General features: G+C 40.9%; 8 protein-coding genes and 1 non-coding gene across 39 annotated transcripts; 7 read left to right on the top strand and 2 right to left on the bottom strand.

Moving 5' to 3' along the window:
• Positions 1-1,255: 1,255 nt before the first annotated feature.
• Positions 1,256-43,184, top strand: UBA1 (ubiquitin like modifier activating enzyme 1). Of its 2 annotated transcripts, none has more exons than XM_034433947.3 (26): positions 1,256-1,580; positions 27,273-27,389; positions 29,271-29,329; positions 29,544-29,712; positions 29,810-29,944; positions 30,295-30,401; positions 30,613-30,703; positions 30,822-30,954; positions 31,811-31,908; positions 32,156-32,302; positions 32,712-32,888; positions 33,105-33,212; positions 33,851-33,931; positions 34,010-34,165; positions 34,444-34,609; positions 35,048-35,244; positions 35,622-35,686; positions 35,933-36,128; positions 36,238-36,312; positions 38,528-38,717; positions 39,142-39,230; positions 39,464-39,556; positions 39,823-40,014; positions 42,099-42,200; positions 42,328-42,428; positions 42,525-43,184. In XM_034433947.3, the coding sequence occupies exons 2-26, from the start codon at positions 27,273-27,275 to the stop codon at positions 42,658-42,660; spliced, it is 3,180 nt and encodes a 1,059-aa protein (XP_034289838.1). In that variant the 5' UTR covers positions 1,256-1,580; the 3' UTR covers positions 42,661-43,184. The 2 variants fall into 2 exon arrangements, with proteins under 2 accessions (XP_034289838.1, XP_034289837.1); XM_034433946.3 differs by lacking the exon at positions 1,256-1,580 and adding an exon at positions 19,764-19,965.
• Positions 43,185-46,122: 2,938 nt separating this feature from the next.
• Positions 46,123-58,453, top strand: LOC117675384 (transforming protein RhoA-like). Of its 7 annotated transcripts, none has more exons than XM_034433952.3 (5): positions 46,123-46,454; positions 54,647-54,804; positions 55,289-55,409; positions 56,754-56,884; positions 57,105-58,453. In XM_034433952.3, exons 2-5 carry the CDS (start codon positions 54,649-54,651, stop codon positions 57,276-57,278), a joined length of 582 nt encoding a protein of 193 aa, XP_034289843.1. In that variant the 5' UTR covers positions 46,123-46,454; positions 54,647-54,648; the 3' UTR covers positions 57,279-58,453. The 7 variants fall into 7 exon arrangements, with proteins under 7 accessions (XP_034289843.1, XP_034289839.1, XP_087744845.1 ...); XM_034433948.2 differs by having other exon boundaries at positions 46,124-46,621; positions 54,644-54,804; XM_087888719.1 differs by having other exon boundaries at positions 46,218-46,454; positions 54,644-54,804.
• Positions 58,454-62,769: 4,316 nt separating this feature from the next.
• Positions 62,770-88,435, bottom strand: LOC117675386 (zona pellucida sperm-binding protein 2-like). 2 transcript variants are annotated; one of them, XM_087888717.1, is made up of 21 exons: positions 88,080-88,435; positions 86,832-86,890; positions 85,280-85,372; positions 84,229-84,356; positions 82,791-82,937; positions 79,530-79,613; positions 79,246-79,413; positions 78,272-78,368; positions 77,930-78,150; positions 76,804-76,957; positions 74,798-75,009; positions 73,230-73,347; positions 72,382-72,587; positions 71,013-71,130; positions 68,998-69,167; positions 68,560-68,633; positions 67,636-67,763; positions 66,304-66,493; positions 65,544-65,682; positions 65,048-65,144; positions 62,770-62,956 (listed from the first exon to the last, which is right to left on the bottom strand). In XM_087888717.1, exons 4-21 carry the CDS (start codon positions 84,313-84,315, stop codon positions 62,874-62,876), a joined length of 2,493 nt encoding a protein of 830 aa, XP_087744843.1. In that variant the 5' UTR covers positions 84,316-84,356; positions 85,280-85,372; positions 86,832-86,890; positions 88,080-88,435; the 3' UTR covers positions 62,770-62,873. The 2 variants fall into 2 exon arrangements, with proteins under 2 accessions (XP_087744843.1, XP_034289844.2); XM_034433953.2 differs by lacking the exon at positions 88,080-88,435 and adding an exon at positions 87,868-88,056.
• A 115-nt stretch (positions 88,436-88,550) lies between these two features.
• Positions 88,551-88,622, top strand: TRNAE-UUC (transfer RNA glutamic acid (anticodon UUC)). Its single transcript has one exon. It is a non-coding gene; the product is annotated as a tRNA-Glu (tRNA).
• Positions 88,623-101,296: 12,674 nt separating this feature from the next.
• CDK16 (cyclin dependent kinase 16) lies at positions 101,297-173,159 on the top strand. 17 transcript variants are annotated; one of them, XR_004594198.3, is made up of 18 exons: positions 101,297-101,482; positions 136,479-136,621; positions 139,258-139,398; positions 141,459-141,592; positions 142,632-142,757; positions 142,933-142,989; positions 145,089-145,203; positions 146,500-146,594; positions 147,785-147,847; positions 160,204-160,327; positions 160,622-160,742; positions 162,777-162,874; positions 163,348-163,453; positions 164,181-164,223; positions 165,488-165,578; positions 167,467-167,544; positions 168,958-169,092; positions 172,821-173,159. XR_004594198.3 is itself a non-coding variant. In XM_087888709.1 (17 exons), the coding sequence occupies exons 2-17, from the start codon at positions 136,504-136,506 to the stop codon at positions 172,850-172,852; spliced, it is 1,542 nt and encodes a 513-aa protein (XP_087744835.1). In that variant the 5' UTR covers positions 101,297-101,482; positions 136,482-136,503; the 3' UTR covers positions 172,853-173,159. The 17 variants fall into 17 exon arrangements, 13 of the variants coding, with proteins under 13 accessions (XP_087744835.1, XP_087744834.1, XP_034289848.1 ...); XR_015732835.1 differs by lacking the exon at positions 139,258-139,398 and having other exon boundaries at positions 136,482-136,621; XR_015732833.1 differs by lacking the exon at positions 139,258-139,398.
• Positions 173,160-176,015: 2,856 nt separating this feature from the next.
• USP11 (ubiquitin specific peptidase 11) lies at positions 176,016-206,311 on the top strand. Its single transcript, XM_034433959.3, has 21 exons — positions 176,016-176,349; positions 182,330-182,439; positions 183,052-183,182; positions 183,771-183,888; positions 184,002-184,147; positions 186,191-186,252; positions 186,462-186,561; positions 188,015-188,188; positions 188,278-188,436; positions 190,119-190,343; positions 190,823-190,906; positions 191,008-191,102; positions 197,346-197,552; positions 199,651-199,775; positions 199,880-200,218; positions 201,046-201,116; positions 201,452-201,564; positions 201,922-202,071; positions 202,644-202,759; positions 203,733-203,821; positions 204,794-206,311. Exons 1-21 carry the CDS (start codon positions 176,243-176,245, stop codon positions 204,962-204,964), a joined length of 2,892 nt encoding a protein of 963 aa, XP_034289850.2. The 5' UTR covers positions 176,016-176,242; the 3' UTR covers positions 204,965-206,311.
• Positions 206,312-206,662: 351 nt separating this feature from the next.
• Positions 206,663-215,700, bottom strand: LOC117675391 (ER membrane protein complex subunit 3-like). The gene is made up of 8 exons (XM_034433962.3): positions 215,543-215,700; positions 213,341-213,398; positions 212,473-212,566; positions 209,954-210,058; positions 209,104-209,185; positions 208,901-208,980; positions 207,848-207,927; positions 206,663-207,136 (listed from the first exon to the last, which is right to left on the bottom strand). Exons 1-8 carry the CDS (start codon positions 215,698-215,700, stop codon positions 207,026-207,028), a joined length of 768 nt encoding a protein of 255 aa, XP_034289853.2. The 3' UTR covers positions 206,663-207,025.
• On the top strand, positions 215,674-223,926 carry UXT (ubiquitously expressed prefoldin like chaperone). Of its 5 annotated transcripts, none has more exons than XM_034433966.3 (7): positions 215,674-215,802; positions 216,552-216,670; positions 216,804-216,885; positions 217,040-217,107; positions 221,574-221,681; positions 223,090-223,153; positions 223,597-223,926. In XM_034433966.3, the coding sequence occupies exons 2-7, from the start codon at positions 216,585-216,587 to the stop codon at positions 223,660-223,662; spliced, it is 474 nt and encodes a 157-aa protein (XP_034289857.1). In that variant the 5' UTR covers positions 215,674-215,802; positions 216,552-216,584; the 3' UTR covers positions 223,663-223,926. The 5 variants fall into 5 exon arrangements, with proteins under 5 accessions (XP_034289857.1, XP_034289855.1, XP_087744833.1 ...); XM_034433964.3 differs by having other exon boundaries at positions 215,763-215,879; XM_087888707.1 differs by lacking the exon at positions 215,674-215,802 and adding an exon at positions 215,969-216,050.
• A 3,800-nt stretch (positions 223,927-227,726) lies between these two features.
• Positions 227,727-256,470, top strand: ELK1 (ETS transcription factor ELK1). Of its 3 annotated transcripts, XM_034433961.3 has the most exons (7): positions 227,756-229,020; positions 230,397-230,426; positions 233,107-233,315; positions 235,238-235,666; positions 248,796-249,209; positions 254,639-254,740; positions 255,868-256,470. In XM_034433961.3, the coding sequence occupies exons 3-7, from the start codon at positions 233,109-233,111 to the stop codon at positions 255,964-255,966; spliced, it is 1,251 nt and encodes a 416-aa protein (XP_034289852.1). In that variant the 5' UTR covers positions 227,756-229,020; positions 230,397-230,426; positions 233,107-233,108; the 3' UTR covers positions 255,967-256,470. The 3 variants fall into 3 exon arrangements, with proteins under 3 accessions (XP_034289851.1, XP_034289852.1, XP_087744831.1); XM_034433960.3 differs by lacking the exon at positions 230,397-230,426 and having other exon boundaries at positions 227,727-229,020; XM_087888705.1 differs by lacking the exons at positions 227,756-229,020; positions 230,397-230,426 and having other exon boundaries at positions 232,936-233,315.
• Positions 256,471-272,515: the final 16,045 nt, after the last annotated feature.

Here is a 272,515-nt window from a genome sequence, read left to right as displayed (position 1 = left end):
AGAATAATTTAGTAACCAAGTTAAAAGTGTTGGGTTATTGCAGCTTAAATACATCACAATGCTTAGAGCTTTTTCCAACTATGACTTATCTTATGTTAAAGCTATCTTTCAATTCCCAGTAAAAAATACCTTGAAACTGAAGCATGGAGAAACATCAGAATTTGATTGTTCCATTCTAAAACAAATGAAGATCACATTAAATAATAAAAAAAAAAAATCTTTGCCATCATATGCAACCTACTGCCCACCAGACATGTTGAACTACAGATTCCAACATTTTTGTTCAACACACCAGGAGGAAAACAGGGTTTGCCTCTCAATTGAGAAGTGGAATTTTGCAAAATATACAATACATATTCTAGACTTTTTAAAAAAAACCCGAATCTGTTATGTTCGGATAACATAACACAACAGAATCCTTTTGAATTCAAATGGAACATGAAATACCCTTACCTATCAATCAAGATGACCCACCTTGAGATAGCTCAGTTCTCACCAGAATCAGCAATGTTCTTACCCAGGACACTCTATCTGACAGTTACCCATCTTTCATACATCTCCAAAACAAAGCAAAAGATGTGTCAGAATAGTTTGGATACTTTGTTTGGAAGCATTTCCTGGTTCCCAAATGGCAGAAATCAAGCTATTATGTGTGCTTTGGAATAAATCTACATTAAAAAGCAGAACCTTGACATTGCATTCAAGTTTCTAGTCATTTTTGGTTCCGATTGAGCTATATTTTCCTTGCCCCATCATATGGCTCCTTGTGAAATGTGAATTTACCTGAAGAAAACATATGGACCAAATGATGCCATTCCTTCAACACTAAAGTGATGATCCCAAGTGGTTAGGATTATTCAAAGGATAAAGAAAGCATTCTATAGGGGTTCAGAAGCATCCTCTATTTCCCTAAAACCCTCAAAGGAGGATATGTTTCCATCATTATCTGATTCAAATGAACCTGCCAAATTCTCCCATCAATCCTCTTCTCTTATCCTCCTCTGTCCAATGCTCCTTCATTTTAACGCTTCTCAGGTAGAAATAGACACGACTATCTCTGCATTTGATCTCATTCGGTTCTCCCGCTCGTTTCACCCCGCTAACGACCCGCCTCTGCCTTCAATCCTTTTGAACGACGACCATTCGCCTGATCTACCCCCGATTCACGCGACCGCAGCAGCCACGTGCTCGCTTAACCATCCAGCCGATTACAAACTACATTGCCCAAGAAACCTTGCGCTCGCTGAGCTCCACCATTCCGAACGTGGTGATGGCGGGGGGGGGAAGAATCGCTGCTTTGATTCCTCTTCTTTCAACCCATCAATTCTTTTTCCAAAAAAAAAAAAAAAAGGATCTCCACAGGAAAGAAATAGCATTTTTTCAGAATACTGGACAGGAATTACTTATATGGCTGACAGGATAGCGGATGTCAGGGAGGACTGAGCCACTTTTCTCCCCTCTACCCCTGAATGGGCTAGGCCGACTCCTTCTTCATAGCAGGCAGCGACGAGGGCCTGCAGGCATCTGTAGCGGCGGGAGCAGAAGCCGGAGTTGGAACTCAGGCGGTCCACAGTGGGGGGGTAAGATCCGAACCGGGGGAGGCATGAAGAAGAGGGCAAGGAAGGGGGCGAGAAGCCAAAAGCAAGGGGCCAGCCTTCTCCTCTGCTGCGCGGGGGCATCGCTTAAGCAGCGATGGTTGGTGATAAAATGATGGGCGGAAAGGCTGAGAGTGGAGAAGGAACGTGGGGGGCGGAGGCGGCGCGTTGAAGCACAAGGTCATTTTGCTGATGGGGGGCATCAAGGTCTCTGCAAAAGGTATGGCCGGGGAAGAAAAGTTCACAGCCTGTCATGCACTTTGCAGGGTGTGCGTCTGTCTGTGTATGTGTGTGTAGATCACTTCCCCACCCCCAGTATTTCCCAACTGGGCATATTTTTTTTTTTCTTTACGGTGGGATCGAGCAATATGGATGGGTTTACCGAAAGCATTTTTTTTCCCCCAGCTCGGCCATCCTGTGCTCCGTTGATGCTGAGTTTGAGTCCTGTCCGTTGGTAGATAGATAATAAATAGACATAAATGCATATACAGTACGTGCCTAAGATAACGAGAAAGAAGGTGTAGTCACTCCTCTTTTATCTAGCTCGGGACAACTCACAACGTTTCATATTCTTTATATGAGTCGCATCAGTGGTCAGGGCACCTCACATCTAAGCAAAAAAAGAAGAAAAAGTGGGGGTGGGGGACATCTCTCAAAACTCCCCAGAGACAACCTAAGTTTGGATGTGGAAACAACCAAACAACCTGCCCTGGCTCTCTCTCTAGTGATCAGTAGGATCCCTTTCTTTATTCAGGATTGCATTCCTGGCACATTGATCTGCGAAGAGAATATTGGTTTAAAAAGGATTGCTTGATCTGTGCGAGATATTTTCACTTCCAAGCCTTTTTCTGGATTGTGCTCATGGAGCAAAAAAAAAAAAAACCTGCCTTGGTGCTGCTGTGAAGCCTCTAACAGCATCTTGGATCTCGGGCGCTCTTTCTTTGTGTATTTGGAGGAGACAAAGGGTTAGTAATCAGTTCTGTTGCAAGGCTTGTCAGGAAGGGAATGTGAATTTAAATGAGGCAGACTAAATGGGCTGCAGAAATTTGGACAACCGGTAGATGACAGAAAAGAATTAGGGTTACTGCCATCTAGTAGTTGTCTGGAGGTTTGCAGCAGAAATTTTCTTTATCACTAAGTAATGATAACTAGAATAATTTCTGGCCAAGTTTAAACCAAACACCAACAAAAGGATCTACTTTTAGGTAATTTTGGTGACTTGCAATAGATTTGCAAGCATCTAATTTTTAAATACAATCCCTCAATTTAAATTATGCTGATGAAATAGTGGAAGTTTTGACACACTTGGAACAGATTTTTGTGTGGAGGACTGTAAGGTCTATTCAGTTACTCTTGACCCAGACTCCAGTTGGTGCATCTCCAGAGTTTTAATAAAACAAAATAGATCCCATAAACCTGAAGACTGTCAGTCTTGCTTAACCCTGGGAGTAAGAATGTCTTTCTGATGTGTACCATAGGAGAGTTATTTCAATATAAAACTTCTCTGATATTTTTCTCTCTTTTAATTAGACTACCTAGGTTGCCAGTTGGAGTTCTGTATATAGAGGGAAAATAATTTTAGACAGCCATATGCCTACTAAGCATCTATACTTCTGAATACATGGCTCCAAACAAAAATTTATATTCAGGATATAAATTGCAAGTAGCTTGCAATTTTTTCTCACATATTTCTTTCACTGTGGCAGCCATTGAACCAAATTTGTTGATGCTAAACAGTTGTAAAAAAAGCCTATAAATAACCTATTTCCTGCATATCTACAAAGGAATTTATATAGATATCTGTGCTCAGTTCTTGATGTATGCTGATTTATTGAATCGATGCATGAAAAATAATGAAGGCAAGTATCTTGATTTAGCTCTTCCATTTTCAGACATATCTTAGACTCTGCTGAAGCATTGACCTTGTACAAATTTCCTGGAATTAAGAATTGGGCTTTTAGATGATCATAAATGGCTTTCACAGTCACAGTTTTTATTTTAGACATTGCTGTCCATTCCCATCTGTGGGAGAAAAGTGTTTGACTGCCTGCTGTTTTCTGACTTGTATAAGACTCTTTTTTAAGACAGAAGTAGGAGGGAAATCTGATATTAAGAGCCTCTGAGTTTCTTGCTAGGGAATGGTGTGAAGTCACATTACTACAATAGGCTTAAACACAAGGCTGCACAGTGAATACGACACTGCTTGTTGCTTTGCCTGACATGCTGTCCTTGACTCACATCTGTAACAGGCTGGCATGGTTTATAAACAATGAATTTGGTTGGCTTATAGCTAAGCATATCTTCTGAACTCAAGATACATGTGTTTGGCTGAATGTGTTATTGTGTATGCAACAGTATGAATGATACTGTTAACAGTAGTCAAAAAAACTTTGCAGACACAATCTCAACTGAGTTTGCAAAAGCCCTGTTAACAAAGAAAAGCATCTGAGGTCTCATTTGAGTTTCAAAAAATAAATCTTGATTTTATCAATTAAACTTTATAGTTAATTAATAAAGTCTTCAATTTTCGTCAGAATATAGTGATTCTTTAATACTTTAAGGCTAAACTTAATTATGGAGTAAATATGTATTGTTCAGGAAAACAAGACTGTGTATTGTCTTTCTGTGAAGTCATAAAATGGCTTCAATAAGTACCCCAAAATGTAGAATTCATTCAGTCTTTTTTTTTGCATTTTGCCTATTTCTTATAACTGATCCATTTGACCTGGTTAACATGGAGCAGAATAGTTTAGTTAATAATGACCACCTATTAATAAGCTGTTAAAATACTTAGGAATACAATTTGTGCTTTAAGTCAGAAGTGATCCATAATGCCTCTCCATAAGTTGTTACCAAAGTTGTATTTTTAATGTGATCCATAAAGAAAATTATTAAATAGTAGGTAGAAATAATCTTTTCTGCACCTAATTACTCTAGAGTTATTTTAAATAAAACTCAGTTTAAATCAAACTTAGTTTTTGACCAAGCTCCATCAATTTTGGAGGATAGTCTCTGACATGTAACCTCAAAAGGTGGAAGACTATTTACACTATACTTTGTACTTATAAAGACATATAAAAATATATGTCCATTTAGGATAGAGGTTAGTGGCTGTCAATGGCCATGTTGACCGAGGTCCCCATGGGAATGTCAGTGGGTCCTTCAGTAGCCAATCTAGACATTTAAAGAGGAAACATGCTGTCTAGCAAAACCAAACCTGAATGATAACCATAAATATTGGAGCTCTTCACTGCTTGTTCACTTCTTGAAATGTTTTTTTTTAATAAAAACTATTTGAACCCTTGTTTGCAGCGAATTTTATGGCTCATTGTGTTATGCTAGTTCAGGAAAGATAGTTACTCCTTAGTCAAAGATCTGTTACCGTGCATCACAATAAAAAATTGTGTATAATTCTTATATAGACTGATAACTTAGTGTAACTCCTTAATTCTGGCTTTATCAATATCCTGGCCCTGATGCCTAGGGGAATAATCTAAGCGCTTACCATTTTCCTCAAGGCAGGGTTGCTATTCTGCAGGTTCTGACAGGTTCTGGAGAACTGGTAGCAGAAATTTTGAGTAGTTCAGAGAACCATCAAATACCACCTCTAGCTGACCCCAGAGTGGTGTGGGAATGGGGAATTTGCAATATCCTTCCCCTGGAGTGGTGTGGGAATGGAGATTTTGCAGTATCCTTCCTCTGACATGCCCACCAAGCCACGCCCACCAAGGCACGCCCACAGAACCGGTAGTAAAAAAATTTGAATTCCACCACTGCCTCAAGGCCAATAGAATTGGGGTCATTTGTATTTCTGGAGGGAGAGTTTTCCATAAGGAAAATCTTGACAGAGAAGATAAGGCATGTTTCTAAGGTTTCACCATGAGGACCTGGATACCCATTCTACCAGATTAAGATGGGGCAGATAGAAACTATCAAGGATATCTGGTCCCACAAATTACCTGGCCTCATGTCATGTTGAGAGTCAAAGGTAATTCTAAGATTCAATGAAGCTCATATAGTAGCAGTGCTATATGGATGTACTGTATATTACTGACGGTTCCACTGAATTCTGGACCACTTGAAGTTTTTATATACTCTTCAAAGGAATTCCCATGTAGAGCACACTGCAATTGTGGGGGAATAATAGGTGATCCAACAATAGGAGGTTAGTAAGTTATGAATCACTGAAAATAGTCCGTGTTTGAGCAGGAGCTATGAGTCTAGGAAGGCCCCCCCAGATAATCCACCAACTTTAATGGGGATATAGCCAAAGTTAAAGAGGGTAAATCATTAGATATGGTGGGACGTAAATCCCACAGCCACTCATTCTATCAGGCTTGAGACAAATCTGGTTCTTCTCCATCTAGACCTGTACAGTTTTCGGGCACTGAGAAACACTCCACTACCTAGGGCAGAGATGTACAACTGTTTATCAACATCATAGTGATGATACTTGACCCAGTGCCAATGGTTGACCTCGCTCAGAAGTTTCATGTAAATGTTAAATAGGAGCAGGGAAAGAATTTGGTCTAATGGTTAAGGCACCAAGCTTGAAATTAGGAGACTGAGTTCTAGTCCCAATTTAGACATGAAAACTGGTTGGGTGACTTCGGGCCTGTAACACTCTTTCAGAATTATTGTTGTAGGGAAAATAGGAGGAAGAAGGAGTATTAAGTATGTTCACTGTCTTGAGTAATTAATAGAATAATAAAGGTCAGATAAAAAATAAATAAATAGACCTAAGCCTACTCCCGGCAAAGGGCAAGTCTGTGGCTAAACCTTTCTCCCAAATCATCACCATTGGAGCTAATTCTTGAAGAAGGATTAGAATTGCTGAAAAACTGTGCTATAACCAAAGTCTTTAAGGCAGGATGCTCAATCTTTTGGTGACTCCATATACCTTTTTAAAAAAAGTTTGGGATTACAAAATGGATGGAGCTAGCTGAGCTGGGTTTTGCAATAGGATTTGTGGGTGTCCCCACCCTTGATTGTACAGTTTATTATCCATTTAGCATATGGCATCTACAGAGGTCATGCAATCACTGATATACAAATTTAGTTTAAAGAAAGCATCAGCATTATTCAAATTAAATATATATTTAGTTGATATATATATTCAAGGACCTGGGATATCTCATCACAGCATGCATGCATATATATTTATCTCATCACAGCGTGCATGCATATATATATGAGAGAGGAATGAGAATGGACAAAACAATATAGGAAATAAAATAAAATAAAGATAAAACCATAATAAAATCACCGTAATATAGAGCTATAGAATTGCAATGGGATAGATGTTATAATTAGATATCTAAAGAATTTAACCATCTAACTGCTTCTGAGGTAGCTGTGTGAGATCATCCCAAGTGCCTTGAAATTTTCTGAGGAGGCATTCTTGAACTATATGTGTTATGGTTTGTTCTGCTGCACCACAGTCACATTGCGAGCTCTCAGCTAGTCCCCACTTGAAGAGCTTTGCATTAGTTGTAGCATAGCCTGTCCTGTGGATTCTCCCTTCAGTAAAAAACTACTCCCAATTCATGGGAGTCATAATCGTAATATACAAAACGTAATATACCTTATGAGTACATTCCTTGTTGGAGCCACACCATAGAAAATTTATATGAAGAATACCAAAGAACAGGCACCCCATATCTAGGAGAAGAAATACAATGCTCCATTAACAACGAGCATAAAGCAAGATGGATAGAAATAACTGAAAACGTTAAACTTCACCCAACGATGCCCTTGAAGTGATGTCCCGGTGCCTGGAGGCCGTGCGGATCTGGATGGGGAGGAATAGGCTCAGGCTCAACCCATCCAAGACCGAGTGGCTGTGGTTTCCGATGTCCCGATATAGTCAACTGGTGCCATCACTGACTATTGGGGGCGAATCATTCGCCCCCACGGAGAGGGCGCACAACTTGGGTGTCCTCCTGGATTCACGGCTGTCTTTAGAAGAGCACTTGATGGCCGTGACCGGGAGGATTTTTCATCAGGTTCGCCTGATCCGCCAGTTCCTTCCCTTTCTGGATCGGGACTCGTTACGCACGGTCACTCATGCCCTTGTCACCTCCCGCCTGGACTATTGCAACGCTCTCTACATGGGGCTCCCCTTGAGGAGCACCCGGAGGCTCCAACTGGCGCAGAGTGCGGCCGCGAGGGTGGTAATGGGAGCGACATGGCGTTCCCATGTAACACCCCTCCTGTGTGAGCTGCACTGGCTCCCGGTGGTCTTCCAGGTGCGCTTCAAGGTTTTGGTTACCACCTTTAAAGCGCTCCATGGGTCAGGACCTGGGTACTTGCGGGACCGCCTACTGCCACCAATAGCCTCCCACTGGCCGGTACACTCCCATAGAGAGGGGCTCCTCCGGGTGCCGTCGGCCAAACAATGCTGACTGGTGGCCCCCAGGGTGAGAGCCTTCTCTGTGGGGCACCTACTATCTGGAACGAGCTCCCCCCAGAGATACGGAGGATCCCGGATCTGCGCACCTTCCACCGCGCTCTAAAGACCTTATTATTTCACCAGGTGGGCCTGGCCTAATTTTCTCCCTCTTTTATAAAAGATTTTTAATTTTTAAATATCTTTTAGTATTTTATATATTCAAATTTTAAAATTGGTTTTAAATAGTTTGGGGTTTTAATTGGTCTGGGCCAAAACTATTTAATCTGATTTTAATTCTACTTTTAAATTTTGTATGTGTGTGTTTTATTGTTTGGCTGTGCACCGCCCTGAGTCCTTCGGGAGTAGGGCGGTATAGAAATAAAATAAAATAAAATAAAATAAAATAAAATAAAATAAAATAAAATAAAATAAAATAAAATAAAATAAAATAAAATAAAATAATAATAAATAAATAAAATAAAATAATAAAATAAAATAAAATAAAATAATAAAATAAAATAAAATAAAATAATAATATAATATAATATAATATAATATAATATAATAATATAATATAATATAATAATAAAATAAAATAAAATAAAATAAAATAATAAAATAAAATAAAATAAAATAAAATAAAATAATAAAATAAAATAATAAAATAAAATAAAATAATAAAATAATAAAATAAAATAAAATAATAAAATAAAATAAAATAAAATAAAATAAAATAAAATAAAATAAAATAAAATAAAATAAATAAAAATAGTAGCCAGAAAGTCCCTATTTCACAATAGGGACTTTTCAGAGCCAATGAAAAGTAGCTAGGTGGTTGCCAGTTGGCTTTCCCTGGCTTAAAATGCCAACAGACTCTTGTTTTCCTAACAGTGGAATCATTTTATTCCTATTTAAATAGCCACATTGTTCAAATAGATGGGCAAAACAGAGAAATGACAGTAGTCCAGAATAGACATATTTTATGTATTATATGCACACGTCAGCATTTATACAAAAGGCGATAAACTTTTTTATTTCATAGCTGGTTGGGCTGTGAAGGGCTGTGATTGGTAAGGTCTGCGTTCAACTTCCCATTTGGTTGTGAAGCTGACTGAGTGACAATAAGCCAGCCACTAACTCTTGCTTATTCCATCTTCTATTGATGACTGCAGATAGTTCAGACTACCTCACAGAATTGTTGTGGCAGGCGAAAACATGGGACTATGTATGGTGCTTCTGAATTAAAGGTGGGCTATAAATGTAGGAAATAAAAACAATATTTTTCATGCTTTATAATTCAGATTCTTGACACAGGAATAGATTATATATTTATCACCATACCAACTCCTGAAAATGTTTGCCCAGATTAAAAGGAAACAAGGCAGGCATGACACAGTGCTGATTATGGAGCAGGAGAGAACAATAAGTGTTTTGCTCTGGCATGACTGAAATAGGTAGGACTGTGGAGGAACAATTTTATACAATTATTCAGTGTGATGGTAAGTGGAATTTCCACGTTTAGTGGTCATATAGCTTAAATAATAGTCGGCAAATTATAGAGGGGAATTGACTGTTTATGCTTTGTGAATGTGAGCTCTCTGATGCACTTGACTAGATAGTATGGAAGTAGAATATTAGGAATGGAGAATCTTTTGTCTAATCCAGTGAATTCTTGTTTAATTCCTAAATAGCTTTATATGTGGACAAGATATTCTCTGCTCAGAAAGCCAAATGTGCAGACACTACAGTACTATTTATATAGGAAGGAAGCCAATGTTGTTCAAATTTCCTTTATGAGAGTTACAGAGCACACACTGCAGGTGCCCTTGGAGAAACATCTGCAGGCTTCAGCGTGTTGGAAGCTGCTGGCTGTTTGTGAGTATTTGCTAGAGGAAGGCTGGGCCTGGAGTGAACAGAGGGCCTGTGGGTAGGCTCTACAGATGCTGGGCTTGCTTCCACTCCTTTCTGAAATCAGCAGCCCAGTTTTCCAGGAGTGCTTCCAACATAAATTGCAGAGTGTGCGCTGCGCCTCTGGGAAGCCTGCATCTTTCTGCTTTCTTCAGTTCTGCTTCCACCCCCCAAATAGTGCCTCCTGCAGGGCCTCCACCTTCGTCGGGGAACTGCCATCGGCTCTTCTGCCTCACCCAACGATGGAGAGCACCACAGCTTGCCATCCCACTGCCAACCAGGCCTAGCAAGTTCCCTTTGGCAGACAAGGCTCTACTGTCCTGTTACACATAGTACAGGGCCTGAATCCTGGACCAGCAGCAGAGAGAAGGAGATGGCACAGGTCAACTGCAGGCAGCGGGGGTGTTGGGGGCAGGCAGTGGAGTGCGGGACAGCCAAAGGGCAGAGTTGGGGAGTAGATAGGTGGGTCGGAGTTAAAGCAAAGGCAAGCACAGCAGAGAAGTGTGAAGTCCTTACCTAATGAAGACACTGTCCTGGCCTAACAGCTGTAAGTGGAACTATTGGAACCAGGGTGGATTTGATTTAAATCGAGTTGATTTAAATCACGATTTAAATCATGATTTAAATCACTAGTAAAAAGGCTTGATTTAAATCAACTCGATTTAAATCATGATTTTTGAAGAGCAACTGTCATCTCTGCTACTCCTTTGACCCACTGTTGACTCACCGATAGTCCCAGTGTTGCAGAATATACAGCCTCATGCTACATAACTAAGCTCCATTTCATGCTGAATAAACTAAATTATTTATGTATCTTAAATAGAAAACTATCTTACGATAGATTTTTACCCCAAAAGTTTTTTATTAAAATAAATTTGATAAAAATCAAAAAAATCCGATTTAAATAAAAAAAATCTGATTTTTTTTTTGATTTTTTAAAAAAAATCATTGATTTTTATCCACCCTGATTGGAACTGTGATGTATTGCCTAACGATTGAATTGCTCGCCAATGGAAATTCTGATCGTAAGTTGAGGACTACTTGTATTTACTGATTCTTCTTGCGGTCCAAGGTATTTTCATTTTTTTTTACAGACATTTCATTAAAGATTACAAGTACAAAGATAACAGATACAAATTATAGAAAATATGAAACGTAAAGAAAAGAGAAAGAAGAGTGACAAGAGATAGAAAAAAAGGAAAGAAAAAGAAGATATGTAATAGATTACTTCCCTCACCCTCCACATAAGTATAAACAGTTTGGATAATTTAATACCTCTAGTCCAGCACTTCAATGTATTCCCATATCTCATCCCTTCTCAGTAATCAAACTGCAAAACGTATCATTTAGTCCTAATCAACAAAAGTCTTATCTCTTTTCAGGAACAGCTTGAGTAATTCCTCTTTGTCTCTTCTTCCTAGAAAGAGTTTCCGTGATTGCAGACATTCCTTTTGTAAATCCAAGATAGGAAGGCTTTCCAAGTCACTCTTTTGATTTATTATTTGTATTTTGCTTTAAATTATTACCGTAATTTATTTAAATTATTAAGACAACAGTTGGTGTCATGTGTAAATCATTTTTGCACTGTTTTCCATATCCCTCTTAAAATCCATTTTCAGATCCATAGCATCATTTTCATATCACTTTGGTAATTCAGAATTTTTTAAAACGCCAAATCCACATTCAAATCAATATGGGTTTTATCCAATAAAATATGTTATTCTCGAGTAGCAAACAATCTTGTAAATGACATCTGAGTATAGGTAGTCTTCGACTTATTACCACAATTGAGCCCAAAATTTCTGTTGCTAAGTGAGACATTTGTTAAGTGAGTTTTGCCCCACTTTATGACCTTTCTTGCCACAGTTGTTAAATGAATTACTGCAGATGCTAAGTTAGTCACGGTTAAGTGAATCTGGCCTCCCTATTGATTTTGCTTGTCAGAAAGTCACAAGAGGTGATCACAAAACCCCAGGACATTGCAACCGTCATAAATATGAGTCAGTTGCCAAGAGTCTGAATTTTGATCACATGATCATGGGGATCCTGCAATGATTGTAAGTATGAAAAATGGTCACTTCTTTCAGTGCCATGGTAATTTTGAACAGTCACTAAATCAAGTGTTGTAAATTGAAGACTACCTGTGCTATTCTATATTGTTGTTTTTGCTTTTGGAACAAATAGATATTTCCCAGTCCTTTGGCTACTGTTCTATTTTCCATATCTGTTACAGACTACAAGGGGTTCTTAACTGTGTCATCTCATAAAATTGTAGTTTTTCTGGTACTTCATCCAATTCTGCAGGTTTGTCATTAGCAAAATTTTCTAAGGCTCATTTAAGATGATCTCCAAGGTGACCTCTCAGCCTTATGATTCTACGTTGTAACTTTACTTTCTAGCAAGTAGGCCTTTTTAGATATCAATTTGGGAATTATTTTGGTGTAGTACTTTCATGTAGCCATATCACCTCTTCTTTATATGATTTTTCTCTGCCTTCTTTGTCTTTTAGAGTGCTCATCTTTACCTAAGTGGTTCTCTTGATTTCTTTTTTTTATCATCTATTATCCTTCCCGTAGAATTGCGTCGTTTCTTTAACTGATTGTCTCCTTTTTGCTTCATTTTGGCCTTTCTTTAGTTATTTTCAGTATGTAATAGATACTCATTTCATCTTTTTATGGTTTCTCATTTTGGGATATTTTTCTTTGCCTCATCCTTAATGATGTCATAAATCTGTGGAACAACTTGCCTCCAGAAGTTGTGAATGTGCCAACACTGAAAGTTTTTAAGAAGAGATTGGACAATCATTTGTCTGAAATGGTATAAGGTTTCCTGCCTGAGCAGGGGGTTGGACTAGAAGATCTCCAGGGTCCCTCCAACAAGTCTAGTCTAGCCCAGCCCAGCCCAGTCCAGTCTAGTCCAGTGTTCTCTAGGTCTTATATTTGTCAAATCTAATCAGCTAAATCTCTTCTGTACCTCCAATGTATATTCAGGTGGCATATCACTTCCTGTTGTTCTGATTATTGTATTCTTTTTCTTTAGGTTAAATTGTAATTTTGCAAGGAGTTTGTGAGCTGAATATAATTTCTCCATCTTTGCTACAGATAGAGATTTGATTTTGAGGTTGTTCATCTGGTGATAATACAGAATAATTTTTGAGTTTACTGAAAGAAATATTTGCTATAAATATTAAATCTTCTTGTCAGAATGTTAGCCTGTCTTCTATTTAATTTTGTACATAGAGCCCAAATTCATTACTGCAGATGCCATTTTACTTCCAATGTTAGCATGCCAATCTCCTCTAATTAATATGAGGTCTTTTTTTGTTTTTATTTTCTTTTGTGTTACATTGACAAAGGGTTGCAAGTTGCCGATATTCAACTTCTCATCTGTGTTTGGAGGATAGACTTGGAACACAGTGGTACTGATTGGTTTGATTGTTTGATTGGTTTGGTTGAAATGAACCAAAGCATTTACCTCTTTACCCTTTTATTTTAAAATGATGGCTACTTCATTTCCGCAATGGTTTCCTTCTCCACAGTAAATCTGATGTTCTTCTGTAGTGATCCATTCCAGTTCATTTTCTATTTGGTAACTTCCAGAATGTCTGTCTACATTCTTGATATTTCTACTCCGAGAGCATCAAATTGTTGCTCTGACATTCCACATGTCAGTGGTTTACTGTACATATCTTTGCAGCATTAAATTTTCCTTTTGGCTATGAGCATATCAGCAGGTGGTCATCCTTTCAGCAGCCACATTATAAACATTAGTGCTTTTCTTGTTTACCCGCTGTTTGTTCTTCCTGAGTAGCTTGATGGATACCTTCTAAATCTGGTGGGGTTCAGCTTTCTGTATCATATTGTGCTGACATTGGCTTTGTGAATGTCTATTTGGCTTCTGTGCAGGATCCTGAAATGGGTCATCATTTCCTTCCCCAGTCTTCAAACAGTCTGAAATCCGAGGGAAACATACTCTTTTTCTCTTGGACTTTCTGAGTTTTTAAAAAAGTTTATTTTGGAAGAAGAAATAATTGGACTTAATTTGTATAACATATAAGCCATGGTTCTCCATAGTGTATCTATGGGAGGTGCCAGGATGGGTTATTCTAGGCTCTAGCTCTACGGACTGAGTTGAATTTTCTGAGGTTCCGCCTCGCTGGTGACATTCCTCAGTTTTTTCAACTCAGTCTCAGTTATGGACGCATGTTGTCTTGCTCCATAGAGCTTGCCTATTTTTCCCTGGCTATTTTCCTAAATAATTTTCCTTTAATTCATTTCTTTCTTATTGGGGTTTACAACCTAAAATCAAGCAGGCCATATTTTGGCTTAGCATCATATGTGGAACTAATTTTTCTATAAAACTATGGAAAAGCATTCATTTTTTTTGCATACATATTCATAACCAAAAATGAAATGGTATATGTTACATTCTGGGTATGTAATATATGTATTTATAAATATACACATATACTAATTTTAGAAGTGAAACCTTGTGAAATGATCTCTGCTAAATTATCTCTAGAACTGTGCTCAACAAAGCTCCACAAAAATGCTAAATTCAAGTATCACATTTTGCACATTAATATATCACGCAGCAAAGATTAAACTGCTAGAAAGATATATTTATATGTTATTTTTGACTAAATTTTAAAATTTTATACAATATGCTTCCATTAAGAGCCCAAGGCAGCAACTTCAAGTTCAGTCCCTGCCTTTTGTAGAGAAACATCAAATACTAGAACTGAAAAAGATGCTGGTTGGGTTCAAGCAAATCAAGCAAAGTTGATGAATCCAGCTATTGCAGATGGTAAAGAGTGGCTTACGACTTATTATGTTGAGTGAACTCCACCTGGCAGGAGTGGTATATTATATTTATTTATTATTAATTTTATTTCTATACCGCCCTTCTCCCGAAAGACTCAGGGCGGTGTAGAGCCTGATTAAAAGCACAAAGACAGACAACATTTAAAAATAATTAAAATTATTAAATAATTGGCTCAATTATAAAACCCCCAAATTTAAAATCCCATATTTAAAACCAATTAAAATCTTTACATTGATAGCCCAGCCTGGTGGAACAACAAGGTTTTATATGCCCTTCTTGCTAAAGAGCTCCATCTGACGAGACCCAGGAGACAAGCTTTTTCAACTGTGCCTCAGGCTCTCTGGAACACCATCCTTCCCAAGGCAAGGTTAGCCCTATCCCTACCAGCCTCATAGAAAGCCCTTAAAACATATATATGTTTGCAGTATCTTTGGGGATTCCATGAGGACAAGAAGCCTGCAAGATAGTTGTATTATATTTAGGATGTTGTCCATTCTCCTGTAGTCTTGGTTTTTATTTATGTTTGTTTTTAATATTTAACTGTCTGTTTTATTTTATGCTGCCTAGAGTCATATTTAGTGAGATGGGCAGCCTTATAAATTTGCTAAATAAATAAACGAGATTTATTCAGTTAACCCAGTTCTTAAAAGCCATTTCTATGTTGATAAAATGTGTGTAGTGGTGTCCAGAGGTACAGTGATCTACAGCTACTGTAGCAGTTTTCTACATATAAATCTGCCAGGCTTAAAAGCCTGGCAAAGAAGCACATTGGATTTTGTAGGTGATTCATGAGTTCATTCAATATTCCCTTTAGGAGCACTCTGCCTTCTATTATAGTGAAACAGCGACACACAAAGGATTTTTTAAAGGGGTGATTTTTGTTTTATGTTTCTTGTTATCTATTCATCCCAAAGTACAATATGCATAGTGTGTAAGCTCCATCTTATTTTCACAATACCTTTGGGTCAGTTGGGTTAAGCTGTGTCTGGCCCAGGGTCACTAGATGAGTAAAAAATGTCTTGAGCCCTAGTCGAACAGTTCAATCATTAAGCAGGGACCTTTGTCACTGATAATTGCTGATTGTGCCTAGAGTTATGGCAGACTGTCATGAGAGAACTTTCACTGTGCTCCCAGGTTGCTTCTTACTGCTACATATTGCTATATTGGTGATGAGGTTTTAAATTATTTTTATATAGTAGATTTATTATTAATTCAGCATATAGATAGTCCTCGACTAATGACCATTCTTTCAGCAACCATTTGAAGTTGCAACAGTGGTGCTGAAAAAAGAACTTTTGACCTGTGCCAAAAGTTACAGTCATCACAACACCGTTGTGGTCATGTAATCAAAATACCGTATTTTTTGGACTATAAAACGCTCCTAACTTTTGGGGAGGAAAACAAGAAAAAAAATTTGCTTCCCAGCAATTTGCCTCCTTGCAGAAAACAGCAGCCTGATTGGTGGTTGGATCTGCCTCCTGGAGTGCCACCTATCAACTGTTCCAGGCTGCGGGGATCGCTACCACCCAATCTCTGCCATCGCTGCCCATCATTGCTGCCGCCTATTGCTGCCTCCCCATGTCCTGTTTTGGTTTCTATGCGCCCCATTTTCAGCCTTCGTGCCCCATTTTCAGCCCATTCCAGGTGGCGGCGATGGGCAGTGGTGATCCCCGCAGCCTGGAATAGCAGATAGGCCGTATTCCAGGAGGCAGATCCAACTGCCAATCAGCTGCTCGTGCCAAATCAGGCTGTGCTGAAGCTAACCAGACTGTTTGCTGCAAGGAGGCAAATTGCTGGGAGCTGGAAGCCAAAGGGTGGGGGCTGGCTGGTGGGTGGGGCTTCTGCAACATTTGCTCTATAAGACACACAGACATTTCCACCCACTTTGAAGGAGGGAAGTGTGTTTTATACACTGAAAAATATGGTACTTGGCAGTCAACTCACACTTACAACACAGGGTGTGTGTATGTTTCCAGACCTGTCTATCTCACTTTCCAATTTGTGCCCTTTTGGCCACCTGCACACTGCCTTGTAGGACGGTATGTTGCCCCAGAACTGTGTGTCTCTGAGGCCATTTGCCATGCCTCAGGAAGACACAGTCACCCTAACCTACCCCAGGAAGCGCTAGCAAGCATTCACCCACCTGTCTTCTCTCCCAGTTTCCTGCACTGACCTTTTGCCTTTGGCATCCAGCCACCGTGGGCAAAGGAGAAGTGCCTCCATACCTTTGTTGTCTCCTTTTCAAACCCGCAGTTACTCTACTATCCCAGGCATTCCTCCTTTTCTGGCTTCCTGCATATGACTCCCCCATCCTGCTGCAGCAGTGCAGTGCCAAGCTGCAGTGCCCATGAAGCCCCTGCAAGCATTTGACCAACTGCCTTCTCTCCCAATTCCCCATGCTGACCTTTTGCCTTTTGCACCCAGCCTCTGTGGCCAAAGGAGAAGTGCCTTATTGTCTTTGCTGTCTCAATTCCCCAGTGTACATTCCTTACAATGTTAGTTAGCTGTGCTTTCGAAATGTTGCACTGTCTTTGGAAACCTTCGGGAACAACAGCTGGGCACAAAAGGCAACAAGTCAGTGCAGGGAATTGGGAGAGAAAGCAGCTGCGTGAACAAATGCTTGGTGGTATTTGTTGGGGTTTCATGGGTACTGTAGCTTGGCACTGTGCTGCTGGGGTATGCTGGAGAGCCATATATAGAAGTATTTGCTGGAGAAGCAGGAGTGCCTAATGTAGCATGATGGCTATGAGTTCGAAAAGGAGGCAGCAAGACTTCTGCTTTGTCTATGGATGACAGTTGGTACATGTAGAATGTGTGAATGACCTTGGGGGACTAAGGAAAAGAGATTCTGCTTAGGAAACAATCAGACAAGAGAAAGGGGGCCTCCAAGGGCTTAATAGTTAGAGGAATAAATTTAGGAAGGACCCGGTCTGATTGATCAAATGGTTAAAAGTGGCAGTGGGAAGTTTGGATCTTCAGACTTGCAAGATCCTGTTAATGAAGACTTACAATAAAGTAGAATTATCTCATCAAGTCGTATTTCCTTTCTGGCTTACCTGAGAGGGCTGACAGTCGGTGTGGAGAACTGAGAGAGAAGGCACATAGGGAAGCTTTTAGCATAAACTGATAGGCAATAAAACAACAAAACATCTGCCCTGGGGGAAGAGGAAAACTTGAAACCTTGGCTCTCCCAGTAAGCCACTAGGGCAAGCAAGAGCTAAAGTTTTTAAGGCCTTCCTAAAGGATGACAGTATCCAGGCTCTTAAAAAAACCATCTTTCCTCTATGACACTGGTGTCAAACTCGCAATGTCATGTTGCCATCACGTGACGTTTCACGTTTTCTCTATTCATGGAGCTAGGGTGGGTGTGGCCTGCACATGGCACATCTGGGCCACCAGTTTGACACCCCTGCTTTATGACTTTTATGTGACATACAGTATTTTCCATTTACTTTTGTCATTATAATATCTCTAAGGTGTGATGGGCTGAGCTATGATTATTTCAGATGTCATTTATTAGCAACTTTTACAACTTACAAAAGGTATAAACTTTCATAAGCCTCATTTCATTCAATCAGATGCAACAGAGTGGCTAGAGTGATATAGGATTTATACTGGGATGAGTTGGGAGTGAGACAGAAGACAAGTAGTTATTCAGATGCAAGAGAGACTACAGGGAGCTTGTCAATTAACTTGTAAGGTTGTTGAGCCCTTCAGATTGGTGTAAATTACAGCAGCTGAAAACATTCTGAGAACAGATCTTTTCATTTTTGTTCTCTGCAGATTTGTGCAGTCTGACTTCATATTGACAGCTTGACCCTTTTTTACTGTTGCTGAAGAGTTGTACTGTAGTTTCATTTTACTCATGAGTGATTTGAGCATAATGCTTACAATACTTGTTAAATCTTTAGTATTGGGTGTTGGTTTCACCAGTATGAAAGAGCACAAATGGTTGCTGGATTGCGCAAGAAAAAATAGCATACTGCCTCTTATTACGTGGTTGAGCTGGACATAGTTTTTGTAAAAACAAGTGGAGATATCTGATTGACAGCTGCCTACCATAACTTATTTGGGGCAACTGGTTTTTCCATTATTATTTATACTTGTCTTTTATAGTTGTAAGGATAAATTGCTTATATTTAAGAAAAGTACTTTTAACACTCCAAATCCCTTGATAGCAAAGTATATTATAGGCTTTTATGCTCGCTTACTAGCAAAGGTACTGTAATTTTTATAAGTATAGGGGTTTTTCCACACTGGCAAAACATTTCTCCTGCTGTCCCAAACATGTTTTTTCAGCAGGCAACTGGCTTTCTTGTTTTTTTCTTTGAAGATGTTTAGCTTCTCATCCAAGAAGCTTCTTCAGCTTTGACTGGATGGTGGGAAAGGAAGGCTTTATATTCCTTGCAGACAGTTGTTCATTTGCATCCTTTTAGACTAGAGGGTCCTTGAAGCACTTGGAGGTTTATCTGTGTCCTCAGGTCACCTGAGTGGTGCTAATGGTTCCTGGAGTCTGCAATTTTTACTCTCCAACATCATTCGAAGGGTGTTCATCCCAAATTGCATAGCTAAAAGTCTATAGAGTTTCTCAGTCATCCAGCCCATGGTTGTCCCAAAGGTGCTTATTGAGGAGGCAACTGGACTTTCAGCACCTTTGGGACAACCATCACCTGGATGACTGAGAATCTCTATAGATTTCTCCTGCCGAAATATCTATTTTGCTTGCAGTTCCTTTACATAAGGAATTGTCTTTATCTTTCTCCCTAACTCAGGGGTGAGATACACATTTCTACTCCTTAAGACGTTGCTGGGCTAGTTTCATTTCCTCCGTCTTTGCGTGAAGTTTCGAAGGGGCATGGCCCTGATACTGCAAGGGCCGCCTCTTTTTACCTCAAGGCTGAGGCCGGGCGGGAGGGGCTTCCCCGCAGCAGTTTTTCATCATAAAAGGAGGCAGATTCCCCAGGTCAGTGGGCGTGGCCTCACGCTAACTTTTCTCCTTTTAGCCTATCAGGGCGAGCCTCTGTGTGACGGACGCTGGCTGAATCCAATGGAGTCGCGCCGAGGAAAGGTTGGGTTTAGTCGCAGTCTAGATAGGAGCGGTGCGACACTGGGGAGGTTTTTGTTCCGGGCCCTGCCGCGGCCATCTTATGTCAGTGCAGGCCGGAGGAGGAAACAGCAGCAGCAGCAGCGCAGAGCGGTGACTCGGCAGCAGCGGCGGCCGCGGCGGGGCCTGACACAGCCTCATTGGTAATCTTGGGGGCCTTTTTCCCTCCCCCCTCCCCCTCCCGTCGCCTATTTCCCTAGAAACAGAGGAACATTCCAAAGGAATCTGGTCTCCATAGAAACACCTCTCCCCCCTTTTGTGTAGGGTTCCTTCTTCCAAGCCGGCAAGGCCTAGACCACATCTCGCCGGCAAGTAGCGTTACGGCCAATTGCTCCTCCTCGTCTTGCCTCCCCGCTTCCGTCCCTTCCCTCACTTGCCTGGGATTTCCACCTTTCCTTACCTTTTTTATTTCTTTTTACCCTTTTTTCTGAGGCCGTCTGGTGCCAAGCTGCTCTCTAGCTGGAGCAGCTCTTCCTTCCCCCCCCCTTCCTGTTAGCCTTCGCGCTGCGTTTTCAGCCCATTCAGAAAAATGCCCCCCTTTCTCGCTCTTTTCGTTTCGCCCCTCAGATTCCCTTCCTCTTCTATGAAGGTGGAATAACTCGCGTTTTCCCAGCAAAGGGAGTTTCTGACTCTTCTTGGTCTGGCCTTCTTTCCTGAAAGTGGCGGGGGGGGGGACGTGGGGGAAAGAGAAGAGAAGTGGAAAGTGTGGACTGCCGTTAGCTGCTGTGATTTTCTCCTGTTCTCTCCACACACACCCATTGAAGTTAGGGGTGGGGATGCGGGTTTCAGAAAAGAAGAGCCCGAATAAAAAGTCCCGGGGAGGTTAGTCACCTGGGCGTAAATGTTGAGTTAGGAGTGTGGGGAAGCACTGCGAATTGTTGGGGTGGGTTCCTTCAGCGTCTATCCTAACGGTATTTTGTGGAGAGGCCGTATCAGCTCCCTTGTGCTTCCTTATTACACTATTCTTCGATTTACTGAGGAGTTACAAAGGAGATAAAACACAATCTCAGTCATGCCAGTAGATGGCAAGCAGATTTTTGGAGGATTCCCCCCTCCTCCCTCTCGTGGAAGGGTGTAGGGAAATGTGATTCTTCAGTGGTCTTTGATAAAGAGTATATTCCAGTTGACTTGGTTGTGGGTGTTACCTCAGTATCTATTCCCAAAATGCACAGACAAAATGACAGTTTCCCCCCTCAGTTTTCCACTGACTTCCTCTACCACTGGGATTGGTTTTCCAAGAATTTCTATCTGGGTTTTTAAACTTTTTAAGAATTCATTTTTGGAGAAGTCTCTATATTACTGAAAGTAGGGGAGGCAGACAGAGAACAGGTACTGTAGTTTTGCATCTTACTAGTTCATGTATTAAAAGGGATATGTTAGGAATTTTGAGGCAATCAGGGCAGTTGCTCTTTTACGTATCTATGGGTGTGTCTTATAATCACATTTATCTCTGTCATGTAATCCTATCTATCTGAAATAATATAGCCCATATTCTTTGTATTTGTCTGCCTGGGCATATATGTCATGGGGCAGCTTGAATGTGATTCTGGTAAATCTGCCTGAACTGATTTGTGACTTAATTGCCTTGCACAAGTAGCTAATTAAAAGATTTGCCCTGTTTAACTTACTACCTTTATTGGTAGTCCTTATTTAAAATGTATACTGTAATTGACTGGCTATATCTTGTATGTCCCATAAGCATTGACAATTAATATGCCAGGTCAAGTTTCCATGGCTTTTTTTTTTTTTTTTTTGGTAACTTATTTCTTCAGATACTGTAATTTTAACCTGAGATAGCTGTAAAGAGAAAGAAAGCATGGAATGTGTTTTCATTCATTGCTTCTGGGTTTTATAGTAGAAAAGCTCAGAACTTCATATCAGGTCAGAATTAACTGTGTATTTTAACTTTCCTTCTTCATGTAGGCCAAAACTATTTAAAGTGTATTATCTCCAATTCTGTTTTATGCTTTCTTTTATAGACATCAAGAAGTTTGGAAACTGAACTCCAGATAGGATTCTGAATCTAATTTTGGCATTTATATAAAATCCTGGGACATTGCCTTTGTTTTGCTTTTTGTTACTTAGTTTTCATTACCTCAGGATTAATTTAAAAAATTAATAGTAAGTGTATGACTTTGTAGCCTATGCCTTTCAACAGATATACCAAACCTCAGGTGTTAAGCATTTTAAGAGATCTGTTCTGACAAGGCATAGGACTTGTGGCTGCTAAATTTTGACAGTCCATCAAACTCGTATGCTTTTTCATAATATGGTATTTGTGCCCATTATTATGCCCTTACAAGTTCTTCTCAAACCCCAACCAAGAAAGTTTACATAAATAAAGATTAAATATAGGTTTCTATGTAAAAACTCATCCTAATGAAGCTTTGTTCCAAAGTTGTGAAATTTTACACTTTCATCTTCAGCATCGATAATAATTTTTATTTTATTTCTAATCTGGCTTTTGTCTTTCTTATTTCTTGATTGGCAACTTTATTTTTGGAATCAATTTTATCTAGCATTTGATAAATGCACCAATTTGCAAAATTGTCAATCATGGAATATATTGAGCCAATGGAAATGGGCATTTGTTAGATGGAAAATCCTCAACTGGACTACATTTCACCTTGGCTTTATGGCAGAGATTATTGTATTTGTGCTAAGTCTTTTTAACTCCCTTTTTTTCTGAAGCATATCTGATATGATTGGTTGATCATTACATAGAATATCCCTGTTTATTGCTTTACTAAACTATAATGATAGAATTATGCTTTACATTTCCTGAAACTTACCTTGTGTATTTTTGGGGGGGTTGGCTTTTGCTGGGCTTAAAATTCAGATATAGATACTAGAGTTAAGATATCCTGAATGTAATACGGATTTGGGGTTCTCAGATCATTTAGAAAACCGCTCCAATGAGTCTAGAATGGGAAGCTGTAGATCACAGAGTTGATACAACATAATGACTTATAGTTAAAAAAGATATCTGATTACATACAGACAAAATTTGTTGTCATTGTTGGAATATTTAGTGTAATTTCACATAAAACCTATTCCTGGCTTAACCCCAAACTTTGAGCAACCTGTTGATATGGCAGCTTAGTTCATTGCTGTACTGTTAAACAATTGAGTATCTAACATTCCTGTTTTACAGCAAATCATTCATGCCAGAATATCCAGTTCCATTTTCTGCCTGTCTTTATGAGAAAGATTCCTTCTAGAACTCAACATCTAGTGACTGTATGAGCACCTCTGTTTTTTCTTGTTTGCTCCAAGTCACAGCTATTTATTTCACCATTGTGGTGTTTGTCTCATATGGTTGCAGAGTCCCCTTGTTTTGCACTGTGCCCACTTCAGTTCACATAGCAAAGTTATCAATACATAAAATTACCAGAGCTTTTGGGTTTTTTTTTTTTTTTTTGTCAGCTTGTCACAGAGCCCGATTTCTATGTTTAAGGAAGGATTAGAACATTTGTTCTTCCCATTCCTAGTCCAGCATCATAATATCAACATCCCATTGGCTCTTACAGTTTATTCTACAGTTATTTATATTTAATGTAATTCTTGTGTTACTGCTTTTTCCTCACCTAGTTCAAATAAATGCTTTTAGGGAAAAGTACCATATAATGTATTATATGTATTTTCATCAAGATTTATCAGGATTAATATAAATATATTAATTTGTTAAAATGACTTAATGTTATAAAATGCTTGAAATTAATACTCATTGGTGGTTCTTATTGCTCTTCAGGCGTACAAAGAAACAAGTTTTATACCATGTTTCCCCGAAAATAAGACCCTGTCTTATATTTTTTTGAACCCTGAAATAAGCGCTTGGCCTTATTGCCATACACTCAAAAGTGTGGAAATTCTTCCAAAATTCTTAGGATAATTTTTGAGTTAAATTATTCTTTGTTCAAGATAATTCCCTTTGCCTTTTTCTGCTTAATTTATTCTACTTCAGTAATTTCTGCTAGAAAATAACTACAAATATAACTTTGGAGTGGTGAATATAGTAAAAGTTATCTTTGAGGACTATCGGTACTGTTTGATAACCTTTTAGTTCAGTGAATGTACTGGCTAAATAAAAATTGTCATTTTTATTAGAGGTATACAGCTTAAACAACATACCAAAAAAATTGCTGAACCCAGTGCTTACTTGGTTTTATTAATCAAAAAGCTGACAGCTGTGGTTTCCTCAATGGTCCCTGCATAAAGGATGGATTAACTTTTAAGTAATGGAAGCTGTCCTTGCCTGGGCTTCATAGTTGTAATGCTGAGCATGTTAGGTCCAGTTGTATGCCTCAGTCAGCAGTGTCCTTTTATAGTATAGGACATTTTTCTCTCTCCCCCAAATAGCCTCAAAATCCACTTCAGAGAGGTACAAATTTGTATGCTGCTTTATTTGCAGGGTCTAACTCACTTACAATTAAACAATTATATTAATATAACAATCGATAATTATTGAACCAGCAGATCAACTGTCAGTATCAGAAACATAACAAGTCTCAAAAAAATTCTTGGCTGATAATACAGCCGTAACTCAGATGTAACAGGAATATTCTTCAAAAGCTGAACAGAAGAACAGTTTGTAACTAATTTATATGATCCTTTTGTTCCTGATTATGGCATTCGTTACCATAAATCAGTATTGTGATTTAACTCTGTAAAAGCCTTCCTTTCATTTTTTTTTACACTTCATTCTGTTTATATTTTTTACTCTACATTGCCTAAGTCTCTCCCCCCCCCCACTATTTTTTATGAAGCAGTAAAAATCTTGTTGACCTTGTATATATTATTCCACATATTGAGAAAAGAAAAGAATATACTCCCTATTTTTTGTTGGCCTGATTTTTATTTGAAATCAGTTGTACTTCCTACTGCGTGTTTTGTCTGTTGGTGCTCTTTTCCAGCTTGCTTCTCTTCAATCTGGAAACTAACTTGCAGTTGACATTTCCTTATTGGATGATTGGATATGGTATATTCTTTCTCAAAAACCAGCAGGAATTGTATTTAATCAGGAAGTAAAATGTTACATTGGTGTGGAACATGGACAACTGCAGTCATTTTACAGTTACATAGAACAAGAAATCCACCGTCTTTATGATCTTTTTTACAAGCAGATAGGAAAGATTACAGGGAGTCCATAATTTATGACCACAGTTGAGCCCACCATTTCTGTTGGTAAGCGAAACATTTGTTAAACGAATTTTTTGCTCCATTTACGACCTTTCTTGCCACAGTTGGTAAATGAATCACTGCAGTTGTTAAGTTAGTAACACAGTGGTTAAGCAAATCTGGCTTCCCCATTGACTTTGCTTATAAGAAGGTCATGTAACCCAGGGAACCACCATAAATACGAGTCAGTTGCCAAGCCTCTGAATTTTGATCATGTGACCATGGGGATGCGGCAATGGCTGTAAGTGTGAAAAATGGCCATACTTCACTTTTTTCAGTTCCGTTATAACTTGAATGATCACAAAATGAACTGTTATAAGTCAAGGACTACCTGTACTTATAACATTAAAATTATATATACAATTGGGAGGAAAGGTGATACATAAGTATTAGCTTTGCAGAAACTGACATTAAAACTTTCAAGCATTGTTAGCTTACCTTGCAGCTAGCGTCATAGTTTCTTAGGTTTGAGAACCATTGCAATCATTGAACCATTTGTTACTTTTCCCTTTCATGCTGTAATTTCTTAAAACAGATCCAGATTAATATTACCTTGGCTGCTAGAACAAGAGTATCAGCACTTCAACGTAGCATCTGGCTAACAGATAATTTTTATTATGATTTTCTTTTGACTGAGGAAATTCAGTCATTTGTGTCTAAAATCATGATAACATAGCATCATTGAGCAGGCTGTATGGTGTGGGGTTCCATTAATTAAACTCAGCATATGGCAAAAGAACTAGATGCTCTTTTGAAATGGATGTTCATTTATTGAGCTCTTGTGAGAGGGCTTGCAATAATAAAAGTAAACTCTTTTTCTAGGATGAATAGAGCTGATAATGAGATGCTGAATTCATACACAACAAAAATAAATGTAATATCATTGGATGGATTTAAATAGGCTATAGGTAAAGCTGTAGGATTCAATTAAAGAATCTATAGAATCTATAGAATCTATATTCTATAGAATATATAGAATCTATATTCTATAGAATATATAGAATCTAAAGAAGCTATATATAATTTCCAGTGCCCCAACACTAGAAATTTTTAAGATGATGTTGGATAACCATTTGTCTGAAGTGGTGTAGGGTTTCCTGCCTGGGCAGGGGGTTGGACTAGAAGACCTCCAAGGTCCCTTCCAACTCTGTTATTCTATTCTATTTTATTCTATATCTAGAAACATGGAACTGAATCTTCTTTAGCATTAAAAAGTATTTGCTAGGTTCACAAGCTGGCACAGTAGTAATGGGCCTTGCATGAATCCAACCATTATAAATCATGGTTTTTGACTTAGCCTGATATGTAAATCTAGCTGCTGTTCAATCAAGTCCACCTTTATATTTTCTTTTGAAGTGTTTATCAATTTCTATAGAAGTCTTCTTACTATAAACTGTTGGGATGTTTCTTAGAAGTATAAAAACATTTTAGTAATATTACATCCTAATGCTCTGTAAGCAGTAAACTCAATGGAAATAGCTACTAATATCATTTTTCCCACCTAAGAGTGATTCACCTGCTCTTTTTTGCCAACTAAAACTGATTCATTAGTAGCCCCTCCTTAGTCAGCCTATTGATTACTATTGAGTTCTTTCTGTGGCATCTTGGAGACATTTGCCATAAAACAGCCTAAACTGATGTCATCTGGTTCAGAATTCTGTGATAATAGATGCAGCATTGAAAAATAACTAGTTTTATATAGTAGATTAAAAAGGAACTTCATATTTTAAAACTCTTAAAATAGCACACCATATTGTTCCAGTACACTGGAAATACTTTTTTTTTCCTGATGAGAAATCTGCTAAGAAAGAGTGCCCTTTACAATTGATCCAATATAAAGCACTTTTTTTATAGCACAACGTAAAGGAAAGCTATGCTTACTCAAAGGTTTGTTTTCCATTATACTACTGCTACACTTGATTAACTGGTATGATTTAGTTGGTTGATACTGCAATTAGCACTCCAATGGGACATGGGAAATAGGTCCCTTCTGGGTGTCCTAAGAGACCACTGGTAGCAACATGTTCTTCACATGGAGCAAATCTTTTGATTCCCTCAGGCAGCAAAGATTGTGGACCAGTATTGGGAGGAAATTGCTAATTGCTTCTGCTTCATTGCAATAGGCACTATTTTTGTATTTGTCTTATTCCCATAAGTACTTTGCCTATTACATAGGATATTTTTGTTTTTGGTAGAGTCATAATCCTGCTGCAAAATGAGTAGATTATCAAAGATTGTATTCTCATATCTGTATTTTCCATTATGCATTTAGATGTCCAGCTCGCCGTTGTCCAAGAAGCGTCGCTTGGGTGAATCAGAGTCAAAGACGGGTTCAAACTGCTCCTCTGGAAAATCCGTACAGACTGATTTGCGTGAAGCGCCTGCCAACGTAAGTTTCTGAATTAATACAGCATACTATCTCTGATTCTGACAGACTGATTCTCTACCTTAGCAGCCTCCAACCTTTTGGGCATCAGGGACAGGTTCCATGAAGAGAGGTTTTTCTGTGGACCAGAGGGGGCATGGTTTTGTGCGCTGCCTGCATCCCTCAGATGGAGCTTCACTTGTTTGCAGGGCCCAGTTTCTGGCATGCTGTGACCTGGTGCTGGTCCATGGACCGGGGTTGGGGACTCTTGTTCTACTTGCACAGAGAAAATATGTTAGCTTTAAAGATGAGAAAGGGTAAATCCAGCATTAATTTTGACCTTGTCATGATACAGAGAGGAGGCAGAAGATCTTAATATTGTATTACAGAATCCTCCCCAACTTGCAAGCACTCAAGGTCTATACTGGTTTTTTGTTAGTGTATATGTGTATGATGTATCTAAACTGGATTTCTAGATTTTGCGCCCAGATTGAAACAGTCTGAATTACAGTCCTTCCCTTAGAGCCTTTCCTGTGAAATTGATAGAAACCATTAAGTATCCAAATAGTTATATCTTGAATATGTTTATAGATAGCAATTATTACAAAATCAATACAAGAGTTTACACTTCTATAAAAATGCACAAGATAATCTGGAATCTGCAACCTTTGATTATATAGGAGTCAAATTCCCTGATTTTGCATCTTGGGGATCTTTACTGATGTGCATATATATAAGTCATTGTACCCATTGTTACTATCTCTTATATCTAGCTTTTTGTACATGTTACAACACATACTTTCTTGTCCTACTAGAGCAAGTGGTATAGCAGGCAGTGGGTAGTACAGGTAATCCTCGATTTACAACCACAATTGAGCCCAACATTTTTATTGCTAAGTAAGACAAGTGATTTTTGCCCCATTTTACCACTTTCTCACCACATTTGTTAAGTGAATAACTGCAGTTGTTAAGTCAATAACACAGTTCTTAAGTGAATCTGGCTTTCCCATTGACTTTGTTTGTCTGGTCATAAAACATGATCACATGAGCCCAGCACACTGCAGCTTTCATAAATATGAGTGTCAATTGTCTGAATTTTGATTGCGTGACCATGGGAATGCTACAAAAGTCATATGTGCAAAAAACAATCACAAGTCACTTTTTTCAGCGCTGTTGTAACTTCAAATGGCCACTAAACAAACTGTTGTGAGTCCATGATTACCTGTATTCGTAATATGAATTTGCAGTCATCTGGTCATCTTGTATGAGTTATAACTGGCTTGTGTTCAGCTCTTTCTTAGTTTGGAGAATGTATATTGTGCCATTATTTAAAAAAAGATAGGCTTTTACTGTTTTGGTTTCATTTCTTGGAGAAGTAATTTGGGGCAGATTGTCATATATTGGGAAACCACTGCTATGCATTGAGAGTACTACAGATTGGGATGGTGTGGTGTGGGATTGAAAACTGCAACTCTCCTCCCTGGTAATAGGTAGCCTTAGTTGTGCCCTTGAAAAAATGTGCTCTGCATGCTTCTGTAAGGAATTAATAAGCCTGAAAGTGTGTCTTCATATAGTGTTAAAAGGAATACTCAGATTTGTCCAGAGGAATAGAGGGACAAAGAATGCTGTAATGCTCATTTTCTTTTGTATTTGTTCTTCTTTCTTGTAATGCAGTTGTGGGTTTGTGAAATATATTCCCTGAATTGCCATCCATGATTCACTTCTTGACTTCTTTTTGTACTTTAAATTCTTCCTTGGTAAATAATAAATATTTGAAATGCATTGAGAGTGATAAAATATAGAAACCAAATAGCAGCTGTTCTTAGTTATTTGTGTTCCTTTATCACATTCTTTTAATGATCAAAAGGCAGCCAAGGACTAAGTGATTATATTTGTCCTTTCCAGGGTATGGCCAAGAATGGAAGTGAAACAGACATTGATGAGGGTCTATACTCAAGGCAGCTGTAAGTATCAGAAGGAGAGTGGAAGGCATACTGTTTTGAAAAGTAGATTGTTAGTACCAGTCTAATATGGGAATAGTAAGTTTTGATATGGTTTGGAGCTGTTGAACTTTATCAGATGTTGAGAGGAAACTGCCTGTATATAGGATGTTCAGTTTTCAGGTTGGACCAACAAGGCACTGAAAATTTAATCCTTTTTCCCATTTATCCTGAATAGATATGTATTGGGCCACGAGGCAATGAAACGAATGCAGAATGCCAACATCCTGGTATCTGGTTTGCGAGGACTAGGTGTGGAGATAGCAAAAAACATCATCTTGGGTGGCGTTAAATCAGTCACAATCCATGACCAAGGCATAGCTGAATGGTCTGATCTCTCTTCCCAGGTAGGTTCTTCACTTAAATATGGTTCTGTTTGTGATTCCCTTTATTGAAACATATTTACTACTAAAACATCCCCCTCTTCTCCATCCTTTCTTCCAGTTCTACCTTCGTGAGGAAGACCTTGGAAAGAACCGTGCTGAAGTATCTCAGACACGGCTCGCTGAGCTCAATTCCTATGTACCTGTTACTGCTTACACTGGGCCCCTCAGTGAGGACTTTCTTAACAACTTCCAGGTATTTTAATTTCTTAATTTCTCAGGAGAGAGGGTTATTAAACACTTAATATCAAGAATTACTTTCCTGGTTCAGTAAACAATATAGTTAGATATTTGGCTTATATTTTCTATATACACAAACATCTAATGTTCTTGAGAGTTTCTTGAGCATTACAAAATAAAATGAAAAATAGGATGGGAGAGAAGACATGGTTGGGAATACTACTTGCCATAGACCAGGAAATCTGAACAGTGAGCTGATACTGGAGAGCTCCAGATTTCTGGTGTGATTTATTTCAAAGGCTTTTTCTTCTATCCATCCATCCATCTGATTTCATAACCGCCCATCTCCCTATCTCATTTTTGCAGGTAGTTGTACTTACCAATTGTCCCTTGGAGGAACAGTTACGTATTAGTGATTTCTGTCACAGCCAAAATATCAAACTTGTAGTGGCAGATACAAAGGGACTCTTTGGGTAAGACAGTACCTTGTTTTTATACCCTTTTCTGTGTTGTGACCATGTAGGGTTCTTCTTCTGGTTGGGATAAACTGGGATTCCCACCCACCATATGTCATGCGCCTCACAGCCCAGTTATGGGCTACCAACCTTCGCTCTTAAGACCATCTGTCACAGTGCTGAAGGTGCTCCAGAGCCCCTAAGTTCACCCATTTTCTTTCTCTTACAGCCAGTTGTTCTGTGACTTTGGTGAGAACATGGTTGTGACAGATACCAATGGAGAGCAGCCACTTAGTGCGATGGTCTCAATGGTTACTAAGGTAATTACTTCTTGAAGCTGGCAGTCAAGGTTCTGTTTTTGAGGTGGATTTATTAATTTTCTCACAGAGACCCATACAGTAATTCAGAATTTTGTTCAAATTTCTTTTTCCTGTACAGGGGTGCCCTGGAGAGGTAACCTGTCTAGATGAGGCTCGGCATGGTTTTGAAAGCGGAGACTTTGTTTCTTTCATGGAAGTTGAGGGCATGAAAGAGCTTAACAGCTGTGAACCAATGGAAATCAAAGTGTTGGGTGAGGCATGGTGTTGCTTTGACTTGCACAAAATTTAGATGTTACTAGAATGGAATATCTGTCAAAGGTTTTTTTAATTGTTTGACAAAATTACCTTTTGGTATGTTGGGAATCATGTAGTGTGTCTAATATATAACATTATCTTAGAATTTTAGCCTGAGTTACAAGTGACAGTCAGTTTGGTGGAGTGTTGAAAAATATCAGACTAATAGTTCTAGAGGCACAAAGTCATTTGGGTGATTTTGGGCCAGTCACACTTTCTCAGCCATAGGAAGAAGGCAAGAGCAGACTATTTTTAAAATTGTTGCCAAGAAAACTGCAGAGACTTGTCTAAGAGTGAAGCTGACTTGAAGGTGAAAAAAACAACAAAAAAGAAGCCTATAAACATTGAATTGATTGTGAGTCTTAAGCATGCTACAAATAAGCATGTTAGAGAATGTAGAAAGATACTCATTGTAGCATCCTCATTCTCTTGTATGATTTTTTTAATTTAATTTTCTGAAAATTCTCCAATTCATTATTCAGAATATAATTCCTCTGGCACAGCATAACAAAAACATTTTCCACAGTCCGTCTTTTCTCTTTGCTGCTTGTTTATTGCACCATGATGGCATATTTCTTTTCTTCCACTGTTACTTGCAATTTAATTCTATTGTGGAAGTGTTAGAAAAATTGGCTCTTACTTGTTCCTCACGTCTATTAAGAAAGTTCTCCAAGACTGCAGTAATTTGACATGATTGTTGAGGATTCTTGGTGCAAGTTAATATGGCAATTCTGCAGTACCAATGGTTTTTTTTTTCCAGTGTGGTTCTTTGCCTGTGACATCTGTATGGGTGTACTTCTTATTCTTTTCTAGGCCCCTACACATTTAGTATTGGTGACACCTCCAACTTTTCAGACTATGTACGTGGCGGCATTGTTACCCAGGTCAAAATGCCAAAGAAGATTAGCTTTGTAAGTATCTTTTCTGACAGATTCTGCATTTTATTTTATTTTATTTTTTTGCTGGGCAAATTCCCATGGTTCCCAGCAATGTCCTGCCATTAAAACAATCTGGCACCTTTTGATCTGCCTGTGCCTGTTCTTGGGTGTTAAGTAAGCACTGGCTTGGAGATTGGAAGTAAGCAACTTGCCTGCCACAAAAGGGTAACTATGAAGGCATTGCTACCTATTTTCAATTTCTCCATTATTTTTCTTTCAGAAATCTCTGCGCACCTCTCTGCCAGAGCCAGAGTTGGTTGTCACTGACTTTGGCAAGTTTGATCGGCCAGGCCAGCTGCATTTGGCATTTCAGGCCTTGCATGAGTTTCACAAAAAGCATGGTCATTTTCCCAGGCCTCGTAATCAGGTAGGCTATTTGGTTCCACCTTTTTCTAATTTGCAAGTTGAGATCCCCACCCCCACCCCCCAGTAACAGTAGTTCATATCAACCACAGAATATACAGGTACTATTGCAAGCAAAATCACTAATCAAAGAATAATGCTTGGAATGCTGGTGTAAATCTTGTACAGAGTTGCTCATTTTCCATTTCTTAATCTGCTTGAATACATTACATTAAATACAATACATTTTTATTCAGGGACCACTAGTTGTGGAAAGTGATCTTTTTATGTACTTTTATGCTTAGGCATTTTTTAATGATAGCCATTATTTCACACAGACTACATTTAGCACAGGTTACATTTATGATTTTGATGAAAAACAGTTCCTTACAGCTTTCCTTAGCCTTTATCTGACTTTTTCTATTCTTCCTCAGGCAGACGCTAGTGAGGTGCTATCTTTAGTGAAGGATCTCAATGAGCAAGCAATGCCCCCACTTAAGCAAGAACATTTGAATGAGGACATCATCAAGGAATTGGCTTTCCAAGCCTCTGGAGATCTGGCACCTGTCAATGCCTTCATTGGAGGCCTAGCTGCACAAGAGGTTATGAAGGTACAATATTTGAAAACTTGGCAGATAATAAAAAGCATTCCACTTAGTCCATGTTTCCCTTAACTATCAGCTTTTGATTTGGTTAACAAATCCTCTGTAATAATGTGATGGTGTATAATGCCAGTTTATTCCTGAAATTGACTTTTTCAGGCAGAACCATACAGTGTGGTATCAAAGAGATTCAAATGTTCTTGTTTTTCTATTTCTCTGTTTTAGGCCTGTTCAGGTAAATTCATGCCTATCATCCAGTGGCTATATTTTGATGCATTGGAGTGCTTGCCTGAAGAAAATAAGGATACCTTGACTGAGGAAAATTGCAGCCCTGTGAGTTATTAATATAAGCATAAGATGTATGCTGGGAATGACCAAAAAAAAGTACTACTCTGTTAATGCCTTATTTTACTGCAACAGAGAGAGTCAGAAGTCAACACTTCTTTTTCTTTTTCCCAATTCTTCCTCACTTCTCTTCCTCCATCTCACTGCTTTCCTATTTACTTTCGTATTTTGTATCTTATTTCATCTTATAACTCAATGAACTTAAATGGGGGAAAAAAGTACTACTCAAAATGGCTGGGAAAATAATTTGTAAGTTAGGTTTATATATGAAGCCTGAGGCCAAAAAATTGAATGGTTTTAATTGCTTATACTAAATTTGATGGTGGAGTATATTAACGTATAATATATTCTTTCCCGTGAATTCCCTGGTATACAATTGAAGTAGCATGTAAGACCAGGAATAGACTCATAATGAAATTATTGTATCATTTATATGAAAACAGTAGCACTGGGAATTTGAAACTTTTGAAGTAGTATATAAATAAAATGCAGTGTTCTGCATTTATAGTAATAAATTATTATTATTGATTATGATTATTAATGAGCAGGATTAGGGAAATGGGGAAATTCCATACTTTGGAGAACAGGTACAAACTGGTTGTCTCTTTTTCTCCCTGTCTTGATAGAAACATTGCCGATATGATGGACAGATTGCTGTGTTCGGCAATGAATTACAGGTTAAACTGAGCCAGCAAAAATACTTTCTGGTAAGTCTTGACATGATTTTTCAGTTTCTTGGTATATCCATCCAAGCAACCTGCTGACATTTTTTCTCTATCTCTTAGGTTGGTGCTGGTGCCATTGGCTGTGAATTGCTGAAGAACTTTGCTATGATTGGTCTGGGATGTGGACAAGGGGGAGAGGTGGCTGTGACTGACATGGACACTATTGAGAAGTCCAATCTCAACCGGCAATTCCTCTTCCGACCTTGGGATGTTACGGTCCGTTCCATTAGTATCAGGAGTATGATTTCTGGGGTTACAGAAGGGTCAGTCATAGGACTTTCGGTGAAAAATTGTCATAGTTTGCCTTGGGAGTTTAGAGGAGGTTTAACAGTTGATTTTGGCAAATTTAAGGGCCAGAAACCTGTCGTTTTGTGATCCATTGTGAATACTGTGTTTGCTTTTTATTTTTAGTTTTTTTAAATAGTGATAATTCTGGAAGCTATACTGTGAAGTTTCTATACCCAGAGTAAGACTTAATGTTTCAATCTATCTAGAAAATGAAATCTGATACAGCAGCAGCTGCTGTGAAAGAAATGAACCCAAACATTCACATCACAAGCCACCAAGATCGTGTAGGGCCAGACACTGAACGTATATATGATGACGACTTCTTTGAGAATCTTGATGGGGTGGCAAATGCACTGGACAATGTAGATGCAAGTAGGTATCTGCACGTGGTTTTCGAACTCATCTTAATGTTAGAAACATATCCAGGGATAGAAGTATAACAGATTAATGTAGTGAAGCTTTATGCTATTGTGTTTACAATGTTAGAAGAATAGACAAGAATGTGACTAGCTCCAGTGACTTTTGAAAGCGTGCCAAAGGTTCAGACTGAATCAAACCAAATCATTACCAACGGAGATTACATTATCTCCAATTTTTAGATTTTAAAAAATGAATTGGTTTTAAGTGACTGAAGATTAGATTTGTCTGCTCTCTAGATCATAAGTGCTCTCACAGCAAATACAATGGTTATGGAAATGAAATGTTCTTGCTTCAACCACTGAAAATATAATTGATCCAATTTGAGGCTTTAACCTCCAGTGCTATCCTGACTGGCAATCATTCACAATTTTCTTGCATACTTGTCTTTAGGGATGTACATGGATCGTCGCTGTGTCTACTACCGCAAGCCCCTGCTGGAATCAGGGACACTGGGGACCAAAGGGAACATCCAGGTGGTGATCCCATTCCTAACAGAATCATATAGCTCTAGCCAAGATCCACCTGAAAAATCTATCCCTATCTGTACACTGAAGAACTTTCCTAATGCTATTGAGCATACTCTACAGGTGAGATTCCAATGATACAAACATTTGATAGCAACAATACAGTAACAGGTTTCTTTGTAGTTGGAAAGTGATAATTGAAGTGTTATAGTGATTCTTTGTGGTCAAATGATCTTCCTATTGACATGGTCAAGGAGTTGTTTTTCAATATGTTGCCTGTAGCTCTTGCTTCCTCTCTCTCTAAGGAGCGAACTGGATCTCTTCTTCACCTTGTTAGCAGGTCCTGCAGACTTCTTTGTATCAACTATTGTGTGATACTTTATTTTGTATAATTCTGTTTAGCGCAAAACAGACAAACTACTGTTACAAACATCAGCACTTGGAACCAATTGGTTTAACTCCTGTGTCAAGATTGGAACTCCTGTTGTTTTATTTTCCAGTGGGCCCGTGATGAATTTGAAGGCCTTTTCAAGCAGCCTGCAGAAAATGTCAACCAGTATATAACGTAAGTACTATACTGTATTGAGGGCCCAAAATCGGCTAAAGGTGATTAACTTTTCATTATAAATACTAAGGTATAGCTCCGTGCATTCAATAGGTTTGACACTATTCAATAATGTGTAATGCTTTCTGATAATCTCTAAAGAAGCCAATTGATTCAGAATGGTGAAAATATGCATCTTAGTGGTATAGTTTGCAGTTTCTATTAGCCTCAGGGAAAATCACTGAAGCAGTTCTCATTACTTTCCAGAGATGCCAAATTCATGGAGCGGACCCAAAAGCTGCCTGGCACTCAACCTTTAGAAGTTTTGGAAGCTGTATTCAAAAGCTTAGTGACTGACCGTCCTAAATCCTGGGGTGACTGTGTGGCCTGGGCATGTAATCATTGGCATACCCAGTATAGCAATAATATTCGTCAGTTGCTGCACAACTTTCCTCCAAATCAGGTGAGTTGATAAGGATTTCTGTGTCATGGCCTTAGTCTGTCTTTATAATGGTAAAATCGTATGTTTTGCTTTGTTGTCCTTTTAACGCTATTTTCATTTTTCTTTTCAGAAAACTAATTCAGGAACCCTCTTCTGGTCAGGTCCAAAGCGATGTCCTCATCCACTCACTTTTGATGTCAAAAATGTAAGAATCTTGATCTGCTTGAAAATTGAAAAATATGTTAGTTAGATGATAGGTGATAGAAGAAAGATTCCTACTTCAGTCTTCTGCCCTTACAAAGTGCAATATTGGCATTTACACGGGTAGTCTTTGACTTACAACCATTGTTTTGCGCCCGTTTGAAATTACAGGAATTTTGTAAGTCACGTGAGCAATCTCTAAAGGTCACATGATCAAATTTTGGGCCCCCACAAAGGCACTTCAAGTCCCCCCCACCCCATTGATTCCTTTTGGGGGACCCCGCACTCCATGGCCCCTGCTGCCCTAACTGCCCTTTGCCATCTTTTTGCTGGTGAAGCATGCCTGGTCTGGCCCTTTGCAAGGCACCTGCTGGCCACATGGGACTTTCTCCCCCAGCTCACACATGGCAGTTTCCCCATAGGACCTGGGGCAGATGGTCTCATGTTAACTCACATAAGGTTAGAGTAGGCATGCCTCATCATCATCGGGGAAAAAGGATGGCAAAGGTCAGCTGAGATGGTGGAATGCAGAGCAACAGGGTTCTTGGAGTGCAAGGCAGCAAGGGTGGTTGGACTGAGGCAGCTGGGGCTTCCTGGGTAGCAGTTTCACACAGTGGTATTGGGCCGGGCTTTGCACTGCAAAGAGATTTGCATTGCACTAGAGCTCAAAGTTTCTTGTAGCTCCAGAACTGCAGCATGTCAAGCAGCCTCAGAGTTCTGTGGCTCATGGTCTGCATGCCACTCCACAAAGCAAAGTCGCCATAGATGTGGGTGGGGAGAGTTCAAGAGGAAGCAGTCCTTTACCTTGCCAAGGTTCAGGGCTAGAAGAGATCAAGTCCACAATGGCTTGGCTGGGGATGAGTATTCACTTAATGACTCACAATTCTCGGCTAACAACGGAAATGGGAAGTGCTGGGATTGCTGTCACTAAGCAATTATTGCAGTCACATTGTCAGCTGCCACCTGTTCTTACTTGTGTTTTGCTGCTATGTAGTGACAGACTGCCATGAACTCTGGGGAGGGGGAATGAGATGGGGAATGAAAGTAAGTGTTGTATCTCCTCTGAGACTCTGCTTCAAGGTCACCCAGCTGGAAGAAGAAAGGGGCCACATTCCAAACTTTGTTTGACGGTTAGGAAAACATTTTGCCTGAACCAAATAGGTTAAAGTGGTGGGGGGAAATGAAAGACGGTTAAAAGAGGGAAAAGTAGAATTTAGGGATTTTGGTGGGCGATTTTCAATTCTGGCTTTGCAATACTGTAATATGATTGCTCTCTAATAAACTACACCTTTCTCAACAAATGGAACTATTTAGTTCCATTTCTATTTAGAGATTTAACTTGTGGCAGGTCTGACACCCATGATGTCATGCTTATGACTTTTATTTGCTTAGGACATTCTGGTCCTAAATATGGTTGTAAATCAAGGACTACCTGTATTTAAATATATATGTTATTTTAAAATAAAGCTATAAAAATAGAAGCATGGCAAGAAGGAGGAACTATAGCTTACAGTTTATCCATTTTGGAAAAGGTGTAGACTGCTAGCTGATGAATTAGTGCAATTTTCAGTGAGAAGCAAAGATGTTTATGCTAAACATTGAGATAGTCAAAAAGTCTAAAATTACCTTTCTCAGGCAGCTTGTGATCACTCCCAGAGAGATATAGGAGATAAAAGAAAAGTTGTGCAAAATAATTTATGAATGGTTCTACTCAAGATCTGATTATCATATTTAGGGATGAGAATTTCTCTTGGCTTATTTTGGCTAAAGGCACTGTGATAGACTGCCAGCATTTAATTTGGATCTTTTGCTTCCTCTGACTTGTTATTACAGCTTCAAAGGAATAGATTGTTAATAGAAAAAAAGCTTAATGGCACTTCAACTATTATTATTGCATAAGCTATGGAGCAGAGTCTATCAGATGCATGGAATATAATACTCAGGAGGAAAAAAATACGCATATAGGATGTAGCATATAAGGCAGTTTGTTAGAAGACAATGGGTGAAACCTAGGGATGATATAATTAAGCTGGAGTAGATAATCATTTTTCTTGTATGTAAACTGTATACATATATCTATGGATTCATTTTAGCTAGTCAGTTCAGATAGAAGCTGGTTGCTGAAGTAGAATTTCATCTGGTCATGTGTAGAATGTTTAGTTAAAAAGGCTGCATTCAGAAAAATTGCCAATCTGACTCAATTAACGTTACCTCCACAGCCTTTGCACATGGATTATGTAGTGGCAGCTGCAAACTTGTTTGCCCAAACATATGGCATCACTGGCACTAAAGACAGAGAAACTATTGTGGAGCTGCTGTGCCAGGTGCAAGTTCCTGAATTCACTCCCAAGTCTGGTGTCCGCATCCATATCTCTGATCAGGAGCTACAGAATGCCAATGCTTCAGTTGGTAAGAACTGGGAATAAGATGAGTCTGCCAAAGGCAAGATTTTAACTAAAGAAAAGCAAAGAATGCCAGGCTTTGAGTGAGAATAAGTCTTCTCTCTGAATAATTTTGATTCTATTGAATGGAAGGCTCAGTTTCTTCTTTAAGTGTTGCTATCTCTCACAATTTCACAATCCATATTTTGATTTACTGTTTCATTTCTGGAGCAATTCATGTGCTGCTTGCATAATTACTATCAGATTTTAATAGCTTTTTTTGAAATGCTGTTCATGGATTTAAGCCAGAGTCGGACTAATAAACAAGTTTAGGGCTTTGAGATTGCAGTGCACTATATCAGTTTAGAGCAGAAAAGGTTTTAGGTTGCTGAGAAAGAGATGACATGCATTGTAGCAGTCTTTTCTGAAATCGATGCATTTATTTTTCTTAGATGATAGCCGGTTAGAAGAACTAAAATCTTCACTTCCGAGTCCTCAGCAACTTCATGACTTCAGGATGTTTCCAATTGATTTTGAAAAAGTAAGGCATTTTTAAATGAATAAATTGTTTATTTAACTATAATCTGACATGCAAATGATACCAGAAATGATCTCTACTGTTCAGTTTTGAAGCCATAAGTAAGCTGCTGGTTTGGCTAGCAAGCTGCTTCAGATTTTTTCTGGCATTTACTGTGCAGGTCCCAAAGCCAAAAGAATGCTGAGGACAGAGACATTGCTGGTTGTAATTATAACCTTGTTTGTACTAAATTTCAGGATGATGACACAAATTTCCATATGGATTTTATTGTTGCTGCTTCTAACTTGCGAGCTGAAAATTATGATATTCCTCCTGCTGACCGGCATAAGGTAAGCTTACTGTGATGGATAACGGTTATGTACAGTAGAATGTATTAGGGGTGTGAGGGAGACAGTGCAGACTTTTCCTATACTTCAGTCACAGGTATGGAAGCTCACTGGGTGATTTTGAGCCAATCACTTTTTTTTAGCTTGACCTACCTCACCTAGCTGAAAAATTGGGGTGAGGAAAAGCTGTAGACACTTCATTGAATTCCTAGATGTAGTCTAAAATAAAAATTAAAAAATCAAAAAGCTCTTTTGTCTTCTCTTTTCAGAGCAAGCTGATTGCAGGGAAAATTATACCTGCAATTGCCACGACGACTGCAGCTGTAGTAGGCTTGGTTTGTTTAGAACTGTACAAAGTAATACAAGGCCACAAGCGACTTGAATCTTACAAGAATGGTTTCCTTAACCTGGCATTGCCTTTCTTTGGCTTTTCTGAGCCGATTTGTTGTCCAAAGAACAAGGTGAGTGGGGAGGCTTTTTTCACACACATATATTCATCATCTTTTGTTTACACAAGTAGCCTCTGATACTAAATTGAAAAAATAATCTCTTGAACTTGCATTTGATAGTTTCTTCTTTGAATACCATACAAAGAATATTACTAAAGCTTGTCAAAAAAAATTCCTTTATTTTTTGTAAGTTTTGCCAAGTGGGACATATTTCATTGCGAAGGTTGTTGAGAGTGTGGTCGCGCAACAGTTTCCGCAATTCCTGGAGGAAACATCCTATCTAGATCCGTTCCAGTCGGGTTTCAGGTCTGGGCACAGCACGGAAATGGCATTGGTCGCGTTGGTGGATGATCTCTGGAGGGCTCGGGACAGGGGTTATTCCTCTGTTCTGGTCCTATTAGATCTCTCAGCGGCTTTTGATACCATCGACCATGGTATCATGCTGCACCGGCTGGAAGAGTTGGGGGTGGGAGGCACTGTGTTGCGGTGGTTCTCCTCCTTTCTCTCCGACCGGTCACAGTTTGTGTTGGCAGGGGGGCAGAGGTTGACCTCGAGGCCTCTTATTTGTGGAGTGCCGCAGGGATCGGTCCTCTCGCCCCTTCTGTTCAACATTTATGTGAAGCCGCTGGGCGAGATCATCCGTGGCTTTGGGGTGAGATACCACCAGTACGCTGATGACACCCAGCTGTACATCTCCACCCCAGGCCACCCCAACGATGCCCTTGAAGTGATGTCCCAGTGCCTGGAGGCTGTGCGGATCTGGATGGGGAGGAACAGGCTCAAGCTCAACCCTTCCAAGACTGAGTGGCTGTGGCTCCCGGCATCCCGATATAGTCAGTTGACTCCATCACTGACTATTGGGGGCGAGTCTTTGGCCCCCACTGAAAGGGCTCGCAATCTGGGAGTCCTCCTGGATGGGCAGCTGTCTTTGGAGGAACATCTGACGGCTGTTACCAGGGGGACCTTTTATCAGGTTCGCCTGATTCGCCAGTTGCGGCCCTTTCTTGATCGGGATTCCTTGTGCACAGTCACTCACGCCCTCGTCACCTCTCGCCTTGACTACTGCAACGCTCTCTACATGGGGCTCCCCTTGAAGAGCACCCGGAGGCTCCAGCTGGTCCAGAATGCAGCAGCGCGGGTAGTGATGGGAGCAACATGGCGCTCCCATGTAACACCGCTCCTGCGCGAGCTGCACTGGCTCCCGGTGGTCTTCCGGGTGCGCTTCAAGGTGTTGGTTATCACCTTTAAAGCGCTCCATGGCATAGGGCCTAGCTATCTCCGAGACCGCCTGCTGCTACCGACGACCTCCCATCGACCCGTGCGCTCCCACAGAGAGGGCCTCCTCAGGGTGCCATCAGCCAAACAATGTAGGCTGGTGGCCCCCAGGGGGAGGGCCTTCTCTGTGGGGGCTCCCACCCTCTGGAATCAGTTGCCCCCGGAGATAAGAAGAATCCAGGACCTCAATGCCTTCCGTCGTTCCCTGAAAACCCATCTTTTTCAGCAAGCCGGGTTGGCTTAAGAAGAAATTTTTAAATTCTTTTAATTAGTCTGTGATTCTTAACTTTTGGGCCAAAATTTATATATATATTTTAAATGTTTTAATATTTGTATTCTATGTTTTTTATCTTGGCTGTACACCGCCCTGAGTCCTCAGGGAGAAGGGCGGTATATAAATTGGAAATTAAATTAAATTAAATTAATTTTCTGTAGCAACTTAAGGTAGAGAAAGGAAAAGAGAGACAGAGGCATGCTGAAGTCTCTTGGAAGTTTATGTAAATCAGCCTTTCTAAGAGTTTCGTGCAACTGCCTCTTTCATTTCTTTTGTTTGTGTGCTTGTTGCTTTGTTTTCATTATCTCCATCTGTTAGGGGAGAATACTTCTGTCCGTTTTCTCTGTTTGTTATTTGGATAGAGATATAGAGATCAAAAGAGTTGCTCTAAGAACGTTCCCATGTCCTCACATGTTAGAAATTATGAATAACTATGATGCCTTCTTACATGGAGTAAATGACCATGAATTATGCTTTTGTGTTTGTTGCATTTTTTTATTGAGCATTAACTGTAGCAACTAACACTTGTATTACATTTTTTCTTCAGTACTATAATACTGAATGGACTTTATGGGACCGCTTTGAGGTGCAGGGTATCCAGCCTGACGGACAGGAGATGACACTGCGTGAGTTCCTGGCTTATTTCAAGGTAAGCTTTGAGAGTGTCCTGGTCACCATTTGCCACAATATGTTAATAGTTTCAGAAGAGGCTTGCGAATGGACATAGAAACCTTTTCGGTAAAGAACCTTTTTTTTTCTTTCCTTCCCACATGTAGAAAGAGTACAAGCTGGAGATAACAATGCTGTCCCAAGGAGTCTCTATGCTTTACTCATTTTTTATGCAGCCAGCCAAGCTGAAGGAGCGCCATGATCAGCCGTATGTATTGTTTTAAGAGAATGAGCACGGGCACTGACTTACTTCAATTGAATCTGCATCTGCCTGACAGCTGTCTTTTTCCTTTCCTCCTTCCAGGATGACGGAGATTGTCACCAGAGTTTCCAAGAAGAAGATCGGGCGTCATGTGAAAGCCCTGGTCTTTGAATTGTGCTGCAATGATGACAGTGGCGAAGACACAGAGGTGCCGTATGTGCGCTACACCATCCGCTAGCAGCCCCCTTGCTAGCATTGCCCACTTGCCTGCCACGGACTGTTAGTGTGGAGGAGGATCTGCCTCCCTCCCTCACCTGTCACGGTTAAAGTGACTCAAAACATGAAATAACTTTTGTAATCTTTTAGGAATTTTTTTTCCTTTTTCGTGTCCATCAGGGCCTGGGAAATTCTCCACTCCTGCGGCTGCTCCCTCTTATCCTTAGCCCGTGCAGTTATGTCATGTTATTGAGGCGCCTTAACACCCACTTCCCATTCTGTCCTTTCCTGTTAATGTTAGTCGTGTTGTGTTTTGACTCCTTGACCACCTCCTCTCCTTCATCTCTATTACTCACTAGTAAGGGAAGCTGCTCTCCTCTCTCATCCTGAGGAAGCCGCTAGTAAGAGGAAATGCCCCTTTGTTGTATTCTGAGAACTTACCCGGGCTGGCTTTGCGGGGGAGAGGGAGAGGATACGAGTGGGTAGAAAGTGTAGGTCAGAACTGATAAGAGAAGTAAATGAGTCAATAAACATTTGCAAAAGCCAGTAGTCCTTTATTGTTCAAGTGGAATGGGGAGAGTTGCTATGTACATAACATAAAACTTCATCCCAGTTCAAATGCTTGGCATTCCTAGTATGCTAGCAAATTCTTAATTTATCTTGATTTATTTCATAATTTCTCATTTTTGAAAGCAGTTTGCTTCCATGATAATCAGGTGTTTAATGCTATTGTCTGAAAAATTTTCCTCTGCTGTGAATTTTTTGTTATCTTGCTGCTTGTTTTGTTTGTGACATCTGGAATAATACAGTGACAACCATACTGTCTATCCTTAACTCCTTATGAAATTAAGTGCATGTATACAGACTGGGCTGGAAGCAGCTTCACTCCTTTATGTCCATGCACTGGCTCTATACATTGGCTAAGATCCTAATCTAGTCAATCATCATTTATCAGTTCTTCGTTATATGACTATACGAAGAAGCAGTTTCATTATTAGTTTTTAATTTTTCTTAGATTGGCATCCATTGAAGTTTAGAGCTCTAGAGCAGTGGTTCTCAACCTGTGGGTCGGGACCCCTTTGGGGGGCGAACAACCCTTTCACAGGGGTCGCCTAAGACCATCTGAAAACACATATTTTCAATTTAGGAATAAATTTAATTTAGGTTTTAGGAATAATTTTATGGCTGGGGGTCACCACCACATGAGGAACTGTATTAAAGGGTCGTGGCATTAGGAAGGTTGAGACCCACTGCTCTAGAGGGATGAATGATTATATAAAACTCCTTGTATTCTTTCGACTACTTCAGTGATAATAGTTTCCAAACTTCTGTGATCTTTACAGCATACCTTTAGTTTAGATTTTGAATCCATGCATTTTGGATGGGTCATAAATAAGGAATTTCCATTTTCAGAAATTGGATAGCATTTTTATTTATTTTTACTTTTCTACAATATATAAACGGATATGTGCTACTTATGTAGTTTGAGTGGCTGCTGTAGTAAAGATGCTCCTCAATATGACCCTGAAAGCAATTTTGTCAAGGTATATTTAAACTTAATATGTATCAAGCATGCAATTCTTGTTTAGAGTTGCAGCTCTAGTTAATACATTGGAATATAAAAGCTGTGCAGCTTTGCTACTACTTTAGAATTTATAGAAGTCTCATGGATGATACTTGATATTCGTATTTATTCACATATTTTTACAACTTTATAATTAAATGAGATATTCTGCTCTTTTAGTGGCACAACTGATGAGTTTGCAACATGCTAAGCCAGCTTGGTATAATTTATTGAACCGCAGATGGCTGTCTTCATATAACACATTTGTAAATTTATAGTTTACAAGTTGGATTCACATGCATGCCAAAACCAAACAGTTCACACAGGATGGTTTATCCATTAAGTTCAAATGGAACTTCAGTTACAGGCTTTAGCCAAATGCATTTGTGAGAACATCAGTAGTTTTGTTTCCCAAATGGATTTTCACAAAATCTTGTGAAGGAAGAAGATATGGAAGGTTTTTTAACAGAGTGATGAACTCATTTTCCAACTACTACTTGTCTTTCTCATCCCAGAAAAAACCGTACAGAATTGGCCACTTTGATCAAATGACAGATTTCAAAGGTGGTAGTTATTGTCATTCAAAGATGTGAAAGGAATTGCACTTCAGTTCTATAAACATCCTGTGCAAAGAATATCATCATCCTGATAGTTTTTATAAACCCTGATAGTACTTTCCTAAAATCCATATGTAGTTGATTGAATTGGGTCTTAATGTTTAAAGTAAGGTTCAAAATAGTAGTTATTCCAATCTTTGTGCAGGAGACAAAACATTTTTAAAAAATTGCTATGAGGAAAAAAAGTTCAAATGGATGTGTTGCCATAAAAATGTGCAATGAGTTCACTATAAATTTTGTAAACCAATGTAGGGGAAAACAGCCTAGCTTTTTTCTGGTATTCCATTGCAAATCTTGGATGTTAGCTAGGATCGATGGACATTAAGAGTGTACCAACATCCAAATATGGATTAAAATGTTAGATTAAATTTAAATTGCTTCTATACACAAGATGTAATTCTGCTTAATTGTAGGCTCCTTCTGGCTATCATGTTCATTTCTTTTGCCCATATATTTCTATGTAATATTGGACTACTGGCTGCCAGAAATTCCTAGGTTTAACTTGTAGTATCTCTGCAAGTCTTAGACCTATATGAAGTTTAATTCTTCCATCTTTAGTTTGAGTTGTACACATAATTGGGCTTGAATAACTTCCCTGCAGTTCTCACTTAGTTGTTTGCAAACCACAACTCTTCCCTATAAATGTGTTGGAATTGCAATCTCAAAGCATACCCTAAGAATTGCAATTCAGTTTGGACTTCTGGCATGTTAAGGTTGCGAACGCTGGCTTGTTGTTGCAACCTGTAAGTATAGAGTATGCCTGTCTACCGGCTGGAGACAAAAAAGACTCAGAATCAGATGTCTGCTTCACCTCATCCTTCTACCACCACAAATCAAATCACAATACTCTGGTTCTTCTAATTCAACTTTGATCAATGGTGTGGCTACTTGTGAAATCATTTTGGATGTTCGTCGAAAGTGAACCTTCCCCCTGCTCCATTGCGCCTTCATTTTAAGATAGTCTTTGAATCCGGGGTGGTAGAGGAGGATCCCAGTTCCTGAAAGGCCTTCACACAATTCTAATTGCCAGAGGCGTAAGGCAGAAACTTCGCAGCTTTTCGGGGAGGAAGGAAGGAAATGCGTCCATTGGCCTCTGGGGGCGCGAGTGAGAAACTTCCAAAATGGCTGCTAGAGAAAATCACTGTCTTGGAGAGCCATAACGGCGGGAAGCAAGCTCCATGCGTTGGTTGCTGCGAGCCTGTTCGCAAGGGTTAAAGGGGCGGGGCTTGTCGGGGAAACCCTATTGGTGTGTGCTGATCCTATTATCTCTGGATGGGCGTGGCCTCCAACTTAAACCCGCCCTTACCGGGAAATGACTACAGTATTTTCTTCATGCGTCCTTATTGGCCGCAAACACACGGCCAATGGCAACAAAGTCTAGGAAAGGAATGGCCCGCCTTCCGTGTGTAGTTGGATACATTTTTACTTAATCCAGGCACGATTGGTCTATCTCCATTGCCTATCAGATTGTTCTGGAGGTTGGCTGCCGATTGGTCGTCGGGTTCCATCATTCCGGAATCGGACAGCGCCCGATGACACGATCAAACAGAAGTTGGAGAGCATGGTGCTTTCCCATTGCTTGCTCTCTATTGTCAATCTGAAAGTGGGGCGGACTCGGCCTTCTTTTATATGACGGTAGAGTTTCATGAAGTTTGCATAGGTTATGCAATAGGGTGGAGGTTCTTGTCAATCACGAAGTGGGTGGGGTTTGTAAGGGGCAGCTGTGGAGAGTCCGGGCGGCGGCGGCGGCGGCGGCGGTCAGGGGAGCCGGGCGGAGCCGGCAGTCGGGTGAAACCAAACCGGTAAGGCAATTTGTGGGAGATTGGATTTTTTAAAAAAAAAAAAAAAAGTCTGGGATACTTTGTTTTCCCGAGGGTGCGAACATTTTAGAAGTTCGGGGGGGGGGCTTCAAAGTTAAAGGGCTGAAGCTTTTAAAAAAAAAAAAAAAAAAAAACTGTTGGGGTAAAGTTGGATGCAGGGTGGGAAGGAATCGGAGAGGTGCCTGGGACGCATGCGCGAAGTGAGAAGACAGTTGGCGGTGGGGCGGCTCGTGCCTCCCTCCCAACCGGTGCGGGGGGGGGGAAGTGAGGGGTTTTGACTGGGTGGGGGGGTCTCATTTACGAAGTCGGGGGTGAAGACATAAGGGGTCCCTCGCGCTCGCACAGCTTAGTTTTGTAGCTTTGGGGCGGGGGTAGCTTGTGAAAAGGAAAAAAAAAAAAAAGTCCAACCAACAACACCCGCTGGTTTCCGGCTCGATTCGGAAATCTCCATTTTACACGATAAAATTGGTTAAAGGCGATCTGGAAATTCCCTTCGAGGGGAGGTGGGAAGCCAGCCGCCTGTTTTTGTTGTGTTTTTTTTTCCCCCCTGCGTTTCTTTCCTCGGCTCTTCTCACAATGAAGTTGAAGTGACTTCGGATGACGGACCCAACCACTTGTTTGTACGTAATATTTGTGTAGTCTCTGGCGCTTGCTTCTCGGCGGTCGCAGATTTGCATGGTGGTGTAGGACTGTCGTGAAAACGATAAAAGAGCAGAACGTTTTAATTGCTCCATGTTAATTTATCCCGGTCACAAAGAGAGAGAGAGAAGTTTGTACATCACAGTTTTACTTATTAATATGGGAAGCTTGGAAGCTTTGCAAAACGCATTTCCGCTTTCTTGTTAAAAATAAATTCTCCCAAAAGCAGTATTTTCTTTCCTTGTCCTAAGAACACTGAAAGGTAAAATGTGTATATTTTTAATCCCTGTTTGGACAATAATAATAAACAAAACTGTAAACAAAAAACTTTTAACACAGTAACAGTATCTTTGTTTTGGCTAGTTGAAAATCAAAGAACCGAGATCACAAATTTTATGGTAAATTAAAAAAATGTAATTCATCTTAATCTGTTGGCTAAGCTTTTTCATCTGTAAATATGAAGGGTAGTTTATGAGAACACACACATTATTACAGTAATTGTACAGTAATTACAGTTGCACAGTAAGTTTCAGACTGTCCGATTTGGGAGTCAAATTTAATTTTAAGTTGAATTTTGTGAAATAAGTTCTGTAGAAATTTGGAAATGTGCTGCATATACTGCAGTACATTATTTCGCTAATCTGTTTTCTTTGAGCTACATGTAAGTTGAAAGTTTTTTAAGAATTAAGATTTGGTTTTGTATATTTGTGTCTTGATTCTTGAATATATATATTTGCTGATGCCTGCATTATGTATTATTATGAGGATTATTATGCTGTTGGTAGATTGGTAGATTTTTGTATTTGCTCTTAATAGTGTTTCTTGTGTATGGATCTTGTCTTTTATGGCAACCCTATAACAATTCCCACTTAAGCAATATCTGTGTTATTGGTAGAGAAAATTCACTGTGCAAGGTTCTGTTTTCCCAAACTTCTGCTTTTCCCACTAAAAAAAAATGGTGACACATCCACATAGGAGAAGTGCAAAATGTTCCAGCTTCTCTTTATTCCTTCTTATCTAACTTTGTTTTCTTTAAGTCAGAGGTGAGCAAAAGTCAGTCAGGATCTGGTAACTTTCTGGAAGATTTGTGGCACAGGAGATCAGCAAAGAATTGATTGAATTATTTAAACATTCCAGGAAAAACTGCCTGTTCTAAATTGCATTAGTAGTTGTTTAATTCTGAAATAAAAATACATTAACACATTTAAAAACTTGGGTGCACACTTATTTTGATACTGAAAACTGATTCCTCAGCTCAGCATGTGCTTGGAGGAATCTACAGTTGTATTAAATTTCTTGAGGAATTGTTTTTATTTACTCAGTTTGTTTCAAAAGTTCTGAGATCCAGCAATTTCGGTTTCAATTTATTACAGCCATTATTCAGCAAAAGCAATGAACTAAATAGATCCTATCTAATTAAATGAGAGGAGGCATTGTGTGATACTTTTCTCATAGTGTTTATGATCATGTGTTTATGGTCAATTACTTATCCACTATTCTGGCTAGAACCAGTGATAAATTGGAATTCAACAGTAATCTTGGGCTGCAAATTGTTAAATTCTGCTTATTCTTCTCTTAATGTTCTTTACTAAACTTTCACTACGATATTCGTTATTCGTGTAATACAGGGACAGTAACTGGATTGCACAATGGATATAACACATCTCAACCTTATCTCCTAATTGTTCTTCAAATATGGGAATATTTATATCCAATATATTAATTTCTTATTTCTAGAGATAATGCATTAAAAAAAATTTTTTTAAATATTTTTTTTACATCAGAAACCATGCTTTATCAAGTATGAATAGTATTAATCTTGATACATTGTGTATGAGATTAGAAACAAAATGCTGTCAAATCCGCAATACTGAGTTGCTACAGTTCTTTATTGTGAGCTTTTCTGCAGGTGGATTGTTACTGTGAGTTAGCTCTCTTGAATGGTGTGTTGAATATTTAAACTTTCTTAGATCACTGGGATGATGCTCATTTTTATTGTAGGTTCCAAAGGTGCTTTTCAAAAGGCAACTGGACTTTCTTGATTTTTTCTTTCTCTTGAAACTGTTCCACTTCTCATCCAAGAACAACTTCAGTTCTGAATGAGAAGCAAAACATTTTCAAGGAAAAAAACCAAGAAAATCCAGTTGCCTTTTTAAAAACAACTTTGGGACAATCATGACCTGGATGATTGAGAATCTCCATAGACATTAGGGTAAATGGGCACTATCTTGGCTCTTTTTTAAAAAAATTCTAAGTAATAAAGGAGATTCCATTATAGTGAAAGAGTAAAGGGACAGCTGATTTGAGTGTGTAAATTCTGGGGAAGCTAACCTAAACCCCATATAGTAGAATTTGGGGGCTGGTTTTGGTGACTAAAAATAGGAAATATTTTTAGCGCTCTCACCCTGTGCTTCTTAATTAAATCATAATAAAATTGTTTGCCAACTTGCTGAGTCACTTGAGGATGTTGACTTCAATCATATACTAGATGAGAAGAGCATAGCTTAATTTTAGAATTTCTTAATTGGAACTGTGATGATTGCAGTCTAGCACCAAGGAGAGGTTAACATTGATTGCTATTATGGAGAATTCTCTAGCAGTATGAACTCTTTTCAGGATTCATGTGGAATTGAATTCGATCAGTTAGTGCTGGCTTTAAAATCTTTTAACAAGCATGTAGTGTACCTGTTGGTCAAGCAAATAGTATTCTCTTATCGTCTGAGTATCTTGAGAATGAGAAATTTTTCTGCAAAAAAAAAAAGCTCATTCAGTTCTTTTTCATAAGCATTGCTAATATGACATTTACTAATGTGTATTACATTATTAATTTGCATTTTAATGCAAATTAAAATTTAAATACACTTTTAAAAATAAATAAAATATAGTAAAAGCTTATTTCAGTCTTATTGTAAATCAAGGTTTGGCCCTCTTGTTATTGCGGAGTTGCAGTTGATATCAGTCGCCTACCAGCATGGCCAATAGTTATACAGGTAGTCCTTGACTTGCTAGTGCAATTGGGACAAACTTTCCATTACTAAGCAAGGCTGATGTTAAATAAGTCATGCCCGATTTTACAACTTTTTTTTTTGCCATGATTAAGTGAGTCACTGTAAATCATATGGTGAATCCAGCTTTCCCCATAACTTTGCTGTCAGAAGGCAGCTGGGAAGGTCGCAAATGGTGATCACATGAGCACAGGATGCTGCAACTGTTATAAATACACATTGGTTGCCAAGCACTAACATTTTGATCACTTGACCATAAGGATGCTGTAATAGTATTAAGTGCAAGGAGCAATCCTAAGTCACTTTTTTCATTGCTGTTTTAACTGCAAACAGTCACTAAATGATATCACCTGTATCTGATTGGATTTGTACAACATCTGATGTTGCATAGTTGTGCTTGAGATATGCTGATCACAGATACGCAAAACCACATTTCCCCAGGCATCATTGAACTCCAGGTTTCCAAGGATAAACTGTTTTTTTTATATTAAGGTAGCAATAGTTAAATTAAAGTGGAAGCAGATGCACACAATTAGAGCCCATATTTATTTATTTATTTTATTTTATTTTATTTCTATACTGCCCTTCTCCTGCGGGACTCAGTGTGGTGTACAGCCAAGATAAAACATAGCATATAAAATTTAAAAACATTTAAAAAAACAATTAAATAATTTTGGCCCGAATATAAAACAACCCAATTAAAACCGAATTCGATTAAAAAACTGAGAGGATGGGATCAAGCCAGCCCAGCTAGATGGAACAAGTGTGTCTTCAGGGCCCGACGAAAAGTCCTGAGGTCTGATATCGTGCGTATCTCAGGGGGCAGGTCATTCCAGAGGGCAGGTGCTGCCACAGAGAAGGCTCTCCCCCTATGGGTCGCCAGCCGGCACTGTCTGGCCGACGGCACCCTGAGGAGGCCCTCTCTGTGCGAGCGAACCGGTCGGTGGGAGGCTATTGGCGGCAGAAGGCGGTCTCTCAAATACCCCAGCCCTAAGCCATGGAGCGCTTTAAAGGTGGTCACCAACACCTTGAAGCGCCCCCGGAAGACCACAGGAAGCCAGTGCAACTCACGCAGGAGAGATGTTATATGTGAGCGCCCCGTCGCTCCCATAATCCCCCACGCGGCCGCATTCTGGACCAACTGCAGCCTCCCCCAAGGGGAACCCCATGTAGAGAGCATTGCAGTAGTCCAGACAGGAAGTGATGAGTGCTTGAGTGACCGTGCGTAGGGAGTCCCGATCCAGAAAGGGACGCAACTGGTGTATCAGGCGAACCTGATAAAAAGCCCCCCTGGCCACGGCTGTCATATACTCTTCTAAAGACAGCCATGCGTCCAGGAGGACACCTAAGTTGCGAGCCCTCTCCGTGGGGGCCAGTGATTCGCCCCCAATAGCCAACGATGGCACCAGCTGGCTATATCGGGACGCCAGAAGCCACAGCCACTCAGTCTTGGAAGGGTTGAGTCGGAGCCTGTTTCTCCCCTCCAGGCCCGCACGGCCTCCAGGCACTGGGACATCACTTCAAGGGCATCGTTGGGGTGGCCTGGGCTGGAAATGTACAGCTGAGTGTCGTCAGCGTACTGATGGAACTCCACCCAAAAGCCACAGATGATCTCACCCAGCGGCTTTACATAAATGTTGAACAGAAGGGGCAAGAGGACCGACCCTTGTGGCACCCCACAAACAAGGCGCCTCGGGGTCGACCGCTGCCCCCCTGTCAACACAGATTGCGAGCGGTCAGAGAGGTAGGAGGAGAACCACCACAGAAAGGTGCCCCCCACCCCCAGCCCCTTCAACCGGTGCAACATGATACCATGGTCGATGGTATCAAAAGCCGCTGAGAGATCTAACAGGACCAGGATAGAGGAACAACCCCTATCCCGAGCCCTCCAGAGATCATCCACCAACGCGACCAATGCCGTTTCCGTGCTGTGCCCAGGCTGGAAGCCGGACTGGAGCGGGTCTAGATAGACAGTTTCATCCAGGTACCGGGGAAGCTGCCGCGCCACCACACTCTCAACAACCTTCGCAACGAAGCGAAGGTTGGAGACTGGACGATAGTTAGCCAAAATAGCCAGATCCAGGGAGGGCTTCTTGAGGAGGGGCCTCACCACCGCTTCTTTCAAAGCGGCCGGCAGGACCCCCTCACTCAGAGAAGCGTTAACAATCCCCTGGAGCCAGCCTCGTGTAACCTCCCAGGAAGCCAGTACCAACCAGGAGGGGCACGGGTCCAATAAACGTAACATATAATTGCTAACCTGCTTCATCTATCTTATTAAACCATGGTTTGCTTAATAATGCTTTTAAATAAGTCACTGTTGGTTGGGTTTGCATAATATATGCCATAATACTTTATACATAAATCATTTTATGGTTAAAGTCCTGCCAGCGTCTAAGAACACAAACATCATCATGACATTGATTGCCAGTAAGCTTGCAGGGCCAATTCTGATAGCTGGTTATTATATTTGTTGGCTTTGTATGGCAGCCTTATCATCAAGCCTTCTTGAGATCTACCCTGTTTCCCCCAAAATAAGACATCCCCTGATAATAAGCCCAATCGGGCTTTTGAGCGCATGGCAATAAGGCCAAGCACTTATTTCAGGGTTCAAAAAAATATAAGATAGGGTCTTATTTTCAGGAAAACACGGTAGTAGTCAGAGTCTGGATAAAACTAAATCTGCCAGTCTAGTCCAGTCATTTAGAGGAAGTCTGTTGAAGGTATCTGCCCATAGAAGAAATTTATGGGAGTGGTTCAGGCAGCAGGTCTTCTCTGTAATAAGCATCACCCTTTAGAACTTTCCTCCTAAAAGTATATTCAGCTCCTGCTCTTTTATAGCCTTCCAAAGTAACAAAGTAAGTAAAACTATTTCATTTCAATGTACTTTTGGCTCCAATGAGTGATTGGCAGTGGTACCTATTAGAGGTATATACTTGGAATTTTATTTCTATGTTGTAAGTTGGGTTATATATTTACATGTTGCCCAGAATCCTTAAAGATAGGGATGGATTCTAAAAAATGATTTAAAAATTTATAAAGATAGATAAGTTCAAAGCATGCATTTCTGATTCCATGTGATTTCACAGTCATCAAAAATAATAATGGGGTTTTGACCATTTTTAAAAATACAAGTATCCTTGCTTACTGATAGTGTTTGGGACAGGACCTCCATTGCTATCCAATGCGGCCATAAAGCATAATATCACATGACTGCACCAATTTAACCAAGGCAGTTCCAGCAGTCCTATTGTTAGGTGAATCCTGCGCAGTTGTAGCATCCTACATATATTTGCCATTTTCAACCTACCAGCTTCCCTATTGACTTTGCTTGTTGTCTGTGGGACATTACAATGTCATAATAGGGATCCAGTTAGCGAACATCTGAATCATGAATGGGTGACTACGGGGACACTGCAGTGGCTGCAAGTACTAAGGACAGTCTTAAATTTCCCTATTTCAGTGCCATTGTAACTTTGAATGGTCACTGAACAAATGGTCATTAAATGAGGAGAAGCAGAATGAAATAAGATGCATAACTGTTACTCATACCCTTATGACTCCCACTTGGACTACTGCCATGCACTTTACATGAGGCTCCTCTCGAGCATTCAGAAACTTTAGTTGGTGCAGAATGTGGCAGTATAAGTAGTAAAATGGTGCTGGTTATTCAGCATGTGTAACACCACTATTCTGTAAGCTGCATTGGTTGTCAGAATGCTTCCTAATGCAATTCAAGGTGCTGTTGTCATCTTTAAAGATCTTCGTAAGTTTGGATCAGGTTAAAGAACTCCCCAGTTCTTTCGGGCCAGAGTGGATGGGCGTGCTTTGGATCCCATCAGTTAGGGAGTGCTGGTTAGTGGAGCCCACAAGATGTACTGTATCTTTTCTGCCACAGTTCCCACCCTATGGTGGGAAGGGACATTTCCCTTCTTCAAATCAGGGTGGCCCCAATTCTCCTGGCCTTTCACAAGCCTTTAAAAGGTTGTAAAATCAAGCACGGGGGGGGAAAAAGTCATAAAATCAAGGACAACTCACTTAACAACCACCTTGCTTATCAACAGAAATTCTGTTCTCAATTGTGGTTGCATGTCAAGGACTATCTGGATACTTGTGGAACCACTGTTGGTTGGAAACCACCCAGAGTTCGATATAAGATGGGAACTATATAAATGTTTTCAATAAATATGAGGATCCAAAAAGTTTGAAATGAAGGTTGTACTTGAGTCCCTGTAACATGATAGGTTTTTTTTTTTTTAAGGTAAGGCCATCTGAAAATAAAGTCAAGTGGGACAATATTTAACACTTCTTATTAAAAAAAAGTAGCCATACAATCAGTTGCTGAAAATTTTTCTTCTTTTAGTAGAGATGGCTGCCATACGCAAGAAACTTGTCATTGTGGGAGATGGAGCTTGTGGAAAGACCTGCCTCCTTATTGTCTTCAGCAAGGACCAATTCCCTGAAGTCTATGTCCCCACTGTGTTTGAGAACTATGTGGCTGACATTGAAGTCGATGGAAAACAGGTAATTTGCTGATTTTCAAGAATCATCTAATCCTATAGGAGTATAAAATTCAAAACGCAGTTGATGGAAAGGTGTGATCGTAAGATACATTTGTATTCTGCATATATGCAGAAACAAAAATAAATTATTTTTGTGGTGGTCTGTGTTTTGGAATGCATGAAATGTGTGGGGAAAGGTGGCATAAATTATGAGTGCCTTTTACCTATTGCTTTGGACTCTGGACCAGGCAGTATGCACATCTGAGATTTTACCGTATTTCAATTCTTTCACACTAATTTTAATTAGTGTGAAAGAATTGAAATACGGTAAAAATAAAATACAGATCTGCATTTTTCCCGATTGAATTCAACTAATACTCTGTGCTTTGATTCTGAGTCGTTTCACTGAACCATTCTAAGGATGCAATGGTTTGAGCAACTAGTTTATTTCAGAATGTCCTCTTAAGTCCATGTCTCTAAAGTTTGCTAACTTTGTACTTGTACAGGTAGAACTTGCCTTGTGGGATACAGCTGGACAAGAAGATTATGACCGCCTGAGACCCCTGTCTTATCCAGATACAGATGTTATCCTCATGTGCTTCTCCATTGACAGCCCTGACAGTTTAGGTGAGTCTTTAATCTCTCATTTTGTGCAGAACAAGAATATTTAAATTCGGAGGTGGGGCAGAGAATCCTATTCTCCTTCTGAGTAGTGTGTTGAGATCTACGCTCAAAATTTGGAGTCACAGAAAATGGTAGGTCAAACCAAGAAACCCTCCTTCTCTTTTTATTTAATTAAAAATTGAGTACAGTTAATTTGATGGCTCTGTGTGTATATAATACTTTCTTCGTTGGTTACACTAAATATTGCTTTACTTATGAAATATTTATATTTCAGAGGAAACTTGTGGAAAGCCTCTGGAGACTGCATTTAGGTTTTTAATTGATTGCTTGTCCTAGGGCCTCAGATTGTCTATTCCTGGTACAGGGAAGAAAGTGGAGTTCCAGATTTACTCTTTACTCTTTACTCTTTACCCTTTTTCCTTTATCTGTGTAGAAATACTAGTATATATATATGGTGTCTATTCTTGAACAAAATTGTCAATGTAGTAGAATATGATTGTGCCACTTACTGTATTTCTCCATAGTAATACTGTTACTGTAATTCCTTTTCTGAGGATTTCAGTAATGTTCCAGGAAGGGGAAATGTCTTTACATTTCTTTGAAGCAGTAATGAAATTGCAAATGCTTCTCAGAAATTAGCTCTGGGAAAACTTTGGAATAAAAATGCTTTTCCGTGTGTTGTTAGTATAACCCAAGTGTCAGCAACCTGTGGCTCTGGAGCCGCACGTGGCTCTTTGGGCCCTCTGCTGTGGCTCCCTGTCGGGTGATTCCACCACTGGCTGGCCCTGCCCCTTGCCCTCCCCTCCCAGTCACTCCTCGCCTGGCCTGAGAAAGTAAGGGCGACGGCGGGTGATGGAGAAGTGGCTGGGGCAGAGACAGAGAGATACAGAGAGAGGGGGGGAGAGAGGGGGGAGGGAAGGAGGGAGAGATGTCAAAAGGTTTTTGTGGTTCCCGGTGTTTTTAACAACTGGTTCTCTGCCCTAATGACTGGCTGGATAGGCATGGCTAGGGGGGGTGTCATGTGACTGGTGGAAGTGAGTGACGTTGAGTTCGCCACACTCACCCAGTTTTTGTGGCTCCCGGTGTTTTCTGTGGGAAACAGTTCCAAATGGCTCTTTGAGTGTTTAAGGTTGCAGACCCCTGGTATAACCTAAATGTCTTTATATATTAATAGGACTAAGATACTTGGATCTTAAAGTTGCAATATTACTGCAAGGTTACAGATAGTTGTAAATGGTTCACAGATTTTCTGTCACAATTGTAACACTGCCTTATAACCAAATTACTCAGTGAATTAGAGTCTCTCATGAAAAGGTGTTAGTTCATTTATGTTCTCGTACTATACAGAGAACATCCCTGAGAAGTGGACTCCAGAGGTCAAGCACTTCTGTCCCAATGTGCCTATCATTCTGGTAGGAAACAAGAAGGATTTGCGTAATGATGAACATACACGTCGGGAGTTAGCCAAGATGAAGCAGGTGAAGTCAATAGTTTTAACAACTCTTTCTGGACCTACTGCTATCTTTAAAATGGGATTGCTTTGGAATCTGTTAAGGGAAAAAAGATCCTTATTTAAAATGAAAGTTACTTGTAGAAGCCCATAATTCTTATTGCTGGATTTTTGCTGAGTGCTACTTACTTCTTATTTCCTTCCTCAGTATGAAGTACAAGAGACCTCACTGTCTTTTTCTCATTTAGGAACCAGTGAAGCCAGAGGAGGGCAGGGATATGGCCAACAGGATTAGTGCTTTTGGCTACTTGGAATGTTCTGCCAAAACAAAGGATGGAGTCCGGGAAGTGTTTGAGATGGCAACCCGAGCTGCCCTACAAGCCAAACGTGGGCGCAAGAAGACCTCATGCCAATTGCTCTAAAGCCTCCCCAGCCTGCCTTCCCTGCCTGCCAGCCAAGTCATTGAGCTGTTAGCTTCCAGGCTTTCCTTCCTTCTGAATACTGTGCTGAAGGCAGGACTGGCATGTCTCTTCAGAGGGGAATCCTGCTAGAGCTGGGCAGGGGTTCTTCTGGAGCATGGCAACTAACTATGGAGATGGGTTTCTCAATCTGTCCCAGGCTGTTTCCATCACTCTGCAGGGGTGGCATTTTCCCCTTTCATTACAAAAGTCTGACCCTTCCAAAAAAGGTCAGAAGGTGTTGGCCTTCGATGGGTCAGGGGGAGAGCTCCTTGTCCTTCTATGCCTGCTTGCTCATAGCAGTCTTGCCTCTTTCGTTAGTAGCCCACGGCACTACATTGTTCTTGGCAATTCTTTTAGAGAAGACTTCCTGCAAAGTGTGAAAGCTGCTTGCTTTAGTAATCTGAACATCCAGTCCCAGAGTTTCCCCTAGCGCAAAAGGGACTGTTGATTTGTAAAACAAGTCAGTCACTTTGGGAGGTAGGGAATGCCTCCAGCACAGCAGTCAATAGTTCACTAAGCACCTCCTACTTTGGCAGATACATTGATTCCTTCGTTGCCTTTTCTGCTGTTCAGGGTGTAGCAGACTTACTTTGGACCATGTCCTTTTCCTCAAGGAAAAGACCAATCAAAAAGCCATCTAATTTAAGATTTTAATTTGAGGGGTGCCTTATTAAAATGGCACAGGTTCTTCTAGCTTTTACTTCTACCCTGTACTCTGAATACTTTTCTTTTTTTGGAATAAAATATTTAATTTCCTGACAGGAGAGCAGGGAGCTTTTTCTTTCAATCTACTCAGGAGATTGGGTCTTACAGCTTGGCCCCTTCTTAGCAACGTATCTACATTTGTAAGCAGAGGTGCTATGGGCCAGCTTTCTGGACCTCCTGTGGCTGAAATAGTCACTGCCACAGTTCCCAAGTGCAAAGGACCTTAACTCTGTTGCTTCTGTCTCTCTGCTCTCATTCACTCCTGCTGCTGCCTCCTCCTTTCCCCTCCCCAACCCCACTCACTGCGTTGCCACCGGGATGTATGATTTTTGTGTTTAATTTGTATTCACATGTTTAAAAAGTGGTTGTTACTTTTCAAAATGTACTTGAAAGACAAATCTGTAATAAATTTGTAGCAATGTTTAGTATAAGTGAGGTTCCGCTTCTTGCCTCTTTACACATTTGCTGTTGAAAGGGAGCCCTTTGCTCTGTAGCCAAGAAAGATGAAAGTTGCTAGGACAGGGTCACGGGATAGTTCTCACTGGAGGGTACATTTCAAGAAAATCAAGTGAATGGCATGGAGTAATTTATGTCCACTCTGAGGACAGTCAAAGAGCATTTCTTATCCCCACTATTAGAAATAGGGTAAATGCTTAAAAATGATGTATTGGAACATATGAAAATCCAGTGAAAAGCACAATTTGTCTTGGATTCTAGCTACAAACAATCCTGGAAACCACCTTTTCCTGAGTCCATATAGTTTCAGTAATATCCATAAAAGCACCTGTCCTCTAAATGGATAGGAGTGAAGAGTGGCAGTCTAAGCAAAAGCATTTTTTCATGATCAGATTTTAAATGGTTCAATTCTCAATACTATCTGTGATTTGGAACATCTTATTTGCTAGAAACCCAAAGGAAATAATGATGGAAATTGTTTTATAGCATTGTATGTCAAGCAACTGGGATGTTCTGGTTTTGAGCCATTTCTCAATCTATATATACCTTCCCCAACTACTCCCCTTGTTAAAGAGAAATTGGTTCAAGGGATCACAGATACAGTCATGGCCGTAAATGTTGGCACCCCTGAAATTTTTCCAGAAAATGAAGTATTTCTCACAGAAAAGTATTGCCAGTAACACATGTTTTGCTATACACACGTTTATTCCCTTTGTGTGTATTGGAACAAAACCAAAAAAGGAAGGAAAAAAAGCAAATTGGAGATAATGTCACACAAAACTCCAAAAATGGGCTGGACAAAATCATTGGCATCCTTTACTTAATATTTGGTTGCACACCCTTTGGAATAAATAGCTGAAATCAGTCGCTTCCGATAACCATCAATAAGCTGCTTACACCTCTCACCCGGAATTTTGGACCACTCTTCCTTTGCAAATTGCTCCAGGTCTCTCTTATTGGAAGGGCGCCTCTTCCCAACAGCAATTTTAAGAACTCTCCACAGGTGTTCAATGGGATTGGGATCTGGACTCATTGCTGGCTACTTCAGAACTCTCCAGCGCTTTGTTGCCATCCATTTCTGGGTGCTTTTTGACGTATGTTTGGGGTCATCCTGCTGGAAGACCCAAGATCTCCGACGCAAACCCAGCTTTCTGACACTAGGCTCTACAGTGTGACCCAAAATCCGTTCGTAATCCTCAGATTTCATGATGCCTTGCACACATTCAAGGCACCCAATGCCAGAGGCAGCAAAACGACCCCAAAACATCAGTGAACCACCATATTTCACTGTAGGTACTGTGTTCTTTTCTTTGTAGGCCTCATTCCATTTGCGGTAAACAGAATGATGTGCTTTATCAAAAAGCTCTATCTTGGTCTCATCTGTCCACAAGACGTTTGCCCAGAAGGATTTTGGCTTACTCAAGTACATGTTGGCAAACTGTAGTCTTGGTTTTTTATGTCTCTGTGTCAGCAGTTGGTTCCTCCTGGGTCTCCTGCCATAGCGTTTCATTTAAATGTCGACAGATAGTTTGCACTGACACTGATGCTCCCTGAACCTGCAGGACAGCTTGAATTGCTTTGGAACTTGTTTGGGGCTGCTTATCCACCATCCGGACTATCCTGCGTTGGCACCTTTCATTAATTTTTCTCTTCCGTCCACGCCCAGGGAGATTAGCTACAGTGCCATAGGTTGCAAACTTCTTGATAATGTTGCGCACCGTGGACAAAGGGAAATCTAGATCTCTGGAGATGGACTTGTAACCTTGAGATTGGTGATATTTTTCCACAATTTTGGTTCTCAAGTCCTCAGACAGTTCTCTTTCTGTTGTCTATGCTTAGTGTGGCACACACAGACACACAATGCAAAGACTGTGAACTTCTCTTTTTATCTGATTTTAGGTGTGAGTTTTATATTGCCCACAGCTGTTACTTGCCCCAGGTGAGTTTAAAGGAGCATCACATGCTTGAAACAATCTTTATTTATCCACAATTTTGAAAGGGTGCCAATGATTTTGTCCAGCCCATTTTTGGAGTTTTGTGTGACATTATGTCCAATTTGCTTTTTTTCCTCCCTTTTTTGGTTTTGTTCCAATACACACAAAGGGAATAAACGTGTGTATAGCAAAACATGTGTTACTGCAATACTTTTCTGTGAGAAATACTTCATTTTCTGGAAAAAATTCAGGGGTGCCAACATTTACGGCCATGACTGTATATGTGCTATTTAACTTGCTTGTTCATGAGTGCTGCATCTCTTACTGCTGTTGTTCAGTCCAACAGAGCAATATTATGATGCCTATGTTGGTAGTTCCCCAGCATCTTACCTCCATTGTTGTTATTTGACATTGAAGCAATCTACACTATGGATATCATTTTTTCAAGTAAATATCAAGTAACTTAGCAAAAATTCTCTTTTCATTGGTTGTGCATTGGCAAGAAGATTTAACAGTTCTGAGAAATTCGGCTTTGTTAAAATTTGGAAATCATTCTCAGTTTCTCCCACATGAAGCATACTTGTTTTGTAACTGGAAAGCCTTCAACTGACATAACAGCCAGATAAGACAGTCAAAGCTTATGGTAGCTGTATAAAGTGTATAAAGATAAAGTGTGACCCATTTGTAGGGCAGCAAGTTGGTGGATTGCTCATCTAGATGCTTATTTATGAAAGAACTTTGTTATGAAACAATACAATGGAGATGACTTGGATTTAGAAAACCCATGCATCTTGTGTTACAGAAGAAAGAACTGAAGCTGCAATAGTTGTAGTTTATCTTAAAAAAGGGCGATCAAGTGTAAAGTCTTTATATGTTGCATAGCAGCGTTCACCATATTTACTTGGGATTGGGTTATAAAACTTTTCTCTAAAGGCTACTTGAGCATAGTGTAGCATGCACATTCAATTTTTTACCTTTGCATGTCAGGAGAACAATGGAAAGATAAACAAAGGGATCAACTCCGAATGGTAGGCATTTCAAATCTAAAAAGCATAATTATATAATGGAAAAGTATTCAACAGGATAGCTTTTTTTAACTGGGAAATTTGTAAAAACACTCATGCATCATTTAGCAGGCATGGAGGTTTTCTAAAATGACCACTATAACAAAGCAGAAATATGCTATGCAATGACTAACAAAAATGAAAAGTGTGTAGATCTTAAACATAGTACTGGTTTTAAAGTCAATTGAACTTTTGAATTGAATAGTACTTTTAAAAGTCAATTGAAAGGCAGAAGAATATTTCTTGCTGAAATATTGCCTCTAGTGTCAATTAGCAACTCTTTCAGAGCATATTGGTTTATTTTTTTTATATTCTCACATTTGAGCCACATTCTGATTTCCTTTCTATGGTAGAGTTGTAAAGATTACTTCAGCTAGATAAGATTGCCAGGTAATCGTACTAGATAATTTTTCTTCCCATCTTCAAAGTTTGGTTCCCTTACCACTTAACCATTTACTTACCAAAGTGTCTTGGTAGTCTTTGTAGACATTTAATTCCTTTGTCTAATTTTTTTCAATGGTCAATTTAAAAAGCTTTAGTAGTCATTTGTTCCAAATATATATAATATATACTGTATATGTTATGATGTAATGGCACCTTTATAGCCTTCAGAAGTTCTTCAATTTACAGGTACAATTTATAGGGGGCCAGAGGCAGGGCTACATCATGGCTGAATCCAGAATCTATAGAACATTGAAATAGCTTTTTATTTAATGTGTAAAGCACATTTATATTGAAAATCTGCAGAAGGCTCAAGCTGTTTATGACCTACAGTAAATGAAGCTGACCACAGTTGTCATGATTGTGTACCTTATGTAGAGCAACATTAAATGCTGTTGAGTAATCTAGGCATTCGTTAACACTTAAAAAAAATACTAGCTTGAATGTAGATTAGAAATGATTTATTTATGAAGCGCTACATGCTTTACACCCTGTGTAGCAAACACTCAGTAATTTCTATTGCTATGCCTAGATCCCTTAGGATGGGTTTTCCCTGTAACAGGATGCTTGATACAACTTCATTTCATGGAAACCAGGAAGCCTTAAAGCAAGGGAGTTTTGGAATGTGTTCAAGATCAGAAGATCCTCACCTCTGTTATGTGTTCACTTTGTAGCCTCCTTAGTTTGCCTTTCTATAAAATGAGTATTTTGTACTTAATTGTTACAAATGTATTCTTGCAACCAATATTTTATAACCTCAGAACCCTAAAAGTTCCACATGTGCCCACTATCCCTAAAAGTTTGAATAAAACTGCTCTAGAAATTTACACAAAGCACAAAGATACCCAAATATACCTATTGTAGGCTTTTTATTACATAATACACAGCTGCAACTCCTAGAAATAAATACTTCAAAAATTACATCTTGCCACTATTCCAGTCTTTTTATAAGATGTTTAGGAATCATTCCTCCTTCCTATCACAATTGCTCCAGATGAAACGTATCCCTGGATATCATTCGAGGAATCAATGCTCCGGCCTAGAAAGAATTAAAATGTTAGCCTTTTCATCTTCAGAGCCATACCTTTCTAATCGAAAACATGTTATCATGCTTATGCTTGATAATATAATTCAGAACATACTGCAACCAATTTTATATCATTAGCTATAGTGAAATGTATTTGTTTTCACATGATTGAGTTTAAGGGGGAAAAGTACCATTTTGCAAGAGACAAAAGGACTCTTTCTGGAGGACTTTCTTCCAGTCCTTAAGATGGCAGGAAAGTATGTTGGCATATTTTGTACAGCTCTCGGTCTCGATTCTATTTCAGTTAACACAGCCAGTATACAGTTCTTAACGCTCGGCACAAGAATGGAATCGGTGGTATCTTGTGACTTCACTTACCCCTCAACAAATATCATTAGTTACTGGGAAAACCACTCGCCTAAACTTGGGATGGGAATGGGAAGGAAGGGAGTTTTGAAGATGGCTGAAGTGGTGGGTTTAGGCCATTTGCAAAACAAAAAACCATTGGTTTTGTGCATGTCTTTCATGTGTGTATATTCATCTAAATAGATCCCTTTCACATGGGTTTAGTGCTATTCTGAAATAGTATCAAATTTGGAATGCCTTGATTCTGGAGTAGCACTAAACCTGTGTTTCCAAAAAAAATATATATCCCTTATGTAGAACAAATAGCCTCAGTTTTGGCTGAGAACAGATAGATTAGGAATCTGGTGAAAGTGCCATTTTGTGCTTGTCCAATATATAACTGAGGATCAAGAGGTAGAACTGATGGGGATACACACAAAATGGGTGAAGGTACCGAAGAAGCCACGGAAACTGAATCGGATTCTCACCATTTTTTAAAATCAGTTTTCAAAATCAGCTTCATACTCTTGTCTAGTTTCACAGCTGGAGGATTTGTAATAGCCCTGCATGATGGAGGGGTCTGGGGAAGACCTTCATAAGGTGACCAAGACCATGACTTTCTCCATATCCCCATCCCACGTGCATACACTTCTGAGAACTAGCACTCTTCACCAAACATTTAAAAACTAGGACACCCAATAAGCACTTCAGAAAATATCAAGGCATTATGTGGGCAGATGTCTCTACAGAATCTAGTTGCTACTGTGGTCCAAACCAAAATCCACCCCCACCTCCTGAGATGACAGATGTCATGCTTGCACCAACGTAAAATAGTCAATAAAAACTATACAGATCCTACCTCTTCTCAATGAGGTATCTCAGAGTAGAATTTAGGTAAGAACAAAGTGGGAAATCCTAATTTTAAATGGAATAGTTGAGGGTGAATTTAAACCACTTCCACCCTTGGGTTCAGGACAGGACAAAGCAATGCCATGAAGACACATCCTTAACCTTCAAAGTGTAGTTATGATATGTGGTTGAGACCAAGTGATTTTAATACTTGTAACATTTATGGAGGCTAAAAGATTATACCATATCTTATTGTCTTTGCTCTTTGTTTGCACCCAAAACAGAGATGCTGGAAGAACTGAAAAGTAAATATTAACCCATACCTATGTGAGTTGATATGTGCATATTAAGGCTGCTTGGACACATTTGAGACTCATCTATAGGCATTATAAGTGGTGCTAAAATGTTACCATATCACATAAAACAAAATGTTTTAGTTTTTTTTAACTATAAGAACCGTGCCTCTAGGTACTGTCTAATATGTGCATTTTTATTTTCCACAAACCAGGCTTCTCACCTTTCTCTGACCATGGCACAGGCTAGTATCTGACATTACAGGAAAGTAATGAACAGAGTAGGCTTAAGAAGACATTAACTTACATGACAAAATATGCACTTGTACACATTTTTGAAAGAGCGAGCTTTTGTTTCAGAATATAGTTTCTGATAGCCAATTTTTTAAAAAATTGAAAGTTTATAGACAAAAGCATTGGACACGTGGGAAACCATTCTCAACCAAACTGCCTCCGATCAGGCTATTGAAGCAGCATGCCAATGAATTTGGTGACTACATCAGTTGTCCAACTCATCTAGGAGGTAAGAAATTGGGCAAGGTTGTAGGTAAAGAACATAGCATTTTGCAATCCAGAGGGCACGGCAATCTAAGTCATTTGTATTCTAATCCCTTACCTGCTCTTTGCTTTCTGGGAATACAGTGCCTGATGCAAAGGGCATCAGAAGATGGCTGGGTGGAATCACAGATTACCGCGCTACAGTGGATGTAGATCTGAACAACAGACAAAAAGCACCAAGCATCACAAAACAGTTTGAGAACATATTACTAAAGAACATGGCAAAATACAGAAAATATAGAAAATACTTCTTGTCCCCTTGGGAAGAATTGAATTCAACTGGTTTTAAAATAAAACTGAAATATTCCAGTTTTAACACAATATTACAGAAATATCCTTGTAAAAGTTCATAGCTTAGAAAAACTATATTATTGTCATACAATATCTTTGGTAGGGAAATAAAGACAATAATGCTATCAAGGCAGAATGCTGGAGGAGAACGTTACCAATGGAACAGTCAATTACCCTGATATACCATCAGTAGGACCAGCTTGTTACATCATGAAACGTCATGTCAAAAATTACCCAAATTGACCCATAAAGGCAACCCTTACCTGTCCTTTAACAGCTTGACTATTCACCACAAACGTAAACATTTTTACTTCAAACCTCTTCAGGTGTGTAGGGAATGGGACAGAATTGTTGGGGACATCATGGAATGTGGTCTGATGTGAATCTGCTGTATTCTCACAACTAGCGAATAAGATTAAAAAAATAATTTGGTATATATATATTCATGTGTATGTTTGTGTATAATAGACAGACAGACAGACACATACAAAATATATAACATATATTGTTTCTCAAGAAAACTATAGCTATAAGATCCAGCCTGTGCCAAATTGGCATTAAAGACCAGAAAGTCCACTTAACTAGATTATGTCATGGAATGCAATATTAGCGCAACTCCTATCAGTACAACTTCAGCCACAAAGAAAGCCTTTGCATCTGACTGATGAAGTAGAGAACTCATGCCGGATGATTTAGAATTAAGGCTCTAGATTCTAAGAAGATACACCATCAAGCTCTACGGTATCTTGAGTTTTGAGCTTATGGCAAGAATTGCCAATGTGTCTTTCAGTTTTTAAATGACTGAATTATTGAACATAGAATAGCAGCAATTTCTGCAGCTGGTACAAAGTGCTATATTTTGTTCTATCTTGGAAAGTTTCTACAGATGTTTCATTCCCTAGCATAACCAAGTCGCTTTCTAGGCAGGCCTTGTCAAACTACCTTCAGCAACAAGTTCACTCACAATGTTCAAATTTTCATATAAGTGGCAAACGACCTCTAGCCCACATTTAAAATTGGTACCTGTCAACCACTATGTGCCACTGTGGAAAACTGTTCTTGTCAGATTTTGCAGTAGCCCAGCAGTTCTCCAGAAACAACTCCAGTTGTGGATCTTGGCTGTGAAGAAGTTCTACCTGAAAGTAGAGAGGCTCTCGCAGGTAACGGCTTACTGGATACTCAGTGCGTTGATAGAAATCTCTGTAGGACTGGTCTGCAGAAAAGTCAGATGGGCAAAAGAAAAAAATATTAGGACCCCAGTATCCAAAACTAATGTATTCAATTTAAGAATCAATCTTCATCACCAGTCTAAACTAGGATTATGTATTCTACTCTGATCTGTTTATTAGCCCAAGAATTGTATTAGCACAATGCAAGAGTACACTGATATTTTAAGCCTAGATCAGGCAACTGGAGTGGAGGCAAAGGCATCTCTAGAGTCAGAGCTATTGTTATCATTTGTGAGAAAACCAGGATCGGAATGATTTTATCATTGATTCAATTTCTATAAGTTGAATTCAGGAAAGAATGCTATCAAAATTGCTAAGAGTCTATTAATGTAATTAAACAGTAGGAACTGCAAAAATGTGTATTACCAGGCTGCTCGCTGGATCGGGGGACACCGATTAAAGATTTTGTGATAGGACTGAAAAATGTTCTTCTTCTACAACTCATGCTATGCCAGTTATGCCAATTAGATCAAAACTAATTGTTTATTGTTAACCAAAAATACAGCCAAGAGATGTTCTTGGCTGCTGCCACATGCTTAGATTGGGAGGAGGAACAGACAAAAGAAACAATAAAACTGAACCCTGTTTTGCTGGATGACCTGATATGCTCCCTTCAACTGACAAATGTGACATGCTAAGTTAATTCAAGTTTAAACAGCCCAAGTTTCAGGACTCAAGTTCATAATTTCCTAACAATATAAAAATTCCCAGTGAAGCCAAGAGAGCAGTGGAAGTTCATGAGTGCTCACTTAGATAGTTGAGACTCATCAAAAATGAATCCCACATAAACTTAGAAATCCTGTAGGATCCAGTTTATTATAAATAAAGCTTACAATACTTAAAAATAGCTTTGGTGAGATATTCCATTCTTTTTAAAGTTGGATTTTTTAAAAGGTAAATACAAATGATGTTTAAAAGTACAAATAACTGTTGCCTTCTTAAGTTGCATTCTTCCTCTCCATCCAGCAGGAAAACGTCGAACACAATCCCTGCCTTCAAATTAGTGCAAAATCCAAATTAGAAATTATTTCTCATGCTGGTGGCCGATACGACAAAATACAGTACCATAATTGAATTGATTACGGTCTTAGATATGTTGTAGGTGACCCCTCTGCTTTGAAATTACCTCTGGCCAGTTTAAGGGCAAGTTCCAGTTGCCCAGTCCCAGGCAGTATGGTTGGCGATGGTGCTCGTGCAGGGCTATACTGGAACAGCAGCGTATTTCCAATGAAGTACTGGCAAGCACATTTCAACCTTGAAAAGATAGAATTTGCCAGCAAAAGAGCCTTCGTTTATTCACCCAAGCTCACCAAGAGCTCTAAAATTTTAGCTTCTCTCTTTTCACATTTTTGAGAAGAAGTTGATGCAACATAGGAAATTCAGAGAAGCTTTGGTTGGTTATATTGGAGACCCATGTCTGCAGTCTCTCCAGATGGGCTCCAAATCACCCCATACTATTGTACCCTGTTTTTATCTCTTGATATTTTAGAATAAGGTAAAGGTTCCCCCCGCACATATGTGCTAGTTATTCCCAACTCTAGGGGGCGGTGCTCATCTCCGTTTCAAAGCCGAAGAGCCAGTGCTGTCTGAAGACGTCTCCATGGTTATGTGGCCAGCATGACTAAATGCCAAAGACGCACAGAACACTGTTACCTTCCCACCAAAGATGGTCCCTATTTTTTCTACTTGCATTTTTTACGTGCTTTCGAACTGCTAGGTTGGCCGAAGCTGGGACAAGTAACGGGAGCTCACCCCATTACACGGCACTAGGGATTCAAACTGCTGAACTACCGATCTTTCAATCGACAAGCTCAGCATCTTAGCCACTGAACCACCACGTCCTCTTTTTTAGAATAGAAAAAAAAAGAATTGCTTTTTTAGAAAAGCAATTCTTCCTGAAGCAAAGGATTCCTCCTCCTAACAGTTCTTTAACTCAAATTCTCCCCAACCTGGGAATTCCAAGAACCGCCATATCAGCACATTTGGAAACCACCCAAAGCAGAGCCAAGTTGGCTTCAAGCCCTTCAGCTCTCAAGTCACAAATACTCACTGGTAAACAGGTGTTGCTTGGCCTGGGAGGAAATACAGGACCTCATTTTCATAAGTCATGATGGTCTTTTCAAACTGTAAAGAAGAATGGAATGAAACGTTCTGAATAGAAACTGGATCCCTGCCCTTCCTCCAAGTTGGTCAAAGGCCCATGTTAGGGACCTTTCCCTCTTCCCCTTTATCACCCCATGTGAAATAGGAAAGATCCAGTACCATAGTAAAAATATAGTTCCTAGTTTTTCCTCTAGTTGTCACTTATAAAGCTGTTCATTACGAGCACAAATGTTGATGCTTGTCCTATTGGATGGATATAAACCTGTTTTCCCAGCCTGGCTTTCCCACCCTGGGAGAAGGTCAGTAGATATATCCTATTCTACTTTACAGCATCCTTTCCAGACCCTCCAGAAGAGAGGGGAACCTTCCCCCAGTAATCTCTCACCTTGCGAGTTGTGCCACAAGAGTTTACACTGAAGAGGAAGTCTGCTCCTGCCTTTGTCACAAAAGCTGGTTTACACCGTTTGTCTCTCAGCACTAAATTGGAGAGGTCCAAGTCTGGCATGCCAACCAACGTCCGAGCAGAGACTGCAATTGTGCCGTTAGGCTGGCAGTCTGCAAGAGACAGAGTTTATTCCAGGAAGTTCAGGAGGTAAGGATTCCTTCCTTGCTAACCCCAGTACCCCCACTCTCATCCCTCGCCTTGAGGAAGAGCCGCATCATTGATGCCACCATAGATGCCTCCAGACAATCAGCTCTTGGTGCTGATCATAGTTTTTCACAGCCAGATATAAGCAAACACTGCAGCAGTCATTCCATGTTAACTGGCACTCTTGAGTACCCATTCACTCCAACACTTTCATACCGGCCTTCCATTCCCAAAGAAATACGATTTTCACATTGTGATTGTTGAAGATAACAATTTACAGCATATGTCACCACCTCCCTCAGTAATGGGCATCATTTTTACCATTTTCTCCCTCGTTTATTGATTAATCTCCCATCTTTCATAAAGGAGGTCAATGCCTTTTTTTAAAAAAAGCAACAAAAGGAAGCATGACAAGTATAACAAGGCTATACATTGAAGAGCAGGGAAGCAAACCTACCAAAATCACTTGTCCTATAATTCCTGCCTAGCCCACATCAGAGAGAGAAGGGGGAGGAAATTACAACAAGAGTGGAGATTATTAACAAGAGTGGAGTGCACTGCAGCCCTCTATGGAAGCCGCATTAACTTATTGATCCTTTTGTTAAAAAAATGAAGATGTTATGGAAGATTGTAGAATAGAACTGAGATTGTATCCCCATCTAAATATCTGCTGGGCATAACCATTCAATAGTAACTGTTCTCCCCCAGGTCACTGACTTCATCCCCAGTGCATGAGTGAGAAAGTGTTTCTCTCCTTAGCTCTATCAGCATTAAATTAATATTTGTCCTTTATTCTCCCATGGTGGTTACTGTCGCTTGTGAACCCTGTTTCAAATGTGCTTTTATTTTTATCTGTAATGGGAGGGAGGGAGGGGAGGGAGGGAGGGAGGGAGGGAGGGAAGGAAGGAAGGAAGGAAGGAAGGAAGGAAGGAAGGAAGGAAGGAAGGAAGGAAGGAAGGAAGGAGGGAAGGGTCAATTTGATGTAAGGTACTGGCCTTAGAAATCAAGTGATCGTGAGTTTTTAGGCATGAAAGCTGACTGGATGACTTTGTGCCAGTCATTTTCTCTCACTCAAACCTACCTCCTAGGGTTTTTGTTCTGGGGAAAATAGGAGTATTTTCGTGGCCTTGAGTTACTTATAAAGTAATAAAGGTGGATACAAATCTAAGGAAGGAAAGACATTTTTGGAGAGAAGCTGGGTGACAGCAGAGACTTAAAACAGAGATGAGAGGCAGAATAGAGGTCACTAATGGGGAAAGTCAAATTCATGTCAGTATTTTCCCATAAACCATAAGGTGGAAAGGACTACCTCAGATAGGGAAAAACTGTGTGTGTGTTGCTAATTAAATATCAATAAAACAATGGTGATTCCAAAACCTATTTTCAGTTCCAGCCCACTTTAAATTTTAAACTGGCAAAAGGCCAAACTATTTTCTTTGCACCTTAGAATACCTTCTCTGTGTTATATAAAGCTTCGTACCATATAGTTTTTCTACAATGTACTGGAGACAAAGGAGCCAAGAATCTGTGAGAAATAAAGTTTCTCCAACCCAAATCTAAATTACAGTTTTCTTGTGGAGAGGGAAGAAATAATTATGTGTGTGTGTGTGAGTGTGTGTACAAAATAACATGAATGATATGCCACTATACTGTATATATGAGTGCCTTCATAGTTAATTTATTAATCTAGATTAAGTAGATTGAAAGTGACATCTTGAAATCTGGTTGACTACTTCCCAAATGGATTTAATGTATCTGGAAGGATATCAGGATCAACATTCTTCAGACATTTAATCAGAAATATCACTTACCAATTAGATCTTTCGGAGAGAAGCTGCAGGAAATGGTAAATTCAATCATTTCTATTTGACTGAGATGGTCCTTAAATTGCAACTGGAAGGTGAACACAATCCCAAAGGAGTTTATTTCCTAGGACACAAAGAGAGTAGGTTTTCAAATGATAGAAGGGGGAAATGATTAAGCATCATATCACAAAGTACAATTTAATGTTAGGTTTTCAGGGTATTTTATTTAGGGTTTTCTCTCGGCTTGTGATTCAAAGTTCAAATGCAGCTCTTAACCCCAGCAATTTATGCACCTTTGCAGAAAGCAAGGTCCTCTTTGGAAATAGCATGATGATTACAGTAACACATCTAGATCATGGTGGAAGAGAAGGGACAGAACCTGCTCCTGAACCAAAGAGGGTTTTGATACTGGTTTCTAATAAAGAAGCAGGTTGCTTACTCCCAGAAGCAAAGGAAGTCGACTACAGGTTGTTTCTAGGAAGCAAGAATTGCCCCCCCCCCAAAAAAGTATAAGTAATGTTCTCTACCCCCAAAGCAAGACTCTTACGTATGGCAAAGAATCCCCCTATTTCCTGCTATTCAGTGGTTCCCTGGACTTTTTACAGTCCAGATACAATACGGTGTGTGGCGATTTTCTCGCTTTGTGTTCTTTCACAGAGAGGTAGGAGGAGGGAGAAGGGCAAGTGAGTGAGTAGCACCGATTGTGGGGAAACCATGAACAATTTCCAAGGTTAGCTGCCACAGTACTGATGAGGCAACAGCTGACTCAGGAACATCAGGAGAAAAGGTAATAGCAGCCAAAGTGGCAAGTGGGGGGATTTATTTCCTTACTCTTCTGTTTTATTCTGGGCTAGTCTTCCATCATGGCTCATCCTTGGGTTGGAGACATCCAGATGATCACAGGATGGCAGTGCCGAGACATTGAAAACTTACTTTTTGCTGCCTTTTAGCACCATAGCAGTAGCACTTAGACTTCTATACCGCTTTACAGTGCTTTACAGCACTCTCTAAATGGTTTACAGAATTGGCATATTGCCCCCAACAATCTGGGTCCTCATTTTACCCACCTCGGAAGGATGGAAGGCTGAGTCTACCTTGAGCCTGGTGAGATTTGAACTGCCAAATTGCAGGCAGCCAGCAGTCGGCAGAAGTAGCCTGCAGTACTGCACTCTAACGACTGCGCCACTGTGGCCATCCACATGTTTGTCACGTAGATAGTTGGAGCTGAAGGCAGCAAGGGGGAATTCAATGCATACTGTGCCTGCAGATCCTGGGAGGCTTTTTCACAATATTTACCCAGGGTTCCCACTCCATCCCAAAAGGGACCCCTTCACATTCTTAAATAGAATACTGCCCAGACCAAGATTTGTCATACCTCAAGAAACACGTGAGTGGCGAGCTTTGGCACTCTCAGGACCAGATGAGTTTGATTAACCTGCAATCCATATTGAAGGGTCTGTGCAGTCTCTTGGGTTAGGGGTGTGTTTCCTACAAAGGGCAACCAATTCTGGTCCACGTTGCCACGTTTCACCACTAAATAGAGGGCTTCGTTATCACAGAATCCTTCTGCATGGGGCAGCACTGGAGAGAAGATAAAACAAGATGGGTGCCTGTCCTTTTACTTTCCCACTCACTGCGCATTTCCACAAGCATTTCCCATTAACATTTCTGACAGCTTAGTTTCACAGAATGGCATGAGCAACTACCGTGTTTTCCCGAAAATAAGACCCTGTCTTATATTTTTTTGAACCCTGAAATAAGCGCTTGGCCTTATTGCCATGCGCTCAAAAGCCCGATTGGGCTTATTATCAGGGGATGTCTTATTTTGGGGGAAACAGGGTACTTGATAATTCTTCATACAAATGACTAGCTACATCATAATGCCACTGTTTAACTGCCTTATTAAAAAGTATTAAGATATCAATGAAAGGCTATAATTGTTTCTAACAACTTTAGACTGACATCTTCTGGATCAATAGAATATAGAATAATAGAGTTGGAAGGGACCTTGGAGGTCTTCTAGTCCAACCCTCTGCTTAAGCAGGAGACCCTAGACCATTTCAGACATGCAGACAAAAGACTTTATTTTCAATTCACTAGCTTATCTTCTTAGTTGCAGTGGAAATGTCTACTACCCGAGGATCTATCTTCCAGATTCTATCCATATTATTTCTGGTATCCATAATGGAAAGAGGCAGAAAATATTAGCTCCAATCAACTCACCTGCATCCCTCACCAAGGCAGAAAGAGGGACTGGGACTTCAAAGACTTCTGCCTGAGGAATCACAGTGAATTGCAGTACAGGATTGGTAGTATAATTTCGAAAGTGTTCTGGCACATACTGGGAAAAGTATAAATGGAAGGCATTAATTTCTACATTATCACTAACAGTGTAACTATTAAAAAGAAAGCTGAGCTTAGTATTGGTTACATGCAATCTATTCAGATGGATGAAATTTATGGATTACAAAATACGTCCTTTTCTGTAAAATCTACACAATATCTAACAATTTACATAGATAAATGGACTGCCTCAGATGGTTGCAAACCCTTTAGAGCAGCCTTATCCAGCCAAGCAACCTCTAGATATCTGGACTTCAGCTCTTACAATTTCCTAGCCAGCATGACCATCACTAAGAATTCTGGGAGCTGAGGACCACATATTTGGAGAAAACCAAGATCGTGGAAGTCTTGATTTTGACTCCATCTTGGAAAACTTAAATTGCAAAACTTGTTTACATGTGTCGCATATTGAAACACTGTCATACCCCTACCCCAGATACCCTTTAACTTGAATCTTGGCTCCCTCTTTTATACAACTTGATAAAAGGTGTCCATGCATTCTAAGCCTACCTCATCAATTATTTCTCTGCAAATACAATTATCTAACACCCAGTTTTACCCAGCCTTTGACCAACCATGTTCCATTTTGCGCTGGGGAGGGAGGGGAAAGACATTCAACTTGCCTAAAATTCTTCTGAAAACTAAGAGAGGCAAATCCATCCCCAGGTTAGAAATTCCCAGGAATTCTCAGGAATGGGTGGTCCAAATAAATATTGGTACTCAAAAAGAATATCATTTCATGGAGTTAGTGACCTCCGCTCCAATATAGAAGGGAGAATCTGAATGTGTGCTAATTATAGGCATGCAGAATGAAACACAGTATCTGGAAAAATAAAACGTTTTAATTCATTTCACATAATTCATTTTTTGTTGAATTATTATATTGGGGTTAAAAGGAACATCAGTAGTTTTGTTGTCAGTGCTTTGCTGCTAATAGAATAGAACAGAACAGAACAGAACAGAACAGAACAGAACAGAACAGAACAGAACAGAACAGAATAAACAGAGTTGGAAGGGACCTTGGAGGTCTTCTAATCCAAACCCCTGCTTAGGCAGAAAACCCTATACCATTTCAGACAACTGGTTATCCAACCTCTTCTTAAAAACTTCCAGTGTTGGAGCATTCACAACTTCTGGAGGCAAGTCATTCTACTGATTAATTGTTCTAACTGTCATAAAATTTCTCCTTAGTTCTAGGTTGCTTCTCTCCTTGATTAGTTTCCACCCATTGCTTTTTGTCCTGCCTTCAGGTGCTTTGGAGAATAGCTTGACTCCCTCTTCTTTGTGGCAGCCCCTGAGATATTGGAAACCTGCTATCATGTCTCTCCCAGTCCTTCTTTTCATTAAACTAGACATACAGAGTTTGTCTAGTGTTTAATGATTGTCTAATGATAAGACATTCCACAGTGACACCTGCAGACAAGGCCTACATTGATAGCTATTCATACCTCCTTCTCAACTCCAGGACTATCAAATGAGATCTGCACAAGGTAATCTTTGCTGCCGTTGGGGTGTTTGATTTCAATGATCTTACAGCCCCATTTCTCAGCCTCAGGCAATGGCAAGGGCCCCGAATGACCCACTGTCACACCAACCAGGTGTACATCTGGCAAGAAGGAGCCAACCGTTGCATTGAAGAGCTTGAGATTTATCTTTGTATCTGCAGGGGGAAGAAAACGATTTGAAGGAAAAATCTGTTTTGGGCTTGATGTTCTCTCTCATCTTTTCCTCCAGCTGCTTTGTGAATGAGCCCCTTTGGCTGATTCTAAGATTCGAATAGCCAATATGATGCCCACTGGCATCAGTGTACTCACGGAGATACCTCCTGATGCCCCCCCAGACTCTCCTACCCTATTTATTGGGGATGGCATTGAATGAACTTTTAAATAAATCAGTTGGAAAGTTGGCATGATGGCAAAGCAAAGCATCATCAGCCAGTGTGGTCTCTATCAGTAATGGGCAGGAAATAGGATTGGGATCCACTGGAAACATCTTCAAAGGTTTAGGAGTATCCCTTGTCCAGAGGCAGCAATTTGTTACGTTCCTATTGAGACCTTTTTTTTAAAAGCTAAGATAGTAGGAATGAGGTAGTGTACATCAAGAATGAACAATTCACAGGTCGCTACACAATACCCATTTTCTGGGTCTCAGGTCAACCCTTACTGTCAAAAGTGGTGCATTTTCTCTTCCTTTGCCATCTGTTGCCACCCCTGCAAAAGGCTGCAAATAGATATGCTAAGCCTCAGTGAAGCTGACTTTTTGAGTTCAGATTTTTCCTCCCTCTCTCTTTCTCTCTGCGTGTATGTGTATACACACACACACCAGTGGCGGAGGTAGGAGGCTCTGCCCACCTGCCCAGACGTCATCACAGATGCTTTACGCATGTGCAGAAGGTTCTGCACATCCGCAGAAGCGCCGTGCGCGAGGGGAGCAAGCGCATGCATGCACACGTTCCCGGTTCCGAACCAGTAGTGAAGGTAAGCGGAACCCACTACTGACACACACATACATACCACATTGCACATTCCTCTCTCTATATATGCACACAACACATCAAGAATGGTTCAGCCAGATTTGTAGAGGGACCCTGGACAAGATGTCCTAGATTCCACCACTCCCTCTAAGAAAACCCTATTGCTTTCTGTCTGTTAAGAAGTCCAGAAACCCCCTTTGTTGTCTTCTGACCCATGCTTTATAAGAGGTCTTCAAACTTGGCAGCTTTAAGACTTGTGGACTTCAACTCCCAGAATTCTCCAGCCAGCTATGCTTGTTGAAGTCCACAAGTCTTAAAGCTGCCAAGTTTGAAGACCTCTGCTTTATAAATTAATCAAAAGACCATTCTTTTCTCTCCCATTTCTCCACTTCTTGTTATTGAGGGATAAAGATGGCAGCAACATGTCACAACATGTTTTTTTTTTTAATGTCTAACTGAGCTCCAGCACTTAAGGAAATGAAGATGGTTGGGTGTGGTTGCCTAAAGCTGTGCTCTGCAGTAATATAAAATCCCCTTCAAGCAACTCCTGATGACTTCATGGACACACCCATGCAATTTTCTTGACAACGCTGCAATAAAAAGTTGTTTGCCACTGCCTTCTTCGGAGAGATTTTTACAGCAGCTTTTATATTCTCTGAACTTATCCCTCTGAGTAACCAGCTTGTGGTAAACTAAAGAGTACTCAGATGAAACAATATTAGGAATGATAGACAATGGGTCCTGCTTAAATGACCATCTAAATGTTAGATCATTATTCTACAAAAGTCAAATTAAAAGTCAGCTCTCGTAAAACTCAAGCGTGCCCACATATCTAGGTGGCTTGCCAACCACTAGGGGGCAATAGAGAACATTCCACGACTAGAAGACTTTATAGAAAATAGCAGGTTCTACAGGAGACTATAGAAGAGGCATCTTTCTACTGTCCTGTATCAATTCCTTATAAAAACAACAACAACTCACAGTCTGTAATCCTGATGGGTGCAAGCTGCAAAGGTGTGCTGATCTTCTTCAGTATAAGATGCTTCGTAATAACTCTTTTGTCATCTTCCCACAAATGATCCACAAAGATGTTGATTTTGTAGGTGATCATCAATTTTCTATCAACCACGTGACTCTGGAAGACAAGAACAACTGGTAACCATTGCTTTAGGCCCGGGGGGGTCAAACTCACGCGTCACGTTGCTGTCACGTGATGTTTCGTGATGTTTTTCCCATTTGCGGAGCTGGGGTGGGCATGGTCCACCGGCCGCCAATTTGACACCCTTGGCTTAAGTGGTCATATAAAAAGACAAATCATGTACTAAAAATGGGCAGCCCCCTTAAAATCCAGTTTGCTCTTTTCTTTTTCTTTTTTTAAATAATCTTTATTTACATTTTTCGTTAAAAAACATAGAAACAACACATCATAAAAAGATAACACACAAAAACAAAACAACAATAAACATACATACTTCCTTGCTTCTTTGCAGTACCTTAATACACAAATATTCGGTACAGTTTGCTCTTTTCTTGATGTTGCCATCAATCGGACATTTCAATGCACCGTCCCATTCAGAAGCAGAAGCTGAACTGTGGTCAACCATTTGTTTTTCTTTCCCCCCACTTCAAATAATGTATCTTGATAGATCAAAAATGTGCAAAATGTGGCTCTTCGGATGGTGTTAAAACTACACCGTCACCTGTCAGCAATGGCCATGTTGTCTAGGGCTTGTGACAGTAGGAATCCACCAGCCCCTCTCGGAAGGAGATGGGCAATTCATGTCTAAAACTGTGAAAAATAAATGAACACTTGGAAAGTGTCCTTATTTATGATAGACTAGGGTTCAGCAGCTTGGGTCCTTAAGAGGTTGATATGGCACCCAAATATTTTTTCACAGCCTCTAAAGAAAAAGGTGCTTTCCACTTTATTGCGAGTTAGGAAAAAGATGAGCTATATATCACAATGGGCTTAGCACAATAAAAATGAAGAGAAAATTAAAAAACCCGCACCAGAACACCTGACTCATCAGAATATACAACAAGCACATTTTGTAATGCACCATCACATACAGTAGCTTTTAATATCCAAAAAGTTTCCCATGCCTACCTTGTAGTTACCACCCAGTGCACCAATGGGTATCTTTACTATAATGGCATCCTTGTTACTGGCCAGCATGTAACCTCGGCTTTTTATATTCTGGGTTGACAGTTTGTATAAATCGACACCCATCTCTACGTGCAATTCTTTTATTGTAGCAGTTCCAATTAGAAGAGAAATGTGCTTTGGGATAGTCCAAGTGATTGTTTCTTCGGTGTAGGTTATACCATCTAGGGAGTAATAGGGTAGAAGAGAAAAAGATAGTACAAAGCTATAAGAAGGGAAACCTAAGCCTTCAGAGATTAGGTCAGGGATCCATAGCCTGGAGATCATTACTCTGTTTTTACCCACCTATAGGGCAGGCCACGGCAGTATCGACCATGAAGAGCACGAAACGCTCCTTGTAGTAGGTACTGGATCTCACAGAAGAAAAAGGGACCCCACTGATCTGAAATAGGAGCAAGAAGTTTCCAACTTTTTACTTTGCCCAAGTGTCAAATTGCCAGTTCTTCAGGACACGGAATAAAATATATCTCTATATACGAATCACATTTGATGACATTACATTTTTTTAAAAGAGCAAGTATCTCTGGGCCATAGACAGATAGGTGGGTGGGGGATTAGGAATGTCACCAAGTTCTTTAGACTGAAGGCACCATTCCCATGTTCCTATCCATACTAACGGAGAAGGGTAGAAATGAACATGAAATGAAATGAAATGTGGATTTACAGGTGGTTTATTTATTTATTTATTTATTTATTTATTTATTTATTTGTCGCATTTCTATGCTGCCCAACTCCCTAGGGACTCTGGGCGGCTTACAGCAAAAAAAAATATAAGTTATGTTATATTGTATGTAACATATATATGTATATGTTACATATAAGACCAAATCAGAAAGAAGGAGGTGTTAAGCCTCCTGGGAAAGCCAAGGGAAATCATCAAAACCATAAAAAGGCGAAAGAATATTTTGGATATGTGATGCGACACCCGGAAAAATACAGCATACTTCACTTAATCCTCCAGAGAAAAACTGAAGGCAAACGAGGTCCAGGCAGAAAAAGAACATCATGGCTTCAAAATCTAAGGGACTGATTTGGACAAAACTCAGCAGCACTTTTTCGTGCAGCTGTTGATAAAAATAGGATCGCCAACATGATCTCCAACGTCCAATGACGGATATGGCAGAAGAAGAAGAAGAAATGAACACCTATTCCCACAAGCTACGGTTATTTTAGCTAAACAACATTACTGAATGCATGGATTCTGGTCACTGCCTTCTCTCCTGCGTCTTCATATGTTCTGAAAATTAAAGTGAGCTCACTTCCACTTTCTGAGCTTGAGATGCATTGTAGGGCGCTCTCAACACGATCCTGGTCTCTGTCATTTTAATCCCATAACCGGCAGCTTGAGCTTCTTCAACCATCATCGAGCTCTTCTCAGAGCCCATGTGAAAGACTATTTGCCAAATGGAGGGAGTTCCAGTTTTGACCTAAAACGTGGGAGCAGAAAGCAAGAAAACGAAGCATTTTAAGAGTTATATAACTGCCCGCATGGAAATTATGCTATCTGGGCTCTGTTTGGATCAGGGAGAAGACAGAGAAATACCTCTGAGAAAGCAGATGCCCAGTCTTCAGGCTGATCTTGAAGAAAACCATCTGAGATTGAGGGAACATTTCTTCTCACTGAGACCTGGAGGGGAAACAAGAGACCATAGAGTTGGGAGATACTTCAAGGCATTTAAGAGAGCATAAATGTCTATCATTCCAGCCCATTGCTTCCAGTTCTTAATTCAGCCTGGATGTTTTTACAGTCATTAAGGCAGAGGTGGGGAACTATGGCAGGGGTGAAATTCAAAAATTTTCCCTATCTGTGGGCGTGGCAGGAGAAGGATACTGCAAAATCTCCATTCTGCCCCCCCAACTCCTGGGAGAAGGATATTGCAAAATCTCCATTTCCACCCCACTCTGGGGCCAGCCAGAGGTGGTATTTGCCAGTTCTCGAACTAATCAAAATTTCCGCTACCGGTTCTCCAGAACCTGTTCGAACCTGCTGAATTTCACCCCTGAAATATGGCCCCTTTATGACTTGTGGACTTCAACTCCTAGAATTCCTGAGCCAGCATGGTCACAAGTCACAAAAGGGCCGTAGTTTCCCACCCCTGCATTAAGCTATAACCTTCTCAATAACTACAATCTGTTTCTTGTTTTCATGCTGGTCAAGAAAGGCCACACTCTGATCTCCAGCTTTACCATCTTGAGGACTCCCTATCCTGGCTTGATTTGTGATGGAAAACAGCATAGTGCAGACACGCATTAAATGGAAGTCACTTTCCTTAATCAGTAGGTCCAAGAATGGGTAATAAATGTACTATTTGCTAAGGTAGTTGAATACCTTCTGCTTCTGCCTTCTAGTGAGGCAGGAGCGACAAGTATTCACTGAGCTAGGAAGATTAGAGTTTAGAAGTGGATTAATCTAGATCACCAGCCACACTGGCAGCTCACTACAACTTCCTGCTTAAGGCAACGCTCCTTGCAGAAATCAGAAGTATGTGTTGTATTATCAGAAGCTTAGAAGGTCATATAAAGCAAATGTGTTGCAGTACATTGGGAAAGTTCTGAGATGAAGTGCAGGCTTGTCTCACTGCAGAATGGTTAGTTGCTACACCGACACCATGCAATTGGGAGAGGAGCACTTTAGGTTGGCGAGAGGCCACCTTCCTCATATTTGTAATCCCGAGAGGCCAGTTGATATCTTTGGGATGTTGATCCATGCTTCCTGGGTCATGCTTTGCAGATGAGGCAAGACGCATTAAATTGTAAGCAGGGTATGACGGATAGCCTTATTTTATGTCCATGCTATAAATTAAGATTTCTCCCTTCTACTCTATCAAAGAGGCTAGTCTGCTCTAACAACGTATGCGTGCTTCCCTGACTTCAGCTGAGTTTTCCATCATGGATCAGTGGAAAATTGAGGACAGATCGTTGTCTTTACTTCTACTTGCTTAAATTCTCAGACCGATAGGTGCGGTATATTCATTTACCGGTATTTAGGCTATGACATATCACTACAATATATTAACATTCCACCTAGATTAGTAAAACACAATAAAATAGAAATGTTAAAAAGATCTATGTTCAAATGCCAAATGTCTAAGCCAGAGGTCTTCAAACTTGGCAGCTTTAAGACTTGTGGACTTCAACTCCCAGAATTCTCCAGCCAGCATAGCATAGCATAGCTGGCTGGAGAATTCTGGGAGTTGAAGTCCACAAGTCTTAAAACTGCCAAGTTTGAGGACCCCTGGTCTAAGCCATCTAGCCAGTGATTTTGTTTATACTAACAAAATCAGATACTGGACAGGTGTAATATTGTGTGTGGTATATAATATGGCTCTTTATATGGTATAACATGGCTTTTTATATGTGTTACTTCAACTGTTCAATTTCAAACTTACCTCCAGGCACATTCAAGGTTATCTGAAAACAGAACCAGCCTTACTATGTTAAAAAAAAAAAAGGAACCACCTTGTGCAGAAAATTCTGGGCCCAGCTCTCTATTATTCTTCTCCCAGTCCCTAGACTGGACTGACCCATCGTTCTGGAGTTAAGCAGTTGGGTCCTTTCTGTAGGAGGAGGATTTATTCCAGCATTGCCCTTGAAACCAGATTCAGCTGCCAATCCAACTGGATCCAATGACTGGCATGATCACGCAAGAGGCTAATAATGTTCACTCAAATAGACTATCCCAATACCAAAAATATTCCATGGTCTCACATTCACATGACAGAAATCCAGCCACTGCCTTAGTCTATCATCTGTTGAACTACTCATCAATCTCATCTTAGTGAGTCAAATCCAGTGGCTATACAGGTAGTCTTCGATTTATGACCACAACTGAGGCCAAACTTTCTGTTGCTAACTGAGACATTTGTTAAATGAGTTTTGCCCAATTTCACCACCTTTCTTACCACCTTTCTTAAGATCTCTGTTAAGTGAGTACTGCAGTTGTTAAGCTAGTCACATGATTGTTAAGCGAATCTGGCTTCCCTATTGACTTTGCTTGTCAGGTGGTCGCAAAAAGTGATCACATGACCCCGAGGGACTGCAACAGTCATAAATAGGAGTCAGTTGCCAAGCATCTGAATTTTGGTCATGTGACCATGGAGATGCTGCAATGGTCATGTGAAAAACGGTGATGTCACTTTTCCAGTGCTGTTGTAACTTTGAACGGTCACTAAATGAAGTGTCATAAATCGAGAACCACCTGTAGTGGAAGGCTGGGTGTGCTTATGTTATCTCAGGCAACTGAACAGAAGAGCACACAGCCCTGCATATGGGTATTGGGAGTACTTGTCAAAATGCTAGGATGACTGAAAGCAGAGACTGGCTAGATATTCATGTCCTGATCCTTCCCCAAGTTGCCTCTCCCAAATTGACACAATTCAACATCTAGCCTTAATACAGAATTATACTTGCAAAATGTGGCTTTTTCTGGCAGAGGATTAGGACTTCTTGGCTACAGATTCTGCAATTGGTATCCATAAAAGAGAACATACAGTTCCAGTATTAATCTCTTTTCAAATGATTCGCCTTACAGGCTTTAACCTGGTGATACAAAAAAAAAAAAAAAAAACCCTAAAGGAGAATCTAAGAGCCCGTGCAGGTTAAAGTGCCAACTGCATTCTACTCCCATTACTTCTATATAACATACACAGAACCAGAGCTATTCAATTGCAGTTCAGCTGTCCACCATCACGATGTACCCGAGACCTCCAGGCAACACGTTCATAGGAAAATTGAACAACAATCACAATTTTGATTGTGCAGCACTATCAGTGTTGAGGGTTGCTTGACCGTTCTCCAAACTTACCTCCATGTAGTTTGTCTCACAGACGATTTCCCTGGGCTGCCATGGGCCATACGAGCAACTCACAGGGACATTAAGGAAAGTTGCAGTGTGCATCTCTGGGTTTGTTGCTGCCTGGATTTGTATGGTTAGCGTGAACTGCTGATCATCCTGAATAAAAGGTTGCAGAAAGAAGAAAACAATAATTAACAGCAAGGTCTTTGGACGTGCATATAGAAATGACGCCTCCAAGCTATTATATTGTGCTAGTTTAAGTACTTAAGGTACAACATTGCTAGTGAGGCGTACTGTATAGGAAAAGGACATCTTCAGAACTGCTGGAACAGGATTACAATTTCCACATCAACATCACAAGCAGGAAGTTAACAGTGTTGCAGAACAAATTACAAGCTTCATAGAGACAGGAATCCTATACCATTCCAGATGATGGCAACTCACAATTATATAGTAGGACTGCATGTAGCCTAAGAAGATAAGTAGTGATAAGTAGTATCATGACCTCGCCTACCCCTAGGTTAGTGTTTGGTTTTCCCAGTTGCAATGTATGGTTGTAAAAGTTGAACCATAAGGAAGACTGAGCATCAAAGAATTGAAGCTTTTGAACTATGGTGCTGGAGAAGACTCCTGCAAGTCCCTTGGACTGCAAGGCAATCAAACCAGTCAGTCCTAGAGGAGATCAACCCTGATTGCTCTTTAGAAGGCCAGATCCTGAAGATGAAATACTTTGGCCATTTAATGAGACTCACTGGAGAAGAGCCTAATGCTGGCAACAATTGAGGGCAAAAGAAGAAGGGGACTGCAGAGAATGAGGTGGCTGGATGGAGTCACTGAAGCAGTTGGCGTGAGCTTAAATGGTCTCCGGGGGATGGTAGAGGACAGGAAGACCTGGAGGAAAGTTGTCCATGGGGTCACAATGGGTCGGACACGACTTCGCAACTACCAACAAATACATCTTCCAACCTGGGAACAGCATTCTGCATTTTTTTCCCCAGGATCCCTCAGATTTTTGTAGATTCAAGTTAAACATCTTAACCGTGGGTATAATGAGGAAAATCTTTGAACACCTCACAGCAGGGGTGTCAAACTGGTGGCCCGCGGGCAGGATGCCTTTTGCACAGGCCACACCCACCCCAACTCCACGAATGGGAAAAATGTAGTGAAATGTCACGTGACAGCAACATGACGTGGTGAGTTTGACAAGAGTTTGACAATCTTATTGTCATAAGATTGGCTTATGACAATATAAAAGCATAGGTTTTTTTTCTTTGATCATACCCATTTCCTTTCTTGCTCCATCCTTATAGTCCCCTCAACACCCTACCTGCCGCCTTTGCCCAAAAGAAGAAGATTAACAAATCATCGTTTCAGAATTGAGACATTAATATAGAATTCTAGAGCCTGGTTTACAGCCAGTCCACCATTTTACACCTCTCCTGCCTACCACTATCTGAGTGTAGCAGCCAATCAGGGAGGCCCGGAACTCAATGTTCCCCCAAGCGTCCTGGAAAATGGTATAGCCACATTTCATAGCCTGGACCTCATCAATCGACCAAGCTCTGCCAAACCGATCTGAAAGAACAAATATATTGGTTATTTAGAAACAGGAAAACTGCATTTCTAAGCACGGTTATCATCACCATACTGTTGACAAGCATGATCTTGCATAAAAAATAAGCGGCACAGGCCTTCTTTTCACTTAAGCCAGATCCAGATTTGCAAATGTTTGGGAAAAGTCATTTCTTCCCTTGTGTAAAAGATGGAGACCTTGAGTAGAGAAAATATGCATCAGAATTATAGGGACCATCATTGGCAGGGAAGACAGCACACCAAAGAGATGTCTACAATATTAAATGGTTGCTAAAATAGCTTTTGCCTCAAAAATCAATTGATATTAATAGTTCTAACGGTTTTTTTTTTTTAATCTGATGGTGGTGGGGAGATGTAGAGGAATTACAACATACAGAAACCATTAAGTATATTCCTTCAATGTGCAAGTGGAGGACATAGGTGGGAGTTTCAGACAGCCTCCCATCCAGGCAGTAAACAGACCCAAATATGTGATTTCCAAATGGAATGAAGGGAGGTTAATGTAGGAAGACAAACTGAAGCTATAGCACAAGTTATTGTCATTTTCCTAGAACCTAGAGTTAACCACTCGAGAGAAAGCCACACAGTTCTTTGGATTCACTTCCTGAAAGATGTTGCAGAGAGTGAACACTGCATCTGTTTGCAACATTTTAAGGCAGCTGCCAGACAATCCTGGGAATAGACCCGGCTGCTTTAAGATGCTGCAGGCAAGATGTTCCATGAAGGTTCCTGCGGTGCATTTTAAAACATTCTCTGGAGATTGAATCTGATGCACTGCACCGCTTTACTAAATAGCATTACTTCATCCTTGCATCATCAGATGGGATACCATATTAAAAGACAAAGATCAGATTGAAGAATTCCTAACAATTCACAATAAAAGACAGAGGAGGATCAAAACTCACCCAGGGCAGCAAAACCGACATACTTGTTCTGGAAATAACTCGGATTCAACTTGAGTTTTGCAAGGCTACCTAGACATTCCACTTCCACCTGATCTGAACCGCAAAGAGGAAGAATATTTTATTAGATGTTAATCTCATCTTTCATTCAGGAACACAAAGTGGTGTATCTAGTCCTTCCTTTGCCTATTTCTCCCAACAATCGCCCTGTAAGGGATGTTGCAAGCTGACTGGATTTGTTTTAGCATAGGAACAAAGTTTCCAAAAGGATCAGGTCACGATCCCTCCACCGGGCTAGGCAACTGCTCAGAATACCTGAAATTCCTGACATGATCCAACTGATAACTAGAGAAGCCTGCACCAATTCACCAGCTTCTCCAGACATTTTACACTCCAATTCCTTTCTTTCCAGCCAGAGACTAAAGGCCTAAAAGATAATCCAAATAACTAAAGCATGTTAAGCTGGGGAAGGCTGCGATAAAGAACACCAAACCAGCTTACTCTGTGCATAACCTGTATGAATTATGAATATGGTATGGAAGAGCTTGGAAGAATTTAACGAGAGAGCTTTGCCCAAGTCTGAGTCCCAAGATACTTTTCCAATTGAGCAATAGCCAGAAGTATAATATCTGTTGCTATCTCTAACTGAGCCTACAGATCTGATCTTTCTTATTAACCGTTCTAATAAGGAATAATGGAAGAAATTATTAGTCAAAGTATCTAGAACAGAGGTGTTAAACTCAAGGCCCGGGGGCCGGATCTGGCCTGCGGGGTGCTTAGATCTGGCCCGTGGAGCCGCCCTGGAAACAGTGAAGGAGTGGCCCGCAGTGCCTCTGCCAGTGAAAACGAAACTCCGTTTTTGCTGGCAGAGGGTTGCAGGAGGCTGTCGCAGCTGAAAATGGAGCTCGTGAGGGACATGTGCAGCTTTCCTGAGCTCCATTTTTGCTGGCAGAGGGTTACAGGAGGCCATTGCAGCCGAAAACGGAACTTGGGAGCCCATTTTCACTGCCAGAGCACTCGGGCCATTACAGGTGCCCCTGACATGAGTGATATCAAGCTAGCTATGCCACCCTGGCCATGTCCATTCCGCTGCCCCTGCCCCCCTGAGGTCAAACACAACTCTGATGTGGCCCTCAATTCAATTGAGTTTAACACCCCTGTTCTAGAAGGTACCAATTTCTTTCCTTAGTAAGTTGCACCTTGGGAATGAGCAAGACAGAATCTCTTCCCGATTTGTGTGCTTAGTCAAGGTGAGGACTAGGCCGCCTTCTATTTCTTTAAAAGGAAGAAAAGTGGGTGAGGGACACCTGTGACTCTACATCAGAGGGGTCAAACTTGTGTCGTCACGGCAGCGTTATGCCTTTTGTATCGTGACTTTTTTCCCCTTCGCTAAACCGGGCATGGCCATGGCCAGCACATGATGCATCCGGTTTGTGGGCCGTGAGTTTGACAGCCCTCTTCTACACCATTGAGATGTCCTTCTCCAGAGGCAGTCAAAGCCATACCAAGATCTTACAAAGCAGTTTGTTTTGCATTTGTGGAGCCTCCTGCTTACCTGTTAGAGAAACCAACTGGAGCCACGTTCTGGGGACCAGAACGACGAGGAGAAACAGTCTGAAAGAGATATTACGGTACAGGTCACATTTTATACAGGCAACTCAATCACAGGGGGCACCCTCCTCACTCTTCCCAGGCTGATTGGTATGCTTGATAAGATGCTGGCTAGCTGCAGCATAACCTGAGATTCCAGGATCCAGCGCAGCTGAAATCCAAAACCCATTTCAGGGTCTTCCCCCGCAGGAAGAGCAGCTGCTCAGTAGCTTTCATTCAGTTCCATTCTCAAAGAAAATCCATTGCCAGAATAAGTTAACACCCAGACTCAATCTTTCCATTAAGCCAAAACCCATAAGGCACAGTAGAGATGATGGGTTTATGCACCACTTTGACAAATATCAAATAAATCACATCTTGGTTTTTGTTGGCAAACCCAGAGAGACCATAATACATCCAGTCTGAGTTCATATCTTAGAATACCACCCGAGTTTAGTCATATGGTGCCATTGGCTGGGTTCACAAAGTGCTTGGTTTACAACCCACAATGGATTGATTGACCCATCATATCCAGCCAAATCAAATAAAATCACAGGATGCAATAAGTTACCCCCATGGTTACAAATTTTGGGTTAGAGATGGACTCAGGTAGAACTATACTTTATAACTATAGTTAATTATTTAACTATACACACTAAGCTATCTGCTATGGTTTGCAACTAATAGATGATTAAGCCAAAATAAAAAAAAAACAAACCACATTACAATTTAGAATAAGAAGCTACGTGGTTTTTAGAATATAGTGATAAAATCTAGGGAAAGGTAGCCCTCTATTGTGTCAAATATTTGGGTTCACATATCGCATTAAGCTATTATATTGATAAGTTTTGTAAGCTGTGTGAACTCAACCAGTTGTTGCTTATCTAATAAACCACAGTTAAGTAAAATGCAGTTTAATATGACCCACAATCCCAAATAGAAAGCTTATTTTAAGTAAGATAAAATTTTTCCAACTTTTTCCACCATCCCCCTAAGCTCACCTTATTGCAAGATATGAAACCATTCTGCTGGAACATGAGAAGGACAAAACTACCAAGCTAAAAGTTCTCTTCCGTAGGATCACTCAGACTTTCCCCATCAGTACAAAAGCAATTTCAGAAGAGAACATTAGGGAGGAGAGCTTGCAGCTGCCTTTTAACCAGCTCTGCCCCATGATATCCCAGGTGTCTGCAGTTATCTCCCGCCAGTTTACCTCTTTCGCTTACTCCTTAATTGGATTCATCAGAGGAAGATGTTGCTCTTATGGGGAGCTGTTGGGTTGCAAACCTCTGGATTAACGCTGGATGGCAAGGAATCGAAACAATCCTCTTCCTCATTGCTGCCCTCTGCTGGATTTTCGGAATTCTGCAGTCTGGATCAACATCTCAGGTCCGAAGGGACCTCGAGCTGCAATCCTAAATGCACCTTCCTGGATGTAAACTTCATCATAGAATTTACTATCAGGTAAACGTAGGGAGACTCCAGCGGGCCACAGGAGATATTCTTTCATTTAAGATACTACTGTAGTAGTCTTATTGCTGCATAGGACTGACAATGCAAAGGAAAGTGACTGCTTTAAATTAAAGCACTTTGCTGTCCCTCCAAAAGATGGCAGGCACGGGCTGGCTTGACTTGACTTTCTTCAGTCTTGACCTGAGCCGCGGAAATGAATTGAATATGTCCTTCCCATATGGTCTAGCGGTTAGGATTCCTGGTTTTCACCCAGGCGGCCCGGGTTCGACTCCCGGTATGGGAAAGATTACTTTTGCAACAACGTTTTTTGGTCTTTTTGCTAAGTTGGAGGATATTAATTTTAAATTAGCTCACGAGAAATTTTTTTGTTAGGTTCTCTGCTTTTGTAAATCCTGCCCTAGGTATTTGAAAAATGCTTGCCATAGTGCTATTTATCCATAAATTCCATTTTCTTGTGTGCTCTATTTATATTTTTACATACCATCCCTTCAATTCAAGGGTCTTTTACAATATTTAAGAAAGGCAATACTGCATAAGAAAATATTGTTTAATGCAACGTTCATAAAATACAACCAACCTAGAGTAAGATTACTTGACATTCTGAAGATTACAGTGCAAATTAGAAAGTAAAATGAGCATGTTATATGCCTTATATAAAGCCCATTTTGAATGAAGAAGCTGATGGCCTACTGACATTGTTAAACTATGACTCCCAACATCCCTTGCTGGTGTCCATTCTAGGGAAAGCTCTCTAGGGAAATATACTGTAGCCCACTCCAGTTCCAGGTGTTTTTAGTCATCTCCAGATGTTTAAATGTTTACTTTTCATTTCCAGTTGTAAAAAATGATTATGGTTGGGTGCACAGCCAGATGAGTTTGCATTGTTATCCACCTACTGGGTCCTGCTCAAGAACCTGGGAGAGACAGATGTTGCTTGACGGAAGGAACTGTCACAGGATGTAAGCTGTTCCCACATAAAGCTGCCCTTTGCAGTTGACTGATGGTGATTTTTGTCATCGTTGTCATCATTATGCTTGTCAGACTGGATTTGGCATTTTTGTCTGTCAGCTCCCTCTGGAACCGCCTGTGCTTCGCCGGACAAACACCACACGCACATGCTCAAAAGGTGAGGCTATCCGGTTTAATCGTAGCTTACACGGCGGTCATACAGTAAGCGCTGAAGTTCTTCAATGAGGATTAAAGTCGGAGACGGCCGGTTCCGCCATTTATCCGGCTTTATAGAACGCTATTCAAACATCCCGCCCTTGCTCTATTATAGATTTAAAGTAACCGCGCTATCTATCCCATTCTGGTTCGTTGTGGTTCGCCATCTGCTTCTGGATTTCCGCTGTTCTCTTGTATCATCGGTATCTGCTTTATACTAACGTCGTTATATCTATTGATCCCCCCGTTTCTCTATACCGTCCACCACCTGATATCACCGTGCCAGGCTAAGCGCTACAACACCCCCCTTCACCGTGTCTTTGTTCTTCTGGCCCATCGTGCTTTATACAGTTGCTCATGTTCAGGTGGGTCATATTCCCCAGGATCTTGGGTCGAGGAGTTTTCTGACACTCGACAATTAACTCTTTCCCAAAGTCCTGGGACAGGCAGATGTTGCTGAATAGTATTAAAGGTATCGTTGCAGGATACCTTTTACCTGTGCCAAGTAATGCTGCCTTTTGCAATTGACTGGTAGTGATTTGGTCAATGCCAATGGTGATGCACCAGATGTTATTTTTATACAATATATTTATAATACATTTTGTATTATATATTTATATTTATTTATATATGACGTACACATCATTATATATGCCGTTGAGTCAGTGGTGAAATTCAATTTTTTCTACTACCGGTTCTGTGGGCCTGGCTTGGTGGATGTGGCTTAGTGGGCAAGGCAGGGGAAGGATACTGCAAAATCTCCATTCCCTCCCTACTCCTGGGGGAAGCATATTGCAAAATCTCCATTCCCACCCCACTCTGGGGGAAGCATATTGCAAAATCTTCATTCCCACCCCACTCTGGGGCCAGCCAGAGGTAGTATTTGCCAGTTCTCCGAACTACTCAAAATTTCCGCTACCAGTTCTCTGAACTGCTCAAAATTTCAGCTTCTGGAGAACGCTACCGGTTCTCCAGAAGCTGTCAGAACCTGCTGGATTTCACCCCTGCTTTGAGTCAGTCCTGAGTCCTGACAACCTGAACTAATCGCCTACTTTTTATGGCTGAGAAAGAGAGACGGGCCAAAAGTCACCCATTCAGAGTTTCCCGAGTTTTAGTCTGATGCCTGACCACTACACCAACTGGCTCTCAAAGATTATGGTAAAAGTTTATGGGAAGAGTAGTCCAAAACAGGTAAATCACATCTTGTGGGAAAACTGTTTTATGGGAATATACTTTGCATATGATCAGGACAGACTTCCTTGATACTTTTATTTACATATTAATTTTTACACATTAAGGAGCCAAATCCTAATCAGATTGTGATGTGTTTGTACATGTTTAATTTTCTGAATTTGCCTGAACATTTCAGAAAACAGAAGAACTGTATATAGATTATAACGGAATGGCAGCTAAAGAGAAAAAAGTCAATGGCATCTGTCATGTGAATCTTAATTTCATTTGCTTTTTAGTTTGCGACCTTTTACTTAGGAGCTTTGGACAATCATGGCATTCTACATACCTATCATTTTTCATTTTTTAAAATCTGCTGTGGACAGAGATGTTACTTTCTGCAGATTTTTCTTTGGCCTTCCAGGAGAAAGATTTTTCCCCCCACTCTAGAATGCCATTTAGTTTAAAGATATTCCCTTGGCATGATTTGTTTAATGACTGCTTGCTATTTCTCCCTCTTTAAAAAAAATAAAAGCTCCTGGCAACATCTTGTGCCTTTTGTAAGCAGAGGCCTCCCAAAATAAAAAGATGCCCCTCTTGAATATCCTGGTTTTAAAGGCACAGGCACCTCTTTCTCAGGAGAAGGAAAGAAACAGCAGGCAAAGAGAACTAGTTAACCTATTGGGAGATGCAAGAACAAGAGCGTGAAGGATAAAAGATAAAACCAAAAGAACAACTGGTTGCAGAGGATATGGTTTTTGTATAGACAGTTAAAAAGAAAGATTTAAAGCAGATAATAGGGCATTTGGAACTGAGCACAGCAGAAGACAAAATTTGAAGCTGATTACGGATTTGATTAAAATGTACAATATTTTCTACATGCAATTTGAAACAAAGAACAATTGAAAGCTGGCATGATAAAATGGGCTAAGAACTTTTGTGATAACAAAATATTGAGATGGTGGGAAAACATGTGGTTAAAAGGATGGAAATTCATCCTATGTTATAATTTAAGAGAGAATGTTTATAAAATAATGTACTGTTGGTATATAGCTCCAGAAAAATTATCAGGAATGTATAAAAGATACTTCAAATTTATATTGTAAATGTGAACAACATGGTCATTTTATCAAATCTGGTAGACTTGTAAAAGAAGGATAATGTTGGGTTCAACACAATACAAAGAATTTTAAAAATTAATATTCAGCTGAAATGAGAAGGTTTTTTTGGCTGGGGCTAATAGACAATTAGAAAAGTGCCATGGGAGACTATTTTTTTATATGATCATTGTTGCCAGATGTGTAATATGTGCAAAAATAGAAAGGCTCTGAAATATCCACAACAGAGGGATGAAGATGTTGGAACTAGCAGAGATGGCAAAATTGTTTGCTTAAATTAACAATTACAATTGTTAATGAACAGAAACCCCTTATGAATGTTTTCCTGGAAAAAAAGGAAAAAAACTGATTTATGGATTTGATGATTAGAAAGGATAGATTATGGAAAGTAGAAAATTATGTTGTAACCTTAGAGAGAGGATAAAAAACAGTCCTCAATTTACAATCATTTAACAATGATTCAAAGTTATGATGGCCTTGGAAAAAATGACCTACAACTTGTACAGGTAATCCACGAGATACAACCACGATTGAGTCCAAAATTTAAGTTGCTAAGTGAAACATTTGTTAAGTGACTTTTGCCCCATTTTACCACTTTCCTTGCCACATTGGCTTTGCTTGTCAGAAGGTCAGAAAAGGTGATCCCATGACCCCAGGATACAGCAACTGTCATAAATATGAAACAGTTGCTAAGCATTTGAATTTTGATCATGTGACTGTATGGGGATGCTGCAACGGTCATGTGAAAAACAGTCATGTCACTTTTTTCAGTGCCGTTGAACAGTCAGTAAATGAATTGTTGTAAATCAAGGACTGTATTCACAACCCCAGCTCACACGATCACAATTAGGGCTCTTGGCAACCAGCTTGCTTTTACGATCAGTTGCAATATTCCTTAAGGGGTCAGGTGATAGCAATTTCTGACCTTGTTCCTTGATTTCCAACCAAAAAAACAAAACAAAACGGGGAAACTGGATTAGCCTAAGAACTAGCCATTCGAATTGTAAAATAGGGTCTGACTGGATTTATGATTGCAACAATTTACAACAAATTCCAATCCTAATTGTGGTTGTAAATTGAGGATTACTACCTATATAAATGTGCTTGTAGCTGGTTTTAAGAAGTTTGAAGGCCATTTATTACTTCGTGAAAAAGAAATAGAAAGGAACAGAAAAACATTCTTATTACTTTTATCCTTTTTTCTCTTCAATTCATAATTTGCATTGTTTTCATTCTGTTGAATACTTTCTTAATAAAAACTATTTTTAAAAAGGAAGGAGGAGTGGTGTTGCTTATGGAAATTGTGTGACTAAATGATAATTTTCAAGAAGCTAAGTACAGAAACCTTAACATAATCCTGTCAGGCAAAAGAGGTCTAAAATAACCCCAGAGGGCTGTTAAATTGCTCAGAGCTAATCTAATTACGCCTCTTCCTGTTAGTTGTCTGAAAGCTATAATTTACATCAACCAAGGACTTGATCTTACCTGAAAAGGAATCCTGGGTGAATCAGAACTTCATACAATGTTTTTTTTTTTTTTTAATGAAAAAACGTCTATTGGCTTAAATGGCTGCACTGAACATAAAATAGGCTCAAGGATTAAATCAAAACCCTGGTGTGTCAAATCCTTTGATTGTACTCATGTTTTTCTCATGAGTAATCTGATTCTTCGTCTGGAACATAGCATACAATGCCATTTTTACGACTGCAGCTCTCTGATGGCTTTATTGATAATGTAGATGTCTGATTCCATATCTTTTTGAATCATCTGACTATTTTGCTAGGGTTTTATAACCTAGTTTGTAAACTTTTTTAATTAAACAATTATTTTTAAAAAGGAAGTTTGTAAAACTAGCCAGATTTTTTATGGTTTAATTTAAACCACAATTAGCTGAGTTTGCATATGATGAACCGTGATTTATAAACTACAATATGTCCCCCCCACCCCCAAACAAGACAAAACACAGTATGGCATTGCAAGCTATATGGCAGTCACATGCTTCATTTGGCCAAGGTCAACTACTGTATCCAAGAAACGCAGCTAATGTTTTCTGTGAGGAATATTTCCTCAGGAAGGATTCCTTTTGATATAACTGCCCGACTACCTTGTTCCTTAATTCTAAGCATGGGATATGAAGCAGAAAGGTTCTAGGTCCACAAAAGTGGAAAAAATAAAATCCTGTGCCTTTAAGAGCGGCTTTACCTGCAGATTTATATTGCTGTGAAAAGCAGAGAGTGATTGTAAAAGTGTTAGAACAAGCTTTGTTTTCTTAATCCTGGGTCATCTGGTAATTTTATATTCTGGTCAGCCATTGACTTCCCAATCCCCAAGGCCTCCAAAGACAATGTATCTCTCTCTAGGCTGGTGAGATCCTGGGAAGAGTGTGCACGTCACCCACACCTGTTGTCTAACCCTTTTTTCTTCCAGCTGTGGTACCTGCTAGGCAACAAGATAGGCAAACCCTGGCACGTGTCCTCTTGACTAAAATTGGCTTTGTTTGATAGGGACAGCCCAGCCTGCTGTGTTGCAAGGCAATACATTTTGCTGTTGCTTAGGGCAGAGAGAGAAGCGAGACATGGTTTAGAAAACACATGTAGCACCATAAACTAACTGCATTTGCTGTGCCTGCACCAAAACGGGCTTTGTTTGTACAACATAGTGCAGGGGTATCAAACTCGAGGCCCGCAGGCCGCATCCAGCCTGCAGGATGCTTAGATCGGGCTCGTGGGGCCACCCTGGAAACAACGAAGGACTGGCCTGTGGTGCCTCTGCCAGTGAAAATGGAGCTTGGGAAGGCTGCATGTGGCCCTCCCAAACACCATTTTTGCTGGCAGAGGGTTGCAGGAGGCCATCACAGTCAAAAACAGAGCTCGGGAGCTCATTTTCACTGGCAGAGACCAGACCACCAAAGGGACCCTGACATGAGTGACGTTGAACTGGCCATGCCCCCCCTGGCCCCCGAGGTCAAACATAACCCTGATGCAGCCCTTAATAAAATTTGAGTTTGACTTAGTGAATAACAAGATAACCAATCACATTTTACCTTAATATAAATATACATATTATTCCAGCTCTTGGTTAATTTCTAATTCAGCATGTCACATATGATCCAAGAAAATTAGATCAATTGAGCATGGCTAAGCACGTAACACAAACACAGCTGATGTATTCAAAATCGGGCAACTACATTTCGGCCTTGTTATACAGGTGGTTTTTGACTTACAACAGTTTGTTTAGTGATCATTCAAAGGTACAGTGGCACTGAAAAAAGTGACATGACCCTTTTTTTTTCCACTTAATGACTGTTGCAGCATCCCCATGGTTATGCGATCAAAATTCAGACGCTTGGCAATTGACTCATATTTATGAGTGTTAGTGTCCCAGATCATGTGACCACTTTTTGCAATCTTCTGACAAAGTCAGTGGGGAAGCCAGGTTCATTTAACAAACGTGTTACTAACTTAGCAACTGTTGCAAGAAAGGTCATAAAATAGGGCAAAACTCACTAACATGCCATTTAGTGACAAATTTTGGGTTACATTGTAGTCGTAAGTTGAGGACTACCTGGATAACATAGCCAATATACAAAATTGTTATGTCAGCTAACGCAGGTTTCAGCCTTCGTTTATGTGGTTTTGAAAAAGGAGAAGAGAAAAAGCAGTCTACCAGATCTAGAGCTGATATGTTTGCTGCTATCATTGTCTGATGCAAGTTGGGTTTACCCAACACCCTTAAACTAATGCTTCCCAAATCGGTTAATTACCCAATTGGATAAAAGTGGTTTTTCTTTAGGTAATGACACATGAACCCATTATCCAATCACAACAGGAACATTTAAATTGACTTGTTTTACCTACATTCAGCAAAATGGATTTTCTGATAGGTGGTTTTGGGTAATGAAGGAAAAATTTGGGAAGTGCTGCTCTAAACTATAAACAGATGTAATACGACTCATTCAACAAACCATGGTTATAGATAAGCAATCTGATGTTCTCCAGATATTTTGGAATTTAGGACCCATAAACCCTAACAATGGTCCCTTATGAAAATGAAAACTCAGTGACTTTATTTTGTCCTTTGCTCTAAATGCTATGTAATTTTGGTAGCTAATGACTGAAAGAAATGAGCAGATATGTGATGGTTCCTGGTAACGATATGAAATTTAGATTGCAAACATCTGAACAGCCACTGGATGACAGAAAAATGGTCAGAATGTACTAACTTCTTACTGTTATCTGGATTTCTGCAGCCTCAATCTGATAGCTCTAGTTTCATGGCTTTTGAAAATTTGTTACTAAACCATATCTCTTGATCCTTATTTATGAAACAAAATCAGCTTTTCCACTATGCCCTTGGCACCAAACTCCCAAATGAAAATTCACAACAATATGAACATGCATGTGAGCAAGCATGGAATCGAGATGCCATCCAAGCTCTTTTTATACACCACCATCATTGAAATATTTACAGCTGACAATCTTGGCAGAAGATTGATCACAGCAAGCTTGCTACTAGGAGGCAGAAAAATGGCTTTCTCCATCTGTTCCCTTTTTACCCCTCCTCTGATTTATTTAGTCCTTAGGCAGGTAGGATTCCAATATGAATTAGGATCCTTTCGCTCCTGCTTTATGGGAAAGCTGGCATTGGTCAGGTCAAAATGGCAGCAATAAAACATCTGCATCAATTGACGGATTTAGTTTTTAATTTATTAAAAGAATAATAAAGAGCGGAGAAGAAAGTCATATCGATTCATATGTTATTTATTTCGACCTTTCTAACTTACCTAAAATGAGAATTTAATTTAAAAATGTTTATAGTGATAACAAATATAATAAAACAGCCATAAACACTAAAGCCCTAGAGAAAACAGAACTTTAAAAAATCCAGGCCTTCATCAAGAACTGCATACCAATGGCTAGGAATGCTGAAAGTTATAATTTAGCCCATCTGGAACATAGTAAGCTGAAAGAGGCTGACATATAGAACAATAGCCAAGGTTTGAACAAGAATTCCTCTGGGTCCACCATGCAAAAAGGACTTGGCCAGCATAACAATATGTTACAAATCCTTGTCCAAGCAATTTAAATTATTTCCAGCAAAATTAACAGGCCTAAAGCCAGTTTGAAAAGGATCACAATCAACGTATTTTAAATATATATATCTGGAGCTGAGGCTGGCCTGTATGCTTGGTGACTTTGTTTAAAAAGTGAATGATTGAAAATCTACACAGCCCTGCATTTTTCCCTATTTTACATCCTGCTTTTCCAGCCCCCCCCCCCCCCCCAAAAAAAAAAATAAAATAAAATTCTGTAGAGTAAGGAGTTTGTCACAGTCTGCAATAGTAGTATCACAATTGTTTTGTCTTCTTTGAGTACAAGGATATAATAGCATCACCAAACATGCCGGTCAAATGTTTTTCATGTTATTAGTAAAGTGATGTTTGAAGGTCTTTGTAGGGTAGTTCTAAAGCTCCATGACCATGACATTACTAATAAAAACAGAAATAACCAGACAACCCATACAACTTTCATGCTTTCAGACAGATTTCCTTACTAGATTCCTCACTGCCTCCAACTATGACAGAATTTCTAATATGCTGTATTCACTGGAAAAGTTGGAATATGTTGAGATATATAGGCCTTGAAAATAGCCCACGTTGAACTATACATCACTGTCATCAGCACAGGAATGTTTCATGACATTTTAATTTTTATGTCATAAAACGTTTTATAACATTTGCCAAAGGGGTTATGGTTCCCAGATTTTGGACACATTCTATAAATTAGCCCATTTGAGATACCTTGGTTCAAAAATTGTTGCCCTGTAATGCATAATTTCATCTACTTAAAGGGTATGGGAACCAGAGTTTTATTGGTATATTTTAGTAAAAAGTAGTATATAGATTGAGGAAACAAATGTACAAGGATAGGATGGGGAGTATTTGGTTAAGCCCACTTGGGAAAATGATCTTTGACCTGAACTGATCATAAACTAAAAGTGAGTCAGCAGTGTGATATGACTGCCAAAAAGGCAAATGGCTAAATCAAAGGAAATATATCTTTTCCTTCAATGAGAAGGAATAATTTTATCCCACTGCTCATACCCATCTCTAATACTGTGTCCAATTCTGGGTACTGTATTTCAAGAAAAGTTAAGATGCAAAAAAAGGAAATGGGGCTGGATCAGGAGATTATAAACTAAATCTCCTATGGACAGATTAAAGGTAACTTTAGTTCACTTTAGAGCAGTATTTCATAAAGTGTGGTCCTAAGACCCCCTGGGGGTCCCCAAAGCTCTCTGGGGTCCATGAAATCAAAATTGTTTTTCAGCCTGTGTTGAGAAATACAGTATTAAAATCAAACAACTGTGAGAAGCAGTAGCGAATGTGTCAATTTTAATATAATATATATTGATAAGTATAAACTATATAAGCACAAACTTATATTTTGGGGTCTTCCATAGTTTTTAAAAGTGGAAAGATATCCTGAATTAAAAATAAACCACTGGTCTAGAAAAGATGGCAGAGGTGGATAATAGCATTCTGCAAGTTATTTGAAGCAGTGCAGTAATCCTCGACTTCCAACAGTTCATTTAGTGATAATTTGAAGTTATGGCACCAAAAAAAGTGACTTATGACAGTTTTTCAGTGATTTTTGCAGCATCCCCATAATCATGTGATCAAAATTCAGACGCTTGGCAATTGGTTCATACTTATGACCAGGGGTGAAATCCAGCAGGTTCTGGAGAACCGGTAGCATGCATTTTGAGTAATTCGGAGAACTGGCAAATGCCACCTCTGGCTGGCCCCAGAGTGGAGTGGGAATGGAGACTTTGCAATATCCTTCCCCCAGGAGTGGGGAGGGAATGAGGATTTTGCAGTATCCTTCCCTTGGAGGGGGTCAGAATGGAGATTTTGCAGTATCCTTCCCCTACCAAGCCACACGACACCCACTAAGCCACACCCACAGAACCGGTAGTAAACAAATTTGGATTTCACCACTGCTTATGACTCTTGCTGTGTCTGTGTCCCAAGGTTTACAAACTTCTGACAAGCAAAGTCAATCGGGAAGCTAGATTCACTTAACAACCAGGTTACTAACTTATCAACTTCAGCAATTCACTTAACAACTGTAGCAAGAAAGGTTGTAAAATGGGGCAAAACTAAAATGCCTCACTTAATGACAGACATTTTGGGCTCACTTGTGGTCGTAAATTGAGGACAAACTGTACTTGGAAAATGTGTCTACCTGTTCTCTAACATAGGGTTCAGAACACAGAATAGTGACAAAAAGGCAGATCTCTGCTGAATATAAGCTTATTAAAGATAAAAGCATTCTGACAATGGTATGGGTAGGTTAGCTCCCCTTTGCTGAGCAAAAAGGCGATTATTTGTAAACTATAATTTTAATTGGATTTCTGCATTAAGTATTGTAAGAGATTAGACAAACAAATCCTTCCATTATCTCTGTGGATTCCAGTTTGCTCTTTTTAATCCAAGCTTTTTCACTGTGGGACCCTTGGCTGGAGGGCAAGTTGTTCTGGGAAATAACAGCCTTTAGAATGGTGACAATGACCTACGGTAACTGGTTACTGTGTCTTTAGTCTTGTTACTATGACAGCAGCCTTTTTCGGCCTAATAAAACTTCTGAAAAACTCCACAGAGCAACACCATGGCTCTCATTAAGGTCCCTTCTTCACATATTATCAAGGTTATGGGAAGTGTGGCAGACCAAGGGAATACGATTCGTCTGTAATCCTTCCTAGCTCAAACTTAACTAGCCAGGACAAGGCCCAGAAGCAAGACTTAATGCCATACAACTACAGCACATTAGCTATTCACCTGAGGCTGCAAGAAAAGAAAATACGTTTCCTCGCTCCCTTCTTAGATCCTGCTCTAACCCCAGTAATTAAAAAAAAAGTGGAGATTAATTACGGCAAACTACTAGAAAGCAGGCAATGCAAAACATAACGGTGACACATTTAAAACCTCTTATTTGCTTAACGTTCAGACGGTTTGCAACAGGAAAAAAAGAAAAATCATTCGAGGACACCAATTTGGTGGTGCAAAGCAGTATTAAAATCGGCCACGATTAGTGGAAGGAAGCACGGAAGGAAGGAAGGAAGGAAGGAAGGAAGGAAGGAAGGAAAAGAAGTAATAAAAGTCTATTGCTTTCCTTTTAGGATTAGGGTAGGAAAGAAGCATCCAGTTTGCGAATTCCGCGGGAGAAACCGCCGTAGATCTCAAGCGAGTTAAGTCACGGCTTATTATTCTCGTCTTTCCTTCATTGTTCTCAGATTTCAAGGAAGAGCTTGGAATGTTCAAACAATGCCCCGAAATTTTAGACGGACGTTCCAAATTCTGCTCCGCCGATCGCTGCGCTCTACGCTTTACGGGTGGCGGCTAAACTCGGCTCAATTTAATCGCTTGAGATCCACCAATGTAAACCTCTCCGCCCCCCAATCACCAATAAATACTTATGGGTTAACCTGAGCCTAATTTGCTTCATTTAACTCATCACTACCGTCTTATACGTAACTAAGGACCTAGATTGTGGGGGCAATAAGCCAACTTTGTATAGAACAACACCGCTTAGGGGGAGCCGAAAGCCCTAATAAGCAGGTATATACAAAAAAAGTATGCAGGCTATTGCTATAATGTATTGTAAGCCGCCCTGAGTCTACGTAGAAGGGCGGCATATAAATTGGACTAATAAATAATATGACGTCGCTTGGTTGTCGCGCAACCCATTCTTCTGCGGCTAATAAAGTAGTTTCGCTTAAGCCTGGAATAGTAGTTTTGGGTTTAAGATACAGGTAACCCAGATGCGTCTCGAACCGATTTGCAGGATCCCGACTTAAAAAGAGGATTTAAATACCAAGAGATTTGCGGTTATGCTCAAGCTCCTTGAAAGTGAATATGAATTGCCACTATCGGTTTTCCGAAACTAAAAGCATCCCCCCACTCCTATCCAGCGAACAGTGGTGGAGCAACGTCTGCTAATGATTAAGAGGAACGGTTACGGGGGGGGGGGGAGGAAAGATAGTGTGGAATGTACCATTGTGATGCAGATGGAGGATAAGCCCGTCCTTTAATGTCTACCGAATACCTGAAAGTTGTCAAGTACAGCGACTGAGATTTATTGCAAACGGATTGCAGAGAGTTAAAAAGTTTCATCAAAATACAGAAGAAAATATCGACGTTTTTATTAAGGGGAGATTCCCCCCCCCCTCGCATCTCGGGAAAGTAAGAAGGCTGGGATTCTACCACATGAAATGAAAGAGGGGGATACTTTATTGTTCTCGCACAGATTCGTAAAACTCCGTATTTCTGGAAATGACTGAAGGGTTGGCTCCGTTTCTTCCTTTCCCTCCTTTAAGTGTGGGGTGACATTAATTGTGCAAGGCCTCCCGCTTTTCTAGTGGTTTTTCCCATGTTGACAGGGAATGATGGTACGCTCCAAAGGGGAGGGGAGAGTTAAGCCCAGCCAGGGGGTTGGCGTTGGTCAGTCGTAGGGTGGGAGGCGGCTGGGCTGGGGGTGGTTCTTCGGAGCTGGGAGGGAGGAGTCGAGGAGACCCGGGCTTTGGGGGGGTGACCATGGGTGGTTGAGGGGTGCCGAGTTCAGAGGCGGCCCATGCTGGCGGCCATGGCCGAGGATTACTGGGACTCGCAATAGCAATAACCGCCGCCAAGGTAAGAGACAGTTCTTTACCGAGGAGAGATTTTTGTGTGGGGGGGGGGAGGAAGGGGGTCGTGAATCCAGCAGGACCTTTGATCCCTTGTTCCGAATCCCCTCCCCCCGAAGGAATCATTCTCCCAGCTTTTAGGTTGGATCTCCCGTTTCCATACGACAAATTTGATCGTGCAAGCAGTCTAGCTGACCTTTCTTTAATTCTTTACTGGCCTAAACACTCCCAATCTCCTAAATACTGTGCTTTATTAATTACTGAATCCCCGTTAAAAATATTGGCTGCCTTTCTCTTTCATTAGGGAAAAGTAGGGTCAATGACTCTGTGTTGATCTGTTTTTCAGCTGTTTCTATTCCATATTTATCTCCAGTCTATTTCTAAACTCTTCCTCAATAGAGCTGCATGAATCAGATCCTGCTCCTTTGGCCCAAAGGCAAGCTGTTTTAGCTCAGGATATTAGAGGTCCAGACTTTCTTCTTAATCTTCCTTCCCTGGTTTCATGTTCTTTCTACAAAGTCCCTGGGATCCACCCCTTCAGTTAAGGTTTGAAACCTGGTGTATCCTTAGGGCTGAAATTAGGAAAAGTAGGGTTGGATTTACATGGATCTTGAGTCTTCATCACTTTATGTCCCATCTGTATTATTGACTCCCCCCCACCCCCAAATCTACTTCTCCCAATTAACTGCCAGGCCCTAAAGTTTCCCCATTCCTATCAGAGCTCCCTTTTTGTTCAAGTTTTTCATTGTCTTTGGCTTTTTTGAGATTCAGTCCAGATATTTAATAGTCATCCTGTGACTGGATGATTCAGGGTTAGATGTCCTTTTCTAAGAGGTGTTTGAACTTGCTCAGTGAATCTTTCACTCCTTCTGTTTTTTAAGGGACATCCTCTTGTTCTTTGCTTTATGCTCAGATTGACTTCTCAAATTGTCTTTTTTTCTCTCTCTAATCACATATAAACTACTCTCTCTTGGAGGTGAGACATCTTTGCCCTTCTGATCTTAAAAGTAGTTATTCTTTCTAAATGGTTAAGTTGCATTTCATTAGTCGCATCATATAGATTTCTTTTCACAATATTGGAGAGGTGGTTAGAACTGGATGTATGTCTTTCCTAGAGAATTACGGAATCCTTCCCCTCCTCCCTCCTCCCCTTTTTACACTTTATATACATGGAAAAGGATTGTGTGCTCTTCCTTTCCTTCTCCCCTGGAAACCATGTGCAGAAATGTGTGTGGAAAGAATGTAATGGGGATCAGCATGCTTTCTGGCTAGGAAAAAGAGAGAAGAAATTGAATTCCAAAGGAGGACAAACAGATGTGAGCTGATCTCTGTTCTGGAATTCCAGCTGTTCTTGGTCAGGCTGGAAGGGAGTTCATTTTCTCCCTTCCCACCTCCAGACCTGATGCTATCACCTGCTGCCTCACAAGTCTGATGATGTAATGGGGGGGGGGCTTCCATCTCCTCTCTTCATGCAGTGCTGCGTCTGCAACTAATAATGTGTGGGTAAGTAAATGGTTCTTATGACGATGCTGGAAGGTTGGCATGGATCAGGGTTGTCCTGAGAGGAATTGCTTTGGGACAGCTGCTGGCCAGATTACTCCTGGAGACATTTGGTGCAGAAGCCTGAAAAAAGGGAGTGGGCCTAGCTGGATCTTTCTAGGTTTGTTCTTTGTAAGTAACCTAGAATTTATTAGAAGGCCAGATTTCCTTCTTGTCAGCCTGTTTTACTATTTATTTTGTTGGACCTGACAACTTAGCTGCTGCCATGTCTTTCTTAGTTAGTTTGTTCTCAGTTGGCTCCTGAACCTTTGAGGAAAATGTTTTTGTCTGTCTGGCGTGCTCATTAGGGTGCTACACAATTTGTGGGTACTTAGTTCTGTGTTGAGATGGCTTTCCCCTTCCAACTTATTTCTTTCCCTGCCAACTGAACCATGGATGCTTGGTTTTTGGCACTCAGTGGACTTGGCATTTGGGCCAGGTCGTATGGATCTGCAGAGAAAACTGCATTGACATCTTAGCTGCTCAGTTAGTTTTCGGAAGACAAGGGACTTGGAAAGGCTTGGTTGCAATGAAACCTTTCTTCCCTTGTTTTTAACATTTTAGGACTCTAAGTGAATAACTTGCTTTTTGTTTAATGGCTTTTATTGGTCAGTGGATTTTAGTTACCCTGGAATGTGTCTTGTTATTGAATAAACTCTAAACAGTATCGGAATGGAACCATCATATATTTCTTGGAGTTGCAATACACCACTCCAGATATTTTCAATAGTGTGTCCTAACCAATACAGATAATGTTTGGGAATCGGGAGAGCTGTAATTCAAAATGGTACCAGATTGCCACTCTTTAACTACTTTAGTTACCCATGCAAGGCAGATCCTAGCACACTATGACAAAAGCATCTGCAGAAAGGATGTCCGCAAGGTAAAAGAGCTGTACTTGATGCAGGTAAATGAGCCAACTTGCAATATTTTGAATGCATGAAATAAAAAACACAAGAGAATGGAAAATATTATACTATTGCATCCAGGCTTTTGATTCCCTTATTATTCATTCACAGAATAAACTGTCTGGGGAGCGAGTCTTATTGAGTCCAGTAGGCCTTATTTCTGATTAAACCTGCATAGACTGTATTGATGGATCATCTTTCCCTGGGAGGTTGATTCTGGTCTCTCATTATTATCTCCACTGTTCAATCCAGTGCTTGTAGTTGTTCTCTCTTATCATTCTTCATTGGTTGTGATGGCATTTATGTTTTATCCTTCTAGTACCTATTGGACAACTACTCCTGCATTCAGATGAGGAACAGTTGAAATATCACTCATGCCCTCGTCACCTCCCGTCTGGACTATTGTAACGCTCTCTACATGGGGCTCCCCTTGAGGTGCACTTGGAGGCTCCAACTGGCGCAGAGTGCGGCCGCGCGGGTGGTGATGGGAGCGACGTGGCGCTCCCATGTAACACCTCTCCTGCGCGAGCTGCACTGGCTCCCGGTGGTCTTCCGAGTGCGCTTAAAGGTTTTGATTATCACCTTTAGAGCGCTCCATGGCTTAGGACCTGGTTATTTACGGGACCGCCTGCTACCACCAATAGCCTCCCACCGACCAGTACGCTCCCATAGAGAGGGGCTCCTCCGGGTGCCGTCGGCCAAACAATGTCGACTGGCGGCCCCCAGGGGGAGAGCCTTCTCTGTGGGGGCACCTACGATCTGGAACGAGCTCCCCCCGGAGATACGGAGGATCCCGGATCTGCGTACCTTCCGTCGCTCGCTTAAGACCTTTCTATTTCACCAAGCCGGCCTGACCTAAGTTTTTTTCCCCTTTTTAAATGGAAATTTTAAATTTGGTTTTAAATTATTGGGGTTTTTAATTTGTTCAGCCAAATTATTTAATTTCGTTTTAATCTATTTTAAATTTTGTATTTATATGTTTTATTCCATGGCTGTTCACCGCCCTGAGTCCTTCGGGAGTAGGGCGGTATACAAATTTAATAAATAAATAAATAAACAGTTGATGGGATACTGCCATTTTCCCACGGCTAACTAATGGGTGGATTTTAAACTTGGTTTAAGCCTGTGTTATATCTATATGTCATCCTCCATGCTAATAAAACTTAGACATTTTTTCTTCCCTCTAGGCTTAACTCCCATGTTCTTAATTGCTGAACAAAATCTTAAAGAGTCTATCACTGTTCCTTAATTGTCCTGCAAATATGACAGGCTGCAGTTTTTATACATCTGTATCGGGAATAAGTCTTCTTTGAATTATTAAGATTTACTTAAGGTTAAATGCATTTAGAAGTGCCCTTTGATCTATGTAATGGGATTTAAATATTGAAGCATACATTTTTTCCCTTTGGGGTACACCCAGATTCATTTACCTTGTTTTGTTTTTTATGGATTTGGTTACACTTTCAGAAGTATCACATTTAGGATTCCTGCCCTTTCAGTTTTTATTCATCCCCACCCTCCGTATCTCCCCGTTGAATATAAAAGATGATTTGGTTCTTCTTCCTCCTGTCTTGTGAAGGTAGACTTCAACAATGCTTGAGTAACAATGCAAAAACATGGAAGGGAAAGATGGGCCTCTGTAGGCACCTTAATTCCCTTTTGTACTTTGTTGGCCCTCATCTTGGATAGAATAATAAATTATGTTAAATAAGCAACTTTTTCTATCTTTTCCCAACTTCTATAATATGTATAGGGCTCAGTCTTTCTTGGCATAAAATTCTGCCAAAGATCAGAATTATGACCCTTTAAAAACAACAGGCCATGCTTTTCCTCTGATGATAAGAATTTTGCTATGTATACTGATTGCTTGTCTTTTTAAGCTCTTGACTGCTTGGGCCCCAAATGACAGCTCTGTTAGATTTTTTAAAAAAAATCCTGTCAAAGTAAAGAACTTCACACTGTACAAAGCACAAAATAGCTACAGCTCGGTAAAATCTTATAATTATCATTACAGGAGTAGCCATCTTCTTGCCATCATAGATTACATGTTGTGTTGATTTTAACCTTTGTACTCCACCCAGAGCCTCTGCTATGAGATGGGTGGTTCTATAAGTCATTTAAATAACAAAATAAAATAAACCTTCCTTATACGTCAAGTAGGGCCAGCATTACACCCTTCAGGCACTCTGGATTTCCTCATTAAGAGTGCAGTGCTGCCTTTCTGATTTAAACATGAAAGGTGTTGTGAGGTCCATGTAACACAAAAATGGCACCTGTTTACAGCTCCTTAAAGCAGCTGCAATTGCTCTTGGGGTTGCATGAACACCTTCTGTAGCTGTTTCAGAATCCTGGAGGAAGATGAATTTCAGACAACTGCTAGATTCATGCCCTAGATCCTCCAAAGAATAGCCCTAGAACCTAACCCTATATTAGAAACACTGCATAATCTCACTCAAGTCAAAGATTTTCTGAAGAGGAATTTTGGCTGCTATCCATTGCCCTTTGGGAGTTGGCATGAGGCAGTAATGCAGTAAGTGCATCCATGAGCACTTTGAGCAACTTTTTTCATGTGTTACCAGTACATTGGACAGTGCATGTTAGTTATATATGAGTTGGGAGTTGGTTCTGTGGACCGTCAGCGGCTTCAGTGGTTTTGATGTGGGGGGATGGTTTTCTGTGCACAACCTGTATCCCGCACATGCGCAAATGAAGCTTTGTGTGCCTGTCCGCCGCTTTGGTGGCCTGGTTTCCAGTGGGCCGCAGCCCAGTAGCAGTCTGCAGTCGGGGGATTGGGGACCCCTGCTGTATCTGTATGCTTAATGGAATAAAATAGAAGACTGTTTTTTGTTAGTGCCACAAAAAACAAAACCCTGGACACAATTTGAGAACTTGGTAGAACCTCCGAAGGCCTGTGATTATCACTTGACTATCTTGGGTCTGTCAGGTGGCCAGAACAGAGGTGGAAGGAGAGGACTTGGCTAGGCATTTATTTCAGCTTGCTTTTTGTCCCTTTCTTGCTCAGGCTGTGTGGGCAAAATGAAAACAATGCCCCATTATATTTACTGTTATTAAATATTGACTCAAAGAAGGTGGCTTTGCCAGTTTTTCCCAAACTACATATTCGTGAAATGTAGTTGACCTGTAAGGAAATAGTTCTTTGGTGGAGACACACCATGAAGACTGATGTTTGGCCTATCCTAAGTAGCCATATTTCAACATATTCAGCTATTACCTAGTAGAAATAGTTACGCCCAAACTGCTTATAGGATGTGTCTAATAGCTGGTTACTGAAGGTACAGAAAAGTTTGATAAAAGATTACAGTTGTCTTACATAAAGAGTGAGAGTGGTGTATGTTGTTGGGGTATTTAGAAAGGGTGTTCTAGTTTTTACCATATGAATAGGTTCTCATTTGGACATGCTTATAAAAAGCCTTTAAAAAAGAAGACATGAAGCAGTAGGTAATGCCTAGGCTTTTTTATGGCATTACTTAACTGTTTTGTTTAGACTAACAGATATAGTGTTGACTTGTTGACTGGATGCATCGTTGCACTAATCATGGTTTAATCATGTTTAAATAACAATGATCGAGTTCACACAGTGCATAAACCGAAGTTCAACAAACTACAATATAACTTAACGTTTCTGATAGGAGTGTGCTACAATACATTGGCATGTTCATCCTTTTTCTTCTTTTTAATGTCAATAATATTTAATAGTGGCAATTGCCTAATCTGTTGTTCAGATGATGGTCAAGAGCCCAAAATATCTATATACCGGTATTACTAGAATTCTTACGTTTGTAATGTTTTAACTGGATGAAGTGATGCATCATAAGGCAAAATGTTTTCAACCAAGCTACCTCAAATGGGCTAATTTACACATCCATAATCCAGAACCCGGCTCCTATGGGATTGAAATTTAACAAATTTTATCAAATGTTTTATGATATAAAAGTTATCATAAAGCATTTTATGATTTTATATTATACCATACAACATTTCCTCTGGTCAATTCCTGAGGTTTGACTGTACTCTATACATGGGCTACTTTCAAGGCAGATACATCTCTGAATACAATACCCTGAATTTTTAAGAACTTTTCCAGTACCATTAGAAGCTTTGCTATTGTTGAAGACACTGTGAATCTGGTAAAGAAATACCTCTGAAATGAGGGAGGGAAATGTTTCCTGTTTGGTTTACATGGGAGGGCTGACGGGTATCAAAAGCCACAGAGAGGTCAAGTAGGGCAAGAATGAATGCACAACTCTCACTAGAGGTCATCCAACAGTGTAACATATGGTACCTGGATCTGAATCCCAACCATACTATAAGAAATTCAAATAATTCATTTTTTCCAAAGTCTGTTGAAATTGTTGCACAACCACAAATTTCAACCACTTTCCCCCAAAAGGGGAGGTTAGGTGCTGGATGAAAATTGTCCAGAATATGGAGCCCAGTGATGTCTTCTTGAGGAGGTGACAAACCAAACTTCTCCTTAAGAGGTAATGGAACAATTCCCTCATTCAAAGAATGTAACTTCTACTAGAACCAACTCATGTGTCGTGCCACTTTAACAAGCTCTAGGCGGTGCATGGATCTAAAAAGCCGGTGGCTGAACTCATAAGCATAATGACCTTGTCCACCTCCTCAGGCTCAAACTGTTCCCAGATAACCAAGCAAGATTTCTTCCAAGGCATCTCCTCTGGATCTGCTACCAGAGTCCAATTCCAAGTGAATCCAAGCAACTTTATCCAACAGATGCTGAACAAATTCCTCTTCATGCTCCTGTAAGAGGTTCTCCAAGCCCCCCCACCCAAAAAGGGCTCATGTCATCTGAAAATGGGTGCAGTAAGGGTGGAGAAATACTGATGACACCCTTACCACCACACAGTACTCAAACCTATGTTTAGTTGTGTTCAGCTCTTGTTGATACCAGCGACACTCTCGACATCTCTTGTTTTATCTCCCTCAACTCCTCCATAAACCATGGGGAGTAATGGGATCCCTGAGGGCAAAGAGGTTGCATGGGCACAATCAAATCCAAAATTCCTATCACCCATCTCCTCCCACTTATGACTATGTCTGTAACCTTGTTGCTGGTATCCTTAAGATTTATATTGACTGTTTCCCTATGACTATCATTAAGTGTTGTACCTTATGATTCTTGATGAACGTATCTTTTCTTTTATGTACACCGAGAGCGTATGCACCAAGACAAATACCTTGTGTGTCCAATCACACTTGGCCAATAAAAAATTCTATTTTATTCTGTTCAAAGACTCAGTCAGCCCCTTATTCCGAACAGTGACCAAGATTTTGATGGATCGTGCAGTAGATCAGCAAGAACAGCCCCTTGCTCCCTCTGAAACCCATTAGTTGTTGGGAACAGACCAATCTAATGGTCCAGCTTCCCTGTAATGGATAGTGGCATTAGAGAACCTCATGGCAATCGGGGTGTGATCTGACCACGACAAGAGAAACATCAAGAGCTCTCCCCATTTCAGATCACATAGCCACTGTTTCCATACGAAGACCTGATCCAGTGCATGACCAATCTCTCATGTTGGGCTCTGAATGATGTGGAATAGGCCCATAACTGTTATGGTTATCATGATCTCCTGAGCCACCTCATACCCCGCTCCTACAGAAGGCAGATTGAAATTCCCCCAAGACCTGAGGAATTCCACAGACAACCTAGAAATGAAGTCAAGGAGCTCAGGAAGGGAGGTTGCTGTACAGCAGAGAGGTTAGTTCAAACAGCAACAATCCCAACCGAATCCTTGAGCCCAACTTAATGAACAGGGTCTCACATCTGGTGATCTCTGGTATAGGGACAATGAAAGCCATGAGATTCCCAGATGACAGTTGCCACACTTCCACCTCCTGCCACAAGGTCTTGACTGATGCCACATTCCAAAAGCAACTGGAGATAATCTCTGAAAGCCCCCCCCCCATCTTTCCAGATCCTGCCAGTTTGAACAAAACAAAAATTTGTTTTTGTTTTGTTCAAACTAAGCTACGTTTCTCTGATAGTCACAGGCAACCATTACTTTTCTCCAGGCAAGTGAGGAGGCTGACGAAGGAATAGCTCGCTCCTTTCCTTCTCTGCTAACCTTTACTTCTCAATAGCTCTTTCTGTCACTCCTCAGTAAGAAAATGGATTGCAGAAGAGGGTGGACAATCTACCAGTCCTTGGTGCTGTCTATCAGCAATTTGCTAGTACATCTTTATATCACATCCTGTCTTTTCTGAGATGCTCACGGAACATATGTGGCATTCCTCATGTTTATCTTTTGTGGGGGGGGCTCAAAAACATAATTGGTTTAAAGAAAAGACAGCTTCTTTTGGTTCCATCTTGGTGAGTTTTATGGATTTTATAAGACCATTTTAAACCATGCTTTGCTTAGGGGAAGCTAAAGATTAAATGAAATTGCTTTGACAAAAGCACCCTAACATTTTTGCCTTAACTCCCTTTTGATTTCTGGGCAGCATTCAGGAACCTAAGATGTGTTTGCTTCAATTGTGGTTTCTTGAATAAAGTGCAGTTGGCTGGGTTCATACCCCATGCTGAACCACAAATCATAGTTTAGAAATAATGAAGGATAGATTCAAGAAAAGGAAACCAAATCCCTTTCCCAGTTTTGGCTTACTGCTGTGGGTGAGTTCAGCCATAAATAAGCTTAGTCCCTGAATTATTACGGCCTGTTATGGTATATCATGCTCCCATCTGAAATGTCCTGGTTCAGCTGCCTTGGCATTTTCATTCTTTTGGAGCTTGGTACAGAGAGCTGATCCTCCCTTCCCGAGTCCACTTTAGTGATTGTTGAGAACAGATGTGATGTAGAGAAAACAGCAATTTGGATGAAACATCAAAGTCATACTGGGAGTAGATAAGGATAGTAGTTGCTAGATCCAAACAAATCCTTTGGCAGCCTTGGGACAACCCCCCCCCCCCCCCAAATCTTGCAAACATTGGGCTGAATTTGAGTCCTCAGTAATTGTTTTCCCTGTTGTCTATGGAAGAGCTAGAAATCTGCATATTTAAAAGTAAGATTGTCATAACTTAAATTCTTGGCATTATCTGTTTTAAATAACAATGTACTGAATCTTGCTGACCTGTTCAACTCAATAGACTGGCCTTGGTTGGAAAAAAAAGCAATTTAATGTACAGGAAAAACTAAAAAAGAAGTCAATTCCCGACTTCTGCTGGTTTCTTTTGTCTGATGAGGGTTGGTGGAGGAATTTTCTTGCTGGGATGGGTAGCTTTCTGCTGTTTTCCCTTCATTAAGCCTATCCTTGTGGAGTTCAGGTTTGTGGTTTCTATCACTGTATTCCTTTCTAGGGACATGCAATCCTGAGATCAGCAAGTTGTTTTAGGATCCATCCAGGGGCCCCTCAGGTAATGCAGCCTTTTCGAGTAATGTTTTTGTTGCATTGATATGAGTGCATAGCTTGGGCAAGATTTGGTTGGATCTACCACTATTCACAGGCCAAGGTATGTGTTTGCCCTGATGAATGTCTCTGCTGGAATTCATGTGTCTTGATAAGCCATAACCGTTAATTTATTATGTATTATTATTTACCATATGGCACGGTTAATTTCATTGTGATTTAATGTGCTGTGTGAACACAGCCAGTTTATTCAACAAACTGTGGTTTATCAAGGAGCAGCATAGTGGTAACATGAATTTTACTCATTGAATATTACTTTGCAAGCCCATCTCATGCTTGAAAATTGATAAGACTATCATCATCTGGGTATTGTAGACTGCCTCTACCTTTATAAATGAGCCTAAAGCAATAGGCTTGGTCTACAGTCCAGAAATGTTGTTGTTCAGTTTAATTGGATGGACAATATGTTTATTGGTGTGGATTCTAGTTGTTTGAACTTCCAGTAGTGAATTCAGGCCATTTCCTCCAGATGGAGACCATTTCTTGTTCTTTCTAAGTAGGAGAAAGGTTGGCTAGAACAGGAGTCTCCAACCTTGGAAACTTTAAGACTTGCGGACTTCAACTCCCAGAGTTCCTCAGCCAGCAAAGGAAAGCTGGCTAAGGATCTCTGGGAGTTGAAGTCCACAAGTCTTAAAGTTGCCAAGGTTGGAGACCCCTGGGCTAGAATGTCTTGTCTGCTCCCTCATTGGGAATATGAGATAGCCAATACAAATTTTCTTTATTAAGAAAATAAAAATATGCAGCAGCAAAACCATGTTCTCAATTGGAAATCTTGAGTTCTGCCTGCTTCATTGCTGTCAAAATGTTACTGACTCATCCACCGTTGCCTTCAGGTGCCACCTCCAAGTTAAAACAAGAAGTGAGCTCTTTAGCTGCTGAGAGATTGCCAGCCCCTGCATTAATTTTTTATTCACATTAGCTACTGTTTGCTAAACAAGTCAGAGTCACTAAGTCTTGAACTAAGCAACCATGGCTTGTTTGGCCAAGTTCTCCTTTGCTTTCCTTTGCGAATGCTTTTGCTTTGGATCTCCAGGGAACTGGGTGCAAATCAAGACAGAAACCAGTGGTGAAATCTAAATTTTTTTACTACCGGTTCTGTGGGCGTGGCTTGGCGGGCATGGTGTGGCTTGGTGGGCATGGCAGGGGAAGGATACCGCAAAATTTTCCTCCCCACTCCTGGGGGAAGGATATTGCAAAATCTCCATTCTCACCCCACTCTGGGGTCAGCCAGAGGTGGTATTTGCAGGTTCTCTGAACTGCTCAAAATTTCCGCTACCAGTTCTCCAGAACCTTCAGAACCTGCTGGATTTCACCCCTGACAGAAACATGTTAGGACACTACAGACGTCCAGCTCCATTTGCAACTGTAGCTTAGGCTGCTGTACATTCATGACAATCACGGGGTCATGTCACTCCTGATAACTCCGTTATAGAAGCAAACTTTGGGCTGGCAATAACAGGCCTCCGAAGTGAGCTATGGAGTCCCCCCCCCCCGCCACAGTGCCTGCCTTAGACTGTATCTTGATGTGAAATGGAGAGAATGGTGCTTTTTTTTGGAGATCTGCATTGTCCAATAGGTAAGCTGCTACTCTCTTCGCCAGACAGTCTGCAACTGAGTCTGAAAAAAACAGCTCGGCTCTTCTTCGATGTGAAAGAGAAACCTCTCGGGTTTTTAAATGTTTCCTCGTTTAATTTCCTATAGTCTGGTGGGGTGAGGTGGACCGCAGTTTGAGAAAAGCTCAAAGCCCAAGCAAATGATCAATACTGAAAAGGGGCTTATCTCTGGCTGAGGTAGCAACTGTTACCTGCAAGAACCAAATATTCCAGGATGTATTAGATCAGCGCCCCCCCCACCTTTTGGGCAACAGGGACCGGTTCCGTGGAGAGAGGTTTTTCCGTGGACCAGAGGGGGTGTGGCTTCACGTGTTGCCTGCACCCCACGGATGGGACTTCACTTGTTTATGCAGCCTGCTTTCTGGCATGCTGTAAACCGATGACAGTCCACGAACTGGGGATTGGGGACCCTTGTATTAGATGTCTGGATGTTGCTTTTCCCTAAAGCATATCATCCGTCTCAAATTCTGTAATGGGATTCCCAAATGTCTATTCAGATAAGGTGAAAGCTTAATAAGAGATTGCTCATTTTTTATTGTCTAGCTTTATTTGGGCTTGGGGTTAAAAAAAAAAAAATCCATCCCTTGAATGGAATCATTCACAATGCTTGTTCCCTCTCATTAGCAATTAGCAGTTAGTGGTCCTGGGATCCAGATGTATGTCTTGTGGGGAGAATGCCTCAATTGTCAGTTTTGAAAAAAAAAGTGTGTCTGTACTGGAAGTAGTGAGAGTGGATTTACTGACAAGCTCACAGAAATAGAAGTATGATCTTCTGGAATGGAGATGGGCAGTTTGTAGCACCAGAACCAGTGGTGGGTTCCTCCCGGTTCTGCCCGGTTCCGCTGAGCCGGTAGCGGTGACAATATGACGTCACCGAACCGGTTCTGCCCTCCCCGCCCCCCCCTGCGTTATTCGTACCTTTTATTTGGCCCCCACCCCCAATCTATTGCTGTCTCCTGAGTCCCAGCTGATCGGCTAGAAGGAAAAAAAACTGTTTAAACTCTTGCCGTGGGGCTTCAAAGGGCCACCCTACAGCAGATCAGTGTTAAAAGGCAGTGTGGTGGTAGACCGGTGCCTGCAAAAACAAATGAGTAGACCAGTGCCTCCAAAAACAAATGAGTAGACCAGTGCCTGCAAAAACAAATGAGTAGACCAGTGCCTGCAAAAACAAATGAGTAGACCAGTGCCTCCAAAAACAAATGAGTAGACCGGTACAGCTCTGCAAGCAGTTAAAAGCCTGGTAGACCAGTACCTCTGCTAAATCCTAAAGAATTGTCACATGACCACCAAGCCACGCCCACAAGATAAGTCACACCCACAGAACCAGTAGTAAAGAAAATTTAGAACCCACCCCTGACCAGAACCATATGCAACCATCGGGTCTCTCTTTATTTGAAGCCCCTGGATTTTTTTTTTTTTTTGTGGCCGAAGATCATTGTGTGATTTTCTGCAGTTTAAGGGGAAGGGGAGATAGGAATACATACATATTGCATTAAAATATGCATATTGCATATTGCACTTTAAAACAGGCATGGTGCATCTTAAAACCACTTTGTGTCATCTTCCTGCTCCTTGTGGTCCTCACTGCCTACCCCCCACCAATGTTAAGTATGGTCCCTATCAGCAGCGTTAGACCTAGCCTGACTAGGTGGCTCAGTGGCTAACACAGTGAGCTTGTAGATCAGAAAGGTCGGCAGTTCGAATCCCTAGTAAAGGTCTCCTGCATGAGCAGGGGGTTGGACTAGATGACCTCAAAGGTCCCTTCCAACTCTGTTACTGAATCTCTAGTGCTGCCTCAGAAGTGGCCCTCCAGTAAAACTAGTTCTTGGTACGAAATAGCGAACTCCACCCTCCAAAGCTATTGTTTATATGGTCTCTTAATCCAGGATGAAGTTCAGGGAGTTGAACGAAGTGTTACTAATGTTGATAATCTGATTCATCTCTTCGGTTTTAGTAAACCAAGCCCATCCATGTGTAGATGTGCTAGGGAGGGCCTCTGTTGATGGAGAAGTATGGGGAAGGGATTAAGAATCTTTTAAACTTTTTGTCGTGCCCTGCAAAGAATCTGGGAGATGTTTCATTCTGCAAGGACATGGAGGTGGTGATGAACAGCATGCAACTCTGAGGCCACCGATGAAGGGAGTCAAGTTTGAAAGATGTACCCTACGCCGAGGTGGCGCAGTGGTTAGAGTGCAGTACTGCAGGCTACTTCAAATCTACTTCAGTTCAAATCTCACCAGGCTCAAGGTTGACTCAGCCTTCCATCCTTCTGAGGTGGGTAAAATGAGGACTCAGATTGTTGGGGGCAATATGCTAACTCTGTAATCTGCTTAGAGAGGGCTGTAAAAGCACTATGAAGCGGTATATAAGTCTAAGTGCCATTGCTATTGTTACATAGATTAGTACAGGGAGTCCTCGACTTAACGACCCCAATCGAGCCCAAAATTTCTCCTGCTAAGTGAGACAGGTGTTAAGTGAATTTTGTCCCATTTTACGACTTTTCTTGCCACAGTTGTTAAGTGAATCACTGCACTTGTTAGGTTAGTAACACCGTTGTTAAGTGAATCTGGCTTTCCCACTGACTGCTTGTCAGAAGGTTGCAAAAGGAGATTACATGACTCCGGGAGACTGCAGCCGTCATAAATGTGAGTCAGTTGCCAAGTGTCTGAATTTTGATGACCTCGGGGAATCTGTGGAAAACAATCATAAGTCACTTTTTTTAGACATCGTAACTTCAAAAGGTCACTGAATGAGCTGTTGTAAGTGGAAGACTACATGTACTAGCTTTCATTTACTTACATAGCTCCAGCAAAAGTTGGGGGAATTGCAGGGTTTTAAGAGCCCTCATCTCCATTCCCCTTAAGAGGTATTCCTGGTGTTAATGAAAATGATTTGTTTTTGATATTGCTTTGGAATAATTTGTGTGTATCTGTGAGAGAATGGGTTAACACATAGTAAGCCTTAACCACAATTTATTAAATAAACTATAACTGGCTGATTCACAGTACACACCAAATCATAAATCAAGTTTTACAAATCACACGTGTTCAGGTGTCATATGCTTCGGCTTGCGGTACTGTCTGGAGTCAGCCTTAATATGTTTGTAAGTGTGTTTGTGTATCTGTTGTTGTTGACCTGTTCACATGCATCCTCTTGAGATTTGATCATGCTGACAAAGTATCAGCAATCACTTTGAAGATTGAATTCTTAATGCTGGCTTGCGAAAGAATGAGGCAAACGGAATTCAGGCTTGTAAGATTTTCTCGCCCATTAAAGTTCTGTCCAAAGAAACATGAATATGGTAGAGTGGTTTGAAGCACAAGCTTATCCCAGAAAACGATGGATACTAGACCTACTTTACAAATCTCCTGGCCTTCCCTTGTGCGTTCCCCCCCCCCCCAGCAACCAATTTAATGGCTCTCTGTTTATTTTCTGCTTGCTTCCACTATAGAGCTGGGAAGTTATGCATGAGGGACCAACAAAAATGTTGCCTGATTTCTTTTATTTTTTTCCCTTTGTAAAACTTTTCATTTGCATTTATATAATTCAGAGCATTCAAGGGAGCAGTGAGTTGGGAGCTTATCTCAGCCTCAGTTGTCTGTAATGGAAAAATGTATATTATTTGAACTGTTTTTGAGATGAGAACCTGATCCACACTTTCCAGTAGGTCTTAATATGATTGTTAGTTTTCAGATTAGTTGGTATGATTTGCAGTGGTTTATTAGCTATGACTTACGACTTAACTGTGGCTCCACATGATTTGTGAACCTAACCTCAGTGGAAACTATTGAGAACTGAGCCAGTTCATACTGCTCTGCCTTAGGCTTTGATTTTTAGACATGCTAATTTCTAAATAACAGTCTCAGGGCTAACATATCTTACCATGTTTCCCTGAAAATAAGACCCTGTCTTATATTTTTTTTGAACTCCAAAATAAGCGCTTGACCTTATTTTGGGGGAGGTCTTATTATTTTGGGCATGTGGAGCAAGATGGGGCTCCTCTTGCCGTCTTACCTGATTCCAGCTCTGCATTTAAATATTTTTGGGGAGGGCTTATTTTCGGGGGGGGGGGCTTATTTTAGTGCATGCGCTCAAAAGACTGATTGGGCTTCTTATCAGGGAATGTCTTATTTTTGGGGAAACAGGGTGGAAATCATCTTACAGATTCTTGGACATTGGTCTTGTAATTTCTGAAATTGTCCAATGTAATTAAGTGCTCAGGATTTCCCTTTTAGTGCCTCTATAGAGTCTAGAATGTTGGGTCTTTAGGGCTAAACTATGAAGATATGAATTGTTTTCTTCGTGGGTTGGCATCTTCTGATTATTTTTCAGCACTCCCAATCTTTCTAACCTTGTCTTCTAGCAAAAAGAATCTCTTTTCATCAATCTGCCAGGAGCCAGAATAGACGTTCAGCACATACCATCTATTCTATACCTTATGAACTTGTTCCTTTCTTTGGATTTTACTTGTAAGTTATTTCTCTTGACTGAGAAGTGGGATAAGACTATAATCCGCATGTTTGTGAGTTATACAGCAGCTTTGTCTGGAAAAGATTTCTAGTGATCAGCCCAAGTGTACCCACTATTTTAAACCACATCAAATCTGGTCTTGCCTGTACCCTGTGATTCATGTTTTTGGAGTCCTTTGTTGGGCCAAAGCCAAGTGCCATTTAATTGATTGGATTGCAAGGAGACGTATTGAAAATAATCACTCCTGCTCCCCCCTACAGCCTTCCCTATGTTGAGACAATCCTTGGCTGTTTGCCCTGTACTCAGCAGGCTTGCTTCCCTGCCACTTCATTGGCCAAAGTATTCCCAGGAGTATTAATAGCATGATGAGTTTAGCCCCCTTGCATACTCAATGGAATTGGTGGCTTCTGGCTCTGAACCTCTTGGTGAGGTAGGATCCCATTTCTGCCTTGAATCTGTCCCTTTAAGACACGGGGAGTGTGCTGGGTGGTTTATTGACTGCCGGAGAGCTGTGCTGAATTAGGAAGACTTTAAGAGTTGCCTTGCCTGGCCAGCCCTGCTGTCAAATGCATGTCAGCATGTCTTTTCCCAGCTTTTATTTAGAGAGCTAACTTTGGGTGTTGTGGCTTTCCTGCTTAGAAGGCTATATCTTTCCTGTTTTGCTTATACTTGCCAACATTTGAGGAATAGACCACAGTGCCACGGTGTAGGAGACAGTATGATCAAATCCACCTAGGTCTGAATATAATGATTATAATTCACTAACGGGAAGGCTGGTTCCTTAGACTGTCTTCCAACTTGGGTGACCTCACCTATTGTTGAGAAAAGCTGAGCTAAAGCATTTACGACTCCAGCAAGCATTCCGAGCAAATTCCTGTCCTTTATTACAGATCTCTTTTTTTCCATTTGTTTTCTGGGATGAGTTTGATTTTCGTGCCTTGTGTCAGAGGGATTGGTGAGAAGATAACTGGTGTTCCCAAAGCTTGCACCAAATATAAAACGCAGAGTGAGGCTCCGTATCAGATCTGTCCTCAGAGCTGCAGTCCAGTCCTTGGGTGCAGTTTGAAATAATGTGTTTTTCTGAGCGTTCACCATTTTTTCCTCCAGGAGTTAATTTCTGAGATGGGCTCCTATGTACCTCCTTTACCTAGGAAGAAGATTTGACAATTGTACCTTTCTATCTGTGCCGCTGGCTTTGAAAGCTGTCGTTGCAGCTTGATCTGGAAGAAAGCTGCGGTGGCAGCACCCCAAGACACAATGCATGTTATAACAGAAACTTCTTTTTCCTGTCTGAGGTTGTTTTTTTTCTTCAGGTTATTAACAACTGGATATATGCCAGTTCTAAAAACAATTGTCTGCTAGTCATACATTGCTTTTCTAAATACATTTAGAAGGATTTTTAAAAATAAGTATTTATTCTGACCTTCAAGCAGGATTTTTTTCTGTTTCGAATTTATTTTCTATCTCCCTTTTACTTTATTAGCATAGTTGGAATGGCTTGGGCCCTGCACATGTTTAATTAGCTGAAGCTACCCACCCACCCACACAAGATCAATGAGGTTTATCTACATAAATTATAAGATTGTGGGATTAAAAAATTAGGTGCCATATCAAGCTAAAACGTTGCCAGACCTTTTTTTTTGCTAGCCCCTTCGGTTTCTCCTCTTCAGCTCAAGGATGTGAGCAACTCAGAAGCTGGCAGGGAGAGAAACTTGAAAATGTCAACCTGATGGGTAGCAATTGTGGGGGTGGGGGTGGAGGGTGGGAAGGCAAACTCTATTCCTGGAATGATTAACCAAGGCATGGAAAATAAAAACTGCTATCACAATTCCTTTAGGAAAAAAAATACCTCTTTACGACCATACTTGGAATATGGCACTGAAATGAATGGCTGCCTTTTAAATGTGTGTCAAAGAACTGGAAGAAGAGTAAACACAGTAATGGGGGGGGGGTAGAAGAAAACCCCCTTTCCTTGTAGACTTCAACTTACAACAATCATTTAGTGACTGTTCAAAGTTACAACGGCACTGAAAAATGGGATGACTGTTTTTCAGTTATGACCTTTGCACTTTCCCAGGATCATGTGATCAAAATTCAAATACTTGGCAACTGGTTCATATTTATGACTGTTGGTGTGTCCCAAGATCAACTTCGGTGACCTTCTCAAAAGCAAAGTCAATGGAGAAGCTGGATTCACTGAACAACCTATTAGCTTATCAACTGCAGTGATTCACTTAACAACTGTGGCAAGAAAGGTCATAAAATGGGACAAAACTAACATATATCTCGCCTAACAACAGAAATGTTGGGCTTGTTAAGAAAAAAGATAAGCAAGAAGGTACCTAGCCCAATTTGGTAACATAATGCATGATCCACCTTTTTTATAATGCTGCCATCCGAGGTATCTAATGAAATCATTATTCGGTATGTAACAAATTTATAGAATTTGATGCCACACATAAGCAATGATACTTTAGAAACGGGATTAGGCCAGGTAGTGGAAGATAGCTGATTATAATGGCTGCATTCTGCTATGGGTTGAGGAGAGTTTGGATTTGACGGGTGTTTGCTGGGGAACAGTAAAAGGAGGGATACGATGACTTTATGACATACTTGGAGGTTGGGGGAGGGAGTGGGGGGGCGGGGGGAAGGGAGAGGCATCTGATCGACCACTATGTGAAACGCTGAGCTTTTTTCTGATCTTCTAGCATCCTACTGTGTTTCCCCAAAAATAAGACCCTGTCTTCTATTTTTTTTGAACCCTGAAATAAATGCTTGGCCTTATTTTCGGGGATGTCTTATTACTTTGGGGCCTGTGGAGCAAGATGGGTCTCCTCTTCCCGTTTTACCTGTCTCCCTAACTCTAACCAGACGAAATGGCGGGGACCGGCTGTGCATGCATTTAAATATTTTCGGGGAGGGCTTATTTTTTGGGGGGGGGGCTTATTTTAGTGCATGTGCTCAAAAGCCCAATTGGGCTTATTATCAGGGGATGTCTTATTTTAGGGAAAACAGGGTATCTTCCTATGAAGTTAGGACAACTCAGCTGGTTGGTGCTTCATCAAGGCCACAAAATTCCACATCATATATTAACTGCTTTTGGAACAACAAAACTTCTGGCTGTTTTCCTTAGCTTTTCTTATGGACAGAACCTTTACTTCCATGTTGAATTGGTTTAAAATAAGTTTTCTAGCACATGTGTTAAATAGCTTACCAGTGCTGGGTTGTTTAGCATACCTCTTGATCAATGATTATTTTAATCTTGTTACATTCGAGTAAATGTGCAATTATTTTGATTATTATTTAATCATCCTCTGACAGAGTTGCAAAGGGTTACAAATGTACACATTTATGTGCGCTCTCTTTTTCTCTCACACAGATCCAAAAGTCAATTGAGGATATGCTTCATTTATTTGAAGCCAGTTCACAAAAATGTGTATGGTCTAATAAATGAGCCTAAGGTACCGTTTTGTGTTTGCAGGAGTAGATTAACACGGGCATCTCTTTAGAACTTGTTCACTTGACGTATGTATGTGTGTTTTAATTTAATTTAAGCATGTACAGTAACTGGTTGACAGAGCTACAATTTGGCTTCTTCGTATATCTTGCTTGCACAACGCAGCAGCTTTTAGCTATGTGGCCAAAGTCACACAAAATTGCATTTGCTTAGATACAAATGATACAAGTCATAGAAATGATTCAAGTGATTTAATGATTCATCTTCCATAGAACAAAATAGCATTTGGTCTTGAGTAAGCATGCCTACAAGAATTCAGAGTTTCCTATAAGGGAAGAAGAATCTTTTTCAAGTCAACCTTGGCTTCCATTCACTTCATGGATATGTCCAGATAATTTTCTTGGCAAAAAAGTTTAAATCTCAGAATTTTGCTTTCCACTGAGATTGCAACACATACTCCTCTCTGTGTCTCTTTATTTAGCTTCATGATGATACTTACAGTAGGCCTATTTCGCACATGAGTAAAAATTTAACATTATGTGGCTGAGCTGCAGGTTTCTACATTCCTATTTTTGTCAAGCAGCTGAGAGAAGAAGTTAACTATGAATTACCTTCAGCTTTTACAGTTTTTATTTTTTCAGTTCTGGGAACTGTAGTTTAAGCCACAGTCTGATTTATAAAAGAAGCTATTGTCTAAAGTTGGCTTGTTTGTTATCAGGCAAAAGTTTGTTTTGATGATAACTTTTTACCTCATATCTAATGATATGTAGAAAGGAATACTGAATCCTTGTTAAGTGTTATCACAATGATTTATTATGGAGCCCTTTAGGTTAGGAGCCCCTGTAAATTCAAAGCTGTGTTTGAGCTTATAAAGGTTCATCTCATGTGGAGTTAAGCTATGTGCAGTATCACTGATTTAAGACCATAATAAAGTTTAATTATTTAAGCCATCTACAACCATATCTATCATTCCCCACTCTCTTTTAGCACTGATAATGTTACCTATTTGGGTAATGAAACATCTGCAAGAAAACCTCAGCATCAAGGACCCCAGAATTCAACCCCAAGCTAGAAATATTTTCTTTTATCAGTCTATCATTTCTGCCTGTGTCCACTGACATAATCAATCTCATGTTCACTTCTTGGCCAGAAAATTGCTTGCCCTTATACAGGTAGTCCTTGATTTATGACCATTTGTTTAATAACTATTCATGGTCATGTGATTGCCATTGGCAACCTTTCCACTGGCTTAGGGACCATGGTAAAAATGGAAAGCTTGCAGGGATTGTTGCAACTTGCAGTCATGTGATGACTCATTTAACAGTCACACTGTTAATAATGAATTATTCCGTCTCAATTGTGGTTATAAGTTGAGGATTGTCTGTTTCTGAGCTGCAGCACAATATGAGATCTGTATCTGGAAGGGTACTCTTATTAGGATGATAAAACAAGAATCCCAGATCACCTTATTGAGTTTTTTGGATAGGTCTGGAAGTCTAATGTAGATAATGTAGATATTTTTCAGTTTTTATAGAATATTTTCAATAATACAATTATATTAGACAGAACTCAATCTTTATGTAACTGGTCAAAGCAAGCCTGGTCAAAAGTATGGCATATTTATTTTGATAAAAATTATTTCCCGAAATAAATATATATAAAATTTGTAATGTCACATTGAGTAACATGTTTACCAAAAAGAACCAAACTTTTCTGTATGGTGCTTTCATAATAATGCAATGTCTGTGATTCAGGTTTTTTTTTTTTAATGTATGATTTAAGTAGTAAAATGTGTGGTAAAATCTTCTGCATTGGCTGCCGATTTTCTTCCGGGCACAATTCAAAGTGCTAGTTGTCACCTTTAAAGCCCTACCTGGATTGGGACCAGTTATTTGAAGGACCGTCTTTTCCCGGCCACATCTACCTGATCCACTAGAGCAGGGAGGCAGGGAATGTTGCAGGCATGCTGTCCTAAGGAGGTACATCTGGTGGGGCCCAGAAAACTTCTCTGTGGTGGCTTCCTTCCTTTGGATCATCCCTGCAGAGATTAGATTAGCCCCCATTTTTTGGCAAGGCCCTGAAGACCGGTTTTTACCAATAGGCCTGGCCTGGGGAACCCAGAGTGGGATGGAGCCCATCAAGTGGCTTATCTGATTGACTGATTGTGGTGCCAGAAGGTGGGAGGGGTTATTGTTTTTATTATTTATACATTGGGTTTTTATGTTTGTAAAATGCCCAAAGTCACCGAAACTTTGGTGAGTGGGCGGCCATATAAGTTTTCATAAACAAATTAACAAACAGATATATAAATTTGTATTGATATTAAAAAAAGAATTGATTTTTATTTCCTTTGCTTCCTGATGCATATATTCTATTTCACTCATTGCAGGAGAAGTCAGTATTTATTTAAAGTCAGTACTTGTTTAAAGAATTTCCATGTAGTTTTTGCTTCCTGCTGTGTATGAAAAGGTTCCTTGAGGTATATTTTGCTGCGTATGAAATATAAAAAAAAGCAGATGGGAGCTAGGGTGGGTCAACGGGGAGGCATGGTGTGGCACCCTGCTTTGTACTGTTTAATATGCACATACTGGAAAAAAGTGCCTCTATCTTCCATTTCAAAGGGATCTTTCTGAAACAAATGCACCCTTGGTAGTGTCAGTTTCCAGTACAAACCTTTTACCTTTTTTGCCCATCTTATATAAATGCATTTTTAAAAACATCATTAATTCAAGGAAAGAATTCCTTGAAGGAATTCAAGAAATTTAGTATAAACAATGTTTTAAAATATATTACTGACCTGTTACCCCAAGCACTAAGTATTCTGTAATGGAGAGTAGGATTTAACCCAATCTGTGATTATTTTTCCTTCATGTTAGGGAAAGGCTGAGGATATCTCACAACATCTAATTTAAGGCAAGAGATGCAAGCTTGAATGTCACCTCTATCAAAATGAATCATAAAGCTGCCAGTTTTCTCCAGGAGCTTGTAAGTGTCGCAGGATGGCCTTCCTAATCAGCTGTAGCTCTAGAGGTTTGGCCTTATTTCAGATTCCTGACAGAGAAATAGAAGTTTGCAAAATTGGAAGTATCTTTAAGAAGCTTCCTTTCAAAATCAGGTTGCCCTTTGCTTACCAGATTTCTGAGGAAAGCTGCTCTGAAATGTTCCCTAAACAAATAATTCTAGAACCTTCCTTTTCTATAGTGAGCTAGGGCTTCAGTGACAAAAGAGCTCTTTATTAAGGTTAAGGCAAGAGCTGCAACCTGGACATTTTGTGAAGATTGTTAAAGGAATTTCTCAATTGTTATTGGTGTTTTTTTGTGGCATTAGTTAGAGCGGAATTACAGAGGGCTAACTACCGTGTTTCCCCAAAACTAAGACTTCTCCGGATAATAAGCCCAATTGGGCTTTTCAGCACATGTGTTAAAATACCCGCCCCCCAAAATAAGCCCCCCACTTACACGCATGCGCAGCTGGTCCCGCCATTTCCTCTGGTTGCTTGCCGTGCAACCAAAACGAGTTGAGGCGAGGCCCAAGGGGGGGGGGAAGCAGGGGAACATGCCTTCCCCTCCCTGTTCTTTGTGCCAGCTGAGCGGCTGCCCTGACGTGTCCTGCCGCCACCGCTGCCTCATGGAACAGGACTCTGCAGGGCTTGTTGTGCCGTTGCACGCACGAACTGCAGCACCACCACAAGCTTCATCATACCGGCACAGCTGGTGTCCTGCCGCTCGCGGCTGCGCCGGTATGTCAAACTTTGTGGCAGTGCTGCCGTTTGTTTGTGCAAGAGCACAAGCCTTGCAGAGTCCTGCTTTATGAGGTAGCGGCGGCAGCGCAATGAGTCTTACAAAGACTCATTTCATTTCTCCCCCTCCCCCCTCCCACTCGCCAAGCATGGCAGGGCTCCTGCCCCTTGCTTAGCTACCTGTCCCCTTTAGGGATGCAATTTGGGGGTGGCAAGTGGGGTGGGCGAGAAGCAGGACACACATCTTACCTTTCCAGCTCCATCGTGTTCCTCGCCGTTATGTCCAGGGAAACACGTAAAAAAAAAACTTCTTGCGAGTTAAATGAAGTTTTTTTTTACAATGTGTTTCCCTGGACACAAATGACAGTGTGTTCCTATCAGGCTTCTCCCTCCAATCACATAAAGGTAAAGGTTCCCCTCGCACATATGTGCTAGTCGTTCCTGACTCTAGGGGGCGGTGCTCATCTCTGTTTCAAAGCCAAAGAGCCAGCGCTGTCTGAAGACGTCTCCGTGGTCATGTGGCCAGCATGACTAAACGCCAAAGGCGCACGGAACGCTGTTACCTTCCCACCAAAGGTGGTCCCTATTTTTCTACTTGCATTTTTTACGTGCTTTCGAACTGCTAGGTTGGCAGAAGCTGGGACAAGTAATGGGAGCTCACCCCGTTATGCGGCACTAGGGATTTGAACCACTGAACTGCCAACCTTTCAATGGACAAGCTCAGCATCTTAGCCACTGACCACCCCGTCCCTATCATGCTTCTCCCTCCAATCACATACAGTATCCATAATTCTACCCCATATATTCAAAGACTAGCACTACTCGCAGAAGAATAGCAAAATATTTGCAAAGACCTTTGCCTCTGCTAATTGCAGAAGACCACTAAAAACACCAGTGCTAAAATTCCTGCCACTTAATCTTTTGCAAACAGTTTTGCATACTGACTTGTAGACTAGGTTGTAGTCATAAAATTAGGCTGCTGAAGGAGAGCTGACTTGGGGGGGTGGGGGGTGGGGTGATTTTTTTTTTTGGAATTGGAAACAAGAGAGACCTGAATACTCTCCCAGTTTATCCAGGGATTCCCCACATTTATCCAGGGTTTCCCGCCATACACACATTTACCGTAATTAACTTATTTCATTTTTCTGCCAGAAAACAAAGCGGCAATCAAACTTTTCAAGGAAATCTGTATTTGCAAAGAAACAAAACTCTCAGACTTATTTATCTAATCAGCACTTCTAGTCAAGGACTGCCTGCATGTCAAATATTGAACCAGGAAACCTGCTAAAATCCCCTTTTTATGGTGATGACTGAGAATGGTTGTCTTTAAGCCAGACAGGTCTGGCCCTGGACAATTAGTAATGAGGCCCCAGAAGATAATACAAAATATACAAAAACAAAGGAAGTTTGTTATTTATAACCATTAACTATATTAATATATTTATGTGCAGCCCAAGACAATTACAGTACTTTTCACTCAGTGCGGCCCAGGCAAGCCAAAAAATCAGATAACCACGCTTTAAACTGAAAGAACTGCACAGTTCAGTCCTTTCCTAAAGCTTTTCCCTGGTATGCAGTGCTTACCAATCAAAGCCTCTTTCACTATTCCCCCAAATCCAAACTCACACATTTGCTTTGGTCTTCTTGTTTCTGATTTAAAACACAACTGAAAAGAACGGGGTTTGTTATTTGTGGGTAAGTGGCATCTTTTGCAAGTTTGGCATGCAGAAAAATTGTTTGCAGAAGATCACAAGTGGTAGCAGTGAACATCAAAGGGTCTTTCATAAAAGTGAAACAAGTACATTTCCAAGTTTCTCTCACCATCAAAAATATGATTCTGAAAATACCGTTTCTTGCATGTGGCTGCTCTAAGTTGCACCTTCGAGAATGCTGCTGGAACTGACATCAGAATTCAGTTGTATACCCATATGTAATGAAGTGTGTGTGTGTGTTTTTAATTAGGTCTTCCTACAGCCTAATTAGTTTTTGTAGCTGGGAAAAGTTTGATGACAAACCTTTGTCTGATGAGCCTGAATTCCATGGAGATTAATGTGAATAAGATCTGCTGTGTAAATGGCCAAATGAAGTTCAAGACACAGAAAAATAATATTTTCAAAAATAACAAGTTGACTACCATATGTTGGAACAGATTGACTTTTTAATCCCATAGGGAGTGACTGCATTGTACCATGTAAACTTGGGTGTGGGGGATGCCATGTTGAATGCTCAGTTGTGTAAGTCATTGGTGGGGAATCTACAGTCTCCCAAATGCTACTGAGCTGTTTCCCCACAGTCCTCACTGTTGGTCAGATGGTTGTTGGGGGTTGAATGTCTGTGGAGATTCTCAGTCATCATGGTTGCCTCAAAGGTGCTTTTTCAGGAGGCAACTGGACTTTCTTTTTCTTTGAAGACATTTTGTTTAGTTTCTTCAGCTCTGACTGGATGGTAGAGAGTGGAAGGATTTATGGTATATTCCTTGCAGATAGCTGATCATTTGCATTCTTTTTAGAGAGTCGTTAAGGCTACTTGGAGGTTTATCTGTGTCACTTGAGTAGTACAAATGGGTGTGGAGCCTTCTTGACTGCAGGATGTTTTCTGCCCTGTGTCCCTTCACTGTTAAAGACAAGCGCAGGCTGTTGGGGATGAGTCTGTGTTGTCTGTATCTCAAACTGAAGCCAAATGGTTTCTGTAGTCTGCAGTTTTTCTGGAAATACATTCATACTCCCAACACCATTTGAAGGGTGTTCATCCCGAAGTGCATAGCTAAATGTCTGTGGAGATTCTCAGGTATCCAGGTCATGGTTGTCCCAAAGGTGCTTTTTCAGGAGGCAACTAAAGTTTCTTGTTTTTCTTTGAAGACGTTTCATTTCTTATCCAAGAAGTTTCTTCAGCTCTGCTTCTCTCTGTTTTTCTGAATGGATTTCCAGGGGATTTCCTCAAGGACTCTCTAAAAGAATGCAAATGACCAGCTGTCTGCAAGGAATATAAATCCCTGCACTTCCCACCATCCAGTCAGAGCTGAAGAAGCTTCAGCCTTCAAAGAAAAATAAGAAAAAACAAGTCCAGTTGCCTCCTGAAAAAGCACCTTTGGGGCGTTGATGGGAATTGTTAGTCAGCAACACCGATAGGCTGAGTGTATCCCAATCTTGACCTTAGGATTCATTCATGCCACAGTTTAATAGCCATTCACTCTCCTCCAGCTAATTTTGGGAGTTACACTTTGATGAAGTAGAATGCATAGTGGTGTCTCTTTAGACAGAATTACAACATTATTCTCACTAAAATATCAATCAATTATTTGTGGAGGATTCAAAGAAGATACCTCAGCTGGTGACATCTAACGTTGGCTGATTTCAAAATCTAAACAGGGTTAGCTCTCATTAGTGCTTTGATGAAGAACCACCCAGAAATTTGAGGCTGAGAAGGTAAAAAAAAAAAAAAAAAAAAAATGAAATAAGAAAATAGTATCACTGTTGACAGCCAAGAACACTGCATAGATGTAATCTCCCAAGAGTCAAGTTTGACTTAAGGGCATGTTTGCTTTTTTTTTTTTTTTTTTTTTTTTTTGGTAAAGGGGAGATAGATCTATTGTGGGTTTATAGTAGAGGTGTACAAAATCTTTAAAATATACCTAGAAGTAGGAAACCGTGATATCACAGTTAGAGGTACAATACTATATTGTACTCCATTGGTCATTGTTATTGTAAACTTTTACAAGTCATACCATTCTACTGTCCTAGTTTTTTTTAATTGGCAGAGATTCCCCACCCCCACCCCCACCCCCCACCCCCCCGGCATGGTGAACATTAATAATGTGTAGCAGTACATTGTCAGAGTTTTGTGACCACATATGTAAATGAATCTACATAGAGTTTTAAAAATAGACATATTTGTAGCTGTTGATAGAGAGTATACCACAGCACAAGTGAAATAGTGCCTGTATTGTACAGGTAGTCCTCAATTTATGACCACAATTGGGACCAGAATTTCTGTCATAAACCAGTGTGATTGTAAATTGAGTCAGCATGTGACAGACTCAATTTTACAACCATTTTTACCATGGTCCCTAAGAAAAATCACTGCGGTTGTTAAGTGAATTATGTGGCTATTAAGCGAACCCGACTTCCCTAATTGACTTTGCAGATAGGAAGGTTGCAAATTGCAATCATGTGACTGCAAGATGCTGCAGTTGTGGTAAATGTGTGAACTGGTTGCCGAGTGCTGGATTTGCAATAATGTAACGGGGGGGTGATGCAATGATCGTAACGTCGAGTACTGGTCAGGAAGTCATTTTTTCCAAGGCTGTTGTAACGTTGAACCGTCACTAAACAAACAGTTGTACAATATGTTGAGGACTTCCTGTTATAGAAAGTATATACTTTCTTTGTCACACACATATGTATGTATGTGTTTATGGCTGAGGAACAGATTTTGAAATATACAAGAAGAGATGGTTATTATCACTGGACCTTGTCACAGTCAGATATATTATGCTGAAGTACTGAGACATGGATGGAGCCAGCAAGATAAATGCTATATTGATATGTTTTTAAAAGTGGTTTGATTTCTTCCCCACTTTTTGTTCTTCTATTATCTGGGCCAGGGGTGGGTTCTAAATTTTTTTACTACTGGTTCTGTGGGCGTGGCTTGATGGTCATGTGACAATTCTTTAGGATTTAGCAGAGGTACTGATCTACCAGGCTTTTAACTGTTTGCAAAGCTGTACCGGTCTACCCATTTGTTTTTGGAGGCACCGGTCTACCCATTTATTTTTGCAGGCACCGGTCTACTCATTTGTTTTTGGAGGCACCGGTTTACCACCACACTGCCTTTTAACACTGATCAGCTGTAGGGCGGCCCTTTGAAGCCCCACGGCAAGCGTTTAAACAGTTTTTTTTTCCTTCTAGCTGATCAGCTAGGACTCAGGAGGCAGCAATAGATTGGGGGTGGGGCCAAATAAAAGGTAAGAATAACGCGGGGGGGGGGGACAGAACTGGTTCGGTGACGTCATATCATCACCGCTACCAGCTCGGCGGAACCGGGAGGAACCCACCACTGATCTGGGCCCTGTGTTTATTGTATACCCTTGAGAATTAGAGTTACACAATAGCTCAGACTTCAGTGCCAAGGCAAAGCCCAAGATTTGAGCCACGGTGGAGCAGTGGTTAGAGTCCAGTACTGCAGGCTACTTCTGCTGACTGCTGGCTGCCTGCAATTTGGCAGTTCAAATCTCACCAGGCTCAAGGTTGACTCAGCCTTCCATCCTTCCAAGGTGGGTAAAATGAGGACCCAGATTGTTGTGGGCAATATGCTGACTCTGTAAACCGCTTAGAGAGGGCTGCAAAGCACTGTAAAGTGGTATATAAATCTAAGTGCTATTGCTATTGGTGGAGGACATATCAAGATACTTGCTCTTGTAGTCACCTGGTTATTGTGATAAATTGTGATTTGATCAACCATGGTCTCCTGAATCACGCAAACAGATTTAGGGAAAGAAAAATACATATGGTTTCAGCATAGTATGTAAATCCAACTTCTCTCTCTCTACTTCTTGCCCCCTGTCCATTTAGCACTTCGGAGATGTGTTCCTGTGGTCCCCTCCCAGTATATGTCAAAGATCGTTGTGTTGCTAATTTTTTTTTTCCCAAGTGGTGGACACCATGGCTTGATGAGATATTTTGGGTGGTTCCTTAATTAATGAAATTATATTGAAATGAAAAAATTGAGGCTGATACACGCTGTTGTCATTCCAGGGACGGATGATACGAATTCCCTCTATGAAGACATATGAACACAATCATTGTTGATTATCTGTCCCTCTTGATCTTTTGCCCTACGAGCTGAGCTTGGCAAAACATCAGAAGTTGCCATTTTTACATTTTATTCTCCTTCCTTGACCCCTCTAAAACCAAGGGGTCAAGGACTGGATCTGCTTATCAGAGCCCTAGGCTGACCAGATAACTTCTTCTGATAAAAGAGGGAAGGAAGACCTCTGGAACTTGTGGTTGCTTCACTCAGCAATTTGTTTTGGAAGAGGATTGCCTGGTTACTCTTGTTTAATAGGAATTCTTTGGTAAACATGGTTAAAGAAACCATGGATTAGTGTGTTGTACAAATCCCAACATAACTGTGACCCAGACAAATATATCAGTTATAACATCTATGGGCCAGAAATGGTGAAGAGTAGATTATACTATAGATAAGAACACGTGTTGGTATGTGATTGTTAGAACACAAAAGGACTGCAGTTTAACATGACTTGTTGCTATGAGCTGGCTTCATCATTTTATTGGCAAAGGATATAAAACAGTTATGAAGCCTTGCAAAAATCATATGGTGCTGGCAAAAACCTCTGTCTGAAATTTCAGGGAGCCGCTCTTTGTTCTGTAGGCCAGGGATTCCCAATCCCTGGGCTGTTGGGAACCGGGGCCACGCAAGCTGCGGGCAAGTGTGCAAAGCTTTATTTATGCATGTGTTGGATTAGGTTGTGCCCGCGCAACCATCCCCTCTTCCCCCCCCCTGCTGCTGCCGCCGGTCTGCAGACCCCAAAAAGTTGGGGACCACTGCTGTAGACAATAGTGGACATCCCAAAGGCCACATGTGGCCTCTAGTCAAGGCTCCCCCTGATCATACTATCAAAACTGGATGGCATATATATATTTTTTTCTGAAGAAATAGGAAGTAAAATACACCTACTTTACATACTCCCTCAAACTCCAATACTTCCAAAGGAAGACTGGAAATTTTGGACACCCCTCATTGGATAACATCACTGCTGTATTTCCTGTATACATTTTCTGGTGGGCGTGCTGGTGGCAATAGCTCTACATCCTAAAATTATCCCAAGCTAATGAGGGCTTCTCCTGCTCTTTCTTAACACGAAGTGACAAACTGAGGTGAAGGATGTCATCTTCACTCATAGCCTGCCTACTGTTCACTGCCTGTCTCATAATCCTGGGCTCCCAGGTTGTCATATCTTTTTGACTCAAGGATGTTGGGCCTGGCAGGAACATAGCCGAGGTAGGTAATTGGAAAAACTTGGGTAGAGGTCCCCAAGTTTTCCCACCTGGAGCTGGTTGGAGAAGATGCATTGTGGAAATGGGGTGCACAAATTTATGAAATAGTCCTTTCTAACCAGAAGTGAGCATTAATTTCCCTTTCCAGCATTGTTAAGTATTCAGCAAAATCAAATTGTCTGATCTTGAGCATTACCCTTAAAGGTATGGATTTATCAGATATCCTGCCTTTCTTTCAGGAGCTCAAGGTTAGAAGGTACAAAACTATAATGTATCTAATGCTTAAACCATTCAATATTGCAACTTGCATCCTTAATGTTCAAGCTGTCTGTTCAAATTCCGCTCAAAATAGGAGTGCTATTTATACATAGTTTTTTGGATTGTGCTGAGTATTGTTTATGCCAAAAATACGTACTTAAAATTTAAAATATGCTTTATTTGCTCTATTGGATTTCTAATGACCATGCAGGTCCAGAGTTGGAGCTGGAATATTACAAATATACAGGGGCCAGGTTGTGGAAGGCAAACTTTGTGTATCATGATCTGAGGCGTCTGCTGAACTAAGTGACTGGAGATTTTGGTTTCAATATCTCCTTTTTAATCATTCAATGTATACAACTGAAAAGCTTGCTTTACTGAATGTTTACAAATGACAATGTCCTATACCAACATAGAAAGAGATTGTGCTGATAATCCCAAATAAAGGATTTTTTTTTTAAAAGTAAAAATGTGCAAAATGTTTGAATTCCCTTTTTCACACCTGCAATGTGTGTTCTGAACTCGAATTAGAGGATGGTGAGCTTGAGCCATTTTGAATTTGAAATGTTTTGCACGCCTCTTGCCGCTACAGTTTTAACAACAGGCATAAATATGCAATCATGTTCATTTCCTTGCCGTGAGAAGTTTCCCCTGCTGATTGCTACTCAGTCAAGGTACAAGTTTGGGCCAGGTTGGTCTGATGGCTACCTAGGCCGCAGTGGAGTATATAAATAAATCTGGTGGGAGGGTTTTTGTTTTGTTTTTTTGCTGTTGTCTGCCTGCGGTAATGAAACATGGGGAGGCATTTGAATAAATCATTAGCCACTGTACGTGGCTGATGGGCTGTGCCTGTCTTGGTAGCTTGAAGCGTTTTGCAAAGTCTGCATGTAGGAAAGACAGTAAATACACAAGAGTATTAAATAGGGGGAAGTCATTTGTTCTGTTTACAAGCAGATGTAGCATTTTGAATGTGGCTAATACTAGGAATGTCACAGCCACCTTGCAGCAAAATATGGCAATGAATGAGGGCTTTTTGATTCCAAATTACATGTAGGCCCAGTTGCGAAGAAGGAAAGCTTATTCCACTTTTGATAAATTATGACCTTCAGCAGATCCAGTTCCTGTGCTTGCTTGCTGGGTTTGGATCTCATCTGTGAAGTGCATGGTTAGACCAGGCAGATTCCTTATTCGCTACCATTCTTTGTGCTTAAATTTCATAAATGCTCCATAAGCAGATGAGAGCAAGAAAGCCTCCCGATTTAGTTTGTAATCAAACATAGCTTGTTCTGGCCTCAGATGACGTCATCCTTCTTTCCCTCAGGAATGCCACAGATGGGGAAGGGAGGCTTTCTGCAGGGACTCACACCCTTCGAATTATGTGCTTAGCATCAATTATGCTAATTGTATTGTCAGCCACAATGACCCAGGGCAGAACATTTTCCCAGATCCCCGTTTGGTGATAAGTATGACATAAAAAGCCAGTCTTAAAAAAAAAAAAAAAGATTTATTTTCCCTCGTCTCCCTGACATGCAGAAAGTTTACCAAATGCATTCCTCTTTGATGGCTCGGAATGGTGGAGTCTTAAACCTACCGCTGTTGAAAAACCCTTCTCATCCAAGTTGTTACTTTAGAAATCCTACCATTTGCTACATAAACTCCTTTCTGGAAGCTGTAGATTGGCGTACCTCTTGGGTCTCATTTGTCTAGGCCCAATTCTACACACACAAGCTGGCTATACAGCATTCTTCTTTGTGCCCGAGGGCAACTGGCTAATTGGGTTACAGGGCAGGTGACAAAGGACATAAGAGCTCTTTTTCCTTCCATGCTTCGCTACCATTCCAGGTCTCCACCTAGCTCTGCCTTCTGAGGAAGTTGCCTTTCCCTTTTTGTGTGGTGACAGCCCTATGTGTCATTCCACGTGAACTGAGACTACACCTTTGAGGCACGCATTATTTTTTCCTTCATCACTAAATAATTAGCTCTGAGAGCAGAAGCTTGGGGAAGGGTGGATGGCCAATCTATTGATGTTTTCCAGCCTCTGGCAAGTATCCCAGGAACTAGTTCTGTCCTCAGGCCATTGACTGTTTTATTGTTAGGTTGTTCAGTTTTCTACAGTGTCCAGATGATGGTTCATATAAGCTGCCTTTGACATTATACCCTGATATCCAATGGAGTTATCACTTTTAGGTGGAAACATAAACAGTGTTGCTTATAACTCCTCCCCCCCCTCCCAAAGGAGAGTTATGGTGAGATTGCCTCCTGGCAAGCTTTACTTAAATTTACCTTTCAGGAAGTATGTTCGTTCTTCAGTCCATTCTACCTCCTGTCATTTAATGATTTCATACTATAAAAAGAGATTGCCTGTTAAGTCCTTGCTATAAAGCCACTCTGTCTAGGCTTCTTTTGGCTTCCTCAATTCTTTTCTGTTGGAGGTCAGAGTGGCTCTTAAGAATAGATCCTTCACTGGATTCGGGGTGAAAAAGGCAAGCACGGTGGGGAATTTCTCAATTTCGTTGGGTTTTGACTGGCTTTCTTAGAGATAGTAAAGGAGATAATGTTTGGTGTTAAACTACAGTATTTGCTTTTTTTTAAAACCTGGAAGAGAAACATTGTCTCACTTTTGTGGAAGCCAGTATAAGTCTGAGGAATCTTGCTGATCAGAGAAAGCACAGTACAGGTAGACCTCATGTGCGCTTGCAGATCTTCTGTGCATGCACAGAAGGTAATTAACACATTATTTCCTGGTTAAAACCAGAAAGTAACAACACCCAGGCGGGTGGGCGGAGCTTTGCTCCGCCATCGCTACTGGATTGCTGAACCAGCCTCCAAGATCGCTACCGGATCGCTCGATCTGATGCAGACCAGGAGGATTTCACCCCTGCTTTCACACTTATGACCGTTGCAGCATCCCCAGGGTCACGTGATCAAAAATCGGGTGCTCGGCAACAGGATCTTATTTATGACGGTTGTAGTGTCCCGGGGTCATGTGATTGCCTTTTGCGACTTTCTGACAAGCAAAGTCAATGGGGAAGCCAGATTCACTTAACAACCGGGTTGCTAACTTAAGAACTGCAGTGATTGACATAACAACTGTGGTGAGAAAGGTTGTAAAATGCGGCAAAATTCACTTCAAATTTCTCACTTAGCGACATAAATTTGGGGCTTAATTGTGGTCGTAAATTGAGGACTACTTGTGGACAAAAGTGTGAACAGTTAAGTAGAGCCTATCTGGCCACGAAGTGTAAGTTCTGCTGCCGTCCACCTGGCTTGTTCAAGCAAGAGGGTCACCATAAGATGGAAAAAAAGAGGCTGGTTGTGTTCCTGGATTTTCAGATGTTCAGATGCTCTGTTAAATCATATCAAAGGCCACTTAGGCAATGTGCTCTGTTCCCACAGATGGTAGGTAACCAGATGCTTTCAGGAACCCCTTAAGCATCATACAAGTTTAATAGGGTTCCCTCTCTTTCCCTCAAGGAACAGTTATTGAGATACAGGCTTCTATACTGAAGATAATAGCTACTATCAGTCGTATTCTTTACGAAGCTATCTAATCCCCAGTGTAGATAGCTGTACAATGGTGAATTTCATAGTGCCATTGTGTAGGATGTTTGCTGCGCTCTGCCCTAGTTTAATTTGATAAACAGCATGCTCTTGGTTCTGTGAGCGATTCCCCTGCCATTCATATCTGCGCTGACCTTCAGTAATGCAGAAACAGAATTTATTTTATTCTCCCATCTCCCTAAAAATTAAAACCATATATTTATTTGTATCACTACACGGTAACGGCGCTGGGAATTTATGGCAGTTGGTGCTTCTCTAGTTTCTGGCAGTGATTGGCTGTCACGCTTTATTTTCCCAGAAGAACAAATAGTCGGAAGAGCTGGTCAAAGCCAAGAAGGGGAATGAGCAGGTAGACCTAGGGATGGAACGATGGAAAAAGGAGGAGTTCAACTAAGGTGAAACCAGGGAAGTCAAGGAATACAGGTTATGGACTAGGAAATGGTGGTTGAGATGTGAAAATGGAAGTTCTCCAGAGGAGTGAATAGAAAGGACAAAAACATGGAAGATGAAACATGAAAAGATACAGAGCAATTTTGGTACCTTTGGTCAAGTTGGATGGAGCTGTTGGAACCATAGGTTGCTTTACCTTGAACTATTCAACCTGGGGATCAAGTAAAGTAAGAGATTTGATGTTGGTTTGAAATCTCCAGTAAAATCTTGGGCTGTAATCTTCTGGATGCTAGACTAGGCTGTCTTGTACAGATGTATTCCATGTATCTAAAAAATATTGTTTAAAAATCAATTAAGATACAAAAGTCTCTAAGAGCTGTCCCTGAATTTTGGAGGAACTTTGATGAGTCACTTTGGGTTTTTTTAATCCATTTTAATTGACGGCATTCATTCATTCAAGTTTTTACCAGCCACTGTTTGGCCAAGAATCTGAGCTGCAGTCTAATGCTGCATTAGTTTTGCTACATCTGACATATTCTATACCAAATAAAATTGCTTGTTTAACACCCTGGATAACTTTTCCTCATCCCATACCTTCAGCAGTGACTCCAGCCCCTTCCCCATCATGGATCGGATGAAGAAGATCAAGAGGCAGCTGTCCATGACGCTGCGGGGGAGCCGAACTGTAGAGAAAAACCTCAATGAACCCATTAATATAGAGGAAAACAACAGCAGCGACAATGGTGAGTTCCCTCCTTGATCTTCCTTGGAGGGAGAATCGACAGATTTTTTTTTTTTCTGATTTACTTACAGTCGCTTTTCTTGTCTGTACCCTTAACAGAACATTATGCTAAAAAGCAGCAAAATCATAGGGTGCTTGGCAAAGCTTCTTTAAGCTCAAGCTTTTTATTAACTCAGTTGAAGATATCAGACTTTGCTGCCTGTCTAAACTTCTGATGTGAAACTTTTATGCACTGGCAAATGGACCTAGAAGATTTTCTAACGTAAACCTTATTAAATAGTTGGATTTATAGATGACTATATAGCCAGATAGAGAGGATTTATAGGCATAGGATTAGTCTTTGAGATAATCAAGCCTCCAGGTATTCAGAAATTAAGATAGCATCTGGGATTAGGAATGAAAGCTTCAGGACAATCAGGAGATGGCACAAAATCGAAGGAATGTTTTCTGATCTACTGGCCTTGTTCAAACTCTGGGCAGGGGCTCTTTGTACTCACTGAAGCTTTTGGACTGTCTTTGGAGATAGGCCCCATCACTGGTCCTGCAACAGGCTGAGTAATGGTGTGCAAAGGAGTGAAGAATGCATTTTGGGGTGGGACATCCAGGATAGAATGTAATGGTTGCCCTTTGTACTGAAAATAGTTTTGAAGAAGCACATTTCTAATGCTAAAATTTATACAGCTTGCATGAACATTCTCTCTCTCTCTCACACACACATACACTCCACTCACTCACTCACTCACTCATATGGAAGTGTCATGGCAGTTTATTAAGGCCAATGAGTTGCAAGCCTGAGTAGAATCCCACAGGGTACACGGTGCTTTTTAAAAAGGACAAAAAAAAAATAATCCAGTACATTTGTCAGGCTGATTTTAACTTGTGTGTGTGTGTGTGTGTGTGGGTAGGTGGGTGGGAATATATTTTCAGTTTGAAGGATGGGAACTGAAACGGGAGACATCTGGATGCAAACTATTTATGTTCTCACCTTTAACTTCCTTACCAGCTCAGTGGCAATTTGGAAGCTGCTTTCAAACTAGCCTTTGGAAATTTAAGGAGAGGTGATTGGATTTCTGGAGGCTTCCATTTCTACCATTGAACATTCCCTACCCCCCTTCCTCCAATTCTAAAAAATGGACAAATTCCTGAAGCCCTCTGGAAGATAAGGAGGCAGAATTGTGGCTCCTGACTTCTTGAACATTGCCAAACCCTGGGTTAAGTAGGGCTGTTCTGTGTTAAAATGACATAAATATGCCCCCATTCAGTAGAATCAGCACATTCAGCAGAATGCTTTTCAAAGAGTTTTAGCAACTTCCTTTGCAAATGGTCAGATAATTCCCTGCAACCTGGAGGCCCTTTTACCCAGCTGTGAAACTAGTTTATCTAAAGAACTGAACTGCCTAGGCTACAGTAATGGACAGCTTTAGAAGTGAAAAATGATGGTAATAAAGGTGAAGGGGAAAAGGATGCATTCTGTTTCTCTCTATATATGCCAGCATGACCTATTTTCATCATCCTAAACTCACAATAGCAGAAAATGAAGGACGTGTTGGATGGATGCAGAATAGCATAGAAAGCAGTTCTGAGTCTGATCCTGAGCATTAGTGCAGGTGAAATCAGTGAGTATGACTTAAGATGTTTCTGTTGCACTAAAAGAATAGGCATAGGCATAATCAAGGCCAATAGACATCTGGAAATTCATTGTGGACTACTCAACCCATCTTGCCTTTGCTGGGTCAGGGCTACGGGTGTAATAGTGAGATCTGGAATATTGATCTTTCACTTTTAAGAATGCAGCTGAGATTCTGTAGAATTTGCTAAACTGATGAAAAGCTACACTAGAAGACATATTTTGTGAGTTGAAACAGTGCAGCAAACCAACATTACTCATTGTTATATTATAAATATTCCAATCTCAAATATATTTGAGGGGTGGGTTGGGATCTCCATTTATTAAAATAGTAGAGAGAAAGCTGTCTCACTCAGGTAAGTCCTGTCCCTCCGTTATATCCCTAATTCTGCCCCTCGGCTGAGGGCTGTCTTTTGAGTTTGATTTCCATTCTACTTTGATTTGTGTTTTGTTTTTCCTTCTTTCATATTTCTCTTTTTTCCCCCCTCTTCTTTTTTCCATTTTTCTGTTTATATTGGCCTCCCTTCTTCTGTGGCGGCATCAATCCCTTCGCTTATGTGGTGGCCACTGTCTGTCCCCCATGCCTTCGGTTCTTTGCTGTGGGCTGTTTGCGCGACCTCTTCTTTTCCTTTTCCGCCTTTCGTGCACCTGTCTTTTCCATATCACTCCGTTTGGGATGTTGCTTGGGTTTTCCCTTTGTTTCCACCTCCCTCCCCCTGTTTATACTTCCACTTTTTTGTGGTGGGTGGAGATGGATATTCTTCTGGTGTTCCATTTTCTGGGATCCCACATTCCTTCTCCCTCTGTTGCTGCTACTTCTGCTTCTCACTGGTGTTTCCCTTCCTACCACTTCCCTTTCTCCTTTTGCTGATGTTCTGTTCTTCACTGCCCCGACACCACATTCCCCGGCCCCCTGTGTATCCCTCCATTTTTCCTGCATCTCCCATATCCCTCCCTCCCATCTGTCTGTCTGTGGGCTTTCCTCCTCCCTTCCCTCTCCTGCCCCCCAGGCCCCACAGTGAAGAGTGTGCATCCCAGCACCTCCCGCAGCGTTCACGCCTTCCTGCACCACTACGCAGGCTCCTTCAGCAGGCCCCGTCTGGCCGTCAGCCGCAGCCTGAGCTCTCACCTTGGCCGTACCACCCGATTAGGTGACTATCGCACCTCGCACTGTACTGCCAGTAAGGGCTCCCCATTGTGGGTTGAGGCTACAAGTCAAGCCAGTTTGACTTCAAAGGAGGCTTTTTGGAGTCCCTGTTAACTTATTTATACACCTGAGCCTCTTGGGTCAAGCTGGGGTACTACATCAATTCCTTGAGTAAGGAGTCTGGGGGACCCAGAATCTTGCATTTCTGCTCCAGGATGAGGTTGGTAAGGAAGTTGGAGTCTCAAATTGCTGGGGCTCACTTGAAGAGAAATTAGCCTTGGTTTTATCCAGTGCATCATTCTGAATCTGTGTGTTTTATTCTGGCTGGTCTCACTCACTATGCTAATGCATAGTATGATTTGTTAGCCCAATATGTGAAACCCGTATTACAGCAGATGTTGTCCCTAAAGCTAGGTGGATTTTTTCAGTAACTATGGTTCAAAATCCTGGTTTAGCATAATGTGTGAACCTGGCCATGATGTCACATTTACTTTTTATTATTTTTCCTGGGCTATTCTAAGTGCCTTCCACATGTCTAGTTTATGCCAGGCACATCCTCTGTATAAGATGATTTTGAGCAGAAAGTGATTAGCACAATCTTCTGTGAGAGATGAAAGATTGACGTGCTTTAGGAATAAAGTGGGAATCTTTTCATAAAACTACCCTGATGTTGCTCTCTAGAGAGTGCTGAGCAGCTGGACCAGTGGCCTTAGTATGAAGTGATTTGCTGTCCTTTTAAATCAGCCTTTCCCAACCAGGTAACTTCCAGAGGTATTGAGTTATAACTTAATTCAGTTTAATTTACTGGGATTTGAAGCTTCCTGATTCGAAAAAAGACACTTTTGGCTTATGACATATAGCAATGGCTATGGAGGCTGGGAATTTGGGGCATTAAAAGCATTAGATCAGAAAATACTGTTTTGGGTTCCTGAGAGTATCACTGACATGAATTCAACATATATCTGTTTTTTTAAAAATACTGAAGCAGATCTCAAGGTTCATGTTGTCTTTAAAAAGATGCACAGAATAAGAAAGCCAGTGTAATCCCATTCCCAGAGCAACTTTCTTAAATCTGGTGCTCTTTAGATATGCTGGGCTATACTTTCCAGTGCCTAATGCTGTCTGGGGAAGATGGGTGATGCTATCATTTCCTGAGGGCATCATATTGAGGAAGGCTGGCCGACAGTGGTATATACTTTTGATTGTTACATACTTAAATTATGATACTGAACATTTAGAGAACTTTTTACATGAAATTGTGGAACCAACATAATTATAAGTAACACAACTTATCAAACTATCTTAGCAGAAATGATTAATAAATCGGGGATAATTGGGTGTATATTTATACTGGACAATTTTAATGTTTTTTATGCCCAGTGTCGCTCTGAAATGAGATGGGTGGCAAATATGTTATCCCATTTTCTGATCTTATCTATACCCCCTATAGCTGAGTAAGATAACGGAGTAGGATGTAGAACTTAAAATCCTGCTAATATAGAACAATTACATGGCAGAAGGAAAGTCGAACAAAGGCTCTTACATGTTGTGGTAGCTTTTTATATGCAGGGAACCCCTTAAAATTGTGTTCAGTCTAAAAAAGTGAAGTCCAGTCTATCATCTATAGTCATGGAGCCTTACTTTTCTTTGGTGAGGTACTCCTGGTGGCAACATGTCTAAACCTTCTGGAAAGATGGAATTGATTGCAAAAAAAAAAAAAAGGAAAAAGAATTCAGTGTTGGGTGGAACATATGTGGAACATTCATAAAATGGTTTCGAACTAAAAGGGCATTTATTTAAAACATTTATGACTTTACATAAAACATTATGCTTTGGGGTTGACAGCAGCCACTTCCCAACTAGGGCCCACCAATTGTAATGGGATTGCAGTTCTAGAGGTTTCAGTAAGCATAGCCCATGGCCTGGGAATGATGGGAGTTCTAGTTCCAGCACATTGGGCTGATCCGTTGCTTCCTTCTACAGCCCAGCCTTACAAATATTGGAGGGAATGGGGTGAGTCCTCTCTGCCCACCGTGTCTTCATCTGCATTTCTCCTTGGTGCAGAAATTGTTCATGAGGACCTCAAAATTGGTTCGGATGGTGAGAGTGATCAGGCATCAGGAACATCGTCAGATGAGGTGCAGTCTCCAGTCAGAGTGCGCATGCGGAACAACCCGGCGCGCAAGATTTCCACTGAGGTATGTGGGTGCTGGCTGGTAATGATGGAGGGACAGCTTAAGGTGGGAACAAAGAGTTCTCTGTCTCCCATTATAATGGGCTGTTTTTGTATGGAGAGATGTGAAAGGAATAAAGATGTCTTGCTTCTCAAGTTACATTCTCTTCTTTTACTCCCCAAAGTTAACTTCAGAGGTTAGGGAATGCAAAGTCTACTCCAAGTAACCTCAGATAAAGTAAGACAAATGATAAATGCATGGATTTTGCACAGAATTCCTCGCCATGTTTGCATTGCATGCTAGACTAAATTAATTTGGGGTTGATTTGTTAGTGGTTTATTTACATCTACTATTTGTTAACCAGATACCGAGTTTAACATATTGTGAGTCTAACCTAGGGGTGAAATTCAGCAGGTTCTGACAGGTTCTGGAGAACCGATAGCGGAAATTTTGAGTAGTTCGGAGAACCAGCAAATATCACCTCTGGCTGGCCCCAGAGTGGAGTGGGAATGGAGATTTTGCAATATCCTTCCCCCAGGAGTGGAGAGAGAATGGGGATTGTGCAGTATCCTTCTCCTGGAGTAGGGTGGAAATGGAGATTTTGCAGTACACTTCCCCTGCCACGCCCACCAAGTCACACCCACAGAACCGGTAGTAAAAAAAAATTGAATTCCACCACTGGTCTAATTGCTCAGTAAAATGTGATCGTTCTTTGTGACTTCTTTGTATTCCCTTATATGGATTTGTGAGATCGCACAGGAAACTCCTACCAAGATTTCTAGATCGCCCCCAGAGGTCCTGAAGAATCCAAAGGTTATCGATGCTTTTCTCAGGACTTACCTAGTCTTCTCTTTGCTTAGATTTCATACTGGTTAAAGGGGAGGTTGTGATTTTTTTTTGTATCAGGCTACTGCAGGAGAAGCTGGAGACTCTGTTTTCTTCACTTCTAGCCTGTGCATTTCCTTTTACTATCTCTCAGTCCATTCATCCATCCATCTATCTAGGCTTCTAATTTTGGGAGGCTTTAATAAAAAAAGCTGACTAATTTTTCCTTGCTTCCCAGGATATTAACAAGCGCCTGTCACTCCCTGCTGACATCCGTCTGCCTGAAGGCTACCTGGAGAAACTGACCCTCAACAGTCCTCTCTTTGACAAGCCCTTGAGCAGGCGGTTACGCAGAGTCTCTTTGGTAAATAGGAATCGTCTGTCTCTCCTTCCTACTTCTCAGTGTTCCCCCTTCACTGGTGCGGGACCAGTAATAAGTACTGCAGGTCAGCAACTGCTGCTGTTGCTGACTCCCTAAGCACCTCAGCCCGAAAAGGGCAGATCCATTACACTTTGTTCCTTGGTCCTTTTTCATTTAGTCGGAGATTGGCTTTGGGAAGCTGGAGACATACGTGAAGTTGGACAAATTGGGAGAGGTGAGTGTTGTGGCTTTTTTCAGACTGGTCAAAGGTAAGAACTGGATTTTAGTTCACTTCACAAATGGTTGTTCTTTATTTCAACATGCATTGGGTTTTGGTGTATAGGGGCTCAGGGTGATTTCAGCTCCCATCTTTTTATCTTCCTGTTTGGTCCTGGATTCTTGCCAGTCTTTTAATGGGGGAGAACAGAATCCTACAGTGGGTTGTTTTCTTACCATCTCTAGTAGCCATGACCAAACCATTGGTTGTGGGAAATAAGCCTACCTCCCAGGCTTCAATCTTCTTCCGTGTTCTGATTTTGGACATGACCTCTAACTGCACGATTACTTTCACTATCCTCGTATAGCACATGAGCAAATTATTCGACCTTTTATTCTAATACTTTTTAAAATTCCTATCATCTTGGTAGCCACCTTTAGGACTTGATTTGCCCGGGAGAGTCAAATGTAGTCAGAACCCTGTATTTGGAAGTCCTTGAACAGAGATTCAGTTTCCCTTCCCTTCCCCCAAGAAAAGAAGCACATGCACTTGGAATTTTATATTTCTCAGCTAATATCCAGAGCTCCAATTTCACCCCATTTCATCTTTGAGGGTTAGTCGAATGGCTTATTAATGACCTATTTCATACTAAATAAGAAAAGGATTAACTATTTTGAAGTTATGAAGTCAGGAACAAAATATTCCTTTCTATTCCTGGTCAGAGATTCTCCTGTCCTGATAAAACTAGACTGGTTACAGGTATCTTTCTATCAGTATATGCGCTTAGTGCTACGGTTAATTTACTGTTGTCCAAACAAGCCTTGGAGGCACTTGCAAACCCAAGTACCGGACTCACATATTTGCTGATGGACATAGTTACCATTGTGGCTGTGAAGAATATAAATGTGATGTCCTTGGTACTCTCTGAGCTTGGCTGTTTGCTTGCAGATAGGTACTGTATTTTTCGGAGTATAAGATGCATCTACCTTTTTTGGTGAGGAAAAGAAGAAAAAGAAATCTCCCTCTGCCTCTGAGCAATTTTACCTCGTTGCAGCAAACAGCAAACAGCCTGCTTTACTTTCATTTTCAGCATAGCTTGATTAGCACAAGGAAAAAAAAATCTGCTCCAGCAATTTACCTCTTTGCAGCAAGCAGCAGAGCCTTGCGCAAAATAGCTAAGAGCAAATCAGCTGAGAGTCGGGAGGCCCCAATCAACTTGTGCTAATTAGGCTGTGCTGAAGCTGAAAGGAGCTGTTTTTTTTCTTGCTGTTTGCTTGCAAGGAGATAACTGCTGCGAGGCAGAGGCCAAAGGGTGGGGGCCAGTGGGTGGGCGGGGCTACATTCAGTGTATAAGATGCACTTAAATTTTCACCCCCTTTTAGGGGGGAAAAAGGTGCGTCTTATACTCTGAAAAATACGGTAGGTAACATCAACAGTGCTAGTGAGTGCGGAATTTGCTCTCTCTTTATACATACTGTAGTAACTTGCTCTGCCAGTGTTGGTGGGCATGTGGTTTTCTTGCCAAGGAAAGAGGAAATTCCACACTCACTGGCACTGATGATGTTACCTAGTCGGGTAATGAAACAACTAAGCTCAGAGAGCAGCAAGGACTCCACAGTTCAACCCTGAGTTAGGTATATTTTCTTCTGTTGGAAGAGTACAAATGTCACTGCCACTAGTGAAAAGGTAGCAAAGAAGTTGGGTGAACAGTCGATAAAATAGGGATTGTTCTCATTGAAATGACAAGTTTGTCTGATCGGTACAACTTCAGAGATAATTTTTCTGTTTTAGGAAAGTTTAGGCCTGGGAAGATAGGAATTATGATGAGGAGGAACATCCGGATGGGATGAGGATGAGAAAAGGGAATGAGAGACAATGAAAGGAGATATACATTGAAATAATTCTCATGTTGAAACTATAGTTTTGTATCTTAAGTGTGAGGTGAAATGCAAGAACTGAAGGATGGGCTGGTGCTTACAGAAGATGACAGGATATTTATTTATCAAAAATTATTTAATCAAATTTGTATACCAGTCATCTCACTGTCTTAAGAGACTCTGACCAGTTTACAAGTACCATGTTGGGTGTTAACTTAAATTCTGCCTCTTCCACATCAGGGAACCTATGCCACTGTCTACAAGGGAAAGAGTAAACTCACTGACAACTTAGTGGCCTTGAAGGAGATCCGTCTTGAGCACGAGGAAGGCGCCCCTTGCACAGCCATTCGGGAAGGTATAAACCTGTAGCCACTTCTTCCAGGGCTTTGAAAGAACTCTGGCATTGTCTTGTCTTTTAACAGAAACTGTGGGCAGGTATTATTTGAAAGAAAAAGAATCCTGAAAACTGGTTGGCTTGATATAGAATTGCACCGCTTGTAAGCTGCCTTGAGAACTCCATGTAGCTATAAAGTGATGGGAGGTTAGAAGAATCTGTAGACCTTAAAAGCGAAGAAAAGCATAGCGTTCAACTGAGCCAAACAGCCATAACTGTACATAGAGGAGTCATTTACCAACGTTTAGTTCAGCCTTTCCTAATCCCATATTCTTCAGATACGGTCCTGCATGGAATCCTGAGCAATTTAGAGCGTGTCAAAGCAGAGAAGGCTGCCAGAGATGGGGCACTGAACTTGAAATAAAAAAATAAATAAATTCATAGTATATGAATCATAGATGCAGTGGAATTCAGTCAAGGTCTGGATGAGTAAGATGTCTAGAGAGACAGATCTACAAGTGACATTTTCGCTTTTCCATCTACGCACCACAAGGGCTGAATGAAAAATAATGAGCATTGTGACTTGCCAGCAGACAGCAATACAGGTAGTCCTCGATTTACGACCACAATTGAGCCCAACATTTCTGTTGTTAAGTGAGACATTTGTTAAGTGAGTTTTGTCCCATTTTACAACCTTTCTTGCCGCAGTTGTTAAGTTGAATCACTGCAGTTGTTATGTTAGTAACCCAGTGGTTAAGTGAATCTGGCTTCCCCATTGACTTTGCTTGTCAGAAGATTACAAAAGTGGATTTATATGACTTTAGGACACAGCAACGGTCATAAATATGAACCAATTGCCAAGCATCTGAATTTTGATTACATGATCATGAGGCTGCTGTAAAGGCCGTAACTGTGAAAAATGGTCGTAAGTCCCTTTTTTCAGCGCCATTGTAACTTTGAAGGATCACTAAATGAACTATTGTAAGTCGAGGACTACCTGTACTGATAGTTCTCAACTTACAACAGCTCACTTATTAACATTCATATCCCTTTCAGCCCTGGATTGCAGTTCCACTCATCTACACAGAGTAAAGTTGGTCCCTAGCTTTTTCTCCCACAATTGAATTCAAGGCTAGAATACTTAACTTTAGAGCAGTGCAACTGATAGCTCGTTAAGTATGTTTTGGGCTCACAGGAAACTTGAATATTTTTCTTTTATGTTCAAATAATTCTGTCAAAGCCACATATTTGGAAATGATTGCATTAGAAGTATTTGTGATGCAGATCTCATGCCTCCCATCCCTCTTTCTCTTACAGTTTCACTTTTAAAAGATTTGAAACATGCCAATATAGTGACCCTGCATGATATCATCCATACAGAGAAATCCCTGACTCTTGTCTTCGAGTATTTAGTGAGTATATGGAGGAAGGGAGGGAATGCAATAAATTGGGACACAACTTTCTTTTATGTCTGAAAATCCAGTTCTCACTAAGATCTGGAAAATTAAGAGTCATTGCCTTCTTTCCTTATATGCAAGCTGCCACTTTGGTTTGAACAACAATGGCCTTTAAACTTTAGGCAGTAGAGACATCCTTCTGAAGACTTCTGGGAATTGTAGTTTTCTTGGGAGAATTCAAGTACTTTTGTGAGAATTCTCTGCTTGTTTTTGGAACAGCCAGTTCAGCAGCAAGTTTTGTAGCTTGGGTGGATCCTACCGTAGTTCTCAAAGGTTAATAAAGCATAATAAATGACACAATAACTCCTCCTTCTAAGAAGGTAAAGTGTTTCATATATTTGACCTCTAAATAAAACAAGTATATATCGTAGATCTCTACGGTTGCTTTCTTGCTTCCCATGGGAAGTTTCTGGGGCTGAAAGATAAGTGGCTTGTAATGCCTTTGGTCAATGCTTCTTGGCGGAGCTATGAATAAAGAATTGGATCAGGGACTGGCTTCCATCAGCTCCCATGCTTCATTTTCCTAATTCAATTGCCTGTATCTATAGGGAGTGGTGCGGTGGCCTAGAGGTGGAGCTCTCGTCTCACAGAAAAGGAGGCTGTGAGTTCAATCCTAGGTAAAGGCAGATATTCTCTTTCTGAGAATATATCCGCTGAAAAAAACTCACATTGGCGACAGGCAGGGCATCCAGCCAGTAAACACTCAGCTCCATTCAGTTGCCCTGACGTCACCCTGCAAGGGATTATGGGGTCTTAAAAGAGGATGATGAATTGCCTGTATCTATGTGGGGAATCACCATAGCATCCAATAAAGCTCATGCCTTCATTAAGATGAGTCAGCTTGGGAATCAGCTGGCATGGCGTATCTGATGCTACCCTCCCTCTTACTTCAGTTCAAGTTACTCAAGCTGGAATATTGTTGAGGCAGAGGTGGATGCTTGGGGTACCACAGGTTCTCAGATTGCTAAATTGGCCCATTATATCTTGGGAAGGGTGGGAACTGTATCTTCTGGCTGCAAAGCTGTGTCTACCAGTCTGTGTTTGCTTACCCAGCATTAAGACCTTCCGATTTTATTGTTGAACAATATTATCTTGTTGGAACACTAAATGTACCAGAGATAAGATCCTGTCCTTTTCTTTCACAGGATAAAGACCTCAAACAGTATCTAGATGATTGTGGGAACGTAATAAATATGCACAATGTGAAGGTAAGGGTTAATTCTTAGTACGGCTGATCCTTTCCTTTCAGCGATTGCTTTCTGCTTCTTCAGTGATAGAAAAATTGCTTACAGTGCGAGCAAAGACTCAGATTACAGGTAGTCCTCAATTTACAACCACAACCGAGCCCCAAAATTTATGTGAGAAATTTGTTAAGCGAGTCTTGCCCCGTTTTAGGACTTTTCTTGCCACATTGGTTAAGTGAATCATTGCAGTTGTTACATTAGTAACACGCTTGTTAAGTGAATCTGGTTTCCCCATTGACTTCGCTTGCCAGAAGGTTGTAGAAGGTGATCACATGACCCCGGGACACTGCAACGGTCATAAATGTGAATCAGATGTCAAGCATCCAAATATAAAGGATGTGACCATGGGGGATGCTGCAACGGTCACAAGTGTGAAAAATGGTCATAGGTAACTTTTTTCAGTGCCATTGTAACTTTGAACGGTCACTAAGTGAACTGTTGTAAGTCAAGGATTACCTGTAGTTGCAGATTCCATTGGGGGATCTGATGCGTTTCTTGTAGTGGAGGAGAGTATCCTTAGTTGGCTTCCTCCCTTCCACTCCTTTTAACAGGCAGGCCTGCAAATTTCTTGTTTTCCCTATAGAAAGAGAGAGAGAGCAACCTCCAGGCTGGTTTTCTAGCTCCATTTCTCAGGCAGCTCTTGCGAGATTATTGAAAAGTGATAAGATCACTTATCTCAGGGCTCTGACTTGCTACCTTTGCAGGAGGGCTAACTATTCACCCTGGTTGCAACCTACATTCATAGGAGCACCGGCGTCAAAAGATATTGGTGCACAGCATTTTTTAGGGCATGAAATAAACCCTCACACTTCCTAAGGACTATAGTGGATGATCACTGAATTCCCTACTACCGTGTTTCCCCGAAAATAACACATGTCCGGATAGTAGGCCCAATCGGGCTTTTTAGCGCATGCGAGAAGCAGGACACAGATCTTACCTTTCAAGCTCCGTCGCTTTCCTCGCCGTTGTGTCCAGGGAAACTACGCTGTAAAAGAAAAACCTCTTGCGAGTTCGAGAAGTTTGATTGAACTCGCAAGAAGGTTTTCTTTTACAGCGTGTTTCCCTGGACACAACGGCGACGGAGCTGGAAAGGTAAGACATGAGTCCCGCTTCTCACCCGCCCTACCTGCCATCCCCAAATTGCATCCCTAAAGGGGGCGGGTGGCTAAGCGAGGGGCAGGAGCCCTGTCATGCCTGGTGATGGGGGGAGAAAAGGTGGCAAGAGGAGCCACGTCTCGCTCTATGTGTCTCACTTCTCCCCCACCCCACCTGCCACCCCTCTCGATAAAGAGACGGCAGGAAAGGGAAGCAGCTGTTGCCATTTGGGTGGGACGGGACGTGTTGAGCCGCTCGGCCGGTGCGAAGAACAGGTAGGGGAGGTGACAGCAGCGACAGAAATCCAGTCCCATGCTCGCCGCCTCCTGCACCCCCAAAATAATAAGACCCCCCGGTAATAAGGCCAAGCCCTTATTTGGGAGGTCAAAAGAAAATAAGACCCTGTCATGTTTTCAGGGAAACATGGTATTGATGATTGGGAGAGTGCTCCTTCCGTGTGGAATGTGAAGTTGGATTAGGCATGTAATCATAGAATTCTTTGCTCCTCTCATTCTGTTCGCTCTCTGGGTTCTAAAACTCTAAAACTCACCTTATAGTCGCATCCCTGACGTTTGGAAGAGAAATCGGGAAACTTCATCTTGCTCAGCTGCCTCCACTTTTTATGAATAACCTGGTGTGCAGGAGCTGCTGTCTTAAACAGTTGTTTCATAAGTGACCCCGTCTTTCTAAGGGTGTCTTCTCCCTCTTTGTTTAATCCAATGCATCTGGGCAAAACTGCAAACTGGGACTCACCCTGAAGACTGAGAGTGTAGGAGATGACCAGGCTGAGTCTCTCTCTCTCTCTCTCTCTCTCTGTGTGTGTGTGTGTGTGTGTGTGTGTGTGTGTGTGTGTGTGTCAAATGTGTCGTCAGTCATGAGTCCCTGCATGCCCACAAGAGATCTAAATCCAGTCCACCTTCAATTCCTTTCTTAACTCCTGGTAATTTCCCTTGACCATTAGTAGTTCAGATTGTTATAGAGAACTTACTTTACTTTACTTTTACTTTTATTTGATTTGTATACCGCCCTACTCCCGAAGAACTCAGGGCGATGAATAGCCAACAATAAAATACTTAAGCTTGCAGTAAATCTTTATACTCATTTGAACTGCCTGAATCTCCTGGTTTCCCCAGTACTTGACAGAGAGAAAATAGTAGAATGTCTTACTGCCTTACGTAAATCAGTTCCATCCTTTTCCTCTAATAGGGAAACTGGAGAACCTTTGGCTGAAGAGAACAACAAAATAATAGCTTATTCAGAGCCTTTTTTCTTGCATGGATTCTTCACTTTTGACCAAGGAAGTCAGTAAGAGGCTAATTTTAAGGACCTCTCAGTAACTGGTCAACCTGGTCATGAAAACCAAATACGTTTCACTCAAAAGAAATTACCAACAGTGACCAGATATCATGATCTCTTTCTCTGTTTTGAAGCCTTAAAGATTCTTTCGGTGGATGCTCCAATAATCCATTAGTTTCAGGCATGATGCTGGAGAAAACCTCCCTCATCCCAATAGGATAACGCAACAGTGTTTTTCTTAAAACACTAGACTTGAAGTGGGGGAGGCTTTGTATGGAGTCATTGGATTTCATCATGGAATGTCTCATAGGCTGAAACATTCTGGCTTCCTTGGATCTTCAGGAGGCCGGTTTGCATATTTTGATTTACCCCTCTCACCACCAGATCCTCTGGTTAAAATGTTTGGAGAACTCTTTTCAAGAAAATTTCTCCTTCAGCTTGACGTTGGTTCCTAAAACATTCACTCTTTACATTGGTGATGTTTCTGTGGGATTGGGGAATTCATGTTTATCTTTACCTAGATGATTTTTTCATGAGGTCTGTTTTAGCATCTGCTGAGTGAGACAATGACTTTGTGTCTGATCAGTCTGGAAATAGGAGGCAACCTAGAAAGACACAGCTTTTTCCTACTCATTCTGCTCTTGAGTACAGTATTAAAAATTTAACTACAGCCTGTATTTCAAAGAACGGGAGATAAAGACCTTGTCAGATTGCTCTTACATATGCTAACTCTAGCTCATCTCTAGGAAGTCATTATTGCAGGCATGGGTGAAGGATCATTCTTGTGTATTCTTGTTGGAACTTCTGCCATTTCTGAAGGAAGTAGTTGTGAGGTCATGGAGTCACTGTCTGGCTGCCTTTTCTTAAGCGAACATCTCCATGATTTCAGCAGGGAAAAACTTTGTGGTTATGCGCTCCTCCAACAGTAGTAACTAACTAGATCAGCTATCAGTGGCTTTATTTGTGCTGCAAAGTTGAAGGCTATAGCTTCTTCCTTATTAACTTCCTGGAGTTCGAGGCCATTCTTCTCCATTGAGAGTGGAGACAGCAGCCAGTGTGGGTAGTAGTCAGCCAATCAGATTAAGGACTGAGTCTGCCAATAATTTTAAGTCCCGCCCTTGTTGCCGGGCAGGCCAGCTTTTGACTCAGTCCTTCAGTTGGACTGGCGTGTGGGTTTCTAGCTCTAGCTTATTCCTTCTATTTTGCCTTTACTACTTGGATTTTTCGGTATATTTCATCTGGACTGTTTTGTGACGTTTCTGCTGCCTTATCCCTCTAACTTGGTGTTTTGGACTGAACTTGGTGTTTGGACTATCGTGAGTTTAAACTTCTTAGTTGTGACTGGGGCTCTGTTTGGTGCTGTCGTATTGGGGCGTTTTTTTCCGTCCCCTTGGGGGCTCCCTGGGGCGTCCTTGGAGTGCCTGCCATCCTTGGGGGGGGCTTCTCCCTGAAGATTATCCACCTCCCGGACTTCAGGCCCTTGCCTGCCTTCCTATCGGCGTTTTTTCGCGCCGTTTAAGTTGCGGCCGCCATTTTGTCCCCTTCGCCCCTCAGCAAGCCGTTTTGCTACGAACTTTAAATTTGGCGTTTTAAGGCTTGCTTCTTGCTGGATCGACTCCCTGCCTTCTTGGCAGCATCTGATTTGCTTCGTGGCGTGCCTTGCCTGCCTGCCCCGACGATTTCATCTCCTGTCGCCGTAACTTGCCTGCGTTTCCTGACGGCTCCCTTTGCTAACCGACAAGCAGCTGGGCTAATTACTGGAGCTTCCCAGCTCCCGCCGTTTGGCAGTTTGAAATAAAGCCTCTTCTCAGCTGAGCCAGCCAGTCAGTTTGCCTTCAGCCAAGCTTCCCTATCGAGCAGCTGCCCTATAATTGAACTGGTTCTCCCCTGGATTGTGGAGCTTCACGCCCCCACCCTGTTGTTGCTGGACATTGCTTCTCTTTCTGCCATCACTACTCACTGCGACCATTTGTGGAGTGTCTGCGCTCCCCTGCCTTGGCAAAATTCTGACTCTCGCTTACGGTCATTAGTGGAGTTGCCGCGCTCCCCCCAACTGTGTATTATATTGTGACTGATCCCTTGGTCTGCAAATTGCCATCATGCCTAAAGCAGTTGCAAAATCGAAGCACGGTCGCAAGGCCGGCTCTCCTTCTAATGAGCAAGCTGCCAGGTTGTCTGCACAGTCACAGGTTACTCCGCCCTCCAGTGCGCACCACAAGAGTAGTAAGCATGGCAGTGCCTTATTCAGGGTAGAGAAACGTACAGACAAAGTTCTCACACAACTTTGCGAGAAAGCATGCGCTGACCGTCAGCCTTCAGCTGCTCATCCACTTACCAACACCACCTCAGTGGATTCTGGCCCGGACCCTCGTCCGATGACCCCTGACCAGCTATCTCTTCGGGATTGCCCTATCACCATCTCTACTTCCAATTTGTGGGGCGCTGAATCTGCGGATCATCTTGCTACCCCACTTCCTGAAGGGCCTCTCGTCGCTCCCCCGCCTTCTTCTACTCCGACTCAGCCACAAGAGGCGTTGCCTGCACCTTCTTCGGTTTCGACTCTCCCGCTTGAAGTGGTGTCTTGCCCTCTGCCTCCAGATCAACTGCAGAGACTTATAGAAGCAGCAGTTCAAAAGACTCTGGCTGCTGGATTACGCCCTGCCAGCGTCTCTGGTTCTGTACGGTCAGTTTCGCCGGAACAGTCTCGACCCTCTGAGCACACTCCCTCAAGGGCTCCTCTCTCTCCGTCTCGCTCCCAAGCTAGTCATGTCTCGACCCTCTCTGAGGCTGAGGGTAGCGACTCTGGGTTGTCAGATGATGAGAATCTTCCCCCTGATCAACCAGCTTGTTCCGGCCTATTTCCGCAGGCCTTGTTCAAGTCTCTACTCTTTAAGGCCGTGAACACGGCTCAACTATCTTCTCCGACTTCCCAGCCTTCCACTTCAGTACCACTGGGGACCTTGGACCCTATGTTTGCAGAACCGACTAAACCAGTTATGGTCATTCCTATGCCTCCGCTTTTTCTGGACACCGTGAAGCGGCAGTGGTCTTCGCCAGGGTCAGTTCCTCTACCTTCTTCAGCTGACCGTTCAAATTTCCACGTCGCGTCTGAATTGGACACTCTTCTGCAACTTCCATCGATAGATGCTCCCATCTCCGCTCTCCTGTCAAATGCCACCGCCCCGGGCGATCCTGGTGAAGGCCTGCGCCCCAATGAGTGTGAAGCTGACCTGCTTCTGCAGAGGGCACATCTAGGGGCTGCTTGGGCCATTAAGGCGGCTTCCACGGCATCCTTCTTTAACCGCACCACGTTGTTGTGGCTTCGCCAACTACAGGACAAATTGTCTCCTGAGGATGCTCGCATAAAGCAGGACCTCAATAAGATTGTGGCTGCGGTCCAGTTTTCGGCGGACTCGACACTCAGTGCTGCCCGTTTTGCCGCAAAATCATTAGCCTCTTCGATTACGGCACGCCGTTTGGTCTGGCTCCGGCATTGGCAGGCGGATGCCAGGCATAAGTGGAGGCTTGCTTCAGTCCCATTTGGGGGGTCCCTTTTGTTTGGGGAGGCCCTAGATCCCTTTCTAACTGAAACCAGGGACAAAAGGAAGGTGTTGGCGGCGGCTTTCCGTAGGGGAGATTCACGCTTCTCTCCATACCCCCCTCGACCCTAATTCCGAGGTACTGATGTTGGGGGACCTTCCTCCTCCTCCTTTCCCTCGTCCCGTTCCTTCTCTGGCTGGGGCAGACAGCGGGGCTCTCACGATAGATCCTCCCGGGGTCGGTCCTTTGGTTTTAAACGGCCCTTTCGAGGGGGAGGAGGTCGTTCCATCCGTCACCGGCGATGATTGCATTACTGATCCTCCCATAGGCGGCAGATTGGCCATCTTTGTCGCCACTTGGGAGCGGTCCACCTCTGATCAGTGGGTTCTAGCCACTCTTCGTTCTGGTCTGGCTATCGAATTTGTCTCAACCCCTCCCGACTCCTTTGTCTGCTGTCCGATTTCTCATAACTCCGAGAGGAAGTCCCTTATGGACTCAGCGGTTCAGCACCTCCTGACCATCAGGGCTATTCAGCCGGTTCCTTCTGGTCAGGAGGGTACGGGGTTCTATTCCCTGGTGTTTCTGGTTTCCAAATCTTCGGGCGGGTGGCGGCCTATTTTAGACCTGAAACGATTAAACAGGTACGTGGTGTACTGCAAATTTAAAATGCAATCTTTAAGAACTATTCTAGCCGGTGTTCGGAGGGGCGATCTCCTCTCTTCCATAGACCTAACAGAGGCCTATTTACACATCCCTATCCTCCCTTCCCATAGGCGTTTTTTAAGATTTTGTTACGGGGGGGGGGTGCATTATCAATATAGGGCGTTACCCTTTGGTCTGTCCTCTGCCTCTCGTACCTTTACGAAGGTGCTGGCCTCTTTGGCGGCCTCCCTTCGAATCCATTCCATTAGGCTTTTATGTTACCTCGATGACATTCTTGTGTTGTCTCCCTCCGCCCCTCAGGCGGTTTTGGATGTTCGCCTCACGGTTGAGACCTTGGCGGCCCATGGTTTCTCGGTTAATTTAGACAAGAGTCACCTCTCCCCTTCCACCAGTTTGATTCATTTCGGGGCTCTTATTGATTCTGTTCAGGGCAGAGTTTTCCTTTCCCCCGATAGACAGGCGGGGATTCGTCAGTTAATATCTAAAGTTGAGAGTTGTCGGTCTGTCTCCCCCCTTGTCCTCTCACAACTGTTAGGGAAGATGATCTCTGCCATCTCCATAGTTCCCTGGGCTCAACTACACGCACGGGAACTTCAATGGTTTCTCTTGCCGTTGCAGAAGGCGGGCAGAGGCACTTCGTCCAGGCCAGTTCCGATTCCTCCGGCCGTTCGCCGATCCCTGCAGTGGTGGCGCTCCCCGGCCCTAGCGGCGGGGTCTTACTTTCTGGAACCACAGAGAGTGGTGGTGACTACGGACGCCAGCCTCCTTGGCTGGGGTGCCCATTGCCAAGGTCAGTTAGCGCAGGGCACTTGGAGCCCGACAGATTCCCGTCGCCCGATCAACTGGCTAGAACTGCAGGCGATCTTCCTGGCGCTCAGGGCCTTTCGAAACCTGATCTCCGGTGCCCATGTCCTCGTCCTGACGGGCAATGTTGCAGCAAAAGCGCACCTGAACAAGCTAGGAGGGACCAGGTCAAGATCTCTACTTCTGCTGTCACTGCGACTGGGATTCTGGGTGGAAAGACACCTCGGCTCGCTCCGGGCAGAGCACATTTCAGGTGTGGACAACTCCCAAGCGGATTGGCTGAGTCGTCGTCGAGTGGACAACGCGGAGTGGCATCTTCATCCGCGGATCTTCCAGGAGCTGTCTCGCCGGTTCGGCTTACCGACCATCGACCTCTTCGCGACGAACACGAACGCTCAGCTGCCACGGTTCTTCGCCCGATTTCCAGATCCTCGGGCAGCAGGCGTCGACGCTCTTCGGATTCCTTGGCCGGCGGGCCTTCTCTATGCCTTTCCCCTAACGTCCCTCCTTCCCAGGGTCATCCGCAAGATCTTGTCCGAGCGGGCGGAAGTGGTTCTTGTAGCATCTCATTGGCCCCGGAGACCCTGGTATGCGGACCTTGTGTCCCTCTTGGTGGCCCCATCGTGGCGCATCCCCCTCGAGGACGACGCTCTGTCCCGGGGCGCCCTGTTGCACCCGGACCTGGCCTGGCTCAATCTGACCGCTTGGCGGTTGAGCGGAGCACTTTGACAGCAGTGCATATCCCACCGGACGTTATCCAAACGTTACAGGCCTCATGCCGTCCCTCTACGGACCGGATTTATTCCGCCACCTGGCAGGCCTTCTGTTCCTGGTGTTCCCGGTCGGGCGTGTCCGCCCTTCAACCGTCCATTGTGGATATTTTGGTTTTTCTGCAGCAGGGCCTAGCTCAAGGCCTTTCTTCCAATACCTTGCGTCGGCAAGTCGCCGCGTTGTCTTCTGTCCTGGTCTGCGGATCCTTGTCATCATTGTCGCAACATCCTCTGATCCGTCGCTTTCTTCGTGGTGCCACGAATTTGTGTCCTCCTGTGTTGCACAGATACCCGACCTGGGATCTCCCTTTGGTGTTGGAATCTCTGATGGGCTCCCCATACGAACCTCTGCGGACTTCTAGTCTCCGACTGCTTTCCTACAAAGTCGCCTTTCTTGTAGCGATAACGTCGGCTCGCCGAATATCTGAGTTAGCGGTGTTGTCTATCCGTTCTGATCTTTGTGTTTTTCATTCGGACCGTGTAGTCCTCCGCTTGGACCCCACCTTCGTCCCGAAGGTCAATTCGATTTTCCACCGTTCGCAGGAAATTATTCTGCCTAATTTCTGTCCGCGGCCGACTCACCCATGGGAGCGACGTTGGCACTCTCTCGACGTGCGACGAGCCCTGCGGATCTACATTAGGAGGACATCTGCCTTCCGCCGTTCGGAGTCGCTGTTCGTCTCCTTCCTACCTGTCTCCCAGGGATGCAAGGTCTCCTCATCTACCGTCGGTCGTTGGATTCGACACACCATCTCTTCGGCCTACGACCTGCGTTCCCTTCCGCGTCCAGATCGACTGACCGCCCATTCCACCCGTAGCGCGGCTACGACTGCTGCATGGGCGACCCAAGCACCTTTGCTTGAAATCTGCAGGGCGGCCACGTGGACTTCGCCGGTCCCCTTCATACGTCATTATCGTCTGGACCAATTTGCATCGGCGGAGGCGGCGTTTGGACGACGAGTACTTCAGCGTGTCGTTGCTGGGGAGACTGTTGTTGTTGATCAGCCGGTTCCCACCCTGAATTCGGGACAGTGAACTGGGGTATGTCCCACACTGGCTGCTGTCTCCACTCTCAATGGAGAAGGGGCGTTGGTCCTACCTGATACACTCCTTCTCGTTGAGTGGAGACAGCAGCCAGACCCCCCCTTGGTCCGGCTGTGTTTCTGTGCTGTTTTCTTCTCTTTACTTACCTGGTAGCTTCTGCTACTTCCTGTACCCACACGCCGAGTCTGTCTTACAAGTCTTCGCCAAAAGCTGGCCTGCCCGGCAACAAGGGCGGGACTTAAAATTATTGGCAGACTCAGTCCTTAATCTGATTGGCTGACTACTACCCACACTGGCTGCTGTCTCCACTCAACGAGAAGGAGCGTATCAGGTAGGACCAACGCCCCATCTGGCTCTGCTTAGCTTCAGTCATCTTCTATACCAGGGGTGTCACGGCGGCATCACATGATGTATCGGGACTTTTCTCCCCCTTTGCTAAACCGGGCATGGGAGTGGCCAGCATGTGACGCCTCCAGCCCACATGCTGGGAGTTTGACAGCCCTATTCTATACCATTACCACATGCTCCTGGTGGAAAGCCACAACCTACATGCATATCTGACCTGAATGAAGTAGTAAGTGTAAGGAAGACCTCCAAATTACGATATCAGTGGTTGCATCTGATTTCTATTTTGGTGAAGTACATCCAAAGTCTTTTCTACTGATGGCTGATTGCTTTGATTGTCCAATTGATCTTAGGTAAGAATCACTATGAAGCTTGGGAAAACCTCTCTTCATGTCGCCAACTGAAAGCTGAATTATTTCCTCTGATTCTCCACAGAGGCAGCAGCTGTGGAAGACGTTAAGTTTTGAATGGCTGCCAAGCCTGCTTTATACTTCCCATTTTTTTCTATCGCTGTTCAGAATAATTAATTGCTGTTATTTCAATCTGTCATATTTCTGAACTTGTAGGGCCACATATGATTTTGTGCATGCTGTGAACTATTTCATCATTTATGCCTACTTAAGGTTATCCTTTATGCCTAAGGACCTTAGCTACGCCTAAGATCTTCATTTATGCATAAATGTATGTTTTCAGCATACATAGGGGTTGTGCCTCCCAACTTCTATTTTGTCTAGGTTAAAAAGGACTAGCATGAGCTAGATGTGGCAGACTGTCAAGATTTATATTTTGGGTTTCACATTGTTTTATTTCAACAGCCATTGTTGTGGCACAGAGTAATTGTTTGCAACTCTCTGCAGGTGAATCTTGGTTGCATAGTTCTTTAAGCGCTGCTCTGCTACTGTGTTGGTCAGGGCCACAACTTGTGCTACTAAGATTGCAGCCATTTCTGTACTTTAGCCCTTGTCCCTAAGGTTGTTCTGTTAGATATTAGTAAGACAGCTGCATGATCATTCATCTCTTCCGTTGTGCAGCGTTACAGTTTAGATGTGTAAGCCTTGGCAGAATATATATATATATTCCACATATATAACAGTCAGAGAGCCAAAATAGTTTGCCCCTGCCACTTTTGGAAATGTTTTGGTAGATTCCAGCTGTGGATATCCTTCTCCCCTTTGGAAAAATAAACATTGGACTATCATTAAAGATTTTTTTTATGCAGTTGGCAGAAGGTATTCTACTCTTCCATGTCCATTTCCTTGTGAACATCAGGGCTTTTTGTTGTCTTCTTACTAATCTTGGAATTCTCATGTTTGATATTTCCATCGATAGGCTTGGAGATTGCTCTCTCTGTATATAGGGACATCAAAGAATATTTGTTCCTGTCTGATGGGAGTGAATGGGAGAAGCAATTATGAATAACTCCCTCCATTGTAGAAAAAAGACCATCACACTAAGTCAAATGTTCCATATATATTATTAATGTTTTACTGAAAAGTAAAAGATGTACTGTACCAGGATTTCCCAAGCTGTTTCCACGATCCCATCTTGATTTTTTTCCTGTCTCTCTTTAATGGTATTAAAGGAACAGAGCTTCTAAGTCCCACATGTTCAGGGCCTAAAATATTTGTAGGTGTATGTCCAGGCAATTACAATCCAAAAAAATGCATCATGGATCCTATGTGATATGTGAGAAGAATTGAATGTATCATAAGATAAGATAAGATAAGATAAGATAAGATAAGATAAGATAAGATAAGATAACCTTTATTGTCACTTTTTCTGTGAACACACTGGCATACATTAAAAAATGAAATTCTGATACCCGCTCTCAAAAGTGTGTGTGTGTGTACACACATATACTACACACACACACACACACACACACACACACACACACACACACCAACCACAGACCATTTAGAATACAGAGCAGAAAAAAGAATCTTGAGATTTAACAAGGCTGATACTATATGGTATGAAGTTATTACAGAATCTCATTGTTCTGCTTCGGATACTGCGAAGCCTCCTCTGAGAAGGTAACAAAGAAAACCAGTCATGGAGAGGATGTGTAGCATCTCAGAAAATACTGTGGATCCTGATCAAGTATGGCTTATATGCCATGTCCTGGATAGAAGAGAATGAACTTAAAATAATCTTTTCTGCCATCCTCACCACTCTCTGCATAGCCTTCCTGTCCATGGTGCAAATTTTGGACTCAAATGGAACTGCTATTGGACATTCCTACATTAAATGTACTAAATGTGCTTTTGGAGAGTCATATTCCCCAAATGATCACAAGCAGTGATGCCCAGTAAAGAGAATTTTTTAAAATTCTTTAACTATATATAGCAAATCCCAAGTTAAGAATGCCTCAGTTTAAGGATAACTCATAGTTAAGTACAGAGCCTATTGTAGCAAAATTCAAGTTAAATACACAGTGTTTCAAATTCATTACACAATACTAGTTACACAGTAATACAATAATACTGGTTCTGATTTACATGCAAATTCAACTAAAGGGCAGATCTTGGGAACAGAACTGGGGACTACCTGTATTTTCCTTTCATGTGATGTTGGTTATAGATGTAACAGTGGCACTGCTGTGTGATCTGGAAGTATATTAGGAAAAGAAAGCAACATACAGATCAATTACTGTATATAAATGTCTATCTAAAAGATATGCAGTATGGGCTGTTCTGTGAATGGTAGGAAATTGTGTTTGCCTAGAAAAATTCACTTAGATGGCTTTGTTCCCCCTTCTAGTTGTTTCTGTTCCAGCTGCTACGTGGCCTAGCCTACTGTCACCGTCAGAAGGTGCTGCATCGAGACTTGAAGCCGCAGAATTTGCTTATTAACGAGAGAGGGGAGCTCAAATTAGCAGATTTTGGTGAGTATTGTCAAATCCTTTTTTGATCTATATTCCAGCAACCTTTGGGTCGACATGCTCTTCTTATTCTTGGTAACTGATGGCCTCGAGGGTAGGAGCGATATGAGAGGATTGAACCAGATTTTTCATTCCCGATACAGTTCCAATGTTTGGCAATATATTATCAAATATCACTGGTACAATTCTATCAGCTGTAACATAGTTTTAAAACAGGAGCAGGAAGAGGAGGAACATCTCAAATCTTTTTTCTGCTCCGTGAAAATGGATTTGCAAATACATTTCTGTGTTTTACAGGATTAGCCCGGGCAAAATCTATCCCTACCAAGACCTACTCCAACGAGGTGGTAACACTTTGGTACCGACCGCCTGATATTCTGCTGGGCTCGACAGAATATTCCACCCAGATTGACATGTGGTACGGATTTTAATATCTGACTCCCTGAATGGTCTTTTTTAAAATAGTTCCCTAGGGTAATTTATTCATTTGCCACACCGTGGGGCACTCAATTCAATGATACCCAAGTTCAAAAAAGTATTCCTAAGTTTTAAAAACTGCACAAAATAATTTAGTTAATTATAAGTTTTCAGAAAATATGTTTTGCATTTTTTCCATCATCTTTGAAAAGGTTCAGGCTTTGTTCTTCCTGGCTTGTATGCAGAACTGAGGCTCTGTGCCTTGTTCATTAATAAACACACACTCTAGACCACCTAGAGTTCAGGAAGGAAATTGTTGCAGAACAGAAAAAGAGGATTGAAGCTAGAGTGAAGTGCTAAATGCACAGCTGCTGATTCCCTAAAGCAGTTAACTTCAGTTTGGGTCTCTCCAATTCCAGTTAACTCTTCCTTCAATAGAGTATAAGTGGTCCTCGCTTAACAGCCATTCATTCAGTGACTGCAAAATTATGATGAACAAATGGTAGACTGGTCTTTATGTTTGTCACTGTGTCTTTGCGATCTGGGTGCTTGGCTGCTCAGCTCGCAGTTATGACATTGCAGTGTCCCACGGTCACATCAATTTGTGACCTTTTTTGACAGTGGAAAAGTCAGTAGGTGGTTGCAAATGGCAGCCAATGTGTTATCCTCACCTAACAACTCGCAGTAATTTGCTTAACGATGGCAAGCAGAAGTGCCAGAATTTCTGTCACTAAGCAGTGCATTCAGATGATGGCGTTCTTTGTGACCACACTGCTTAGTGACAGAAATTCCCATCTCAATCACCATTGTTAGATGAGGACTACCTCTAGTGGTTTTTGAACTGCAGTGTGGGGCTTTCAGGAAGCATAGCATCTGTTTTTTATAAAGCAGAGGCTCTTCCTGGCAGACAAGTTCACCTGAATTGATATTTATCGTAATATATAGGTCAGTGATGGCTAACCTTTTTGCCATCGCATGCCAAAAGCGGGGGGAGTGTGGTGAGGTCACACGCACGCGTACCCACATCCATAATTCTATGCGCCCCGCTGCCCCCTTGTTCTCCCCCCACTTTTGGCACATGATGGCATGGTGGGCCCGGTAGGCCCGTTTTTTGCTCTCCCCAGGCTCCAGAGCCTTTCTAGGAGCCTGGGGAGGGCAAAAACGGCCTTCCCCAGCCCCCCAGAGGCCCTCCGGAGGCCGGAAACAGTGTGTTTCCTGACTTCTGGTAGGCCCAGAAGGCCCGAAAATCAGCTGGCTGGTGCACGCATACGTGCCGGAGTTGAGCTTGTGTGCCCACTGATGTGGCACCCGTGCCATAGGTTCGCCATCACTGATTTAGGTATTGGATACTGCATTCCTCAAGGAACACGGATTGACTTTGTAGAAATGAATTCAGTGCTCTGTTTAAAATCCTAACTATATTTTTGGATATTTTCAAAATTCCACATATTTTTTTCCATGGCTAAAGGATTTGCTGGTGACATCACCGTTGCCCAGTGGATGCCCAGTTGGGGGTTCCTTTCATGTCCCTGTGAAGTTGCCCACCAAAATGGTATCCATTAATCTACTTAGAGTTGCCCGCTTTCAAACTGCTGGGTCGGCAGGAGCTGGAATGTGTGATAGGAGCTCACCCCTTCCCATGGCAGCAACCGGTCTCGAACATGGGACTGCCGATTTGTCAGCCCACTATTCTAACCTTGTGAGCCATCACATATGGGTCATTAGAAACATTAATTGCTCTTTTTTTAGCAGAGTGTACAAATAGATTTAGCCCCCCCACCCACCCACCCCGTTTTATGCAGACTATTATATATTTTAAGACAGATTTTTAAAAAGATAGTTTCAAATGTCAAAATCATTGGCTGACCAGCAAAATCCGGTCATAGAAATGTTTTGTCGGTCTACTAGTGATTTTGTTCAATCATCACAACAGACAAAAGATGTAAAAGTTAGGAACTCTAATTGATAGCACAAGGTTACAGTCCTTCCTATTTTCTCGGTGCTGATATTGAAATCTGCCTGCCTTTCTCCACAGGGGTGTGGGCTGCATTTTCTATGAGATGTCCACAGGGCGGCCACTCTTCCCAGGCTCCACAGTTGAGGAGCAGCTGCATTTCATTTTTCGGATATTGGGTAAATATCTGCCAAGGTTGCATTGCTGAGAAATCAATGAAGAAATGGGAGGCAGAGGAAAGGAAGACCATCAGACAGGTTGATCTATAATTTCATAACAGAGGTTAAGAGTTTCTTCTGGGATACCAATTAAAACACCATAAGATGATCAAAGGCAAAGCACATTTTTAAAAACACTCCCAGATCAGCCTGTCACTAAAATTTTTTTGTATCTGACCTCACTTGGAATTTTAAAGACACAATTCAGAAGAAGAAAAGGAGCTTGGAACAAAAGGGCGGCGGGGGGGGGGGGGGGGATCATCCCTATCAGCTGGAGTGAAAACTGTCCAGGAGAAGGAAAGTCCCATCTCTTGGCCATGCTGTTGAAATGATCTTGTTTCTCATCTTTTTGCTACTTTCATGTGATATGAAAATTGGAAATCCCTTTTTTAAAAACTCCTTTTCAGAACTCTGCTTCTTCTCTTTGTTGCCAGGGACACCCAATGAAGAGACATGGCCTGGAATCCTGTCCAATGAAGAATTCCGAGCGTATAACTACCCCAAATACCGTTCAGAGGCCCTGATCAACCATGCCCCAAGGTGAGTATCAGCCTGTAGTTCAGATGTGGTAGCTTTTGGTGGGTGATAAGCTGCTGTAGTCATCTCATAAAAGAGAAGGAGAAAGATGGCTGCGTCCTCAGAAGAGTTGGGATAGGACATTCTGGACTGGACAATTTCATGTAATCCTTTCAACCATTAAGAATGGAGACTTCTTTAAGAAGAAGAAGAAAAGAGACATATGGACTCATTGTGCAGACATAGGTAGCTTTTCTTGCTTTCTCCTTCTCTCAGTGTGGAAAGAGTAAAGATAGCCCATGGGTCAGGTCCTCCCAGGATCTTGTTCTGAAGATAAAAAAAAAAAAAAGTTGCTCTTTTTTTCAGCAGAGATAGATGCAGGCAAGGAGTTTTGCCTGGGGTACCTTCTCTGCTGAATTCCAGGCAAGACCCAAATACACGGGTGTGAGTTGCCAGAATGCATCGGTGAGCATTTGGTTAAAACCTTGTGCTTTATTGGGAAGAAAGGGGGATTAACAAAATCTTTGTTTGGGCCTTGGCTTCCAAGGGTGGAAGAAACATTGATGACTTTTTGGTGCAATTCCAAATGAATACTTGACTTAGGGACATGAACTATTTTACATCTTCAGATGTTGGAAAGACATTGGATAGCAGCACCAGTGTCAGAGAATAACAGTCCCAGGAAGCAAAGCCTCAGTTCTCCTCGGGAAATGAATGAATCTGACCTTTCTTTTCTCTCCTAATTGTACAGGCTGGACAATGATGGGGTTGACCTTTTAGGAAAGCTGCTGCAGGTGAGCAGTTATTATTTTTATTTTATTTTTTATTGGAGAATTAAGGTTTTGAGGTCTCTGACTTTTTCTTCTAGGAATCCTAAACTCCTTACATTCCTTTCCCATCCCTGAGCAGTGGAAAAATCTTCCCTGTCACGGCAAGCAAACAACAATCAACCTCATTAACAAATAAGAGATCATATAAAGAAAGTATTGTCTTGTTGTCCCCAAAGAATAAATGCACTGGACAAAATGGGCTACCAATTAGGACCTCAAGTGACTTCAAATAAAGCTGCTTATCTTCAAGGACTGTTGCAGAGCTATTCTTTGGGAATGTCTGCACTTATGTGCGTACACACAAACAAAAGCAAATTCCAAAGTGGAATACATTAAAAAGGACCCATCAAGTGGATCCATCATAGAGCAGGTGCTCCTGCAGAAATAATTCTGCTTTGTTTACCTTAATTCCTCTGGGTGCTAATATGGCATGTGACTGTAGATGGAGAAGTAGAAGAGTTTTTGAACGCTATGGGTTTCAGCCTCTCTGCTTGTTTTGCAGGTCATTATTGGCAGGGTTTTATTCATTTGTCTCTTGGTCAAAACAGGTGAAACTTTTGATCCACTAATTCAAATATTTTGCATTAGGCCTCGATTGACAGCCTGTCATATGCAGCCCCTGTGGGTTGTTTGCAGTCTGCCTGGAAGTGTGCTTAAAAAAATAGTGTAGTATGTAGTTGAGATTTGATTAGAAATATTTTACAGTTCACAGTATCCTTGTAACTGAAGATAGTTAAAATCCTTGGGCTTTTCCACCCAGTTTGGTCTACTTGTTAAGGCTAAAAAGTAGGAGACTGATTTCAAGTCCCGCCTTAGTCATGAAAGCCGACTGGGTGACCTTGGGCCACTCTGTCAGCTCAATTCACCTCACGGGGTGAATAGGAAGAGGAAAGTGTGTCGAATTATGTTCACTACCTTGAGTTATTTGTAAAAATAATAAAGGTGAGATATAAATTAAAATAACATCCTTGCATTCTGGGTCAGCACTTCAGCTTGTTCTGAGTTTTCTCTTGTCTTAAGCATTGGGGAAGAGGAGATAGAGGTATCTGAATGGTTGTGTTTTGATGTTATGGGGAATTTTTAACCCTATTTCCTTTTTGGAGATTTGGGCACAATTTAACCTGTGATTCCAACAATGTGATCACTTTTGGGGGGAAATTAACAGCCATCGTCGAATCACTAAGATTGATCTCTTTTCTATTCTCTCTTTTTCTCTCCCCAAATGCAGTTTGAGGGCAGGAAGCGGATCTCTGCAGATGAGGCCATGCGTCACCTGTTCTTCCACAGTCTGGGAGAGCGGGTCCTCAAACTTCCAGACAGTAGGTTCGGGCTGAAGAGGGAGGGAGGGAGGGAGGCCAGAGATGTCAAGTAGTGGTTGAGTGAATGAGAACAAGGTTAAGAGAAGGGCATGTGATGAAAACATTAAGTGGATGATAAAAGGACCATGAATTCATTGGCATGGTATGGCCAGTTCTTGCTGTGAATGACATCTCCATTAACTTCTTTTAACTTCTCAGTTCCATCTGTTACGATGTAGTGGTTAACTGGAGAGGATGTTTTCATTGATGGGCTAAGAGTTTAAGGGCACCCATGCTCTTTTTGCAGTTATTTTGTTACTCAACTCATCTAGTAGGTTAGTGTAATACACTGCTAAAGGCTGGAGGGCAAATCTGATCAGTTACTTCAGCATATAAGAGCTATCTTCATACTTCCTGTCAATTCAGAATCACAAAAGACAGAAGATCTAGATCAGGGGTGTCAAACTCAATTACATTGAGGGCCGCATCAGGGTTGTGTTTGACCTTGGAGGGCCGGGGGGTGGGTGGCCAGGGGTGGGTGTAGTCATGGTGGGCATGGCTAGGGTAGGGGTGGTCCAGGGGTGGTATTCACTTACTTTGCTACCGGTTTGCAAATGTGAGTGCACGTGCCACCTCTGTGCATGTGCAGGATCTTCCGTGCATACACAGAGCATCAAAAATGGATGTGATTACGTGCGGGTGGGCGGAGCCTCCTGCCGCCGCCATTACCGGTTTGCCCGAACCGGATATGATCGGCTGAATACCACCACTGATGTGGTCATGGTGGACATTTGACACAGGCTCAAGATGTGCTTTTTCCCTTTTTTCTTTCCACAGTTCTTTACTATAATCATTTTCCTATCTCTTCTACCAGGTATTACAGGCAAACATTTATTACTTATTCTTCATACTCCATTAAACTTTTTATTTCTAAATTTATACCCAAGTGTTTAATAGTAAATAATAATAATTTGAAATATAACTGCCAAGTAATCTTAGTGTTAGGGTCCTATGTGCCTTAATAATAAAAATGCCCTAAATCTTAAATATGACTCTGATTCCACTTTTCAGAATTCTCCACATTTTTGAGGTCAGTGCAACTCACTTGTTCTTCAAGGTGTTAATAATTGGATATAGATTTTTTTTCAGTTGTTCTTTCTACCATATCCAGAAAGCTGCAGGCATGTAACTATTGATAACTTGGCTTCCAGTTTTGTGTGTGTATGTGTGTGTGTGTGTGTGTGTGTGTTTACATGTTTGTAAATGCCTTTGCTTCCCTTCTCCCAAATACAATGTTTCTGTTCTGAGCAGATTTTCTTCGTTGAAAGTACTGTCCATAGAGTGGCCATTTAATTCCAAAATGGTTGGAAAATAAATTTCTTGGAACCTCTCCCTTGTAATCTTTTATAAAGGTTACTCAAGAGTATCGTTTGTATCATTTATCAGCTTCCAGGTGATAAAGATCTTGATCAGATGTTCAACCCAAGATCAATGATCCTGAACATTTTGTGCTGTTTTAGGGATATGTTGAAAAGGTGTTCTGCAAGAATATCTTGGGAGGCTCCCGTGTGGCCCGTTTTTGGCCTCTAGAAGCACTCTGCCAGTCAAAAACGGCCTATTTTTGGCTGGCAGAGTGCTGCTGGAAGCCATGGAGGCCAAAAATGGGCTGCATGGGGGCTGCATGTGGCCCTCACGCAGCCCATTTTGGCCGGCAGAGGCATCGCAGGCTGGTCCTTTGATATTTCCAGGCCGGCCCCGCAGGCCACATCTGGCCCCACGGGCCTTGAGTTTGACACCCCTGATCTAGATGTTTACCATTTGACTCTCTGGCACATTGTATGAAGAGTCTTTTCCTTAGACTTGCACCTCACTGACCCTGCTTTGTGTCTTTTCTTTTCTTCTCCTGTAGCAACATCAATATTTGCACTAAAGGAGATTCAGTTACAGAAAGAGACTGGGCTGAGATCTGCTTCCCTGCCTGAATCAGGTGAGAAGTGCTTGTCGAGCAATTCTGTCAACAGGAGTTCCTCCGCTTTTTCGTTAGCCCTCAGTTTTGAATAAAAGTCTCTTCCTCCCCCTGAATGGGTGGGCCACATTTCTTGGTACTGAAAGGGCACCTTGATAGTCCCTTCCTATCTCCAAAAACTGCTCTCTTGCAGAAGCAGTCTTTTCCCATCTCCCTGCTTAACATTACATCTCTCACCCCTCCCACAAGTAGCAACCATGTTCCAGTTAGTGGACACTGAACTGTAGCCACCAGCTCAGGTATCTGTGCCCCACCCAGAGGTGGGTTTCAGCAGGTTCTGACCAGTTCTGGAGAACCGGTAGTGGAAATTTTCAGAGAACCAGTAAATACCACCTCTGACTGGCCCCACCCCCATCTATTCTCTGCCTCCCGAGTCCCAGCTGATCGGGAGGAAATGGGGATTTTGCAGTAACCTTCCCCTGGATTGGGGAGGGAATGGGGATTTTACAGTATCCTTCCTCTGGAGCGGGGAGGGAATGGAGATTTTACAGTATCCTTCCCCTGCCATGCCCACCAAGCCACGTCCACCAAGCTATGCCACGCCCACCAAGCCACGCCTACAGAACCAGTAGTAAAAAAAAAATGGAAACCCACCACTGGCCCCACCCACTTCCATTCGCTCTTCTTCCTGTTCTCATCATCATGAGTTGGCACTGTCCCATCTCTCAATCACCCTGACTAGAGTCTTCCTGGCACCTCTGTTTCAAATCTGACTGAGTCTTTTTAGCTCAGTGCATCTCCAATTCAAAGTTTTCCCCATTAGTTCAAATCTAAAGAAATTTGGGATCAGAAGTAGGGTAAGTGGAGCAAAATGATGGAGGAGGTGGGGAAGGAACCAGGAGGCAAAAAGCATGTGGCATTGGAACCTTACGATCCTGAGACTGAGTTACAATTGGATTGAAATGCCCTTGTGCAAAACCCAACTTGGTGATGTTTTCATCAGGCGGCGTTAGGCAAGCTGCACTTTCTAGCCCACAGTTCTTCCATCCATAAAATGGGGCTAAAAATATTGGACCTACCTAATGTGTCTGCTTCATCAGATTGCTGAGAGAATGTGAAATTTGCATCCATATTACACAAAAAAATGAAGTTCCAGATTGCCCAAAGCATTATGACAAGGCTGGGTATTACTATGAGACAGGGAGACACTACCAGGTTGGGGAGGAAACATTAAAAGGAATCTGGGGGAATGTTAATGGCATCACATCCTCTAAAACAGTGTTTTTCAAACTTGGCAACTTTAAGGTGTATGGGAATTCTGGGAGTTGAAGTCCAAACATCTTAAAATTGTCAAGTTTGAAAAGCACTGATCTAGAAGTTGGGGGAAGACGCAAAATGCATTCTATCTATAACACTTTTGCTGTTTCCCTACAGTGAATGGTCAGAATGGACGACCAAGCCTGCTGCTTTGAAGCCTACAGTTCTGGGTTGGCAAGGGTAGAAAGAAGCCAGGTTTCTCCCCCCCCCCACACCTCCACCCCATGGACTGTCTCCACTGGTGGCTTCTTGGTATTGAACTGTGGCATGAGAACCTGTGCTGGGAATTTGCTGGGGCAAGGGTGGGGGGCCCTGGAACTGAGGAGAAAATGACTGCTCCTGGCACCAACAAGCCAGCCACCAATTCTCTGTGCCGCTGGGACGGACTCTCCCTCCCTCCCTCTCATACACATGGTGTTTCATTTTATTTTTTAAGTTTTATTTTTTCAATGCAATATTATAAATATTATATTTACAAATATCTATACAGAGAAAGAGAGAGACACCCCCCCCACCCTAGCCTCTCCAGTAATGGGGAGTGTACAGTATTAACGAGGGAGCCAATCCCCTCCCTATCTCATCCCAGTAGTGGGCCAGGTGGAGGGAGGAGAAGCACTGGGGCCAGAGTAGTTCCATCCTTTGCACTCCGTAATCTAGGAATTGATGGGATTGGGGAAGTTGTTAGTATTTAGGATGAATGAGCGGACTCCTCCTTCCCAGCTATAATCACTTTCTTTGGACGTGGTGGGGGCTGTGTTTTCTTGGCCTAACCCTGTATTTTGAAATCCAGGGGAGGACCAGGCAACCAGGTGTCCTCTGAGAATTCTCCAAGTCTTTGGAAAGATGGTCCTTCCTTTCCTGTCTTCTTCCTTATTGGGACTTTCTGGCTGCAAGAGTGCCCTCTTTCCAAACCCCTTTTTGCTCAGCTTTGGAGCTGCTTCCATCTCCTTCTCACACCAAAGTGGAGTCTCCTTTTTGATCCCTTGGGTCTTGACTGGTGCCTCGCCTGGACTTGTGCTTGGTTAGTGCTCTCAATCGTAGCTTAACTCCTGTTCATCTGTTACGGCTCTTATATTACTTGCTTGGTACTCAGGGTTTGCATTTCTTCCATTGCCTTTCCAGACGCAGTCCACTGACTTCTAGTCCAGACACAAAGCATCAGATATTCTAGTAGGCCTTGTGTAGGATGGTGGATCCAATTCCCAGTGGATTGTGCCTTGTTCTTTCACCCCTGTTCTTTGTTTTTTATGTATACTACAGTTCCTAGGTGACCATGATTTGTAGCGTGTCTTAACATTTCTTATAGCCAAACACCTATGTTAGAATGGGCCCATCGAGATCTTTCTCCGATGCTGTATTTTTTTTGGTATGAAAACCTTGGCACTTTCCAAAAATTTTGGACAACACCGCCCCTCATCCTCAGTCAGCAGGATCAGCAGTTTAGGAATATGGGAGTAATCATCCAAAACATATGTAGGGCTATAAAATGCCAACCTTTATTTGGTCTTCATGCAAATCATTTGCCTTGTCTCAGTGCTGCTTAGATTTTCACATCAGTTCCTACAATTTTCACCCAGTGGTTATCTTTGTAACAATTTGCAGTAGCAGGTTCTTAGTCCTTAGTTATGTAGATTACATTAATTCCCATTCTGTTTTTGAATCCAAAGTAAACCAGAACAGAACACCTGTTCTGCAGTTAGCCACTCCAGTTACCTCTTCTACCATTGGGAATCAGAGATACTTAAGAGGCAGTGGGCCCTTTCCCCAGCTATGTCTTCACTGGTTTCAAAGATTGATCAACTCCTATCTGTGCTTCTTCTGGAGGAACTAGCCCCCCCCCCCCCCCCTTTAACCAATATCCCTCCAAAACTATCTGCTTTTTGGATGGATTTTTTTGGTCTTTACTCAGATGACTCTGATGCCCTTTCCTTCTGCTCTTGTTTATTGCAGTCTTTAGAGATTCAGCTCTGCATGCCAGAGCCTTCAGTATTTAGACAAAAAAGTCTCCATGGGACCTGCCTGTGTATTTTCAGTGTTTGGGCTCCCTCTGCTTCCAATTCTCCTACAACTAGGAGAGCTGATTTACAGGAAGAGGGAAATGCCCAACAGTATCACAGCTCCCCAGGCCAAGACTGTTCCTTTGAGCTCAGGGCACAGAAACTTTGGTGCACAGAACTAAAGTGGGTGGGAGATCCATCTCCTAGAGTTTGTGCTCCAGGGGTATTAGACAAAGTGGTACCAATTTTTGCTGTTTGATCACAGCCTATATATATGTATGCGTGCGTGCGTGCGTATGTCTGTGTATATATATATATGTACATATGTAACCATTTTTATATGCAGCATGAAGCGCTTATAAGGTTCCAAGATCTTCCCTTGATGAGAGCCATACAACGAACTGTTCTAGTTACTGTTACAACGCTCAGGCAACTTAAAAGGATTTCTGAAAATGCCTACAGAGGACAGAGATGTAGCCTACCTTGTGCCCTGGGATGCAAGGAGTTCGTGGTGCTGGTGACCTCTTGCCTTGGCATTCAGATGCTGCTGTCCATGTACTGGAGACATCGGGGGGGAAAAAATCTAGCCTACACTACTTTGCCCAGCATGAGTCTCTGTGTATAGGTTGAAAGTAACCAATGCTCAGCTCAGGGGATAAGAAGGTTGTGTTTACACAGGCATCCTAATAAGCAGAAAGGACCAGCCTCTTTCCTTCAATCTAGTGAATATCCACAAGTCCTTTTTACTAACCTGCTTGCATGATCCTTCCCTTAGTTACTGCCTACTGGGTTTTTGACTATGGCCTCCCAGGTCCTTTCTTTGGTCTCCTCTTTCAACTGCACCTTAGAATCAGAAACCTCTAGTTCTGAAATCTCTAGCTCATCTTCTTGTCCCTTCTGATCAGAGTTCTCGCTTTCCTCCCTGGAACATGTCTCTGAAGCGCTCTGGACCTAGTGGTTCAAAAAGTTTCTCCGCCTCAAAACTGGTCTGTCTTTAGTAGGTCTGACATGAGGTCATACTTCCAGCAGGAACTCAACAATCATAATATGTATGTTTTGTTACTTCCATTCTTGCAGACATAATTTGTCAATACGATACAGCACGAGACTTGGTTTGCTGTCAGAATCTTGATTGTAGAGGTACAGTGAGTCTATAGCTGAGGTTGCTCAATTTAAAATCCTGCTCTTAGAGAAGATATAAAGAGTCATCAGAAAAACTGGGGAGATCAGGAGACAGTTTAACTAAGGTTTACTCAATGCAGTGTTGAATCATAGGTAACACAAACTCTGGATTCAGGACCCCACTTGAGACCATAGTTTTAAGGGCTGATTTGCTGCATTCTTTATCCATTGTTAATCCGAACAGATCTCTTAACCCTAGTGAAGGACCACAAATCATAGCTGATATAAGTATTGAATCTGTATGGGACTAGCAGGAACTCATATTATGCTGTGGTTGAATAAATTAACAGAGAAATATGGCCAAGATATACAGGGCTACCTTTGCGGGAGGGATCCAGAGTCTAATCTGGTTTAGTTCATGGAATTCCCATTTTCAGTCTTTGCTGAAAGAGAAGAAATGAGGTTCTAGAATATGAAAAAATGTAGCCGAGATGTGATACATGAGGTATTCTCCAAACACAAATGACTTTATTGAATTTTCAGGAATTTGGGGAAGTGTGAGTTCAGAATGATGCTGAGTATTTGAGAGCAGTTTAGGTCCTAAACTGAGGATTCAGAATTCTCAGAAGTGACAGCAGGAACAAATGCCACCCACGATGGCTAAACCAGTTTGCTTATAGTATGGATGTATTCTTAATACAATCCATTATGGGAGCTTTTATGTGAGAAGAAAACTGAAGATGTCCTGTTGGATAATGAATGTACAGAGGATTTGGATGTTGCTTTTGAGGAGGGTGGGGAAGGGCAGAACCTCATAATTTGTTTCTAGACTGGAGACAAGCAACCAACCTCTTCTTGCAGGAAACAGAAACCCAGGAATGGATAATCATTAACATATGGAATGGACTATCTCCATGGGCCTCCCCCACCTCAATCCTGCTTCCCTCCACATCAGTGGAGTAGATACGGAGTTTCAGCTCTCCTAGTATGGAAGAAGAAACTCTATTGTTGTACATAACTTGAATTGGGGGAGGAACTTTCTGTTTCAAAGATCAAAGCTTACCATTTATAGAAGAAAAGTCCCTAAGGAACAAAATGAACAATCTTTTCTCTCCCCCCTCATGCTCTGTCCACCTTCTTTGGGGTTAATTAATGCACCATATCCAAATGTATGGAACTGATTAAAAGTCTCCAACAATCTTCAGTGTATGCTGTGTTGTATTTAATCTTGAGTTGGGATTAAGGGATCTTTTTCTTCAGTAGAAGAGGAATACCTTTGACTGCCTTTTAGGTATTTTCTGCTGCTACTGATATTTCCAGATGCTCAGTTCATATCAGTAGGCACTGTAAAGCACCTTCAGATTTCTCAGGGGCAAACCATGGAAATGATATGCTGACTCACAAGCAAGTTTACCCATTGATAGGCCTCTGGGGAATCCTCCAAATCAGGATTTTGCCTTCATGAAATGCCAGCCAGTTGATGTGGGAAAGACTGTTGCCAGATTAGATAACAGTCTTCCATGAAGAATACCGTATCAGTGTACCTCAATAGAGCCACTGGAAAGAAGCTTGTCCTTGTGGAAAACATAATTTCTGTTCATACATGACATGGGACATCTGGGGAAATAAGTCATTTTGAAGTGAATATAGTTTTCTGTGACCCAACATGGCTTAATGGCAGATAGTCATGCAACATGCTAAGGCCTAGTTACCCAACATTTTGGAATTTTGAGAAAATGGGTCTGCTGGATAAAATTGTTACTTTATTTTACAAAAAGGACTGCCACAAACTTATCAGTCCCTTAAAAAGTAAGATGGATTTAAAGTTACCCACAACTTCAGTGATTCCTATAATCCCTGTTTATTTTGCCTTGCATTTGTGCAGGTGTTTTTATTTTCTAAAAAGCGAGGCTAGCGGGTGCTAAGGAGGGTACGAGTAGGCATGCTGGTTTGTGGGAAACATTTGTGAGGATTACTGCTAAGATGCTTCATCCTGGCCTCATTTGCTAATAGTTTAGGAAATGATTGCCATGTTTGGCCCACTGAAGTAGAAATAACAATTTTGAAATTGCATTTACAGTTTGTAATAATGTTGGAACTGTTAGACTAGTAAACCTGTTTTCTTCACAAGAAAATTTGCTTCATTATTGCAGTGAGTAAATCTACACAAAATTAAGTGCTATAAAAGTGAAAGTATGCTTTGAAGTTTCATCCATAGTTCTAAACTCTATATACGTTCTTAAGTGATGTGTATATTCAAGCTGTCCTGCAGGACTATCTGTTGCATGGGAAGGGTAGTTTGAAAAAAATCGAAAGCAGCCAACTATTGTAGCATCACCTTTAACTGACAAAAGATAAAAGTAAGGTGTAATGTAGAGGGTTGCTACATAGACAAGATATATTGCAAGAAAAATCAGTGAAAGAACTGCATGGACTTGTTGGAAGAAATATCCATCTGGTTCAGTTCCAAGTGGGGAGAAGACACTGGAAACATGGAGGCTGATTGGAAAGATGGTTTATTGATGGAAAATGACCACATGGGTTTGAGGTCCTGGTGCAGCTGAACACATGGAGTGGAAAGTGCCATTTATACCCTCTCTTGGGCCTTCCCCTTGAGCTTCCTGTGGCAAGTGCATGTATTCTATTGGTTGCTGTAGTCAGACACTCGTGGCCATGTGGGGTCAGTTTGACTCGAGTTTGAAGCCTGCTGGGTGATGCGATGAAGAGGCTTGTGTTCTGAAAGGGTGTTGGACCATTCCTATTGTGTCTTAATGGCTTTCCTGGTTAGGATCTTGAGTGAGGGCTGATCCTACCATTCTACCTAATTCTGCATTTGTTCAAAATATCCTCTCTTGAATGGATTACCAAATCTGCATTTCTAAAAATTGGCCTCAGTTTAGTATCTGCTTGGGGGCAGGGAACTCTGGGTCTAAGTTTCTGTCTCCCTTAAGATTTCTATTTCTCTTAGGGGAAATATAATACTCTTGACTTTTTAATATTTCCTAAAATATTTCATTCTAGGAGGGGGATGGGTGCTAATTTTCTACAGACTTAATTACATGCATTGTGCCAAGCCATAATTTGCCCTGCCCACAATTTTTTGAATAAAATTGGGTACTTGATGCATTTCAGAAATGTCTACTTCTGCTCATTCTATAGTATTGGCTTCCCAAAATGTACACTGCTCAAAAAAATAAATGGGAACACAAGCAGAAGACATCCGAGATCTGAATGAATGAAATAGCCTTATTAAATACTTTGTTGGTTACATACAGTAGTTTTGTGTTCCCTTTAGTTGTTTGAGCTGTGTATAAACTACTGTATGTAAAGAACAAAGTATTTAATAAGGCTATTTCATTCATTCAGATCTCGGATGTCTTCTGCTTGTGTTCCCTTTATTTTTTTGAGCAATATATTAAGTCTGGACTCTCAATAACTGGTGCTACTCTACAAGTTATGCTGTTATTCGAAGTCAAAATAGCTGTCTCCACACAAAATACCACGCTCGAATTCAGATTATGCAAATCTGCATAGGAACTTAAAATAATCATGAGATCCTCTGGTTAGAAATTAACTTCAAAAACCGCTGGAGAATTTTAGTATCTCTCAAAAAGCGATTTGAGGATGATAGGCAGCTTGCTATTTCGACTCTGCCTTCTCCTCCCGGTTCTTCAAACACGACAGCGCCAAAAATTCATTTCGACCGGGCAACGTGAAAGGCTGCGTTAGCCAAGTAAGCAACTTTCCCTTAGTAAAAATGGCAGCTGTAAGCATCGCGCATATGCTATCTTCCTGGTGTTGGTTACTTTAGTCGCAAGAATTCTGACACCGACGCGGGACGAAGGTCAGCACTGCCGGAAGCGGATCAATGCACGAAGAGACCGCCTGCATTTTTTTACGATGTTTTTTTTTAAAAAAAAATATGCCGTAATTAAGAATCTCGTCGCCTCTTGTTTCTGCCCGGCGTAAACGCGCTCAACCAATCAAAGCACTGACGTTCCCGTTCCGCCCCGCCCCCCCTCCCGCTCGTTCAATTTCCCGCGCCACCAGCCCACCAATAAGAGGCAGGGCGGATAGCGCGGCTTACGTCGTGACGCCTTCGCCCGTAGGCCACATTCAACATGGTGCTGGGTCCGCTCTCTTCCGTCCCGTTTGCCACACCTATCCGGCCGGTCGGAAGCGGGTGGGCGGGGCCATGAAGAAGGAGCCGGGAGAGGGAAATAAGGTGTCTCCCTTTCTCGTTTCCGGGCTGGCGGAGGAGCGGCGGAGGTGTGTGGGTGGCGATGGCGGAGAGGGGGCTGCCCGGGCTGGAGGCCCAGCGGCGGCAGGTAGAGGGAGAGGGGCCGGGCCAGCCCGGGAGGAAGAGACCTCTGGGAGCGGGAGAGAAGTGGTAAGTGCAAAGCGGGGCGTCCATCCCGGGTGGAGAGGTTGCTCGGGCTTTGGGGTCGGTAGGGCGGAGTGGGTGGGTGTCGAGCCTTGAAGCCTTCCCCGCTTCGTTCGCTTCCACCGGGTTTCACCTGCTCCCAGCCTCGGAGAAGCCTTGATTCGGGGCTTGAGGACGCCCCCCCCCCACCAACCTTGGGAGCCGAGGGGATTCCCCCCCCTCCACCTCACGAGAGACGCGCCGCATTCCTGTCTTGCCGCAGGTTGTATTCAGGTGGTCTTCGAGATGCGCCTTCACGCCCCAAGGCTGAGGAAGTACAGCCGTAGCGTAAAAGCGCCCTTTTTTTTTTTTTTGGCTTTAACCACGGATTTATGATCATCGCGCTTGTGGAAAAAACAAAAGTTCCCTTTGTTGAATGCAATGAGATTTTTTTCTTTTTTTTTTTCTTTTTTTTTTTACTCCTCGAGTAAAGTACCCTGTTTCCCCCAAAATAAGACATCCCCTGATAATAAGCCCAAATGGCAATAAAGGCCAAGCACTCAAAAAAAATATATATATAAGACAAGAGTCTTATTTTTGGGGAAACATGGTATAGGGTTGGGCTACCTACTTCATATGCACTTTCAGTTACTGCGCTGAGGCAAACATGGATGAGGTTTTACTTTAGGATGAATTAGGTACCATTTTTCCTTGGCCTTTTGTGCATTTTTTTTTTTCCTTTAGGATGAATTAGGTACCATTTTTCCTTGGCCTTTTGTGCATTTTTTTTCCCCTTTAGGATGAATTAGGTACCATTTTTCCTTGGCCTTTTGTGCATTTTTTTTTTTCCTTTAGGATGAATTAGGTACCATTTTTCCTTGGCCTTTTGTGCATTTTTTTTCCCCTTTAGGATGAATTAGGTACCATTTTTCCTTGGCCTTTTGTGCATTTTTTTTCCCCTTTAGGATGAATTAGGTACCATTTTTCCTTGGCCTTTTGTGCATTTTTTTTTTCCTTTAGGATGAATTAGGTACCATTTTTCCTTGGCCTTTTGTCCATTTTTTTTTTCCTTTAGGATGAATTAGGTACCATTTTTCCTTGGCCTTTTATGCATTCTCCCCCCCCCCCCCCCCCCCCCCGCTGAAGCGCCTTCTCCAAATCGCTTTATTTAGATTTGTTCCCTTTTCTTATATTTCTAGTACTTTCCCTAAATTGCTCCTTGTTGGGTTGGTTAAGCGATGCTCAGTATGTCATGTATTCTCAATATATGGTAGGTGTAGAACGGTGGCTCTAAGCAACCTTAACTATTGTAAACTGGATCACTTTCTGAAAGCATGTCTTCCCGAATTAGTCAAGTTTGGTTCTTTTGTTTTCCATTTGGTTCAATGGCATCACAATGAATAGATAATTTTTAATTAGATCCTCTGAGTACTTTGAAAATAGATTTCTTCTCTATAATCATCAAATGTTTGTCCCTTATTTTACAGTCAGGAAAGGAAACTGAAACAATTAAAAATCTACTTGTCATTCCTATACAGGAGGCTAGTTTCCTCTATACAGTAGGACTTGACTTTTTTTGGACACTTCCTCTTTCTTCTCTTAGAAATCTTGTACTTTTTTACCATTGTAACTAGCAGAATTTCAAGCTATAGGTAGCTTTGAGTGACATAGACTAGTGCATGGCAGACCTGATATTTGTTTTAAATATTTATTTATTTATTTATTGAATTTATATTGCCGCATATTCACCCATGGCAACTCAAGGCAGCTTACAGAATATAAAACCACATTTAAAACAATAAAGCTAATAAAAAGAATCAAATAAATTAATATAGTATAATATAATAAAATCACCCCCCCCCCGGCCCTGGCGACAGCAGATCACATGAGCCATTTAATGGGCTCCATCCCGCTCTGGGTTCCCCAAGCCCACTGCAGAACCAGGTCTACAGTGCTTTCCAGAAGAGTATTAGCGTGGGGGCCATTCTAATTTGGGGGAATGATGTTCCAGAGAGAGGGAGCCACCACAGAGAGGGCCCTTCTTCTGGGTCCCACCAGGTGTACCTCCCTTGGGGATGGGACCCGCAACATTCCCTGCCTCCCTGCTCTGATGGATCAGATAGATGTGACCGGCAAGAGATGGTCCCTCAGATAATTTGGTCCCAAGCTTTAAAGGTGACAACCAGAACCTTGAATTGCACCCGTAAGCAAATCGGCAGCCAATGCAGCTCCCGCAGGAGAGGTGATACATGTGAACACTGGGGTCTGAACAAAACCATGCGGGCCGCTGCATTTTCCACCAGTTGGAGCTTCTGGATGCTCTTCAAGGACAGCCCCATGTAGAATGTGTTGCAATAGTCAAGACGGGAAGTGACTAGGGCATGAGTGACTGTGAGTAGGAATTGTTGGTCCAGGAAAGAGCGTAACTGGCGCACAACCCTCAGTTGCACAAAGGCAGTCCTGGCCATGACTGCCACCTATTCTTCGAGCAGGAGTCGTGAGTCCAGGAGAACCTCCAGATTAAGCACAGGGTCTGTTTGGGGTAGTGCCACCCCATCCAAGACCAAATATGGCAATTCTCCCTGAGCCAACAAACCCCAAACCCAGAGCCACTCGGTCTTGCCAGGGTTTAGTTTCAACCTGTTGCTCCCCATCCAGCTCCTAACAGCGTCCAGGCACTGCGAGAGGAAGGATACGGCACAGCATCACTTAACTCACCACGGGCCAAGACATACAGCTGAGTATCATCAGCATATTGGTGATACCTCAGTCCATGGTGACGGATGATCTCTCCCATTAGATTATCTTAGTTTTATTTATTTTATAGCTTTTAGATTCTGCTCAACTTAAAAGACAGGGCTGGTTACAATATGTTAATTTAAAACAACAACTATAAATCAACCTACCCCTAACATAGAGATCAGCAATATTTAACTAGGGTTGAAGTCTTGGTGAAATAAAACTATCTTCAGTGCTCTTCTGAATGATATCATGGATGGGGCTTTCTGAACCTCTGTAGGTTAGAAGTTCCAAAATATGGTCACTGCCACAGAAGATGTTCTTCTGACTTCAGATAAAGAGTGGGACTCTTAATAGAGCTTCCTGATCTTCCTTTCATGAGATGGCTAGATTCATTTTTGGCAAGGCTGTGGTGCTACCAAGCTACACCATATAGGGCTTTGTAGGTGGCTAATAGCACTTTGAATTGGGTGTAGAAATCTACTGGAATTCAGCACAAGGCCTGCCTGTTTCAGAGAATGAATTGTCATGGGTGTGCTCTGTGTTTCCTGTGTTAAATTATTTGCTTATGTGCCTTTTTGAAAATATTGCAGCTTAATGTAATAACTCTTGCTTTGCATGCTGAGATAGATGTTATAATTGATACACTAATAATATAAGATGAAGTCCTATGTTTCTAAACAAAGTTTTTTTTCACTGGGGATGTATCTCACTTTGGAGGCAAAACTGCATGCCAGTTCTGCTTTCTTTCTCCTTTATTTTATATAGTCAGTTGACCTATATAGTCAGTTGTGATTGTCCTTAAGTAGTGCTTGTCTAAGAAAGTGACTTTGGTTTCACTCTTCATCAGCTAGCAGACTTCCTATTTTATGAAGCAAGTTGAGCTCACAATAGGAATTATTTCAATTGTTCTTGTATCCTGATGGATGGGCTTTAGAGTGATGTTGTTTGAGTCTTTCCTTACAGACTGACTTGCCTGCTGTTATGTCTGGAGTGAGACAAACAGGAAGTAGCAACCCAGTAGGAGAATAGGAACCTCCTCTGTTGTGTTATTACAAAATAAACTATCTTACACATTTATATTTTACATTCGTATAATGAGATTGCAGGCTCAGCCTATGTATCTATTATACTTAGAAAGCACTCCCACTAAATTCCTTGGATCTTGCTTTTAAATAAATGTATGTAGATTGTAGCCTTCTGAAAAAATGCATGAAAAAAAACAAGGGAGGGGTAATAAATAACAAATGCACTATTGAGAAAGCTAGTTTGATGTTGTGGTTAAGGCACTAGCCTAGAAACTTTATGTACAAAGCTGGGTAACTTTGGGCAAGTTATTCTCTCTCAGCCCCAAGAAGCAGGCAATGGTAAGCCGTGTCTGAAATCTTCCAAAGAACCGCAGGGAGTATCCAGGCAGTTGCCAGGAGTCATCACCGACTTGAAAATGTGCATACACATGGCACTTTCAACATCAGCTTCAGCCTTAAGGTTTTTAGTTTTTAAAACGTCATGGTCATATACCCAATAATAATTATTTATTTATTTATTTATTTATTTATTTATTAGATTTATATACCGCCCTATTCCTAAGGGACTCAGGGCGGTGAACAACGAACGATAGAAATACATGTAATACAAACGTTAATAAAAACCAATTAAAATATACTAAACACTCTGGTCCTAGATAATATAAGACATCCCAGTTTAAAATAAAATCAAAAAGCAATATAAAGGGAAAAATTAGGCCAGCTTTTGTTTGTATAACTCAAGGGAACAGACATACTTAATATTCCTTATTTCCCCACAACACTCACCCTGGGGGGAGGGTTGGGCCGAGAGAGGGACTGTCCCAAAATCACTCACCTGGCTTGCATACCCAAGGCGGGACTCAAACTTCTTGTCAGAAGTTTCTAGATCTTAGCCATTAACACCAAACTCGGGCGCCTTAAGATACTGTGGCCCTCGAGGTGTTCCCAGTATTCCTTAATGACAGTATTAGCAGCTGCTGGGAGCAGTACATCTATACATGGTCATCTTTTGTTACAATGCCTGTCCATACTAAATCAAGTTACAGCTAGACCTTGACTTACAACTATACATCCAATATTGTATTTGCTGCAGACAAATAGATTTGATACAAAAAGCTATTTAACCAAACCAGTTTTACACCATGCTTCCTTTTTAATAAATCTCTACATTACTTGGTATGCCAGTAGGAGCCTGTTAGGCTACTCGAAAAGAGGCAGATGGATCTGATAGATTTCTCTTTGGCTTTCATTGTAGCCAATGGTAGCGGCTTACACTGAGATTGCCTATTATTTTTTACAGACTTTGGAGGCCGTTATTCTACTTTCCCAAGTCAAACCAAGGGAAAGTTTTTTTTACAGCCTGCCTGGCCCGATTTGTTCATGTTGCGGCACAATGGCACACTATAATATTAATTGTGTTGAGAATGGAATGCTTTTTCCTTTTAGTGGAGTAGTCAACAGCTAGGAAGAATGAGGATTATGGTTTGCCGCTGAGCAGAAAATTCAAACTGACTTGTCCAAACATTTGACATTGGGAAATGGAAAATAAGCAGATAACTAAGAAGGCCAGATTTTAGCCATTTATAAATGGAAGGTTCTTCAAGGATTCCCAAGTGTTTCATACACATTTGTCTGCACTTCTGTCTGTTGTGGCCAACTGAAGGGTTAGTAAACTATGGCACAAGGACAGTGACTGATTTGGCAAGTTCACAGCTAATAGTAGAGATTTGAATTAGAGATTTGAAAATGTTATTCCTTATTTATGGTAGCATAAATTCCAGTTTGGAGAATGAGAGATAAACAACATGGTTTTATGTTACTCCCTGTTCACCCAAGCCATCCTAATTAAATACCATGGAAGGGAATGAGAGATGCCAGCTGCAACTATGTCATGTAAGATGTTACAGGGAATGGAACAAATTGTCTTGTTATGGTTCTAGGAAGCCCTTGGAAAGATTTTTGACTTTTGTAAGTTTATGTCTGTTGTCTTACTGATATGAAACATTAGAAAATATTTAGGATTCTTGGGGATTTGTGTATAAGGGCTGCAAATAGAATTTAGCTGTTCTTTAGCATAATCAGATGCATATAGCCAGCCAGTGTTTCAGTCTTGGGCCTGGACTTCTTATAATCCTATTTGTGATTGGGAATGAAGGGAGAAGAATTGCTACTGGTAACTGCTGATTGCATGTTAGACTGTGGTCTTGATTTAGATTTGAGCTATCTGCTTCCTTGCTCAGGTATTTGCTGGAAAATCATTGGTACAAGCAGTGGAAAGCTTATGTGGAATCTGGAGATCAGAACTCAAATGCTTTCCCTGGACGGATCAACAATGCTGAACTTTTTGAAGGTATGGTTTCCTCTGCCTTATTTCTTTTATTTGAGGCTTCTTCTCTGCCTTTCAGATAAATTCCCACATTACTTAATCAGGAGGATATGAATTATTTGATTTTTCTCTTTCTTCCTCTAGAATGCTCCAGATTGCATACATTTGATCATTGCAATAAACCAATAAAATATGTTGGGTTAATGAAAAGTGACATTGGGTTTTCTCACTGCCCTTCAGCAGGGATGACCTAATATAGTTTGCTGAATAAGACACAAATGAGTGGGTTCATATGGCATGCTAAAACAACATAAGGTAGATAAAATAATTAGCACAATGTGTGAAAAATTATACACCCAATTTCACATAGTATATTTCCCAGGTAACTTAGACTTTGAATCTGGCTTTCTGCACTATTTCAGCAGTAATTGCTGTACCATACTGGTTTTATGAGAAGGGGCTTTCTATGGAAGCTGAAAAAATATTTCCATGTTAAGCACTTGGCAGTTACTAAGAAGCTTGGCTCCTTTTCATGAATGTCAAAATTGGTGAGGCCTCAGCTGCTCTTAAGCTATGGGCTTCTTTAAAGAGGGTGAGTCTTCCATGATTTCAGTCTGCCTTCCTTTCTCCCTTCAGATTTGGAGTCTTACCGGTTGAAGGATAGGCTGGTAGAACATGAAGAGTACATTCTGGTGCCAGAGGAAGTGTGGGACAAGTTGGTGAGCTGGTATGGCATTGAACATGGCCAGCCAGCCATTGAACGAAAGGTGAGAAATTTGGAGTTGAGAAGCACAGGTTCTCTTTGGAATTTTGCGTGCCCTGCAGCATTTTCCATTGCAGTTAATAGAAAAGGTGGCCAGAGAATGAAGACTCTTTCAACTCCCTATATAAGTGGAAGACTTTTTTCTAGGGATAGAATTTAATAATACTTAATTTATACGCTACCTTTTTTTAAAGTAATCTTTCCCCCAGTATTATCTAACTCTTGCTAATGGTAAATTGGAGGGGTTGACAGAATGGGGAGCGGTTTATAATATATAATGAAAATAAAACTTATAAAGGATCTCATTCTTGCCACGAATGCTCTTTGTGCAGCCCATATACTGATTGACATTCTGCTAGGTTCTTGCTAGAGTTACAGCTTTTGCTGCTTTTTACATATTTTCCCAAAAGAACTATGTGTTCTACTGATAAATAAGGGCCATTCGGCTTTATGGATGGGGTTGGCTTTCCCCTTCTGAGTCTCTATTTGGAGAGAGTTGAGCAATAAGTATCTACCATTACTGATTTCCCCAATTTCTCTTAATGATATTCTGTCCCTTGTTTGATTCTTGATTTTGGTTCATCCTTCCCAGGTGGTAGACCTTCCTAGCATGCAGAAGGTGGAGGTTTACTTAGTGGAGCTGTACCTCTGTCAGCACAATGATGTAGACAGCCACGCGGTCACTCAATTTAGCCGGATGGATACCATTGGTAAGGTCTCAGGAATTCTGAATTCAGCTGAGAGGGAAAAATGGAGGGGAAAACAGTGGGTATTTGTCCCAAGAAGTCATTTTCTCTTTGTCCTCTTGTCTCTTGCCCCTTAGATATAGTGCTAAAAGAGGCCCGGAATCAGTTTTCGGTTCCAGCAGAAGATGAATCAAGACTCTGGGTGAAAAATGCTGATGGCTCCTATGAGAGGTTACGAAACTTGCAGATGACTGTGCTGGATGCCTGCCTAAGTTCAGGGCAGGTAACGCTGCTGTCACCAGGTTGAGGCTGGCCTGTATACAGAAAGAGGCAGAATTGGTTTTGTGCCAAGATTTGCATATTTATATGAATTGGTTTTCCACAGCCTGTTGCTCCTCAACTGTATTTGATTGTTACAATCAACTTTGAGCAGGCTGGCTGAAGGTGGAGCCATCTGGAAGATAGCAGTTTGAACTGGATTTGTGATTATCAGTTCCAAAGACTGGATTTGAGATAATCAGTCAGACAGAGTCCCTGGAGAGGGACTGAAAGTTTAGACTACAGTGGAGTACACTTATCTAAATAGCAAAGCTGATTTAAGGGAACTGCAGTTTTTACTGGATAGAAGCCACTCTTTGCATCTCCTACACAACCGGCATACTTGGATCTGGATCCAAAAATTACTTTTTTTTGAAAAAACCAACACACACACACACACACACACACACACACACACACACACACCCTTGAACACCAGGTGAATTTTAGTAAGGAGACCTATTAGTTGTGTGATTAGGACTCCTTCCTGAAATCTCTTTTGGAGGGTCTCAAGACACTTGTGCTGAGGAAGGATATTGGAAGACATGCAGAATGCTTTTCCCCTTAGGGAAATTTAATGGCCTCTCAGACACCCTCTTAACAAGGGAAAGAACCTCTGGGCAGCTAGTTTGATTGTGAGCCTTCTGTATTTCTTGACATCACACATTCAAACAGCCATCCTTCCGAGGTGGGTAAAATGAGGACCCAGATTGTTGGGGGCAATATGCTGACTCTGTAAATCGCTTAGAGAGGGCTGTGAAGCGGTATATACGCCTAAGTGCTTTTGCTATTGCTATCCTCCAAAACCTTTTCTATCTCAAATCTCTGCTTGCTTTTAACATTGAAGAAAATGTATGATCACAATCATATTTGGAAATTGGGGAGGTAGCTCTTTGGCCACAATTAGGCGTTTATGAGTGTTCCAGTACCATAAGAGAGAGAAGTGTCTCTTTGAAGTGTGATAAAATGCTGCTTTTGTTGGAAACAGTTATGTCTCGCATAATAATTTCTCCAGGGAAATTATTCACCAATGGCTTCAAGATTTTCAATTAAATGGAAGTCATTAAGTCAAAGTAGAAAAATATAAGATAAACAACATGGAATGGATTGTGTGTGTGTGTGTGTGTGTGTGTGTGTGTGTATCTAGGTGCATATAACAGGCTTTTCCCTGATTGCTTAATAGTCATTTTTTTGGGTTCACATAATGTATTAATAAATGAATTACTATAAGTAGGCTGGATTCCCACAAAATACCAAACAAAAACACACAAAAGCAACAAAAATTAACCATACTTAGCATTTGTGACATTTACCTGTGCAATATTTAGCCGATCTTGTTAAACCTTATGAGAGTTGCCTTGCAGCAAGAGAGAAAACGAAGGATAAGTTTGTATCTTTGACAAATCATAGGAGTGCCTGTGCTGCCCTTGAGCCATGCACTACTTCGATATGCAAATAATGGTCTGAAAATTATGTTGCTTTGACCCTCTTGTTGGTGGGCTTGCAAGTGATAGTGATAGGTGATAAGAGCAAGGAGATAGATGCTGTAAAAGCAATAAAAAAGGAAAGAGATATAATTGTTTTCAGCTGGACAGTAATATTGCATGTTTGCTTTCTGTGGGTTTTAAAAATGTGAGTAGCTTGAGCAACTCTAGAATAATATAGATGTTATGCTTTTTATTAGCCAGTAATTTTGGCTGAATAAATGGTAATTCAGGTTGGAAGTCTCAGAAACTGATAGAAGAGAATACATGTAGCTCAGGGTTGAAATGAGGGATCCTTGGTGCTCTCTGAGCTTGGTTGCTTTCTTACAGTCATTTCATTACCATTATCAGTGCTGATAATGCTAACTAGTTTGGTAACGAAACAACCAAACTCAGAGAGCATCAAGGACTCCACAGGTCATGGACAGTTGCTCACCTATATACTAGTTAATGTAACCCAAGTTTGTTTGTTTTTTTACTTGTGCCTCTCTTGACCTTTTCCTACTTGCACCTGTTCCCTTCAGATTGTGATAATGGAGACCAGGAGTAAAGACGGTACTTGGCCCAGTTCCAGACCACATGTCATGTGAGTATCTAACACTAGCATTTCCACTGTTCTGAGGTATACCTGTCTAGGGTGGATTGTACTTTAAAAATTAGGCAGCATTCCAGTTCCCAGCTTTCCTGAGCTTTGGGAAGTATGGCTGTCTTGTGATCTCGTGCTGCTCCAACAGGAACCAGGCTGTGGATTTCACCACCTCTTTTTCACAGTCTCACTTTACCTGCATCTTTCAGGAAGAATTCCATTGATGAGGAAGAGCGGTACCGGGGCCAGCCAGGGATTTGTGGCCTTACCAACCTGGGGAACACATGCTTCATGAACTCTGCTTTGCAAGTAAGAAATACGAGTGATCTTTTGGTGCCAAACTTTGGGTACTGTGATGACTTGCCACCAAGCAGAACGAAAACTTTGCTCACATTCTGCTAGTATGTTAGTTGCATTGCCAGTGTTGTTACATGTCTGCCCACATGTACTAATGGGTTATGTATTTTGGCATTGTCTGCTTGAATGCCTATTTAGAGTAGCTGTTACATTGTAGGGGGATTAACCCATCTTGGCTGATTGTTTCTTAACACTTACCAATCCCTGGATGCTTCCAAGAGAAAAAAAAGTCCACTCTTTTCTGAGAAGGGCACTTATACATTTATCTGTGTTATCAGTTATGATAAATGTCAATCTTGTAAAAAGTACAATATTGACAATAGCTTTTGCTTGACCAGCAAACCATACAATTGAGAATTCAATCATCTGGGAAGCTATGATGATATCACCAGCCACCTCTTAGTGATAAGCCTCTGTTTGCATTTAATTGTCCAGCATCCTAGTCAAAAGAAAACAGATCTCTCCTACAGTACGGTAACATAATTCAATAAAGTCTGCTTGTATCAGTCTCTGTACAGTCCTAATCTAATATCAACCCTAATAACAACACCTCTTTGTTTATATTTACCTTCCACTCCCAAGTACCACCCTGTAGCCAAGGCGGGACATTTCTGTCCCATACATACCAGTGAGGCATGATGTCTTTCCCTCCCTTTACAGCAAGGAAGTTATAGGTTTTTCCTGCCCACTGCAGCATTTGATCAACAAAACCAACTGTCTCAGCAAAGATGACTAGAAATTCCTGCTTCCCTCCCACACATGGATTCGGATGAGGGAGTTGCAGCCCATCCAGGATCTTTTGTACCACCAGTAGCATGCTTACCATCTGTGGAAGAATATTGGATTTGTTAGTTCAAGGAATTTTGATTACAGCATCTTTATTATGATTTGGAATGATTGATAAATTAAAGATAGCTCTCGTTTCTGTTTTTTAAATTCCCTTGTAAATAATTCCCTCCTTTTTCTCTTAACTTTCAACTGGGGAAAGTAGAACAACATAGATTATAATAATACAGTCAAACATTTCTTTTACCCAATGGGAAGAAGAACAGAAGGGACTCTTCTGACATTTGGCTATTGGAAACTTTAAAAAAAGCTAATTTGCACCTACCTATTCCTTAGTAATGAGAGTTTGTGTTCCCATTACAAAAATAATGGCTGTATAAATGTCACAGCTACATTTGTCCTTGGTATACATTATTTTTGTTTATATGAAAAAAATGGCTACTGGGAAAGTTCTCCAGTTCTGGGTCAATATAAGTTTGCTTAACCTTACTTTTAATTTCATTCATTTTCATAAAGAAAAGATTCTGTGTCAAAGATGCTTTTTTTCCCCAGAGCTTCATTCTGAAAAATGAACTACCACCTAACACTACATTTGGCATGCTTTCATTCTTTCTTCCAGTGTCTCAGCAATGTGCCTCCTCTGACGGAATACTTCCTCAATAATAATTACCTGGAGGAACTAAACTTCAGCAACCCTCTTGGCATGAAAGGTGAAATTGCTGAAGCCTATGCGGATCTCATTAAACAGAAGTGGTCTGGCCACCACCGCTCCATTGTGCCCCGAATGTTCAAGGTTAGTTGCGTTCTTGTCTTACTGCTTTTTTAGTCTGTATCTAGAATCTTTGCTGATCTCAAGAGGCCCTGTTTTTGCATCCCATTCAGACCAAAGTGGGCCATTTTGCCTCTCAGTTCCTTGGCTATCAGCAGCACGATTCCCAGGAGCTTCTCTCCTTCCTGCTTGATGGTCTGCATGAGGACCTCAACCGTGTCAAGAAGAAAGAGTACATTGAATTAAAGGATGCAGCAGGGAGACCCGATGAGGTGAGCATGAATTGTAAGGGAAATATCGGAGAGTCCAAATTGGATTCCAGCCAACGGTGATAGTACATGTATGTTTGTAGTAGGAATAACGTATCATCAAACGTGGAAACTTCTGACTGGAGATCTTACCTGTTGAATTTCCATTGTGAACTTTACATGTGTTCTTCCGGTCCATTTCAATTTTTATATCATGGTATAGAAAAAGGGTATTTGAGGGAAGACCTTTCCCCAGTCACACCTACCTGTACCATCAGGTCTAGCTGAAAGGGCATGTTGTGGGTCACATCCACAAAGGAATATTATCTGATAGGACCCAAGAGGGAATCCTTTTCTGCTATGGTACCTGCCCTTTGGAACATCTTCAGACTGACCCTGATCTTGTTGGCTTTCTGGAAGGGCCTGAAGACATGGCTTTGTCATCTGGCCTGAGGATCTGGTAGTGGTGTTAGAAAAATGAATGGTCCTTTCCCACAGATTATGGGTTGGGTTTTTTTTGTTGTTGTTTTGTTTTTACTGTTTCTAATGACTCTTGTTACAGTTTGGGTTTATTTTTTTCTATGGGGTGGTTAACTTCGTAAGCTTCCCAGAGTCACAGAAATAAGACGCAGGTGACTAAGCAAATTCAACCAATCAATACTTTACTCCCAGTGCAGTCCAATGAGGAATTCATATTAGTTCCTCAACTCCAAAGCTCAGTGAACTCTTAAGTGTTATTGGTTTATAACTAAATTTCCCGAGAGGGAGATTTTTCTTGAAACCTTAGCATGGATATAGAAATAAAAATCAAATTTTTGTTCTCTCCGAGCAAGAGCAGTGCTGTACAGTGCAGTGATGAAAGGGGGGTGCTCCCAAAGGCTCTATAGTAATCAGATACAGATTTGGCAGTAAAAAAGAAAGGAAGCTGGATGTAATTTGATGAGGCTTGGAGTCTGCTGAAATGAGGCATAAAGAATAGACCATAAGAACCACTCCATTACTGCAGTGAACTGCGGATGTCCTTTCACTAGGGGTTGAGTGCTGTGGGAGTTGCAAAATATTCAGTCCTGACCTCAGAACAGGCTCTGTGTGCTTTTGTTGCAAAAGCCTTGGATGTAGTACAACTTCATGAAAACTCAGAATAGCCTATTTCAAGGTTGACAGGGCTGGAGCATTTTGGAAAAGTATAGTGTTGATGCATCAGCTATTCCTTTCTCTGAGATCCTTGCTTCAAACTCCTGTGCTCAGTTTATAATACTTATACATTCTCTGAGGTTTTCCATCACAAATGATATGCATTAATTGGTGGTGATATAATAGACCTCCTCTTACTCTCCCCCTACTCCCTTGCAGTTTTCCCCCAGCAGCAGATGTAGGCTAGCATGAATAATTGGTTTTACTTTAAAGATAAAGGTGGCAGGGGAAAATTAAAAAAGCCCTTTGGAGGTGATTGAGATTTGTCTGTTAATTCTGAGGTGTTTGTTGCCAAACTCCATGGTAAAATTCTAAGGTAAACTTCTCTGCTTGTAAACATCTAGGAAGAGATAGGAAACTTGCCTTTGACCTCAAGTTGTGGTTAACATTGCTTGAGCTGATGTATTTAGTAAAGTGAAATACTGAGAATTGTAATTCAGAAAAAATGGGTGAGCATGGGAAGAGAGAGGTGGTAGCTTTTCAGACTATTCATTCTACCTCTTCTTGTTCAGGAAGTAGCAGAAGAAGCGTGGCGCAACCACAAACGTCGCAACAATTCCATCATTGTTGATATCTTCCATGGACTCTTCAAATCAACATTGGTTTGCCCTGAATGTAACAAAATTTCGGTGACCTTTGACCCCTTCTGCTACCTCAGTGCCCCTCTGCCAATCAGCAAAGACCGAGTGATGGAGGTTTTCTTTGTATCCATGGATCCCTGTAAGAAACCTGAACAGGTACCAACAAGCTGTCTGGAAGGTGCCTTAATGGGGCAAGAAAGTTGTGGCGCATCTTTATTGAATGAGATTTGAGAGTTCTGGAGTGTGGAGGAACCATCCTAGAGCCCTTGTCATATATATAGAAGCTTAATACTAAGGATGGGTTCCCAACTGAAACCCAGGAAAGAGGTTTCCAGCTATTTGGATAACATGACCAAATGGAACCAAAATTTGACCTGAGTTTATATAGCTTCAACTTATTTTTATAATTTATGCTGAAAGGTAGAGAATGCAAGCATGCATGATGGATAAATAAATAGTTTAGATCTGACTATGGACTTTACACTTAATTGAGACCTATAGGTCTGTCCCCAGATCAGTTTCTGTTCTGGAGATGGATTCAGCCTAGTGGGGAATTTGACTTGGGCTTTGGGTTTGATTTTCAATTGACTTTCTTACTAGTTTGGACCTGGCCTCTTTTGTTGTTGTTCTTACAGCATAGGCTGATTGTCCCGAAAGCTGGGAAAATGCTAGACCTCTGTCATGCTTTATCAGAGCACACAGATGTGCCTGCTGAGCGGGTAAGTTTGCCAGGAGGGTGAAGGAGAGATGCCTCAATTGATTGTAGAAGCCTGTTCTATGTCTTCCCTTTCTCATGGCTGTTCCTTTGCCTCCACTCCAGATGATGGTGGCCGATGTGTTCAGTCACCGCTTCTACAAAATCTATCAGAGGGAAGAACCTCTCAGCTGTATCCTGGACCGGGATGACATCTTCATGTGAGTTTAGGGAGGGGATAATGATATAAGGCAGAGCAGTTGTTACCCTGATGCCCTTCCAGTGTGATAAACTGTAACTTTCATTACTCAGCACAGTTGGCGTACCTAAAAAGCCCAGATTGGAAAAGCCTCAAATAAAATAAAGTAAAGGAGTGAGAGCTAGTGAATCATAGACTCACAGAGTTGGAAGGGATCTCGGAGTCAGGTAGCCAATCCCCTCCTCACTATAGGATTTATTGGAGCATTTTCCACTACAATGAGTCTGAATAATAAGATGGACCTATAATTCAAACTAGCATTTTCCTATAGTGAATAGCCAGGTTCACAGCAAGCAGAGGTAGGTCAATTGTGATAGCAGAAGCAGCAATGAGCATAAGTGGTAAATACGTCATTGCTCAATGGGTTGGCATGGTCTGAGCATGACATGCATAGAGTCTTGTTATTTTATCCCAGCAGTAAGCAGAGAGGAAAGATCTTGGGGTGGTGCTCAAGGTGGACACTGTTAGAGTTTAGGGGACATTTTCTTCACTGACAGAAGCAAGTTGGGAAATGTCAGCATATGTGGAAAATTGAAGCTGCCCACCTAAGAGTGTATCTGCTTCTTGCCCCCAAAGTTGCTTTTTTGAGCATCTTCCTTTCCTTAAGGAAATTTGATGGGGCCACCATTATAGTCTTATAGATAGTCCTCGACTTAACGACCATAAATTCAGAATTTATGTTGCTAAATGAGAAATTTTGTTAAGAGAGTTTTGCCCCATTTTACAGGTTTTCTTGCCACATTTGTTAAGTGAATCATTGCAGTTGTTAAATTACTGTATTTTTCGGACTATAAGACGCACCGAAGTATAAGATGCACCAAGATTTCAAAGAGGTAAAGAGAAAAAAAAACGTTTTTGCCCTTCCCAGCTCCCAGGAGTACTCTTCAGGCCTCCCAAACCCTCTGCACGTCCTGTTTTTTGCAAAACGGGGCCTGCAGAGAGTTTGGGAGGCCTGCAGAGTCCTCCCAGGGGTTGGGGAGGGCAAAAACATGATTTGTAGAGGGTTTGGGAGGCCCAAAATGGGCCCGTTTTTTTGCAAAAACAGTGTTTTTGCCCTTCCCAGCCCCCAGGAGCACTCTGCAGGCCTTCCAAACTCTCTGCGTGCCCCGTTTGTGCAAAAAAGGGCCCATTTTTGGCTTCCCAAACCCAAAAAAAAGATGTGCGGGACGGGGTTTCAGAAGGTGAAAAATGGCTGTATTCAGTGTATAAGACGCGCCAAGATTTCCCCCCTCTTTTAGGGGGGGAAAAGGTACATCTTATACTCCAAAAAGTATGGTAACATGGTTGTTAAGTGAATCTGGATTCCCCATTGACTTTGCTTGTCAGAAGGTCTCAAAAGATGATCACCTTACCCTGGGACACTGCAACTGTCATAAATGTGAACCAGTTATCAGCATCCGAATGTAACTCACGTGACCATGAGGATGCTGCAACAGTCATAAATGTGAAAAATGATTGTCAATCCCTTTTTTCAGTGCCATTGTAACTTTGAATGGTACTAAATGAACTGTTGTAAGTTGAGGGCTACCCGTATAGCCGTCAAGTTGAGACAGAGCACTCTGCAAAGTCCTTTAAAACCTTAGCTAAACTAACAATCTCAACTAACAATCAAGGGTGCTGTGATGCCTAACAGAATCCTTTCCCCTCTACAGCAGACAGATAATAATAGAGAACCTGAGAAAGTTAGGCCTGTAACACACAGCCAGGATGAGGAAGCAGGAAGAAAAACTGCTGTCCTCCAATCACAACATAGAGTTACAGGCTAACCAACATATGTCAGCAGCAGCAGCAAACATAGAAAAGCGACAGCTCCGACCTCACAACACACCCACAGCTTCTAAACTAGATAAGAGCCTGAAGATGACAGGGTTGTGAGCCTGTCGAAACATTGCTATAAGAAAAACTTGTAAAGTTACTGGTAGGATTTTAGCTAAGGTTTTAAAGGACCTTGCAAAGTGCTCTGTAAGGATTTTTAGAAGATTTTAAACTAGGATTTTAATCAGAATTTTAAACATTTTAACTAACTTATTTAATATGACGCGGGAAAACACCTGAGATTTTAATTTTTTGCCTATCTATCTATCTATCTATCTATCTATCTATCTATCTATCTAAAAGAGTTTTACAAAAAAAAAATTTTTTTTTACAAATATTTCCCCATCCCCCCCTCCCTTCCTTACCCCCCCCCCCCGAACTTCCCAGAACAAAATACAGGGTATAACAATTAACAATCATATGCTAAACTAAGCTAATTAGTTAAGGATTCCTATCCCCTCCTTCACACTTTAACTCCCCTTTTACTTAACTAAATATTCATACTCTTAATTTTTCTATTCATTCATAAGCTATTTGATACTTTTTAGTCCACTATTTGTTTTGAATATAATCAATCCATCTTCTCCATTCCGATATATATCTTTCTTGTGAATGAGCTTTCAAATATGCTGAAATTTTCGCCATTTCTGTCAGATTCGCTACTTTTAATGTCCATTCTTCAATAGTAGGCAAATCTTCCTTCTTCCAAAATTGCGCTACCAGAAGTCTAGCTGCAGTTATTAAATTTAAAATCAATTTAGTCTCTATAACCGTACAATCTGTAATTATACCCAGCAAAAACAATTGTGGAGTAAACTTTATCTTCTTTTTAAGAATATTTTGGATAATCCACCATATTTTAATCCAAAATGCTTCATGTCCACCATATATGATAATAAGTGGCGTCATCACAATCACATCTCCAACACTTAGATTGCAAATTCGGATACATGCAAGCCAACTTTTTAGGATCTAAATGCCATCTATAGAACATTTTGTAAAAGTTTTCTCTCAAATTTTGTGCTTGCGTAAATTTTACATTTCTAATCCATATTTTTTCCCGTTTCCATCATTATTGGTTCCTGAATATTTTGTGCCCATTTTATCATACAATCCTTAACTAATTCCGTTTCTGAATCTATTTCTATCAATATATTATATAATCTTTTTATATGCATTATAAAATATGCATTTATATTATTATAAATTGGTCTCTAATTTGTTTTACCAAATTTTCCTCGTTCTGCATGATACCAATTCTCTGATCTTCTTTCCATCTAGCTTGCAACTGACCATACTGAAACCAGGTTTGAATTATTCTTTCTTTTTTTAATGCATTTAGGGATTTTAACTGCAATACACCCCGTTCCATTTTAAGAAGCTCTTTATAGGTAATCACCTCTTGCTTTTGTTCTACACTTATATTCTCTATCGCATGTCTGGGTATTGCCCACATAGGTATCTTATAATTTAACTTATATTGATACTTTTTCCAAACTCGTAACAAAGCATTCCTTAATATATGACTTTTAAAGGTCTTGTCCACCTTTTTATCATATAATAAGTAAGCATGCCAGCCATATAACAAATCATATCCTTCAATATTCAGTATTCTTTCTTCTGTTGAATTAATCCAGTCACTAATTATTGTTAGGACAGCTGCTTCATAGTATAATCTTAGATTAGGCATTTTGAGACCGCCTCTTTCACGTATATCTTGCATTATTTTTAACTTTATTCTCGGTCTTTTCCCTGCCCAAACAAAGTTATTAATACCCTTCTGCCATTCCCTCAAATTTTCATCTTTCTTGAGTATTGGTATCATTTGAAACAAAAATAGAAACCTAGGTAAAACATTCATTTTTATTGCTGCTATTCTTCCCAACAGATATAATTGTGGTTTTCCCCAATTCTCCATCTCTCTGTATTTTTTGCCATAACAATTCATAATTATTTTTATATAATTTTACATTTGAGGCTGTAATATATACCCCTAAATATTTAACCTTTTTTACTATTTCAAATCCTGTTAGTCTTTCTAGTTCTTCTTTTTGCTTTACCATCATGTTTTTAGTTATTATCTTTGTTTTTTGTTTATTTATTTTAAATCCAGATATTTGTCCATATTGGCTAATTATATCCATTAAACCTGTAGCTGATTGTACTGGTTGAGTTAAAGTAACAACCAAGTCATCTGCAAATGCTCTTATTCTATAATCATGATGTCTAATTTTAATTCCCTTTATTTTATTTGACCCTTGTATTTTATTCAGTAAAGGTTCCAAAGTTAAAATAAACAATAATGGTGATAAAGGGCATCCCTGTCTTGTTCCTTTTTCAATTTTAAAAGTTTCTGTTAAAGCACCATTAATTATTATTTGTGCTGTTTGTCTCTGATATATTGCTCTAATAGATTGTATAAAATATTCTCCAAACTGCATCTTTTCTATTATTTTCAATAAAAATTGCCAATTCAATCGATCAAATGCCTTCTCCGCTTCCAAAAAGATAAGCCCTGCAGGGACTTGGTTGTTCCTTTCCAAGTATTCCAATAAATTTACAATTTGTCTTACATTACATTTCATTTGTCTCCCACTTATAAATCCAGATTGGTCATTATGAATCATTTGTTGCATGATTACCATTAACCTATTTGCTAATATTTTAGCAAAAATCTTATAGTCAGTATTTAAAAGCGATATTGGCCTATAATTCTTAGGTTGACTACGATCTTGGTCCTCCTTTGGAATCAATGAAATAAAAGCTGTTCTCCAGGAAGGGGGTACATCTCCTCCGGCTTGAATCTTACAAAATAATTCCTTAAGCGGTTCTACCATTTCTAACTGCAAATATTTATAATAAATAGCTGTCAGTCCATCTGTACCTGGAGCTTTACCCCCCTTTAACTGTTTAATTGCTAAAATAATTTCTTCCGAAGTTATTGGTTGGTTCAATCCTTCCCTTTGCTCTGGTGTAATTACAGGGATATTCTCCTCCTGTAAATATCTATCTATATCTTTGCCTTGAATTGTATCACTAGCATATAACTTTATATAGAATTCTAAAAAGCTTTTTTAATCGTATTTTGTTGATATACCTCTTTACCTTTGTATTCTATTTTTTCTATAGTACGTAGCTTTTGTTTTTTCCTTAACAAGTAAGCTAACCATCTACCTGGTTTATTTGCATTACAAAAAGTGTTATGTTTAGCATATTGTAGATTAGTTGCCACTTGGTCTGCCATCAACATATTAAACTGCCCTCACAACAAATTTATTGTTTCCTTTATTTTCTTATCTGTTGGATTTACTATAAGTGCCTGCTCTTTCTTTTTTATTTCCTCTTCTAAGTCCCTTGTGTACGTCTATTTTTATTATTCAAATGTATTAAGATTCCTCTCATATATGCTTTACTTGCATCCCAAACCATTTCCATAGGTGTACCCTTGTGCATATTCATAACAAAAAATTCTTTCATTTATTTTTTACATTCTTTCACATTTTCCTCATATCTAAACAAATTTTCATTTAACTTCCAAGACCTTCTGGCTCCCTTTTCCTGCTCTAATTCCATCCACACCGGACTATGATCAAATTCTTGAACATATCTTCGTCTTCTTTACCCTAGAAAAGAAATCATTAGTGATTAAAATAAAGTCAATCCTAGAAAAAGATTGATGTCTATCAGAAAAAAAAGTAAAATCCTTTTCTTCAACATTTAGTTCCCGCCAATATCTCTCAGCTCCATATCATCCATTATATCAAAAAAAGATTTGGGCAATCTTGCACGATTTTGGGTTCCAATTGTAATTATAATTGACACTGTTCCCCCTGTACTGTTTAGTGGCTCATTACCTCTTAGTTTGTGGTGTATAAAGTATTTATTTTTACTGTGTTTATAGAATTTTATGTTTATTATGCATTTCTGGTTCTGCTTATTACCTTGGAATGGCATTTAAATTAAGAGCCTTGGTGGCACAGCAGACTAAAGTGCTATTAAGTTGCACCAGCTGCCTGCAATTACTGCAAATTCAAATCTCACCAGGCTCAAGGTTGACTCAGCCTTCCATCCTTCTGAGGTAGGTAAAATGAGGACCTGGATTGTGGGGGCAATAAGCTGACTTTGTATAAAAAAGAATACTGCTTAGGGGGGGCCGAAAGCCCTACTAAGCAGGTATATACAAAAATATGAAGGCTATTGCTTAACGCATTGTAAACTGCCCTGAGTCTCCAGAGAAGGGCAGCATATAAATCGAACAAATAAATAAATAAATAAATGGAGGCTAGGTTGAGAAATGAAACACTATAAACAAGCAAGTAGTCTCCTCCCTGCTTCTCCTCCTCCTCCCTCCTCCTCCTCCTCCTCATAGCATGTCTCCATCCTCCTCCAGATATGAGGTTTCTGTGTCCTGCCTGGAAGACCCGGCTTCAGCAGACGCAGTGGTACTGCCAATCTACCTTCGGGAGCGTACCCAGGGCCGGGACTACAGCAACAGCTACTACGGGGTTGTGCTTTTTGGTCACCCCCTTCTGGTATCCGTGCCCCGGGATCAGCTCTCCTCAGATGCCTTGTACCAGCTCCTGCTGCATCGGCTCTCGTGAGTGGGTTCAATCTCTGAGATAGCTTAGCTCAGTTCCTTCACAGCTGGGCTAATGAAGGGAGAGATGTACGAGAATATTTCCCCGAAACAGCTTTCTCCAATTCAGATGCCTCTTCCCCCCAAACTAAAAGTCTCGAACGCCCAGGGTTCCTCAACCAATAGGGCTGTTGCTGAGCATTCTGGGAATTGAAGTCTACATACTTGGCGGGATGGCTAGATTGGGAAAATAATGGCCTAATGGAAGTCTATACTCAGTGCTATTCCAGTAATTCAAAGTGAATCCACTTCTATTTTATACCATTACAACTGATGTATTGATTTGGTTTGAAGGATCCAAGCTCTGATTTTGGCCAAAAAGCATTTTTGTGGCCCTAGTTTGGAGTTCACTTCCTGATTTTAGTCATGGCAAAAAACAGCGAGGTGAAGCAGGCTGGCTGGCAACCTGGCCAGGATGATAGATTTTCTTAGCTAGCTATTGGGGGAAAAGCAGTCCTGAGAGGAGAATTGGACTCTGTAGCTATGACAAGTGCAAGAACTGCTACAGGACTGGCAGATGCCCCTATGGGTGTGTTGTATGGTTTTTTTGCATAGTCCAGTCCTGGAGCTTCCTTTGCATAACCAAATGATGGCCTGCCATTTAATCTCAGCTGCCTTCCTTCTGGTCAAATACAACATTCAGGGATAGCAAAGTTGTACTCAAACCAATTATGCAGAGAGGGTAGTGTTTTGCTTCTCAGGGATTGTGACTCTGACATATTTGGATGGGGTAGCATTTCCCCATTTCAAGAAGGGAGTGCAATCTATGAGTCTTCCTGGACTCAGAGCTGCTTCTTGATCAGGTGGCAGCTGTGACCAGGAAGGCCCTTGCACAGCTTCATCTGAGGCACCAGCTGTGGCTTTTCCTAGATTGGGAGGCCCTTCAAACAGACACTTGCACCCTGGTACCTCACGCCTTGACTCCTGCAACTCACACTTTATGGGTTGAAGACCCATAAAGAAACTTCAATGGGTCCAGAATGCAGCAGTATAGGCAGTGATGGGCATGCCTTGGTATGCCCTTACTTCTGCTTTGTGAATTGCATTGGTTGCCAGTTTGCTTCTGGTGTGATTCAAAGCCCTGGAGTTACCTACAGTCAGGTCCAGAAATATTGGGACATCGACACAATTCTAATTCTAATTGTGTCGATGTAATTCTAATTCTAATTCATATGTGCCTCCCGCTTGTTAAGGGACCAAAGGTAATGGGACAATATGCAAACTGCTGTAAATCCTACCGTTCACCTGAGTTGGATGTACATACCCTCAAATTAAAGCTGACAGTCTGCAGTTAAAGCACATTGTGTTTGTTTCATTCCAACTCCATTGTGGTGGTGTATAGAGCCAAAGATGTTAGAATTGTGTCGATGTCCCAGTATTTCTGGACCTGACTGTATAAAGCCCCACAGGGCTCAGTTTCTTGTTTCCCATAGTATCTTCCCGGCTAATTCAATCCAGCAAGGTGGTACACTGTAGGTTTAATTAAATGATGTCACCTGTCGGGATCCTGTAAGTCTGCCTTCTTTCACAATGCCTGTCCTCTGAAATGAGATTCTCCTGTATTTCGAATTGCCTTCAAAACCTGATTCTTTGACAAGAGTGATTGAAACTCCTTTAACTGATGTGGGTTTCTATTACTTCTTATCTGATTGCTGTCTTTTATTCCTTGTCCTTATATCTCTTATTATATTGATTTATTCCTTTTAATGTTGTTCACTTGTGAATCATCCAGGGTTATTGGGAGTCGGGCAGCATACAGATTTGCCTAAAATAATAGGAATTGCTTAGCCTAAGATTCTGGAGATGGCTGAGAACAAACTCCACAGTCCTTAAGAGCAAGCTGGTCCTATATCAGAAGTCTGACTAAATTGTAAGGGTTTAAAAAAAAAAAAAGAATGAGTGTTGACAGACATCTGACCACATAATTTCTCTTTCCTGCCTCCTGGAACCTGTCCATCCCTGATTCTACAACTGTTCCTTTCATTGGATTACAGTCACAGGGGCAGGTGCTTTCTCCCTGTGTCAGGCAGAGGATGTGATTTGCTTCTCTCTTTGACAGCCGCTATGTGACATGGCCAGACTCTGAGGAAGAACAGAGTGAGGAGGAAGAGGAGGAGGAAGAGGAGGAGGAAGAGGAAGAAGAAGAGGATCTCTACAATAAGAGATCCAATGGGCTGAGTGAAGGTGAGGAAGATTGGTGAGATAACAAGAGTGTTGAATAGGAAGGGAGGGAAAAATTAAGACGTTCGTTCTAATTCACACCTGCTTTCTTTACCTGTAATTTTCAGGGGAGGATGAGGAGGAAGACGAGGAAACAACAGCAGAAGGTTTTGCCAATCAGGACCCTAGCTCAGGGACAGAGGAAACTCCTTCAGACACATCAGTGGGGGAGGAAGGGGCCAGTGTGGAGGAGAGGCGGAGCCCCAACACATCTCCCCCGCAGCCTCCCCAGTCTCCCCGTGTGCCGTCTTCCAGTCCCAGTCCTCCTACAGCCAACCAGGCGAAGCGCAAATGCTGCCTGCCCCAGAAGCGGCCAAAATTGCTTTTTACGCTCCGACCCGTCAGTTCTAATGGCACCAGTGACTGGCTGGCCGGCCAAGAGGAAGGCAATCCTGTCTCCTTCAACTGTAAGTCCCTTCGGTAGAATAACTTTGAGTTTGTGGTAACAAAGGCTTCCGCTAAGAAAATGTTTGGTGGTGGTGGAGGGAGTGGGTGGAGTCTGAGGGTTGGTGGCCGAATTGAGAATGTTGAGGAAACATCATTGGTACAGTCACAAAAGGGTTGCCGAGGGAATCCTGTGATGGCGGCTGTGATGGAAAGACTAAAAGAGTCTTGTCCTTGTGAGCCTCAATACATGATAGGAGTCAGGACAGTAGCCCCAAATGCTGACTTGTTTGCATCTGTGAGCTTTGTTGATGCTACACAAGCCAGATTTATTTCTGTTATTGCAGTATGAGAGTTTCTCTCCATGCCCAGCTCTCCCTGTCTCTGCTAGCTTCCCTTCCTAGGTCACCTATCATACTTACAGTATGTCCCTTTAGATCAGAAGTGGGGGACTACGATTGGCTCAAGAATTCTGGGAGTTGAAGCCCACAGGTTGTAAAATGTCCATAGTTCCCCATCCTTTGTTTTACATCTTCTCACTTGTTCCCATTGTGTCAGATCATTCAAATCCCTCCCATTAATCTCAGCAGTCTCTTACTGGGATGACCTAATGTCTCTTAGCCCTTTGGTTCTGGGATTTTGTAGGTGAGCCCAAATGTTCACAGAAACAGCTACTGTATGGTACATTAAGGACTGGAAAGGTGAATGCTGCTCTTGGCTGCTCTCAGTATTTGCTGGGGAGAAAGTCAAGGCAACAGAGCACTCCTGCCTGGGCCCAGTGTGCTGAACCTATGTAATTAACATGCAGCGTTCCTGGATTTCTGACTCAATTTCTCATCCTTTGCTTCAGCCCAACCATACGTTGCTCTGGACTGGGATTCTGAAATGAAGAAGCGCTACTACAATGAGACTGAGGCCGAAGTGAGTGTGCAACTTTCTAAGTAGGGAACCCTCTCTTTTCTGTTTTTCCTGTAGTATTGTGCTCACGTTCTTCAACCCGGACTACTGTAATGAAATCTAGCTTCAAGTGTAGACTCTACTACAGATCTCACCGGGAGGTCTTAGGCTAGTCACCCTTTATCAATCTTACAGAGTTGTGTGGATAATAAAGTAACACCTAATGTATGATATCTCGGACTCTCAAAACTTTTTCTCAGGTATAAATGTGAAAACGACCTTACTCTTCCTTTCTGCCTTGGGGGAGAAGTTAGCCTCTGATCACTTTATCCATCATGTATGGATGTTCTTCCCCTTAGGGCTACGTCAAACATGACTGTATGGGCTATACGCTGGAGAAGAACCCTGTTAAACTGCAGGAGTGCATTGAGTTGTTCACTACCATGGAAACGCTAGAGGAGGAAAATCCCTGGTGAGAATTGAAAACCTGTGTATGATAGAGCCTCTTCCATTGAGATAGCAGGGAATGGTGTGAGGTGATTGGATGCTAACTCAGTGTTGGTCAACACTTCAAAATTCAGTAGATAAAGGTAACAAAACAAGGATGCTGCATGAGCCAAATAAATCCATGTGGATCTTATTTCATAATAATACAAATTAAATTAAAAAATCCAGCAGATTTTGGAATATATGATAAGCTCTCAGTTTATCGGATCATTCCAAGCTAAAACCTCTCTCTCAAGATTGGGGAGAGGGAAAGGAGCCAATTTGTGGAATGCTAATTCTCTTGAAGGAAAAGGTGTCAGGTTTATGGGTTTGTCTGTTACAGGTATTGTCCCACCTGCAAAAAACACCAACTTGCCACCAAGAAGCTGGATTTATGGTCACTACCGGAGATTCTGATTATTCACCTCAAGCGTTTCTCTTATACCAAATTATCCCGGGAGAAACTTGATACCCTCGTGGAATTCCCTATCCAGTAAGCCAGGGGACCTAGTCATTAATTTTTGTTACCAGGAGTGAAATGGGTGGTTGCTGTATGTGGCTGTCTTTGGATGGCATAGATCAGGGGTGTCAAACTCGTGCTGTCACATGACGTATCACAACTTTTTTCCCCTTCGCTAAACCGGGCATGGGCGTGGCCAATGCGTGATGCATCCAACCTGCAGGCCGTGAGTTTGACACCCCTGGCATAGATCATGGAGAATGCAATCAGGGAACACTCATCCTTTCATCTGAGGAAACAGATGAGTGATAATGTATGGCCTCTGAAATTGTGAAAGCTGACTGAAAGCCTTCATCATCTACTTTGGAGGTCATCAAAAACTCAGCCTCAGTGAGCCATGGAAATTTGTTGTCAGACACACCTCGCGCTCAAGAGGTGGAAGGCTGGATTAGTGTAAAGTTATTGTGGCAGCTGGGAGCACATATTGAGATAGTAGCAATTCTTTTGTGCACATATACGACTTTTCTCCAAAGGGGTTGCTGTTGGGGTATCTTTACTCAACCGTTGAAAAAAAACAAAGTGGCTTTGTAATTTCTCTCTTACAGGGACCTGGACTTTTCTGATTTCATCATCAAACCCCAGAAAGAAACTGACGCTTCTCTGTACAAATATGACCTCATTGCTGTGTCCAACCACTATGGTGGCCTCCGGGATGGGCATTGTATGTATCCTGAAACTAAAGGAAATATTTTTTTTTTAAGGAGGTGGGGATAAATAAGGGGCCTCAAAGAAGAATAATTGAAGCATAATCCAATAAAAATATACTGCTCTTAGTAAGGGATATGTGCAAATATTTGAAGGATATGTGCAAATATTTGAAGGATAGTTATATATAAGAATGTAAGCTACCCAGAGTCGCTTTATCGGTGAGATGGGCAGGATATAAATTTAATAAACAAGCAAACAAGATTTCCCCAGCCTCTCTCTTTCAGAACCTACCAAACTGCCTTTAGTTATAGCTTTCAGGTCCATGAACCCATCTGCCAGGTTTTTTTGTTTTTATTTTGTCACACTCCTCCTCTCCATCTGGAGGTCACAAGCTGCCTGCCACTCATCTGATGGATGAGGACTGTTTGTCCTTACAGTAGTTGCAAAGTAATAGCTGAAAACTTGCTCCAATTTTTTGCCGGCAATGGTACCAATACTTAACTAACTTTAAGGAAAGAATCTTGTTTTCTCTTCCTCTTTTAGGAAGGAGACTAAGATCACTCTTTTTTAATTCCTTTGAGCCAGTCTTGATTCCTGACTACTGACTGGACTAGCCCCTGCAGTTTTTTGGGGCAAGATTTTCAGAAGTGCTGTGCCATTGCCTGCTTCCTAGGGCTAAGAGAGAGTGACTGGCCCAAGGTCAGCCAGTTGGCTTTGTGCCTGAAGCAGAACTAGACACTGTTCCTACTCTGGTGCCTCAACCACTAGACTGAATTGGCTGTCATTCTCTCTTAGTTCAACATGACTAGAAAGCAAAAACAGTGAAAAAAGAGAAGAGCTTAGCCCAGGGGATATATTCACTGGAACTGTAAAGAAACAGACGTAAAACACAACTGCTGAATTCCTTTGTGATAAGACCGCATTTGTTTTCTTGGTGGATAACAAAAGAATACGGAATGATCTGACTCATCTCTTGTACTCTCTAGACACTACTTTTGCCCGGAACAAGGACACTGGGACGTGGTTTTATTTTGATGACAGCAGCGTGTCTGCGGTTTCAAACAACCAGATTGAGGTAAGGCATTTCATATTGGAATGGGCTCGTTTCAGTACTTTGCTGGCAAATGCCTTGCTGCATAATCGAAGCGCTGTTCTCCTTCATACCTTTTGACTACACAAATTGTCAGATCTTGCAACACAATATATTCTTTGAATTGCATTTGTTTTATGGGTAAATTTTGAATGGAACCTTGGAAACTGCATGTTGCCAAGCAGGCTGGGCTTTTTAGTGGGAGCAGATTGAAATAAATTATCTATATATTACTTATTAAGAAATGGGACACGTTCCGGTGTCTCTAAAGAGTCACTTCGAACAACTATAGGGGAGAAAGGAGGCTTATTTGCCTCGGATTGCTTCCTTAGTCTTGCCATCGATTTAGGGCATTGTAAGATGGAGGTTTGCTATGTAAAATGTGTGCTGCATCTGCAGTAGGAGTAAAAGTGCAGAAAGTGACTCTAGCTTTTTGAGAATGTCTTTTGTTAAAGTTAACTCTTTAAACCCAGCTTTTGATGCCTTGGTATTTTTTAAGATACTATCATCCCCAGATTTTCCAGCTAGCATGGTGATTCTTTTATGGGCTGCAGATTCTGGAGTGGTCAGTTTCAGTACATCCTAGTATTAGAGCTGTGGATTAAATTTTAAGACTGAAGAAGTCTGCTCTGAGGACATGCTTCAGAATCTTCATTCTTCTCATAGTGGCCAAGCTGGAATAAACATGACAATGCAAAGCTTTATCTCCTATGATGGCTCTTACATTAAAGCAATGCAAAATTTTATAAACAAATCCAGGTGGTTTTTTTTTGGACCTGTAATCTTTCCACGGCCAGTTTGATAGTCCATCAAGTTCGGGGGATTTACGCACATGGGAAACCATTGTCAATTCAATGTTTTCCTTTTCTTCGACCTAGAAGCTGCTTTCCCAAGTGTATCTTCCAGGCTGTGTTGTTGTTTTGTCATTTATTAACTTTCCCCTGTTCTTCTTGCCAGTCCAAAGCTGCCTATGTCCTCTTCTATCAACGCCAGGACAAAATCCGCCACCCAACTCCCCTTGCTGCATCCACGAGTACGTCTGCTTGTGGGAATGAGGAGGACTATGCTGCCTGCTGTGATTCTCACTCTCAAGAGCTAGCAAACCGGGACTTCATGGATGTGGACTGACCTTCACCTCGCTTCCTTTCTCCATTTGCAACAGGCGGAGAGCCATATATGTTCCCTTCCTTGAACTGAAGGGGGCAGCTGGATTTCAGGCCTTGGAATAAGGGCAGGACAGGGATGTAGGAGACGAGATAGAGCCCCTTACCAGCACAAGCAGACCTGCCATCTTCCTGTGTCCCAAAATGCAAGGCTCTTTGCTTTTAACATAGTTCCCCACTGTGGAGGGGAAGATTGACTACCCTTTAAAAGGCTTGTGCCTTACATCAACATCATAAGATGGCTGGTGGAAACATAGGCTTCCTGGATTGTCTCCTCCATTCCCTTTTTTCTTACATCTCAAAATTGAGATGCTTTTATTAGTGCTAGGTTTCCTATGTGGAAGGAAACTTAAATGCATTGTTTTTATGCTGACTGTGCGCACACACACACACACACACCACCCCCCACCCCAATTTCCTGCAGTATTAGGCCACTCTCTAATCAGGGTATCTGCCCTTGTTTTGCTGCTCCGGACTTCATGTCTTCACCTCCACTTCTCCATTGCTGGTTCCTGTGCTTTGGGAGGAGTTTGCAGAGATACTAACTCCTGTGTAGTCTGTGGCTAATTAGGTCACTTCCCTGCTATTGCCCTACGTCTGACATTGGATAGGTCTGGATAAATGGCCCCTCATATTCTTTCTTGTCATTTACCTTCCAAGTGCCTCCTTTTAGCTTCCCAATTAAGCAATAATTCCAATATTATCCTGCCCATCTTCCAGCATCTGGTAGAAATCTGCAACTCACATGCATGTTTCTGGATTTGTATTATTCCTCATTTCTGAAGCTTCTCTTCAGTTATTAAGGTGACTGAGCCACTGAGCCCTAAAATCCTACTTTTTACTCTTGCATCCAAACCTGTTTGGGAAGACAGCCATTTTCAGTCTGTACTGTGTTACAGTACAGTCCCTTAAGCCTAAGGACTGTAGGAGAAACTTAAGTACCAGCTCTTGAAGTTTCTTCTCAGTTGGCCTGATATCTACCAGATGTATCCCCGTTTGAGCAAAACTTGGGACTTCTTCCCTTTACTGAGTCTCTGCTGCCACTGCTGTTGCTACTTCTAGGCTCAGGGATTGCACTAGTTTGTAAATAGGTTTGTGTGCGCAATGCAGTGGATGGAATACAGCAGGAAGCAGTGTTGATCAAGCACAGGACACTCACTGTTGGCAGGAGCACATAGTGCATTTAATTACTTAAAGAGTTTGGAAGATTATTCCTTCACTCAACTCTTTGAGCTTTTATTTCTCTTGAAGTTATCTTGCAGAAGAAAATATTTTTGGCATGTGTACATAAAGTAACTTCTTTTAAAAGGCATATGGACTCTCTTTTCCCTTGGTATTATCCCTTACAGGATGCACACTCAGTACATTTTTGCCTTGCTTTATTCCTCTTTGGGGGGGGGGCTTTGAACCAAGGTCTGTAAAGATTTGTCTTTCTATTTTGCTTCGGTCAGTACAAACCAAGAACAGCCACATCTGATAGCTTCTCAGCTGACATCAGACAATTGTAGCTCCTAAGAGTTGCAATCTAGATCTCCCTTTTGCTGGAGATACTCTGTAGTGCCCACAAGTTATTTCAGTGCTGTGTTAAAAGTATTTAAACGGGGGATCTATTTAGCACCTCTTATAATCTGTCCCTGAACAAATAACAATTGATCAGGAAGAGTTACAGCTACCTTAATTTATTACCCAGTATTCTGCAATACCATATACATTAAATTTCTACCTGAAGCCTCCAAATACATTTATCACATTTTTTCCCCTCTTGCTGCACATGAGGAAATGGCAGAAGACACTATTCCACGCTTCAGCTCTTCACAAGGTTTCTAAAACCGTTTCCTGATCAGTCTGCTGATCATTGATTTTCAGCGCTGTCAGTACCTTTTGCCATTTAAATCAAGCACAGCTTCACAACTTTAGCACACCATGCACAATAGGTGGTCCTTGGCCACCAATTCGTAGTGATGAACAGGGTATCTCTGGGCACTGTCATCCCGTAGGACTGTATTCCAGAGCGGGCTGATAGAGCTCAATCTGGCCTGGACATCCCGGTCAACTTGAGGTCCTGTGTTATCAGCTGTTCCTCAACATCCTGAAGTGCCCAGTGGTGAGAGACCAATTCCAAGGCTTCCCACTCAGCCTGAAAGAAAAGAAAGGGTTTGTTGGTAATTTGTGAATCCATGCTGTAACTCTCAAGTACTATAGTTGTACTACCAACTGCAAGAGTGGCAGAACCAAAGCCCAGGCTTCAAATTAAATGACTTTCACTAGATTTAGTTTTCACATTAAGAAAAAATGCACATCTTGGAAGAATTTTTTAAGTAAATAAGTAAATGGTGAGTGGGAAGAGTGCCCAATTATCCAGAAAAAAGGGGGAAAAGTTTTAAACTAGCATTTGGAAGCATCTGTGTCTATAGTGTGAGTAACACCACCCATTTGCCACCTACTGAAAAGGTGTTTTGTGATAGCCATGCCTGCCTTGGAAGGCATAGTATGAAGACACTTGCTTTCAAAATCCCGTCTGCCCATTTCCTGAAAAAGATTACCTGTTCCTGTTCTATATTAATCCAACATAATTTGTTTTTTTTTACTATAGTTTTGTTTTATATGAAATAAGTTTGTTTTCCCATCCATTTCCTGACAGATCCTTCTGATCTAAAGGAAATTTTGACAATCATAATTAAACTGAAGTTCACACAGTGAGTTGAAAAATCTATGATCCTCTATGACTTTTATAGGTCAATATAGATAATGGTGAGGGATCTTGGGAGTTGCAGTTCGGTAATAGCTGGTTCCCTGCACCTGCCTTACGCTTTGCAGTAGAATTATTCAGTAGAATAAAGAACCTTACTTTGAAGGCCTTGTTGGGATCTGGTGGAGCAGGAATATCTGGGCCCATGAACTGAACTTCGAGCAACAGCTGATTTGGCTCTGTAGTGAAAGAAAGGAAGGTAAGTGTGAGTATGTGAGAATGAAAAATGGAAACTAACATCAAGACATGCAGCAGACCACATTTTATTAAGTGTAAGGTCTCTACATTATAGAAGAGTTAAGTATTAGGAGAGCACAAGAAGTTGGGGAAACATATAGAAACTATAATTGCATAGTGAGATTTACTCTCTGAAGATGTGTGTACCGTGAATCTGAGACTATAGAATACTAGACAGGTTTCCCCCACTATAGCAGACTGATACAGCTATCCTTGAAATCATTTCCCTGTAATTATGACAAAACAATTATAAAGCGCACTTTCATAACTAGATAAGATATACTCAAGAAAATTAGACTGAAGATATTACTGAATGCTGGCTGGATATTTTCTTTTGGGGAAAGAATCAGTCAAAACAATCTTGAAATATTGAATCTTGCTTGAAAAGGTAATAGAGACTAGATTGAAAGTTGAAATAAAACTTAGTTCATATGCTGCACCCATAAGATGGTTTATTTAACCCAATTGCTAGATTCACACAACACGCTGAACCCATAAGGTTCATGCAAACTAAATTCGTACCACAGGCTAAGCTAAAATGTGGTTGGCTAGTTTGTGATTCAATGTATCAAGTGAGCTTTTATTATACCACAAAGGAAGGTGGCAGATGCTGTTCTGCAAATAGGACTTGTAGGAGGCACAGCATCCTATTTCTGTAACCATTTACAAAGTTAGATCTGAAAGCCAGATCTGACAATGTAGTAAGTTGGGAACAATTCAAACTTCATTTAAGGCTACACTGTCCTCTCTAGCACTCTCAACTCTACTGTTTACAGAATGTTTTCTTCCTGTTTTCAATGCAATCATGAAAGTTGGGAGTTGCAAGCGTTGTATCCTGGTCTCTTTAAAGTTAGCTTGCTCACTTGAAAGGCTACTAAGCCCACACATGGACCGTCCCTTTGAACAATTTCTCACCAGGGTCCTCTCTCAAAACGTGTTTGTATATTTTGCGGAGTCCAAAGACGTTGAGGAAATACCAGGAGGCCGAACTCACCCTGGGAAAAGAAGAGTTTTCAGTAACTATCCTGAACAGCCTTGCCCACCAGTCCTGTACCAATGACCTCTTCCCATCCTGCCACCCAAAGGACTGGCTAGACCTGGGGCAGATGGTGGCTTACCACGAGGGATCCATGGAAGGCAGGTTAATTCCACGCTGCAACATGGGCTTGAATCGCAGGGTCAAGGGGAAGGGAACCTTAGCTAGAAGGTTGGGAGGGAGAGGGATTAGAGTTGCCTCTCCCTCCAAATTCTACTCTCACCACTCAGTCCCCCACAGCCCAACCTTTCCAAATTGCTGTTCCTTGTTGCTTTAGATATGACACCAGATAAGATGAAAATCTCCACTAAAACTGCTGGACCATCTTAGTCCTTGCTGCTTTATTTCCCAAGGCATTCCAGACCTGACCATTATGTTGCTACAATGGTAATGCTGCATTCTCTTTCCTGTATTATAAACTAACATGGGGCGGTATATGGCTAACCTAAAATTCAAGGTAGAAGTAAACAAAGTGAAACTCCTGGTTCATGGTTCAGATGCTATAGTAGCAATTCCCAGGCTGTGCCTTTCAGATATGCTGAGCTGGCTTGCTGGCTGAATAGTTATGGGAAATGGGGTCTCAGCATATCTGGAGGGCAGCAAGCAACCAATCGCCTGCATTTCTACATTTGTAATGATATAAAACTAGGTGTACCTCACGGACCAGCTAAACTAAGAACTGTAAATCACATTGTACATAAGCAAAGTTATTGTCACAGTCATCTTGCTCCCCTCATCAGTTTCACTATTTTAATTAAAATGGTTCTGTTTCAATGGTCACTCTTCAAATATTGCAGGCTGTAATAATATAAACTCAATATTCACAAGCCTGAAGGTCATTGGAGACCTTGAATAACAGAAAATATCAAATAAATAGGAAACTAAACACAAAATGCTTTGTCACCTCCCCTCAATGATTCCCTTCCACTCACTAGCCACAAAGCCAGAGAAGGCCCAGTTGATCCAGCCTCCAATGAGAATCATGGGCAGAACATCGATAAGGTTGCCCTTCATCATCTCTGTAACCATTGTGGGATCTAAAGGAAAAGGAAAGGAAGTGTTAAATTAGAGCCCTAACCATGCAGTATAACATGTTTTAACAGTATAGAAAAGCTGCAGAATATTTAAGGCATATTAAAGTGAGCCTCCAAGTCAACTTTCATTCAAGCCTATTTTTAAAGTTTTGATCTGCGCTGGCTGCGTTTAGGTAATCCCTACTGTACTTAAATATTATAATACAGGGATGGGGGTGGCAATTTTGAACCATGGTAACCAAGGAAAGTGTTCTGGTGCCCCACAGAGCTCTCTTCTGCTTGGAAGAATCTGATCAAACACAAATGTATTTGGAGAGGTGATTGAGTCTACACTGAAAATTTCTAAAAGCTATATTTATTTTATTTTTATTTTATTTTATATCCAATTTATATACCGCCCTTCTCCCTGAGGACTCAGGGCGGTGTATAGCCGAATAAAAACATAAATTACAAACATTAAAATAGTATTAAAAGAATATATATAAATTTGGCCCCGTAATTTAAGAACAATAACAAACCCATTTAAAACATTTAAAAATTAAGAAAAAAAGTTAAGCCAGTCCGGCTTGCTGAAAAAAAAAGGTTTTAAGGGCACGGCAGAAGGCACCGAGGTCTTGGATTCTCCTTATCTCTGGGGGCAGTTGGTTCCAGAGGGTGGGTGCCCCCCCAGAGAAGGCCCTCCCCCTGGGGGTCACCAGCCTACATTGTTTGGCTGATGGCACCCCGAGGAGGCTCTCTCTGTGGGAGCGCACAGGTCGATGGGAGGCCGTCGGTAGCAGCAGGCGGTCTCGAAGATATCTAGGTCCTATGCCATGGAGCGCTTTAAAGGTGATAACCTATATGTCTCTGCCTTAGGAGAAATACACAACCTGGGGCCTCCAGGCCTATTATGAAATGGCTACCAGTTTGGCAATGCCCTCCCTCCTTTTCCAGTTGGTGCTAATGCAAGAAGGCAGTCTGACAAAAATGATCCAAAGAAGCAGCGATCTGCTTACATTCCCAGGCATTTCAGACGGTTCCCCTCCAATAAGATTGATAAGAAGACTAAGGAAAGACGACAAAGATTAAATGAAGGATAAGGAAACCAGACTCGATGGCAGAACAATGTAGGGCACGTGTAGGAGGCAGCATAAATTGGCCATGTTTTTTGTATGTACTATACAGAAAAAGTCAGGTTTGAGATTCTGCATCCCAATAAGGCTAAGAAAACCATCTGCTAGAGCTGCCCTTGAAAGCTGCTGTCAGTCAAGATGACAAGACAGAGTGAAAGATGAAATAGAATTGCTCCCTGCTCTGAAATTTGTCTTTTTATCAAAACTTCATTTCTTTTTGCAGGGATAATCATGTACCTTAGCCTAGTTTAGTAATATATAATTTAATGTTTATGTTCCAAAGAATGTGTATGACTTGAATATGTATGAGATAAGAGCAAATGGCTTGAGAAGAGGAAGACCATGTTTGTATGGTTGGAGGATGCTCAATTAGATGGAAAAAGAGTGAAATTTTTAAAAAGACAATTACAAAGAAGTGAGGTTATGGTGGAGGCAAGGATACTGAATGGTTTAACATCAGCTAGATTTATCTTCTCTTATGTCTTAGTCCTTTAGCATACTTTTTTGTATTATTTTTCTGTGTTATCTATTACTGTGCTTCCCTCAAAAGGGAAAGTGTGGTGGGTGTATCTATCCAATAGGACCTCAAACATATAATCCTATCAAGTATGATAAAGGAGACTGCTGTACGATTTCTGTATTAGGAATGGGTGCAGGGAGCAAACTGGAAGCAGAGCAATTTTCCTATTTACCTACTGAATTAAAAGCAAAGGAAATCTGAACCAACCATTCACTAGATTTCTCATTCTCTAAGTCATGGCAAAATTAGTGATGGAAGGCTAACAGAGAATATACTCAAATGAATGCCCCTACAAATCATGGAGTGTAATACTTGTGAACTTTCTTGACAGCCTTCTGCCACACACAGAAGCAACACAGAAATATTTTCCATAACAGAATCTACAAGAGATCCTTTAGACAACATTGTTTAATGCACCCCCCCTATGGGGGAGCCTTGGCTGGTTTATGTAACAGTGACAACAGCAAGAAGGGTGGTAATAGAGCTTGTTCTGTAAACTGACAGCTCTATTTTGAGAAAGCTTCAATAATAGCCGTATACATCAGCTGGCTGGGAATTCTGGGAGTGGAAGTCCACATATCTTAAAGTTGCCAATTTCAAGTTGCTAATGTATATCAACACTGATATACATCAGTATTTTCACAGTCAATACTGATGCCAAAACTGAGACTCTTTCTACAGATAACAATCTTTTCAACTAGGGCAGAAAATGGCAAAAACTGGCTTGAGTCCACTTAAGGTCCTACTGCTACCTCCTCTGAGTACAAACCAGTCATACATGTTACCTGTCAGCAGGTTTCGGGACTGCAGTTTGCGTTTAGTTTTGCGAAAGAAGCCATTCTCAGAATTATTGAAGTAATGCTTGCGCATAAGAAAACCCTGGAAAAAATAAAAAAATGACAAAACTTGAGATGAAATTTGGGCTATTCAGAAAAGAAAAATACACACAGTTCATGTTGATAATCTTTAAATTTACCTTTATTTAGAGGTGTTTACAGTACCACTCTGGCATTCTATTTGAAATCTTCAGCATACCTTCCTTATAGGTAGAGCACTGTTGTAGATTTGCCTTCAACTAGTCTCTTAAAGTTCAATCCTATCCATCTAGATTTAGAAAGCAAGCACACTGACCAGCCAGCTTTAATTCCAGATAAGCACATAAATTCATATAGTCTGTAGTGCCATATGATGGATGCCATTTTGATTTGGGTCAGGTGAATGGGAAGATGCATAGGCAGAGGTCAAATAAGGTAGGCTGATTAAAATAATAGTATTACCAGAGCAATTTACAAAACAAGAACAACCTTAAATAAAAGCAGCAAGAAGTCCAACAATTCTAGAATCCTGGAAGACAGTAACAATACTGAAGTTCAATGAAAAAGTCATCCAAAAACAGTCTTGGTCCAGGAATAGTTGTTATCCAAGAGAACCTGAGGTAAGTATCACAAAACAACAGCAACAGCAAAATCCACTTTGGTTATGTTTGTTAGTTCATTTTGCATCCTTAGCAAAGTTTTGGTTTTGATAGGAACAAGCACATGCAGCTTGAAACGCTGGGAGATATCTCCATGCCAAGAAGCTTCTGATGGGTATCTGCCAAAATCGGTCTAAGGAATAGGGGTGTTCAAGAAGAAGCCAACTTCAGTCTCTCACCTGGTGAGTTAGGAACCGTCCATTTTCTCTCAAGAGGCGGCTGCGAGTCAGAATTTGCCTGACAGATAGAGCACTCAGTTCAGTTGTAATATTAATAAAGTTTGTTAGCCCAAGATATTATCTGATGTGCAAATCTAGATCTATCATCAAACCACACTCTGTTCCCTCCACACAATCGACCTGTATACAGTTGTTTAAGGCAGCATTTTAAAGCCACTGATGAAGTAGTCTATGAAATTTAGTCATAATTGGTCCCTTAGAATCCCATGCAATTTTATAGACATTGTAGGAGAAAAGCTTTGTTGGTATCAAAAATGAGAAGTCCTTTTAATAAAATGTGATAGTTTTAAAAGGTGCTACCAGATGCCTTGATTTTTGCAGTATTATGGGAACTGTTGCATGATTCCCACTGTGACTTCCTCCAGTATATTTTTGCAGCTGTTAGTTGACTTGGTTCAAATGTCTTTAACATGATACTGGAAATAGGCAATTAAAAAACAGGGTTGGAATGCAAGTCTTCTTTGCCTCCAGGATTCCTCATGATCAGCAAAATAACTCTACTCAAGAAGTATGGTATACTTTACAACAGTTTCGTATAGTTGTCATTATGAAGTCAGCATCCTATGCCTTTATATGGAATATTATTGGAAGCTACTTGGGGAACCATAGAGTTGCATTATGGAGACATGGTATTGTAAATGATTTAAAAAATACAATGGGATTGCCTTCACAATAGTATATGCTATATAGCTGAAAATATCTACATGTTTCCATGAATGTTTCTGAAACTTTTCAAAATGTTTCAAAAGAAATATCCCCAAATATTTTTATAGGGTGTACAATACTTGCATTTCTTTAAAAAGGGAAGAATATTGAAATAAAAATATGTTCATATTCTTCATTTTCTCTTATATTTAATGCACCAATTATAAATCATTAATAGGATGTGCAAACTTGTATTTTTTTTTCTATATCTGGAATGAGAATTGTTTTTTAAAAAAAGAATGAGCATAATGTTCTTGATTGTAGGCTACCTTGATTGTAGCCTTCTGAAAATCCACTTTTCACAAAGACACCATGAAGAAAAAAGTAGTATGCTCTTTAGTGTTTTTGAGGAAGTTTGAGGAAGACAGTTTAAGAAATACAGATTTATGGTGTTATCTTGAAGTTTACTATTTGCTTACTCTTAGCTGAGAAACATCAAAAAGAAAAAGGCTGTTGCTCCCTAATGTAAACATTATGGAATTTTTTTAATGTAAGGTCTCTTTTCAACCCTTCAACCCCTTTTTCAGGAAAGGTGAAAAATATCCTTGTTTCAGACAGATTAAAAGAGGAGGCAGGCTGTGAGTCTGCTCTACTGTTGTATTTATTACTGCTGGTGGGTATTTTGATTTTATATTATCACTAGATTTATATTAAACTGAGTTAGGCTTTGAGTACAGAAAGTCCTCGATTTACGACCACAACTGAGCCCAAAATTTATGTTGTTAAGCGAGACACTGAATTCTGTCCCCTTTATAACCTTTCTTGCCATAGTTGTTAAGTCAATCTCTGCAGTTGATAAATTACTAACCCGGTTGTTAAGTAAATCTGGTTTTCCCATTGACTTGACTAGTCAAAAGGTTGCAAAAGGCAATCACATAACCTTGGGCAATAACAGCAATGGTCATAAGTATGAACCCAGCCCCAAGCCTCTGGATTTTGATCACATGATCGCGGGAATGCTACCTAGATTGTAAACCGTGAAAAATGGCCGTAAGTCACTTTTTCAGTGCCTTGTAACTTTGAACAGTCACTAAATGAATTGTTGTAAGTCGAGGAGTATCTGTAGTTAACCAGTCTGGGTTCCTATTTTTGGCATAGTGCTTGGGGAATTCTGGGACTTGAAGTCCACACGTCTGAAAGTTGCCCAGTTTGAAAAAAAACCGGCCAAGAGAAAAGTAGCAACCCCGCCAAGATTTCTCTGCCAATTCTTGGTGGGGTTGCTACTTTTCTCTTGCCCATTTTTTTTTTTTTCAAACTGGGCAACTTTCAGACGTGTGGACTTCAAGTCCCAGAATTCCCCCGTCAGAATGCCAAAAGTGCGACAGAATTCTCGGACTTTCAACCATTCCAGCGGGCTCGCGCCTCTTGCCTCCCTCCCCGCCCTTTAAAGACCTTTGGAACGTCGGCGCGTCCTTCGCAACCCTCCCCGCGACTCACGTGTCCTGCCGTTGCTCAGGCCAGGCCGGCTGGCGCTCGCCGCGCAGCAGCTTCGCTACGCGCAGGCGCAGAATCCCCACAGCCACCGCGATCCAGGCCACGGGCAGCAAAACCCAGAAGCGAATGGAAGGGTCCAGCCGCAGATCCGGCACCGTCATCGCGAGAGAGAGACCGCGGAATCAAAGAAAGAGCCTCCTTAATCATTGAGCCGAGCCGGGCGGCAACGAGACGAAGGCGGCGGGAGCGCCTACCAACCGGAAGTACAGTTCACTTCCGGTGTCATGTTTATGTACCTTACCGTCTCGAGAGCCCGAATGAAAACTGGAGGGAGACTCGGGTAAAGGAGGAATGGCCGCCCTCACGTTGCTATCAAAAGCGATAGCGATCATTTCGCCCCCCCCCCCCCGGAAAACATGGCAGCAGGGTAGTTGCCCTTAATTGGTGCCCCCTCTCCCTATTCCCAGCCTCTATTGGAAACTAAACGCCGTCACATCTGGAAGTTCACCAGGTCGGGCGAGGCTGCCCCATAATTAAACTGGGAAAATAGAACCACTTGACCTCTCCTTAGACGCCGAGCCGAGAGGAACCGTCTCCTGTCTTAGAGCAGGAAAAGAACAGCGTTGCTTTAATTTTTCTGCCCCGGGTAACTCTTGGCCGCCCATTTGGCGGCTTTCACTGGATACATAAAGCTGCTATGGGGCGGGTGGGGGAGGGCAAAAGTTTCTCCCTTCTAGCACCCTTCCTTTCTGACCTGCATGTGCATTTCTGGGTTTCATGGGCTCACCTGGTTTACGTGGGGTAAATATTCAAATTTAGATAAAAACTGTTGGAAGAGTGAAAAAGATGGGGAGAAAAATGAGGTGTATTTGCCCTACAGGGTTTTTGTAGGCAATACAAAATACCTTCTGCAAAAGCAGGTCGGGTGGACTACCTTTTCAAAATCTTTTTTTTTTCTTTCCTAGTTATAGATATTATTTTTTCCAATTAACTTTATTATTTTCCACTCCAGGAGCTATTTACTAATATTTTTTGTGGAATTCTCATGGTGATGCTTAGTGAACAGCAGCTACAAGAGAAGGTGCTTCAGTACGAAGCATTTATCAGTGATGTTTTGCAGAGAGACCTTAAGTGAGTGATTTTAAAAAATACTTTCCAAGTCCTCCTTTTATCTACCTCACTACAGTTAACCCATCATATGTCATGCTTTCTAGGTCTCTTAGTCATTGATATGGATATTTCAGACATTAATATTTCCCTGCAGGAAAGTGTTGGAGCAGCGAGATGAGATTTATGAAAAGATTGCTCAGTATTTGCAACTCAAGAACATTATTGAACGTTTACAGGTAATTCAAAACTCTTTCCAACTACTTTGGAAATATTTATGAAATATACTGTTTATATTTCTTTGCAACCATGTGATGTACTCTGCTGTAGTAGGCACAGGAGATAAGAATTAAGAGCTGCTGTGCCCCAGGTAAACTGGTTATTTTCTTTTAGGAAACAGGAAGCCAGGAGCTGAAAACTCAAGTGGATCTAGGCTGCAATTTTTATGTCAGTGCAGAAGTGTGAGTAGATTACCGATCTTCCATGTATTCAGTATCATACAACTTTCTAGTCTTTTATATTTTTTTATATGGTCTGCAACTTTTGAAAAATTCAGTTAAAAATACTATTTTTATGCCTTTCGTAAGAACCAACTGGTAAAATCTTAAAAATGAAATGAGACAGAGGGCTAGTTAGTCTAATTCTCTCTTGCAAGAGAAGTGACCTTTGTGTAACTACTAGCAGTTAAGTTTGTTGTAGTGGCAGTCAAATCAATTGTGACAGTTTATTCACTGATTATTTAATTTTCTTCATGATTGAGAAGAAGGCTCACTTCTTCAATGACTGCCAATCATACAAATGCTAAAGTCTGAAGGATTTAATGAAGATAAATAGAAATGATAATATTTCTCAGTGATTCGATATACAAAGCACTTTGAAATTTATAAGTGATTATTATTGGTGATGATTATTCTTCATAAAACTAATTTGATCTACCTGCGTGTGAGTGATAGGTTTTAAGGATTTCAGCTAATAAAGAGTATCTGGTGGAAGATAAACTAATTGCATGCTGGATTAATATTTATATGGACTGGCATCCCGTTTTTCACAGTGATTCACTATGAAGTCAATGAAAAGAACAAAAACACTATAGCTTCTTGTATTATTCTTCCTTGGCTGATATGATTTTATTTATGACCAAAAGGCCCAAAAGCAAGTTATAAATATAATTAATATGGAATTAGATAAAACAATTTAACAAAGAAAATATTTAATAACTATTACATAATACACTTAAATTCCAACTCATTGTTCATTTAATAACTGTTCAAAATTACAAGGCACTGAAAAAAGTGACTTAGGACCATTTTTCACACTTACAACCTTTGTAGCAGCCCCATGGTCATGTGATCAAAATTCAGATGCTTGGCAACTGGTTCATACTTATGACCGTTGCTGTGTCCCAAGATCATGTGATCACCTATTGCAACCTTTTGACAAGCAAAATCAATGGGGAAGCCAGATTCACTTAACAACCATGCTAACTTATCAACTGCAGTGATTGAGTTAACAACTGTGGCAAAGAAGGTCGTAAAATGGGGCAAAACTCATTTAACAAATTTCTCAACACAAATTTTGAACTTAGTTGTGGTCGTAAGTCAAGGACTATCTGTACTCAGAATATCTTGTCTTGGTTTGTATTTTAAAAGGCCAGGTAACTTCCTGCCATTTTTAAAAATATTTTTTAAATATTCACAATAGAATAGGTATCAGATTTTTATAACTGTCATAATTAATAACCACTGATAGTTTCAGTCTTCAGATTTATCTATTTCTTACTGAAAACTATTTTTCTGTCTTGACTCTCCCACCATTGGATTCCCCTATAGTCTAGTATTATATAACCTGATTTATAATATAACAAGGAATCTATACATCTTCTCATTTTATTTTTATTTTTTCTTAACCTGAAACACTTCTCAAAAGGTTGAAATATATTTCATTAGAAAAAAACCCAGAAAATTAAAATTCTGTTCTTTAAATGTAAGGAAAGAATAGCACAATAGGGTTCACAAGTTAAAATTTTGAAAGTAATCTCTGCTAAATTCTTATAAATGGTTTCTTTTTTTGGTTAGGCTGTCATAGACAGCTGTAAAGGCTGATATTTATTTACAGCGCACCATTTATATACTGTATGCTGTAATTTGGAGGCTAATCCCCAAAGAAAACATCCAGATCTTTTCTAAAGCCATAATTTTCATGTTGTATTGCATGAGAAAGCTCTAAGTGAAGTGTGAAAAATGATTTAATCAAAGATTCTTGTTGGACTAATGGGTAAATCTTCTGAGGAGATTGCCTGCAATTTCTCTGTATGATTTGGACTTTTAGTTCTCCATCCCCTCAATCAGGAAACATGCTCAGAATGATGAGTCATGCACTCAGGCTATTCTTAGTTGTAAAACATTCTGGAGAAAATTCTTTGGACTGCAAAATAAAATGTTTTCAGGTTCAAGGTTTTTTAAAAATACATACTGTACATTTACATTTATTTATTAAATTAATATGCTGCCCCTCTTGCTGTCTGAGGCGACTCTACTAGTTTAGGAAGCATTGTTTTTAATAAAGGGTATTAGAAATGAAAAGAAGATGGAACACTGAAAAAAGGCAAAGTCAGAAGAGAGACAAGCAGTTTAAGTCTTGTCTTTCCTCCTGACTCCCCCCACCCCATCTGTCAGAATATGCGTCTGAAGGGAGTTAACTCTCTTAATAAAATTTCCCTATAAATTAAAAATATTAAAATTTCATTTTTCAGCCTGGGAAAATATGATATAAAAATGTTCTCAACTTTTCCCTAAATGTTAGTGCTATGAAATCTATAAATTCATTACAAATGGATGATGATGATTTGTGGATATTTTATCCCCAGGTGAACCCATTCTTGGTTAAGAACGAAAGGCTGTGCATTGAAAGATAATGTGCAGAATGAGAGCCAAATTTAGGCTGCTTTCCCACTAGCTTTGCCCAGTATAAAGACAGGTGGCTGAGTGTGAAGTAACGCTTCTTTCTTTCCCCTTCCTAATAGCAGAGGGCCAAGGATAGTGTGAAGACACAAGTGTAAGCAGAAAGAGATTGTGTTTGCCAAACAGAAACAATGATGAAAAGCTGGCATCCTGTATAAGAATGAAAAATATTTAACAAAGATGGGTAATTGTTGATGAATAAGATAATTTCTCAGGGCTTAAAAATTGATTAATGAGCATAAATTGTCTTTAAAATAAGTTAACTCTATTTCCGAATTTACAAGTAGTCCTTGACTTAACAACAATTGGGACAGGAATTTCTATCAGAGCAGATGTTAAAGTGAGTCATCATGTCACCAGACCTGGGTTTACATTTATATTTACCTATTTTAGGTAAAAATAAACTACAATTTTAGTTAAGCAAATCCAGCTTCCCCAGTTGACTTTTTTGTCAGAAACCAGCTGGGAAGATTACAGATTGTGATCATGTGACTGGAGGATGCTGTGACAGTCACATGTGAGGACAAATTGTAAATCACTTTTTCCAAGGCTATCATAATTTTGAACCATCATTTAATGATCGGAAGCCAAAGATTACTGTAATTGCTATCTTCAAATGTAACCCATACACATGAGCATGTTTCTCTCCTTCCAATGTGGGAAAATGGAGCTGCCCTGGGACGGAGTGAGGAAAGAAAGAAGATGAAAACTGGATAGAGATGAGACAAGGGGAAAAAGTAGCTGGGAAGAACAGAAAAGAAATAAACCCTGTTCAAACATTACAAAGATCCTTCCATTTCCTACCATCCAGTTAGAGCTGAAGAAGCTTCTTGGATGAGAAGTGATATGTCTTCAAAGAAAAACAAGAAAGCCCAGTTGCCTCTTGAAAAAGCACCTTTGGGATTACAAAAAGGGCTAAATTCAGAAGACAGATTGTTATTGCACTCTATTGTACGTCTTGCCTATTTTCAACAGTTTCTTCTTTTATCATCAATGTTGAGGCACCCTTAAAAGATATTGGTGATTTAATGGACAGCATGGTACTCTCTTTCTATGTCATCCTACAGTGATACAAATGTAATACATTGGAAAGCTAACTTTACATGTATATATGTATGGGGGTAGGGAAGTAGAACAGTTTATAGAAAACAATGTAAAAAGTCAACTTTTTTTTTCACTTTGCTGTCCTTCTCTTAGATCTTTTTTCCTCTTATAGGAAAAAAATTAACCCATCCCATCTATTTTGTTACTTTCCGTTATACTGCTGTCACCCAAATATTTCAAAACTGGAAAAAGAAACACTGGATGCACAGCAGGTGGCAGTATTTAGCTGGCTTTGATTAATCAAAAAAATGCTAAATAGAAACAGATCTGGCTAGTATTTGGATAGGAGACAACCAGGAAATCCTGGATCTGGAAGTTAGATAGGGAAGCTTGAAAAAAGTCCCAGATAAAGACAGTGGCAAACCATTTCCATTTTGCTTCCAACAGAGCTAATATTCATGTAGTTACCAAGAGGTTGATCTCAACTGAAGGAAATCTTAACTCTACATTGTATGCTTTGTTTACTACACTCCATTTTTTTCTTGATTCATTAACTTCAATATATTCTACCTTAACATGGTATATTTTACGTTTCAAATCTTCCTAGTGTCTGCCAGTTTACCTTTCATGAAGAAAATAGGAAGAGATGGCTCATTTTCTCTGAGATATATTTGCAATTTTTTTTAATAATATAAATTGTGATTGGATTTACATAACATGCAACCATGGTTTCCTTAGCCTTTATTAAAGAAATCATAAATAGCTAGATCTGTTCAATTCAAAATGAAACAAACTCATGTAATTTAGCAGAACATATGACCTGAACTTTTATACTCAGCAGACAGAATCCCAATTGCTATTTCTGTTATGTCTGTGGCTATATTAAATGCCAATTGTACTCAGTTTCCTTTTCCTACCTATAGGCCTGATACATCCACCATATTCATAGCTCTAGGTTATGGGTTCTTTGTGGAGCTGACTCTACCAGAGGCGCTAACCTTCATTGAGAAGAAGACGAAGTTGCTTAATGAGTGAGTAGAAGAATTTAGTCTTTATATTTTCTATTCCCACCTCATTAGTGAAAGAGCAATGCTTTGCTTTGTTGTGTCCTATTTGATAAAACCTAGGGTTAATATCCTTCTCTAGCTGTTCTTTAGTAGCATATTTTCTGGCTGCTATAAGTAGAACAAGCTTCTTGAATGTATGTACAAGATCAGACTAGATTATAGTATAGCCAATTTTTTAAATAAATATTTGATTCAGTAGATCCATGTATTCTTTTAGACCATGTACGTATTACTGACTTAACATGGTTAATAGTCACTCTGGCATAGAAGAATCTGCAGTTTGTATTGCTGTGCATGAGGCTAAGGAATCTGACAGTCATCACAAAAATACATTCGCAGGATTTGGAAAGAATGTCATCTCATGTAAATTAATGTAAACTCAGTGCATCTTTATGATATTGGTATAAATTTCATGCAGCTATCTATCATTAGTCATTGCTACAACTTTATAAAGTAGTACTGTATTTATAAAGTGAGGAGATTGAAAGGAGGCTGCAAGTGTATGATTAGAAGCAAGATTGGCTCCTAAACTGGTTTTCAGTGCAGTTTCTGGATCTGGAATTTATGGAGTATAATTTTGCTAATTGGAATATATCCTTAAATACTAGCCATTAGTGGGAATACTTTTTCTAAATTCTTTCCTCCTGTTCAGACCATGCTTTCAGTTAGCTGGCTCACAAAATTAACATATAATAATGCAATTATCCACTGCATTTAGAAAGTGCCTTTCTATAAGCGTAAAGGCAATTTCCAACCACAGATGATGGAAAATAGATCATTTGTGAAATAGGAATGGTAACTGAATGGTAATGATAACCAAACTAAATTAAAACTAAACCACAATTATAATGACTTTTTCGCAGTGTAGAATTGGAAATGGGCAGTGAAGTGACATCAATAACTTCAATACTTTTGAAAATGCAAGGGTCAATTCTGTGGAGGGTGAACCTGAATTGTGGGCAGCTACACTCTACATCATAGCTGGACATGTCCTCTTTTTACTTCGATAGGCTCCAGCAAACTATAAAATATAAAACTATAAAATATAACTATAACTATAGTTTATAAAACTATAAAATATTGAGCCGAGCAAGCATAGATGAAGCCTCTTGTGCAGAAACAAATATGTCCTCCTTTTCTTTTGTGCAGCTTAATCCATGTTTTTATTCAGTGGAGTTTGAACTTTGATGGGTTCATATAGGATTGCATTCTTATTCATATTCAGATAAATTTTCCAGGATACACTATAAAAACAGGTCCTCCCTGTATGCCATATTGTCTTCATCTATGGGCAGTCAAGAGGTGTTACGGTTTACCAGGCCAACCCTCCCTTCTCCATTATCTCCTGTGGATTTTTTCTGTTTTTTAACAGGCTCAGTGAAACGCTTACTAAAGATTCTGCCAGAATAAAAGCCAATATCCGGATGGTTTTAGAGGTAATGGGATGTGGTCAGCAACATTTTTACTGTTGGGGGAGAAATGGGGGGATGTGGCAGATGGCATTCATTCTTCCGGCAGGCAGATCAAGAAATGATGGGTGGGTTGGAACTAGATTTGAAGAAAAGAGTAATTGCACAGAATTAGCAGGAACTGCTTTTTTCTAGGCTACTGTTCTATGACTGACTTCCCCAAACTGAAATGTTAGCAGATATGATGGATGGCTATTTCCATCTTCCATAACTAGTGTGTGATCATGTACCATACAGGCTGAAGAGGTTAGGTGCTTTGGTCCCACATCAGATCAAGAAAGTTCCTTTATGGGACAAAGAGGATTTTTTTTTTCTAATATAGTTTTGTTATAGATCGTGATTATGCTGTAAAAGAAAATAAAAGGAATCAGTAGAGAAACCTGAGTCTCATCTTCCTTTTCTTTCTGAAGGGATTACGTGAACTGCAAGGTTTCAGAGATCTGTCTGAGGAGAACAGAAGCGATGTTTTCCTCTAGGTATCCATCTTCTATGATCCACAGGGAGTAATTTTGGTTTTCTAGAAGAAAAATTGATTGTGGATTTTTTGCTGCAGTAGGGGCTGCATGCATGAGAAGAAACTGGTGAATGAGAGACAGTGACATGAGGTAGTGATGGAGAAGAGCAGCTCCACTTTTAATGAGGGTTTTAGGCTCTTTGAACTTCCTCCCATGTCTTATTCCAATTTTAGTATTTCATTTTGAAAATAATTGTATTAATAAAGATTCTGTATTTGTACTGGACTCTTGTCTCTTATCTTCCTTCCATTTTCAGTATCTGTTCCATTCAGTTGTGCTTTAATTTATAAGAATAACCTCTGCTTTTACTTGTGCAAAGTTGACATCCTTACACCTTGTTTATTTTATATTTATAACCTTTATTCCTATCAAAATAAATAAAATATAAAGAGTAAAAATAAGATATATTTATATAATTTATAGAAAGATTTCATGAACTTTTTTGATACTTGGCAGAAATGAACAGTCTTGGTATTGCGATTATTTATTGCTTTTTTGATAATGAAATTTTAACAAAGAAGAGAGGACTTCTCTTTCAAAATGTAACTGCCATCAGACACCTCAGTTGTATTCTTTCAAGTTAACATCCTGGACAAAAAACCCTGCAGTGCAATGCCCTTATACAAATCAGTGATACCACTGCATCTGGAATATTGTGAATACTTCTGCTTACCACATTTGATAAAGGATAAGTCCAGGCTGGAAGTACAATGCCTCCAAATACCTCTTGCAGAAGAACAGAGTGGAGAAGTGAATGAAGGGTATGTTTCTATCTTCATCTTGCAAACATTCCAAAGATATCTGCCTGGCTACTGGGAGAAACAAAGGAACTGACAAAATTGGCCTTGACCATATCCAGCAGAGCTACTTTTATCTTAATAGGATTTTTTCCTGTCCTGATTATAAAATACCGATTCCCATGTATAAATCAGAAACAGATAATTGGGAGTTGGAGCTGATTTACCTGCTTCTTACTCTAGTGACTCCGTGTCCTTTCACATAACACTCTTCACCTGATTGAGTTAGGCCATTTTCTAGGTGGACCTTCCCCTTCTTTTTATCACAATTTTCATAGCTCAATTTGACCAACATTAAACCATGCATTGTTCAAATAGGCTGGGTTACCCAACATGTTAAGCCACACTCAGAAAACAAAATCTAAAACAGTACAATTTATTTCCAAGCTTAACACGTGCATATGCACCTGTTCAGTATTTAGCTGACTTGCTGAAATGTAGTCTCTGAATAAACCCAGTAGATTGATGTAATTCTGTTGCTGAGGGATATTCAAAGTATTGCAATTGTGCAGTGAACCAGGCACAGACCTGGAGCTTGCATGCCTGTTACTGTTAGTTAAAGGTAAGTAAGATGGAGAGCTGTGGATACATGGTGGCTAAGGTGATAGGTGGGTTGGGAGGTATGCATTACTTAAATTCAAGAGAGCCAGTAGGAAGGCCCATTGACCATTTGCATGTGGGCTGCTCAACAAGCTAGATGTTAGCCCTTTCACGTAATCCCTGAAGCACAGCAATGAATACTAGTTCTATATTTAAGGTTACATTAATAGACTCTTGCAAATCTGAAACTATTTCTCTTTTTTGTTTTTACTCTCCGGAAAACCATGGTCTTGTAAAGCCCCAAAATATACTTGAGTCCCAGAATGCCAAAGAGAGAGACTCAAGACGAGGCTTGCAAAAAAAAGCAGATTTTATTTATGGCCAAAAACAAAATACTGGGTGGGACTGTATCCAGAACATATAGATACAATGCATGTGAGGAGATAGCCACACTTTGGGGAAGGTATGGTGTCCTTTTTATTCCCTCAGAGACATCATCTTAGTATCCAATTCTGGCCTCCTAGTTTAGGTTTGAGTATTCCTTGTTGCCCTGCAAAGGAATAGAAGCCTCCCAATTAACATTATCTCTTCCTTGAGCATTCCTTTGTTCTCCAAATTGCTCATTTGGCCCCCTGGCTGCAGGGAACAGATCAAAGGTGTAAGTTAGGGCTGAAGTGTAAATTATCTCCTGGATGATGTTTGCAGTTCCAACTGAGATAGGTATCATGCTCTTGGATGGCACGAGAAGAAGATTAATTTGGGTTCAGATCAAATGACAGGAACATACGTTTGACAAATACCAGATACATTACAAAGGCCTAATAACAGAATATGTTCGTTACAGGAGATACAAATATAAAGGCATAATATATGTGATATAAATACAAAGGCATATTTGTGTTACAGCTATAAAGGTACAATATATGTGTGTTATACAAATACAAAGGCTATATATGTATTACAGGAACCTAATGGTTACAGAATAACAAGTTTCTATTAATTCTAGTATACCAGTATATCATATTATAGTATTATTTATTATATCCTTATTACTGTTTCCCTTCAGTCTCTTCTGAAACATTTTCCACACCCCTGCTTCTGTGAACTGAGTTACAATTTGCATGATGATTGTCTAATCTGCAGCTTTTCCTCCTGTCTCCCAAGGTAATTCTCATATATCATTACAATGGAAGAAATAAATAGGGGTACTAGCTTAGTTCTACTTCCCTCCTAAGACTCCTGAATTTTTTTCTTGGCCAAAATCTGGAACAAACAGATCTTGATTTTGCTATCTTGCAATAATAATAGAGCAATAATTTGTTTTGTCTGTGCCTCTATTGTTGACTTTTCAGTTCTTCATTTAATGGAAAACATGGATTTCCATCAAGCCTATTGCAAAGTCTGATGTTCCTTCTCTGAGCAATCAATGTATATGAGATATGTACAAGGCCCAGAAGACAAACAAAGCCAGAATTCTGGAAGGCTGGAACTGGGAAAGAGAAATGGGAGACTGACAAAATGTATGAGAAAAAAATGCAGATAAGGAGGGAAAGGTAAAAAAGTTTCAGGAGCAACATTCTCATAATGAAGTTACCATGCTTAGGAATCGTGGACAGGGTGCAATAATTCTAATAGTTGGGGAATCAGAATAGAGTCCCAAGTTTGTAAAAGTTGATTAGATGAAAGATTTTTCAAACACAAGTACACACCAAATGATAATTCCCAAGATAGCCACTAGAAGATGATTCTTTAAATGGCAATCCAGAGCCAAAAATGCTGAAATTTGTGATAAATTAGTTTTAGGTTATGCAAAATCTCTCAAATTCAACCATTTTGGATGCAAAATGTCTTTTCAGTGCAACCTTCATATTTGAATGCAAAACACTATTCTGATCATTTTATAAGAATTTGTAACATCCTTGGCTGGATAACCTTTTTAAACCATGACTTTCTGAAACAGGATATAAAAACCAATTGATGTATCATGTTTGCCAGTTTGCATTTGCACGCAAATTTATGTCAACATTTTAATGTTTTTTTTTTTTATTTTAACCTAACCCTTCTGGAAATTCTATTGAAGAATGTCTAATAAACGCTGTACATATAAATAAAACCAATGGCATTAAACTGCTAAAGTGAAAGCCTGCCTAGATCACTAAGATTTAGGATGCATACTGAATTCAGTGGCATAGCAAAGACAGCAACTTCCTTTAATTTCTATTGAAAAGTAGGATTTTCTGTTTGTTAGATCAGTATGAGATTTTAGTTCACTGAACTCTGGTTAAAGCAGTTCAAATATTTTACCTTAATAATCCTGACAAGCACCCCAAAATTTGTTTTATAATCACTGTGCTGTACTGAGGAGCTGCTTCTGTGATAAGTAGCTTCCCTATGACTAATTGCAAAAAATGAACTTATGACCTTGCTGTACCTTCTGATTCAGATGGCATTTGGGGAGAGCAAAAATGTTTTCCCTGTCATCTTACAAAATGATGCCTCTTAACTGGCCAAAGGTCATCACCCTTCCTTCAATCGATTTCCCAAGCCAGTCTAGGCCTGGGAAACTTTCCTTTAGGAAAGGCATGGAGCCTTTTGAACGATCCTATCCTTCTGGGGCCAGAGGTTACCATGGCAGCATCTTATTTCTCTCCCACCCACCTTTCTCCCCCCCACTTGCCTCTGCTGTCATGGTGGCTTTCCGTTGCCGTGGTAACCGAAGGGCAAGTAAGGATCAGGCAAAGGGGGCGAGAAGGTCGTGGGCTGGCTGCCACGAAGGCAAGATCTACCCGCTCGCAAGGTGGGCGGAGGGGGCGGTGGATGTTTGGCTGGAGAAGCGGAGAGGTGGACATCCCCCCCACCCCGCCTATCTCACGCCTGGGAACTAACTCCAGCCCAGCTTTCTCCAAACAGGTGTCCTCATGGCGTCTGGGAATGGTGGGGATGTTAGTCCTAACACAGCTGAAGGAGTCCCGTCCCTCTCCGCATTTGCAAGAGCCCTGCGGACTTCCTCGTGCAAAAGCAAAGCCTAGATGATGCCCTGGAATCTCTCCTCCCGCAGTTGGCATCCAACAGGTCGAGAAGCCCGGAAGCGCACGGATCCGCTCACTCCATCTTCAACCCAGGAAGTTCTGGCTCCGTCTCCAGCCCGCCGGTCCAGAGCGGTCAGCCCAGCCTGGGATTCTCAGCTCTCCGAAACCGGCGCTTTAGGAAAGGATCCCAGGCGTCCTGGTTTCAATAGATCTCCCGCCTCGACCTGAGCAGAGAGATCCAGAGCCAGAGATCCAGAAGCGCTCGATTTCACCCGCCTCGCTCCAGCAGGGATCGGGCTCACGCCAGTCTTCCGCGGGGTTCGGACCGGACCCGGGACTCTGCCTGGAGCGCTCCTACCCGCGGACACCGTGCAACCCCGGGCAGAGAGGAGACGGAACGAGGCGTCCGGGCCGCTGCCGGCTCCGCCTTCTCTCCATGTGACAGGCGCCGTCACCGCTGCATCCCCGGCGCTGCAACCAGCGGCCTGCACGGCTCGTCAGAGGCAGGAAGAAGAGCGGATCCGCCCCCTCTCCCCCTCCCCGCACCTTCTCCCCCATTCACCCTCCCCAGCACATCCCAGAGCACCCACGCCGAGTGGCGAGGCGGTCCGGCGACGTCAAGGTCTTGCGGGGGACACTCGCCGCTTCCCCACGCGAGAGAGCCCGCCTCGCCAAGCCCTCCCGACGGCGATCCATCCCAGCGGAGAGAGCTTCAACTTGAGACCGGTCGGCAACCTCAAGTGGGACCAGCAGAGGTGGTGGGAAAGAGCAACAGGGCCAGCGGACGAACTGAGAAGAAAAGTGGGAACTAGGGGATCAAGACGGGTCGTTCTCGCCTGGGAAACAGCAAGCGGACTGGCAAGCTACCCACCCCCCGGCGGCAGAGCTGGGCCCCCCTACCCAGCCCATGGAGCCGCCGGGATCTGGGTTGGGGGGCGCCGCCATGCTCACTGGTGAGTAGTAGACGATGGAGGGAGAAGGAGAGACCTCTGTCCATGCCTCTTCTCCAAGTCTAAGACCTTAGAGATCCAGAAGGTAACGATCCCTCCCCCCAGTTGACAGCAGGTTTTGGGCTAGGCAGCCTGGGAAAAGATGGGCACAGCATTTCGGGCAAGTGATACCATCTCCCTCCTACTCCCATGACTGGAAAGTGACAGAAAGAAGGCACACCTGTCCCTCTAATGAGTCTGAAGTCATTTTCAGATTATTGTGAACCCATCCTTGTTAAAATCTGGGGAAAAAGAGAGACAGGATTGATGTGCAAACAGGGTGGAACTGTGTGTATTTATTTTTTGTGTCCCCTTTGCTGGGCATTTGAGATGGGGACTCCTAGCAGCCAAAGAGGAGATTTCTGTCATATGCTTCAGTACCTTAAAATAATTTTGTTTTCACTTGGAAAGGAGAGATGGGGTACCATATCTCTCCTGTTTGTGGCACTTTCATTCCATTGATTTCCTACAAGTCTTACCACTAGCTATTTTTATTAGGATCTCCTGTTCAAATACTACCTGTTATGTGTTTCTTTGTGTGTGTATATATACACACAAACAAGACATGTTTGGACCAAGACATCAAACATAAAATACAATAATATCCCATGAAGTATAGATTACCAAAATGCTCTTACCATCAAACCCATGTCAATTAGATGTCAAAAATAATTCTGGACTTTTCCCACCTCTCTTCTAAGTATTTACTTGTTCCTCCATCTCTTCTGATAAGGCCTGTAGTCTTTCCCAGCTTTCCCTACAGCCTTCACTACATTAACTGCTGGATTACAGCATTTGATGAGATTTTTATGAAATCCAGCCCTAAAATCCTTTCTTTAGGCCAAATTCAGATAGGCATTTAGAAGTGGAGCAGAGGAAGCAGGAGGAGAAGAATGAGTGGGTGAAAAAGCCTTTATGCTGTGTGACTCTTCTCTCCGACCTGGTGTATACTTTTCCTCCAAAATCAGAAACAACAAACTGGGTATTTTGTGTGCTTCTTGGGAAAATGAAAAGGGTGAACACAAGTTAATTCTTTTATTTAAAAAAAAAAATGGATGGCTAGGTCTCTCATTATGATATTGCATAGAAATCCCACGCATACATATGACAGAGGAAATAGACTACAGTAGCTAAGAAAGGAATGGGGTTTATCTCTGTTGTGGTTCAGGATTTAGGTTTAGGAAGCACCCTGGTAGATTCAGCCTCCTGAAACCTCTTGAAGCATATGTAGTGTGCATTTTGTTCCCCCTGAATACCTCAACTCTTTAGTGTACATTTGGGCTGAAGAATGTCTTTTCAGAACAGAAGCTGCAATTTTGACCTCTGTGTTTCCATTTTAGAAATTAGTGATGGCTGCTTGAGGCGTTAAGGTATGGTAGCATGAATTACAATGGTTTAAAATCTAGCTGATATATATATGCAAATGCCATTAAACAGCCACTTACATGTTTCTGCTAAGTATCTGTTTCTTACAATGTACCTGTAGCTATATCCTTTGTATATATTCTCTGCATACAGTCTTCTGTTTTCTTTCTCCCTCACACTGTCTTGTTTTGCAACACATTTTCCTTGGTTATGTGTGAATGAGATACAGTGTAGGACAGGAACATTCAAATATACTGTAGGATCAACTCATCCTTCATTGTACCTGATGGCTGAAATGGATAGTTATTAGTATGTAATTTTTTAATATCAGAATAAATAACTGACAGAATAAAAGTGATTACAGAACTAAAGACTACAGGAATTAGACAACTGTCTTTTCCTTGCTTGTTTATTCCTTCTAGACATCTATATGGAGTGTCATCACTTCCTTCAAATCCCTTCTTGAAACTTACCCTTTCTGTGAAGCTTTGGCTTAAGCCCTCATTGCATAAACTGGCACTAAGTCATCTAATTTAGTAATCTTTAAGCATGAATCTTTAGCTCTTCTCGCTTGTTTGTGAAAATTTAGAATTAACTCTTTTTTTAAAAAAAAAATGTTGCATTCTAAAGCAAGAATATATAACCAGCAGCCCACAGGTTGTTTAGGCCCTTAATAGTCTTGGATATCCCAGGGATCTTTCCAAAACTTGCTATTAAATTAGAATAATAAATGTGAGAGAAGAGGGAAATTTTACTACAGGGAAGTGAATTTTCCTTAATTAAATACATTTTAATTCAGTTTGCATTTATATAAAATACAAAACAAAAGTTGCTTTTGTCCTTGTTTACACCTATTTTCATCTGTTCACACCTACTTTTTGGGCTCCTGACGTGCTTCTCAGAGGTTCGATATGGGCTTCAACAACCCCATTGTAAAAGATGGTGGACCTTGCTATCACATTCTTTTTCTCCTTGGATGTATCAGGTCTTGTTCAGGTGACAATATGTTATTTTAAGCCTTTCCAAAGGGAAAAAAAGGAAAAAAAATGCCAAATGCTCTTCAGGAATGACCTGGATCTAAAGTAAAGGATGACTGTGTGTTTGCGGTGTTGAATAGGACTGCTGGCTCTCCATGAATTAATTAATGCTTCAGGGCATTTGGAACAATTCCCATGGCTAATTTTGGGAGGGAGCCTTGTTTGTTTGAGTATTACTCAGGTTCCAGACATTTTGTGAGGTGAAACTGTGTTTTTAACCCATTCTCAGTTGTGTACATATGTTTATGGGTAGTACTGCAACATCTATTATAATAGTTCTTTTGAGGGATGGAATGGTATCTACTCTGTTGTTACTCATTGTTCTATTTTAATAGTTATATCCCAGCACAAGTTGTAGCATTATTTTTAAAGATTGGGATAATCTAGGATTATCTTCATAGTCCTTGATGAAGTAACCTGATGAAATGATACTGCATGCATAATCGATGATAGAGATTTTTCCCCCCCGATTATATATGGCAAAAATAATAATAATCAAGGTTTTGCATGAGATGCTTGTATAATTTCCAGTGATAAAGGAACAGCATCACACAAATAATCATTTACAGCTATAGAAGTTATATTTAAAGCCTGCAAGGGAGTGACTTCATCGCCATAGCCAGTGCTCTTTGGTCTCACTTTTGGTTATTTGAGTACTGTGTGTGCTATTACATCAATAATCTCCAATCAGTGCTCCCAGAGTTACACATTATCCCAAAAACTAATTCAAAAACTGCTGCTGAACTGTAGGTTTGAGGTGACATACAAGGAAATTAATAAAAACACAGGGAGTAACTGGGTAAATCCCATGCATTTAAAATTTAATTATATGAAAAGAAATATATTTTTGGCTCTGGTTCCACTTCTTTAATTTGGGCCATGCTCATTATTTGAGTACATTTCTCACCCAGCACCCAAAAGTCCTGTGTAGCCGATAGACCAAAGAAAGAATCCATTCTGTTGTTTGAAAACTGATGAAACACCCTCCAGGAAGGTTGAGGACTGCAGTTCTTTTAAGTCTGTGGATCCTGGACAAAAGATTACTGTTATCTCCAGAGTCTCCCTATAAAAATCAAACGTCTTTGAGGAAAGCCATGAAGCAATAGCTTGTTTAAACATTATGTATCAAGACTCTCAAGCAGCCGAAAGAGTTGATGTTCATGGTATTTGTGGAGTGTTTTTTTCCATCCTAGGCTATTCTTCGCTTCCCAGCTCAATAGACTGGGCACAGCCTTACAAAGCACATCTGGAAGTATTCACCAAACTGGTTTTAGCCAAATCAAGTGGTTACACTTTTTAAAAAACTTTTATCTCTTCAGCATGGGTGTGTGAGAGTACATGTGTGAGTGATTGGGGAGGCTAGAATAACTGGTTGCTTTGCAATGAACCCCATCTTCACCCACATCTCCTTGCATGTAGAAAGCAAGTATGTCAAAGAATGATTCAGCTCAATCTTTTCCTTAATACTATTTTTTCTCTATGAATGAAGTTCTCCATCACCCACATCTTCTAGTCAACCTCAGCCATAGCACTCATTACTGGATTCTTCTAATTTGCAAACATTACTTGTTACCTATCAAGGACTGTGCCCTTCAACGAGCTGTATCCCTGAATTGGCTGTCCTTTTGCTCTTCCTTTTTCCCTTTAGTCATGGATCCTTCAGTCACTCTGTGGCAGTTTCTTCTGCAATTGCTGGAACAGCAGAGCAATGGGCATCTGATTGCATGGACATCCAATGATGGGGAGTTCAAGCTGGTGGATGCAGAAGAGGTTGCACGACTCTGGGGCCTGCGGAAGAACAAGACCAACATGAATTATGACAAGCTGAGCCGGGCCCTGCGTTACTACTATGACAAAGTGAGAAACCACTTTGTAAATTCAAGATGAATCTGCCAGTTCCTGCTTTGCTTTCCATTTCAGCCCAGCCTTAATTAAGGAGAGCACAGTGAAAACCTAAAAGAATATTTGGGGTAGATGAACTTTTCTTACAGATCAATAGGGAAGGAGTAAATGATGGAGCACAGGCTTTCTTTTGAGAATCTCTGCAAGAATTAAATGCTAGAGTAGAAGTCTATATTTGTCTTCTGAGACGCCCAAGTTTATTTTCCTCCCCCCCCCTTTTTTTGGGTGTGCGTATGTTCTTATGCCTGCAAAGATAAGCTTGAAGTCGTATGAAATCTCTGAAAATTGTTTGTGTCTCGGTAAGAAAAGAGAAATTATTTGTAGGAAAACAAAGTAGATTTAGAAACATCTAGCAACTAACATATACCTGTTTTGTTATATGCATCCCACTTTCCAGAGCAGAGTGACCTGATTTTTTTCCCCCTTGGAAGAAAGCCCATTGAGGTTTATATATATATGAGGCCAAAACCCATTCTCTGTCATTCTGAATGCAGGAAATAAAATACAATAGAAGTCAGAATTCAACTGAAGGTTAGGTAATGCTTCTGAATAGCAAGAGCAGTTTGACAGTGGAATTAATACTAACACAGAAGGGTGGTGTTTTCTTGTATTTGTTCCAACGGATGCTAGGCTTTAGCTTGGGATGCTAAATTAGGATTCCTGCATCAAACAGGAGCAAATCCTGATGGCCTCAACTGCTCCTTCCAACTTTGTGAATCTATGGAATATATAAATGGAAAGAAACACCATAAACATCTGGTGGCCCTCAGTTTTTGCTAATCTACCAGTAGCTCTAATTGATATTGCCAGTCATTATCAAATGCTGGAAATTCAGCAACAGCTAATATGAGCTACAAGTTCCTTACTCCTTTAGCTACCTGATATCAGATTTTATAAAAAAGATTGGTATCCCGTGTATCTTCATTCTCTGCTTCTGTAAATCTATACTTACATACTTTAAAGTAAGACTCATTGAACAAGATAATCCCATGGTTACTACATAGTAATCCATCTACACATTATTATTGTGTGAAGGTTTCAAAACTACTCTCCTTTAACAGATACACACATGTGCACCAGTGGTGGGTTGCTCCCGGTTCGTACCAGTTCGCAAGAACCAGTAGTAAAAAATTGTAATAGTTCGAAGAACCGGTAATAACATTGGCTGGCCACGCCCCCGAACTGGTCCCCGGCCCGGTCGGCGCTCGCTTACCCTGCCCACCTCATCAGAGGCTTTTTTTTTTTTTTTACTGTTAAAAGCATTTTTTCTACAACCTCTTCAGCTGAAAAAATGCTTTTAAAAGTAAAAAAAAAGCCTCTGATGATTGCCCGGCTCAGCTGGGATCGTCAGAGGCTTTTAAGAGCATTTTTTCTACAACCTCTTTAGCCGAAGAGGTTGTAGAAAAAAAAAAAACCTTTAAAAGCCTCTGGCAATCCCAGCTGAGTTGCCTGGTCATCAGAGGCTTCTAAAAGCATTTTTTCCTGCAATCTCTTAAGGTTGTAGAAAAAATGCTTTTAAAAGTTAAAAAAAAAAAGTTGGCCATGCCCACCCAGTCACATTACCCTCACCAAGCCACGCCCACAAAATAAGACACGCTCATAGAACTGGTAGTAAACATTTTTATAACCCACCCCTGATGTGCACCTTATCTGTAATTGTCTCAAAAGCCGAATAAAACACAGTTATGCAAATAACTCACATTTTTTCAAGTCAGAAAGTATCAACTGCAGTCTAGCTCATTTCAGAATACACTATATTTTTAAATTCAAATATCTTTCCAGAAAACGTTATCAATAGAACGTTCTCTTGTGAAAAACATAGCTGTATTACTTTGTCTCTGCTGCTCTAATTCAGCCATCCTTTCTGTCCATTCCAGAATATCATCCGTAAAGTCAGTGGTCAGAAATTTGTCTACAAGTTTGTCTCTTACCCGGAACTTTCGAGTATGGAAGGCATGAAGGATGAGGCAGGTACCAAAAAACCTGAGCAGGTCCCAGGTGAGGCCAAAGGGGGTGAAGGAGCATTTGGTACCTCCAAAGCTCCACGAGGAGGCGGAGGTGCCCCACGTAGCAGTCGAAATGAATACATGCGTTCCGGACTGTACTCCACTTTCACCATTCAGTCACTACAGAACCCTTCACCCGTTGGACGGCCCTCACGCCAGGAGGCAGAGGTCTTGCCTATGGTGCCTCCTCTTGCTGCTGCTCCGGAGCCAATGGCCCCCTTTTCCATGGCCCCCGTGGAGGACCTCCCACAACTACATATAAGCATTGAAGAACCAGAGGACTCTCAAGAGTCCCTGCAGGTGAGTCATGAAAAGAGATTTCTAGATTGCTGGAAGGGGAAGACTAGAGCTAGCTTCAGATTTTAAGGGGGTTTTGAATAAGATCTCAGCAGATCACACCCTGGATGGATTTGCTTCATCCTTTGCAGTGTTGTTACTTTTTGTTTCTTTGCTCTCTCTCTAAACAGGTCGTCCTCAATTTACGATCTCAATCGAAGTGCCCAAAATTTATGTTGCTAAGTGAGACGTATTAAGTGAGCTTTGCCCATTTTACAACCTTCCTTGCCACAGTTGTTAAGTGAATCTTTGCAACTGTTAAATTAGTACCACAGTCGTGGAGTGAATCTGACTTCCCTGTTGTCTTCACTTGTCAGGAAGTCACCAAAGGTAATCACATGACCATGGGACCCTGCAATCATCATAAATATGAGTCAGTCACCAAGCATCTGAATGTTGATCATGTGACCACGGGGGGATGCTGCAATTGTCAGCATTCCAGAAAAACCCCAACTCCAAGTAAAAACTCTGAAGCAAGCATTTTTCAAAGTTCTATTTACTAGAATAGATAAACTGGCACATCTGGGAAAACCCGAATCTGAGAGGTCCGGGTTTTCCCTCAGTAAATCAAAACCCCCAAAACCATCCCCTCACTCCTCAGTCAATCACATGCTCCAATCACCATCCATCCCATCTTGAGACATCATTCCTTCTCCAGATGCAGAATCGGCCTGACCTTGACTGACAGGAAGAATGCTATTATGTCTAAAGACAACCCCTCTACTAAATCCCCCCTCCTACTTTCCCACACATGAGAAGGTGGCAGCATGGAAGCCTCCGGCCTAATATGGCTTCTAAAGCTGACAGCAATGGTCGTAAGTGTGGAAAACGGCCATAAATCATTTTTTTCAGTGCCGTTGTGACTTTGAACCAGGGGTGAAATGCTCCCAATTCGGACCGGATCACTCGATCCGGTAGCGATGGCGGCGGGTGGTTCGGAGAACCGGTAGCAAAAATCCCTGCGCCCCCCCACATCCCCAGCTGACCCACGCAATCATCAGAGGCTGGTTTTTTTACTTTTAAAAGCATTTTTTCTACAACCTCTTCGGCCAAAAAAATGCTTTTAAAAGTAAAAAAAAAAGCCTCTGATAATCGTGCGGCTCAGCTGGGATCATCAGAGGCTTTTAAAAGCATTTTTTCTACAACCTCTTAAGGTTGCAAGAAAAAATGCTTTTAAAAGTAAAAAAAAAAAGTTGACCATGCCCACCCAGTCACATTACACCCCCCACCACCACCAAGCCATGCCTACAGAACCGGTAGTAACACATTTTAGATTTCACCCCTGCTTTCAACGGCCACTAAACAAACTGTTGTAAGTCGAGGACTACATGTATTGGATTAAAACACCCAAGGAAATGGCAAAGCAATTAAAAGCTCCTGCCCCCCTTCATCCTTGTGAAGAAAAATACTGATATTTTAGTCAGGGCGGAAAAATGAATAAGGCTAGCAAAGAACAGCAGGAGAAGGAACCAGCGTCTGGAAATGGATATCCATCTCCAGCAGGAAAGAGATTTTATTAGGGCCAGCAATGCTGACTAAACTATATAATGCACACGTTTGGCAGTCATGGGAGCCTTGTACATACAGATAGTCTTCGACTTACAACAGTTCATTTAGTGACTGTTTGAAGTTAAAACGGCACTGAAAAAAGTGACTTACGTCCATTTATCATATTTAATGGCCATTGCAGCATCTCCATGGTCACGTGATTTACATTCAAATGCTTGACAACCGACTTAACATTTATGATGGTTGAATTGTCCCAGGGTCATGTGATCACCTTTTGCAGCCTTCTGACAAGCAAAGTCAATGGGGAAACTAGATTCACTTATCAACTGGGTTATTAATTTAACAACTGCAGTGATTCACTTAACAAATGTGGCAAGAAAAGTCATAAAATGGTTAAATTCACTTAACAAATTTCTCCGTTAGCAACACTCAATTGTGGTTGTAAGTCAAGGACTACCTGTATACTATTGGGGTTTGGGTTGCCATTTTGTTTCTGGTTTTATCTTTGTGCCTTTAATTATTATATGTTTGTGACAGCAGGACTAAGCCTGCAAGATGAAAGATTGGCAGTCTCAACTCTTCTCCCCTTCTGGGTCTACACACCCTAGCTCCACCTTCTGCTTTGGTATGCAGTTTGGTAATTCTTGCTGGGAATGCTTTCCCTAACATCTTCTCCACTAATATTGGCATACAAGCAGGATAAGCTTTTTACCCCTTCTGTCACTTTCTGGTAATTTAAAATGAAGAAAACAGAGAGATAAATAAATAAATAAGATAAATTCTATAGCACCATCTTCTGTCCATGTAGTATTGAGGTTTGTTTGATTATGGAAAATAGCCAGTGGCGAAATGTAAAATTTGTTACTACTGATTCTGTGGGCGTGGCTTGGTGGTGGTGATGGTAATGTGACTGGGTGGGCCTGGCCAACTTTTTTTTTTAACTTAAAGAGGTTGTAGAAAAAATGCTTTTAAAAGCCTCTGACGATCCCAGCTGAGCCCTGCGATCATCAGAGGCTTTTTTTTATTATTTTTAAAAGCATTTTTTTGGCCGAAGCGGTTGTAGAAAAAATGCTTTTAAAAGTAAAAAAACAGCCTCTGATGATCGCCCGGCTCAGCTGGGCATGAGGAGGGGGACAGGGATTTTTGCTACCGGTTCTCCGAACCACCCGCCTCCATCGCTACCAGATTGGGCGATCTGGTCCGAACCGGGAGCATTTCACCCTTGAAAATAGCCCATTCTTCCCTCTCCCCTTTTGGGGAGCTAGATCAATCTCACAAGAGGCAAATAAAATAAAACCTTATTTAAAAACAAAAGGGAGAATGTAAAAAATATTTTTGCCTTTAAATAGTCAGAAGCAAAATATTCAAAGGCAAAGCTAATTTTAAAAAAGCTGCTGAATCTCAGATAGCATTTTAAAGGGATCTCCCATAAAAAAAATAGAAAGATTTGGCTAACTAGAGATAATGCTGGCCTGCTCCTATATAGAACCAATTCTATTATAAAGGAGTTCCAGTCTCTCAGAAGACAAAAGACACTGAGTTTGCATTAGACAATACGTAACAGAAGTAATAAATTACACTTAAAAAGCAGAGATTCAAAATAGAAGTAATTGCATGCAGTATTTCTAGCTCAACTTGCCTACGATAAATTCCCTGGAATAATCTAATGACTGAAGCCAGAGTCCCTTTCTCGCTTTGGGCCTTTTCCCAGCTTCATGTAGATTATAATCTTTTTTTCAGAGGTTCAGGAAGGCTCTGTACTGAAACACTGCTTGTTTTTCATTCTCTCAGAGAACTTTGTGTTGTTTTCAGAAGAATAAAAGTTGTTCCACCTGGAGAGGGAGTGGTTCTGGGAATGGCTTCTTTTGTGACATGCTAAAAGCCTCTCTCCTCAGGAAGGTCCTACTTGAGACAGAGACATGGGTATTCCCTGTCCAAGAAGCACTTTTTATTTTTGTGAATGCTGGATGATATCACAGCATTATATCATATAGAACAGGGGTCTCCAACCTTGGCAACTTTAAGACTTGTGGACTTCAGCTCCCAGCATTCTGGGGGTTGAAGTCCACAAGTCTTAAAGTTGCCAAGGTTGGAGACCCCTGATATAGAAAGTGCAGCTCTTTGCTTCACTATAATTCCCTGTCAAAAAGAGAAAAAAATGGTAAATATTTGATTCTCTGGCTGCTCTTTACAGAATAAACACTGTTTCCCAATTTTTTTCAATTTTTTTCTACAGGTTTACTTTTTTAAAAAAATCAAATGTTCCCAAACTACCCGTATCAGCTTTGCTTCAGCTTGTATGGCAGTTACTCCCCTTTCCAAGAGAAAGTTATCCTCCTTTTAGCAATCTGTTGTAATCCTGTCTTTTGAAATATTTTCGACAAGTTTATCAGTGAATGACTCTTGAAACTGTGACAACTGCAGCTTCTGCTTTTTGCATTTTTGCCCCTTCCTCTGTTGACCACATGGCATATTTCTATGCCAGTTCTTTTGGCTTTCATCCTTCATCCAGGGACAGTTCAAGCACACCCTTATATTGAGCAAAATTGTCAAAATTTTCCAGAAAAAAAGCACCTTTTCTTATATAAAATGCCCCACAATTTGAAGCAATATAATACAGAGTTTTTTTTTCTATTTGACTTACAATTCTATTTTAGAAAAAGCATGTGCACATATGCTCGTGCGCATATATACACACATACACTCCATAATGGGGACAGCATTAGAATGAATAGGCCCTAAATTTATGTATTTCAGAAAGTCAATATTTAATCTTAAGGCAGTGTTTTTCAAACTTTACTACTTTAAGGTGCTGGCTGAGGAATTCTGGGAGTTGGAATTCACACAGCTTAAAGTTGCCAAGTTTGAAAAAGACTGTTCTAAAGCTTAACGTTTCTACTTGATAGCTTAAATTGTAATAAAAAAAATGCACAACTGAAAATTAACATTTTTGTTACTCGATTTCAGTGGCATAATTATGAGAGTTTGACCTCATGTAGTTTGTGGGTTTCCCAGACTTAAAGTTTAAGGCTCTGTAATACATTCCTCCAATAAGAAAAGATTAAGAGTTTTGAAAATACCGAAGAGATTTGTAGCAGCAAAATTATGGAAAATTCTCCAAGATTGCTTAAATTGGATTTATATTTGGATTAGGAATAAGAGAGTTCTTTAGATTTTTTTAGTAGGATCATTTACTGGTAGTGGCTATTTTTATTTTTGTTTTATTGTATGTACAGATGTATATACATCTGTATGTTTTATTGTATGTACAGATGTATATATATTTTATTGTATGTACAGATGTATATATGTTTTATTGTATGTACAGATGTATAAATAAAGTGACTGAAGGAAGTCAGTTTAATTTGGGAGGAAAAACACAGAAAAAGTTTTCATTTAAACTTGAAAATGGACGAGATTATCGTATGGAGAGAAAATGGAGCAAAAGAGTAAAAGAGGAAATATTGCATCTTGGTGCTGATCTGCCTGCCTCCCAGAGGTGGGTTTCAGCAGGTTATGACCAGTTCTGGTGAACCGGTAGCGGAAATTTTGAGTAGTTTGGAGAACCGGTAGTAAAAATTCTGACTGGCCCTGCCCCCATCTATTCTCTGCCTGCCAAGTCCCAGCTGATCGGGAGGAAATGGGGATTTTGCAGTATCCTTTCCCTGGAGTGGGGAGGGAATGGATATTTTACAGTATCCTTCCCCTGCCATGCTCACCAAGCCACGGCCACCAAGCCATGCCACACCCACCACACCAAGCCATGGCCACCAAGCCATGCCACATCCACCAAGCCACACCCACAGAACCGGTAATAAAAAATTTGAAACCCATCACTGCTGCCTCCTACATAGACATGATGACTTGGATTCAGGAGGATTGGTGTCTTTCTTCAGGAGAGTACATTGCTGGTAGCTTTAAAGGAAGTTGTGTGAACCCAATCCATAAGATGTCCTCCTTGGATTTGAGAATTATAACCCAGCCTCCTATCTTACCTTCTTACAGAATTTCATTGAATGCATGGTGGAGATTCAACTGCACTTCATAGAAAGTAAATTATCTGTACCCCTTTCAGGGAGAGTTCAAGCTTGGGCATTGGGCATAGGCAGTGGTGTGCTGCTAAATGTTTTAAGGATTGGCTTTGCCCGCTCCATTATTGCTGCTATGCTGTGTATCTAGTCATAGAACAGCTGATTGGCATGCTAGGCTCAACTCTGCTATCAACTGGCTTGCAATATTTTTTTAAAAAAAATTAATAATTGGTTCTCATGAGCCAGTGTGAGCATATTACTGGGCATGCGGCTTCTGGTATTATTAACTATAGAATCTTCCTAGACTTTCTGTGGAGGTAGGGGACCAAGGACATTGTTTTGCAGTGGTTCTGTTGCTAGCTCAGTGGGCAGTTCCAACCAGTGGTAGGGAAGGAGATATTTGCCTGGTGGTCACTTCCTTGTGGGATGCTGAAGGAATCAGTCTACTCCTCTTGCTGTTTAATTTGTGTGTGAAACTGCTGGGAGAGGTCCTTCCATGATAGAATGATGATATTCAGCTTTATAGTGTCTGGACCTCATTGGAGTTTCTGAATAAAATTTCTCCCACTGTTTGAAGATGTTTGGGATCTTAATGGAATGAAATAGGTGGAAATTGAGCCCCAACAAGACAGGTTAAGTTACATAGCAAGACATAGTTGTATGTTGTTCTCTGTCAATCTCCAGAACTCACATCTATAACTGGATAGATTGTTGGCTATTGTGGCTAGGAGGGTGATTGGTGAGCCAATTATGGCCCTTCTGAAGTGGGAAGACCTACCACACAGTGATTCATTCCCTTTTCACCACAAGGTTATAAACTTCTGCAATGTATTTTACATGGAGCTGCTGCCTTTGAAAATCACTGAGAAAATACAATGGGTCACAATGGAGTAGCCTTTTGCTGGCTGGCATACAGTAATTGCTATGATTACATCTATCTGGCATGTTGTGGATTAGTTAATAGTAGATTTCTTGGTGCCATTCAAAGTTCTACTTTGACTTTTAAAATACATCTCAAGGGCCACCTGTTGCAACCAAATGTGGAACCCCAATGTAGTGAAGTGAGGGGCTTGATGCCAGAAAATGCATCAAATGAAAATGTTTCTCAATCATGGCACCAGTGCTTTAAAAAACCCCTCTCCAGTGGTGGGATTCAAATTTTTTTACTACCAGTTCTGGGGGCGTGGCTTGGTGGGCATTGGAGGGGAAGGATACTGTAAAATCTCCATTCCCTCCCCAATCCAGGGGAAGGTTACTGTAAAATCCCCATTTCCTCCTGATCAGCTGGGACCCGGGAGGCAGAGAATAGATGGGGGTGGGGCCAGTCAGAGGTGGTATTTACCAGTTCTCCGAACCACTCAAAATTTCCGCTACCAGTTCTCCAGAACTGGTCAGAACCTGCTGAATACCACCTCTGCCTTTCTCTCTCTAAAAACTAGCTGGGCCCCTTGGTGATAGTGCTTCAGAAGCAAATGAAGACCAATTTTTTTCAAGATGGCTTTGGGGAGTGATTGCTTGACATTTATAGCTGAATGTTATTTACGCTACAATTGTTGTTTTTGTTTTGCTCTTATTATGATACTATTTGCGGTTATGAATTAATTTTCCTACTTTATTATGTACGTATATTGGGTTTTGGTGTCTTGCTATTAGCTGCATGAGTCTGGAAAGATTTGGCAACATGCAATTATTATTTGTTATGTATGAGTAATCTGCAGTTAGATTCACAGTCTAAAACTGGTAGAAACTTAATAATTCAAGTCTTAACCATGGACCTAAGAATTATTAAGATAGCATCTAAGAATATATGACAGTTCCAGGGAAGGTGGTTCAGGTCTGATAAATTCAATATTTCCAGATATCAAGGAAGTCTTTTAGGTATCACTTCAGTGCTCCAATCGTGATTGGTATAACAACAGATTTCCTTTTCCATAAATGTTCAACGTCAAATTGCAACTTGCAGTATTTCATAATTTTTTTCTAATTGTTTTTCCTCAATCCTAGCATCATCCAGAATAGCAACATCAATGAATCATACTTTTGCTTCTTCAATAATTGTTATATCAAGCATGTTATGAACAGGATGACTGTCTGTTTGGATTTTAAAGTCCTGTAATATCTTAACCCTCTCATTTTCCAAAACCTTCTCAACTTCATGGTCCTGGTAGTTTTTATTCCATTAAAATCCAAACCTTTGGCAAAGTTTCTAATCAATGATTCTGGTAACTTGGTCATGACTTATAGTGCTTGTAGTTAGTTTGTGAAATTTTCCTGCAGCCATTGATCAAATGGTCAATTGTTCCATCTTTTTTTTTTTTACCACAAAGATGACATTTGTTTGTTACATGTTGAATTTTTACCTTCATGCAGTTAGTTGTCAAAACTTGTTCTTGAGCCACAAAAATAAAGCCTTTAGTTTCTTTCTTTAACACCCCTGATCTTATCCAACTATATATGGGGTTTTAATCAGCTTTTCCTTCTATATCCTTTAAGCATTGACCATGCATTGACTTGTTCTTCCAATTAACAAATTGTTCAATTCTGTGTTTTTATCTATGTTCAGACTTCACTTTTATTATTTTAAGAGCTTTCCTTGAATTACTATGTTCATCTAGTTTCTTCACTTTTCTTAATTTAATCATTCAGGCCATGCTTTTCTTCCTCCATAGTTTGTTTCACCTATAGAAGTTCTCTACCCCTTCAGCTCTTTGAAAATATAGTCAACAAATATCATTTTTTGGGAGCAAAGTATGGTGTCTTGTCATTAATTTTCCTGTCTTCCAATCCAAGTTATCAAATTCCATCTGAGTCCAGTCAACTATTCTTTCTATGTGGCAAACAACAAGAACTGCTCAGGTTTTAATTGTTTTCATGATATTTCCACAATTTAGTTTTAGTTTGAAAAGTTTATAAACTTGTTTGATGTTAGAATGGATAACATCATCATGATCATTTCTTTGACTTGATTCTGTAATAAATTGGACACTTCCAAAATTCTCAAATATTTGTAGCCTTCTTCTGGTGCTACCATCTTTATTAGATCTTCATTGTTAAGTTGCATTCATCGTGTTCACCAATTTTGCCTGTCTTTATGGCTATGGTTGCTCACTTGTGGATGTTAAAGTTCATTCAAATATCTTTATTGATGTCTTTGTGCTTTTTAATAAGGAATCAAGTTTAGCCTTTGTTTTTCGTAATAGTTTAAAATCATCTATATAGAATAAATATGAATTTTTTACTTCTTTTTTGGCCAATTCATGTCCATAGTTTGTCGTTTAAAATTTAAACGTCGTTTAAAAACAGCAGGGCCATTGATAGTACCAAAAGCAAAGGTGATAATGAGTCATCTTGGAAAATTTCATGTTTGATTTTGACATCTTCAAATTCTTCCCTATTAGCCATTAGCTTCGTTCGCCAAAACTTCATTGATGTGTTCATAAATTGCTGAATGTTTCTGCTGATTCCAAAAATTATGATCCATCCAGTTAATGTGAAAGAGAATTGAATGCCTTTTTGCAGCCTATCCAAGTGTAAATATATTTGCTTCCCCCCTCCCCCAAATTCTTTAAAAAAATGTCAATCAATAACTGGTCCTTTGTTCCCTCAAATTTTTGGAGCACCCTTTTTTTTCTACAGGGAGTAAATCATTTCTTTTCAAATCACTATATATTTAATTTGCATTTATGCCCGTAAGTAACTTGTATGTTGTTGGCAAACAGGTGATGGACCTATAGTTTCTGGGCTTGTTTCCCTTCTCCTTCTCACTCTGAAATAGGAATAACTTTCTGGTTGTTAGGCATTTTTAGTTTGTTTGCCGATGCTTCCAAAACCTTATTCATCTGGCCTGCCAATCTCAACTGTAGATTTGTCATCCATTTTAGCCAGAATCTATGGCGCTCATTTCTGCCAACCTAGCAGTTCGATTCTGCCAACCTAGCAGTTCAAAAGCATGTAAAAAATGGAAGTAGAAAAGTAGGGACCACCTTTGGTGGGAAAGTAACAGTGTTCCGTGTGCCTTTGGCGTTTAGTCATGCCGGCCACATGACCACATAGACATCTTCGGACAGCGCTGTCTTTTTGGCTTTGAAAGAGCCAAAACACCGCCCCCTAGAGCACCGCCCCCTAGAGTCAGGAACGACTAGCACATATGTACGAGGGGAACCTTTACCTTTACCTTTATGGCGCTCATCCAGTCCAGGATTTTTTGATCTTCTCTGGTTGCTTTCATACCATTTCTCAGTTATCGTAATATCTTCCATATAAGTACTTTCACTTTTTTTCAACTCGCTTAATCTACATTGGATTCCTATTGTGACTTGTATTGTTTTCTCCAAGAACCTTTCTAAAACTTTAGGATCTTTTCTTGTCAGGCTTTTCATTATTTGTCAGTCCTTTCCCATTTTCAAAGGTTTTACAGAATTGATGCCAATTTGCTCTAACCTGTTGGAATATTCATACTCATTTGTCATATCTCTTGATCTTCTCTGCAAGAGCCATGATACTTTGTTTCAGTTGTTCTATATCCTCTGCAATTCCTTACTCTTCAGGTAATATTTCACATACAGATTACTTTTGATTTTCTTATTATTTTCTTAACATATATATATACCATATATTCAATTATTATGGTCCATTGCATAGTCAGCCATAAATTTAGACTGGATTTGGCATTTTTATATATCTACCATTATTATTGTTCTTATTTGTTTGGAATTTTGTTCTGGGGTCTTTTTCAAGGATTTTAAGAGCCTTAAGTGGCATTTAAACAGAGGCACTCTGAATGTGTTCTTCTGTTTTAAATAGACAGTTACACTTTTTAAAAATTTCATCACGTATTAAAATGCTTTAACATGCAGGTAGGTTCTGTATTTTAAAATATTTTTCCATCTTGGTTTTAATGAATTAGATGCATCATGTGATGTTTTTCTTCTGCTTTATGACATTTAATGTGTGGCCATCCGTTCGCTACGGTAAATATCGAATTTGCAGTTACCAGCTGTGGTCATGACCTTTTATTAGATGTTTTTAAAAGGGGAAATACCTTTTAAACAGAAACATCCAGAATCAAAAATTGCATGTTCTAATTACCAGTTGACAGTGTTTTTGGATATGTATCCCACTTGCAAACTGCTCCACTATTTGTTGTTGAGCACTTTGCAGAATGCTGAATTAGACTAGCTTTTGCTGTGACTCAACAGGGATTTTCTTAATTTCACACACACAAAAAAACCCCTTATTATGGCAAAAGACCAGAATAAAGAAGTACAATATACAAAGGGTTTGGAACAGTGGTGGGTTTCAAATTTTTTTACTACCAGTTCTGTAGGTGTGGCTTGGTGAGTGTGGCTTGGTGAGTGTGGCGTGGCTTGGTGGGCGTGACTTGGTGAGCATGGCAGGGGAAGGATACTGTAAAATCTCCATTCCCACCCCACTCCAGGGGAAGGTTACTGTAAAATCCCCATTTCCTCCTGATCAGCTGGGACTTGGGAGGCAGAGAATAGATGGGGGTGGGGCCAGTCTGAATTTTTACTACCGGTTCTCCGAACTACTCAAAATTTCTGCTACCGGTTCTCCAGAACTGGTCAGAACCTGCTGAAACCCACCTCTGGTATGGAAGTATAAAACTATAATATAAAAAGCAAAGGAAGATACTATGTAGGGAAAACATGACCCATCATAGGAAATCGAGGCCTAAGAAAGAATATGATTAGAATATGATTTTAATTTATATTTGTACAAAAATTCACATTTGTGCATTCATGTGTATGTGTATAAAAGTAGTACAGAGAGCAACTATGTTTAACTATAAATATATAAAGCAAGTAAGTATTAAAACGGTAGCTGAAAGGAGATGGAAACAGACACACAAGGAAATGAGGAGCAAAAACTGAGAAGAGCTTTTCTAAAGTTGCTTTATGTTTAAATTGTATATCACATATACAGAATGAACAATAACTCTCAAACAACTTTATAAACAAGTAAGGATCAGAAAGTGGGGCTCTTGTTTTATTTCTTTTTCTGTTTGTTTGCGCCATAAGGAACATGTTAACTAAAATTATGAGAAAGGGGTTGGCCAATATAGAAATGGCCATAGCTCAAATAATGGATGGGATAATACATAGCCAGAAAAAGCTTATGAAGTAAATTTAGACTGGAGAACATGTTTAAAAGATGCCTGAGAAGAGAGAGGAGCTAGACAATAAAAAATAACTATGTATTTAGAATATAATCAATGACTATAGTCTCATATTGTGCTAAATTATGTGCTTAGAAATGGCGTGTTGACTAAGCACATTTCTGTGGCAGCATCATAGATTATGCAGGGGTGAAATCCAGCAGGTTCTGACAGGTTCTGGAGAACCGGTAGTGGAAATTTTGAGTAGTTCAGAGAACCGGTAGTGGAAATTTTGAGTAGTTCGGAGAACCGGTAGTGGAAATTTTGAGTAGTTCGGACAATCGGTAGCGGAAATTTTGAGTAGTTTGGAGAACCGGCAAATACCACCTCTGGCTGGCCCCAGAATTGGGTGGGAATGGAGATTTTGCAAAATCCTTCCCCCAGGAGTGGGGAGGGAATGGGGATTTTGCAGTATCCTTCCCCTGGAGTGGGGTGGGAATGGAGATTTTGCAGTATCCTTCCCCTGCCATGCCCACTAAGCCAAACCACACCCACCAAGCCATGCCCATAGAACTGGTAGTAAAAAAAATTGAATTTCACCACTGAGATTATGCTGTAATGTAAATCATGATTTAGAAATCGATTGGTTTATATAACATACTAAGGTAAAATTCACATGGTATTTTAGGTTGATGTGGTAACCTAGGTACTGTTGGACATAGTAAAAGAGCTTCTAATTAAAATTGTAACCAGCCTGCTAATAGTTTTTTGCTGGGATCCAGTTGTTGTTTTTTTAACAGAAGCTTTTTTTGAACCTGGTGCCCTCCAGATGTAGTGAAACTGCAATTCTCAGAATCCCCGGCCTATACAGACAGTGACTATCCTGGCTTGGAATTTTAGGAACTTTATTTCTGGCACATATGAAGGACACCAGACTGGGGAAAATGGTAGAGACAATATGTTTCCGAATGCCTCAGGAGAGGATGTTTCATGACCGTGGCGGTGACCGTGACCAGGAGAGAGCAGTTTCATGACCACCTTGAAATAATCTGACAGTGTTTTGAAGGAAAGAGAATGTATGACCAACCTGCAAGATACATTTTATGAAAGCTCAGTTTTAAGGAGAATAGAGCAAACAAATTAGTCCCAAATCAGTAGACCAAGAGTGAGTACTGATTTTTTTTTTTTTTTAACAATAGGACTGGTTATTAGCAGAGAACTCTGGAAGAAAACTAAGCTGTGCCTGACAACTATTCTACAGTACCAAATGAATCATTTGAGCAAAGTTAGGCTCTGGGTTTTATTTTTGGGACTTCCCCTGTAAATGATAATTAACTCCCAAACCAAGTAAACTGGTTCTGCCAGTTTACTCTTTGATCTCCCAAATCTTCTCCTGGTAGCATCACTTTTATCACCTCTGTTTACTGTCCCCATCCAGGTCATAGTGGAGCCCATTCCTTTGGAAACTCCTGCCCTTGATGAGAAGGTGCTAGTGAAAGTGGAGGAGAACCTGGACCTTGACGAAGAAGCAGCTGCTCTGATGGTTTTAATGGATGGCGGAGTGAAGGAAGAGGCAACTCCTCCGGAGAAGTCTTCTCCGGAGAAGGAATCTGTGGAGGCCGATCTGCAAGAAGACGGAGAGAGGCTACTGAAGAAGGAAGCCCAGTTATCTCCCAACCTGGTGTCTGTTTCTCTTGAGGGTCAGCCGCAGAAGGGCAAGAAGCCTAAAGTCTTGGAGCTTCCTTCATTGCCAACTCAAGAAAAAGTGAATGCAGCTGTTAACAGCCTCCTGGCGCCGGGTGGGACAGGAAGCACCTTGACACCAACCACGGTTATTTCCTCCCATGCACTGGTGAGACCATATTTTTCAGCAGGTCTTACTGGATTTCGATCCATTCCCATGAGTTAGGGATGCAACTGGGGATCCCTTTCCGAAGTTAAAGGGATCTGGGTTTTTTTTGTGGATACATCGAATTTGAACGGGATGCTTACTGTTTCCTTGGAGTGCCAAGCAGAAAAACAGACAGACCAACACACTGTTTCTTGGGATTGGGCAGAGATTAGTAGTAGTATTTAAGACACAGAAAATAAATGCAAAGTAATGAGTAAAAGGAATTAAAGGCAGGAGATAACAGGGAAGAAAAGAACATATAACTAATTCTAATTTACTATTCACTTTTGGGGTGGTGGGGTGTGTGCCTTCGAGTCAGTGTTGACTCCTGGCGAGTGCCTGAACATGTCCTGCAGTATTCTTGGCAAGATTTCAGAAGTGAGTTTGCCTTTGCCTCCCTCCTAAAGTTGAGAGCAGCCCAAGGTCACCCAACTGGCTTTTTTGTCTAAGGCAGGATTAAAACTCACAGTCTCATGCTTTCTACCCCAATAACTACTGCACCAAACTGCTCCATCCATTCACTACACCTCTTCCTACTGTTCCTTCCTTACAGTCTATCTTTGCTTCCACCACATCCATGTCCTGATTCCTACATTGTCTTGTTCTTTAAACTTCTCAGCTTTCTCTTTTTGAGAACCTCATCAGTTCTGTCTCACCCTGAATCTCAGACCCTTTCCTCTTGATCCAGTCACTCTTCTTGGGCAGATCTCTCTTAATCCCACCTGCCTATCAAAATGCCTACCCCCTTCCCCCTACTGTAACTTTCTCTACATACCTCTACGGTTTCTCTCTCCTATCATCGCCACCATACATATAGCAGTTTGTCTACTATCCACGTCATGGCTAGTGCTTTGGCGTATAATGTGCGGTTTGGCGTAGTTATTTAAATTACCTGACTGCTTAGAGAGGCATGCCAAACTGAGGGAGAAGTGTTTTTCTATTGAAATTACAATGAGAATATCGGTCTCTTCTCAAAAATTAAGAGAGCCCTATTCCTGTGGCAAAAACTTTTTCAAAAACATTACATGAATTCCATTCCCCATAAGAAGAGAAAAAGTCCACTTCACGGGTGATTCAGCTCGCATATGGTAAGCACTCAGTGAACATATAGAAATAATACAAATGAATACCTTGTTTTACCTTACCCTGCTACATGTTGAGAAAAGTGATTGATGGCTGGTTTTACCATTGATAGACAATACTGGGTAGGTGGAAAAGGGTAGCAGGGAACCCACCAATCATTGCCCTAAAGCAACCTCACATTAAACTGCAGGTAGGCTTTGAAGGAAACATGTCAACATACTTCCAATGCAGGAATGGTAGGAAAGCACATTAATATAGCTGATTCATGCTCTCTATGTGACCAAACCACCTCATTGTACTTCTTTAACACGGGCACTTAACTTTTGCATTCCTCATACATCCTTTCATCACTCGTTCATTCCCAGCCATACCTCTTTTTGTACACTTGCACACTTCTTATGTATCTTATTTTCCACTCCATTCAAAATACTATTATATTTCTTCTGACATTTACAACACTCATATAATAGAGTGTGCAGAATCATGCTTTTGTACATTTAGATAAACATTCGTTTCTTGCAGCTGACCATATATTTCCCAATACTTTTCCAAAAGGATGGGCATATCTTAAAAAACTTCCATCCATTTCCCCATATTGATAAACATTCATTAAATGTATGTATTTATCTAGTTGCTCTTTTTGCCCTTTATGTATTAATTGCATATGTTTATTCCACAGTCTCTACATCACATACCATGTAACACCGTGATAGGGAATCGACGGCACGTGTGCCAGAGGTGGCACGCAGCGCCCTCTCTGATGGCACACGAGCTGTCGCCCCAGTTCAGCTCTGCTGTACATGCGCACGCACCTCCTGCTGGCTAGCTGGTCTTTGGGTCTCTGCTGCACATGCATGGGGTGAACGTGCCTGCGCAGGGGGCGGGATGCACACATGCATGTGTGGTGGCAGAGCACATGCAGGGGCCCGTGCACGCATGCGTGGGGGGACGGTACGTGCAGCGGGGACCGCATGCGCATTGCATTTTGGGGGTTCGGGCGATGCATGCGCACTTTGGGCACTCAGTCCAGAAAAAGTTAGCCATCACTGATGTAACATAATTACAAATTGTTCAGGTTCTCAGCCAGTAAATGGAATTATCTACATACAAAAGGACATGCTTATTCACTTCTCTGACTAGCACATTTCTAATATCACCACAACCATTCCTTATTTATTAACTTATTGCATTTTCTGACCCACTTTTCCTGCCACCACACCGCCACTGGCTCCAGGTACAACATCAGATATTCTCTTGCTCTGTTCTTGGTGTTGGGATGATTCAGGAAGCATTTAATATATTTTACTTGTATGCCACTCGTGTTGCATTCAGCAATCTTCCTCCACCCCACATTCATGGAAAACATTCCACACTTGGCACTTGTTTAATCTTATGTTTTTTCTCAATTAATACATTTGAGTTAGACTTTCTCATGTTCATATATTTATCAGGGATCTGCCCAACAACAAAAACCTGAATCCTCATGTTTAATGTGCATTCCTCCTAAATTAGCAAAGTGTATGTTGACAAAACTGCACTCTTGTGCCAGCATGCTGACAAAATTGCATTCGGTGCCAGCAAATGGTGCTGTCCTTACAGCTTTAATGTGGGACACTTTAAAGGCATCAATTGACCCATTTTCCTTGGGTTTTGTTTTTCCTTCTAGTAGCCAGCATTACATACCTGAAGGGGGAGGAAAAAACCCTACAATCACTTTCCTTAAAGTGTGCATTGATTGGCAACTTGAGTTACTTTTCAAGTTCCCCAAGTGGTAACTCACTGCTGTAGTGTAGATCACTTGTGAAGCGAATTCTAGGGGTCTTCTAGAATAGCAGAACAACCATGGCCCCTACTCAAAAAAAAGAAAAAAGAAAAAAGAATGCCAAGGAAACAGGTTGCACGTGAGAAGCAGTGCAGGCTTAGGCATGTTGGAACATTTTTTTCTGGTTCCATCTTGTGCAGCCTGCCAATTAGACAGTTTAAAAAAACCCAAGCTTTTAATTTATGCAATTATCTTTTACTCTCTCTGCATGTTATACTCTATACATCTTTATCTCATCCCCATTTATGACACAATAATTCTCTGAGCAATTTCTCTTACCCAGCCTCTTTCAGTTCATAACCCCACCAAGCATTTTTTTTTTCATACTTTCCCTTCTATACACTTTGGAATGCAACGTTTTCTCTCTCTCTCTTCCAAGCAGTTTTCATGCCCTCTTTCCTCATGTCCCCTTTTTATTTGTTCTGTTGGGAGGCTAAGCTAATATTTTTCATACATTTTTTTCATATCGTTTATTTTTCCTGCAGTTGTTCTTTCATTGGCTTTGTTTCCTTCTGTGTACATTTTCTCCAAGATCTACTCTTAATAATGATCACTATCTTAAGTCTTTCCTCAGGTTTTTTTATTTTTTCCCTTTTCCATGATAGTTATAATACTACATAGGTCTTTTAAACAGATGCTTACCAGTTATCTTTCTTATTTATTCCTGGGTCTCCTAACAGTTCAATCACATTTTGTACTCTCATTTGATTTCTTTCTATCCACACATTCAGGTCCCCCTCAGAATAATTCCCCTCCCATCACACCCATTCAGAATGTTGCACAATTTTCCTCAAACTCATCCCTGATTCTTTTCTATTGCTTTCCAAATCAGTGGAGGATAAGATGTCTCTTTCATATTGTGAATTCCTGATTTCACAGATCTCCAAAAGAGTGTAAAAGGGGCATCAATTCATTCTTCCGGACGTACACTTTAGCCATTTTGTTCATAATTAAGCCTACACTTTCATATAACCTGCATGTTTGCAGCAAGACCAGCTAACCTTCATTCATATCCATTACATCCTTCCCATTTCTCTTGATTTCATACAAAAAGTGTATCAGGTTTTTCTTTCATTCATTTCGTAACACTTTTTATCATTTACTTCTCTTACATGCCAAGTTGAAATCTTCTATGTGCCATTGACCACATATTGCAAGTAAATTCCATCAAGCCAGTTTTGGGTGAACTGTTATACCCCATTTAGAGGCTCAGTGGATTGGATTGGTGTAAAAAACTTATAAATTAGGGGGGGAAAGTGATTACTATATGAATACAAAAATATTGACCACTGCCACTAATCAAGGCATTCACACAATACTTCTTAGTAAGATACTTACTGTACTGCATCTGGGCCACCCATAGTATTGCTTGCTGAGAGGAAAGTTTGGCAATAGTTTAACCAGTATACCACGTGTGCAGCCAAAACCCATTTTTATCCCCAGACATGTTCATGTTCTTCTCTGCAAGCTTGGCAAGCTTGCAAGCCAGCACACATGAAAAGTTTATACGGTGTGACAGTCTCTTGTTTTAACAGCGGATTCCACTGAGTTTTAAGCTGTTCCCCAAACCTGGGATAGAACGTGGAGGTGCTTTCCAAATTGCAAGGAGCAAACCTGATTTAAATAGATTGCTTAAAATTTCTTTGAATATTATTATTATTATTATTATTATTATTATTATTATTATTATTATTTCATCATTATTATCAATATCTAAAAGCTATACCCATATAGTAGGACAACTAGGGCCTTCAGGATCAGCTCTGCTCCCTGAATTCCAGCAATTGATTTTTTTACTTACTAGACCAGACACAAGAGAAATCTGAGGAGATAATTCTGGATATTAGAAAGAAGGCTCTGATAGTTTAGGTGAAAATTTATAGTTTTATGGCCTGACACTATTGGGGAAGTCCTTTCACTGATACTTTTACCTAGATGTTTCTGAAAAGGCTTTTTAAATGGCCATTATGGTTAGAAAAGCCCAACTTCATTTAGTATTGGTGACTTTTGAAAGTTGATGTTTACTGACAATTGTGTATACCTGAGGTGGTAGATTGGAAAAATGGTTTGCCAAGTTCCAAAAATAGCTTGCAGCTGAATGATAAATCTGAGTGTTGCAATGGTTATGTCTGTCAAATAATAATGCATAATTTAAAAAAGTATGTCTCTTCAATAAAAATCGTGATTTTTAAAAATACATATAACCAGATAAACACCAAAGTAGAAAATTATAAGATTGTCCACAGCACTGATGCTTCTCTGTATGCAAAGAAGAAAAATGTCTCTTTAATACCTGTGGAAAAATGAGAATATTCGCAAGGGAAGAGTGCCAACTCTCTCCTTCAAAATCTTTCCTTGTCTTCTTCGTGAGAACCAAACTTGGAAAAAATGGCCAATGCAATAAGTGGCTTTTTGAAGAATTGGGATGTTGCTAGTTTTCCTTTTTTAAAATTTTGTTGTTGTTTTATTCTGATTTTCTTTGCAGACTCCAGTACTGCTCACCCCAAGTTCCTTGCCACCCACCATCCATTTCTGGAGTACCCTGAGCCCTATTGCACCACGTAGCCCAGCCAAGCTTTCCTTCCAGGTATGGTTTGAAATCTACATCATCTGTGAGGGGAGAGAAAGGGTGTCTGTGAGGGGAAGGTAAAACTTGAGATTGGGATCACTAATAGTGGATGGATTTGAAGTCATAATTTCCTGAGAGAGTGGAAGAATAGTCAAGCTTGGCTCATAAAAGGAATACATGAAGACTGTATGTGTTTGGGATGTTTGCAGGCCTCGTTAGCAAGTATGGAATGAAGAATTAGTTTGGATTGGGAATGAACTTGGCTATGTTTTTGGTATAAGGCATATTTTACCAGATACCTATACATATATAAACATTTTACATAAGTACTTCAGTAAAATAAAGTCATATTTCATTATAATCATCCATAGTTGATCTATGTCAAGAAGTGATGTGTTCATAAGTTACTAATAATATCAGTTTTGCTAATCAATTGAGTAGTTGGAGCTGATATCTTTCCAATGCTGAATGAATCTTACAGCTATAAGTAAGACATGAGCAATCCACTTTTTTGGGTCCAGATATCAGCTTCCATGTAATTGAAATGTAATTCAAGATGATACGAACATCCTAAAATAAACTTGATGGACCTCTTTATATGTTATTTTTAATTGAGTCAAGCGTGGACCTAATGTATAATACAAACTTGACACTCTGTTCAACAGTGGGATTACAAAATATTAGTTTCAGCTCCCAATAGTCCTAACTTTGTTCTGAATTAATTTAATTTAATTTAATAATTTAATTTAGCACTGCCTAATTACAAATGACTCTGGGCAGTTCACAAATTAAAAAATTATTTAAAAAAACTAGCAAGAGATAAGAAAGTAGATAAAAGAAAAGCGTAGGGTGTCAAATCTAGCCAACAACAAAAAAACTCAGAAGGGGTTCCAGTCTTCCTAACTTCAGGCCTGGGAGAACAGCCAGGTCTTCAAGGCTCCTCCTTTTTTTTTTTACTTTTAAGAATGGCTTTTGTTGGAAAGCCAATGTTTGTGTATGTGGCATGTATGTGTGGAGATTTGGAATAAGGAAAGGAGAAGATGGAGCATTTCAACACTCACGCTTCAAAATTTCAAAATTGTTTTTTCATAGGCTACGCAATCATTAAGCAAATCCTAAGCTTTTCCCTCTTTCTCTCTTTTCAGTTTCCCAGTAATTCTAGCTCACAGGTTCACATCCCGTCACTCAGTGTGGATGGACTCTCCACTCCTGTAGTCCTTTCTCCTGGTCCCCAGAAGCCATAATCTTTCCTCTGCATCACCATATTCTCTACTCCTGCCAAAGAACTGGCTTGAGTCTCTTTTCAAGCACTTGGGTCTACTTCAGCTAGACAGCTATGTGTCCCTTCGTTAACTGGAAGAACCCTTTGATGATTCAAGCCGCGTCAGCTTGAAGAATGAAAATGGCATAGCAAGCAGATTCATCCATTAATCTTTGATCTGCCAGAATTTTTCTTTGAAACCAAATGGTGTTTTGCTGGTATCAAGCACTTGATGTGTCGCACTTGCTTCTTGTTGCAAAATTCAGGCAGCCCTCAAATATGTCTGTGAGGGCAATGAGAATATAAGCTTTATTTGGTCTCCTCTCCAAGAGGCTGCCCTTATTTGACACTGTTGTGGCAATATGGCTTTCTTTATCTGTCCCCTGTGGTGGTCGTCACTTTTAATAACAGTTCATCTGATGGTCCAAGGTCAAGAAGGCTACCAATCTTCATCCACTTTGCAAGATAAATCAAGTCCTTCACTTCATCTCTACCTTTTTTTTCCCTAGCTTACTTTTAGCATAGTTATTATTAGAGAAGTAAGTAGATCCTGCCAACCAGGTTCATTTTAGGAGTAGAAACCAGTGCCAGTCCAATTTGTTTTGTCTCTATATATGGACAACACGTTGATATGCAAGCCATTTTTGTTTTGGCAGGATATACAGTCATAAGGAATTTTGGTCAGCTTTGATCTTGGATGGATAGGTGTGGGAGTGCCACATGCAACATCGGTTGCAAGTGAACAAAGTAGAGAAGAGGAAGCACTGTTGATCATGTTTCTTCCAAGAATACTGATAAGTCATTGTTGTATTTGATTTGGTTTCATAGAGGGGAAAAAAAAAACAAAACGGGATGTGTTTGCTGTGCAACACAGTAGGAATAAACTGTCAGCCATCTTCTATTTGACCAGCAAAAGCAACAGGATCAGTTGCATTTAGTTTAAACTCAGTTAATTGTGTGTTGTTGTTTTTTTTTACTCACTGAAGTTGGAATGTTTCTGGTATTTCTTTGGGAGAAAAATTCTCCATCGGACACCAAGATTTTAGCTGGGGAGGTTTTGATCATTTTCCCCCATTGGTCAAAAGTCACCGATTCGTCAACGTGGAGACCAGAGAATGAAGTCTGCTTACTGAATTCAAGACCTAATTTTTTTTGTAGCAGAATGGTTTCCTTAATTTATTTCCTGGCGATCAGAGGTCATGACAGAAATGGCCAAAGGGGAAGTCTTAACCCTCTCTATTTTTGACTGCTTTTTATGGTTTCGTTTCTGTCATCGTAAAAGAAATATTAGGCATCAACTATTATGGTGGAAAATGTTCATTGCAGATTGATCCTGATCTCACATACCTCTCCAGTTTTCTTCCAGCTCTTGAGTCATCCTGGAAACAGCAATGACAAATCCACCATCTTACAATCTCTTCAATTCCTGGAGCCAAAAAAGCTTTTTTTAATGGAAACAGTGGAAATGGTATATTTCTATAGTTCCACATTTTATTTCAAAGGCATCATAAAGGGACTCTGCAAAGGGCTGTGTCTCTTTGTCAGCGGGTTTATTAGAACTCATATATTCAGATGACAAGAATTTCATCACTAGTTTATTGTGGTTTTTTTTGGAGGTTATCCATAAGTATTTGTTAATGCCGCAAAAGATATGCTATTTCAGAGGTATCAGCCAATTCTTAATCAGAGTTCCTGGCACCTTCTATTTTTTCACAGAGTATCTATATCTATATATCACAATTTTATCTATTGTCAAGAGAGTTGTATTAAGAGAAAAGGAGACGGTTCAGATCTATATTTATCTTTTCGTCTGTCCATTTTGATAGCTATTTTTTAAACCACAGGATGGGAATGAGAGAAGATTCTTTTAAAGAGAAGTTGGAAAGCATTTGGCTCTCTAATTGTTTGTATGTACCTGTGTACAAATTTTGAAGTGAAAAGAAGATAAGGGCGTAGTGTGGAGAAATGTGATTTTGAAATTATTCCCAGTAGAGTTTTCAATGGAACTTCAATAATGATGGACCAGGTTCTCTATAAGAGTAGTTTCCAACTGTGATAGTTGAAGATCTCAAGTCTTAGTCCAAACTATTGAAAAGACACCAGTCTGAAGCCTTTTCCAGGATGTATTTGGAGAGTGTGCGGTCCCATAGACACTATCTTGCCTTGTGCTGAAGGTGTTCCCTGCAATGTCCCTTGGAATCCTTGGTATCGTTCCAGGAATACTAACAGCTACTGAACAGTTCCTTAGAATATGGATAATGAAAGTGGGCTCTGTAAGAGCAAATCAACACATTAATACCAATAAGAAGGATCAAAGCAGACATTTGATGAGAAGGTCAGGCCAGACTCTGAACTTGGGTATTAGAAAATCTATCATTGGAGAATGACTTCACTAAAATTAGTGATCACTGGGATTTAGATTAGAATGTCAGAAAATCTGTGGGTTAAAATCTTGAATATGAATCAGTCATGATGAAAATGGACAGCAGGGTAAAGGTAAGCTAAGAAAGCAAAAGAGGATTGTGCCTGAATTTTTTGCAACTAACAGGCTTACCTCCTCACAATTTGTACTGTACTCCCAAGTGATTTTTCTATGCTCCATCAGAAGTCTCATTCAGTATGTAAAACTTTAATTAAATTACCTGGGAAACTGACTGCAGAGCGGTGAACTAAGAGCAGGTTTCACCATCTAGATGCCAGCTTGCTTTTAACTCACTCCCTGCTCCAACTTGTCTATGTGATTGGTGTAGAAGTGAGTTTAAAAGATAGGCTACATTTATGCCCAATGGAGCGCTGTTGTAATTTTGAAGTGATGGGCTAGAATACGATTTCATAGGGAATTAAGCAAGTCTACCTGGATTTATTCTGGCAAGAAAGAGATGAAACTGAGTAGGAGATTCAAGATTTAATCAATATTTTAGATACCGGATTTGGGAAGGCTTCAAAAACAAACGTTTATAGCCAGAAAAATATGGTTTATTTTTAATCATCCTATTCTGTAGCATTAATAATAATGATGATTATATTTTTGTTGCACTTCCATATTGCCTCCTCCTGGGAGAAATCTAAGTGCTTTATAAGAGGTGGTTTACAGTTTTATTTAACAAATTAGGCACTTTGTGTAATCAGCAATCTGCAAAACAATCAGGTACAATTCATGGGTGTTACCATTCAAATCATGTGTAAATCATATGTGATTTGTGTATAAGTAAACTGTGCTTTAGAGTAAACTGAGCACAGCATGCATGTGTGTGGTGTGGGTATATGGGTATGTATGTGAGTGTATACACATAACACACACACACACATATACAGTTGCAAGAAAAAGTATGTGAACCCCTTGGGATTACGTGGAGTTTTGCATGAATTGGTCATAAAATGTGCTCTGAACTTCATCTAAGTCACAACAATAGAAAAACAGTCTGCTTAAAATATTACTACACAAACATTTGATGTTGCCATGGTTTAATTGAACATAACATGTAAACATTCACATTGCAGGGAGGAAAAAGTATGTGAACCTTTGGACTTAATAACTGGTTGACCCTCCTTTGGCAGCAATAACCTCAACCAAACGTTTCCTGTAGTTGCAGATCAGACCTGCACAACGATCTGGAGTAATTTTGGACCACTCCTCTTCACAAAACTGTTTCAGTGTAGCAATATTCTTGGGATGTCTAGTGCGAATCGCTCTCTTAAGGTCATGCCACAGCATTTCAATCGGGTTGAGGTCAGGACTCTGACTGGGCCACTCCAGAAGGCGTATTCTGTGCTGTTGAAGCCATTTTTTTGTTGAATTACTTGTATGCTTTGGGTCATTGTCCTGTTGCATCACCCATCCTCTGCGGAGCTTCAGTTGGCGGACAGATGGTCGTACGTTTTCCTGCAAAATGTCTTGATAAACTCTGGAATTCATTTTCCCATCAATGACAACAATCCTTCCAGGCCCTGAGGCAGCAAAGCAGCCCCACATCAGACAGTGCTGCTTGAAACCAGTAAACCCAAAACGTGTGTGTATTTTTAAAGGGCAGGACAGCTGTCAGCAACACATCCAATATCATCACACTGATTGGAGTCAAGGTTGGCTCACTCCTGGCTCCAATTAGCTCTTGGAGAAGTCATTAGGCTAGGAGCTCACATACTTTTTCCTCCCTGCACTGTGAATGTTTACATGTTATGTTCAATTAAACCATGGCAACATCAAATGTTTGTGTAGTATTATTTTAAGCAGACTGTGTTTTTCTATTGTTGTGACTTAGATGAAGTTCAGAGCACATTTTATGACCAATTCATGCAAAACTCCACGTAATCCCAAGGGGTTCACATACTTTTTCTTGCAACTGTACATATGCACACATGCGTGCTATACTCATATATTCAGCAAACAGATGGAAAGGAAGACAATATTGTGGCTGAGCACAAAGCATTCAAGCTGATGTGTAAAAAAATGAACAGAGTTATTTTGTGGCACATTTATGTAATGCCACTAGTACATCAAGAGTAAGTATTTGCATTGTAATGGATCTGCAGTGTACTTTCATACAATAACCTTCAGTTTTATTTTAGCCTTCCTACATGCAAGCCATGGGTAAACCATGAGTAGCCATCAGTAAAATTGCAAACATTGTTTCTTGTAAACTGTAAGTGAAATGTGGTTATACTTTGAGTACACCATATGCAAACAATGAATAAGTCATGTAAGCCATTATTGACCTATGGTCAAGCCATGTGGAAGCCGATTCAAATGTTTAAACCCTTTGGGGTATGGTTGCTTTCTTAAGTCATTGGCTTTCCACATTAAACCTCTGTTTTTCTCATGCAGGTGCCATTGGGCTTGCCCAGTTTTATTGAGAGCACCCAGCAAAGTAGCTTTACAAGTATCTTGTCTAGGACCAATGGCTGCTTCGGCACTCTCCATCCTGAAGCTTGGTCTTCAGGGTTAATTGCTTTAAAGTCCTAATAGGGCTTAGGAGGGTGTGGCTCTCAGAGCCAAACAGTAGCACTACGGTCCTAGTCTTTCCTCACTTCAACTTGTGCAGCTTTCAGAAACTTTGTGCTAGAGTAAGACAATATTTTGTAGCCATATATTATTGCTGACACATACAACAAAGGTATCCCTGCTATGGCAGCATGTTCAAGGAGCAATTGCAAAAGGACTATTAAAGAAGATTGCAAACATTTTACACACACACACACATACACAGAGAGAAGCACATATACACATAGAGATATATAATAAAGGTATATATATTCAGAATACAGACACATAGATATATATTTATATTCCTTTCATAAGTAACTCTTCAGGATTCATAGGGCTATGGATTCCTTTATCTTCAAAAAAAAAAAGGGAAAACAGGTAATTTAGATAATTTACTCTGAAAGTGCTTAATATCTTTCAAATAACATTAATACAAATAATTGTAAGTTGATAGTATTCTTACCACAAAAGTAAATTAATCTTAAATGGGGATCTTTCATGATCTGCATTTTTAAGTCCATTGAAATCCGTGGGTTTGCTTCCAAAATTTTTAATAGAACTGGGTGAAGGCAGTAGGTGTGAATCCCTTTATATCTTCCTCATGGTGAAAAGATGAAGTACTTTAATAAATTGTGTACTGTATCTGCTTGGCAAAATGTCAAATGAGAGAGAAGCAGCAGTATCCTTAAAATACTCCCTCAGTTTAAGTCAGGAGATGTCCTTCTAGATCAGATGAGCTCGAAAGTACATTTTCTCTCCATTCCAGTAAAATCCTAAAATGCACAATACATAGCATTCCTCACACTTCTCAAACAATTGGTTTGAATGTGTTTCTTTGACAAGTTTTTTTACAGCCATGAAATACTGCACTTTGTCCTCCTCTTACAAGATGACATTTAAAGGGAGGTGGCTTTTGATGTAGAAGAGAGAAAAGTTACCTGTGAGAAATTCGTATTTCTACATAACGGCTAAAAACTGCTGAAGCTCTAGTTGCCAGCTGGCCAACTTTTCGAAATGAGTAAATTTAATAGGAAAAGTTGCCACTATTTTTATAAACAGAGGCAGGAATTCTTTGACAGTGCACAAAAGGCAGGAATGAGCAGGTGCCGTTGTCAGTAGGATGTTGAGCAGGCTTATTTGCCCTGAAATTGTTCAATACTATTCATGATGACAGTCCTAAAAGACAGCCATCCAGCTTACATACTTAAGACCAGTGGTGGGATTCAGCCAGTTCGCACCACTTCAGGAGAACCGGTTGTTAACTTTCTGAGCAGTTTGGCACACTGGTTGTTGGAAGAAATCATTAGGGCAGAGAACCGGTTGTTAAATTACTTGAATCCCACCACTGCTTAAGACCTTGTAGAAAAGAAATCTGGAAAATAAGGCAAGACTCAATCTCATATGTATGGCTAGTGAATTTCAAAACAACCCCCTTGTTTAAGACTGAAGTCTGACCTCTTCCAGCAAAGATCCAAGTCTCTGTAATAAAATAATCAAGTGAAAACAAAATTATAGAGCAAATCATTTCACTTGACAAATAAAAGCCCCCAGTCTCTACCAGGAATCTTAAAGCACCATAAAATCTTATTATTAATTGTAATGGACTAGGGCACCAAATTTAATGTCAATGAACTTCCATCCCAAAGAGCTAATACCACAGTATCATTAATTTTAAAGACCCATTGAGGTTTGTGTTTCCTCACGAAAGAATCAGGTGTACCATTGTTTTCCCTGGAATGTACACTGGGTTTGCGGCTGTGAGTACATTTTGCTCCCATTATAAAGTGTATTTTTCTGCAATGCCCAACTGGTACATCAGTCGTTTATTCTTTAATGAAATCAAAGTGGTGGTGGTAGAGAATTGGACATGGTGGAGCATTGCTGTGTAACAAGAGTACAATCCAGGAAAAATACCATTGCTCAGTTCTGTGGTTTATATAAAGCACCATGACTTTATTTCATTCCATTTCACATGCTGTCTACATTCTGCAAGTCTTTCAGCTTGCATTTGGTCTTATATTTTCAAGAGGCTGCTTTTAGATGATTTTGAAAAAATGGGACCAAGAAGATAGGATGATCTCCGACCCCCATAGGGATTGAATAAAATAAAGCTGGAGCCAACCTGCATTAATTTGGCGTGGCCATTCTTGATGAAAAGGGCTAAGAACTTGATCTGTCATTCTGCAAAGCTTCAATGGGAATGTGCATCCACATCTTTCGGGCTTATGTTGACCATAGAAATAGGACTGTAGCCTCTAAATTTAATTGGGAGAATGTTAGGGGAAAATGATGACTCCCTCCTAGGCTCTGAATGGGATACTTTGCATGACTGATTCCAAGAATATTTGATTTAATTTATTGCAAGAGAGTGTACCTAACACATACTAAAAACCAGGAGTGTCTTTTTTGCCTTTCTCACTTGAACATGCTGAGTCTATGATATTCAGAATTTATTTCTTTCTCAGTGACACTTTGAGTTGCTAAGAGTGTCAGTGTAGCAGGGATTGGTGAGATAATGTGAAAAGAACAGGGCAAAATCCAGGGATTTAACATTTTTGGTTGAAGTAGATATTTTGTTGGGATTCTTTTCCCATGGAGGAAGTCCTACAAGATGGTCTGGGAAATTATTTATTTTCCCTGTTTCTCTTCATTGTTGAACTGGTCTTGGTCCCTGAGCCAGAGGTGATAGGGATCTGTCCCTCTCTAGTTACCTCTGCACTGGGGTTTGGATCCTGTTTATTTTTATGACGAAACTCTCCGGGATCCTGCCCTGTAAATAAATTTATTTTTCAACAAAACTCATTCATTGCTGATTTCTTTTTATTTTCCTTTCCTGTTTCCTCTGCCAGACTCCAGTTCTATGTGTCTCCTGGAAAGTTTTCCCTCTCTTGGTCCATGTGATTAATTCATATTTATTTTTCTGGAGGAACAGCTTCTATCTGATGAACCAAAATTCAAACAATGCCTTCCCTGGGTATCCTAGTCCATATGCTCCCAACATAATTTTAGAAAAATGACTCTATAACATGGTTGCTTTTGCCATTGCGAAGAGAAAAAGTCAGAAAGGACAGACCCTCAGAGAACCACAACCTTACCTTATGTTTTCATTGGACTGATAAATTTGCTTTCATACCACAAATTCCACTTCCAAATGTTGATGGTATAGACTACATAATGCTCCATTTTGCTAGGCCGAGAAGGACAAAGTAAGTATTTTCTTTTGTCTCCCATGGTGAGGGGAGTAAGGGTGCTCCAGTCAATGGTCAAGAAAGAAGGAAAAAAGATAATTCTAGGAAGAGCTGTTGGGGTGCAAAGCAACCAGTGTAGCTGCTAACACACCAGATCACAAGAATGCAGTTCCAACCATTTCTCATGTGGTATGAACTCTGCCATGGTGCAACTGGTACTCTATGCAGATCCTCCCTGTTCTGCCTCCATGCCACTATACCTCTCTTGGGAAGGAAGGAATCCATTTTATGGGGAACTGGTTGGTATCCTCCCCTTTGCAACAGGATACATAGCTTGGGAGACCACAGCAGGCCAATACAAGGAAGATGCTTCTGCCATACCTGGAGCAGTGGGAAATTCAAAACCTTATTCTCGGAGACTACAAGGGCCAAGGCCTATGGAGATTCTCAGTTACCTACAGTAGGTTAAGGTTGTCCGAAAGGTGCTTTTCCAAAAGGCAACTGGACTCATTTTTTTTCCCCCTTGAGGACATTTTGCTTCTCATCCAAAAAGCTTCTTCAGTTCTGAAGAAGGGAGAATTGAAGAAGCTTCTTGGATGAGAAGCAAAATGTTTTCAAGGAAAATCTGTGGAGATTCTCAGTCAGCCAGGTCATGGTTGTCCCAAAGGTGCTCTTTTCAGGAAGCAATTGGACTTTTCAAGGAAAAGAACCAAAGAAGTCCAGTTGCCTTTTGGAAAAGCACTTTTGGGACTACCAGGACCAATATTTCACACACATCCAGCTATCGCCTTAAGGCACTAACTGGTAGATGCGGTAATTTGGATCTTTTCCTTCTTTCTCCTTTGACTTACCTTCATGTTTGGGAGAGAAAGGTTGCTCATATGGGATTAAAACACAATGCCCCTCCTGAATTGCATCTCAGCTCGGCCCCAGTGGGGCAGCTTTTAGTTAAACCGACACTCACACGGACATAATATTTACTTATTTAATTTATATCCTTTATTAGTAGCCCTTGTGCCTGCTGTGCAGGAAGAATTCAGCCTGAAATGCTCCTGCTTGTGTTTTCTCAGTGCTTTTCACTTTGAGATGGCTTTTCCTTTACAATGGAGATAATAAAGAAAGGGGAACTTGCTCTTTCCAACAGTTTTTTTTCCTCAGGGTCTGCTGTTACATGCCGGCATCCTTCTCCAAAAAAAGTCCATCTGCTCAGAGAGAGTTAGAAACAGCAAGGCACAAGGAAGTATCTTTGCACACAATGGTTTGTTACCCACACCACAGGTCAAGCAAAACTGCAAAACCAGCATGACTTTTATTTTTTGTTCTGAGGTAAATTGCAGGGAAAAAAGGTACAGGTTTTCCTCAACCACTGTTTCTCCTGTCCCCCCACCCCCACCCCAAAATGATATTCATCTTAATGCAGAGGCATGGAACCATTTAATGGTTGAAAACTACTTTTTTTTAAAAAAAAAAAACAGAACACTTTTTAGTCTGCCTCAAGCCTCAATGACTAGAATTTTTGATCTCATTTAATAATACTCAAGGAGGGATTCATTTTGGGTGTATTGCGCCTTTTGGAAGCTTAATATATCTAGAGTGCCAATACATCCTTTATTTTAAAAGACCATTCTTTATTTCAGAAAGTATTCTTTTAGAATTACTTAATATAATTATTTATTTTCTTTGCTCTTCAATTTTCCTTTGTAAAGCACAGTTATAAGGATAAACAATTTTTTTAATCCTTCGGAATGTATTTCGGATTTGCCCCCTTTTCAGGTTTTTCCCCTTTATTCCCCCCTCCCCCCCCAATAGGGCGTCTGTAAATACACCTATCTGCTTTTTCTTCCCACTGAAAATTGCAAGAATTTGTGTTATAGCCATGAAACAGCTACGTGGGTAATACCCAAAAGAGGACCAACTTGAGTGTAGATGTGCACAAAATTTGCATGCATATAAACTTGCTTTCTGTGTGTATACAGCAGATACACTCTAGGAATAGTTATACAATGTACTGTATCATATACTATACAATGTAGACAATTCTTTTTAATCTGATATAGATTATTATTATATAATCAGATAATTCATGCATCCGTTCCAACTGTTACCCAGTTGTTTCCTGTTAATAGGCAACTTCAAGTCTGTACACTTCATATAGTCCCATTATTTTTATATCTGACCTACATCCACAGCCCTTTGAGTTGGATGGGCAACCTGGGACTCTCCTGCAATTCCCAGCATCCTTCACCACTGACCAGCCTGCCTGGGCCTGCTGGGAGTTGAAGTTCATCATAATTGCCTTCTGATATATGATTGTCTGTAAACAATAGTGAGCCACATGGCCATCTATTCCTAGTCCTCCGAATGAATCTCAGAACAGCAGGTAAGAAATGTTAGAGCACTGTCACCTTGGTTTTGTGCCTCATGTCATACTATTTAGCATATACTAAAATACTATTTGCATATACAGTGGTACCTCAGTACTCATTGTTAATTGGTTCTGGGATCTGCAATGAGTACCAAAAACAATGAGTACCGAACAAATTTTTCCTGTAAGGAATAATGTAGTGAGTCACAAGGCAGCTGACACCGACAGGTTCTAGCTTATGTGTTGAGTACCAAACAAACAATGAGCACTGGGACAAAATTTTCACATCCAAATGCATTGAGTACCAAATTAGATGAGTGACAAAGCAGTTGAGTACCAATATACGACTGTATAGTTGATTCTATTTACTTTGTGGATTGTTTAGTATGTGTGAGAAAGATCTATCTATCTAACACAAAGCTTGTTTGTCAAAGCACCAATAGATTTCCTTTAAGAAAAGTGGAGGAGTGGCGCATAGAAAGTTTTTGCACAGATCTTTCAGGTTGTCATTCTGAAATTTAGAAGCAATCACCATAAATACTCATAAAATGCTTTTTTATGTATTACCTTTATATACACTCCCAGATTCAAATGCTTTTTTCACACAATTTCCCTAACATACAACATGACATATTTAGAGCCCTAGAGAGCTTAGCCTACAGAGAGTCTAAGATTGTTTTTCAATCTTTCCTCTGTCTCTCTCCTGAACTTCAACTTCTTGTTTCTTCAGCTCCTGCAGCCTTGATTTAAGGAGTTCTGGGTCTCCAGCTTTCTTCTCTGGCATGGCTTCTATGTCTTTAAGCTTTCCAAATAACAGACATTCAGCTGGTTGAACTTTGCCTGGGGAGACAGCTGTATGTATAAGAAATTCAGCCTGTCACACTGCTATTAAAAATATGGGGAGCCCTGCCAGGAAGTAATAGAAAAGTTGGCAGCTTTAAGTCTAATGAGTGGGTGAATCACTTGCTCCACCTTTTCCTTCCCTCTGGCGCTTATTAGCTGTTCATTTTAAATGTAGCTTCTATACCTGGTCTCTTTGTTCTTTAATTCATGGCAGTATATTTCTAGTCTGCTGCAATGTGGGTGGATGCCAAATCTGGTTTTGGAGATCAAGGTTGCTATTCTCCTGGGCTTTGTCTTCCTTCCAGCTCCTCTGTCCCACCTGGGCATCCTTGGCTCTGGCTGCTTTGCTTCAAGCCAAGTTTTTTAACAAAAGAGAAAGAGTTGTTTCTTACAGCTTATATGGCATTGGGGGTTGGAAACAGCTGTTCCATAGGCTCTTCATCGAAATCTTACCACTGCTAGTCACTGGTTAGGAAACATTAGCAGAGCTGCAACTTTTCTACCTCGGGCCTTCATTGGCACAATACAGTAGGATGATAAAAACTTTGACCCAATTTATAGTGTTGTGGCAGGGTGGGGGAGTGTTGCAAAACCACAAAAATAGTTATATAATTGCTAAGAATTTTATTAAGCCTTTGGCACATTGCGGATTCACAGAACATGAATCTATAATTAAACTGAATCACTGAACGCTATAGTTTAGTGATTCATCAATGTACAGGTTGGAACAACTCTCTGAACCATAGATCAACTATCATGGCTGGTTATGACTAAAACTGGTAAGTAAATTTTAGCCTAGTGTGTTGAAGAAACCCAACTTGTATAAATGTTATATTAGTCCTCCTTCTTTGCCCAGAACCATTCTGGATCTTTTTAATCCTGGGTCTGTGGTTTATCAAGTCCAACAATGGTTAATTTCATCATGGTACTCTCTTCACTACTCATTGCCAAACTATTGTGGTCTGCCAGCAGCCTGCAGAGCTGGCAGCAGAGTCAGACAGTGAGGAGGCTGGGGAGAAACATGGGCCAGTCCTGGAGTCTGGGGAAGGCTTGGACGAGGGCTCTGCATCAAGAGGCAGAGATGGGGCCAGGGCCATCTGGGAGTTATGCACAGACTCCGGAGCCTCCAGAGTTTGACATAAGAGAGGCAGAGGAACAAGAGGAGCCTGTTCCTAGTGCGCGCATGGGCAGGGTTGCCAGAAGGCAAGAACAGTTAAAACAAAAGGGACGACTCGGGACTAAGGCCTGGAGATGATTGGCCCCTCCCATAAGGCTTAAAAGAGGAGCAAAGGCACATGGGCCCTTTGCAGGAAAGCAACGTTGTTAATTCTGTTCCCAGTCAGCATCTCTGTTTGATTCTGGACTCTGTGTGGCTTTGCCAAGTAGTCTTTGGCAGCATGTCAAGGGAGATAAAAGGTTGGTGATTATCCCGAAGGACTTCTCCCGAAGAACTTTTTGCAACTAATTGGGACTCAACTGTGAATGAACATAATTCACAGCTGTTGCAATAAAAGAGGTTTTTGGGACTACTCGTGTGTTTTAAAGACTCAGGAAGCCTAGGTCACAACACAAACTGCACATCACTTGTTGTATCCAGAACCCATAAACAGCTTGTGGTGATCATCTACACCTTCCACCCAGTTAATATTTTGTGTGTGTGTGAATGTTGCTAGGGCTAGCTTTTTTTTTTCTAGCACAGCTCCACTTTGGAACGAACAGTATAATAGCGAAATGGTGTTTCTGATTATACAAACTCTGTCATTTCTTCACCAGGAATCTTATATGCACAAGTGAATGCTCTAAGGCAGGGGTGTCAAACTAGATTTCTTCGAGGGCCGGATCAGCATTGTAGTTCTCCTCTGCGGGCTGGCTGGGGGTGGGGAGACGGGATGGACGCTTCCTGCATCACTTTGCTGCCCCACGCCCCATTTCGGCCAGCAGAGTGCTGTAGGAGGCTGTCCAGGCCAAAAATGGGGCGGGGGGGCGTGCGCAACTCCCCCAGGCCCTGTTTTGGCTGCCAGAGGCACCGTAGGCCAGTCCTTTGATATTTCCAAGCAGGCCCCGTGGGCCAGATTTAAGCAACCTGTGGGCCAGATCTGGGCCTTGAGTTTGACACCCCTGCTCTAAGACTACGGAGCCATTTGCAAGCCACCAAAATCTGACTTCTCTTTAAGGTAGAAAATAGGACAATTAGGTAAAATTACTTCCACTCATCTTCTTGATCCTCAGGTTGCCATCTAGATCACATTGATCTGTCAACGTCAAATGATAAAAGTGGTAGAATTTCCATCATATGCAGTGCTTACACGTATAGCAGTAGTATCCCTGACAACCAACATCTTGTTCTATACTTTTGACTTGCAAAGTGATTTCCTTTCTGGGAATATTACAGAGCCCCTCTTATTCTAAGCTATGTAGGCTATTTATACTTCCTGACTCCCAGACTGCCCCAAGGTTTCTGTGCCCTGTCATGTTTGTAGTCTCAACCAAATGACAAATCGTCGTTACTTCAAAGAAACCGGACTGGCAACACTGACCATACGAATACATATGGAAGGATTTTGACCTTGTGCACTGTTGTGCCAAGTAAGCTAATCAGTAGAGGCTGCAATGGAGCATGCGCAATAACAGGTATAGATCTGTATAATGCAATATAGAAGGTCATTTGGAATATCCATTCTGCATCTCCAGGCTTGATTTCAAGGTTTATGGATCCTAAAAGCAGAACTTTGTCCCCCCAAAAAAGTTAGTATTCAGGATTCAAAGTTCAGATTCATTTTAGAAACTGAGTACATGATTTTCTGAATTGTACCCTTCGGGAGATGATGGGAGTAATTATCTCTCATATCCACTGGGTGGGGAAAGGCTGAGCTAGTTCTTTATATTAGCAGCCAGCCAGTTGCTTCCAGATTGTCACAAGCAGAGTGTAAAAGTGATGGACTTCCCCTGACGATTGTCTCCTACATCTAGCGTTTAGATGTATGTGATAAGAGGTGTTCCATCTAATAATGAGATATACTAATAACAAACTCACTCCAATTGCCAATTATTATGTAGCTCCTGCATAGCAACACCTCAAGAAGCTGGTATCAGCAGGCCTAGAGAACTAAGAACTTTGCAAAAGAACACACGTGTTTGTTCTTTTGTGGACTCTGTCTCTCTCTCACACTCTCACATTAATTAGGAGGGGGGAAAACAAGGGGGGGAAGGAGAATCAGCCCTTTGAGGATGCCAAATGACCAGAGAATGCAATGATTAGATACAAAAACATTGTGAGCCATAATGCAGTTGGTTAGTGGCTTAATTAAGAAAAGAAATAAAGAAAACAAGATTTAAGATATGATCACATATTGCCATGAGTGGGGGTAGTGGAGGAAGAATAAAAACGTATGTATCTCCTTCAAGTCAGTCTTAGCTCCTGGTGAAGCTCCTTAGACCAGTGGTCACCAACTGGTGGTCCGTGAGAAAATTTTGGTGGTCCGCAGAAAAATTATTTGCATTTTTATATTGCACTAAATACTATTTATCCTTTTAAAAAATTCATATTAGTGGTCCGCAGGATTTAAAATTATGAATTTAGTGGTCCCTGAGGTCCAAAAGGTTGGTGACCCCTGCCTTAGATTGCCTGGACTCTGATAGACTCTAATCTCTGCAGTTTTCTTGGTAAGGATTTTTTTTTTTTTTTGAAATGGTCTGCCCTGGAGAAAGAATAGCAAAGGATCAGCATCCCCCAGTTAGTTTCTCAGCAAATCTCAGCAAAACCCTGTTGATAAAATAAGAAGCCTGGTTACTGGTGCTCTCTTGCCCCTTCTGATAACAAGAGCTAACAGTTTTGGCAGGAACAACATCCAAGCCGACAAGTATCAGGCCTGAGCACATAGAACTGGGGGAAGGAACTCACAGCTCAGCTTGCACACATTTGTGGTTTCCTAAACCCCTGAGAACTGGACTCTCAAAATTCAGTGAGAAATTGCTATGGGGATTTCCTGCCAGTTTTAATGGAAACAAAAGGCTTCCAATTTGTAAAGTGAAATTAAAGAGGAAAAGAAAGAGAGAAAGAAGCCCTGAAAAAAACCTTTCACCCCCACCGAAAACCTCACTCCCCAATACTTACAGGGTAGTGTAATAACTGCTGAAAATAATAGTAAAAGAAAAAAGTGGGAACCACAGAACCCTTTTCTGTAAGTGGTGTCAAAGACTGACTTGAGTTGGACCAAAGACAATTTCCTGCTGCACAAGGCAAAAGACAAGACACTAAAATAATAATATGGTGTCTTCTTTCCAGTCGAGAAGTAGACTGAATTAATAATTGACCGGCACATCCGTGATGGTAATAGGATAATGTTCTTCTTTGTGCCACAGCAACAGCTTAGTTTGTCAGCCCCAGGACAGGTTGCACATGCTCAGGTCTGTCCTCCAAGAGAACAATTTTGGAAGACTGTCTCATCCTGCCCAATGGTGCCACTATTCCTGGCCCTTTGTCACTTTTTCCTAGTTGCTCATGCCTCTAGGGCAGAATTCCCCAACCTTTCCAGCTTTGTGAACTGGGAGTGGTGGTAGGGAGAGGGAATGGTTTTGCATGAGTGGTGGGCAAGCACCAGTGGTGGGTTTCAAATTTTTTTACTACCGGTTCTGTGGGCATGGCTTGGTGGGCGTGGTTTGGTGGGCGTGGCAGGGGAAGGATACTGTAAAATTGCCATTCCCACCCCACTCCAGGGGAAGGATACTGCAAAATCCCCATTTCCTCCCGATCAGCTGGGACTCAGGAGGCAGAGAATAGACGGGGGTGGGGCCAATCAGAATTTTTACTACCGGTTCTCTGAACTACTCAAAATTTCCGCTACCGGTTCTCCAGAATTGGTGAAAACCTGCTGAAACCCATTTCTGCAAGCATGCAGGCGTTCGCCCATTACTTGTGCAAGTGGGGATGCATGCGCTTGCCCACCACTTCTGCAGCTCGGTTCTGAATGGCTCAAGGTCAAGGCCCGGTAGTGGGCCGCGACCCAGGGGCTGGGGACTCCTGTCCTCCTATTATTATGTGAAATAATAATATAATAATTAAAGGGCTCTAGGCATATGCATAGCACCTTTATATTACCACTCAGTAAAATTAACTAACCTCCCTGTCTGACAATGGAAGGATAGATTTAGAACG

The sequence above is a fragment of the Pantherophis guttatus genome, chromosome 2 (assembly GCF_059756535.1).
Source record: "Pantherophis guttatus breed Tessera chromosome 2, ASM5975653v1, whole genome shotgun sequence".
NCBI lineage: Eukaryota > Metazoa > Chordata > Lepidosauria > Squamata > Colubridae > Pantherophis > Pantherophis guttatus.
Note: the sequence above shows the minus strand (reverse complement) of the source record. Positions and strands in the feature narration are given on the sequence as shown.

Excerpts from the sequence above, each read along its gene's own strand:
- LOC117675391 (XM_034433962.3), bottom strand. The coding sequence starts at position 215,700 with ATGACGGTGCCGGATCTGCGGCTGGACCCTTCCATTCGCTTCTGGGTT. Across the intron at positions 213,399-215,542 it reads CCTGAGCAACGGCAGGACAC|GCAAATTCTGACTCGCAGCC; the intron begins GTGAGTCGCGGG and ends TCTATCTGTCAG. Across the intron at positions 210,059-212,472 it reads GTCCCGAAACCTGCTGACAG|ATCCCACAATGGTTACAGAG; the intron begins GTAACATGTATG and ends CTTTTCCTTTAG.
- USP11 (XM_034433959.3), top strand. The coding sequence starts at position 176,243 with ATGGCGGAGAGGGGGCTGCCCGGGCTGGAGGCCCAGCGGCGGCAGGTA. Across the intron at positions 184,148-186,190 it reads CCTGCCTAAGTTCAGGGCAG|ATTGTGATAATGGAGACCAG; the intron begins GTAACGCTGCTG and ends TGTTCCCTTCAG. Across the intron at positions 188,189-188,277 it reads TTGTGCCCCGAATGTTCAAG|ACCAAAGTGGGCCATTTTGC; the intron begins GTTAGTTGCGTT and ends CATCCCATTCAG.
- ELK1 (XM_087888705.1), top strand. The coding sequence starts at position 232,938 with ATGAATGAAGTTCTCCATCACCCACATCTTCTAGTCAACCTCAGCCAT. Across the intron at positions 233,316-235,237 it reads TGCGTTACTACTATGACAAA|AATATCATCCGTAAAGTCAG; the intron begins GTGAGAAACCAC and ends TGTCCATTCCAG. Across the intron at positions 249,210-254,638 it reads TTATTTCCTCCCATGCACTG|ACTCCAGTACTGCTCACCCC; the intron begins GTGAGACCATAT and ends TTTTCTTTGCAG.
- UBA1 (XM_034433947.3), top strand. The coding sequence starts at position 27,273 with ATGTCCAGCTCGCCGTTGTCCAAGAAGCGTCGCTTGGGTGAATCAGAG. Across the intron at positions 29,330-29,543 it reads GGTCTATACTCAAGGCAGCT|ATATGTATTGGGCCACGAGG; the intron begins GTAAGTATCAGA and ends TATCCTGAATAG. Across the intron at positions 33,932-34,009 it reads GCCAGCAAAAATACTTTCTG|GTTGGTGCTGGTGCCATTGG; the intron begins GTAAGTCTTGAC and ends TCTATCTCTTAG.
- UXT (XM_087888706.1), top strand. The coding sequence starts at position 216,298 with ATGTGCATTTCTGGGTTTCATGGGCTCACCTGGTTTACGTGGGGTAAA. Across the intron at positions 216,671-216,803 it reads GTTTTGCAGAGAGACCTTAA|GAAAGTGTTGGAGCAGCGAG; the intron begins GTGAGTGATTTT and ends ATTTCCCTGCAG. Across the intron at positions 216,886-217,039 it reads ACATTATTGAACGTTTACAG|GAAACAGGAAGCCAGGAGCT; the intron begins GTAATTCAAAAC and ends ATTTTCTTTTAG.
- CDK16 (XM_034433954.3), top strand. The coding sequence starts at position 136,504 with ATGGATCGGATGAAGAAGATCAAGAGGCAGCTGTCCATGACGCTGCGG. Across the intron at positions 147,848-160,203 it reads TAAATATGCACAATGTGAAG|TTGTTTCTGTTCCAGCTGCT; the intron begins GTAAGGGTTAAT and ends TCCCCCTTCTAG. Across the intron at positions 160,743-162,776 it reads TCCACCCAGATTGACATGTG|GGGTGTGGGCTGCATTTTCT; the intron begins GTACGGATTTTA and ends CTTTCTCCACAG.
- LOC117675384 (XM_034433952.3), top strand. The coding sequence starts at position 54,649 with ATGGCTGCCATACGCAAGAAACTTGTCATTGTGGGAGATGGAGCTTGT. Across the intron at positions 54,805-55,288 it reads TTGAAGTCGATGGAAAACAG|GTAGAACTTGCCTTGTGGGA; the intron begins GTAATTTGCTGA and ends GTACTTGTACAG. Across the intron at positions 56,885-57,104 it reads AGTTAGCCAAGATGAAGCAG|GAACCAGTGAAGCCAGAGGA; the intron begins GTGAAGTCAATA and ends TTTCTCATTTAG.
- LOC117675386 (XM_034433953.2), bottom strand. The coding sequence starts at position 87,890 with ATGGTTTCATATCTTGCAATAAG. Across the intron at positions 86,891-87,867 it reads GTTTCATATCTTGCAATAAG|ACTGTTTCTCCTCGTCGTTC; the intron begins GTGAGCTTAGGG and ends TATCTCTTTCAG. Across the intron at positions 72,588-73,229 it reads TGCCTTGGTGAGGGATGCAG|TGCTGCCCCATGCAGAAGGA; the intron begins GTGAGTTGATTG and ends TCTTCTCTCCAG.